Source organism: Monodon monoceros, unplaced genomic scaffold (assembly GCF_005190385.1).
Source record: "Monodon monoceros isolate NGI ecotype Baffin Bay Population unplaced genomic scaffold, NGI_Narwhal_1 Super_Scaffold_21, whole genome shotgun sequence".
Taxonomy (NCBI): domain Eukaryota; kingdom Metazoa; phylum Chordata; class Mammalia; order Artiodactyla; family Monodontidae; genus Monodon; species Monodon monoceros.
The window spans coordinates 52,396,343-52,684,700 of NW_021703778.1; the positions used below are offsets into that span (position 1 = coordinate 52,396,343).

The window sequence follows — 288,358 nt, forward strand, 5'->3', positions numbered from 1 at the left end:
GGCATGTCATAGAACTGATACAGTATTCTTCTCAATGTATTATATCATGGGACACATTATTTTGATTTATTTCATTCTTTAATTTATTTGTATTGATCACTTGATTATGGTGGTGTTTGCCAGCTATACTGTAAAGTTTCTTCTTCATAATTAGTATTTTGTGGGGAATGTAATTAAAAGCTATGTAAATATGCCATTTGTGATTAAACATTTCATTAGCTAATTGATTATTATGCATTAACTCATACTTTCCTGTTCTTTTTCTATGGGTTGTAGCTCATTATTGTCATTATTAATTTTTATGCTCAAATTTTTTTCCAAAATTGGGCAGCGCAAACACATTCAAGCTGGATTCTGTGTCTCTTTGACATGTCCCCATCATTCTTTAAACACTTCCTGTTCTCTGGCACAAGGTATTTCAATCTTACCTTGTACTTTCCTGGCCCATCTCAAGAATCAACCCTTTTCCCAAAGAGCCATGGCTCCTTTTAGTTAGAAAATCATACATAGAATTCATGATCTGGGTGCAGGGGTGCAATAGCTGATTGCTATTGGGCTGTCATTGTTCTTAGGCATTCTTGGTGGATAGAACTTGAGAATATATGTACATATGTGTATATATGTAGGTGTACAGAAAAATATACATACAGTATATGCATATATATGTGTATGTACATATTTGTACTTATCTATACATTTTGAAAATCATTAATTCACACAAATATTTTTGACCGCAATCTCACACCACAGGGATTATTTCTCTGTCTTTTAGCATTTGTAACTCCCATCTCCAAAGAGAGAAATCTGGCTTCCATTATCTTTAATATACTTACTCATTTGATAAGTGCCCCACTGTATAACCAATCTCTTCTTGCTGCCAGTACCCTCCACACCTTCTGCTCTCCCTGTTCAGGTTCTGAATCTCATTTTGGGCCATCCCAGAATGTGGATGCCATCCTTACTCTTCTTGAGTTCTGAGTTTCCATGACAGGTCACCCCAACACATAGATGCCCACATCTTCTCCCCTTGCACAGTGTTAGGATGCCTTCCTAATGCTGCTTGGGCTCCAATTCCTTATTCCAGGCTGACCCACATTAGTGGATGCCTTTCTCATCCTGCCTGGGCTTAGACCCACACTCAGGGTAGTCCCCATGTCTGGATATTCTCCTACCCTCTGAGACCCTTACTGCCACATGAGGCCTCCTGCCATTGGGACGTGGCTTCACCTTGCCTTGGCTCTGATGTCAAACACGGCTGCTTTGTCCACATCAATGCCTTCCTCATCTCCCATGCGCTCTGACACCCATACCAGGCTGTCTGTCCCCAGTGATACCCTCCTTACTTTTGCTTTGGCTGTGACATCCAAACTCACCTTTCCACCCAAAAAGATGTCTTTTTTCATCCACTTGAGCTATGAACCCTCATGCTCTCCTCACACTGCCTGGGCTCCTCATTCCATGCCAGATGCATATCTTGTACTGCCCTACCCTTAAGACTGAAATTTTCAGAGAGGTGCAAAAGGGGGCAAAGAGTAAAGGGTAGAGAGAACAGAGGAAAAATAAGAGGAAGATGTTAACATCACACTTAACGGTAAAAACAACAACAACAACAAAAATACCTGAACATTTTCCCTTAATATTGGAATAAAGGAAGGGTATCCACTCTCACCACTTCTATTCCACATTGCCCTGGAGGTCTCTGTCAGGACTGTAAGGCAAGAAAAAGAAATAAAAAGCATCCAGAAAGGAGAGGAAGAAGTAAAACTATCTATATTCAGAGATTATATGATTGACTTTTTTGATGTAATCCTAAGGAATCTACAAAAATTTTTATCAAAATAATAGTACATTGAGCAAGGTTATAGGATGCAATATGAATATATTAAAATCAATTACATTTCTATATACTACCAACAAACAATTGGACAATGAAGTATTAAAAATAGCATTAATAACAGCATAAAATATGAAATAATTAGGGATATATTTACTGAATCAAATGCAAGACTTTGCACGGAAATCTACAAAGTATTTCTGAGAAAAATTAAATATGATCTATTATAAATAAATAGATGCAGAGTTTTCACAGATTGGAGGATTCAATACTGTTAAGATACCAATTTTGGGCTTCCCTGGTGACGCAGTGGTTGAGAGTCCGCCTGCCCATGCAGGGGACGCGGGTTCGTGCCCCGGTCAGGGAGGATCCCACATGCCGCGGAGCGGCTGGGCCCGTGAGCCATGGACGCTGAGCCTGCGCATCCGGAGCCTGTGCTCCGCAACGGGAGAGGCCACAACAGTGAGAGGCCCGCGTACCGCAAAAAAACAAAACAAAACGAAAAAAAACCCCAATTTTCCCTGAATTCATCTATAGATTTTATGTAATATGAATTAAAATCCTATGAAGCTTCTTTATAGAAATTGAAAAGATCATTCTAAAATGTCTATGAAATGCCAAAAACTTCAAATAGTCAAAAACATTTTTTAAGAAGAAGATCAAAGTTGGATAATTTACTTTACAGCTACATTAATCAGAACAACATGGAATCGGTGAAAGAATACATGTGTAAGTCAATGAAACAGAGTAAATGAAATAAAGCCCCCAAAATACACCCACATATATAAGGTCTATTGATTCTCAACAAAAATGTAGAAGTAACTCAATGGAAGAAAGAATAATATTTTCAACAAATTGTGTTGAAACAAGTGGACATCCACGTGGAAGAAAAGAACCTTGACCCTTACTCATATTATCCACAAAAATTTAGCTCTAAGTATATCAAAGGTGTAAATATGAATGCTAACTTTTTAAAGAAAACCCAGAGAAACTCTTAACTTCTGATTAGGTAAAGTTTTCTTAGGTGGGATACCAAAAGTCTGACCCATAATAGATAAAGATTGATAAACTGAACTTCATCTAAATTAAATTCTTCTTTTCTTTGAAAGACACTATCAAAGAAAGCAAACAGAAAGGCCACAGAATAGCAGAAAATATTCTCATTACATATATTTTATAAAGGATTTGTATCTAAAATATATAGAGAACTCATATCTCAATAAAAAAGACTAAGAATGCAATTTAAAAATGGGAAAAATTTTATATATTCAAAAAGAAGATAAGAATGGCCAGTAGGCAAATGAAATATGTTTACATGTCATCAGGAAAGTACAAATTCAAACCTCATGAAATACCACTGCACGCCCACCAGGATTGATGGGGGGGATGTGGAAGAGCCACTTATGCATTGCTGGTGAAATGTAAATTTCTTCAATTACTTTGGAAAATATTTTAGCAGTTCCTTATAAAGCTAAACATGCACTCTACTATATGATTCAGCCATTCACGCCTATGTATTTACCTAAAAGAAATGAAACCATATGTCCACACAAAGACTTGTACATGACTTTGTATTCATAATGGCCCAAACTAGAAAGGTCCATCAACAGATGAATGGATGAACAAATTGTGCAATAAACACACAATGGAATGCTACCCAGCAGTAAAACAAACTATGGATCTGCAACAAGGACGGATGTCAGAAACATTATACTGAAAGAAAGAAGCCAGCCATAAAATAACATATACTGTGTAATGCCACTTATATGGCATGCTGGAACAGGCAAAAAAAAAAAAAAAATCTATAATGACAGAAGTTAGGTCAGTGCTTATCTGGATCCGGAATGGCATGTATGCTGAAGAGTTGAGCTGGAATTTTGGGGATGATAGAAATGTACACTGGTCTGCACATTTTTCAAAAATCATCTAATTATATATTTAACTTTTAATTTCACATGTCATACTTCAAATTGATTGAGTTATTTTAAAGAGCTTTAAAATATATTATCAGAAACTTTGATACTGTTTAAAAAGACAACTTGACTTTCTATATGTAAGGGGCAAAACACAGTTTGGTGAAGGCCTTTTGGTCAGCCCAAATGCACAAACATGGACTAGGTAAAGTGATCATGTGATGCTCTTCATCTATTTCCCCCCTTTCCTGCTTCCTACCTTAAGGACCCCGAAATGTTATTCTAGCCTGTTTAAAACCACTTTACTATGAACAAAATTGCATTCATCTCCTTTTTCTTCTGACATGAAAATTTATCCTTTGTAAGACCCCTTTTTCTCTTTCTGTAGAAAATAAAGAACTGCATCAGTTATTTCCAGCTGATTTGGCTAATATGTTATCACCATCTAGTAAAGATATGAAAATACTCTTGGTTTCAGGAATCCTGGCAAGAGAGTGGAAGGATGGGGTTACCTGGGGTTCAGGGCACATCCAATCCTCCAAGAAGGCTGTGGGAGGAGCTGAGACAGGAGGGCAACCAAGGGTTGCATGCCCAAACTTTGTTGCTCATGTAGGTGCAAGTTGGCCAGCAACTGTGATGAGCTTCATGGACCAGTGTATCTTGATTATACCAGTGTACACTTACTGCAATGTTTCTCTTAGATTTTGCCTTCGTTTTAAAAAAGACTGCATTTTAGGTGACACTTTTAGTGATTTGCCAATGGGTTTATGACTTAGCCTGTGTTCACCAGAAAACATATCCTGAGGCAAAATTGAAGTGCTATTGCTTTTCTAGGGTGTGTAATACTGATGAAAACAGGAGTGAAGGAAAAGGGGATCCAGGCATGGAAGGAGAGGGAAAAGAAAGGAGTTACTATGGCATCTCAGGACATTTCATAGGGAGAAATAGAGGGAGAATCATTTATCCCCTGGCTCCCACCTTCTGTTCATCTAAGGTCCACCCCATGGATGGCAAATGCTACAGTAATTTCAGATTGCACATTTGTGAGTACTGAGTAGGTCCTGTTGCATTTGGACCTCATTGCTAACTGAGAAGCCTGAAGGTGGGAGGTGAGAGACAAGCAATGTGGACAGGTGGTGAGGGTTGTGGATTTGTTCCCACGTGAAGCTGATCAGAGCTCTTGCAGAACTGCATGGTGAAGCAGGAACTGGAATGAAAAATAAGGCCAAGATACTCAGAGACTTGTTGAAGCCAAGATCTGAGGTGTTACATGGTTGGATGACAATAACATTTGTAATGTTGTTTTCAAGTTTTAGAACATATAAAATAGTAGAAAGGGGGATCATTCTTGCTATGTTGTTGGTTTTTCTCAAGCACCTTATTCTCACTGTTTGTTTTCTATAGCCATGATCCCCAACAGGACATTTCTCTAAAAGAGGTACATGCAAACAGGAGAAAGAGACTGAAACATGAATGTGGAGGGGAAGGTATGATAATGCAAATCTAAGTTTCCTGATAATTCCATTGCACATGAACAGGACACAGAATACAAGTAGTTGTAAATAGACTTTTCCAGAAAATAATTAGGGAGCTAAATTTATCTCTTAACCTTATCTTAATACCAACCATTCAACTTCTGTGGTTACATTTTCTGTTCCAAAAATAAAATTTTTGATTTTTAAAAAAAAGGCAATGATATTTAAAATTAATGTCAGAAACATGCCAACTTGAGAACCAGGGCCTAGATTTAGATATTTACCCATATAAAGTCTTGACAATAGAAAAGAAAACCTTAAGCTTTGTAGAAAAAGTAATTAATACAGAGAAGCAGTTACATATAATTAACCATTCATTAGGTCCTGGAATGGCCCAAGGTAGTCTATCAAGCAGAAAATGGACTTGATTTGTAAGTATTGTTGGTTGACCACAAGTAGGAATGTGCAATCATCTTCCTCAGTATTAGAAGTGTGAAGCACAGAGAACCATTCAGTAAAGAAAAATATATGACCTATGACTCTGGGTGAGCAGACATTCCTCAGGTACACAGTGATGACATACAGGGCAGGGTGGACCGTGGTGCACATCGGTCTGTTTCTTGGCCAAGGTGCAGGAGGTTCTCTTCTAAGATGAGAACCAAAGGATGGGGGCCAGTCATAGCGAAAACGAGGTTCCTTGCCTTATACTAAGAACCACGGACAGCTCCAGGCTGCACCAGAAAAGGCACATTATTTTCCCATTCCTGGGATGATAGTCCAGGGTCTCCACGTCTGATTCGGACTCCAGCTTCCCGATAATAAAGCAAACGTGCATATCCAGGCCTCTCTTTAACACTCATTATAAATGTATTTATGTAAGTAGGGAGGGCCCAGTGCTCACATGAAATGTTCAGGGGGTGAGAGTGAGAGAAATAGTTTAAAGAACCAATTTAAAAAATGGTTTTATATTGCATAAATAATCGGGCCGCCATGCAAGGGGCTGGATGACGGGTCAGGCGGGAAAGCCCGTGGGTGGGGGCAGGGGCGGGGATCCCCGCATCGCTGTTAGAATGCTCGGTGACTGTGGGGGAGAGCGGATCCCACCCAGGTTAGGTCAGAGGAGCAGCGCCATGTGCTCCGGGTTCCCGGCTCTCCTGCTGCCCATCTGGCTCTCCTGGACCCTGGGGACGCGAGGCTCAGAGCCCCGCAGGTGAGGTAGGGGCTTCCCCCGGGCCACGCGGCCTCCCTCTCTGCTCCGTAGCTCGCAGTCCCGCGGGCAGAGGCGCTCCGCTGCACTCGTGGGCTCGGCCTGAGCCGCAGCTGGGCGGGGGTCGTAGCGAAGGGGTCGGGTCGGGGAGGGGGCGGGGGGAAGCGGAGAGCGTTTCCTTCGCGGTCTCTGCCCACGTCGCAGTCGCCGATGATCCTCTCCTTCCTGGGTCTCACGGAGCCCAGAGGAGCTGGCAGCGCCAGCTCTGCCCCGCGCCGCGCAGCCGCGGCTCCGGCTTGCTGTCCCCGGCCGGGCTTCGGGTCTCGCTCCGCAGCCGCCGAGGCAGGAGGCAGCGCTCGGCCTCCGGCTCGGCCTCCGGCTCGCTCTCTCTCCTCCCCCCTCCCCTAGCTCCCGCGCCCGCTGCTCCTCCTCTCCCCGCGCCCGCTCCTCCTCCTCCTCCTCCCCTCCCCCTCCCCCTGCGCCCTCCTCCGCTCCGGGCTAGCGCGGCGGCGGCGGCAGCAGCAGGAGCAGCCCCGGCTGCGGGTCGCGACGGCGGCGGGGCGCCCCCTCCCCCGTGCCGGGGCGCGGCGGAGGGATGTGGGGCTTTGCGGGAGGAAGGCTTTTCGGCATCTTCTCGGCCCCAGTGCTGGTGGCGGTGGTGTGCTGCGCCCAGAGGTAGGGTCGCGGGTGGGTTGACGGGAAGCGGGCCGGGCGCCGGGCAGGGCGCGCGGGTGTGCGCGCTGGGCGCTGGCGGGCGAGCCGCCGCCTGACCCCGCTGTCTCTGGCCCCCGTCCCTCCCGCAGCGTGAACGATCCTGGGAACATGTCCTTTGTGAAGGAGACGGTGGACAAGCTGTTGAAAGGCTACGACATTCGCCTAAGACCCGACTTCGGGGGTAAGTAGGGTGTGCGCGGCCGCTGCGGGCAGCGCGACCCATCGCGCTGGCGGCCTGGGTGGAGGAGGGAGGCGGGGGCCGCTTCCGCCGAGCTGCGGCGAGGTGGGGAGTGGGGCACTTCGCCTGCGCCCCCTCCTCGGATAGCCCCCCATCCTCAGAGCAGCTGCAGCCGGTGCCCGAGTCAGGCTGATCACCGTGTCGTGCGCTTCCCGCAGGTCCCCCTGTCTGCGTGGGGATGAACATCGACATCGCCAGCATAGACATGGTTTCCGAAGTCAACATGGTGAGTGCCTGCCCTCCCCAGGGCTGTCCCCGAGCCCCTGCCCCGCTGTCTGGGCCCACAGGCGTCCACAGTACCGGGCCAGAGGCCTCCTCTGCCGGGCTGAGCTTCCCGGGCCCGCAGAGGGAGCGGCGCTCCCGGGCGCAGGTCTCCTGTTCTCGAGGCTCCCTCCGCCCGCCTGAGTGCGCGGGGGTAGTCGTTGGCGTCAGAGCCGCGTGGAGGGCGCACCCTTCCCGCCATAGGAAGGGGTCCTGGGCTCACCCGAGGCTGGGCTTTCACCGCCGCCCTGGTGCTGCCAGCTCCTCCCGCCGTCGGTCCCCTGGTCCTGAGGCTGCCCCAGTGCCTTCTCGCCTCCTTAGCAACAGGCGCCGGGGAGCGGGGGAGGAGAGGAGAGTTGTGGGGGTGGCTCGTATACTAGGTAAGAGCTGCTTAAGGGTTCCTTTGTTGTCTTTTGGAAAGAGGTACTGGCTGCCGGAAAGCGCGGTGGGCGGTGGGTCTGTGTGTTCCTGGCTGTCTCGGGTCAGTTTCCTTGGTGTCAGTGGCTTTTCCGAGGGCAGGCTCGTGACAGTGAAACCCGGTTCCCATCCACCAGGCTCTGTCAGAGGTGCTGACGGCCCGGGCTCTCTGAGAACTGGAGGGCCTGGGCAGCTTACGGGCTTTCTCTGCCCGGAGAGTCGAAGGCGAGGGAGCCAAGTGTCCCTTAGGGCTATGTTAACGGTGTTAACGGTGACGGGATTCAGTATTCTGACCTGTGGAAAGTGGAGGTCCGTGTCCCGAGGTGCGAAGTGGGTGTCACGGGCTTTTGCTCAGGATCCTTTAAGACAACAGGCAATAAGGAGAAAAATGACCCCTTTCATTTGTTAATTGAGCTGAAATACCAGGGGATTTGGAAACGGGTTTAAGTTTCTGTTGAGTGACACTTTAGAAATTATAAGAATGAGAATTTGGAAAAAATATATTTTTTTTGAAGAAATCGTTTGGCAACTTTTTTTTCTAAAATATAACACCGAGAATATAATGAGGCATGAGATAGACTCGATAGATTTCTCAAGTCTGGTGGACATCAGAGCCACATGGGCAAACTTGTTTTAAATGCATACTCCCAGGCTCTGAATCTGATCCAGTGGTGTGGAGTGGAATCTTGGGGTCTCTGCATTTAAAACTAGTGCTCCAGATTTTTTTTAAGCAGGTGTTTTGTGAACAATATTTTGAGAAACATTGCAATAACATAGAAATGTGGTTGTTTACAAATAAACTAAAACCATGATTTTTAAATAGAGTGTTTAACAAGATATATTTAAAAATATATCCTAGTCTGGATTTTGTAGAAAGAAATCTGACTACACGAAACTATATTTTTTATCAATTTTTCACTCTTAACCTAAAGATTTTAAAATTATAATGTGTGATTTAAAAAAAAAGTACCTTTCTTTCAATGTATATCACTAAGGACATTTATATACAAGTGTTAATAGTAAATAAATAAATAAATAAAGTGTTAATAATAAAAGCATTAGCAAGAAACAGACGTTACATACATTACACTAAAAACATCACGTATATTTTACTTTTTGTAATTTTGTAAAAATAATTCTGTCAAAATATGTTTTGTTTTATGACCTTAAGGAAACAAGTTAATATATTCAAGATTTACTCTGTAGTCTGTGATTTCCTTTATTGGCAACTGCACATTCTATAGAGAAGACAGTTTTGTACAGAAGTTAATCGAGTTATTTAGTGGATTTTTATGTCAAAAATTATATTGGATGTCAAATGATGGAGAGAATATACTGATGTGGCGCTTTAAGAACTCTGTATAATACTAAAACAACCAGGGGAATGGGGAGAATGTCTTGTTGTAGATCATTGCAAATTTTCTTTAAATTAATTTTTAAACTTAGTTATCCACTTGTTTAGACATCATGCTGATACTTAGTACCTTAAAAACTTCATAAGTAATTGCCTAATTCATGCACTATGAATTGAGGTGTCCCAATTTTCTCTGGACCCAATAATAGAAAGACAAATCGAGGATACAAGCCATTATATTGGATAATCTTTAAGCGCATATCCCAAAGCCAGTAATTATGCATAATGTAGCCATAGTATACTTGTATGCTTTTTTTTTGCATTCTCATGATGGAAATTTTTGTGGTTCTCTACACTAAGTTTATTATAAAGAAAAACTGGGGATTGATGGGATGGGAGATTGAAGGCCATTGGACAGATGTACTGACTGGCATCTGAAATATCTTCCACAAGTGGATTGGTAAAACCATTCGCTAGAAAAATCTGATTTCCCTTAACTCGTGATCAGGATCATAGCTCATGATCATAGCTATGATATTTGATTTTTTTTAATTGAAGGAACTTCAAATATAGCAATGATTAAGTATCATTTTGGAGGTAACATTTTATAGGGAAAGAACAGAGAGTATGTGAGCATAAGATTAAACCCATCACTCAATCATGTTGCTTAAAAACAATGAATTATATTTATGAGCTTCCTTAATCACCTTACTAGTTACACAAAACTAAGTGTTGTTAGCTTATGAAACTAAATAAGAAATGGTCTTGCTTTAAGGATGGTACATCTAGTAGAGGAGATATGTCAAATAGTTGTAACAAAAGTAGGTGAGTCCCATTTAGAGGAACAAAAGAAAGGGGTATGGCCTGAGAGAGAGGGAAGGAAGAAGGGAGGGAAGGAGGCAGAAAGAGGGAGGGGGAGAGAGAGATATATTGAGATTACTTCTGACATGGAAAGCCTAATGAAAGAACTTAAGAAATGATATCTAAATTGGGTGGGTGAATAGTGGGGAATAGAATTGTGACTGGCATAGATAGAGGAGGATGTTCTGGGTTAGGGAAGAAATTGGCAAAACTACTGATGGATAGATCTGCAGGATAGGAGATTGTGAAGGAGAGACTCAAAAGATGAAATTGGAAAAGTAGGACAAACCCCTGTTCACCTAGGCCCTTCTCTGCCTTGCCAAGGGTTTCAGATGTTAATTTTCAAAAATTAAGGAGCCTGTAAATGTTTTTTAAGCAGGTGATTGACATGATTTAAGATGTGGTTTAGAATGAATATTTTGGCCAAAATGTTAATTTAGATAGAGGAGTGAGAATGATGAGTTAGAAGAGCAAAGTTCACTAGAAAATTCAGGGTAAATGATCATGGAAAGTTGTTCTTTGAAATTTTCTTCTCAAAATTTCATAGATATGCTTTTGAAAACATATATTTAGTGAAATAAAGATTCATTAATATCTGAAATAAAGATATGCAAAACATGTATATCTCAAGATGGGACAGATATGTGCTTGTCAGCGAGCATGTTGGGGGTGAATATAAAGAATATTGTTACTTTTCTCTTTAAACTAATATAAAGCACAGTCTTTATCTATTGATGGTGCATATAGATAATGCCTCCAAATAATGCCTCTGACCTCAAAGAATTAAATAAATAGATCCATTATGCATATACATGTATATGTCATCATGCATTTTGGTGTTTTGTATTAACAATCTAAAAATGGATTTTAGTATTTTAATACTTAGCATTATTTTACCATAACATGTTTCACTGATAAAGGAGATAGTCTACATTTCCATTGTTCCTAATCTTCTAATTTTTCTTTTCATGTACTTTTTAAAAATTGATATAGTTAATTTACAATGTTGTGTTAGTTTCTAGTGTACAGCAAAGTGACTCAGTTATACATGTATATGTATACATGTATATACATACATACATATATATATTATTTTTCAGATTCTTTTCCATTATAGGTTATTACAAGATATTGAGTATAGTTCCCTGTGCTATACAGTAGGTCCTTGTTGTTTATCTATTTTATATATAGTAATGTGTATATGATAATCCCAAACTCCTAATTTGCCACTTCTTACTTTTTAGTTAGCTGACTTGACAGAAGGCAAACAAAAAACCATTTTCTTTTACATAACTTCCCTTGTTCTCTAGCTCTTGTTTTAAAATTTCAGACAATCTTTTAAAACTATACATGGTTAAGTAATTATTGAGATTTAGTTTACATATTACTTTCTTTTTTTAAAAGTTTATTTATTACTTATTTATTTATTTTTGGGTTTTCATTGCTGTGTGCAGGCTTTCTCTAGTTGTGGCAAGTGGGAGCTACTCTTTATTGCGGTGTGTAGGCTTCTCACTGCAGTGGCTTCTCTTGTTGCGGAGCACAGGCTCTAGGCATGAGGGCTTCAGTAGTTGTGGTGCACGGGCTCAGTAGTTGTGGCTTGTGGGCTCTAGAGCACAGGCTCAGTAGTTGTGGCGCACGGGTTGAGTTGCTCAGCGGCATGTGGGATCCTCCCGGAGGAGGCTCAAACCCGTGTCCCCTGCACTGGCAGGGGGATTAAGAGAGATTGTACTTACGGAAGAACACTGTCTACTGAAAACCTTTATATGCATGTGTTATAATTCTGGTGCTTAGCACTGGTCCAAGTGTATGTTGAATAGATAGATGGAGGGATGAATAAGTGGACAAAAATTATTGAAAATATAGGAAATATAAGGAAATACTAAAAATATAAAACAACTAGGAAATTTTAATTTAAAAATAGTACTTTTTACTGAGAGAGTGAAGCAGGTCTAGAACTCTTTAAAAAATCAATTAGTTAAAAAATAAAAACAGTATTTTAAAGTAAGTCATATGAGTTCTTTTTTAATTTGAATAATTAGAAGAAGCCACTGTTTGATTTGTTAATTCAGAAAGAAACTACACATACTTGATTTCTACTTAATTAACTATAAAGTACTAGAATATAAAGCTAGACTCAAACTCTAGTAATATAAATACTAATTTTCTATGATTTAACTTGTATTTTGTTATTATTCTGTACTTAATTCGTCTATTAAAATTAGCTCATCCTGGGACTTCCCTGGTGGTGCAGTGGTTAAGAATCCTCCTGCCAATGCAGGGTACATGGGTTTGAGCCCTTGTCCGGGAAGATCCCACATGCTGTGGAGCAACTAAGCCCATGCGCCACAACTACTGAGCCTGCACTCTAGAGCCTGCAAGCCACAACTCCTGAGCCCGTGTGCCACACTACTGAAGCCCGTGTGCCTAGAGCCCGTGGTCCGCAACAAGAGAAGTCACTGCAATGAGAAGCCCGTGCACTGCAACGAAGAGTAGCCCCATTCGCCGCAACTAGAGAAAAGCCGCAACTAGAGAAAAGCCCACGTGCAGCAACGAAGACCCAATGCAGCCAAAAAAAAAAAAAAAAAGCTCATCCCAATGAAAATGTAACTACAGGATTATTTTTTCTGATTTAATGCATATAAATCATAAATTATTGTCTCTTTTTTATTTTTAGTTGTGAGCTCCTTTTAGGTGACATATAAATGTGTCTTTAGTTATTATGAGAAGTAGATTTGTCCCTTATGCTTGTTGTATTTTCCTCTTAGAAAATCCACTTGTTTTCTAATGTCTCAGTGTAAAATAAGTATGGTACATAAGAATATGGTTTTAGCACATCTCAGCAAGCAGCTTTGGCACTGCATCACTGTAAAATGGGTGCAGTCTTACTCATGAACACAACACGTAAACATTTGCACTCATTTTGTCTTTCCCCTTTTCAGAAGAGTGGGAAAGAGGAGAGGGTTTCCTTGGATAGAGTGAGCTGGGATCACCTGGAGAATTCAGCTTTAGGCATTTTCGATCAAACTTATGTTAATCAACTCCCCTCCTCGTGCTGCAGAATCTAGGGTTGCTCTGCCCCTAGTGAATGCTGAAGGGGTACCCAGTGCCCAGTACCTGGCCAGGTCCTCAGGCAGAGGAGCTGAATCCCAGGAGTCCAGCTGTGTGCTGAAAAGAGCCTAATGGGATTGGGAGTTTCGGGTCCTGTTTCCAGGTTTATGGGGACATCTAGCCTTAGGCAAGTCATTTAACACTCAGTAATTCAGTCTCAGGCTTCCCAGATGCCCATGGCATCCCCACAAAATTGCCAAAGTAATAGCACAAAGGGCTTAGCTCTACACAGAAAATTGAGGTAAGGACATCCACAAGATCACAGCCAAACAAACACGTTAGAGAGCTGTTCTTTACTGATTTCTCTAGAGAGGCTCTGGCTGCATTCAGAGTTTGCATATGAATTGTTACTAGCATTTAAAAAAGAATATTTATTTATTTATATGGTTGCGTCGGGTCTTAGTTGCACTTTTAGTTGCAGCACATGGGACCTAGTTCCCTGACCAGGGATTGAACCTAGGCCCCCTCCTTGGGAGCACGGAGTCTTAGCCACTGGACCACCAGGGAAGTCCCTGTTACTAGCATTTTAAAGGTTGGAAATGTGCTAATGCTCTTATTACCAAGTAAGCGGGGGGATGACTCAGCAGAAAGGAAAAAGTGTTTCTCTGACCCAGTTGGGTTTGGAAAACTGCTTACATGAAAGGCACTCCATGGGAAAGGTACAATGAGCATGTTGGCATTTGGTTACAGGTTGCTGCATTTAGGAGGTAAGATTGTTTATTGAGGACATTACTTTTCCCTGGAAGTGTGTTTGTGCCTAAGTTATGATCAAACATCAATGCTGGGGCACTGATAAGAAGCATATAATGAACTTCAGAGGTGGATGAGAATAATCCTTACATAATACGTTCTTTATGAAGGGAGGTTTGTGTTTAATATTAGAAGGAATGGTATGGGGAGCAAAGAGAATGCTTCTTGTCTTTCCCCTCAGGGAAGTTGTAAAGCTTACATTGCTGCATCTCTTAAAAGATGGATCTTACACACATTTCCTTGTTGTGAGCAACCTCTTCCTACAGCCTGTGCCAGGCTGAGGGATCCTATGTTGTACTGCACATAGAAGTAAGTATTTCGTTTGAATTAATGGCGTAAATCTGCTTATTTACATATTAAAAACTTTATGTTCTTACCAGTAAAGCAGTATGAATTCAACATTTGATTTTGTACAATCTGTTATCTGTAATAGCTCTCCTTTTCTTCCATTGGTAGCAGAACCCTTCTTTCTCCTACGGGTTCTGTATCATATCCTATATACTGTCATTGTGCTTTGAAGCCTACTGTCATTGTGCTTTGAAGCCTACTTCATTTTAAATAAATGAAGCCTATTGACCATTTGGAATCTTTAAAATTTTCTTATAATACATGTTGAGGTGTAACTTAGGGAGATGACAGCTAACAACAGTTTTATGTCATTACGCAGTTGATGAAATACTTCAGGTATTTTGTCATATTTGATCATCAAACATGATCAGCTTAGTGAAGTATATCTTATAGGTAGGTGTTAATCTCATCTCCATTGTTCAGGTGAGAGAATAGCCTCAGGAATAGCACTGACTTACTACAAAGGCAAAGCTGGGACTTGGTCCTATTTCTTTGTTCTTTCTACCTCATTATGCTACAGAGCAATAAAAAAAATGCTGTTAGGCCCTCATGAGATTTTACCTTTTTCCATGACCTTCATTGCCATCTAAAGTGGATCTTCCAATTAACTTTTCCATGAACTCTTAGTCTTTCCTTGTAACACTATCAGAGTGTTAAATATGATTCTGGTGTGCTTGTTTGCTTAGAGGCTTTCTTCTGCATTTTTCTCCCCCTTAAGACTGTAAGCTCCATCAGGCAGATCTGTGTCTAAGAACAGCCCTTGCATAGTGCCTGACACATGATAGGTATCATTCTTCATTCATATATTTTCTTTCAACCAATATCTAATATACACTAGTGTCTGTATAGCATTATTAGATATTGGTTGAAAGAAAATATATGAATGAAGAATGAATGAATGAATAAATATGTAAGTGCATGAATAACTAGGCAGGTAGCTTTCCAATGAAATATTTTTATAACCCAGAATTTGGGCTAATGACCAAGAAGAACCTTTTATAGGCTAAATGTGATGTATATAGTTTTTACTTTAGGGGACTTAATTTGATCAGAATTTGTATAATTGTACACAGTATAATACTGTCAAGTGTCAAGTGCTGTCAAGTGACAGCTTGTCAAGCTGTCAAATGTTCTATAGCGGTCACCCCCTTCACCGGAGAGGTTTTACACTGATTTCAAAGCAGAAAAGAGGGAAGTATTGCAGTGGTTCTGTGATATACAGCCTGTGTAAGGGTTAGTGTGTATATTTCAAACACCAGTCACTAGTGCCTTTGTACACTCAAAGTTTTGTGTCTAATTGGAAGTATATGTGGTTCGAGCTTTTCTATATGATAGGGAAGTTTTGGTGGTTCTTATATTGGGATTCATTGGGCTCTGCATTCACTTTCTGATGGCCGCTCAGCAGTGCAGTGGAACTGCATTGGTTTTCATTCGTTTGCTAGCTTTCCAGCACAGTTTACTTCTGGGCCATTTATGCCAGCCATTAAGAAGATTCTCTAGCTGCAAAATTGGGAAGACTAGGACTAAAATAGGTTTCATCTCTTGGCATTTTGCTCAGTCCTGTCAATTCAAGACGGAGAGCTAGCCTCCGATCTCTGTGGTGGGGAATGTATTGATAGAATTCTCTTATTCCCTTGGTTACCCAGAGACTGCATTAAGAAATAGAAGCCATTTGTAAGCATTAATGCATGTATCCCTTTTTACATTTTTCCATTGAACTTAAGTATCACACAGAAGCGTTAATATAATTAACAAAAACCTTAGCATTCATGGAACTAATGTTTCAGATGAATAGGAATAAGATTAAGATATGAGAATGTCATAGTTCTTTAAAAACTCTAATTTGTGCTTGTCCATTCAATCTAAGAGAGGATATGGATTCTAATGATTACAACATCATCATATTTTACCTCAGTTCTACAATGAAAGAATTCCTTTTATGTAAAATATTTGCTAAATCCTCATGCTATGATTCATGACATGAAATACATTTGTTTTATTTTGAATTGACTTAAAAGGATAACAAAATTTACTGGTTTAAAGCTATATAACTCTGTTTGATACATATGTATAAAATGTTTGTTACTTAATTCAACATCACATCACTCTTCTTTTAAAATTTAATTTTTTGAATTAGATTTTACAGTTGATAACTTTAATGAGTAGAGGGAACAACTTTTCTGGGTCACCCATCATTACAAGTTGTTTGTGTGTGTGAATCTATGAGTCCATGCAAACCAAAAATTGTTTTAAAAAGAAACAACAATTTGAGTAATTCATTGTAATATCATTGATTTTTTTCCAATCCTGATGACTCTAAAAATCCATCTGAGAGATACATCCATATATCAGGTTGAAAGACTAAACTGGTCACCAAGCGCAGTGCCTGTCGTGTAGAATATGCTTGGTAAATACTTGTTAAATGCATTTGTGTAGCACACGACCCTTGTGGTAAAGTTGTACGTTGTGTTTGTTTTATCGGAGAGATTCCCTTATTTGTATGTTTGTCAAGCACACAAAATTAACCGTAGCTTTACACAGGAGGATTCCTGTGAACTTGTCACAGAAAAGACATCTGAATTATGGAAAACAGTGCCATTCCTATGGTCTAGACTAGTGGTTCGAAAGGTATAGACCAAGAAGCCCTCTGTGGTGTTAGATTGATTGCAGGGGTTGACACAGATAAGTGCCCTCCAAGCAAAATTTCTCATCATTGGTGTAGTCTGTGCTTTGCCTTTCCAAAGCAGTGTACATACTAGAAAGAGGCTGGGAATAACTGAGTGTATGAGGAGCAGGACTGATTGTGCTGTATTCCTTTTTATGCTGTTAAACATTCTGTGGATAATTCATTGGTGTGAGGCTATATTTGATTGTGCCATTGAATGAGTTTTCATTTCTGAATTTTTCCTTTGGCCCTGGGCACCAAAATTCCCTGTGAGAATGTGATTTCTTGTGGTATGGGCTAAAATAATGGTTGCTTAAGAGGACGCTGTTATATAGAGTGCACATGTGTGCCCCATAATCAGTGTTTCTGCTCAAATAATATTGGAAATCATGTTAGAGATGTAAAATAGGTTTCTTTACTGTAGGAACTGTCAAGCCCTTTAATATGCTAATGATTTTTGTAAATCTTCAATGAGAGGGGTGAAGAATTCAATATTTAAAATATATGTTTGGGGATTTTTTTCTTTGTGAGGGGATGGTAGACCTTATTAACACTTATTCATGAAGTCTTCTGTAGAACACAGTTTAGGAAATGTGGGTCTAACCCATTGAATTAGAGTGAGCTTTAATATGGCCAGTCCCCAGGAATGATAACTGAGGAAATTACTGCATTAACAAAGCCTCTTTTGGTGCCCATGTCCAAACAGCACAGAAGATACAATTCTGACAAAAAATGTATCATTGCATATGGGAATGGGTAATATTTTCTGGAAATGAAGATTAAGCATTTCATAATTAGACTGATAAAAAACACAAAGATTTTCTCCTTCTTTCTCTCTGTCACACTGAAGGTAGATCTGTGTTTCAAGCCTTCTTGTTTTCTTGTAAATATTACAGGAGTAAATGATTTAGAAGCAGAGAGAGTTGTGTTGAGCAAGAGAGAATGCAAAAAAGGCTCTTGGGACAACAATAGTAGGTTAATTTTGAGAACAAAATATGTCTCTTTGAGGCTGTTGGGCTTGACCAGTGCTTTCTTGGAAGGCTGGAGATTCCTTCTTGGGGCAGGAAGAACAGGCAGTGCTGTGATTCTGCATTCCACTAGGGAGGGTTGACATGTATGTTTGAATATATTACATAAATAGATATTTATTATAATCTACATATTGCATAAACAGATATTTATTATAATCTACAATACATATTATGTATAATGAAATTATATAGTATACTGTATACTATATAATTTATGTTATTCATATTTATATGTAAAATAAGATTCTCTTTAAAAATAAGATTCTCTTTGGTTGAAAGGTTCTGGTGGTAAACATTTTAACATCCCCTGGAGTAAGACATCGCTAAAATTCCCTGTATGACTAATTCTCTATAGTTCTATGAAGAGTCTATACCTGTTCATGAATAGTCAGTGACAATAGCCCAGAGGGCAGATGTATCTTCTGGACTGTTCCAGAACCACAGGAATATTATAAGAGGACAGTATTGCTCAGTCGGCACTGAGGAGACCCCACTGGAGATCTGGGCTTGACTGGTAATAATGGGTGAAGAAACCAAAGTAGATCCAGAAATGTAAAGAGATGCAAAAGTGCTAATTGATTATAAGGATAATAGGTTTTGTTTGTTTGTTTGTTTCTGGCATTTAGAAGCATAGGGAGCTGGTTTAAAAAAGGAGGGCTCTTGTTTTGGAAATATTATATATCTATAGATTTTTTTCCCCCTAAGTCGTGCTTTATTTATCATTACACTTTATTGCCCCAAAGCTTGTGTTTATGATTGAAAAGCTAGTCTCAAAGCTTGAGCAAGCTCTTTGGGATTTTAATTATCTAGGTAATTTCCTCAGTACTCCAGGCTATTTTACCTTTAGAGACCACAGGGGGTCTAACTCTCAAGATTGCCCTTGGCAGTGGAAAAGAGTTGGTTATCCGAACCCTCAGAGTCCAGAAGGGTTTGTGTTAACTTTGGCAAGTCATTCAGACTCAGTAGTCCTCTATCTGATCTTTTTTTTTTTTTTTAACAAGTATATTAAAATTGATCCTTTAACTTGCCTTCTAGCTCTGATTTCTGTGGTTTCTTAGAGCCTGTGAGCAGTTAAAAACATAAGGGACCTTCTGTTTGCATTACACAGACCGCTGCTTCTTATCATTTGATACTGTGTGTAGTTTAATTAGGTATCCTAGTGGTGGTCATCTGGCAGCTTGCAGCCTTATAGTCAAAGCATGGCCCATTTTCCCCAAGTTATCTGTGCTGTGCGCTGCAAGCCCGGGACATGTCATACATAAACAGTGGGATTTACAGTCTGTACCCATGCTCATTAATTTTTGTGTTTCAAACATGGTGATGTTTACTTTTTGGTTTGAATTCAGAGTCACTAATTTATGAGTGAAAACTAGCGGGCTGTTAAAATGCTTCTGTTTTATCCAAACCATGACCTTTCCATTATCATCGAAGAAAAATAACTCAATTTGGAAATGTCAGTTAATGCTACTGGGTACCAAATTGTCCATATTCAGATTTTTCAAAAATTCTACATGAATGTAATTCGTGCAACAGTTTTGAGTCTTCTGTGGTATTTCTGTGACATAATTTTAATATTGCTTGAGTTCGTAGTCAGTCGGAAAGGAAGAGGGTGTGGGCTGAGTCAGAGTTACCTGTGCTGCCCTCAGTCAGTTTGGGATGATTAGCTAGCATTTCGTGAAGATAACTGTAAGCTTAGACCTCAAAGGTAGTTGCATATTGTGGCCTCTCTACAAAAAATAAAGTTTTTACCATGTTCTACCTCTTTATTGATTCCTTGCCTCATTTAAAGCAAAATTATTATACATAAAATCCAAGCAAGAAAACCTGTGTGGATATAGGGATAAAGACTTGGGCTTGCCTGAACTAGAGATTGCAAAATGAGATATGTAAAATTGTTTGATTTTTTTCTCAAAGGGGAAAAATGTGGATGTGCAAATTATTATATAACTAGGAAATTACCTATTTAGAATTATATAGATCAAAATGTATAGTGTGACTCAAACTTGGATGTGACTCAAACTTGGATGTAATCAATGACCAAAAAAATGTTAATAATTTTCAAAGTGTTTACTTCATATTTATTTACTGTAGGTGAAATCCTGCTAATAATGGATTGTAGTATCTGGTTAGGAGAAATTGTAGCACAGTAAAGACAGTAAATAACTGATTTCCTAACTTAGCACTTAGAAATAATTTATCTACAGTGGTAGCTCCACGCATAGATGTTCCTCAAAGTTTTTTTTTTTCCTTTCTTTCTCTCCCAGAGCAAGAGGAGTAAGGCAGCTAGTCTGGACTAGCAAAGTTCAGACGTTAAAAGGGGAGACACTTTGTTCCAAGTGTAATTGAGATAGTGCACCTTGGGTAGCACCAACTCTGAGGACCAGTGTGGGTACAGGTCCTGGGCATCAGCTGGTTTACTGAGATTAAGGTGAAAAGGTCAAATAAGGGGGGTAGATGTCCTTCCTAGTCTCTCAGCTACCTATCTGAATGACATCTCCCCTGATGAGATAAGAAATGGGGGTCTTACCTGCCAGTTTTTCTCTCCATTTATCTTTCTGGGATTTTGAATGAAAAATTTCGGCACCCCAAGCATCAAATTGGCTCAGTAATTTCTCTCCTTTTATCATACCTTTCAGTTTCTAAAACCATTGAGGAAAAGCCTCTTTTTTTTCTCCAACATACTTCAGAAGAAAGCGGAATGAAATTTGTTAAACAAAGGCTGACAGGAAAGCAAGCATCTATTAATTGACATCCAATTTCCTGATATGCCAACCTTTGCCCAAGACTGTACTTGATTATGCAATAATGTGCAAACAGAAAATCGGAATTTACTCATGCTATAGTATTAATAGAAACTGTCAGTTACCCAGGGGAAGGACTCACACATCAGTTTCACATGTTATGGAACTATTGGGTTGGCCAAAACTTCGTTCGGGTTTTTCCGTAACATCTTACGTTGTTAGATGTTATGGAAAAACCCGAACGAACTTTTTGGCCAACCCAATATTTTCTGTCAGGTAAGTGTGAGTGTTTCTAGATCACACTTCTGTAGAGATTTTTTTGTGTGACTATCTACATTGTAATAGAAGTGGTGAGACCAATAATCATGACAAAACCCTGAAACAGAAAACATCGTAGAATTCTATCACACTGACAGTAGAGCCTGTTGCGATGGTAGAAAAGAGGAGTGTAAGGGGCTGATTTTGTGAATATTTATGGCAGAACACTACTTTCGTTGCTTCAGAGTGAAGTGCTATATCTAATTTACACTTATTCTAATAGGTTAGTCCAAAATAAGCTGTATGTATAGATTTTTAAAGTTCCAGGCTTATCAAAGCACCTTGCATTCGTAAGTCAACTCTGGAACTAGTTGCGGAGAGGCAATGCAATGAACTTTTCCTTTTTTAATTCTCAAAATAACTAATATCACTTAATAGTTCCTCTTGTGTTGTCTTTCATGGCTTTTTGGTTCACCTGCTCTGTGCTGATGAGCATATTCTTGTGCTGTCTCCTTCACTCTAAATACTTCATATTTAAGAGGTGACTTAACTAGTGTATAACTGCTCTCATATGCCAAAGAAACACTCAGCATCATAGATCCAAATGATAATAGTTTGGGCTTTTCCACGTGTCTCCAGTTTAGCACATCTTTTCACATGTTGCCTCTGGCACTTCAGACTTGAAACTCTGGCAGGCACTCAGCACCACATGAAGTTGTGCAGAAGCTCAGGAGGAGAGGGTGCTTGCCTGGAGCTCAGGAGTGAGTCACTCAATAATCATCAACCTGTGCAGACGTGGGAGGACAGCGACAGTGAAGGTGGGGATGAGGAAAGAGGAAACGCTGAGAGTGTTCTGAAAAGCAGTTTGGAGGAAAGTGAATAGGACTAGATGGCATGGAAAAGACATAAGGGAGCTATGGGTGGTATTGAAATAGCAAAACATGGTAAAAGTGTTACAAGAAACTGGATTTTTGATTCTTTTAAATACTTGAGATACTGGGACATTTGGTCATGTTTAATTAAAGAGTAGATATATGCCAGTTTGTACTGTGCAAAAGAAAAATTAAATTGTTTACTTCTGCTCTTCTTACATTTTCCTTTGAAAAATTGGAACCACTGGGGGTGTTTGAATTCCTGAATTGGAACCCATCATCCTCCTGGGGGGCAGCCGCCTAAGGTACAGAGTCACTAAGAGGGTTTACAATCTACTCAGAACCTGTGCCGAAACCCCAGGTGTTTTCAGAGCTGCAGGCCTTACCAGATACTTTGATGCATGTTCTTTTCAGGTGTGATGGGAGGAAGGCAGAAATTCTCCCTTATCCAGCTGTAAATGATCAGAACACCCATGGATTTTTATACATAACACAGGTCACTTTGTGTTTGCATTCCATGTTCTTTAACATTGGGTCAGGTGCAGGAGTGTTCTCTGACTTTATATTGTGAAAAGAAGGCCCACGTGGCTGGAGATGTCAGTATGACTGCCTGTTGAGAACTTAGGTTCTCACTGTACCTTTACTGCTTTCACAAAATAGTGTCCACTGTTTTCCAAAATTAAAAAAAAATTAGTTGCCCACTAATAAAATTTAGAACAGATAGAAAAATACATTTGGATGTATTTCTTTTGGTTTTTTTCATGCACATATGATATGTATGTACTATTTTTTTACACACTGTATGCATAAGTTATTATCATGCTTTTCCATGTAACTATGTTATAGAGACTTCCATGCTACTGAACATATTTTACTGATATTTTAAAAACTGTATGGTATTTCCTTGCATGGATGAATAATATACTTAATATTTTCCTATTGAATATTTAGGCTACTTGCTAGACTAAATAGTATTTTGATGAATATCCTTGTGCATGAATTATTATGCATATTTTCCTTGAGAAACATTTCATTAAGTAGGATTACTAAGTCAAATAGTATGAATATTTTTAAGGTGTTTGAGACACATAACTGAGTAGCTTTCAAGAAAGGATCTGCTGGTTTGGGGTCCCACTGATTTGCCTAAAAAATGTTTTATAGCTAATATTCTAGAATAAGTGTATCTTTTGGTAAATGGAAAGAGAATAATAGCTCACAAAATTGAGTTAAACCCCAAAACTATTCTTAACTTTACCATGACTCCAACACAACGTCATCTAACAAGAAAAATATACAAATAATTTGGCTTTCTATTAAAATTGACTTTATCTTAATTTTATATTTGGTATTCTGATATATATGTAAGGAACAGCACAAGTTCAGGTCACTGTTTTGAATGAAATAGAATAAATTCTAATTCCCCAAATAACTTTTACATTTGAATACTAGAATTTTCTCAGAAATCATGCCTAAGAAATTGGAAAAAAAAATTATTTTTAGGGGTTTTGAGGTCACAGTTGACCATTTTTACCTGGAAGCCCACATTATCAGATTTTACCACAACATTTAAAATTCAACATAGCCCCATAATTAATCTCAGTAACCGGGCAGAACCTTGATCCTTTGGGTGTTAGAGTATGTGGGGCCCCTGGCAAGTGTGGGGAAGTTGAGGGGCCTCGTGTGGGCAGGGCTGGCGTGGTGTGGGCGGGGCCTTGTGTGTGCAGAGTGCAGTGAGGCTGATCCGAAGGGCACAGCTGATTAATCTGAGGTTTTGTTCAATGAAGTATTAACTTTACCTACATGGGTAACATTTTTAGGGGACTATTTTTCATAGTTAATGAGGAAAAATCAGATAAAATTTAATCTGATCCAAAGTTTGCTCTACTGATGCAGAGAAAAAAATTTAAGTGATCATTAACATTTAATCGGAAGAGAATTTAAATCCAAATTATATTTGGATTTTTCCACATCGATTATGAGATGAATGCGTAACAATTTTTCCTCACTGCCCTGATTTGAATCCTGCCATCATGCCCAGAAATAGCATCTCAGTGAAAGTCATTCAGGAACAGCCCCATATTTATAAAAATTTATAAAAATTTTCACCTACCCCGAGCTCTATTTTTTTTTAATCTTCTTTTTACATGAAGGTCACACATTTGACCAAAGGAGCCATTTGCTTTTGAGAAGACTCTTTTCACTGTCCACTTGTCTTTCTTTCCCATTCTTCTGCCCTGTCAGCAATTTTAGTTTTATTCGTCCTTAAGCACTGGTTCTACCTCTCATCCTAGACACCAAAGAAATCTATTTCAAGTTTCTCTAGCCCTTTAACATGATGGTTGTGTTTAGCTCTTGCCCAGCCTTCAAGACGATGTTGGTCAAAGTGTCACAAGCCTGTCCACTAGCAGAAATGTCTTTGACCACAAGAAGTCTCCCAGTAATTTTATTATTTAATGCATTGTCCTCTCTATGCAGAGCGTTCTCTCCCCTTAAGGCCTCCATTCTCACTTCCCATCTTTCCTTGCTGTTGAACTCAAATTTTGTTTCTCTCAGAAGATTACAGTGTGGGCTTGCAGGATGCAGGGGCCCTTCCCCTGTGTCTTTCTCAGAGGAAGATGTTTCTCCTCCCATCAGAAATTATTCTTGCTCTCTGTGCTCTGTGTTTTGGCTTTTCCTGTGCCCACATTTGCTGTCTCCTTTGCAACATATCTCCCTCTTCATTAGGCTCTTTCCTGTAGTCTTCCTATGGGAAAAAGAAAGTATCTGTATATAAAAGAGACACTCCAAGCCCCTTCCTTGACTGTGCTGCCCCTAACTGTTGAATTCTCTTTTACAGACATTTTCCTCAACCATATGTTTCTGGACACTGTTTCTGGGATGAGTATCAACCTGTAGCCCTTGCCTGTGTCCTCGCTGGTGGGTGCTGGGGGCTGTGTGTGTAAATGTGGTGATCAGGGATTACTCTCCTGCATATCAAATCTTGGTCAGCTAGGCCTCGTGAATTGTGACTTTCCACCTTGTCATTAAATCCTGAAGATAATTTTCATCTTTTTTCTCTTTCTCTAGTATCTAATTATTCATCAAGTCTTGCACAGTAATTTTGATAATGTATTGAAGACTCCTTTTTTCCCATGACCTTAGTTTGGAGCCCTCAAATGCAGGGATCTCTGATCTGTCTTAAGTCTGTTATTATCCTCTGTTCTGGTTCCACTTGTGCAGTATGACTACTCGGTTCTTCCTGTCCTGTCCAGGATGGGAGCCCCTAATGGCTCCAGAGTGCCTGCTTGGTGTGGTAGAATGGGGTGACTAGAGTTAATGTCCACCGTGGCTGGGATGCCAAGATTAAGAACCAGCTCCAGGATCTGGGGGAAAGTTCCTGTGGGCTGTGTCAATGGACATCTCTCAGCCTCAAGGGAAGAGATTGGAGCTGTTTTGAGGTTCTCAGTACATATCAGAGCCTTTGCCATTTGGTTACAAGGGGCAGGATTTAGGGTTCTTCCTGAGAAAGTGTAAGAACAAAAGAAGTGATGGCCCTGGATGACTGTGTTGAGTATGGACTTGACACTGGGGCCTCACAGAGTTGAAGAGCAAAGCTCTTACCTTGATAAGCCCGATTAGCCCTATGTTTACTCAACTTCAGTTTATTCTAATCCTTAGCACAATGCTAACGTATTGGTCTCAAATTGTTTCACTTGTAGATTTCCTCCCTTTGCCATGTTATGTATCCCTTTACTTCCATATATTCCATACTGTCAGCCATAAATAGATGTTTTAAAACTGAGTTTTTTTATACTCCAATAAAGAGCTATTAAAAAAAAAAAGTGAGTATTGATAGTGATTCTACTCTGATTGTGGAGATGGCCAGAGGCAGACAAGGACCTATTCTCTCCAAGGATACCAACACCATAAAGAATGCTGTGGGGCAAACATGGAACTATTAAAAACACTCATTACAGAGAGCACACAATGAGTGGGAGGGAGTAATTGTGAAATCGTGAGTCAGCAGGACACAGTCCATGGACTCTTCTCCCCCTTAAATCATCACTTTTACCCTGGGTAACTACATGGTTAAAAAGGAGAATCTCAGAAATAAGAGATGGAAAGAAAGAGTGGGTGTTAGAAAGAGGTTCTTGGTCTGCTAGTTAAGTAACACTGTGTTGTTGAATTTAAAAAAATATTTCAAAGCATGCTGTTTTATACAGAAAACTGTATTTCTTAGGAGGAGCAGGGGTGCTATCTCGGCTAAAAGTCCACATTTAATGTGTACTCTCTCTTCTTGCCAAGTACCAATTAGAAATCAGGTTATATAGCCTATCAGTCAATTAAGGATGGAGATAAGGCTTTCTGAGTGTGGTGTAAAAACATAGTTTTTATTTCTAAAAAAGTAAAAAGCTGAAATTAGCTAGAAAAGGAACAAATTTGACAGTTTAAAATCTAGAGAAGTGGTGGTGAGATTAGTGCTCTAGCCAAATTTCATTTACTGGGATGCTGAATCAACAGCAGAACAGACCCTTAAGAAGTAAGGAGTTCGATATATCAGTGATTATTTTTTCAGGGAACTTGGATAATATTGGGATATGATGAAAATTAGGAGCCAAACATTAAATTCCAAATTAGGAGGAGGAGGTGGAGAGGTGGTTAGTTTAAGATCCTTTATCTCATGACCTTCTGTGTCTAGAGAGCTCTTTTACACTGAAGGGAATCTCATCACTGCTCTATTATTACTGTTGGGCCTTGTTCCAGGAGTTGGAAACCATAGACTTTGGAACAATGCGCCTTTCCATCTGCAATTGTTCTGGACACATTCCTGTGCATTTCTAGTTTGTATTTCTACATTGTTGCCAGTGTTGTCAGTTGATATTTAAAAGGTTATTGTGATATTTTAAATATTTGATTAACATGAATTGTAAACTATGGTTTGTTAAGGAAAGAAAGGAAGGAATCCCATGAATTCTGGATAACTTTATCATCAAACACTTTTTTTTTTGAATTTGCTAGAATGAATACAAATGCTCAGATTTTGGAGAACTCTTACAAAATGCATTGTATAACTTTCAACATTGGTAGTTCATGAATTTTCCGTAATCTAGAAAGATTTTGAACAGCTAGAGATTTCACTATTCCTAGATACTAATTACATTTTATAAAACATATTTTTTGCGGAAAAAAAGAGCAAAATGCTTCATTGTTATGAGCAGAACTTAAGAAAAAAGTTGATCTATCGTAATGAAATCTGAAAATAAAAAAGCTTTGGAAAACATTTATAATTCATAATATTTCTGAGCTTCAGTATATTCTTAGCAAAAATATAGGTTGTCACATCTCTGGCAGTTTTCTCCCATTCACGAGGTAAGCATTTCATGAAATTCTAATTCTTCAATTTAATAGAGTCATTTTACTCTAAAACAGCTCCTTATGTTAACTTTTCTCTTCATAATCAACAATAGCTTACTTAAATCTAATGTAAATTCCATATTTTAGTTAATCTTGAATTCACTTGTCTCTGTGTGTTCAGCCTGCCTCTTATTATTTAACTGGGATGCTGCAAAGATAGGTACCATGCCAGCTGGTTCCTTCACTTGGTAGAAAGCAAAGCAATTTTTAAAGGCATAGTTTATATTTTTCATAAGAAAATAAATTCACATTCCCATTTTGTCATGTAGTTTCCCAGTCTGTGTTGGCAGTACCTTATTTATTGTTCTCTGAGCAATTTCATTTAGAAAGAATTTAAAGGGCAGTATCTAGGCAGTGAATGGGGTCTAAGCCTTAGTGTTCTACCACGGCTAACTGAGGGCTTGGGTTGAATGAATAATCTACATCCATAGATTATTATTTTTTTAATCAATTTATTTATTTATTTTTGGCTGTGTTGGGTCTTCGTTGCTGTGCATGGGCTTTCTGTAGTTGTGGTGAGTGGGGGCGACTCTTCGTTGTGGTGCGTGGCCTTCTCATTGCGGTGTCTTCTCTTGTTGCAGAGCACAGGCTCTAGGTGTGCAGCCTTCAGTAGTTATGGCATGCGGGCTCAGTAGTTGTGGCACGCAGGCTCTAGCGCGCAGGCTCAGTAGTTGTGGTGCACGGGCTTAGTTGCTCTGCGGCATGTGGGATCTTCCTGGACCAGGGCTCGAACCTGTGTCCCCGACATTGGCAGGTGGATTCTTAACCACTGTGTCACCAGGGAAGCCCCATCCATAGATTATTGAAAACCTCATGTTAGTAAGGAGTTTCAAGTTCTTTCAGTGGACCTCTTCCAGAGTTGCTAATGAGTAGCAAATGGATTGATTTTGAATTCTAGCTCCTTCTATTTCCTTACCTTCTTTCTGGTAGAGGTGCTAATAAGCAAAAATGCAACTAAAAGGCGTGAAGACAGAAGGGAAGAATTAAATGAAACTGTTTTTTAAAAAACCTCTAAACAGATTTCTAATTCCAACCAAGATGGAGTAGCCTCATTCCTCCTAGTCTTCCCTCTTGCAACTGAAAAACCGGATCAGAACAGAAAGATTCTGAAGGTTGAAAGAAGAAGGATGATTGCCTGTGGACCTCAGGACATGGGCAGTGACTTGGTATTGAGTGCCCTAGGTCTTCTTTTTGCCTTTCATGGGTTCCAGAGAGTATACTGGAAAGCCTACTGCCTAGAACTGCCAACAACAGAGAAAAGAAACTCCAAAAAAGCTTCTTAGCCAAATGATCAGGAGAAGGATGGCCTAACAGAAACAGAAACTTTTTGATAATACCTATCCTATTTCAGCCAAACACCAATCAAAAAAGGACATACCTCCCTCCCCATGATTTCAGCAGGGTCAAACAGGGAGCTAATCATCTACCCGCTACCCAGTAAAACAGGATAAAGAAGAACTGAACATCACCTAGTCAATAGGATCTGATTGACATTTAAGGAACACTTCACCCAGCAGAATACACATTCAAGTGCCCACAGAGCTTTCCCCAATATAAATCATGTTCTGAGTCATAAGGCAAAGAATTCATATCATACAGTTTATGTTTTCTAACCATAATGGAATCAGACTAGAAATCAGTACAGAAAATCAACAGGAAAATCTCCAAATACTTGGAAATTAAACAGTAAACTTGTAAACAATCTGCGAGTCCAAGAGGATGTCTCAAAGGAAATAAAAAGACACATAATGCTGAATGAAAACAAAAATGCAGCATATCAAAATTTGTGGGACACAGTTAAAGCAGTGCTAAGATGGAAAGTTATAGCACTAAATGCTTACATTAAAGCAAGGAGAGATCTAAGTCCTTAAAAACAAGAAACGGCAGATCAAAATAAACCCAAACCAAGCAGATATGAGGACCTTGTAAAGATAAAAGCAGAAATAAATGAAATTGAAAACAAGAAAACAGGAGAGAAAAATTGATCAAATATAAAGTTGGATTTTCAAAAAAGTCAATTAAATTGCAAAATCTTGGACAGGAATAACAAGAAAACACAAATCACCAATGTCAGGAATGAAATGGGAATTATCATTCCATGTCCTGCACTCATTTAAAGGAAAATAACGGAATAGTATGAATGAACAGCTTTACACATATGTTCAACAACCTAGCAAAAAAAGGACCAATTTCTTAAAAATCATAAATTACTAAGACATACCCCAAATGAACGAGATCTGAATATTCCATTAGTGACTAAATAAATTGAATTTGTAAGTAGAGGTTCCCGAACAAGAAATCTCTGGGCCCAAATAATTTCACTGGAGAATTCTAGAGTACATTTAAAGAAGAATTAAATATTGGTAATACACAATCTTCTCTAGAAAACAGAAGAGGAGGGAACAGGTCCTAACTCATTTTATAAAGCCAGTATTGCCCTGATACCAACCCAGAGAAAGACAGCACACAAGGAGAAACTAAAGAACAAAATCTCTCAAGAATATTGGCACAAAAATCCTGAACAAAATATTTGCACATCAAATCCAGCAATGTATAAAAGGAATTCTACACCATGACCTGGTGTCATTTATTCTAGGTATGTAAGACTGGTTCAGTAATCACAAATCAATTAGTAACTACCTTGTCAGTTGGCTAAATAAGAAAAAAAAAATCACATGTTATATCAATAGAGACAGAAGAGGCATTTGAAAAATACAACACTCATTCATGATAAAAATTTTCGGCAAACTAAGAATAGAAAATTTCCTTAACCTGTAGAGAGAATCTACAAAAACCTACAGCTGTCATCATGCTTAATGGTGAAGGGCTGACTGCTCCCCACTTGAAATCGGGAATGAGGCAAGGATATCCACTCTCACCTTTCTTATTCTAGCTACTTCAGTAAACCATGAAAGAGAAGGAAAGGGCATACAGATTGAAAAGGAAGAAATGCAAATGTCCCTATTACTAGATGACACCATTGTCTATGTAGAAAATCCCAAGAAATCTACATAGAAAGTCCTAGAACTTATTAGTTCTAGGTCTTAGGATATGAGGTCAGCACAAAAATCAGTCACATATCTATATAGTAATGGCAAACATATGGAAACTGAGATTAAAATAAAAACTTTCAAACTCACTCCAAGAAAGTTAAATACTTAGGTATAAACTTAATAAAAGAGGCACAGAACCTGAATGCTGAAAATTATAAAATACTGATGAAAGAAATAAAAGACCTAAATAAATGGGGAAGACTACTGTTTGATAAATTAGAAGACTCACCATAGTAAGACATTGATTCAAATTGATGTATAGGTTTTATGCAATTGCTATCAAAATCCCAGAAAGACTTTTGTTGACATAGATAAATTTATTCTAAACCACATATGGAAAGGCACAGGGGCAAGGAGAGCTAAATAAAATTATCTTCAAAAAAGAAGAAAATAGTGGGAGGGAACACTCTCTACAATATTTGTGATTACTATGTAACCACAAGTCGTTGGGTTTTGGTGGAAGGATAGACATATAGATCAGTGGAATAGAATAGTGAATCTGGAAATAGACCCACACACATATGCCCAAATGATTTTTAACAAGATTCAAAAGCAATTTAGTGGAGGAAAGATGGCCTTTCCAACAATGGTGATGGAGCAGATGAACTTTGACCTAAACATCAAATATGTATAAAAATTCACACAAAATCGACTTTAGAAGAAAACACAGAATATCCTTAGGACCTAGGGTGAGGGAAAGAGTTCTTAGACATGACACCAAAGGCATGATTCATAAAAGGAAAAATTGGTAAATTGGACCTAAGCAAAATTAAAACATTTGCTCTCCAAAAGATTCTGTGAAGAAGATGGAAGGACAAGTTATGTACTCCAAGAAAATATCTGCCAACTATATTTGACGAAGGACTTGGATCTAGAGTATATAAATTAGAAATTAGAAAATGGGGAAAAGAGATGACAAGCCATAAAATAAGCACATGAAAAGATGTTCAGTGTCTAAACACCTATCAGGATGGCTATAATAAAAAAAGGTGGCAACATTCAATACTGACTAGAATGTGTGGAGAAACTGGATAACTCATACATTGCTGGTGGGACTGTAAAGTGGTAAAGCCACTCCAGAAAGTAAGTTGATAGTTTATTGTAAAATTAAATATGCAGTAACGACATAACCCAACAATTGCACTCTTCAGCATTTATATTCCAGAGGAATGAAAACCTGTCACGCAAAAACCTGTAAATGAATATTCATAGCAGCTTTATATGTAATAACCCCAAATGAGAAACACACCAAATAGACTGCAGTGGGTGAATGGTTAAACCAACTGTGCTCTATCCACACCTTGGAATACTACTCAGCAATAAAAAGGAATGAACTGTTGACGCACACAACTTGGATGGATCTCATGGAGTTATGCTTTTGAAAAGCCTAATCTCCAAAGGTTATACACTGATTCCATTTACATAACAATTTTGAAACAAATTGTAGACAAAGAGGGCAGATTAGTGGTTGCCAGTGGTTAGTGATGGAGAGGGAAGAGTGGTGGTGCGTGCAGTTACAAAGGGGGATGGGAGGGTGGTATGTAATGATGGAACACATCTGTATCTTGATTGTGGTTACACAAGTCTCCACATGTGATACAATTGCAGAGAACTATAACCGCCACACCCCAACCCCACAATACACACATACACAAATGAGTGCATGTGAGCCTGGTGAAATCTCAGTGAGGTCTGTGGATTGTACTGATATCAATTTCCTGGTTTTGCTGTTACACCACAGTTATGCCAGATGTTACTGCTGGGGGAAACTAGGTGAAGGGTACATGGAACCTCCCTGTACATTTTTTTCAATTTCCTATAAATCAATAATTATCTCAAAATAAAAATTTTAAAAATTCTGAAGACTATGTGTATATATGCACACATATAAGTATACATATGTAAATATAAATAAGTGAAATGTTTCTTTTATTTATTAAGTGAAATGTTTCTTGAGAATATAACTTGAGAATTGAAAATATGAGTTTCAAAGTCGTGAGCTTGATACTGGTTATTCAAGTTTTAATCAAAGTTTCTGTTAATGTTGAGTTATGTTGAAAATAATTTCCACTCTAGCTGATAACTGTATCTCAGTAAGGAAGCATAGTTTAAATTTTAAAAAAAGTGAAAAGAAATGGGAATAACAAAAGTCGTCATCTGTCCATACAGCTTATCTAATTTTCTAAGTGAAATATCTGAGAATTTTCTTGCTTAATCTTAGTATCAAATGTGGTTACTAAATGGTGAGGCCCTGAGCCGTAGTAAGTTGAGTGCAGAAGAGCACGCAGACTGTACTATTTTTGTATGCCTCATTCAGAAAACCTCACCTGCGTAGAAACCTTTCTCTTCAAGTTGTGCTGAGCTTTGCTGGTTTTTTAAGTGGGAGACGATCTCAGGCACACGAGAAGGGGAATTAAGTACACAGGACTTTACTTTTGGTGACTAGCACTGTTCTTTCCCCTCAACTTCCTAATTTGTAAATGTAACCTCCTTCCTACTTAGTGGGAAGAGCTGAGAAAGGACTTTCTTTCAAAGACAACTGAACTGTACTAGAGATGAGTGCTCAGCGTGTCCACATTCCTGTTGATGTGAGTGTGCTTTGTCATTCATCTCTGGTGATAATCCAGTTGCTTGTTAAGACGGTACAACATAGATGTTCATAGGGAGGAGTGAATTGGCAGAGAATTATTGTCATGCCAGAAAATGGCCATTTCCTGTTCAGGCTGTCATGTTGCATTTTGCTTAGTAATGAAACAGACAGAAAAACTAAAATGATGTTCACTTTTCCCACAATTTTGAACTTTTTTGTTCTAGCATAGAATATTCATGGAGCTAATGAAATTTTATAGGAATGCCAAATTATATACTGGCATCTTTCTGAATCAGAAAACATTTATAATAATACCAATAATCGAGCACCTGCAATTCTAATAGGTAAAAGATTGTACAGATAAACTTTAATAGCCAGCTGACATAGAAGAAAACTGAGAGTTTAATTTCTCCAACCCACATAGCTTGCATGGAGCCAAGATTCAACCCCAACCTGAAATCTTTCTACTATGGAACTGAATGCCTTTTGGGTACAGAGGCTTGGGTTAAGGATTTTGGAAGGAGTGGAGATGGGAGGAAAGAGGAAAGGATATCCATTCCATGTGTACCATCTGTTTTTGAGGAAAATAAAGTCCAATGACAATGTAATGGTGATGGAAAAGCTTAATATTTTATAGATGTTAGTTATTCTCAAATTAATATATAATTGAAATAAAATCTCAATTATGATCTGAATTTTGGGTAAGAACATGATAAATTGATAAAGTTTATGTAGCAGAATAAATGGGTGAGAATAACAATAACAGATTGGGAGAAAAAGATTAATTATGGGAACTTTCCTTCCCAGGTAGTTAAAAGGTAAATTGCAGCAAGGATGATGTAGTAAATCATGGAAGAGAAGAGAAAGTCCAGTAGGAGACACGTTCATATATGGAAAATGATGTTTCAAACCAGAGGCAAAAGGTTTGCTGTAAAAACTTTACTCGATTTTCTACCTCATGCCATTTATAAAATACCTTCCTTATAAAATCTTGCACATGTTTAAAAACTTGGGAAAAATATAAGAATATATTTGGACTGCATTTGTGAATTTAAGTTATAATCCTAGGGTAGAAAAGTTTTTTTTTTTTTTTTTTAAGCAACACATCAAGACCCCACACTATAAAGAGGAAAGAGTTGAAACTAAAAATTGGATAAAGTGTGTACAATACCCATGGCAAACAGTAAATATCCATTTTAGTAAAAGGACTCCTAGACTTAGAAGACATCAGAGAGCTGATTTTGGTAAATGACCCAACAGACAAGCTATAGAAGAAACATGGGTGTCAATAGTGTAGTGGATAGCCAGGCAACATGGGTAAAATGCTTAGGGAAACACAGGGAAGCAGGAGGGACAGATCATTATTAATCCAGCATTACTAAGGCTGTAGGGAAGAGCACTTCTGAGCACTTGTAGGAGTACATGATGGTACGTTAGATAACGGCCAGTTTGACATGAAATAGTGTATTTTAAAACTTGCATACTTTTAACTGAGAAATTGCATCATGAGAGTTTTCCTCTGGAAGCATTTGTATAATTGTTACAATGATAGTTGTACCATTCTTTACAACAGTGAGAAACTGGTAAGTAACTAAATGCCCCATTGGGGGAGGTTGTTAAATAAGGGTGGATACTTTCAGACAGTTGAATACTGTAAGACTCCTCAAAGAATGAGGTGCATAATACACATTATGTGGTCCGCAATTACTTGCAAAACAGTGTGCATAGTATGTACATAAATTTGGAAGAGATGTGTATGTGCATTGGACATGGTCAGGAAGGATATTCATCAATTATACTGTGTTTTATTTAACATTTTTGGAGAATGTCAGGGAGATGGGATAATAGGATAATTTCATTTATAATTTTTTATTTTTTTTAGTTTTATGGCTGAATGACATGTTTTCTGAGTGGAGATTAGAAGTACTGGACAGCAGACTGGTGGGTCTTATGTCTCAGTATTTGGTAACAGCACTTGTGCCCAGTGGAATGTCTGCAATATTTATTCTCCTCCTTTCTCTGATAAGAATACATGGAAATCACTGAAAGCAAGTATTCATTGTGTTACAGGGAATTCATGTCAGTTCACCCAAGGCTTATGTATTTTTCATTCTGACCCTAAGCTTGGAAATGCAAAGAATAAAAGATAAAATAGTAGCAAGAAATGAAGACCATATATGTAGTGCTTGCTATGTGCCAGGTACTCGTATAACGTACTGGAGTCCACACACTCACCCTGCCCTCAGCCCTATGAAGTAAGTACTGTTGTCATCATGCCATTTCACAGGTGAAGAAACTGAGGCATCCATGAGATTTTTATTGCTGCAGACCCATAGCCAGCTGGGATTCGACTGGGAGTCTGTACTCCTTACCTTGGTTGTTTGCTTCTCCCACTACCTCTACCCTCCAAGTACCTCCGGGAATGCACGTGTGCATGTTCAGGAACTGGGAAGATTCCTTATAGCTTATCATCCAACTGGGAGGCTTTGAAAGGGGGAGAGGGCATTGTTAGTAACCATTATGGGACAAGCAAGAGTGAGCCAAGGCTGCTCTGGGGACAGAGACAGGTGAGCCTCCTGTGCAGGTGTGGAAGCAGTTGGCAGCAGGGTCTGTATTCAGATGAACCACTGGACGACTGCTCTTGTGTACATCCCTTTCTATTTTCTGAAGATAAAGAATAGATCTTATTTTAACCTCAATTTCCCCCTTTCTATTTTATAAATTTCTATTAATCTTTTCCAAATAAATCCCCATATACTACTTTTCCCAACTTACGGTCTACACACACCAAGTATTTATTATTGAGAAGTACCTGGTCGGTGAGAAAAGGAAGCTCTGTCCATCCTGGTGCTCACACCTCCCCTACATCCTGCCTGTCTGGTTGGTATAGAAAGTGAATGAACTAATGCATTAATTTACTCAACAAATATTGATTGAACACCTGCTGACCCCATAATAGATTTCTGATTTCCCAGAAAAATGTTGGAACAACCAAATACTGTAAACAAGGAATTTCTTTCAGTAAGGATAAAGCGGGCTTCCCTGGTGGCTCAGTGGTTGAGAGTCCGCCTGCCGATGCAGGGGACATGGGTTCGTGCCCCGGTCTGGGAGGATCCCGCGTGCCGCGGAGCGGCTGGGCCCGTGAGCCATGGCTGCTGAGCCTGCGCGCCCGGAGCCTGTGCTCTGCAACGGGAGAGGCCACAACAGTGAGAGGCCCGCATACCGCAAAAAAAAAATAAGGATAAAGCTATTTTGATTTTTTAAAAAGTTAACTCTTCCTTGTGCTAACTGATCCCAATTTTAGATTATCTATCTATCATCTATCTCTCTATTCTTCAGTAAATCAAAATATTTATGTTAGCAGGTACATGAGAACTGACCAGAAGAATCTCTTCCTGTTGGCTTGCAAAATTCATCTATGCTTTCAGTTTCTATCTTGATGAAAATATTTACATTGACCTAGCCAAAGAAATAAAATTTATCTCTATTTCAAAACATTTAATGATTGATCTTGCTATACTCTTATTTTCCATATCCAGTCCTGTTTTGAGTAGTGCGTTCTTCCCCTGGGCTGTCACATCATCACTGCATTGGAGTTCCCAGCCTTTTGAAGCAGACACCAGAAACCACACAGACACGGATTATTTTTATAGTCAAACATTCCACAAGGAAGCGCCCATTGCCTCAGCTGTGTTAATGGTAATAAATGTCCAGCGTTTCTTTGCTCCTCCAGGAGTGAGCACATTGACATGACCCAGAATGTCAGAGGGCAGTGACGGCCCCTGGAGGTCTGGTGGTGACACAGGAGGCTAACTGAGGAAATCAAGAAGGTCAAACCCAGAGGGAAAAGAGGGTGCTTTGCCAGTTGTTGTCCTTCCTGAAAAATGCACTCTCTTCAGACCAAACCTGGCGAACACTGGCGACCGCGTCTGTGTGTCTGGGGGTGTCTCAGGCACCCAGCGTCTTCAGACCGATCCTCCCTCCAGATCAAGGCCTGTTGTTGTCTTGTTATCCGGTCCTTCAGTCAGTATTCACTTGCTACCTGCCAGTCCTCACAGGAACCGTGTGATGTTCAAATGGAAAAACATGCTAACTAGTTAATTACTTTGCTCTAGGTCCCAAAGCTACCCTGTGCTCCTGATCCACAGCCCTTAGCTGTTGGCCTTTCCCTGGAGGAATCGGCCTTCCTCCTGGAGGCCTGGGGCTTTCCCAAGCATAATGAAGGTGGCATGGTGTTTTCATCACACTCTCGGTGGAAGATTTCTGGTAGAAACATGTAGCTAACAATTTCAGAGGGAGTAATCCTCAAGACAGCAGTTCCCATCATGTTTTATTATTTCCTTCCTGATAAACTGTTGATAAAGGAAATTCCATTATACCTCGCTTTAAAACAAAGTATAAGAGTTGCCTTGTAATTTTATCATGTGGCTGGATAGTATATTTCTCTCCTGCTTTATACTAATGAAGAAATAATTTTCTGTAATTCCACCAAGGATACTGGCTTATGTAAGTAGCTTCTACTTAAAAAAATTTTTTTTTTAATTTATTATTTTTTTTGGCTGCATTTTGGTCTTCATTGCTGCATGGGCTTTCTCTAGTTGTGGTGAGTGGGGGCTACTCCTTTTTGTTGTGTGCGGGCTTCTCATTGTGGTGGCTTCTTTGTTGCGGAGCACAGGCTCTAGGCGTGCAGACTTCAGCAGTTGTAACACGCGGGCTCAGTAGTTGTGACTCACGGGCTCTAGAGCGCAGGCTCAGTAGTTGTGGTACATGGGGTTAGTTGCTCCTGGGCATGTGGGATCTTCCCGGACCAGGGCTTGAAACTGTGTCCCCTGCACTGGCAGGAGGATTCTTAACCACTGCACCACCAGGGAAGCCCAGTAGCTTCTGTTTTTGAAGGGCCTTCAAACATGATGGAAGTCTTTGTGTTAATGAATAATTAGATCTATTTTTCTATCTATTGATCAATCTATCAGAAGTTGATTTTTCCTTATAACCAACTAAAATTCAGTGTTGACCTCGTTCCCAACACACAAATATCATTAACTACCCATTTTAGCCACTTTTGTGCATCTCTGTAAGAACAGCCCTAAGTGGTGTGCTGGCTCTCCTTCCCCTATTCACAGCCCTCCCGCTTGTGTCTTCTGCTTATTTACTGAATTTTCACATTAACTGTTTGCAGTTAGTATTATTGTGTGTAACATTTCACGCAGAAATTGAAATACAGAGTGTCAAGATATCAATATGGGGAGAAAAAGGATATGACGTTATGAGCTATTTCACAGGCAGGTGTAGAAATAGTCCTCCTGCTGGCCTGGTCTGCATGTCTTTGAATGCAAGTGTGGGCTTGTGTCTACCCTGCTTCCCATGTGTGTCCCCAGAAAGAACTTATTTAACTGTGAAATTAAAATAAGCCCCTGTCTAAACTCCAGAGTGAAGTCTCCAGGGAGCCAGCAAAGCTCAAAGTTTTATTCAACTTGAGAATTCAACAAGGATATTATTCTGGTGAGAGTTGTGTACAGTGAAAAATCATTCTCTCACTGGTGGGAAGAAGTCTTTTGAAAACTTGAGTTGAAATGAAAGACTTGCTGTAGTAAGCGGTGCTTATTTGTATGTGTCTACTGTTTTTTTTTTATGCTATATTTTTGATTTATTATTGTTGTTTGGTGATTTCTGTTATTTTTTATTTAATAGGTCACATATTTCCTGCAAATAATTACATTTTTAAAACAAGTAGAATTGCAAAATCAGTGTCGATCACAAACATAATTTTTGGATGAAAATAGTATTATTGATTTGTTAAAAAGTTTAAAAAAGAGAGATTGCATCATTCATATTAGTGTTGTTGAGAATAAAAGAATGATGTCAATAAGGCTAAATGTTGTACCCAAATTTTATTCATGATTGCTTGACAAGAGTTATTTACCAGTTTCTTTTGTAAGTGCGGTGCATGTGTGAATTCATTTACTGCTTACAAAGGTCCTATGAGGAAAGTATATTATTATTAACCCTTAAAAATATTTTATTTTATCCAAGGATAGTTGATTTACAATGTTGTGTTAATTTCTGCTGTATAGCAAAGTGATTCAGTTATACATATATATACATTCTTTTCATATTCTTTTCCATTATGGTTTATCACAGGATACTGAATATAGTTCCCTGTGCTATACAGTAGGGCCTTGTTGTTTATCCATTCTCTATATAATAGTTTGCATCTCCTAACCCCACACTCCCAATCCTTCCCTCCCCTACCCTCCCTCCTTGGCAACCACAAGTCTGTTCTCTATGTCCGTGAGTCTGTTTTGTAGATAAGTTCATTTGTGTCATATTTTAGATTCCACATATAAGTGATATCATATGGTATTTGTCTTTTTTTGTCTGACTTCACTTAGTATGATAATCTATAGGTCAATCCATGTTGCTGCAAATGGCATTATTTCATTCTTTTTAATGGCTGAGTAGTATTCCATTATACATGTATACCACATCTTCTTTTTCTGTCCATGGACATTTAGGTTGTTTCCATGTCTTGGCTATTGTGAATAGTGCTGCTCTGAACATAGGGGTGAACATATCTTTTCGAATAGACTTTGTTTGTATATATGCCCAGGAGCGGGATTGCCGGATGACATGGTAGTTCTATTTTTAGTTTTCTGAGGAACCTCCATACTGTTTTCTGTAGTGGCTGCACCAACTTACATTCCCACCAGCTGTGTAGGAGGGTTCCCTTTTCTCCACATCCTCTCCAGCATCTGTTAATTGTAGACTTTTTAATGATGGCCATTCTGACCAGCGTGTGGTGGTACCTCACTGTAGTTTTGATTTGCATTTCTCTAATAATTAGGGATGTTGAGCATCTTTTCATGTGCCTGTTGGCCATCTGTGGTGATACCTCATTGTAGTTTTGATTTGCATTTCTCTAATAATTAGGGATGTTGAACATCTTTTCATGTGCCTGTTGGCCATCTGTCTTCTTTGGAGAAATGTCTATTTAGGTCTTCTGCCCATTTTTTCCTTCGGTTGTTTGTTTTTTTGTATTAACCCTTTTTTATTGATGAGGAGACAGAGGTGCAATTGGATTGAGTAATTTTTGCCATGTCATACAGCCAGCAAAAAGTAAATGAGGATTTGAGCTCAGAAATTCTGAGCTCTGAATTTTTCTTCTTACCTTCTGGATCATACTTCTCAGTAAGTCAGTCATTAATATGTGTGTAAAACCCAGGCAAAAATCGCAAAAAAATAAAATGGCCTTAAAATGTAAGGGAAGAGCAATGTCCATGAGTGTCCTGTTGACTGTGAGTGAGATGAAGGTGGGCTCAGCCCCACCCCTGCCATTTGCACCCCCTCCCTGCCCCCCATGGCCTCAGACCAGGCTCTCTAGCCGTTCAGCTTAGTGTCCTTCTCTGTACAGTGGGATGCTGTGTGTGTGTGTGTGTGTGTGTGTATGTGTGTGTACACTAGGAAACTGTAGCTTTCATTCTGTAAATCTTATTTTTCCACATGTTCCTCATCACCGAGTCAGTGGGTATTAGGGTTTCAGGAAATGGGACATCACCAACAGAAGAAAAATACATTTTCTCAGCTTGGACTGTCAAAGCAGATGTTTACTAGGCTTTTCAGGAATTCAGTGGATTTGAAAGCCAGGTTTTTCTAATTTCCTTTTGGGTATCTTGGTGTTCCTTCCATAATGACAGAGAAAATACTCCTTTTGCTTTACATGGCTAGGCCATTTATGTGTTCAGTTTACACATCCGTTTTATAATATTTAGCGAATGCCTTTATGCTACAGGCCTCATTCTAGGTTTACATCTAGGGTTATATCAGGGAAGAGAGTCAAGTCCCTGCTGTGCTGGAGCTGACAGCCTGTGGAGAGACAGACAGTAAGCAAGCATGTGAGTACAGCCCTGTGTGTCCTATGAGGACTCCTGCTCTGGAGCTTGGAGAAGCTGAGCAGAGCAGGAGTAAGGGCCTGGGGGCAGCAGTCAGGGAGGCCCCGCTTCGAGGCCGGAATTTGGGTGTGCACCTGGAGGACGTGAGGGAGCAGGTATGCCTGGAGGAAGGACACTTTGGGTAGAGGGGACGGAGAGTATAAAATTTTGCTTGAGGAAAGAAAGCAGAAACCATCAGATCCATTTTTGGCCCAAGGGGTTGTGGGGAGAAATGAGATGCTGAGAAAGTGGAAAGTACCCCAGTCATGCAACAGGGCACTTTGGGGCCTTGTCCCTGGAGGCTTTAGAAACCCCCAGTTACCTTGACGGTTCTTCCACTGGAGCCATGCACAAAGGCTGCAGGCCTCCGGGAACCCCGGCCATATAGCTCTGTGCTTTTGTCTAATGGGGCATTGGAAAGATGGGGCCAGGTGGCCGTCGATGGTACACTGTCCTGCTCCCTGGCCTCCCCAGGTCTGTGTATCCCAAGGAGGGGAATGCGGAAGAGGGGCCCTCTGGACTGGGGTGGTGGGCAGAACTGTGAGACTGGGGGCTCCAGGGTTGTTGCCTACACATCACTTCTGAAGGCCAGTTGTAGGGAGTTATGCTCTGCAGTCTCCAGGATGGGGAGTAGAGCAGTCTGAACACTGTGCAGCTGGGACCACTGAGAAGGCAGGGGCCCCGTGCTGTCCCATCACTGCGCCCCACCCACTGAGAAGGCAGGGGCCCTCTGCTGTCCCATCACTGCCCCCCACCCACTGAGAAGGCAGGGGCCCCGTGCTGTCCCATCACTGCCTCCCCTCTACTGCTAAGCCAACAGATGCCATCTTGGAGAGGACCTGGAAAGGCAGGTGAGAGCTAAAAGACTAGATTTTTTTAGAAAAGACTATAAGTATGTATCTTATAGGTAGATTATTGAATCAGACTTCTTTTACTCATGCATACTCAGTATTAGTGATACCTGAAGTGTGAACCTTCTTGAGGATAATCACACAGGAAGCTACATTTTCACTGCATATTTCGGTGTCATGTGAGCAAATTTACATAACCAGATGTATTTAAATTGCTTAGCACAAAACCTGGCCTGTGTAAAGAGCTAAAATAAAAGTCACCTGCTGGTGTGATATGGGCTAATATATCTAGGAAGGTCTGAGATATTCTGAAAAATGGCACACAAATGGAAACATGAGAGTTCTTTGAATTTGAAAGATTGGGAACAGTCCTAAAGTACCTGTGTGATGAGATCTGAAATAAATTAATGATGACTCTTCTAGATTACTATATCAGAGCCTTTTTGGAAATTTTTGGTAGTATGGACTAATCTCTCCCTTATGAATATCTTGCATTGCTAGTATGTGCAGTGTGGCTAAGGTGGTTACCTGCTCATAAAATCCACCGTCTCTTCTCTCCTGGACCTGCAGTAGACTACATTCCCCAGCCTCTCATGGAGTCAGATGTGACCTTGTGCTTGAGTCCCTTGGAAGTGAGCCCCTTCTAGCTGTGGCCTGTATACACCCTGTGTACATGCTGTATGGAGACAGTGCCCAGGCTAACCTTGGAAGCTGTGTGTTGAAGGTGACAGAGTCTCCTTATACTTGGGGACCCAAATGAGTGGAGGGGACCACTTGCCTAGTGCAGTCACATAGGAAGAATTAAGCTTTGATGGTGTTAGGGTTTAGGGTCTCATTAATACAGCTAACCTAACTAATTAGCCTAACCTAATATAAACAAGGTATGATAAACCATTTGACAGAGCACCCCTCAGCTTCTCCCTCATAAGAATGTCTCTCTTTTCTATTTAAGTCTTATCTTTAGGTATGTGGTTGAGCGGGGTAAGAATCAATCTGGGTAACTTTGTGTTTTGACCGTAGACTTAACGACTCTACTCGAAGATGGTATTTTCGTTAGTACAAATATTGTACTTTAGTTTCTCACACATGTATAGGTTAGAATTTCTGAGACTATGTGTATTATAATTTTGAACAAATAGGTAAATATATTGTGGGTAATGAAGGCCACATTTCTTGTTGTCAGAGAAAGGAATGACAAATGAGGATGACGAAGACTAGAATGAATCTGTGATCTGTGAGCTCTTGGGTTTTTAATATACAGACACAGAGAGAGATACAGGAATGGATGCAGATGAGCAAGATGTGGTTGTATGTACATACACTTGGATGTCCCAGTCCTGTCCACTGAGAGCCCAGGAGACAGTGACACCTCAGTAGCAATGAGCACACCCAGCTTCCAGATCTTGGTTTCTAAATATTCTCCAATAAAAACCAGTGTTCCTTGGACTGATTGCAGGGCTGGGGCAGGAAAAAACAAGATGAACCTAGAACATCTTTCTGTATCGGAGAGTAAGAAAGTGCTGAAAAGTGATGGGAACCTATTGCAAAAACATGGGAACCAAGTTGAAGTGGCCAAGTCTGGGACAATTTGAGCAAGAAAGAAGGACAGTAATGGATATAACCTAGAGAATAAAAGTAACCCACAGAATAAGGTATCCATGAGTTCACACAGGTTCAAATAAATAATTTAGTAAATAAAAATGTAAATAAGTAAGTAAATAAGCAAGAAAGGACAACCCTCCAACACTGTACGATGATGGATTTAGAGAATCACCATTTGGTAGGCATCATAGCGACAATTGGTTCAGGCAAGAGTGACCTGTGAATTTAAAATTAGTGGGTGAAATTTTGATGGTAAACAGTATTTGCATAGTTTCAAAGTGTCTCCCTACAAGATATGTATTAATTATAAAAGGAAGTAATAGTGAGTTTACAGTGTAGAAACTCTGCAGACACCAGGTTAACCAAGTGATGAAAGTTACCTTTCTAGCCTTGGTACAGATAGACTTCCTACATCTTCTGATATGATGCACTGAGAAGGGCACCATTCTGCTTCTGTGATGTTCTCGCCCCAAACACAGAGCCTGAACTGAATCACGAGGAAACTTCAGACAAACCCAAACTGCAGATAGTCTACAAGATACCTTGCTAGTACTCCTCAAAGTATCAAGATCTGAAAGGCAAAGAAAGATCAATGAAGGGTTCAAGATTCCAAGACTAAGGGGCCAAGACAACAAAATGCAACATGTGATCCTGGTTTGGATCCTGGCCTAGAAAGGGATATTAGAGGATCTGTAGATGAAACGTGAATAAGGTCTGTAAGTGAGAATACCATTGTTGACTTCATGGTTTTGATCGTTTTACTCTGGTTTTGTATGATGTTAACAGAGGAAGCTGGACAAATGTTATATGGGAAGTATTTTGTACTACTTTTGCAATTTTGAAACTATTTCAAATAAAGAATGCAAAACATAAAGAAATTAGAAATAATTCACATGTAAGCATCATTACCCGTTGCTTGCTATGAGGTAAAGGCTCTTTTTCACTTTGGACGCATGAACTTATCTGAACGTCTTGCATGGTACCTGGGAAGACAGCTGAAGTTACAGCCATTTAAACTTTCCCAGGAAAATATACGACCCATTGAAATGCTTCACAAGCCTACAAGAATCCAGACTTATTCTTGTGTGTGCTCCAGACGCCTCTTCCTAAGAACGAATTCATTCTACAGATATCTGTTGAATGTTTGTACCAGGCACAGCTCTGTAAGGGACAGGGATGAATAAGGAATGGCATCTGTCCAAGGACGTTACCTGTTCCCAGTTGCATTTGTCAGGTCACGGCCAACTTCATCGCAGTGTGTTGTGTGCTACCTGTGCTGGGAGCCCTGAAGGGAGTGGGGGGAGCCACTGATGTTACCAGATTGGTTTTGCAAGCAGAAGAGAAAGGATTGAAGAACAAGTGACATTTCAGGAAGATGGGCAGAATGTTCCCTGGGAGAAGAGTGTTCTCAGTCAACAGCTCTGCATAAAGTGGTTAAGAACCTGCCTGCCAACGCAGGGGACCCGGGTTCAATCCCTGGTTCGGGAAGATCCCACATGCCACAGAGCAACTAAGCCCATGAGCCACAACTGCTGAGCCCACGTGCCACAACTACTGAAGCCTGCGCGCCTAGAGCCGTGCTCCGCAAGAAGAGAAGCCACCACAATGAGAAGCCCGCTCACTGCAACGAAGAGTAACCCCCGCTCGCTGCAACTAGAGAAAGCCTGCGCGCAGCAGTGAAGACCAAACACAGCCAAAAAAATAAAAAATAAAAGAGCTCTGCATGAGTAAAGACAAACAAATACAAAAGCTTGGCTTATTGGAGAATAGCCAGGAGAACTGAGTGATGAACATGTGGGCGTGGCAACAGAGGACAACGTGAATAAAACAAAAACACAGAAAGGGTGTTTCCAGATTGTAAGATGTGCCGCTAAGGAATCTGCTCGTTCCTTGTGGCTAACGAGTCTGTTTCTGACATTCTTTCTTATTGAAAAGAAATGCAGGGAGGAACACTGGTACAGTGTTTGAGATCAATTTCATTTCTTTTTGCGAATAACCAGTGGAGCTTTAGGAGTTGTGGGCACTGGTTTGCCTAATGGGCAGGAAGAAAGAGAGGGAGGCAGTGATAGCCTCAGTCCCCAAAGTAATGGGGACAGGGACCATGGCTGGAGGCTAGGTGTGTGTGTCGACATCGGCCGCTTCCATGCCCTGTGTCTGCACTCACAGGCACTGTCTCCATGTGTGTAGAGATAATTACTTGCTTAAATTAAACCTGAGAAGCTCATTCTTTGCAAAATTATAGCTGATGAATGCCAAAACGTGGGATTTCTTAGTGTGAGAACAGCTACCCTAGGTGGGGATTATATTCTAAGATAGTCTATACTTATCAGGATATAGAATTATAAAAAATGTCCACAGCAAAGCAGGATACAACATTCCAAAGACTCAAATTATTTTACCATAGGAAAAGGTAAATGATGTGTATAAGCCTGTTCAAAGCACACATAGTTTTATACTGTGACCTTGTAAAGACGCTAATGATAATATTAGTGTGACAGATTTCTTCTGCAAATTGAGTAGGGTTTTCTTATGAGTTTTCTCTGATTTGTGTCACTTCAAGATCCCTTCCTCCCCTTATTAATGTGCTTATCCTGGGCAGAACTTGAAATGTTCTTGATGGAAGTACTAAGGCCCTTTTGAGTGACATTTTGGAACCTACACTGAAAGTATCAGTGTTGAGAGCTTTTATATTATTATTAAAATGAAGTCATTTCCCTGGGAGATGAATGCTAAAATCTAAAATAGTATGAAGCTGATAGGTCCCTGAGGCAAAGCAGTGGGGCAGAGAAAGGCAGTAAGATTACCTCTGAGCGGGGAGCCCCATGGGGCCAGGCCAGTTCTGACACACACAGGCAGAGTATCAAAGCCAGGCCTTTTGGATCCACGGACTGCATTTGAATGGAGGCAGAAATCCTGACTTCTGTGACTTTTTCTCTAGTTAGCTATTGAATTGGGTTGGCCCAAAAGTTCGTTTGGGTTTTTTCCGAACAAATGTTTGCGCCAACCCAGTATTTCTGAATGAATAACTCTGCCTTGGGCTTCAGTTTCCTCACCTATAAAATCAAAACGTTTGCGAAGATGATGTGTAAAGATGCTGCCAGCCTTGAAATTCTGTCAGATATCAGGGCTGAATGTTAAAGTCTAAGGAATAAATTGCCTTAGAATTTTCCTCTTCAACCCAAATCACATGTAAGAAGTGAAGGTGAGAAGCCAGTTGAAATTTTCACGGCTCATCCTGTGGTTTATTGCTACCTGAGAGCCTTTTTCACCAAGACCCTAAGTGACCCAGAAAGATAACCAACCAGAAGGCCTCAGAGTCCCTGAAATCTTTGAGTCCCTTTGAAGGGGACAGGGAACCTTTAAAAGAATGACATAGCCATTGAGGACACGACATAAACTGGTTAGAACCAACTAGGTCCAAGATGGCAGATGAGTCAACTTCCACTAGACCTTGAGCCTCATTATACGCTTATTGTAATACATCAGCTAAATGACACACCCACAGGCGCCATGACCAAAAAAAGGTCAAAAAGTGGGTAGTGGTCCAATTCCTGGAAATCCCTGCCCCTTCCCCAAAATAGTTGGAATAATCCTGTCACTCATTAGCCTATGAAGTTACCCAGCCCATAAAAACTAACCACCCCATATTTCCAGGCCTCTCACCTTCTGAGATGGCCCACACTCTGTCTGTGGACTGTGTTTCTCCCAGGGCCGCTCTCACTTTCTGAGACGGACTGAATTCTGTCTATGGAAATGTGTATCTCTCTAAATAAACCTGCTTTCACTTTATTTTGTTTAGCTCTTGAATTCCTTCCTGCACGAAGCCAAGGACCGTCATTTGATGTACTGTCCCAGGGACTCCATGAGACCTGGGACATGACCATCCTCTTGCACCCCATTTCTTTTAAAGCTTTGTATATGCACTTTATCTTTTGAACCAGAAACTATTCCATCTTTTAAAAATTAATTAATTATTTTTTGGCTGTGTCCAGTCTTTGTTGCTGCATGCGGGCTTTCTCTAGTTGCGGTGAGCAGGGGCTGTTCTTCATTGTTGTGGGCGGGCTTCTCATTGCGGTGGGTTCTCTTGTTGCAGAGCATAGGCTCTAGGCATGTGGGCTTCAGTAGTTATGGCCACAGGCTCAGTAGTTACGACTCACGGGCTCTAGAGTGCAGGCTCAGTAGTTGTGGTGCATGGGCTTTTTGCTCTGCAGCATGTGGGATCTTCCTGGACCAGGGCTCGAACCCGTGTCGCCAGCATTGGCAGGCGGATTCTTAACCACTGTTGTGCCCCATTTTTTTCAGCAACACCATGTTCTCAAATTCTGTCTCTTATAAATGAGTAATCCAAATAGTCACCCAGAGATTTCATAAAGTGGCTCTTAAGTCTCTGTTTTGTGGGCTAGTTCTGCAGCTCCCCAAACTGTCTTAGAACTAATCCCAGCAGCCCCATTTATCCCTTCTCCCAACCCAACTGAGTAAAGTCTGAGGTGGGACCTTGACCTGATTGAAAGCTGGCCTGCTACTCCTGTTGAGGACTTCTTTCCTAGATGGAGCAAATTGAGCCAAGGGAAAATGAAGTTCGATGGGGTGAGAATGGAAGTATTGCCTAGGGCCTGCATACACTTGGGGGCTCATTAAAAAATACTGCATTCTAATTTAAAGAATGCAAACTTCTTTTCCGAGTAAGATTGAGTAGCCGGAGCTTGGGGCGGAGTTGTAGTTGGAGAGATCACCTGTGGTTATGCAGGAAGCACTAATTGAACCACTGCTGTGGACACCAGTCTTCTGCAGCGTTCTGAGATATTCCTGCAAAATCCTCCAGGACATGGAGGGTGCAGCCGAAATCTGCCAGTTTGGCTCTTCCTTGGCGTCTCAGCAGACTCACCAAGGAGCCTTGAGTAATCAGACGGAGGAGCAGGGTCTCTGTGGGCATTTGGGGTGTGGGCCCTCGAGCATCTTTCAGGAGGGTTAGATTTTTCTGGCCCTACCTGCTGAATCCAGTGGCTCTCCAGGCCTCTGGTTGCTGGAAGGCCACGCGGACACGTGGCCTCGGGAAAGCTGGTGGAGACTTTCTGGTGGATGGAAGGAGGATGAAGCCCTTGCAAAATGACATGCTTGCTCCTCGCTCAACATTTCAAATGTTGGCATGTTTTTAAAATTTTTCCTGGTGGATCCAGTTTGAAGCCCACTTTTGAGTGCTTTATTTGACTCAGTGATGAAATTGAAATTCTGTGAACTCTTTATGATAAAAGAAAGCAAATAGAATCTTTGAAATATCAGCAGGGCTTGACTCACTGGATTTATAGGTTTCATGTTTCAGTCTTAGGCTTTATCTCCATTTCCCAGCTTCTATTTCAGTTTTCAATTTGAGGAATTTTTCTTCCTTTTGAAATAACTAGAAAAATTTCTGGGACTGTATAGTTAGCTTTCTGTATGTGTGTAAAATAGTTTGGAAAGAAATAATGTAAAAAATTCATGAATTGGAGAACTCTCTTAAGAAAAAATATTTGTGGTTTAAGGGAAACCTGGTACCTTTTGATGGGGGAGGGGAAAGGAGATTGAACAGTTGCTAGTTTTTATAAATATTTCTCTGTGGGTCCCTCAGCACTCTGAACTAAATGCCTGCTTGCCATCTGGGCTCTGAGTCACAGTGCCCTGTGTCTCATCACACGGTTATTTAAGACCCCAGAGTCTACCATCCATGTGAGTGAAGGTGATCTGATAGCTACGAGATCAGTAATGACTGACGGCAGCTGGTATGGGGTACAGATAACGCAGAGTCTGATGATCTGCCGGGTTTGGGGATTGCTGATTTGGGTTATGATATTAACTGTTAGGTTAGATTTTGCTTTTAACCCTTTCCCTTCTCATTCTGACCATCCTCATTTCCTGAACTAGTTTGTGAAGTTAGTAATCAGGACTCGCCTCCTGAGAATAGCTGTGTCCAGACTGATAACCTGACGTATTTAATGACAGAAACAGCTGTCATTTTGGGGTAATAAGATGCAATATAGGAATCATATGTTCACACTTTGAGGCAATTTAAAACATAGTGTTTGAAAGATAGTAAATATACGTTATCTAATGTTGTCAATCAATTCAAGGTTGGAATATTTTAAATTTAGCTTTTACTAGCAATGTTGCAAAATGGAGCATATTAAAGTATGAATAAAATTTTATATGAGCAATTTTAATAATTATCGACAATTGCTTGAATCCCCATGCCATGGATTTTCATAGAATGTTTTCATGCCTGATTAGAAGTGTAAAATTGGAAGAAAGCACATTCACTGTGTGGGGGGTGGCAACCTGAGTTCCTAGAAAGGTCCCCGTACTTGTCCGTGTGGATGTGGTTGTCCTAGAATAGTCCACACTGAGTGGGTTGTTCCTCGGCTCCCCTGTGGTCCAGCCTGCTCTGCCCCCAGCTCTGTGCTGCCTCCATGTACCCAGAGCAAAGACCATGGGCTGTTGTGCAGGCAGCAAGAATAACTACAATCCAGAGCAAAGTTTGTGCTGTCTAGAGCCAGTGTGGTACATGCAGGGAGGATGCAGAAAGGACCAAGTGCCACACCTGGGAGGTGGGTCCCCAGGAGATGGAAGGAGGGGGGGCCTGGGTGTGCGTTGGTGCAGACATTGGGTTCTAGGTGCCTCTGGCTCTATAAATAGCATCACACCGTTGCTGCCACATCATGATCATCATCCTACCTGTTTTTAATTCCTGGGGTGGTTTCCACCTCCACTCCAACATGCACTCCCTCACACCCCCGCACATTCAGGGGAAGAGGGTCAGCCTGGGGCATTCAGTTGCTGAAAGCTATTCTGCAGTTTGTATCCTCTGGGACCCTGGGAGAAAAATCTATCACAATCATATGTTTTGAAGATGAGACTTCTGTTTCCTTCTGAGAGTAAGGGTATTGAGTAGCTACTCATGTAGCATGAGTTGGGTGGACTTCCATTAGGAGGTGTGGGGAATTCCCGCAAGACTGTTTCCCATTCTATTTGAAAACCAGCCTCTGTTTTCACAGTGGTTTAGTTTGTGTTCTTACCATGGCTTGCTCCCTGGGTGTTTTGCTTTTAATGTCTGGAAGAAACAGCAACTCTGGACATTTATAAAGAGCAATCTCTGGAACGTCAAGGTCACGTTCTATAGGTTATAAGTGATTGGCAATAAAGCAAGCCTGTATGCCAGGCCATGGACCTTTTTAATAGTTCACTGTCAAAGGACCCATTGTGCACACAAGGCAGCAGATGAGATTCAGGCAATGAAGACAGTAATCTACCTGCTGTTAGTATATTTCATATTATCACAGGACCAGTGCACCAACTCATGCACTTTAACATTTTCCAGCATTTCACTATCAAGAACATATTGTGTATGCTCAAGATGGGTAAGAGAATTGAGCTTATAATAGTAACTGTTTCACCATTTGGTCAACATAACTACCGATGGTAAGTCATATCCTCCTAGTTCCTGACTTGGCTTACTTCCATCACGTGGCATCTTTGTGAGAGTCTTATTACATCGTGTGGGTTTTCTTGCCTCTGTCTTTGGGGATGTAGCACATCCCACACACGGCTGCAGGAAAATCCTCTCTGACCATCATATCTATTGCCCTGTTCTCTGCTTGGTTCTTAGAGAAGCTTCTGAGGACCTTCCACAATCAAAGTTGACTTTGCAGTGTAGGGGATGAAAAAATTTCCCTTCTTGTAAGTTCTGTGGCTGGTCTAATAATTAAATTGACATAGATAGATTAACGGGAGAAAAACAAATTTAACTTCATATGTACAGAATTCCTACAAAGAAATGAGACTCAAAAGCAGCCAGATGATTGAGGCTTATGTGCCATCTGAGCTAAGGAAAGGGATAGGGCTCTGGGGCTTCAAAGGGAAGGAGGGCCTTCATTGGGAGGTGAGAAGAACAAATGTTTGGTAAGTAGAGTTGCCCTGCCATGCAGATAGTCTCTCAGAGGAGAGTTATCTCTGACAATAGCTCTCTTCCTGGTGCAGGCCCCCTTCTGATTTCTTTTAGGTGGTTAAAGGGGAGGTAAAAAGCTTTTCCTGAGTCTTCTGGGTCTTGACTGTCTTCAGCTCAAAATAATCCACAGGCCAAAGTGGCATATTCTGGTGTTTATTTTTCTGAATCCCCTCAGCAGCTCAGAAGTGGTGGCTTCAAGAAATTGTTTTTTCTGCCCTTCCTCAGACCTTGCTGACCTCCTGTCTATTAATTGGCCCAAGTCCCCCGCATTCTATCCTGCCTGCATCCATCAGTGGCTGGTCCTGGAGAGCAGTAGCCTCTCCCCAGGCCACATGCGCCTTATCTTTCAGGTCACTCACACTTGGTCTCCTCCACCCGCTGTCTGCTCTCTTTTCTGCACACCTTTAGTTCATCTACATTTAACCAGGACTTTGTTTTTATACTTAACTGTGAGGTTTTGTACTTTTTTGCATGCTGCTTTTTTGGGATGTGTTTTATCTTCCCTTGAGGCAGGTGATGGTTCCCTTTCTCTGTTCTTGGTGTGTCCTGTAAGATCTTCCTGTTCTACATGGGTTCAGATTTGTCTTTGACAAGTGTGTGTCGAACTTCTCCTGTGAACCAGCAACAGTCTCAAGTGATTTCAAACACAGGTGTCATCATGACTAACAACAACAACAAGAATAAGAGTAGAGAGGTATTGAGGGATTATTGTGTGTCCAACACTGGACACACAATACACTGCAAACAGCAGTTTGCATGTATCGTCTCATTTAATTGTCATAATGAGACGTGTTAGGACTGTGGGCAGGACTGTTCTGAAGCCTGTTCTGCATGTGAAGGAGCTGAGGCTTGAAGGTTACATAAGCTGCTCAAGGTCATGCATCTCCCTTGACGGAGTTCTCATGTGTTGCATGGAAGGCAAGCACATGCTCCCTGGTGCAGTCGCCTTGCTGACCTGTGTCAGAGTTTCCTTCTGGGCCAGCGGGCCTGTCAACAGATGCCTCCCTCCCCCCTACACTGGCCCCACCGCAGCAAGCCAGCCTGGGAGGGGACTTCAGAACTTGTCATCAACAGACACCCATACTTTTCTGCTGTGCTTCTCTCCTTTTTTGGCCAGTTCATCTAATTTTTTTAAGGTATAGCATATCTGCAGTAAACAGGGTGAGGTGCACACATCAAGTGTGCAGCTTGACAAATGGTCACATACACAGAAGCTCCTGTCACCAGGGTTCCGTCAAAGAGGGAGTATTCTCAGCGCCACCCCCCACACTGATGGAAAGGGCAGATTGCGTGGCTTTTCCCGGAGCTTCTGCACCCCTGCCTCCAGGACTAGTTCTTTCCTGAAGTGGCCATCACGTGGATCCCTCTCTTGGAGAAACTTTTTGATTTGCCCCTCTGCTATCCACCCCCACGCACCCTACAGACCCCTGGCCAGAGCCTGCCTGTGGCCTCCTCCTTCCACACTTGGGAACCATAGCACCACATTTCAGGGCCATGGGAGATGAGGAGCTGTCCACGGTGATCCGACTGCCAGTGCCGTGGACTGGGCATTGTCTCACCTCCAATCCACAACCACCCACTCGCTTTCCCACCCTCCACCTCTGTGCTCAGAACCTCCTTCCTGGCCACGGCCTCAATAGATGGCCTCTCGTCTCACATTTGGACAAATAATAAAAAGGGTTTCAAGAGGGAATCTGCTTGGCTGTCCTCAAAGCATCATGTCCTCCACAAACATGCCTTCACCCCAGCACTGCTCCCCCTCTCACTGCTGCATCCCTCCCTCAGCTGCTCTCGGGACTGAGCACCACCGTCTTCCACCAGAGTCCTTCTGCACCTTTCCCCACTCACGCCCTCAAGGCCAGTTCATCTCTACCAGCAGAGCCCTTTCTCTATCCCTACCCCACGCCTATCCCATGTAGCTCTCCGTGGTCTCCTGCTGTGTCTGTGGCCTTGATGTGACTTCCTTTGTGTGTCCCAGCCAGCCCCTGGAGTATAGCCTGCAGGGCCTGGCTTCCTCTGAAGCCTGAACTCCACCACCCCACTGCCCACCTTCTACACCTCTGTGCATGAAAGGAGCCTCCCCCTAACCTTTCTAAAGTTGGTGCCTGCCCTCCGCTTCCCTCCCAGGCTTTCCAATGTCATAGGCACTCTGATAACACCACTAATGTATAGTGCAAGCCCACCCTTCTCCCAAGGGCCAGATCCCCATTCTCAACAACTACTGGGGGTTGAGCTTTGCAAGTATGAAATGTCTGGAGCAGAGCTCTTGAGTCATTGGCTCCTGGCTTCCACATACTCTGTTCCTTGATCAGAAGAGACTCCTCAGAGTGCTGCTGCCACATCTGTACAGATTAGGTCTTCTGCCAATCCATCCTCCCCCACAACTTCATCATCTCCATCTGGACTCGACCTCTTTGCCTCCCCTCTTGTTCCCTCTCCTCACATGGTAGCCAGAGTGACTATTGGCAATCAAGCATTATGTTCCCTACTTTAAATCCTCTGATCCTTTATGTCTTCCCGGCCCTGCTCTCTGTCCTGCTTCCTGTCCTGTCCTACTGCCCACCTCCTCCTCAGGCCCAGGACTCTGATCTTCTGGCCATTCTGATGTTCCACCCATGCATTCTGCTCTGTCTCCCTCAGGCCTTGCACTTGTCTTCTCACTCCCCGTTCCCCATCTGCACTGGGCAAGTGCCTTCTCAATACTCATTTGACACCTCAGTCTGTGGCACTGAACCCCGATTCCATCTGCAGTGGAAAAATGTGTCTTTCTCCATGTGGCTGTGTCTGAAACATCTCAAATTCACCATTCCCAATAATGAACGCATCTGTGAAATGAATGAAACCATGAGGGAAACAATACCCCTGCCATTTCCATCACCCAGGACAGGCTCAGGTTCATCCTTGACTCCAGCTCCCCTCAACCTGCACCTCTAATTAGTCATTCACTCTGATGGACTCAGTATCCTTGATACTTAAGTCTCCATACTCTTTTTCATCCTGCCACTGTTTTAATTCAACATCTTGCCATTTCTTACTTGGATCTTTGCAGTCATTTCCTAACTGGTTTCCTTGCATCTGATCTTAACATTGATCCTCTATGCTGACAATATGATATTCATTTAATATAAATCTTATAACTTCCTTACAAAATATTTGCTAGAAGTATGCCTGTCCTGCTTCTCTAATAAGAGCCTCATCCACAATATTCAGTGCAAATATTTTCTCCAAGAAGCCCCTCTGGCTTCCACAGATACTTTCTTCCGTGGTCTCATAGCATCTGCTACATTTTTGTTAAAATATTTATCATATGTGTGCACTCATGCATTTCTGTGCTCATTTCTCCTTGAAATTATGAATGCCTCTTGGATGGAAACCACATTCCCATCTTTCTAGGCACTTGTAACATGTGGCACATCACCCACGGCAGAGCCGTAGCCTAAGCACTGATTCTCAAATGTGAATTCTCTTTCCCCTCTGAACTTGCACCCCCACATCCCCTCCTCACAGACTCACTGAAGGTAAAGGAGGGTGGGTGGGAGACTAAGAATCCCTTTTAGTTTCATGTAGAGATCTGGCTTCAAGAATATTGATGAATGAATGAGTGAACCCGGCACTCTCTTCTTCCCAGAAAACCCTTGCTGATGACTCCACCTCACTCATTGCTCTTACTTTCAGGTCTCTTTGCGCTTGATATTTATGTTTCCTCTCCTCATGCCTTTGTTCTTATTTTCTACTTGTTTTAATTTGGGTTGTTTTAAAAAAAAAAAAGAACACAGGTGTCACCAGAAAGGGAGCGAACCTTTTTTCTTCCTAACTGCAGTTAGTACATTTCTTTGGGCACAGTAGATGCTAAATGAATGCTTGGTGAAGGGGTGAACATGTTAACAAATGATACTGTGTCTTAAAATAAAAAGGAACAAGAAAAAAAGCCATAAATGAATATTATCTGGCTTCTTGAAAAATAACAGCTAAGTATGAATTTCCAAGGAAAATTTTCTAGGCTTTTGTAACACTTCCCTGTGAAGAACTCTGGTGGGGAGATCTAGTGAATAAGTAGATCTGTGAGGTTTGAGTGGCTTCTTCGCATACAGTGGATGTTTCTTTAGAGGCGGTGCCTGGCTCACTTTTTGAGCTGAGACCCCATGAGGTGTGAAGGTGGTTAGAAAAGCCTGAGTGACATCTGAAACATTTTTTTGATCGAAATACACGAACATTGAGTGTAGTAGGGTATTTTTGTTTTGTTTTGGTTTGTTTTTTTTTAACATCTTTTTTGTTGTGGGGAAACCAAGTACTTTATTTTATTTTATTTTTTTTTGCGGTACGCGGGCCTCTCACTGTTGTGGCCTCTCCCGTTGCGGAGCACAGGCTCCAGACGCGCAGGCTCAGTGGCCATGGCTCACGGGCCTAGCCGCTCCACGGCATGTGGAATCTTCCCAGACCGGGGCACAAACCCCTGTCCCCTGCATCGGCAGGCGGACTCTCAACCACTGCGCCACCAGGGAAGCCCCGAAACCAAGTACTTTATCTCTCACTTTCTCTTCCTTTTTTTGGTGTGCTTGTAGAGAGTAGAATTGACCTATATAATGGCACATGTTTAAATTATACGACGTGATGAATTCTGACTTGCACATACTTGTGGAATCATCACCACAGTTAAGGAAATGAACATGTCCATCACCCCAAGTTCCTTTGGGCTCCTTGGTAATTCCCTCCTCCCACGCTTGGACCCCCATTTCCTGTCTGCACTGATGGACATTTTCTAGAATGTTATATAAATAAATCATATAATGTGTATTCTTATTTATCTGGATTTTATTACTCAGTATAGTTTTTTGAGATTTATCCATAGTAAAATGTGTATCAATAGTTTCTTCTGTTTTATTGGTGAATAGTATTGTATGGATATACCAGAGTGTTTTTATCCATTCACTTGTTGATGGCTATTTTGGTTCTTTCCGGGTTTGATTATTAATAAAAAAAGGCTGATATGAACATTCACTCACAAGTCTTTGTATGTACATAAGCTTTCACTTCTTGTGGGTAAATACCTGGGAGCGTATTGGCTGGAACTTATGGTAGGTGAACATTTAACTTCTTCTGAAATAACCAGAATATTTCCCACATTGGTAGTGCTGTTTTATATTCCCATCAGCAACGTGAGTGTTTCAGTTCCTCTTATCTCTGGCAACACTCTATATGTGTATGGGCAGTCATTTTAATGTTAGCCATTCTACTAGATGTGCAGTGCTTTTTAGTTTGCATGTTGACAAATAATGGTGAGCATGTGTTTATGTGATTATTTTCTAGATGGATATCATCTTTGGTGAAGCATCTGTTCAGATATTTTGCCTGTTATCTTATTGAGTTGTTTATTTTCTTATTGCTGAGTTTTGAGAGTTCCCTATATAATTTGGTTTTAAGTTCTTTATCAAATATATGCTTTCAAATGTTTTCTCCTGATCTGTAGCCTTTCTCCCAGTCTGTTTTTTTCATCCTCTTATCAGCGTAACAGTATCTTTCAAAATATTTTCACAAAGTTTTTCACTCCAGTCAAGTCCTATTTGTCAGTTTTTTCTTTTTTGGATTGTGCTTTTGGTGTTGAATTTAAGAAATCTTTACCTAACCTCAGGGCACAAAGTTTTCTCCTATGTTTACTTTTGGGAATTTAGAGTTTTAGGTTTACATCTAGGTCTATGATCTATTTTCACTTAATTTTTGTATATAGTACAAGATAGGGATTCAAGTTCTTTTTTTGCAAATGGATTTTTTGTCTGTGGATATCCAGTTGTTATAGCACCATTTGTTGAGAAGTTTCTTCTCTACTGAATTACCTTTGTACCTTTGTCAAAATCAGTTGTGTTTGGTTCTATTTCTGGATATTCTGTTTCACTGCTCTTTTGTATATCTTTATGACAATACCACACTATCACAATTACTGTAGTTTTATAATGTTGAAATAAGGTAGTGATAGTCCTATGACTTTGTCCTTTTTTAAAAGTTATTTTGGCTTTGCTAGGTCTTTCGTATTTCTATATGAATTTTATAATATATTTGTCAGTTTCTACAAAAATGCTGAGATTTTGACTGGAATTGCTTTGAATATGAAGATCCCATTTGGGAGAATGGATATATTAGCCATGTTAAGTTTTCCAACCCATGAATGTTGTATATCTATCCATATATTTAGGTTTTAACAAGTTTCTTTTAGCAATGTTTGGTAGTTTCCATTGTTCAGAGCTTTCACATTTTTTGTCATATTCATCTCTGTTCCTTATTTTTGGATGCTGTCATTAATGGAGGTTTTTTAACTGCAATTTCCAGTTGATTGTTGCTATTATGTAGAGATAAAACTGGTTTCTGTGTATTGATCTTGTATGCTGCAGTCTTGTTAAACTCATTTCTTAGTTCTGGTAGCTTTTTTTTTTTTTTTTTTTTTTGTGGTACACGGGCCTCTCACTGTTGTGGTGTCTCCTGTTGTGGAGCACGGGCTCCGGACGTGCAGGCTCAGCGGCCATGGCTCACGGGCCCAGCCGCTCCACGGCATGTGGGATCTTCCCAGACCGGGGCACGAACCTGTGTCCCCTGCATCGGCAGGCGGACTCTCAACCACTGCGCCACCAGGGAAGCCCCTAGTAGCTTTTTTGTAGATCCTATTGGATTTTCTACAGAGACAATCATGTTATCTGCAGATTAAAAAAATGTTACCTTATCCTTTCCAATCTGGATGCATTTTATTTCTTTTTCTTGCCTTGTTACACTGGCTAGAATCTCTTGTTCAGTGTTGGTAAGTGGTAACAATACTATCCTTATCTTGTTCCTGACTTCAGAAGGAAGGTGGTTGGTCTTTTTACAATTAATTATGATGTTTATAGTAAGCATTCATAGATGCTGTTTATTAGGTTGAAGAAGTTCTCCTCTATTCTTAGTTTGCTGAGCTTTTTCAATGAAACATGGATGTTGAAATTTGTTAAAATTTTTTCCGCTGTATCTGTTGGGATGATAATATGATTTATCTTTTGTTAATATGTTGGATTACATTGATTAATTTAAAAAGATATTAAACTTACCTTGGATTGCTGAGATAAGCTCAACTTGGTCAAGGTGTATTTCCTTTTTCATATGTAGTTGGATTTGATTTGTTAAAAATTTGGTTGAAAATGTCACATGAAGTTTCAACATGGATATTGATCTGTAGTTTTCTTTTCTTGTGATTTCTCTGTCAGATTTGGGTATCAGGATAATTCTGACCTCAGAAAATAAGCTGGGAAGCATTCCCTACTTGTCAGTTTTCTGGAAGAGTTTGCATAGTATTCATATTACGCCTTCCTTTTATGTTTGGTAGAGTTCACAATTGAAGCAACAATCTTCGTGGGACAGTTTTAACTAAAATTTAATTTACTTAATAGGTGTAGGGTTTTTCATGTTATCTATTGTTTCTTGAGTGAGCTTTGATGGTTTGTGTCTTTGAAGAATCTGACCATTTCATCTGAGTTGTAGAATGTATCAGCATGAATTTGTTCATAACATTCCCTTATTTTTTCTAAACATGTGTAGACCCTGAAATGTCACTTCTCTCATTCCTAATATTGATAATCATTGCTTTATCTGTTTGTTTGTTAGTTTTTCCTTATTAGTCTGGTAAAGACTTATTGAACTTCTTAAAGAACCAGCTTTTGGTTTCATTGATTTTTCTATTTTGTTTTTGTTTTCTATTTCACTGATTTCTAGTCTAATCTTTATTATTCTATTTCTTCTACTTACTTTGAGAGAGTAATCTCAGTTAATCTTTCTTTTTCCCAGTTTTATGGTAGAAGCAAAGCTCATTGATTTGAAAACTTATTTTCTAAAAATAGACCTTCATGTTATAATTTTTTTAAGTACTTCTTTAGTAGCACCCAAATTCTAATATGTTAAATTTTCATTCAGTTCAAAAAGCTTTATTATACTTTTTACTTTTTCTCTAACTTTTCGTTCTGTAGTTTCTATTGCTATGTCCTCAAACTCACTAATCTTTTCTCCTGCAGTGTGTAGGCTGTTGTTATTCCCATCTATATATATTTAATCCCAGATATTGTAGTTTTCATTTCAGAAAGCGCAGTACTTTTTATATCTTTCATATCTCTAACTTTTTGAGCATATACAGTAGTGTTATAATGACTTTTTTTTTTTTTTTTTTTTGTGGGACGCAGGCCTCCCACTGTCGTAGCCCCTTCCGCTGCGGAGCACAGGCTCCGGACACGCAGGCCCAGCGGCCATGGCTCACAGGCCCAGCTGCTCCGTGGCATGTGGGATCCTCCAGGACCGGAGCATGTACCTACGTCCCCTGCATTGGCAGGCGGACCCTCAACCACTGCGCCACCAGGGAAGCCCTATAATAACTTTTTAAACGTCATTTTCTGCTAATCCTAGCATTTTTGTAAGTTCTGGGTCTATCTCCTTTTGATTCATTGATACTTCCTCATTATGGGTTGTATTTTCATACTTTTTTTACATGCCCAGTAATCATTGGATTCAGAACATGATGAATTTTAACTTGCTGAGTGCTTGATATTTTTGTCTTTCTATAAATATTCTTGGGCTTTGTTCTGGGACACAGTTAAGTTCTTTGAAAACAGCTTTATCCTTCAGAGTCTTGCTTTTACTATTGATGAGGCAGGATTGGAGCACAGCTCAGTCTAAGGTTAATTATTCCCCACTACGGAAGTAAGGCCTTGTGAGTGCATCACCTCATGCCCTGTGGAATCTTGCTCTGGTGGAGTAGGCACTGTTCATTCCTAGCCCTGGAATTTAAAAAGAAACTCATTCCTAGTTTCTTTTTAAACCCTGACAAATGTTCATCTGAATATTTGTATTCCTGCTTCTCAACTGGCTTTTGAATCTGCTTTTACTTTTTTTTACTATTTTGATATATTAGTTTAATGTAAACTCAGAAACTCATCATACTGTATAAAGAATGACATTCCTTTTTCCTGTCACTTTATTAAAATTTTGTTTATTTAATCTAAATTTGGCAATTATGTTCTATTGTAGAGGTTCAATACACCTTACTCAAAGATAAATGTTATTTTTTTTGTTATGGTGGTGGTGGTTGTTCAATCAGATTTATTATATCAGCTCTCTTTTTCACAGTCCTCAAAACTAATGTTTTAACAGATGAAGTTTCTGACAGCTGAGTGTCGGGAGGATAAACATGCATCTGTTGAACACAAGTGAAGCGGGAGTTTGGGGGGAGATAGAGGGGAAAGGCAATAATGAGCTTGAAAGAGGGAGAATTAGCCCCATAAATATATTTTTTCTCTTCCCATTAGGCCCTCTCTTCACCTTTCTCTTCCCTTCGCTTTCATTCTCCTTCTATTTACCTCTTCTCTCTTGAATATGTATATTTTTCATCAGTTAAAAAAGTTTTCTGTATTCCATTTTTATCCTTTTGGACAAGACTCTCTTAAGCCTTTTTCTTATTGTGGGTTGCTTCTCACTATGCTTTTATGTTCAGAGAACAGTCCCCCATAAATGTGTTATAATTATGATTCCCTGAGTGTTGTCATATGGTGACCAATTGAATTCTAATAGATTTCACTCTGACAGTCATAGCCAGGTTGTGAGAGAAATGGAAGAGTAAGTAATAGAGAATAAATACTTCTTTTAACCAAGAAACAAGCTGAAATATTCCCAGTCCTTACCTTTGTGAAGCATATGGGTACATACTCTTGTGTTTTCTCTGTTTCTAATTCCCAGAGGCAAATAGCCTAAAGACATTAGTCATGTCAATCCATCTGTCCCCTTTTCCTATTGGAATATAATCAGTTGACATTTCTTTGGCAGTCAGAGAGGCTAACCTGGCAGCCTATTTTGCATCTGTCCTTTGTGCAGATTGCATGGAGCTGTTTCATCCCCTGCTAGGTGTGATTCATAGAGGCTTGCTTAGCTGATGAGCTGGGACTCTTGATCAGCACTAAGGTGATGAGGGAGGTGGGGTGAATGAAATGGCAGATGATATCCAAGTCTTTTCCTAGATCTGTCATTCAAACAAAAATAAAAGCATTTGATGGCTCCTACCTTGATCAAGGCCCTGAACCTGACAGGAGTAATGGTGGGTGTGGAGATAAAATGTGAGGAGAGCATTGTTACTCGGTCTTCAAGGAGCTTATATTTAGGGCCAGTTTTCTTTAGCTACTGTTTGTGTGATTTACTAGTCAGTCGCTTGAAAAGTGCTTGTCATGGAAGTGGGGTGAGATAGTTCAGTCTCTGTTTGCAATCCAAGGGAACTGACGGAACTTTCTGTATGCCCTCTCTGAAACTCTGGGTTGGGGGAGTGGAGAATCCCAGAATGAAAGTTAAAGCTGACATATTTGCTCCCAGTTTCCTGTTTTGTCTGAGTTCCTGCTTCCCTGTAGGATTTGGGAAGTGTATGGGAAAGTGTGCTAGACAGCCAGTGTATTTCCGAGTGGAAATACAGAGGGAGACAGGCCACTTTTTAGGTTCAGGCATTGAAAGCTTAGTTGGTTACTGAGCGGATCATGCTGTATAGACTTGACTTTCATTCTCAAGCAGAAGTCCAATAGTGTGATTTTTTTTAAAAAGAAGCATATGTGGGGCTTCCCTGGTGGCGCAGTGGCTGAGCGTCCGCCTGCCGATGCAGGGGACACGGGTTCGTGTCCCGGTCCGGGAAGATCCCACATGCCGCGGAGCGGCTGGGCCCGTGAGCCATGGCCGCTGAGCCTGCGCATCCAGAGCCTGTGCTCCACAACGGGAGAGGCCACAACAGTGAGAGGCCCGCGTACAGCAAAAAAAAAAAAAAAAAAAAAAAGCAGCATATGTAAGTAATGTTTATTTCCAAGCAATTCAAAGGAGAATCACATTATTTTAATAATAATAAATGCTTACACTTTTAGAATAGACCATTATTTATCCTATTTAAGTAGGATAACATAGTTCTTCAGAAGTATTTTTCCCAACATTGTGCTTACACAAGTAATTGAATTTTTATCAATAGAATTATACTTCCCATGCAGTTAGCACTCTGAAGAATCTATGGTGATCTGAAAACTGCAAGGCCATCTGCTTCCAGAAGAGCCTTGTATGTTACAAGGACTCTTAAAAATGTATGTGGGTTTGGATAGGAATGTGTTTTAAGCATGTTTTGTTGTGTCATCTCTATTCCAATCCCCCAAATTTGGTTTTATTACTTAGGTCAACATTCCCTCAAATTCATTACTCGTTGGCCAGTTTCTGGGGTGCAATATTGCATTGTCAGAGTCAGTCCAATAGAACTTCAGCAGAGATGTCCATGGTCAGATACTCCACGTGCAGGCTTTTCTTGAGAGTGTTTTGACATCTAAGGCTCCCACCGTCAGTGGTGGTCAGGAACTCTGGCGGGACCCTCTGTAAGGTTCACGCTGAGTGTGACAAATGGGCTGACTTGTCACAGAGCAGTGTGGGTCTGCAGGTTGCTGGGGAGGTAAGAGTCAGATTGTCTAGAGCCTTGCAAAGACAGGTCCCCCAGGTAGATTCAGGTAATAGCTGATCCAGGACCGAGGTGAGAGTCCATTCTGATTCAGTACATGTGGTTGCTCCATGATGAGCCCATAACAAAGTGCCAAAGAATGCACCATTTACTTTATCAGAATGTATTAGCCCGTGGAAAGGAGTTTGGGGATTGAGGGAAGGAGGGATGTCAATAACTTAGACTCCTGAAAATTTGCTGTGGGAAGAAACCTCAAATAGTATAAAATTTCCACTTCAGGGAGAAATAATATAAGCTCAAACACCATTGCATTTCATTTTTGTTTTTGTTTTGTTTTGTGGTTCCTGATGTAGAATTTACTTCTTACTTTCTTATTTAAACTACCATGAAAGCAAAGACTATCGAGAGTTTTAATAAGTACCACGAAAAGAAAAATTGCCTTTCAGTGACTGAAGATGGGTTCCTTGGATTTGCTGTCTCAGAATCAAACTCTGCTGTTTGAGTCTAGGACACAGGATGTTTTATCTATTTCCCTTATCTATACGCTGTAATCCCCAATTCTATTGCTGCTATTATTTTGAACAAAAAGTTATCTGTTAGATCAATTAAGAATAAGAAAAATAAAATATTTTATTCTCTTATTCTTTCTTCCTTTCTTTGTGTAGATCTGAGTTTCTGATCTATATCAATTTTCTTCTCTGAAGTATTAATACTTTTTGCAAATCAGGTCTATTGTCAACAAATTCCCTGCATTTACATTTGTCTGAGAATGTCTATTTCTCCTTCACTTTTGAAGGATAATTTTCACTAGATAGAGAATTCTAAGTTAGTGTTTTTTTTTCTTTCAACAATTTAAATATTTCACTGCATTCTAGTTTTGCTTTTGTGGTCTCTGAAACAAAGTCTGATGTAATTCTTATCCTTGTTCTTCTATAGGTAAGGTGTCTTTTCCTCTGGCTTCTTTCTGCATCTTCCCTTTGTCTTTGCTTTTCTGCAATTTTAATAGGGCATGCCTAAGTGTAAATATATATACATATATATATATATATTTTCCTATTTTTTCTGCTTTGCATTCTCTGAGCTTCTTATATCTGTGGTTTGGTGTCTGTTACTAACTTTGGAAAATTCTCAACCATTATTTAATATTATATTTCTTTCCCACTTCAGGTATTGTATACACTTTGTAATTATCTCACAGTCCTTGGATAGTCTGTTCTGTTTCTTTCACTCTTTTCCTCTTGGCTTTTCAGTTCAAGATGTCTCTACTGACATTTCTTTAAGCTCAGTGATTCTTTCCTCAACTCTGTTTAGTCTACGAGTGGACCCATCAAAAGCATTCTTTCTTTCTGTTGTTATGTTTTTAGTTTCTAGCATTTTTCTTTTGATTCTTACTTAGTTTCCATCTCTCTGCTTATGTTACCCATATTTTCTTGCATATTGTCCACTTTTCCTTTTAGAACCCTTAGCATATTAGTCATAGTTATTTTAAATTTCCTGTCTGATAATCCCAAAATGTCTGAGTTTGATTCTAATGCTTGCTTTATCTCTTCACACTGTGTTTTTGGCCTTTAACATGTCTTGTAATTTCTTGTTGTAAGCTAAACATGATGTGTTGGTAAAGGGAACTAAGGTAAACTGGTCTGTAGTGTGAGGTTTTATGTTTATTTGGTTAGGAGTTAAGCTGTGTTTACTCTTTGCTGTAGCTTTCTGAGGATAAAATTTCATGTAGTGTCCTTGTTTTTGTCCACTGTCTGGGTTTCCCTAGGGACTCCTTCTTAGACTGAGTCTCAGACTTTCAGTTCTTTGAGTTGTAGTCTCTCATTAATATATGAGTCCTGCTGGTGTGATGGTGAGGCATGGGGAAAAAGAAGCATTCCATAGTCCTTTGATTAACTCTCAGTCTTTTAGTGGCCTGTGCCCCTGGGCTGTGACCTTCTTAAGTGCTTCTTAGCCTTTTTCTCCACCTTAAGTAAGACAGGAAGGCTGGAGGGGCTAGAGTTGGGTATTTTACCCCTCCCTCACATTGGCTAGGCTCTGGTAAAAGAGTTTTCCTTGAGGACAGGCCTTTGTTAAGGGGAAAGGGGCACCCTGCATATTTCAAAATGGTTTCTATTCTCCTCCCCTTACTAAAAGCACAAGGGAATTTTTCTATAGTCTTCACACTGAGAGCCTGATTGGAGCTCCTGATGGTAAAAACTCACAAAAGTGTGGGAGCACTCCTAAGAGTGGGTCCCCAAGAATTTTTCATGCTCAAGGTAGTCTATGCCCAACCTCTAGCAATTAGTCCATTACCTCGTTGCTGGCTACAACAGTAGCTTCTACTCCAATGAGCTGTGATTCTGTGTTTCTAACTTTCTGTCTCTCCAGTTTTCAAGCAGTAGCTTGTCCTGTGACCTCAACTCTCAGATGGAAGAATTGTTGAATTTCAGTGTGGTCAGCTTTTTTCTCACTGTGATAACAGGAGGGACAACTTCTAAGCTCTTTAATGTTGGAGTGGAAACCAAAAGCTCCCTGTAGGTTCTAGAGTCTCCTCCCCCAGGGATGCAAAACACAGCCTTCTTTTGTAGTCATGTGATTCCAGTGGACCTCCCCTTCCCATGCCTACAAGGGCACCAGAAGAGCCTGTGTATTTAGCATGATCCAAATAGGAGAAATGAACTTCCATTTCCTTTTGTGTGTTTTCTGTTCCTATTTCAGTTTTCTTGAGAATGTTTAGAATGCCAGGTCAGCTTGGGGTTCTAGGCCTATCTCTGCCACTAACTGGTTGAGTGAATTGGGGCAACTTGGTAATCAATCTGTGCTTTTGGTTTCCTCAACTGTGGAAACAGTTAACGATACATGTGTTCTCCTGATTGTTGTGAGGATCAAAAAAGGGAAGAAAACCCAGTGTACTGATGCTTTTTAAAATGGGAAATCTTGATTACTGTAGCTTTGTAGTATAGTCTGAAGTCAGGGAGCCTGATTCCTCCAGCTCCATTTTTCGTTCTCAAGATTGCTTTCGCTATTCGGGGTCTTTTGTGTTTCCATACAAATTGTGAAATTTTTTGTTCTAGTTCTGTGAAAAATGCCAGTGGTAGTTTGATAGGGATTGCATTGAATCTGTAGATTGCTTTGGGTAGTAGAGTCATTTTCATAATGTTGATTCTTCCAATTCAAGAACATGGTATGTCTCTCCATCTATTTGTATCATCTTTAATTTCTCTCATCAGTGTCTTATAATTTTCTGCATACAGGTCTTTTGTCTCCTTAGGTAGGTTTATTCCTAGATATTTTATTCTTTTTGTTGCAATGGTAAATGGGAGTGTTTTCTTGATTTCACTTTCAGAGTTTTCATCATTAGTATATAGGAATGCCAGAGATTTCTGTGCATTAATTTTGTATCCTATTACTTTACCAAATTCATTGATTAGCTCTAGTAGTTTTCTGATAGCATCTTTAGGATTCTCTATGTAAAGTATCATGTCATCTGCAAACAGTGACAGCTTTACTTCTTCTTTTCTGATTTGGATTCCTTTTATTTCTTTTTCTTCTCGATTGCTGTGGCTAAAACTTCCAAAACTATGTTGAATAAGAGTGGTGAGAGTGGGCAACCTTGTCTTGTTCCTGATCTTAGTGGAAATGCTTTCAGTTTTTCACTATTGAGGACGATGTTGGCTGTGGGTTTGTCATATATGGCCTTTATTATGTTGAGGAAAGTTCCCTCTATGCCTACTTTCTGGAGGGTTTTTATCATAAATGGGTGTTGAATTTTGTCAAAAGCTTTCTCTGCATCTATTGAGATGATCATATGGTTTTTCTCCTTCAGTTTGTTAATATGGTGTATCACGTTGATTGATTTGCCTGTATTGAAGAATCCTTGCATTCCTGGAATAAACCCCACTTGATCATGGTGTATGATCCTTTTAATGTGCTGTTGGATTCTGTTTGCTAGTATTTTGTTGGGGATTTTTGCATTGCATCTATGTTCATCAGTGATATTGGCCTGTAGTTTTCTTTCTTTGTGACATATTTGCCTGTTTTTGGTATCAGGGTGATGGTGGCCTCGTAGAATGAGTTTGGGAGTGTTCCTCCCTCTGCTACATTTTGGAAGAGTTTGAGAAGGATAGGTGTTAGCTCTTCTCTAAATGTTTGATAGAATTCGCCTGTGAAGCCATCTGGTCAAGGCAGTATGGTACTGGCACAAAAACAGAAATATAGATCAATGGAACAGGATAGAAAGCTCAGAGATAAACCCACGCACATATGGTCACCTTATCTTTGATAAAGGAGGCAAGAATATACAGCGAAGAAAAGACAGCCTCTTCAGTAAGTGGTGCTGGGAAAACTGGACAGGTACACGTAAAGTATGAGATTAGAGCACTCCCTAACACCATACACAAAAATAAGCTCAAAATGGATTAAAGACCTAAATGTAAGGCCAGACACTATCAAACTCTTAGAGAAAAACATAGGCAGAACACTCTATGACACAAATCACAGCAAGATCCTTTTTGACCCACCTCCTAGAGAAATGGAAATAAAAACAAAAATAAACAAATGGGACCTAATGAAACTTAAAACCTTTTGCACAGCAAAGGAAACCATAAACAAGTCAAAAAGACAACGCTCAGAATGGGAGAAAATATTTGCAACTGAAACAACTGGCAAAAGATTAATCTCCAAGATTTACAAGCAGCTCATGCAGCTCAATAACAAAAAAACAAACAACCCAATCCAAAAATGGGCAGAAGACCTAAATAGACATTTCTCCACAGAAGATATACAGATTTCCAACAAACACATGAAAGAATGCTCAACATCATTAATCATTAGGGAAATGCAAATCAAAACTACAATGAGATATCATCTCACACTGGTCAGAATGGCCATAATCAAAAAATCTAGAAATAATAAATGCTGGAGAGGGTGTGGAGAAAAGGAAACCCTCTTGCACTGTTGGTGGGAATGTAAATTGATACAGCCACTATGGAGTTTCCTTTAAAAAACTAAAAACAGAACTACCATACGGCCCAGCAATCCCACTACTGGGCATATACTGTGAGAAAACCATAATTCGAAAAGAGCCATGTACCAAAATGTTCATTGCAGCTCTGTTTACAATAGCCAGGACATGGAAGCAACCTAAGTGTCCATCATCGGATGAATGGATAAAGAAGAAGTGGCACATATATACAATGGAATATTACTCAGCCATAAAAAGAAACAAAATTGAGATATTTGTAGTGAGGTGGATGGACCTAGAGTCTGTCATACAGAGTGAAGTAAGTCAGAAAGAGAAAAAAAAATACTGTATGCTAACACATATATATGGAATCTAAGAAAAAAAGAAGGTCATGAAGAACCTAGGGGTAAGACGGGAATAAAGACACAGACCTACTAGAGAATGGACTTGAGGATATGGGGAGGGGGAAGGGTAAGCTGTGACAAAGTGAGAGAGTGGCATAGACATATATACACTACCAAACGTAAAATAGATAGCTAGTGGGAAGCAGCCGCCTAGCACAGGCAGATCAGCTCGGTGGTTTGTGACCTCCTAGAGGGGTGGGATAGGGAGGGTGGGAGGGAGGGAGATGTAAGAGGGAAGAGATATGGGAACATATGTATATGTATAACTGAATCACTTTGTTATAAAGCAGAAACTAACACATCATTGTAAAGCAAATTTACTCCAATAAAGATGTTAAAATAATAAATAAAATAAAATAAAATAAAATGGGAAATCTTAGGCTGTGGAATTTTCTGTGCTGATTTATTTTGGCAGCTGGAACTATCATGGCATTAGCTCCTAAACATTTGAAATGTATGTGCATTTGGGGACAAGCAAACTTCCCTGTGCAGCCCTGGTCTTCTTAGTCTCCCTTTGTATTACATATTCTCCTATGACCTAATAGTTTTTCTTAAAGTTTTAGTCTAAATCCTTTGCTCCATAGGGAAAATTTTAACCAAAAGAAGATAAAAAGAAAAAGAAATGGGCATTACTCAAAATTGGAAACATTTGAAATGGATTAAATAACATGAGGTTTCTTACTTTGATCATGTGTAGCTGTGATTCACAAAGCACCTTAGTGTATGTACATTTATACTTTACCACTATCAAAACAGTGTAGACAATCTGGAAAAGATCTTCAAGGTTTTTTTCTATGCCTTCATTGAAAAAGCTGTTGCCATTATTACATGTAAACCTGGTGACTAAAGTAAATATGCATGTATCCTTAGCAATGGCCCTACATAACCATCCTCCTTGTACGATGCAGAACATAAGCCTTTAACTGCTTCAAGTGCAAAAGTAGGGAATTAATAATCATAAATTAATACCATCCTGCTCTGAGCTGGAGTCAGACACTCTTCTGAGTTGACTATAGTCTTGGAGGGATAGAAAACAATGTTTGGATTATAAGGATTTGTTGTTTCACCAAATACTTTTCCCTAACTATTTCAAAGAAATGTAGAAGAGAGCTTGGTGATATTTAGGCATGGGAACTATTATATCTGAAAAGATTTTTGCTTTTCTCACTATCACTTGATCCTTTGCTCCAGCGCATTGCCTTGATGTGTGGATTGCATGCAGTTGCCACTCTTTTAGATGAGGCCGTGGGCTTCTGTGGGGCACAGTGAATAGCCCAATGGTCTGGGTACCAGTGAGGGCCAGTGAGAGCCCAGTGCAGCATCCTTCCATCACACCCATGTTGAGCAAATGGCAGTGTTTTGTCGTAAATTAAAAGTGGAATTTAAAAAATGGATATAAACCAGGCAGTATATACTTAATAAGATATACTCCATTTTATGACATGTTTGTTATTTTTTCATGAAAAAAATGCTTGCTCAGATAATAATGTGCTCATTTCATTTCCTTGTGGTAAACTTGTGATAGGAACAGGGAATCCTTAGGTCTTCATGGCCTCTGAGAATAGAAATCAATGGTCACACTAGCCAATGAGAAAAGGTGTTTAATTCCCCATTATAACCTTCCTCCTGCTTTCCATCCACTTGAGCTCTTATTTCTCGTTAGTGTTAAAATGTATTCCGGTTGGATATTCTGTCACCTGCACTGTGATAAACCAGAAAGGGATTCTCTCTGAGAGAAAGGCAAGGGAGCTACTTGGGACTTCAGTCCAGTCATCTGGAGCTGCTCGGTGAGGAAGGTGTTCAAGCAGAGGTAGAATGATCTCCTGAGTTATTTCCAACTCTAATTTTTATAATTACATTTTCTTTAGCTCAATTTACTCTGGACTCATTTACAACAAACTACTGGGAAGAATCAGTAGGTTCTAATTGTAGCCATTTGGACTGACACATAACCTTGGGCAGATAAGTAACCTTATTCCTTGTAATTTCTTTCTCCTAGAGTTTCAGTCATTAAACAATCTGTGCTTAGCTTCATTCTTCATCCTCTCCCCTGAAGCACCAAGGGTCATTTACTTCTGAGGTTCTCTTCATTCTGGGAGGCTCCCGCCCTGCTGAGATAGCTGCCTATATGCAGAGTGACTCCTGATGGGGCCACAGGCGCCCTGGGCCACATTTTGGGGATTCGTCCATGTGGATTCTGCTTGTCCCTTTCGGTTTCTGTAGTTCTGGCTTCTGTCCTTTCCCCCTCTTTGCCTTTTTCATGTGCTCTTTCCTTCCCTATTAGGGACACATGTAACTAAATCACCCCTTGCCCTTTGTTGTCATAAAACTCATACGTAAGACAAAGGAGAAAAGAGGAAAAAACAAACCAGTGACAGGAACACAAAGCTTGTGTGAGAAAATAGAAAAGAAGGGCAAATCGAAAGAGTAAGGCCAGAATCCTAGGGTCTCAGTACCTGCTGAAAAGGTGCTTGTTATCTAACCAGTGCTAAAACATTTCTGGAGAAAGAAGGAAGGGAGGGAGGAGGGGTAAAGAGTGGAAGGGGGAAGTAAAGATACTCAGAGAAAAGGCAGATGGAGAGTGGAGGAGGGGGCTAGATGATGCTGGAGTTTGAGAGGGTCTTCAGAACAAACACAATTGGTCAGAACTCTGGTGTTATTTCTGATGTGATCCTGTGTGTGACAATGAGAGGTTTTGTGTGATGCCTCACACCAGAGGTCAAAATGCTCATCCCCTTTGCTCGTCTCCAGGGAAAGTTTGGTCAGCATTGTGTCCTAGGGTTTGTGCTGACACCAGCAGACCAATGCCAGGCTCAAAGGATGATTTGTAGTTGGCTCAAGTCGTAACCTTATTATTCCTCAAGAAACCATTTTTTTTCTTACTTGCGTAGAATGAAAACGATTAGCTTTTCTTCCAGTTGATTGTCCCCAGGTCTTTGTAGCTGCTTTTGTACAAGAATTTCAGTTGATGGTCTCACTTTCTACAGGAACATTGTGAGAACAAATAGGAGTTGAAATCTCTGTGAATTTTTTTAAAGAAAGAAAATTCTAGGAGTGTGATTCCTACTTTAGGATGTGATAAGAAAACGAGGCTTAGATAAACCTGAAAATAAAGAAGCAACTAAAGTTTTATTACATGCTTGTGCTTGAAAGTCTTATCAGCAGCTTAGCTAGATCCTAAGGTAATGGGACTTTGTTCATGATATCTAGACAGTTTAAATTGTCTTTGTAAACCTTTTTAGGATTCTTTGAGTATTAAAATGTTCAGCATCAGTGGCCAACCACCAGTGGTTAACTTTTACATATCATCAGAATTTTTCAGCTCCTTGAAAGGGACTGGTGTAATTCCCGACCTGTTGAACACATACAGTGAGCATGGCTCACTACAGATTTTAACTGTTATGACTAAAATCTGGACTGAAATACGCAGTAACTTGGAAGCTCAGTCACAGAAACTCCATAACTGACATCAGTGGCACACCTCTGGCACACATAGTCAGTTAATGCCATTAGAAGCATCTTCCACTTCTCTGATTGTCTCATGCCCATTCTCCAAAGAAACGTAAGATGAAAACAAACAACAACAAGAAAAACTAGCATTGGTATGGAGCCTTGGAAGCTTAATCCACAAAGGGCTATGTGAGACAGCCGCTAGTATAGCACTTCACTTCGGATAAGCATGACAACTGAGGTTTGCAGCGGGAGCTGAGGCTTGGGGGCATGGCTGCATTTCTGGCAACTTAGTGCACATGGCAGGCAGGCATTCATCATGCCCGGCTACTTGACATGTGGCTGATATTTGCCCTGTGCCCAGCACTATAGTTTGTTTGACAACAAGATTTTCAGGGGAAAATAGGTATTGGGTGCATTTATCTTTGTCTTTAAACTATGCCCTGTGTCTGTTTTAGTTTATGAGAATTAATTGCTGATTTTGAGTTTTTAACTCAAATGGAAAGTCTTGTGGTCGTTATGTAATTAGAGAAAATTTCATTACCAATTTCAGTTTCTTTTATTTTTTGTCTAAAGATGACATGTCATAAAGTCCACATGTCCTCGTCAGTAGTGGGTTGCCCATTGGACACAAAAAGAATGTTCTGTGAAGATGAAAGTGATTTTAAGATTCAACAACTTGTTCTCGACATCTGTGTCTCTATTTCTGCTTTGTAAATAAGATCATCTATACCAATTTTTTCAGATTTCACATATATGTGTTAATATACAATATTTGTTTTTCTTTTTCTGACTTACTTCACTCTATATGACAGTCTCTAGGTCCATCCATGTCTCTACAAATGACCCAATTTTGTTCCTTTTTATGGCTGAGTAATACTCCATTGTATATATGTACCACATACCAAGGGGGAAAGGGGGTGGTGCAATACACTATTGATGCTATGTATAAAGTAGATAACTAATGAGAATTTACTGTAAGCACAGGGAACTTTACTCAGTGCTCTGTGGTGACCTAAATGAGAAGGAAATCCACAAAAGAGGGGATATATGTATATGTATAGCTGATTCACTTTGCTGTACAGTGTAAACTAACACATTATTGTAAAGTAACTATACTCCAATAAAAAAAAAGATTCAGCAACTTATAACCTAATAAATACTAAAATAATATGTGTTTATTCTAGGTAATTATTTGGTTTGATGCAGGGCTCCTTTTTAAATATACATTCTCTAATGATGTGAAAAGAACATTCATCATGGAAATAGTTATTTAAATTCACAGTCAGCAGGTGCAATTAGACAGAATGAGACATCCTGCAGGGCAGTAGAGACAAATCTGTATGGAAAATGTAATACATGCCACATTTTGCTCTTGTCTGTCAGACTATCGGTTAAATGAAAAACAAAAAAATAGGATATGATGGTTGTAAATGTTTTATGTCATATAATTTTCCATCATTCTGATAAAAAAATTGGGAAGAAAGAAAAGAGGGATGGAAGGAGAGAAAATGCAAAGATTAAAGGAGAAATGATGCCATGGTGCTCCAGGTCACTCCCACATGGGACATGGTGTTTGAACTTTTTTCTTTTTCTGGCAGCACCTTTTATTTATTTTTTCCTTTTGTAAATAGGGAGTTGCTTCTGTTAGCAGTTAGCCATTTGTATGAACGAATTCATTTAACAAAGCCCTTTGAAATTTGAAAATCCTCCCTGAATTCTAAATCCCACATACACATATAAAATCTTGCTCTTTCAAAAGGTGGCATCGATACATTTCTCATTAAGTATCTTCAAAGTAAATGATGAAAGTTAAGATGAAGGGGGAAGGTGAGTGCCATGACATGGCTGGGACAGCCACATACCCAGGAGCCTTTACCTTCACGAACTCAGCCCCGCAGGGGAACTGCCCACAGGCCCAGCCACGTGGTCCTGCTGTGCCCCGTGGGGTAGAGCTGTGCGGTGCCGCAGGTGCGGGAGAGCTGCCTGGTCATCAAGTTTATGCCTCTTTTGCTGAGGTTGTCAGTTCCACCTCAGCACTTTCCCAGATGCACTACTGTGGAGAAAAGAACTTCCACTTGGTGAAGTATAACACTCTAGGCAGAGCTTTATTAAACTTCCAAAGTAGGCTTCATGCGAGTTCTGATGGACAGTAGCTCCTCGGTGGTACGCAGGCAAAGCACCCTGAGTCCAGGAGCGTAACCGTGTTAGTGCCCTAATGACACTGGAGCTTGTGCTGTTTCAGCACTTTTCCTGGGGTATTGACAAGGCACTGCTGACATTTTATCTTAACTTTATGAAAATCCTTTGATCTCTGGATATTTTCATGAGCTATTCAGCTATTTTCAAATTAAATGTTAAAGCCAAAGTGTGACCAGCCAAATGTTTTGGAGCTGTCAACATCTATTCTTGAATTCTAATCAAAGTTGTATGTTTTGTAGAGCTTTAGGTATAGTAGTAGACATCCTACTTTGTTATTTATCAACATAAACAGTCTTGCTGAGGGGACTGGAATATTCTTAACAACAGTGTGAAGGTGAGAATGGCCTGAAGACTCCAGTGGCACCCATCCTCGCTTGTTGTTGAAAATCTGCTGTTTTTACATCCTGTCCTTTTTCAAAATAGCTGATAATCTTTCTTTTTTGTGGCATTCACCCATATTTTAGGAACATGAGAACCACTATACTTACTGAGAAATGGTGGGTCCAGCCCAATATCCTAGCCAACAGCCAACATTTGTGAGTCTTTCATAGCAATGACCTTGACAAGTTAGAAGTCTGTTCCTATTATCTTGAGCTTCCTTTAATAATTTATTTTGGATAAATTATTTCAGAAACTTATTTTAACTATTCTTGAACCTAATTTCTTGTTTCCTTCTGAATTACCTCTTGAGATAACTTCACCTGCTCATTACCTAATACTGCTTATCATTTTCCCTAAATTATATCTTGTAAACTCATACTCAGGGGTAACACATAGTCAGTTATTTTTCAGAATGTAGAAAACAAACCCAAATTCATGTTTCCCTTGCAAATAGTGCTCTTATGGACCTGGATCATAACCTCCTGTCGTCCACCATTCTATTCAAAAATCATTCATGTGTCCGTTCCTTCATCACTACCATTATCCCATCAGAGGATCAGTTAACTTCTGGGTCTCAAGTTTCCATTAATATTAACTGTCTTACCTTGGCAGACCCTGAATCCAAGAGAAAGTGCTTTTATGTGGGGAGGGCCTTGAAAGTTGGCAGAGGAGTGGGGCAGTGATATAGGGTGGAGAAGGAAGCCTATAAGCTTTGTTATTAATCCACTAACTACTGAGAGTGGCTGGAGCTTAATTCCATGGTAAATGGGGGGAAAAGGCATAAAACACACACTTCAGCATTACCTCACCCAAGAGAAGTGGGAGACGCACAGTATACAGTGAGGCACTGACAGTTGTCTACAGTAAGGTTGTCGTAAGGAATAAAAGCATCATCGTGTGGGAAATACTTTGAGTCAATAGGGCCTGGCACATGGTAAAGCACTTGGTATCTGCTAGCGATTCTGATGATTTACTATGAAGTTGTATGATAGCTATTTCTAAGAGCAGTACAAGTTTACTGAATGGCAACTGTAGGCTGACACTCCATTCCATCTTAGGATAACCCCAGAGGCTAGCTCCATGGTCTCACTGAACCTACAGTATAGTAGGGAGACAGGCATGTGAAGAGAGCAGAGTGGGGAGTGCCAGGACACCAGCAGGAAGGGGACGAGCATTCTGTCTTGAGTGAGGACTGAGGGCCTCATATAGACCTGGGTTCAAGACTTCCCAGGGAAGGCAGACCACGGAGCCTGGCCAGGCTGTGGAAGGGCACACTGGGCTGAGAAGACTGCAGAACAAATGTGGAAGTGTGGGAAAAATGGCTTTTATCATTGAGCCGTGAATTTAGAAAGCTGAAGAAAAGGGCCGGCCTCAAGGGCGTGCCGCCTGTGACGTCACCCGAGCCCTGTGCTCAGAAGGGCTCCACACTTGGTTTTACTGTTCTGCTCTCACCATCCTGAAATTCTTCATACTTTTTGAACTGTATTTCAATTTTCACTAAGCCCTGTGAGTTGTGTTGCCGGTTCTGCAGAAGAGTGTTAAGTTCGGGACGGATTATTAAAGGTCTTTTATAAACCCTGCTGCGATGGTTAACTTTATGTGTCAACATAACTGGGTCACAAGGTGCCCAGATACTTGGTCAGACATTATTTTGGGTGTGTCTGTGAGGGTGTTTGTGGTTGAGATTAACATTTGAATCATATACACTAAGGTACAGGATGGGACACGCCCCAGATTTCCCTGCTAGTTAGGGGTGAAACTGGGACCCAGACCTCACAGCGCCCTGCAGCTTCGTGCTCCTGTGGGCAGTTTCTAGAACATGGAGTTTATGCTTCTTCATTTAGGTGGGAGCTGGGAGTCTCCTGTGAGGCAGTCAGCATCAGGAGGTCACATCGTAGGTCAAGTTCATCCTGCTTTTGTCCCAGTCCCTGCCCATATTTCATCTTGCACCATTATAAGACTTTATCTTTCCTGTTGTGATTCCGTCCTGCTCAACTGTTCCCTGAAACAGTAGTCTTTTCTCTTTTTTTTTGCGGTATGTGGGCCTCTCACTGCCGTGGCCTCTCCCGTCGCGGAGCACAGGCTCCGGACGCGCAGGCCCAGCAGCCATGGCTCACGGGCCCAGCTGCTCCGTGGCATGTGGGATCCTCCCGGACCGGGGCACGAACCTGCGTCCCCTGCATCGGCAGGCGGACTCTCAACCACTGTGCCACCAGGGAAGCCCGGAACAGCAGTCTTTTATCTCCGTCCACCTTCTCCCCCACCTAGGTGCGTGCCACCAACCCATGGAAGATTCGATGGACATAGACATGAGTGCCCTGAGGCCCCAGAACTATCTTTTCTGTTGTGAACTAAAGGCTGACAAATATTATCACTTTAAGGTGGGTAATGATGAAAATGAGTACCAGTTATCTTTAAGAATGGTCAGTTTAGGGGCTGGTGCAAAGGATGAATTGCACATTGTCAAAGCAGAGGCGATGAATTATGCAAGAATGAAATTATAACCTTCCCTAACACCATACACAAAAATAAACTCAAAATGGATTAAAGACCTAAATGTAAGGCCAGACACAAAAAAAACTCTTAGAGGAAAACGTAGGCAGAACACTCTATGACATAAATCATAGCAAGATCCTTTCTGACCCACCTCCTAGAGAAATGGAAATTAAAACAAAAATAAACAAATGGGACCTAATGAAACTTACAAGCTTTTGCACAGCAAAGGAAACCATAAACAAGATGAAAAGACAACCCTCAGAATGGGAGAAAATATTTGCAAATGAAGCTACTGACAAAGGATTAATCTCCAAAATATACAAGCGGCTCATGCAGCTCAATATCAAAAAAACAAACAACCCAATCCAAAAATGGGCAGAAGACCTAAATAGACATTTCTCCAAAGAAGATATACAGACTGCCAACAAACACATGAAAGAATGCTCAACATCATTAATCATTAGGGAAATGCAAATCAAAACTACAATGAGGTATCACCTCACACCGGTCAGAATGGCCATCATCAAAAAATCTAGAAATAATAAATGCTGGAGAGGGTGTGGAGAAAAGGGAACCCTCTTGCACTGTTGGTGGGAATGTAAATTGATACAGCCACTATGGAGAACAGTATGGAGGTTCCTTAAGAAACTAAAAATAGAACTACTATACGACCCAGCAATCCCACTACTGGGCATATACCCTGAGAAAGCCATAATTCAAAAAGAGTCATGTACCTCAATGTTCATTGCAGCTCTATTTACAATAGCCATAACATGGAAGCAACCTAAGTGTCCATCGACAGATGAATGGATAAAGAAGATGTGGCACATATATACAATGTAATATTACTCAGCCATAAAAAGGAACGAAATCGACTTATTTGTAGTGAGGTGGGTGGACCTAGAGTCTATCATACAGAGTGAAGTAAGTCAGAAAGAAAACCAAATACAGTATGCTAAGACATATATATATGGAATCTAAAAAAAAAAAAAAAGGCTCTGATGAACCTAGGGGCAGGATAGGAAGAAAGACATAGATGTAGAGAATGGACTTGAAGACACAGGGAGGGAGAAGGGTAAGCTGGGACGAAGTGAGAGAGTGGCACGGGCATATATACACTACCAAATGTAAAATAGATAGCTAGTATGAAGCAGCTGCATAGCACAGGGAGATCAGCTCGGTGCTTTGTGACCACCTAGAGGGGTGGGAAATGGAGGGTGGGAGGGAGATGCAAGAGGGAGGAGATATGGGGGTAGGGATATGTGTATATGTATAGCTGATTCACTTTGTTATACAGCAGAAACTAACACACCATTGTAAAGCAATTATACTCCAATAAAGATGTTAAAAAAAGACTTTATCTGCTTTCTGCCAGCAAATAATGGGGAAGCTTATGGGAACCCACCTAGGCATTTTCTCCAAAATAACGGGAAAATGGTCAGTTTTCCTGGGAGTGGGAAGTGGGAGGAGGGTATGGAAACACTCATTCCAGGATTTAATACAAACCTTCCTGAGAACATTGTCAGTATAATGGCAGTGGTGGCAGGCTTTCATATACTACAGATGAGTCACTACCACCTGAGCAATAGGAGAGGAATGTTAGGAACCAGAGATTAGACATTAACATCATACATTATACAGACAAACCTAAGGGTAAAATATTTGAGCCAGTGATTTAGTATGCCTTTCCAAGAAAAGCACAAGTACTCAGAATGTGTTCAGGAAAAACCAAAGTGAGGTAGCAAGTAATTTTGATGGTAGATATTTCTCCAGATGCTGTGATGATTTTAAAACTTTTTAGTAAAAATATGTTTCCCAATTTGCAAGGCCTGGGAGTGTCTGACAAGAATTAGAACCAACATAAACTTAATGGTTTCTGTTTTGTAATGTAGCACAGTACCTGTATCCTGACACTTGAAAACATAAACATGGATGGTAATCCGTGCTCTGGGATAGTTGAGACAAAAGGACTGTTACATGTTCTGACTTCACATATGCTCAGTGTGGACCCAAAATAAGTGGAATCACATTGCTGCTCAGATGTAACAACTTGGATCTGATAATATGCTCACATTTCCCATATAGGGAGTCAGAATATCACTTGGGATATTATTTATGTTTTTAAGAATCTGATTTTGAGGAGAAATGGGCATTTAGGAACTTATATTGATTTTCTCCGTGAAGATGAAATGGAAGGCAAAATATCCTCCTATCACCTTAATTCACTTAGGGTGCATGCATCTTAAAAGTAATTTCTGGACCAAATGATGAATGAATCAGGATGATTGGATTCAAGTAGGCTAATATTAGAAATGCTGATGGTTGGCTGTTGATTGATTTTGATTGCCTCCAAAAGATTTAAGGCAGCTTACAAAAATTTGGGTGTAAAGGAAAGCAAGGGTAGGAAGAGTGCTATGAAGCCAAGCGGGAGACTGATTGTAAACCCACATGCGTTCGTGCTGCCACAGGTACAGGAGGAAGGACAGGCATTTGGCTGTGTTCTTTTTAACAAGCAGCACAGAGAAGACAGGCCAGCTACTCCGTAAGAGTGTGGTTTCTTGGAGGCCTGAGGAAGCCCTCTGTGGGACCCCTTAAAGAGGCCAGCCTGCTGCGCCTCCACACCTCACAGCCCCAGCTTCCGAAGCAGGAAATCCTGTCCTCACGACGTTGATGGTGATGATCATAATGACGGCTTCTTGAACATTCCCCATGTCCAATTGTAGGGAAGGTTTGAGTCAGTTGCTAAAAATGGTCAGCTGCTATTACATGGTTTGTTCTCCACTCAGCCTGACCACTAAGGCCTTGCTTTTAACCACCATGCTGTAAATGAGGAAAAGAACAAATGCAGGGTGTTTCACTCTGGAAAGGAAACATCCTCTCTGCCAGCTGCAACTCCAGTCCCAAGGCCTTCTGGAGGCAGAATTCCTTTCTCTTCAGGAGACCTCTGTCTTTTGTCTTAAGGTCTTCAACTAATTTCACAAGGCCCACCCACGTTATGGGGGGTCATCTGCTTTACTCAAGGTCTACTGATTGAAATGTTAATCTCATCTGAAAAATACCTTCATTGCAACATCAAGACTGGTGTTTGACCACAAATCTGGGCAGCTTAGCCAGGTTGACACAGAATCAGTCATCACACCATGTTATCAAAGGAATGGAGGGAGGAGGCTAAGAAGGTTACCCTGTAGAATGAGATGGGCTGGCCGCTGGGGCAGGGCCTGTTTCCTCCACACGTTTGACGTGCATCTTAAGAGACGGGGAGCTCTGTTTGTGCTGTGGGGCTCTGGAGTAAAGAACCAGGCATGACGGGTGCCGACCACAAGGGCAGATGTTGGTCCGAGGTCAGAGAGGGCTCGCTGCCCTGTGCCCTGGACAGGGTGTTGTTCTCAGCTTGGGAAGCTTTCTGGAAACAGTGAGGTTAGCTTTGGGCTTTTGTGGAGGGAACTGTTTGTGGCTCTGGATGGTCCTGGATCCAGTTCTACTGTTTGAAAATATTTTGCTTGAGATTTTGTGATCATCAAAAATTCAATGGTGTCTTTCCAAAACAAACTTGAGTCAGTGTACCAAAAATGCAAAGACGATAAATAGGTCAAACCTGGATGTGAAAATGGCTAGGCAAGGTTAGTTGGGGGCAAACAGGGTGAATGTACAATAGAGGCTACGTCGTATGGCAGTATGCTTAACCAGATCAGAGTGAGATTCTGATGTGTATGTGTGAATTCTCAAGAGCCAGGGAGTGCGATTCTCACTTTCTTCTGAAAGTTCAGAGAGGTTATTTTAGAAATGTGATATCAGCCAGCACTTATCCTAATGAGGTCAGAAAATGAGATTGCAGTGGACGCTGTAGCCACAGTGATCAGTGAGTAAGGGGCTTAGAAGCAGTTACCGGAAGGCAGGGAACTTTCCCAGGTGAAAGAGTTTTTGTGTTCATTTCTGTTGTTTAGACCATGTAACGAGATCAGTAATCACACCCCGTATCCTGTGCAGTGGCGTTGGCTGCATTGCTAAGGATGCAGAGGTGCTGGCCCGGCAAGGGTGGATGCTGGCCTCCGTGTGGGTCCTCCGTGTGGGATCCTGCTGCAGCGGATAAAACAGACTCAGCGGAGCTGCCCTCCTCTGCTTCCAAGCCGACACTCGTGCCACTATTCCTGTCACACCAGCATTTCATGTTGGTTTCCACTTAGGGAAATTCTATAAACCCTGGGCTCATCCGGTTCTTGACCTTGGCCTCAGCAAGGCGCAGTTCCATTTGGGATAGAGAGCAGCACGAATGCCCAAGTGCCCTGGAACTGGCCCTTTGCTTCCAGGAACCAGGGCTCCTGAAAAGCCATTTCCCCAGAGTGCACACCCTGGCACTGCTGCAGGACCCACTGTGTGGGGGAATGTAGTTCTTCGGTGTTTCCCTCTCTCTCTCCCCTCCCCCAGCTGTCTCTGTCTGTCTCTCTTGTCCTCTCCTTCTCAAATAAAATGAGGGCCTGGAGAAGCCTGGGCAGGATGTTGCCGAGATCTCTCCACTCTGCAGTCAGTTCATTGTCAACACCCTGAGATCTTAACGCTGGATACAGTAACATTCCCTGGAGCCTGAATGGGGTACCACACTGTGAGCCAGTTAATTTAAAATAAGAAGTTGTTGGTAGATTAAGCCTAGAAGTCCACATGACCAGCTGGTTCTCTCCCTGTGATCAACGTTCCAAGAAGCTGGATCATGATGAGACCATTGCTCTGTCGGGTGAAGCAACCAAAGGAATTGAGTGGATCTCGTGAAAAAGTTTTACGAGAGTCAGAGTTTGCAGGGACTGTCCGTTCCAGGGGTGGCTTTGCCAACCCCTGCGTAACTCTGCTCTCACTTTTGTTTTGGACTATGCTTTTGCTTTGCTGGGTTCGAGACCTCTTTTGTTTTTTTCTTTAGATATGTTAATAGCACCATCTGATCAAATTGCTGGGGTGCTCAGTGAGAGCAAACCCTAGTGCTTAACTGGAAAATAAATTCTTGACCTACCCATGTACTGATGGTGGTTTAGGCTGGTAGATACTTTTCCTGACGCCCTAGTCGCCTTCCTATGTGCTGATATCTGGGTGAAAGTTGGAGGACCTTATTTCCCTGTTTCAAATGCTTCTGAGAACCTCATTATAACCCTCAAATACTAACAAAAAAATAACACAAACTATTAATTATTAAAGCAGTTTCATGAGTCAACTTCAAAGTAAATAAGCAAAGGGACAGCTCAGAAAAACATGATACTCCATATTAATGTGCCATTTCCATTTTGGTTCACTTTACTATAAATTGTCTTTTTCCTTCCTTGGAATAAAGAAAGAAAACTGTTCTACCTTTCCTTCCTTCTTCTGGATCCCAAGAGATTAGGTGGGTGTTTTAACTTACAGTTTGAGCCTTGGAATTCAGGTAAGTGTGTTAGTGGTATCTCTGAAGTTTTGGGGAGAAAGCCCCTTTCCCTGGGCTGAGGAATGGTTAGGAGGCCGGAGCATGTGGCTTCATGTTTTGGGGTATTTTCCTTTATCCCAGAAAACACACTTTTAGGAAAGGCTCTGATAAATGCACTGTCACTAACACGTCATTGAATAAGAAGAAGTAAAAAGTTATCAATTCTAAATAAATGAGCAGTGTTTGTATTATCCTTTCTATGGATACTTGCATTTAAATAGTCCATGTTTGAAATTAGCTAAAGGAATGGGACTCTAACTGGGGAACTGGAGCATCTTCCAGCTAAGTAGTGGGGATAGTGGCGATATTTGGAGGGCAGGATGGCCTTTCTATCCCTGAAATCATGGCTATTTCCTACCAAGCCCTTTGAAGGAAATGTCTTCACTTTTAGATGTTTTAGGTGAGGCTGAAGAAGAAGTAATCTAGAGGCCAAAGAGCCAACTGGGCTAAAATGAATGACTATTATTCCCTGCATTGCTGGCCCAGTTAGGGCAGAGTCCTTCCCAGAGCAGGGCTGGACCTGTAACTCCATGTGTGCTCAAGGAGGCAAGCCTAACTGTAATGAGTGTGAGCCAATTATCTAGTTAATGTTATTTAGGTACTAAAATGTATCTTTGGTATTCCCTGGTGGCTCAGTGGTTGAGAGTCCGCCTGCCGATGTAGGGGACATGGGTTCGTGCCCCGGTCCGGGAAGATCCCACATGCCGCGGAGTGGCTAGGTCCGTGAGCCATGGCCACTGAACCTGCGCGTCCGGAGCCTGTGCTCGGCAACGGGAGAGGCCCGCGTACCGCAAAAATAAATAAATAAAAAAGTAAGTAAATAAAGTGTATCTTTAACCAAAGTCACTATATAAATGTAAAAGATATTTCTGAGAGAAAAATAACCCATCTTATTAGAAGAAAAATATTTAAATATAGTGTGGTATAATGTGGAAATCTTAAACAGTTATTTCATCTTTTAATTATTATTATTTGATTAATGCAAGTTGTGCCTACATTTATTAGTAAAGCATGAACATGAAAGGTAAATGATGATATTAACAAGTTATATTTATTTTAATTTGTTAGAGGTATTCAACCATGGAGAATTTGGGAGGGTATGCCTAAGAAATTGAAACTCAATATGCCAAGATTGAATAGCTCACCAAGAATAGGTTTGCTTTATTTTTATTTTAATAGATTGAGCTTAAGACCCATTTCTGGTAATGAATTTCACACTTGTAAGGGAATGGCAGGTGTGTGTGTGTGTGTGTGTGTGTGTGCGTGCGCGTGCGCACACGCACTCAGACACAGTGCCTTGAGTCTCTCTGGTGTGTCCAGTAGTTTTGGTTCCCCCAGGTTCTGCATGGTTGCAGGGTTGCCTCTGCTAGTTCTAGGCAGGTGGCCCTGGGGGAGCCTGTCCACTCCGGTCTCATCAGATGGACAGCCAATGGCTGTGAGTCAGGCTTCCACCATCACAGGCAAGCCAGGAACAGACTCAGAAATGAGAGGAGAGCAGTGAAACCTGGGAGGATCTTTAGAAATTGGATTTCGTGTAACTTAAGTACCAGTCACAAAGAGAACTAAAGGTCTGTTGAAACAGGATGGGTGGGAGCAGGTGCTAAAGGATTCATTACTTACCAACCTGGCAGCTTTGAGAGGTGGGCTCCATGTTTGTCTCACAGTGACTCCGTAAGTGGTGCAGTTAATTGTCTTGATTTTTTTTTCTCAAAGATGCTTTCCATACTATTTCTGCTTATGCTGACCTCCCGTAAAACACACCCCACCCCACCCCCACACACACACAGAGGCACACAGGCAAGCACAGGAGGAGGTGAAGGGGTTCAGGGCTGCTTCCTGATGAACAGCATCTTCCTGGAGGCCCAGTGTGGTGGCGAAGTGAAGCGATCCGGGTGCAGCTTCTTTGGGACCAACTTTCTGCTCTTGAATAGGGCAAGGCACTGAATCAAACCAAAGCTTTGGTTTTATAAGCTGCAAAGGATCTGTAACATTTGTTGTTGTTGTTCAGAAAATTGGGAAAAAGAAATTGTGGTGCCATGAGAAATCAAGTCCTTCATCGCAACTGGACCCAGGGCTCTCCATTGTAATTTAATATTCAGTGCCTCATTAAGAGACCCAGGGACTCCTGAGATTTCTGAAACAACAAGTAATTATTTCACAAGAAGGCTTGGTAAGTTGGTTCCTGCCTATCCCAGTGAGAAGGAAGGCAGAGGTGTGGACTGCATGCAGTTAACTCTTTGAGGCAACTTGGTTCCATTTAATATGTTATACCCTTGACCTCTAGGAGAAACAGTGCATGGTCTAAAAGCCAGCCACTTCCTCTGTTGTGCAGGAGAGTAGTATTGGTCCTGTAAGCCTCACCCTTCTTGAAGCTGGTAATCTTCCAGTGAAATCCCTGCCCATAATTTTGCAGCTACACCCTGGTTCTAATTTCACTATTTTAGGTCCTCACTTGAGTACATTGTCATTTCTCTGCTTGAAGTCTTCTCCCCAGAGAGGCCTTGTCACATCACTGTCCCTTCCCAGTGCTCTGGTTTTCTTCACAACACTTACCAGTCTCCATCACTGCATTGTAGGTGTATGGATTTTTAGTTTTTCAGAATTTCAATCCCAGAAGAGCTGAAAGATATTCCTTTCTGCCATGCTCACAGGATCTAAAACAGTGTCTCAGGAGATACTGTCAAACAAAAATGCTAAACTGAATGAATGATTGAGGGAATTAATATATTAATATATCCACTCCTGAAACCTGATTTGGCTTTTGCTGCCAGGTAACATATTTTATATATTAATGGTGTTATGAATATGTGTCTTTGAGAGAGGACTTACAGAAAACTATTGTGAAGGCAAAAGATAAAGACAGAAAAATATGCTTTAATTGGAGTTTTCACTGTAATGGGTCATTAATTAACTTGTCACATTCTGTCTTCTATCCTGAGAAGTAAAGCTTTGGACAGAGTGTGTAATACTTTGGTGCATTTCTAGATTGATTCCTATGTGCTGGGTGTCAGCTAAAAACAGTGTGTGGGGCAGACTGGCCCCTCTTGCCTGGGACCCGTGGTCTTGGCGTGGTGCACAAAGCTGTCTGATTTGCTCTGAATGAGGATATTTCCTGTGACCTTCATAGTCTCTGCTTATATGCACATCCTGAGTAGGGTCTTTGCTGCCGCTTTTCCGAAGAGTCGAAGGGTAATTCTCCTCCAGTGATGTATGAGGCTGATGGTGGCCCTGGGCATCATTCAGCTCAGATCATCTTAATACTCCAAGTGCCTTAGGAGATGAAACAGCGTTTTAGGTGAACAGGTAAAGGCTGTAAGTAACTGAGATAAATGAGGTAGCTACAAGAACTCACTTCCCTAAGAGACAATGTGAAGAGTTCAGGCTTCACAATTGTAGCCTGAAATCTTCTACTCACTCTTATAATGGTTTAAAAGAACCTTGTCACCAATTTTCCTGCACCCATCCAATGAAAAAGAAAAGACACAGTTACAATTTGAACTTTTTTCTGGCAATGTTATGGATGTTGAGTTTGAGAAATTAATCTCAGGGAGAGCTGCCCCAGGAAAACACCATAGGAAGTCAATTTTCAGCTCAATTATGACATACTCGATTTTTGCTTAAAATGCAAATTCTATCATTTTGTGTATTTTTAGAGATGTAAATATGACAATCACTTATAATTTTTTTGTGTGTGAAATAGAGTTTATGACACCATGAAATCATTTCGTTGAATTCTAAGAGAACCGCCATTTTCTTTCTCCCTCTTTTTCCTTGAATGTTTTCCTTTCTTCTTTAAGCCCATTTTATCTTTCCTCCTCCAATCACATATTTTTCATCTGTCTTCATAAACATCCCTGATCATGCTGTAGGGCCAAGGATTCTTCTCACTGTGAAAACTTCACCTGTGTAAAATGGAGAGTTACGCCAAAAAAAAATTAAGTGGTATTGGACAGCCTATATATAAAGCATCCAAAGAAAAGGAGGAAGGGAAAAGAAAACTACAGAAAAGGAGAAAAAAGATTAGTAACAAGCGGGATGCAGGGTAATTATTCCAAAATTTTCTTGGTATTATCCATACTTCCCACAGTGGAAACATTGGTTGATATGTATCAAAGTGAATTAAGAAATGTGTACATGTGAAAATGAAAACTAACATTTTCCCTTAGACGAGATAAAATCAAACTGTTCTAGAAAGTCACTGTGAAAACAAACAAAGCTCCTGGCACAGGATCTTCTCAGAACGTTCCCCACCTGTCCCAGTGGCACTGGGCAGGGGGGTGCGGGGGGTGGAGAACTGAGCATCTCCTTTCAAAAACTCATTTCAGTTTTTTAATAGTAAAAAGTAAATCGAAAACATGTCAACCATAAAATTGATGAGACACAATAAAGCCATTCTGAGATTCTAGCCGTAAAACCAACCCAAATTAATCAAATAAGAAATGTATAATTCTTTTATATGACTCATCCATAAAGCAGCCCCAACATTTGTAAAGCACACATCTCTGTTACCAAAATCTGGTGATCTCTTGATGAATGTTTAAAGCACCCTAAAAACAGCAAAGAAAAGGTGCAGCCCTCATTGAGAGAGTCTTTTCAGCAGTATTGGTTCAGTCTCTGAACTTGGAGGAATGTGTCCCTGATTCAACGTTAATTCGACGCCTCTCTTGTCTCCCAGATACAACACAGAGATGACGTCTGAAGCCTCTTGATATAGCATTTTTCCTTAGATGTATTTGGAAAATGAATCTGGATTTTACTATGAATTTGTGAGATGCTTTGTGTAGCATAATGAATTCTGTTTATTTCAAACCACTTAGTGATGGAATTTTTTCTAATCTATTTTATTTTTTTATTGAAGTATAGTTGATTTACAATGTTGTGTCAATGTATGCTGCCCAGCAAAGTGACCCCGCCATCCATTCTTTTTTATATTTTTTTGCATTATACTTTATCATAGGATATAATATAGTTCGTCGTGCTATACAGTAAAACCTTGTTGTTTATCCATTCTATATGTAATAGTTTGCGTCTGCTCACCCCAAACTCCCAATCCATCCCTCCCACACTCCCCTTCCCCTTGGCAACCACAAGTCTGTTCTCTATGTCTGTGAGTCTGTTTCTGTGTTGTGTAATTTATTTTATTATGGAAAAATTTTAAGAGACATCAAGAACCTGAAAGGAAAATGATTGGTTATTTGCATCTTGTTCTGGGGACATTTTTGAAAATAAAGGCCCTTATTTTTCTTGATGAGTATGATTTGGGAAAATTTTTGTTGTCTTTTCTTTATGCATTGCTCCATTTCTTCCTTCATTATGTGGCCTTGGCCTCATCCCTCAGCAGTCATATATCTCATAGAGTAACTGCCGGAGAGGGATCTTACTAGTGAATGGTCTTCACAGGAAAAAGCAAGGCTTGAAAGTAAAAAGGGAAGGCCACATGGAGACAGGAGTCTCGGGGAATCCACACAAGTTGTTTTTTTTTTTTTTTTTTGCGGTACGCGGGCCTCTCACTGTTGTGGCCTCTCCCGTTGCAGAGCACAGGCTCCGGATGCGCAGGCTCAGTGGCCATGGCTCACGGGCTCAGCCGCTGCGCGGCATATGGGATCTTCCCAGACCAGGGTACGAACCCGTGTCCCCTGCATCAGCAGGCGGACTCTCAACCACTGCACCACCAGGGAAGCCCTCCACTCAAGTTTTAAAAGTTATGCTGTGCCTGATTATACACGTACTGATTTCATCAAATTTCTCAAAATAGTCACTCTTCATAATTTTCTCAGTATCAATATTATTATCCTTTTAAATGTCAGAATTTTACTGTTTTATGTCCATATTTATTGGAAAAGCTGGAGGTGGGGGTGTAGAAAAAGCAGCCACAGAATCAGTCCTTACTACTGCCACACAGTTTGGGACACTGGTGTAATTACTTGGGCCCCAAGGTGCCACTGCATGACAGGGCTTCACTCCAGCCCTCTGCCCTTCTCTGTTTTCTGGTGACTTCCTCCAAACCTGCTTTGCCGGAGCCTCCTGTAGGGATTGGCAAGTGCCCTAGACGGGGTCCATCCCCTTTGCCTCGCTGCTCCCTCTGCTGTGGGCTCCATCGCAGGGCTCCCTCCCTGCCCACCTCCTCTTCCCGAAGGAGATTCTCCTCCTGGGCACCTCTGCCTGTCTTCTTCCTGCTGGCCTCTCCCTACTCTGCTTTCCAGCGGTAGGAATGACTGAAGTTAGTCTTTTAGTTATTAAAATAAAAATTAGTTTGTGTTTTTTTTTTTTTTTTTTTGTGGTACGCGGGCCTCTCACTGTTGTGGCCTCTCCCGTTGCAGAGCACAGGCTCCGGACGCGCAGGCCCAGCGGCCATGGCTCATGGGCCCAGCCACTCTGCAGCATGTGGGATCTTCCCGGACCAGGGCACGAACCCGTGTTCCCTGCATCGGCAGGAAAACAAAAATTAAAGGAAAGGTGGTCATTCTTGACTGAGATATTTTCAAATATTTCTTCGTGCGAGAGTTGCCTGTATTTTCCGAACACTGGCTGTATGAGAAGCACGTGCTGCGTGGTATCTAATGAGGCTGAAGAGAGAGAAAATCGGTTCTGTCCTCAGGGTGCTTGGAATCAGCCAGACCATCCTCAGTTGGCACCAGAACGTATAGGAAAGTTTTATTTGAGGTTTTCTTGTATCTATTATCAGTAAAGACTCCAATCCACCTCTGTTCAGGGGTTCAATGTTGGCAAATGACAATTGTTGGATTATCATTTGCTTCTGTTTGTATAACAACTTACTTTGCTTTTTCTATGCTTTGTAATAAGTTTGCACAGTCAACCTAGAAATTTAGGTAGGTTATCACAAAATTGTGTGTGGAAAATCAACACAAACTTAATCTTTCTGACCCACATAAATCCTTTAAAAAAGATTAGGCATTTAAGAGTGAGGTTACATTAGGTTGGAAGTTTTAATATCGTGTTTTACGATAAGCTTGCAGAAGTCTACTTAAATTCAATCTAGATGGCATTTTGAAGTATTTCCAAATGCCCATTGCACCTAGGAACTCTCTAATGAGGGGAGAGTTGGGCTGCAGGAGAGTCTAAATGTTACCCTGCTTCCAAATGTAACATAAAACTCCAATAACACATTGATTTAATATTGAACAGAAACTTGCTTCAGTCCCTCATGTATTCTTTCTGGACCCTGGTTAGCTGTAGCTGTGTGGCCCTGGCATCTGTCCCTGCTCTGGGCCCTGGTTCCTCTTGCACAGGGTGAGGAGATGCAGCAGAGGCTGAGCAGCCCTCTAGGGAAGCACTGCATTGGGTTTGGACATTCATGCCAATGGTGCCTCATGTGGCACCAGGACACTCTGGGGAGAATGGCAGCCGACCTGAGGAGGGGAGTCACAGGAAAGGTTCTTGACCCGGGGGAGAGAGGGGGTCAGGATGAAGGACGGAGAGTCTCAGGACAAGTCAGAACTCTTACAAGGACCCAGTGATGCGTGGTTGTAGGAAAGATGGCAGATATGGTGTGAAAACAGAAAAGAAGTCTTGGGCCAAGATTTAAGAAGATAAAATGTCAAAGTGAGGGAAATTTTCATGTCTGAATAGGAATACGGAGGGAATACAAGTCTGAAATAAACAGAGAGTACTCTGCAGAAAGTCTTGGAAAGAGGCCATGACCACTGCCTTCTCCAGGGAAAGACAGGTTGTGGTTCCTCAATAATTAAGGAAGTCACGTGATAATATTCAACCTTTATTGAACACTTGCCCCATGGCAGACAGCGAGGGAGGTGCTTTGGGTGGGTTATGTAATTTAACGCTCACAGTAAATCAACGAGGAAATTTAAGTTTGGGGATGTCACCTACCTAGGGAATGTACAGCCAATGAATCCATGTTGAGAATCACTGTCTTAGACTATAGCACAAAGAATTAAAAAAAGACTGTTTAACTAAATGGTTAGTGGAGGTCACATTTTTAATACTAAAGAGAATATATTGTAGATTTAAGAATTTGAAATAAACCTGATGAAATCATACCTTTTTTAGAGGAATAATGCAGTTTAAAACAGCCAGTGCTGACGCCCTGTCATGGGGATCCACACATTCCAGCGGTGTCTGTGATGTGTGTCAGGAATTTACCATCCTGAGCAGGTCCCTCATGGGGACTCTGGGCTCCGTCTAGCCACCGCATTAGTCAGAGCAGTTATGACACAAGGAGACAAGTGAAAGGCCTGGAGTGTGACATACCCCAGAGCCTCCAAGAGATGTGAGGATCCTGCTGCAAACACCCCTGGTCTCCTAAAATCCTGGGAGCTGGTTCTGCTTAGTGGTTCACTCCTCTGGCTCTAGCATTGGAGGCTTTGGCTCAAACCCTGCCTCTGTTCTGACCTAGTGTGAAACCTGCAACTCTGACCCTCCATTTTCTTCCATTATAAAATGGAAATAGTAATACATGATGTTTTAGGAGGGTGATGTAAGGGAATGTTCATGAAACAGAACAGTGTGCCTTCAGTAAAAATTATCCCATTATTTTCACACTGAAAGCATCTAAAATCCACAAACAGTGTGCTGGGGAGGGGACAAAAGCATGCATCCTTATCCTGCTAAGGTCATTTTCAAAGGAAGTGGACTATCTTTGGCTTCCCGGGGAGAGGGCTGAGATGCGTGTTCTGAACTGGCAGTGACTGTACTGGAAATGGTGAGCCCTGGTCCTCTTGCCTGCTGCTTTCTGGGTGATGAAGTGACCAGCCCTGTGTTTCTTCTTCCTGACATGTATTTCCTTTGAGGGCAGGCTGGCGTCTAAATCTTTTCTAGGACCATGGAATGCTGTCTGCCAAAACCCTTTCTCCTTCAGGGGAGTGGGGCACCCTTGGCTTAGGGTCACGTAGGTGTCTCAACCCCATAGGTGTGCAGTCCCACAGATACTTCAAGTCTTGTGGGTGGTCCAAGGAATCCCCAAGAAGAAATTGGGTTGCTTCCCTAGTTTCTGCCTCCTGGTACCATCTTTGACATGTGTAAATAACTTTCAGGCTCTCTGAGTCTCACAGACCATTTCACATCCTTGCACATTTGCCTGTTGCTTCTGAACTGCCTCCTGTAGTTCAGCAAGTGACCCTTGACAAACCGTAAGGGTTAGTGCATCCCTCAGCCTCCCTCTCCTCTGCAAGCCTGAGTGCCTTCAGCCCTGCACACATAAGAAGCCCAGTGTGCTGCTGGCGGGTGGAGAACACATCACCTCTAACATTTTACTTTTCAAAAAGAGTCCCAATAAAAATATTCAGTTCTTGCTTCCCATCTGCCAAGTAATAGAAATAAACTACTCAGTTGGTGCCTTAAAAATGGTTTGACCATAAGTAATATGGTACTTGGGTGGAGTTGAGGAGTCATGCTTTTCTCTGAACAATTCATTTTCCCCTGAAGCCTAAAAATAGCATCACACTTGGATAGATGATTGAGGAGTTTCACAGAGGCCATTTTTCAGTACTGTGTCCTTACGTAAGCATGCTTTCTGTTAGGCAGTGGCTTCAGTCTGAAAAGCAACACTGCGTGAATGTGTGTGTGTGTGTGTGTGTGCACGTGTGGGCACGCATGCACTTGATAAAATAACAGTCTTAAGGTCAGAGAGTTTCAACTTTGAATTAACTGAAATAGGGAAAGGTTTTGTATTTGTAAACCTGCTTGTCACAGGGTTTACTGTACCTGTGATGCTATAACATTTTAACACCCACACATACCTGTTATTATTCTCATCCATTGAAAATATGTTTTATGTTTTTTAGTGTATACAACTTTGCAATTTATCCTAATGCTGTTCACATAAAGTAGCTTACCGGCACTTTCAAAAAGAAAAAACCCTTGTGCAGCAGTCAGAGAAGGTTTTGAAGATTAGGAAACTATGGCCCAGAAAGACTAAAGGACTTGTCAGAAGTCCCCAGCCCCTTCAGGTGGGTATTTGCATAAGTGTTAAGGGTCCTCTTTGATCTGACACCTTCCCCTTCCAACACCTTATTTCCTATTCTTCCTTTTGCTATGCGTGGGAAATGGAAGGTCACTTTAGGTGGAATATAGCGTAACTATCAAAATGAAAACATTCACTTTACTACTATAAGTGCTGCTACTTAAAAGATGCTTTTAGTCCTCTGATCCTAGTTCTCTAATTTTATATGTACATCCTGCCTCTGAGTAGCAGTTTGACTGACCTATACTACCTTTACAATTTTCTGTTATGTTTCTATTTTCTGTTTATAAAATTAGAGGACTTAATTCCATGATCTGTAAGATTTCTTCCCACACTGAGTGGTACACTACCCAGATTGAACAAATATATAAATGAAGAACAATTTCAGCCAAGGTGGAGCAGCCCCATTCCTCCAACTCCTGTCTCTTACAACAAAAACACCAAACATAACACAACGAAGCATGAAAAGACTTGAAAGGCAGAGAAAGAAGGCAGACGGCCTTTGACCTCAGAACTGGCTAATGACACAGTGGTGAGTTCCCTGGGTTATTCTGTCTCCTCTATGTCCCGGATACAGTGCTGGAGAAGGCTGCAACCGAGAAGTACCAACAGACAGAGAAATACAACCCAAGTCTGTTCCCCAGGCAGAGGACCAGAAAAAGGGTGGCCTAACAGAACAGAAAACTTTTTTGACAGCATTTGCCGTCATCCAGCCAAACACCAGTGGGAAAACTGCCTCTCTCACTCACGGTTACACAGGGGCTAGGGCAGCAGAAGCACAACTCCGATTCCTCCCAGATGCTGATGAGCAAGCTGGCCCACCATCCCTTGCCTATAGAGCAAACTGAGTGCTCCTTGCCAGGATGCTGTGGATGGGCTCAGCAGAGTTCAATCCCAGATTCCCCCAGTGGGGCAGTGACAGCAAACTCAAACAGGGAGCTAAACCTGCACCCTGACCCAGGAGCAACCAGGGTGAGGGGGCTGATCTGCATGCTGCTGCTTCCAGGGGAAGCTGGCATCAGTGGGACCTGAGCACGGAGTAGCGACAGGACTGAACAGGAGCTGTAAATTGGGATTGACCGGCACTCTGCTTCCCACCCCCAGACATTAGCTGGGTCTTCAACTCCACTCAGCAACAGATTGAGTGAGGCAAGACTAGTCAGCATTTCACTTGCCCCATGCCACACGGGGTTTTGAAGCAGCCTGCAGAGAGCTGAGCCTCCACCCATCCCTGCACTGGCAACGTGGAACATGGTACAACGTGGGGCTAGTCTTTTTACCCCTGACCCCCAGGGTCAGTGGGGCTTACCGGGAAATGAGTTTTCACCCCTACCTTACAGCAGTGAAGTGACTTAGCCAGCCCTCTGTTTCTCTCTCTCTCTCGAGTCAGTTTGCCCAGCAAGGAGTGGGTGCACTGCTTTTACTGGGAATATGTTGGCAGGTCTAGGAGGAAGCTGAATTTACACCTCACATCTGCAGTGAGGTGTCGTGAGTCAGATAATCAGGCTAAGTGGAAACTTTGTTGGGGTAGGGTCAGTGGGGCTCCCTGAGGAGTTGAACATTCATTCCACTTGGCATGCCACACCTAAACAGGGTGACTGCTTGCTAAAAACTAAAATAGAGTGGAGCCCAGAGTTTCACAATATAATGTCCAAAATGCACAGCATACAATTGAAAGACACCAGGAAAATCACAACTTGAATGAAAAGAGACAGTCAGTGGATGCCGATGCTAAGACAAATCAGATGTTGTGATTTTCTGACAATGATTTTAAATCATCAGTCATAAAAAAAATGCTTCGATGAGCACTTATAATCAGTCTTGAAACAAATGAAAAATAGAGAATCTCAGCAATTAAATAGAAGATACAAAAATACTCAAAGGAAAATTGTAGAACTGAAAAGTACAATAGTACAATAAGCGAAATAAAAAATATCTCACTAGATGGGAGATTGGAGATGACAGAGAGCAGAATCAATGAACTGAAAGACAAATCAATAGATATTACCCAATCTGATAATAGAGAAAAAATAGACTGAAAAAAACCCAGAACCATGTGTGGTAATCACAAAAAATCTAATATTTGCATCACCAGAGTCCCAGAAGAAATGAGAAAGAGTGTGGGGCTGTAAAATTCAAAAATATAATAGCTGGAAATTTCCCCAAATTTGGCAAAAGGCATACACTTACAGATTTGATTCAGGAAGCTTCGTGAATCATGACACGATAAACCCAAAGAAATCCATGCCAAAAAATGTCATAATCAGACTTTCAAAGGAAAAAAAGAGTCTTGAAAGCAGCCAGAGAGAAATGAAACTTTACCTACAGGAAAACAGCATTTTGACAATGACAATGAATTTCTCATTTGAAACCATGGAAGACATAAGGACATATCACAACATTTTTCAAGTGCTGAAGGAAATGTCAACTGTAAATTCTATATCCAGCAAAAATATCCTTAATGAAGAGGAAATGAAGATACTCTAAAGCAGGGCTCCCCAAATCCTGGGCCATGGACCAGTATCGGTCCATGGCCTGTTAGGAACCAGACTGCATAGCAGGAGGTGAGTGGCGGGCAAGCAAGGGAAGCTTCATCTGTATTTACAGCCGCTTCCCATCACTCTCGTTACCGCCTGAGCTCCGCCTCCTGTCAGCATTATGGTGAGTTGTATGATTATTTCATTATATATTACAATGTAATAATAATAGAAATAAAGTGCACAATAAATGTAATGCGCTTGAATCATCCTGAAACCTTCCTCCCCACCCCCGGTCTGTGGAAAAATTGTCTTCCACGAAACCAGTCCCTGGTGCCATAAAGGTTGGGGACCGCTGTTCTAAAGCAAAGAAATAAGAGAATCTGTCCTCAGAAGACCTACCCACAAAGAATACCTAAAAGAAATTCTCTAGACAATGAAGAAGTGGAAACAGAAGGAGCCTGATGCATCAGGAAGGTAGAGTAATGGATGGAGTAAATTAGTGGTAAATAGGCTGTTCTTCTCTTCATGAGGTTTTAAAACTGTGTTTGAAGATTGAAGCAAAAACTATAAGATCATCTGATGTGGTGCTCAATGAATGGAGAGAAAATTCTTGATATTTCTAAAAAAATGGTAGAAGAGTGAAAGGACACAAAAATATGTAAGATGTTTATACTTTGCTCAAAAGTGGTAAAATACTGATGCCAGTAGACTCTGATATGTTACTTACACATATGAAAAAACCCTAAAGTAAACACTAAATTACTATACTGAGAAAAATAATCAAAAGCATGATAGATAAATCAAAGTAGACTTCTAAAACATAAGACATAAGAGGGCAAGAAAAGGGAAACAGGAATAAAAAAACAGAACAAATAGAAAACAAGAAATAAATTGGCAGACTTTATCCCTAACCTATCAATATTTATCTGAAATATGAAAGGTCTAAACATACCAATCAAAAGACAAGGATTGTCAAAGTGAATGAAAAAAATAATCCAAATACGGTATATGCTTTCTACAAGAAGTTCACTTCAAACATAGCAACATAGGTAGGTTGAAAGTAAAATGACAGAAAAAAATATATCATGCTTTGTGGGGGGGATAAATTGGGAGACTGGGATTGACAAATACACATTACTATACATAAAATAGATAACAAATAAGAATGTGCCCTAATAAGAACATACTGTATAGCACAGGGAACTCTTCTCAGTACTCTGTAATGAACTATATGGGAAAAGAATCTAAAAAAGAGTATATATGTGTACGTATAACTGATACACTTTGCTGTATAGCAGAAACTAACACAATATTATAAATCAACTGTAATAAAAATTTTAAAAAATTCACAAAACTGTAAAAAATATACATATCATGCAAGCATTTTATTTATTTTTATTAAATTTTTTTAATGGTACACATTTATTTTTATAGGCTTATGTTTACCATTTACTTATTCTAAAGTCTGTTTTTCTTCCAGTTTTATTGAGATATATTTGACATATAGCACTGTATAGTTTAAGGTGTATAGCATAATCATTTGATTTACATATATCATGAAATGATTACCACAGTAAGTTTATTGAATATCCATCATCTCATATAGATACAAAAGAAAAGAAAAAGATATTATTTTCCTTCTGGTGAGAACTCTTCAGATTTACCTCTCTTAACAACTTCCATATATAACATATAGCAAAAAAATGGGACCTAATCAAACTTACAAGCTTTTGCACAGCAAAAGAAACTGAAAAGACAACCTATGGAATGGGAGAAAATATTTGCAAATGATGTGACTGACAAGGCTTAATTTCCAAAATATACAAACAGCTCATACAACTCAAGAACAAAATAACAAACAACCCAATCGAAAAATGGGCAGAAGACCTAAATAGACATTTACCCAAGGAAGAAATACAGATTGCCAGTAGGCATCTGTATGAAAAGCATGAGCATGAAAAGATGCTCAACATTGCTAATTATTAGAGAAATGCAAATCAAAACTACAATGAGGTACCACCTCACCTGTCAGAATGGCCACCATTAAAAAGTCTACAAATAAAAAATGCTGGAGAGGGTGTGGAGAAAAGGAAAACCTCCTACACTGTTGGTGGAAATGTAAGTTGGTGCAGCCACTGTGGAAAACAGTATGGAGTTTCCTCAGAAAACTAGAAATAGAATTAGCACATGGTCCATCAATCCCACTCCTGGGCATGTATCCAGATAAAACTATAATTCAGAAAGATACATGCACTCCTATTGTGAGTAGTTCATAGCAGCACTGTTCACAATAGTCAAGACATGGAAGCAACCTCAATGTCCATTGACAGTTGAATGGATAAAGAAGATGTGGTATATATATATATATACATATATATAATGGAATACTACATAGCCATAAGAAAAGAACAAAATAATGCCATTTGCAGCAACATGGATGCAACTAGAGATTATCATATTAAGTGAAATAAGTCAAAAAGAGAAAGACAAATACCAAATGATATCACTTATATGTGGAATCTAAAATATGACACAAATGAACCTATCTGTGAAACAGAAACAGAATGACAGACATAGAGATCAGACTGGTGGTTGCCAAGGGGGAGGGATGGATGGCAGGTTGGGGTTAGCAGATGTAAGCTTTTATATATAGAATGGATAAACAACAGGGTCCTACTGTATAGCACAGGGAACTATATTCAATATCCTATGATAAACCATAATGAAAAAGAATATAAAAAAAGAATGTATACATATATGTATAACTGAATCACTTTGCTATACAGCAGAAATTAACACAATGTAAATCAACTATACTTCAATTAAAAATATTGATTATAACATACAGCAGTGTTAATTATACTTATCATGTTGTACATTACATCTATAGTATTTATCTATCTTATAACTGGAAGTTTGTACCTTTTGACCACTCCCCCACTCCCCTCACCCCACCTCTGGTAACCACAAATCTGATTGCTTTTTCCATAAGTTTTATGTAGTATAACCTACAACACTATGAACTTATTGGTGCACAGCATAGCGATTCAGTATTTCTTTATATTACAAAATGATCTCCAGGAAAAGTCTAGTTACCATCTGTCACCATAAAAAATATTATATTATTGACTGTATTCCCCATTACTCATTTATTTTGGAACTGGAAGTTTGTATCTCTTACTTTCACTTGTCTGCTTCACTCACCCCCCTAGTTTGTATCTCTTACTTTTACTTGTCTGTTTCACTCATCACCCTACCCCTCTCCCTTCTGGCAACCACTTGTTTGTTCTCTGTGTCTATGGCACTGTTTCTGTTTTATTACATTTGTTCATTTGTTTTGTTTTCTAGATTCCAAATATAAGTGAAGTCATAAGACATTTGTTTTTCTCTGCCTGACTTATTTCACTTATCATAATACACTTAGGTCCATCCATGTTGTTGCAAATGGCAAGATTTCATTCTTTTTTCATGGCTAAGTATTATTACATTGTGTGTGTATACATATATATATATATATATATATATCCATTCATATATGTATGGGCACTGATGTAGGTTACTTCCATGTCTTGGATATTGTGAAATATTGTACAATGAACATAAGGGTGTATATATCTTTTGGAATTAGGTCTTTTGTTTTCTTTGGAAAAATACCCAGGAGTAGAATTGCTGGATTGTATGGTAGTTCTGTTTTTAAATTTTTGAGGAACCTCCATACTGTTTTCCATAGTGGCTGCACCAATTTATATTCTCTGCAGCAGTGTACAAGCGTTCCCCTTTCTTCCCATCCTCCCCAACAATTATTATTTGTAGTCTTTTGATAATAGCCATTCTGACATGTGTGATGTGATATCTCATTGTGGTTTTGATTTCCATTTCCCTAATGATTAGTGATGTTGAGCATCTTTTCATGTGTCTGTTGGCCATCTGTATGTCCTCTTTGAAAAAAATGTCTATTCAGGTCCTCTGTCCATTTTTTAATCGGGTTGTTTGTTTTTTTGATATTGAGTTGTATGGGTTCTTTGTGTATTTTGGATATTAACCCCTTATCAGATATATCATTTGCAAATATCTTATCCCATTCAGTAGCCTCCCTTTTTGTTTTGTTGATAGTTCCCTTTGCTGTCTGAAAACTTTTTAGTTTGTTGTAGTCCCCCCCCACTTTTTTTTGATTCTGTTTCCTTTGCCTGAGGAGATATAACCAAAAAAATATTGTTAAGACTGATGTCGAAGAGTGTACTGTCTATATTTTCTCCTAGGAGTTTTATGGTTTCAGGTGTTACATTTAGTTCTTTAATTTATTTTGAGTTGATTTTTGTATGGTGTGAGAAAATGTTCTAATTTCATTCTTTTACATGTAACTGTCCAGTTTTCCCAGCACCATTTGTTGAAGAGACTATCTTTTGCCCATTGTATATTCTTGCCTCCTTTATTGTAGATTAATTGCCCATATAAGTGTTAGTTCATTTCTGGGCTGTCTATTCTGTTCCATTGATCTATGTGTCCTTTTTATGGTAGTACCATACTGTTTTGCTGACTGTAGCTTTGTAGTCTAGTCTGAGGTCAGGGAGCATGATACCTCCAGCTTTTTTCTGCTTTCTCAATAAGAGAAAAAAGGCTATTTGGGTGTTTGTGTTTCCATACAAATTTTAGAATTTTTTGTTCTGTTTCTCTGAAAAATGTCATTTGTATTTTGGTAGGGATTGCATTGATTCTGTAAGTTGCCTTGGGGAGTATGGTCATTTTAACAATGTTAATTTTTCTAATCTGTGAACATGACATATCTTTCCATTTGCTTGTGTCCAAGAACAGGTCTTTTGCCTCCTTAGATTTATTTCTAGGTATTTTATTCTTTTTGATGCAATTGTAAATAGGATTGTTTTCTTAATTTTTTTTTCTGATAGTTCATTATTATTGTATAGAAACAAAACTGATTTCTGTATTATCAATTTTGTGTCCTACAACTTTAGTGAACTCACTTATCAGTTAAAATAGTTTTTTTGGTGGTGTTTTTAGGATTTTATAATGTAGTATCATGTCATCTGAAAACAGTGGTACTTTTACTTCTTCCTTTCCAGTTTGGATTCCTTTTACTTGTTTTTCTTGTCTGATTGATGTGGCTAGGACTTCACCAGACCTGTATGGTCTAGACATGTCCTTATGTGGGCTCTGTGGCCCCTGCTGTTGTGGTGGGCTGACTACCGTGGGAGTGCTGGTAGGCAGGGCTGGTCTCCAGGTATGTTGACTGCCAGGCCGTGCCTTGTGCAGAGACTATTGGCTGCTGTTGGGTGGTGCTGGGTCCCAGGGCTGCTTTGCTGTGGAGGCCTGGGGTAGGCTGGATCTGGTGTCAGCCCACTGGTGGGTGAAGCTGGGTTCCCATGAAACTGGCTGTTTGGCCTGGGGGATGGGGTTCCTGGGACTTGGGCCAACCATCCGGTGGGTTGGGTTGGTCCTGGTTGTAGTAGTCTAGAGGGAGGACTCCAAAATGGCAGTTGCCAGCGCCAGTGTCCTCGTGGTAGAACAAGCTCTTATTGCAGTGTCTGTGTCCCCAGGAGTAGTCCCAGCTACCTCCTGCCTCTCTGGGAGGCAAAGGTCAGCAAGTGGGTTTGACCCAGGCTCCTTTCAAATTACTCCCTCTGTGCTATGTATTGGAGTGTGTGAGATTTTGTGTGCGCCATTTTAAGAGTGGAGTCTCTATTTCCTGAAGCCGTCTGACTCTCCAGTATGCAAGCACCACTGGCCTTCAAACCAGCTGTTCTAAGGGCTTGTCTTTCTGGTGCAGGACCTCTGGGCTGGAGAGCCCAATGTGGGACTCAGACCCCTTGCTCATTGGGGAGAACCTCTGCTGTTGTGATTATCCTCCTGGTTGTGGAGGATAATCCTCTTAGGGGTGTGGATCTTGACTATACTGTGTCTCTGTCCCTCCTGCCTGTCTTGTTGTGGTTCCTTCATTATATCTTTAGTTGTGGAAAATCTTTTCTTCTAGTCTTTAGGTTATTCTCATTGGTAATTACTCTGTAAATAATTGTAATTTTGTTTTGCCCATGGGAGGAGGTGAGCTCAGGGTCTTCCTACTCCTCCATCTAGGCCACTCCCTTATGCAAGCAATAATGATAAAAAAGCAGACTTGACTATATTTAATCAGATAAAGTAGATGAAAGAACAAAGAAAATTGGAATATTACATAACAATTAAAAGTGCAGTCTACCAAGAAGATAAAGCAATCCCAAATGTGCGTGCACTAAAAACATGGAACACGTGAATCCAAACTAATAGAGCTGGAAGGAGAAATAGACAAATCTACAGTTATCATTGGGAACCTTAGCACCCCACTCTCAGCAACTTGTAGAACAACTAGGCAGAAAATCATGTAATGTTCCTAAACAAGATTACAAAATTGGAGAAAACATTAGTGGTTGCCAGGGTTATGAATGGAGTGGGGTGAGGTTGGTGTAGCTATAAAGAGTTCTTGCGGGAGTTCTGTATCTGGATTGTGATGGTTGTTACACAAATCTACATGTGTGGTAAGATTGCTCGGAACTCCACACACACAAATGCTTGCATGTAAAAGTGGTGAAATCTGATTAAACTCTGTGTATTTTACCAGGGTCAATTTCCTGCTGTCGATATTGTACTTGAATTATGCAAGATGGTATAGCATTTGGCAGAACTGGGTGTAGTGCATGTGGAAGTTCCCTACATTTTTTTCCAACTTCCTGTGACTCTATAATTATTTCAAAATAACTTTAAAAAAAATAAATGAATAAGAATGGTAACACCACTGTATGCCCGTGGGTTTGTTGGAGTTGCGTCTATACTTGCGTTCATCCTTTTGCTGTCATCAAATATATTCCTGTTTCTTGACCTGATTTGGATTGGGTTTGTAATGACTCTGCCCCTGAATTATGTTCATCTGTGTTGTGAATTGAACGTAGATGCCCTTCTTTTGTGATTGCAGAGGCAATGCTGCATGTGTGGGGAGCAGGCCATGGGGCACCTGGGACCTGAGGCCGGGGCCCTCCCAGCCCATCTGGAGAGAGATACCATGGCAACAGTGCTGCACATAGTAATTAAGCCTAATTGTTGTCAGGTTTACTCCAAGCATCAGAAGTTAAAAATAGGGCCATTTATTTCCTGATGCAGGTGTAACATCTGGGGAAATGCTCTGGCTGTGAAAGGGGAGCCAAGCCTGGTGAGGAAGACCCTCTGGTTGGACACATTTACTGATGGATGTGGCTGTGGCCAAACCTCCCCACTTGGATAAAAAATTCTTATATGTCCAACCAAACAGAAAGTTAACCATTTATATATGATTAGTTCTTTTTCAGAGCTATCTGTGAAGCTGCAGATCTTTAAAACTTATATTATTAATGCTTTTCTATGGTAATAGAAATGTGTATTTTTGTTGTGAAGTGTGGATAAAGATTAAAAGGCATAAGTAAATCACCTGGGAGATATATTTCTAATGAATACACATCCTTTTATGTACTTTACAAGTTCTAAAACCTCTGCTCATAAAAATGGGTCATGTTTTGATAAATAGTAAATATGACTTCTGATTGAAGTTAAGAAACAATGGAGATGAATGACTACATAGGTTATTGATTTAAAACATCAATGTTGTTATAAAGGAGACATGATTTGGGGGTATATATTAATCAGTTTGACTAACTTGTCTGAATTTACTTGAAAACTCAACATCTATTATATGATAAAATGTTTTTCATGTAACTTGTGGCAGTCAGTGATTACATGTTAGGTGTGACAACTATATTAAGAGCTTAGCACCAAAGTAAATAGCTAAATACTTTCCCAGCCAATACTTTGGCAGGAGAACCTGGGGGGTACATTTCAGGCTGCTCTGTGCAGGTCCAGGCTCACATCTCTGTGATCTTCTCCAGTCTGACGGATGAACAGCACCTTTTCCTTTGGTATTTGTTCTGTCTTCATAGAGTGGCCCTCTTCCATCCCCACCCTCATCTTCTCTGCATCCTGTGTGCATTTCCCTTGCCACACCTTGGGCGTGTGAACCTTTCCTCTTTATTGCCATGACTGCTGTGTGAGCACATGTGTGCTGTTTCCTTCTGCATTGCCCAAATGCCTTGCAGTGTGCCTGGCCCAGAATGAGTGCTCAATAAACAACGCTGACTGACTGTGAGTAGGATGCCCTGAGTGGATGTCTAGAGGGCTCTTGCATACAGGTGCTCAGGATGAAAAAGAAACCTTAATTTGGTTTGGATCTTAGGTATCATTTTACCCTGTGTCTTACTTAAAATGTATCAGGATGATGCAAACAGTTAAGTGTTTGCGTGTGCACATGCATGCATGTATGTGTGCGTGTACGATAGTTTTCTTCTGAGCATCTCACTGCTTGATGATTCAGCTGATAATCAGGAACCACAAGTTTCCTTAACTGTGATAATCTTAGACTACTCAGTCTACCTGTTTTTTACCTGCACTAATTGTCAGTGTGGTAATATTCCCCTAAATGCTGTTAGAGTTCTTTACCATTCACGTAGTGTGGTCGTGCCGGCATTTCATCTTGACATCATAACAGATGTGCATGGTGGGTGTCACAGGCTTTGTTTCACTTTGCAAGTTAGGAAACTGATGCTCACAAGAGTGGTGACTTTTATGGCTAGAACTAGACCTAGAACTTTTATGGCTAGAACTAGACCTAGAACTCAGGTGGTCTCAGTACTGGGTGCTTTCTTCCAAATATTCCACAGAATTTGACTGCTGCTTGGAATTTTGCCAGATGTTGAGAATAGGTCTCACTGTCAAAGCATTTTGGGCAGTTGCCAGTTGATTTCCATTCTAAATTTGGCAACTATTAACTCTGATATATTTATCCTCTTTATAGTTCAGAAGAGAGAGATGAGGAAATTGACGAGGGATTTCAGAACTCCCTCACCATCTGAGATCAGGTGGCTTTCACTACAATATAACAAAACTGTTTATTACAAATTTTCAGTTGCTATGGACATAATCACATGTCTTGTAATCAGCTAGATGTTGGGAGGGTCCTAGCTCCACTCACTTATTCACATGTACATTTTCCCTCCTGAGCATCAAGTTTCCTGTCAGTTGCTGCTCCCTGAAGTGTGCATTTTAAAGGGATTCCCTCATCTTTCCCCACAAGGCTGGCAAAAGACACTTGCTGCCCTCCCTGTCGGCCTCCTGAATGCAGGCTGATGCCCATGGCTGTGGCACTTTCCTTCAGGGGGTACCTGGGTTATATGTAGAAGCCCATGGTGCCTTCTTTGCTGATGAACCATTCTCTTGACAAAGGGGATTTATTCCTCCCTCATTTCCAGCTTCCTCTTTCCACTCTTTCTCTATTCAAACTACCAGGTGACCACGATGGAAGATGTGACACTTGAATCAGTTTTGTTAACAATTAAGTTTGAAGATGATCAGCTTTTCATTTCACCATCATCGTGATACTGAAATTGTTTTTATTTTATTTATTTATTTTTGGTTGTTAAATTTTCTTTTTCTTTAATTTTTATTTTATATTGGAGCATAGTTGATTAACAATGTTGTGTTAGTTTCAGGTGCACAGCAAAGTGATTCAGTTACCCATATACATGTATCTATTCTTTTTCAAATTCTTTTCCCATTTAGGTTATTACAGAGTATTGAGCAGAGTTCCCTGTGCTATACAGTAGGTCCTTGATGGTTATCTATTTTAAATATAGCAGTGCCTTAAACAAACTAAAGAATAGTGTATCGTTTGAAACATGTAACAGTGGACCCCTTGGATCGCTCCATCTAGCAGTGGTCCTCCCAGACTCACCTTTCCCCGAATCTCAGGCTTTTTAAAGTATGATAAATCCCACCCCCCAAGTCTTTTAAAAATTTTTTTTATTTATTTTTGGCTGCGCTGGGTCTTTGTTGTTGCTGTACGCGGGCTTTCTCTAATTGCAGCAAGTGGGAGCTATTCTTCTTTGTGGTGCGCAGACTTCTCATTGTGGTGGCTTCTCTTGTTGCGGAGCATGAGCTCTAGGTGTGTGGGCTTCAGTAGTTGTGGCACACGGGCTCAGTAGTTGTGGCACAGAGGCTTAGTTGCTCCATGGCATGTGGGATCTTCCTGGACCAGGGATTAAATCCCGTGCGTTGGCAGGCAGATTCTTAACCACTGTGCCACCAGGGAAGTCCCTACCCGCCAAGTCTTATGAGCAAAGTACAGCGGATGTTAATTTGGCTAAATGGGAAAGTAAAAATGTATTTTGGGGCAGAAATGGAATTGCTTGTAGGAACAGTTTGATCAGTTTATTTTAGTGTAGTTATTCTCACTGATGACCTGTTGTCCAAATGGGTATCCTATGACTTTCTGTGTTGTTGAATTCTAGTTTGGAGTGTTTCATTTCAGTTGGCAACATAGCACTCCTGGGGACGTTTGAGAGCAAAACAGCCAATTTCCACTCAGATGCTAATCAATACTGGGAGAGGAAGGAAGTCTTAGCATTAGTTCACAGATGTGTGCGTACCTAAAGAGGCAACATCATGAAATGTAAAGAATATGGGCTTTGGAATGAGACAGACACACAGTGGTTTGAGCATTTATTATTGCTGTATTGTAAGTAAGTTCAAAAGCTCCTTGAAACTCAAATATCTATGAACTAGAGATGATACCCTCTGTTCTTCATACGTTTGCTGTGGAAATTTAATGAGATCCCTGTATAAGTAACTAACGGTGTCTGGGACATATCTTGGTGTCATTAATATTCCCTTTTCTGGCCGATAGCTCACTGTCTTCATCTGGGATTTTACTCACAGTTGGATCTATGGGTGGCTAGCTTGTTACCTAACATCCATCCCCAGTTTTTCCCAGACAGGTCTCAATTACTAAACTAGGGCAAGTTATTAAAAGGCTACATTTCATTGTCAAAATCACTTTGGATTCCATTCCACAATTGGGATTCAAGTTGGAGAGTTACAAACCAGTGACTACCAGTTTTCTCTGAAATCGTCTGAAAAGTAGTGAGGAAAGAGAGGCCACTTACCATTGGATACTAAACTACAAAGGGGAGGAAGATATGCCTATCCACAGAGGACAGAAGGTCGACCACAAATGAAGTTCAGCTGGTCATAGGGCTGCTCTTGCCCACAGCAAACTCAGCACTTCTGGTGTGAGTTCAGATGAAGAGAGAAATAATTGCTTCCCAAAGACCACAGTGAAAAAGCTTAAGAATACACCAAAGGCTATAAGTCCCCCAAATAGTGGGTTGTATTTCCCTTCTATCTAAATACAAAAGGGAGGGTGTTGCTTCCTGCTTTGAGACCAATGCTCCTGGGTAACAGTATCATTATCAGTGTTTGTCATAGCACATCTGGTGCTGGGACCCAGATCACAAGGATCTCAAAGCCCAGATGATTCTTTCTGAAAATCCTGTGCTCTAGGCTATTCAGAGTAAAATTAACAAATGTTAACCATGCTTAAGGTACTTAAAGATAAATCTTAAGTTTGAAGCAGACATAATCATGCCTCTGAGATTTTCTGAGGGATCTGCTTTTATGAGTCATTTAATTCTTATAGACAATATTTGTTTTTTAGGAAGGATGAACTGAGTCTTGCTTCTTGTACTAAAGCCATGACACAATTTATACTTTTGGAGCTGGAAGTGATAAGAGAGGTGGACAGCTAGCTCCCTCATTTTACAGATGAGGAAGCTGCAACTCAAGTGGGTGAGTCACATAGTGATGGCACAGTAGACGCTTAGCTTGGGCTGTCCCCTATGCCATACTACCTCAACAGGCTGCTGTATTTGATGTGTGCTGAAACATGCATGTCAAAAAGATGAAAGGAAGACACCACAAATAGAAAACTGACTTGCCAGGATATGTCAGTCAGAGGTTGAATGACTGTAATAGACAAATATTGCCATGATAAGAATAACCCCAAATCTGAAAAGAAATCTTGGCAAAGGGCACATTTTGTCTACTTGCAGAAGAAGAAATACTGGTGATGCAACTTACATATAATTGATAATCCACAAATTGCAAATAAAAACAATATAGAGCTTTATTTGGGTCTGTCTAATAAGCCAACTAAAAATGCAGGTGCCTGAGTGGTGAGACCAGGCTTCACAGCAGGGGCCCAACAGGTACATAGGCACCCACGCTTGGTGGGTTTATCCACATGAGTGTAACTGGAAAACGTACATTCACCTCAGACTGTTGTGTATCTCACAAAACAGTCAATAGAGTGGAAACTTATCTCTATGTCTATGAAGGTATTCATCACCATATTATTTATAACACTTAACAAGGAGGGCAGGTTAAATAAATTATGATACTTCCATATAATAGTTTATGAATGTAATAAAGTGATCTTTAAAGAATTTTGAATGTAGAAATTTTACTGAACAAACTGAAACGTCAGAGTTTGGATCAGAGAAAGGTTTATTGCAGGGCCAAGCAAGGAGATGGGTGGCTTGTGCTCAGAGTACCCTGAACTCCCTGAAGGATTTCAGCAAAGCATTTTTAAAAGCAAAGTGAAGGAGGGCCATCCCAGGGTACATGATCAGCTCCTGCACAATTCTCTGACTGATAGATTTTGAGGTCACAGGGGTTAGCATTATGAATCCTTAGGCACCAGAAGGTCTGTGGGCTCATGATCATCAAGTAGTTAATTTCTTCCATTTGGTGGTGGTTTTAGCATCTGTAAAACAACTATGGAAGTGTACATCAGATACTATTATCTGGGTACTTCAGAGAGGAGCTACAGCAGAGGAAATGGGGGAGGTGTCTGTCCCAGAAAGGCCTCATAGAGTCCTGGTTGGTTACAGAAAGATGTTCAAAATGCAGTTTTATGTGAAATGAAACACATAACACAAAATTCAATATAAGCATGATCCCGATTATATTAAATTAATTCACATGTACACCATAGAAATATAAGACAGTTCACCCAAATGTTAACAGTGGTTATCTCAAGATAGAAGGGGTTTTGTCTTCTTTATTTTTTTCGAATGTTCTACAATTAATAGGGATTATTTTTATAACGAGAAAGAGGAATACACTTATTTAAAAGTAATTTACAAAGTTAAAATTAAACCCATTTTAAGGGTGTTTTGATTAGCCATAAATTTAAAAATGTTGGCATTTTCAAACCCCATATGTTCATGGCTCACCTTCTGCAGATCACATGAAATGGCTCTCTCATACCTCCTAATGGTATAATTACAAGGTGTTCTCTGCATCTGGGGTCTACTGTTTGAACATTCAAACAGCTTATTAGTTCTAATAAATATTATAGTCATGATCTGATTGAATACTTTCCCCAGCTTCTTCCCAAATTTTCCATATTCCTTGAAAAAAGGAACTTACCTAAATATTCAGATACCACAGTTTATTCCTTCTCAACTTCTACATATTTCTTATAAAAAAAAAGACTGATGACTAACATTCAGTGTTTACATATGTGGTTTTATTTAGTTCTCATGTGATCCTATTTTAAAGTTGAGGAAAGCAGCCACAAGAGGTTTATTCTTTGGGCTGGCTATCCCTCCCTTTCATGCTTCATGCCATTCATTTCCAAGTTTCTGTATCCTGGACCTAGAATAAATAAGTGTAAGAAAATATTTCAGTTGTCACTGTACAATGATTAGATTTGCCCTTCATTTAGGGTCCAACTCAATGGCCTAGGAAGTTGTGAAGCTGCGTGCCTTGGGTTTTCAACCCATCGATTGGAGATGATCAAGAACTTTCATCTAGGCTAATGTTCACCTTTCTGTTGACTGTTGCCAAAAAAGTCTTATGGCTTCTATCTATATTTTCATTAATATGCTTATATTTTAATATGTTTACATTAGATATAAATTTATATTTTTATGGGATTATGGGGACATCTATTTCTATGGTATCACCCAGTGAAAATTCTGGTGACTTTCTTTTCTTTTTTGAATGGGTCATTTTCTTTGTCTCTGGGAAGGTACCAGCCTTGGGAGCAGTAACACCATGTGTAAGAATTATTTTCATTTATGATTACTTGCCATTATCTCCCTCAGCAGTTATGAATGGGCTCTAATTGCCAACATTTCTTTAGTTGGAAACCACAAATAAAGGGGATTTTTAAATAAGATTTTTGCATAGTTCTGAACATATTTAAATGTTTTCACAAGTCAATACACTCTCTGATTTTTATCAACGATAGCTGAATACAGAGGGCTAATACTCATCCTGCTATTAAAGGAACTATTTTCATTTATTTCTGAAGACAGAGGAATCCTCTTACAGTTCACTTCTTCCCTTACATCATCATACAAAAGCAGTATACAGATGGTAGTAAAATTAGGTGAAGTGCAAACCACTATTTGCTGATAGGTTTTTAATTAAATGCACTGATTGTAGAAAAGTATGTTCACATTATTTCCGGAGCTGCTCAGCTCTTTGCTCAAAACCCGCCAACCCCCACCTTTAGCAAGAGTTAACATAAATCTTTAAGTTAAAGGGCCCAGAAATAAGAAAGGAGGCTACAAACTGGAAAAAAAAAAAAAAAACCAAAAAAAAACCCAGAACCAGTGGAACCACCTGGGACCAAGATGGCCACGAATCTGACCTCCAACAGACCCTGGGTCGCATTATATACTGATCTTACTCCATTAGCATATTGAATGACACACCTACTGGTGGCCAAGGCCAAGGCAATAAGGACCAAAAAAAGGATAAAAAGGGAGTGGCCCCCAATTTCCTCAAAAAAGCCCTGTCCCTTCCCTGGTAGACTAATGAATATGCTTCCGCATCATTAGCCTCACTCCTCCTGCCTTTGTCTTTATTTTTAAAATTAAACCCTGATCTGTGAACTTAGTTTCCCTTCTCCATTCTTTGGCCACTGCATAAAGCTTGTGTTGTATCCATCTCAGCTTCAGTATCGTTAATTGGCTGCTCAAACCCCAGTGGAAAAAGAATCTTCCCATGCCGAGGCCGAGAGCCTTGGCTGGGCTGGGGACCTAGCAGGGTCCATAGGACTTAATTAGGTAACAATATAACTCCCATGGGTTGGGGGAGCAGTTACCCATAGCACAGCTTCTGCTTTTCAAGTTGGAATCCATATCTTTATTTATTATTTTTTTGTGGCTGCAGCTTCCTCATCAAATGTCCTAAAAATTGACAGCGCCTCCTCATGGAACTGATTTATGTGTTGATAGAGTTGAGAGCTGTGGTGCTAAGAAAGCTACTAGATCCTTTCCTTCTGCAAATTAATTTTGTGACCTTACCCTCCTTTGAAATTCATTGTGATGATATATGCTGCAGTCATTATAAAGCAGACTATCATAGCTGGGTAATAGAAAAATGCACTTCCAAGGGTCCAGGTAGGTTTGGGAAGATTCTCCAGGGCTGGGAGTTGGGAGGGGAAAACTACTAAGGCCAAGAAAAGAGATAGTGCCTCAGGAACTGAGCCTCCTGGGGGTGGGGGAGACAGTCCACCTGTGAACTGTGTTGCATGGGGTGACTGCAGCAGGCTGGGGAAGCGGGGACAGGCCGAGGCCCTCGCCCTGCAGGTAGGCTTGCTCAAGACCAAACCCCCATTATCAGCTTTGGGGGAAGGGCACCTAGGGAGCACCTGACTGAAATAAAGCAAGGGAACAGATGCCTCTAGGATGAAATGGTGAGGCAATGAACAAGAAAATAAAAATGGCTCTAGAGAAAACCACGTATAAGGAACAGGTGACAGTTTTCACACTTGTATCTGATTTATCAGATATATATTTGGCTTGTCTCAAGCCCTCTGGCTCTCCACTGGGATTTTCAAGCTCCTTCGCGGGATATTAGATTGTAAGCAGATTTGCCAGGCTTTGCTGACAGATCCTGCATGCTCACTTTGATCACCTGAGACAGGCTTCCTCTGGAGTGCCAGCCCTCTCTGATGGCAGCATGGAAGGATCCAGGGCTAGAGGCGGAACAGGGGTCTACCCAGAAGGTGTTGCTGAGGCCTCAGTTTCCCCAGTCTGCAAAATGAGTGCACTGAGCGAGAGACTAAGACTAATTATACTTCTAATGCTATTACTGAGAAATAATTAAATCATTTCAAATATTCTGATTTTTGTTGCATGAAGAGTTGTTTGGAAAATACCAGTGTTCACTATGCAGAACAAAGGAAAATGGTTCTCCTACTCTTTTTGTTTTTTTCCTTTTAGCCCTGCAAAGTCCTTTTAGGATTTTGATGTAGTAGGAGCCGGTACTGGTGAAATATCAGTCAGCATGATTTAGAGCAATTTTGCTAAGTTATACTTGCCTGGAGGATGTTAGTTTTTACGTGGAAAGATCATTATTTGCTTTTAACCTACATGTTCTAATTGGGCATACTGAATATGGTTCCTCTTTGAGAACTCTGATTCTCGCAGGATTTTGAATGGCTCAGTAATTTTCTTTTAAAAGGATGCTGAAGCAAAGGATCTTTTTGCTCTGAAGGTCTTCATCTTTGATAAATATAAAATGCTTCACTATTAAGCAATTGTTCTGTTGAATAAAACTTTGAGATGGTGTAGTATTGCCTCCTATTTTTGAAGTTAATCAAATTATTCTTTGGGGATAATAAATAAAGGGATAAAATAATTCCTTTGTTACAAGAACACATTATAAAATATTGTTTTTATGACAACACTGCCGTATTTTCTTGGTAGGTGAATTTTCCTCAGCATGGACTTTTCCACAATATCTCAGGCTCTGGAAAGGAAAATTATATGACCAAATAATGCTTGAGTAGGAATCTTAAGTGTTTGAAAACTGGGGGTTGCTGGAGTGAGATTGCAGTACCTAATGTAAGGGAGAAAAAATTCTTTTTCATTTTTCCTCTAACCACCTTAGAGTCAGTGTCTAGGGATCTGCAAATTAGCCTGGCAAAAGACAGATTAGCAACAGAAAAACAAGCAGAGGTATATTAGTGCATGCTTCGAATCTCAGTGATGAGTAACTCAAAAAGGTGGTTGGAATTTGGGCTCATATAGCATCTTAACAAAAGAACAATAAATTTGTTGAGAATTTTTTTTTGCATTTGATTAGATTTTATTTTCAGAAAGGCAGCATTCATTCCAGTTTGTCTAACAGCTTACATAATCAAGGAGTTTTAAAAAAATTTTAATCAAGAAATTTCACTTTCATCTGCAAAAGTCAGGCTGTGCTGTTGAATATAGTCAATACTATAAGCATACACATGCCATTAGGTCTACCGGGTAAGATAAGGGAAAGGGTTTCTAGGGATGGCAAGTTGTGGGCAAATATGTGGGACTCTAATGGTAGATAAGGGCTAGCTAGGTTGTTTGTATAGACACTTTCTTGGTGCCATCTCATCTCCCACGATAAGGTTGATTCTCTTTCCGGTTCTGAACGTGGTGGGAAGTGGACACCTTCAAAAGGGGACTGTGTGTTCTGTTTCGGGTGAGTAGAGGAAGGGCAGAGAGCTCTTGCTGTGTCTGCTCTTTCTTAGTTGCGTTCAGCTCAAAATAACCCTGGTACAGAGGGGTACATTTCAGATTGGCTTGCTCTGAACCCCTTCTCTGTCTGAGCATGGGTCATTATAGGGGCAAGACTTCCCCCAGATCCAGGAAGCGCTGCGAGAGCAGGCCAGGGGACACAGGCTCAGGTGGATGTGCCCTGGGAAGAAGACTGGAGTTTTGAGCTCAGGCTTTGCCCCCCTTACTGCCTTGGTTTCCTCCAGTAAGGAGATAGCTCCTGAATACTAGGACAGCCCATGGGGGAGCCTGCCATCCCCACTTCCACAGTTGTGTTGTGGGAGAATATCCGTGGACAAAAATGTATAAGCTCCAAGATGCTGACAGCTCTTGGCAGCACTGAGGGCACAGCTTTCACTGGATTTTACGTCTCTGGGAATTCCCCTTACATCTGCTTTTTCTTCAGTTTCTTCTAATCTGCTTTCCTTCCTCGTGTAGAAATTCTACCCCTCACCCTCACCCTCACCTTCAAATCCAGATCCATGAGTCTTTCCTCTTAGTCCTCCCTGCCCTCCAGCAACCTACCAGACCTTTACTCTGTTTCTCAGGGATGGCCGTCTCAGAGTAAGCCCATGTCGGCTTCCCAAGCTCACACAATTGGCCTAACCTATTGCATCTGCCACCCTCCTGCCCTCTCTCCAGGCTCACTGACTCTTGTCTTCTTAATTGGTCTGGTGCATCTAACTCTGTGCCTACCTGGGCCCCTGACTTGTCCTCATCTCCCTGCCTGGGACATTCCCCTCTAGCACCACCTGAGAGCCCATCATCACATCACTCTGGTCTGTCCTTCACTGTCTCCTTTTCAGAGAGTTTTTCTCTCCATTCCATCAAAAATAGCATTCTTCTGCACCATTACTCTCTATTCCTTCAATCCACTTGATTTTTCTTTGAAGCACCTGGCATGTCTTGCAATTCTTCATTTGTTTCTAATTGTCTGTGTGCCCCCAACGAGGGTCTTCATTGTGCTCTGTTTGTACCGCTCTTACAGCAGTAGATGGTCAAGGGGAAGTCTCCATAAACTAGTAGCTAAATGAATTATAATGTCTTCTCTACATTATGTGTCATCAATTTTCTTTAAAAATTGCATTTGTACCTTCTTCTTAACTCATTTCTGCCTGGCTCTCCTGGATGTAAGTAACCACTTTTTGCCATTTTGTTGCCTTTTCCCTGACAGGCTCCACAGGAGGCTGACCAAGTGGCTTGCAGACATGCATGGGTTCAGGGTCCTCTATTGCTTTGTAGTTTACACTGTCCAGTTGGACCATCTTCTCATCTTTGTTTCTGCTACTGCCAAGTTCCAGGGCACCTTTTTCTGATTCCTCTACTGACGCAGGCCCAATCCCTAGTTGTCCAATTCCGTCCGTTCCTTAGGAGTTTCTCAGTGTGCCTGAAAATGCTGAGATGCACCATGATGCCTCACCAGGGGAGAGTGCTGACTTCATCTTTGGATGGAGGGATCTGAGGGTGTTTGCAGGTAGAGGGAAGAAGTCAGTAGAGGGGAGGCATGGAAGCTACCAGAGGAGGTGTCAGGAGCAGAGGGCATGGTCTTCCTGTCTCCAGGTCTTCCTTTAGTAGTGCCTGCCCCTCCCTTGTGCCCCACTTTCATGCTTGATGTGGAGGTAGACAGCTTGTGGATGACAAATAGATGTTCTCTGTTTGTTCAGTCCCCATGCTTTGCCTGGTCTTCTCCTTCAGTCCTCATCTGCTCTGTCAAAACAGTCAGCTGTCCTTCAGGCTCAGCCTACCCACTTCAGAAGGCTCCTGACGGCTCTCCCCAGATGCATGCCCTTCTCGGCCCCCATCTCCTCTATCCCAGGTCACCCTCACTCAGAGCACTTTTCCCTTCCTGGCTTGTCTTATAATTATATGTGTCCTCTGCACAAGGGCGCCTTGATGATGGAGTCACTAACTCGTTTACTTCAAAATCCAGCTTGATTTCTGCCCCCTCTCTGGAGCATTCAGAACTACCCATGCCCACTCTGTTTTTCTCTTTTGCTGACCTTTCAAAACTCATTAAAATGTTTTTTTTCATCTTTAGGACTTATTATAACTGGAAGTTTTCACCTTTTGACCCTCTTCACCTATTTCATCCCCCCACTCCCAGCCTTTGGCAATCACCAATCTGCTCTCTGTATCTATGAGCTTTTTTGTTTTGTTTTAGATTCCACGTATAAGTGAGATCATACAGTATTTGTCTTTCTGTGCCTGACTCATTTCACTTAGTATAACGCTTTCAAGATTCATCCATGTTGTCACAAATGGCAAGGTTTCATTCTTTTTATGGCTGAAAAAGATTCCATTGTGTGTGTGTGTGTGTGTGTGTGTGTGTGTGTGTGTGTGTGTACCACAACTTCTTTATATATTCATACATCAGTGGACACTTAGATTGTTTCCATGTCTTGGCTATTGTAAATAATGCTACAGTACACATGGGGGTACAGATTCTTTTCCAGTTAGTATTTTCATTTTCTTTGAATAAACACCCACAAGCTGGTTGAGCTTGATTTCTCTTCTCTGGAGCATTCTGAACTACCCATCCCCACACAGTTTTTGTCTTTTCCTGACCTTTCAAAACTCATTTAAAAAGTCATGAATTGCTCCTCCCTTCAGCACTGGTCCTAGTCTGTCTTAAATATTTCAGATATTTAAGACTGTCACCCCACGAACTTGTGAGCTCAGGATGGATGGTCAGTAAATGGCAGCCCTCAGTACATGCTTATCAAAGACTGTCTTCTGGGATTATTTTATTCATGGGTGTATGTCTAATTGTTCCAGAAAGGATAGTAAGCAGCTTCCAGAATCAGATATTTTAGTTCCTAAATATCCTTTCAAGAATCCACTATAAAGCCAGATTAGATGGTTAAAATCTAATTGACTATGGTAGAAACCTAGGAAATGTTACAGTCTGTGTCTGTGTGTATGTGTATTACTAGTGATAGTTTTGTTGAAAAAGGAAATGGTATGTAAAGTGATTTTATATGAAGTGGTTCTTTGGTACTTAAGGGATGCAGGGACACATATTTGAGGAAGTAAAGGTCTATATGGTTCTGCTCGAATAAGTAGCTGTGAGATTTTGGAAGGAAGCTAAGGAAACAGACAGAGCCATCCTCTGCAATTCACACAGGCTGAGGGATTCCGTAGAGCTCCTGAGTATCATGTGGTGGTTTGAATAGAGCAATAAGGACTCTGTTTGAGAACGTGCTTTGGAATAACCATGACTTGATGAAAGAAATATGACCCTTTTTCCTGATTCTATTTTGAAGTGTTTAGATAAGTTGTATATATGTTGTAGATGTTTGTGTTGTTCATTCAGTCCTGTGTTTTAAGTGACAGAACACTTGACTTTAAATTCATTATTTTTATACATTAGCAGACCCTTTAATCTCCTCTGAGTTCCCTCTTTGTAACATCCGAATACCTGTTTTAGACTGAAAACAATGATCTTGAGTCTTCTGAAACATTGCCTCATGGAAGATTTTTAAATATCCACAGAAGTATTTTAGTTTATAATGAATAGATGAGCAATATTATATGAAAGTCTCTTAAAATATTATGTGCATTGTGACTCAGCTGTTTTATTTTTTTGCATATAGGAGAGGAACCTATTTTTTGTATTTTAAAAAAATGAAATGATCTGCTTTCATTTGTATAGAATCAGAAAAAATGTATTTATTATTTCATTCATTCTCTTCTCCTCCCAAAACATTTCACCTCTGGGGTTTTGTGTGGCAGATAAGATATTTGGGGTCCTGATTGAGGCGATGCTATGGCTGCCTGTGTCCCAGAAAGCTTGGCATGAGGATCTGACAGCTACAAGCTCAGTGGAGTAAGGCCGAAGGTTACAGTGAAAAGACATTGCTCCAGTTACACAGATAAAGAGTTTTACACTTGGCAAAGGCCATGGAAGGGAGTCCCGTGCAAGGGTCTTTGGTGCCTTCGTGATGGAAGCAGGAAAGACACGTCAGCACAGGGAGCCCCTCACTTGGCAGGTGCCTCATGCAGATCTCGCAGGCCTGCTCACCCCCGCCCTGGTTAGCATCTGCCCAGGTTTACCATCCTTGTGAAGGAGCCTGTGTCTAACTCTTAAAATCATTTTTCATAAAAACTCCCTGCTAATTCCATCCACGACAGTTGTGTGGCGTTCCACAGTCAAAACAGGGGAAGGTGTGTGCTGTCGTGTGTGGGCCCTGGAGGGGGACTGAGTGCCCAAGGTGTGCACCTCTGGGTGGGATACCAACTGGGGGGTGCAGAGCGGGGGAAGGAGGCTCCAGGGGGCGAGGTGCCCGGGGAAGGTCTGGAGACATCTGGAAGGTGATGACCTGAACCAGGGTCATTCTGCTCCCAGGTGACGTCAGTCGCCATGCAGGACAGGGACCCAGCATCAGGAGAAGGTCAGCTCGGCAAGGAATGGCTTTCCCCCCGTGAGACTCCCAAGGGGCCCTGGGGAGCCTGAGCCACTGGGACCCAGAGGAGTGAGGCCAGGTGCCTGTATAGGTTTCAGACCCCTACTTGCCAACTCCAGATACACACGCCTACGGATTCACAAGGAAAACGATGACTTGGTACGGGTACATTTCAGGTTGAATTTCTAGCTGGGTCAGTGGAGAGGCTGAGCACAAGTCCTTCCACGACAAGCTCAAGCCTGTCTCTGGTTTACAGCATTTGATTGTGTGACACAAATTGTGTCAATTGTAGGAACGTTGATAATGAGATTCCAGAATGGATCAGATATGTGCTCTTGGTTGGAGCTCCACATAATGAGACCAGGAGGGATGTGTCTCCACTGATGTGCTCTCCTCCTTTTTTTTTGATAAAAAAAGTTTATTTTGAATATTGAATTTAAAAAAATCATACCTATGAGGTGTGTTACAGAAATTTAGATATAACACCTGATGCTCCAGGGCTCTGGATTCCGCTACCTCCCTCTCTCCAATGCAGTGAGGGGAAAAAATTGCCCAGTTGTATGCTGGCAATTCGAAAGCAGGAAAACTGGAAGCAGATGAGCTTCAACTCCTTGGGACGGGAGACCTCTAACTAAGAATTCCTTCATAAGTTGGTACAGGAAAGTTAAAGAACTAAAAAGATGTTCCTTAATTCCTGTTTGTTGAGAGTGATTGCAAATATATACAGGTTTACGGATCGTTTTTATTCACTTCTTTAGGAAGATTATGTAAGAAAGAGAACTAATTATTAATTATTTTTCACATCAGAATATGTAAAGATTCTTAATCTTTACATAATTAATAATGCAAAAATATTCACATTGCAATTCTCTTTCTTACACACTCTACCTAAAGAAGTGAATAAAAACGATCTGTAAACCTGTATATATTTGCAATCACTCTCAACAAACAGGAATTAAGGAACATCTTTTTAGTTCTTTAACTTTCCTGTACCAACTTATGAAGGAATTCTTAGTTAGAGGTCTCCCGTCCCAAGGAGTTGAAGCTCATCTGCTTCCAGTTTTCCCGCTTTTGAATACTACCCAAAGCAATCTGGAGATTCAGTGGAATCCCTATCAAACTACCACTGGCATTTTTCACAGAACTAGAACAAAAAATTTCACAATTTGTATGGAAACACAAAAGACCCTGAAGAGACAAAGCAATCTTTGGCTGAGAAAGAAAAATGGAGCTGAATGAATCAGACTCCCTGACTTCAGACTATACTACAAAGCTACAGTAATCAAGACAGTATGGTACTGGCACAAAAACAGAAACATAGATCAATGGAACAAGGTAGAAAGCCCAGAGATAAACGCATACACCTGTGGTCAACTAATCTATGAAAAAGGAGGCAAAGATATACAATGCAGAAAAGACAGTCTCTTCAATAAGTGGTGCTGGGAAAACTGGACAGCTACATTTAAAAGAATGAAATTAGAACACTAACACCATACACAAACATAAACTCAAAGTGGACTAAAGACCTAAATATAAGGCCAGATACTGTAAAACTCTTAGAGGAAAACATAGACAGAACACACTATGACATAAATCACAGCGAGATCCTTTTTGACCCACCTCCTAGAGAAATGAAAATAAAACCAAAAATAAACAAATGGGACCTAATGAAACTTACAAGCTTTTGCACAGCAAAGGAAACCATAAACAAGATGAAAAGACAGCCCTCAGGATGGGAGAAAATATTTGCAAATGAAGCTACTGACAAAGGATTAATCTCCAAAATATACAAACAGCTCATGCAGCTCAATATCAAAAAAACAAACAACCCAATCCAGAAATGGGCAGAAGACCCAAAGAGACATTTCTCCAAAGAAGGTATACAGATTGCCAACAAACAAATGAAAGAATGCTCAACATCATTAATCATTAGAGAAATGCAAATCAAAACTACAATGAGATATCACCTCACACCAGTCAGAATGGCCATCATCAAAAAATCTACAAACAATAAATGCTGGAGAGGGTGTGGAGAAAAGGGAACCCTCTTGCACTGTTGGTGGGAATGTAAATTGATACAGCCACTATGGAGAACAGTATGGAGGTTCCTTAAAAAACTAAAAATAGAACTACCATATGACCCAGCAATCCCACTACTGGGCATATACCCAGAGAAAACCATAGTTCAAAAAGAATCATGTACCTCAATGTTCGTTGCAGCTCTATTTACAATAGCCAGGACATGGAAGCAACCTAAGTGTCCACTGACAGATGAATGGATAAAGAAGATGTGGCACATGAATACAATGGAATATTACTCAGCCATAAAAAGAAATGAAATTCAGTTATTTGTAGTGAGGTGGATAGACCTAGAGTGTGTCATACAGAGTGAAGTAAGTCAGAAAGAGAAAAACAATACCGTATGCTAACACATATATATGGAATCTAAAAAAAAAAAGCAAAGGTCTTGAAGAACCTAGGGGCAGGATGGGAATAAAGACACAGACCTACTAGAAAGTGGACTTGAGGACATGGGGAGGTGAAAGGGTAAGCTGGGACAGAGTGAGAGAGTGGCATGGACATATATACCCTACCAAATGTAAAATAGATAACTAGTGGGAAGCAGCTGCATAGCAAAGGGAGATCAGCTTGGTGCTTTGTGACCACCAGAGGGGTGGGAAAAGGAGGATGGGAGGGAGGGAGACGCAAGAGGGAAGAGATATGGGAACATATGTATCTGTATAACTGATTCACTTTGTTTTACAGCAGAAACTAACACACCATTGTAAAACAATTATACTCCAATAAAGATGTTAAAAAAATACGTAAAGATTGAAAACAATTATTTCAAAAAGAAAAAGCAAGGTGAGAATGGTTGTGTTTACTCAACATCCAAATAAGTTGAGTAGTGATTTTCAAAGATAATCATATAATTCCAAATTCAAGGGATAGTGTACATATTTGGCCTAATATAAATTGGCCAGTAATAAATGACTTGAATAAATAAGCCAGGTGATTTCAGATCATTAGTACTAAACAGAATGTTAAATAGTGTGTTTGACTGAAGTAAATAGATGATTATGGAAATGTGATTATCAGCTTGTCCATTTATGTGGGGCATGTGAGGGAATGGGGTAGACCAGCCAGTCCTCTCCCAACTCTTCTCTCCTAGAGATGCTTAGTTTCCTCTAAACAGGGTAACTTCCATACCTAGAAATATAGGACTTTACTGTAGAGAGTGCCTTTTGTTGTTCGTCTATAATATACACTTGAAAGACAAAATGAGTGCAATGAGTGCTCACGTGTGCCTAGCGGGATAAATTAATGAGTAAGTCACTTGGTGAAAAACTTGGAAATACTAAGATCCAGTCAGAGGATTGAGGAAAAGTATAAAAAGTATAAAACAGTTACTTACATTTTATACATAGTGATCAAACAGTACAGAGACAGCATTGATGATGACTGTGTTCTGGGCAGGAAAGTGAAGACTGCCCCCTTAGGACTGTGAAATGTGGGGCAAGACATGGCATGGTCCATTTGTGAAACACTTGCTTAACCAGCCTCACAGGTGATAATGGGAGTCAGATCAGATGGAAAATAGAGAACTGTTTGGAGAAAATGCAGAATCTGCTAAAAATAGGAAAAACATAATTAAATTATAATGATTCTGGTTATAGACAAGATGGGGTAACAAGGATAAGATTTACCATTCCATCTTAAATAAATATTTTTGTGTCCTTCATTACCACAAAAACCAAAAAATAAAATACGTAAGACAATATTTTGAAGTCAAGACACTGGACGTCAAACAATAGAAGACTGTGATCCTGAGAGATGAGAAGCAAAGGAGGGAGCCCTGTAGTTGCCCCAGCTTGCTGTGTTGGGAGCCTGCAGGATTTGACGCAGGGATGGGAGCCCAGGTAGAGCCTGGAGGCAGAATGGGCAGGAAACCAAGGTGACTAGAGTTCGCAAGACATGGTACCAGTGAGGAGAGAGCTGCACAGAGAGAAGCCCAGAAATCTACAGATGATCCCCCTCAAACATTCAACAGAGTGTTCAGAATAGTGCATGCATGTGAGGAAACTACCTGAGGCTGGAGGAGGAATAGCCTAAAAGGAGCCTCCCAACTCACTTAGGGCTGGGAGCTGCCTGTTTGTACAGCCAGACTGGAAACCTCATGACTTAATGGGGTGTCAGGAACAGTACTATCAAGTCGATGAGGGCTTCACTTTCAACAGTGTTGACTGGGTTAGCCACAGAATGAACCCAACTCTGGTCTCATCTAGTAAATAATAAAAGCAAGATTCAGAAGCCTCAAACTTTTTCCAAATAACTAAACAGCATTCCAGAACAAAGCTCAAGAATGTTTATAGGAAAGCAAAAATGCCCAGCACCCAGCAAGCTAAAATTTGTAATGTCTGGAATCCAATCAGTTTAACAGACAAAAGCCTGATAATAAGAGCTGTAATAAGGAGAGAAACTGATCCATCAAAATTGAGACAGATGTTAGAATCAGCAAACAAGTACATTAAAACAGTTATTATAGGCCTTCTGGTTCTGACCAAGATGGAGCAGCCCCATTCCTCTCAGGTTCTCCCCATCACAACTAAAAGTCTCTGGTTGTAAGACACCTAGGAAGGCTCTGAAAGGTAGAAGGAAGAGACTGGGCTGCTAGAGACCATCAGTGAGACAGAACAAGATCATGGGAGTAAAGGCTAGTAGCCACTCTGCTGCTTGTTCTTCCCCACACTGTGCCAGTGGGGCCCCTAAGCTCTCAGCTTAGAGAGCTGAGGCTTCCACATCCACCCTATAGCAATGAAGCAGACTGAGGAGCCCTCTGCTTTCCCTCTACCTAGTGTCATTGGGTCCTAGCAGGACTCTGATTTTATACCCCAACTAAGAAGTGATGAGGTGGTGTGACTCCATTTCCCCCTTCCTCCAGGAAGGTTTTAGTGGGACCAAGGAGGGAGCTGAACATCTACCATGATCCACTCTTGATGAGGCAGTGTGACTCAGTACCTTTGTTGGGATGTTGTAGGTGGGGCCAGTGGGAACCTGAACATTCACACCCACCTGGGCTTCAAGCTATATGTGTACATGGGGACTACCTGCTAAAAAAGATTAGATGGGATCCAGAGTCTCCCAACATAATGCACTAAATATCCAGGATATAATGGAAAAATCACTCATCATCCTGAGAACCAGGACAGTCACAACTTAAGTGAGAAAAGACAATCAACAGTTGCCAATACTGAGACGGATAAAATAGTGAGATTAACCAAAAAGGATTTTAGAGCAGCTATCATAAGAGTGCTTCAGGGAGCAATGACAGACACTCTAAAACAAATGAGAAAATAGACAGGCTAACCAAAGAAACACATGATTAAAATGTAGAAATTACAGAAATGGCAAATATAATAACTGAAATGTAGAGACTTGCTAGATGGCTCAGTAGTAGTGTGGGAATGACAAAGATAGAATCAGTGAATCCAAGGATAATTCAACAGAATTTACCTAGCTTTAGCAGCAAAGAGAAACTATACTAGAAAAAAGATTGAGCAGCATCTCAGGGACCTGTGAAACAATGACAAAGGAACTGACATTCATATCATTGGAATTGCAGAAGAGGAGAGGAGAGAAAGTGAAACGTATTTGACAACATAATGGCTGTAACTTCCCAAATTTGGCAAAAGGTATAAATGTATATATTCAAGAAGCTAAGCCAACTCCAAATAGAATAATCCCAAAGAATCCATGCTAAAACACATCATAATTAAACTTCTGAAAACTAGAGATAATAAATAAATCTTGAAGCAGCTGGAGAGAAATGTCATATTACTTATAAGGGAACACCAATTTGAATGACAGTAAATTTCTTATATGAAACCCTGTAGGCCAGTAGGAAGTGGTACAACAGTTTTTAGGTACTGAAAGAAAAACTGTCAACTGTGAATTTTATACCCAGTGAAAATATCCTTTAGTAGTGAAGGAGAAATAAATGCATTCTCAGACCAAGTAAAACAAAGAGAATATGTTGCTAGCAAACCTAGCCTTTGAGAATGATTAAAGGAAATTCTTGAAATAAAAAGGAAATGATAACAGAAGTCATAGAAATTCAGAAGGAAGAGAACATAGACTATCCCATCTGTCATTACTATCTTAAATCATATTAGATAGCTGAAGCAAAAAATTATAAATCATTTGATATGATGCTCAATGTATATAGAGGAAACACTGAAGAAAATTATATTTTAAAAGTGGGAGAATAATGGCACCTAAATGAAACTGAAGTTTCTGCACTCAGCCTGAGGTGGTAAAATGTTGACACCAGTAGGCTGTGATGAGTTCCATTTACATATTAATATCTAGAACGACTACTAGCAAAATAATACAAAGTGATATTCTCAAGAATGTTATAAATAAATCAATATAGAATCCTAGAAAAATTCAAATAACTCAAAGGAGAATAAAAAAAGAGAAACAGGAAACAGAGAAAACAAATAATAAAATGGCAGACTTAAGCTCTAACATATCAATAATTACTTTAAATGTAAATTGTCTGAATAAACCAATTAAAAGACAGAAATTGACAGGATGGATTTTAAAAATATATGCTTCAATAATATGCTCTATACAGGAAACTCACAGTTTCCTATATACAGTTACATTGCTAGGTTGAAAGTAAAAGGATGGAAAAGATATATGATGCAGACATTAATAAAGAAAGAAAACAGGATTTGCTATACTAATATAATAAAAAGTATACTTTAGAGGAAAGAAACTGTTGGAAACAAAGAAGGCTATTACAAAATCAATCCTCCAGAAAGATGCAACACTCTTAAATGTGTGTGCCTCAAATATAAGAAGCAGAAAATGACAGAACAAAAAGGAGAAATAGACAAATCCACAATTATTGTTGGGGACTTCAACACCTCAGTCTCAATAGTTGGTAGAACTACTAGACAGAGAATTGGCAAGGATACAGAAAAACTGAACAACATGATCATGGTGGTTGTCATATATACAACATTCCACCCAGAAGAAGTAGAATGCTCACTCTTTTCTAGTGCCTACAGAACATTCAACAAGATAGATCATATTCTTGGTCATAAAACAAACCTCAGCAAAGTTAAAAGAATTGAAATCATACGGAGTATGTTCTCTGACCACAAACTAGAAACCAATAACAATAATGGGGAAATCTTCAAATTGTAAATTTATCAGCATACTTCTAAATAATCCATGGGTCAAAAAGGAAGTCTCAAAAGAAATATAAAGCATAGAACTGAATAAAAATGAAACAATATATTGACATATGTAGGAGGCAGCTAAAGCAGTGTTAAGGATGAAATTTATAGCACTAAATGCTTACATCACAAAAGCATGTAAGTTCCTACTTCAGGAAACTAAAAAAAAAAAAAAAAAAGAGTAAAAATAAACCCAAAACAAGCAGAAGGAAAGGAATAATAAAGGTAAGAGCAAAAACCAATGAAATAGAGAACAAGAAATAGAGAAAAATCAATGAAATAGAAAGGTATTTCTTTGAAAAAATCAATTAAATTGATAAACAAGACTGACCAACATACAAAGGAGAAGGCACACACGATCAATATCATAAATGAAAAGGAAATATCACTATAGATCCTGCTACTATTAAAAGGATGATAAAGGAATAATATAAGCAACTTTACTTTCCTTGAAAACCAGAAACTACCAAAACTCAGCTGAAGTGAAATATACAACCCAATACTCCTATAAATACTAACGAAACTTAATATGTAGTGAAGAGTACACCCCCCAATTGTCAGGTCCAGATGCTTTCGTCGGAGGAGTCTACCAAACTTTAAAGAAAATTTAACATCACTTCTATACAATCTCTTCCAGAAAATAGAAGAGGAGGGAACATATCTAATTCATTCCCAACTCATTTTATGAGAGTAGTATTGACTTGATACCCAAACCAGAAAAAGTGTGTGTGTGTGTGTGTGTGTGTGTTTGTGTGTGTGTGAGATAGAGAGAAATGGAAAATTAGACACCAGTATCTCTCATGAACTCTCATGTAAAATTCTCAAGAAAATATTAGCCAATTTAATCCAGCAATATATAAAAAAGATTAGACACCATGATGAAGTAGGGTTTATTCCTACTATGCGAGGCTGGTTTAATATTCAAAAATAAATCAATGTAATCTGCCATATCAACAGGGTATAGAAGAAAAGTCATAACATCATATAATATGATGTTAAAAAAAATCATTTGACAAAATTCTACACTCATTCATGATAAAATCTTTCAGCCAACTAGGAATCAAGGGGAAACTTCTTAATTGATAAAGAGCATCTACAAAATACCTACAGGTTACTTCATATTTAAAGGTAAAAGACTGAATGATTTCCTATTAAGATTGGGAACAAGTCAAAGATATCTAGTCCTACTACTCTTTTATAACATACTATTGAAAGTTCTAGCCACTGCAATAAAATAACAAAAGGAAAGAAAAGTCATACAGGTTGGAAAGGACAAAATAAAACTGTCCCCATTTGAAGATGACATGATTGTACATGTAGAAGATCCCAAGGAATCTATAAAAATTCTGTTACAACTAATAAGTGAGTTTGGCAAGTCACAGGATGCAACATCCAAAATCAATCTCATTTCTGTATATTGTAACTAACATATGGAAACTGAAAATAAAATCAGAATATCATTTGGATTTCATTACTCAAAAAAAAAGCAGAATATGTATAGCTTAACAAAACACATACAGGATCTGTAGCTGAAAGTTCCAAAATGCTGATGAAAGAAACCAAAGATGATCCAAATAAATGGTAAGACATACTGTCTTCATGAATTAGATAACACAGTGACTATGTAAACTCCATTCAAATTATTCTATAGGTTTAAAACAATTCCTATCAGCAAGGTATTTTGTGGACATAGATAAATTTATAATAAAATTTATATGGAAATGCACAGGCCTTTCTTTAAAAAGAAAATAATGTGGTAGCATTACTTTACCCAATATTAAGGCCTGCCACACACTACAGTAATCATGATTGTGTGGTATTGGCAGAGGAATTAACACACAGATCTTTGACAAGAGTAGAGAACCCAGAAACAGACCCACACAAATGTGCCCGACTTTCTTCACAAAGGTACAAAAACCATTCAATGGAAGATTGACAGCTTTTTTCAACAAATGGTGCTGGAGCAATTGAATATCCATAAACTTAAAAAAATCTGCTTAAATATCATGCCTTCTACAAACAGTATCTCACATTTCACATTCACAGACTTAAATGTGAAACTGTAAAACTTTAGAAAAAAAAGCAAAGGGGAAAGTCTTCAGAGACAGAGCTAGACAAAAAGTTCTTATATTTGAAACCAAAGTGCAATCCATAAAAGGAAAAAAAATGATAAATTGGACCTCATCAAAATTCAAAATTTTGCTCTGTGAAAGACTTTGTGAAGAGGATGAAATTATAAACTATAGACCAAGAGAAAAACATTGCTATTCAAATATCTAACAAAAGATGTGTGTGTGTGTGTGTGTGTGTGTGTGTGTGTAATAAAAAACCTCATTACAGAATGGGCAAAAGACATGTACAGACATTTCACTGAAGAGGATATATAGGCTGCAAGTCAGCCCATGAAAAGATGTTCAGCAATGTTAGCCATTAGGAAAAGGTAAATGAAAACCAAAATGAGATACCACTACACACCTATAAGAATGGCTAAAATGAAAAATAATGATAACTGTAAATGCTAGCAAGGATATGGAGAAACTGGATCACACATACATTGCCGGTGGGAATGTAAAATGATATAGCCACTCTGTAAAATAATTTTGAAGTTTCTTATAATAAAAACTAAACATGCACTTACCATATGACCCAGCAATTGCATTTTGGGGCATTTATTTCAGAGGAATTAAAAATTATGTTCACAAAGAAACCAGTTCATAGCAGCTTTATTCATCATAGCTTTAAAAAGTAGAAACAACCTAAATGTACTTCAGTGAGAGTATGGCTAAATAAATTCTGATGTAACCATACTTTGGAATGCTACTTAGCAATAAAAAGGAGGAAGCGACTGACATATGCATATCTTGGATGGATCTCATGGGAATCAGCCTGAGTGAAAAATGTTTATCTCAAAAGATTATATATTGCATGAATCTGTTTATATAATATTCTTTATATGACAAAATTATAGATTTGGAGAACAGATTACTGAATGACAGAGGGGTGGGGGGATTGAGGCATGGAAAGCTATCAAAGGGCTTGATGTGAGACATCCTTGTGTGATGAAAGTAAGGTAGACTGGATGTATACTGGGAGTAATATAAAGTAAAGATGCTAAATGATCTTGACTGTATAAGTGTCAATATCCAGGTTGTGAAATTATAGTTTTGCCAAATGTAACCATCATGGGAAACTGGATACAGGGTGGGAGCAGGGTTACAAAGGGGGATGAGGAAGCACTTGGAGATTTTAGATAAGGTCATTAACTTGACTGTAGTGATAATTTTATGGTCAATATATACATATATATATATATGATATATATATGCGCCAAAACTCATCAAACTGTGCATTTTTATTGTTATGTCAGTTATACCTCAATAAATCGCTTTAAAGAGTCCTAATGTCATAGACCTCATTACGTACTCCAAGTCTCAAGAAAGATTAGAAGGAGGCAAGTCATGAGGCATTTGTAGTTATTAAAGGCAGTTTGTTGACATAAAAGTTTATATTATGGCCACTACTTATTTGGACTGATTGAGGCTTTGCAGGAATTTGGCAGTGAACTTGTTGTTGCCTCTTTCTTGGTTTTGCCATGTTTCAGCATCATTCCTATATGTGCTCTTGGCCCAGTAGAGGTCAGTTTTACTTTCTGAAAGTGCTCTCTTTTCATCACAGGAATATTCATTAAACTTGAATATTTGCATTTGTTTTCCTATCCCAAAGTCTTTCTTGCCTTGTGAGTAGTGTGGGATGGCATTTGAGTTGTTTTCTGTATCTGTGTTTGTTTTTAGTTACTGTGGCCTATTGTGCTGCTTGTCTGAATATGATTAGGGTAGATTCCTAGCCACATCTTCACACTTAACTTTGAAATACACTGGGACCATGTCCCTCCTTTGCTTTGAGAAAAAATTATGGCCACAGTTCCTTCCGCTCTGCACATGGATGCTGTAGCCATTCAGACTTTGTGAATGGGGAGCATCTTGGAACAGAAAGAACAGGAGGTTTGGAGAGTGGGGTTCAATTCTGGCTCTGGTGGTGACCGACTGGGCCACCCTGAGCAAATTATGTGACCGTCATAGTTGGTTTTCTCTTCTGCAAATGAGGATAATAATAAGGCTCGCCTTGCAGAGTGTTATAAAAATTAAAGATAATATATGTAAATGGCTCATAACCAATAAATGAGATCACTATTAATACTGTGGCTACATTCTGGAAACAGTGGGAAAGGGGAGCTTTAATGAAAAAGGAATCTATACCATTTCCATTTCAGCTCTCTTCTTCAACCTGCATATACTTTCTATGACACCTATAACCACCCCCCACCCCCCATCCTTGGAGCTGCAAGCACCACCTACTCAACATTAATTCAGATTTATCAATCTCTGGGAATGCTGATTTGATTGAAGCAATCCTTTCCTAACCTTCACACCTCGGGTGTATCCCCCCACCTGACCCTTATCTGATGTGACCCCTCCTGAAGTGCCTTCATCCTGGAGAGTATGATGTGCCTGCTGCCCTGTCCTCTTTGTTGGGCAGAATGAGTTATTTTAGCAGAGGTGAAAATTGTGTGTCAGACAAATTGTGTGCCAGACACCAAGATGACATTTGTGACTTGAAGGTCTAACCTGGAGCTTTTCTGCAGGCATCTGAGAATGTGGGATTCTTCCAGGTTCATCTTGTAACCAGTGATTTGCCTGGGCCACCACCAAAATATGATATGAAACTGAGGACTGCTGCTCCCATGAGTACCATTTGAGTCCAACAAACATTTCTTGACCACTGTGCTAGGTCTAGCTTCCTAAAAGGAAGAATACACAGTTACTTCCTGGAGGAATTCACAGTTCAGGGACTCCTCAAACAGATGAGTTCAAAGGATGTGCCAAATGCAATAATCGAGATATGCATAGGATGTTTCCTAGTTTCTAGAAAAGGGAGTAAGGAAAGAGGCCCTTGAGTCCAACCTGGGATTTTGGGAAAACAGTCCTGGGGGTGAAGATGCTGGGCTGCTTCAGGACGATTGGGAGGTAACAAAGCCAAGGAACAGACTGGGTGTCCAGCAGCGTGGACAGTGGGAGCTGAGGTACCTGCATCATTCAAAGTGCCCTGTATAATCACCAGCTGGGAAAGGGGTCCAAAACTCATGGGCTGCCAGGGGTAACAACAGGGTCCTAACTGAACTGGAAATTTAGGAATGATCTTGAAGAGGTGCTGGGGCACACAGGAGATACGGGAGTTAGCTATGCAGAGTTAAGCCAGGAGCCATTCCTGCAGAAGGCAGAGTACAAGTGAAGGTTTCCGGTTGGAAAAGAAGGTGCGTTTTCAGAAACTTGCAGCAGGTACAGATGTAGAGCTTGGTCAATAAGGAACTGTGAAAGGGTTCAACTATTGTTTGAGAAAGCTCATGGTGACATGGTGTGGAGGGTGGATGTTGTTTCAGGCAGTGAATTGGAATGCTCTGGGAGTGGTCCAGGTGAAATGGCAGGGGCCTGTGCAGAGGAAGTACGGCAGGGAAGGACTTGATTGGATTAAATGAAAAGGGGAAAACTCATGGGAATTAGTTGTTTGAAATTGTGGTTGAAGCAAGTGGTATCCCACTAACGAAAATAGTTAACTAATGAAAATAGTTAACTCAGCAGGGCAAGCAGTGGCTTCATTTTTGGTGAGGTTGTGTTTTAAGTGTATCTAGCTCATCCAAATATGTATCTTCGTGTCTACTGGGGATGGGAAGCCCAGCTCTCGGAAGAGGTCAGTGTGGACTTGTTATAAGTGTCTGTTAATACGGGGTAGTGTGGGGTCCTGAACTGATGATCCAAGCACAGCATCGGGGACGCAATGTATTTGGGCAACATCCATCTTTAAGGGCACTTAGATGAGGTCTCTGAGAAGAGGCAGAGAGGCAGTGGAGAGAGGTCGCAGAGCCTGATGGAGACCTGATACTACGGAGAGTGTGGGCAGCAGTAAAATGCATCTGAGAGGACCAGTGAGGGAACAACAGAAACTCACTCTGTGGACTTGGGGCTGTGGAGTTCATGATCTCTGTGGAGGAGCACACAGGAGGCCAGACTCAAGCTGTGCAGGTGTGAGAAGTGAGTGAGGAAGGCACAGGGGCGACTTGGCTGGCACCCTAGTTTGAGAAGCACAGGCCTTTACCTCCAGCATTGAATCAGTCCTTCGCTGCCTTTCTAAGCAGAACACCAGCCAAATGGCAAGGCCACAGCGGGATACATCTCCGAGGATAAGCCTGGACATGGCCTGTTCTTGGTCACCGCTGGGGCCACTACCCCTTTGCGCCTGATTTTCATTCTCCTGTGCGGCTCTGGCTGGCCGATGCCTTGCAGCCTCAGGCACGGTTCACCTGGCTTGGTTGATTTCCACCTGGCCACACGAAGCTACTTGCTGGGACAGTGGTGCCCGTGGCGGCCTTGCCCCTGTGCCTGTTCATAGCCCAGCATTCTCCCTGATGACTTTGTGGTCAGAGTTCTCTCCACCCAGAGTGGCTCTGTTTCCTCTTGGTTTCACTCTGGGCTCCTTTCCAGCCCCAGCCCCAGTTTCCTCTGTGCATGTGGCTTGGTCCTGGCCAGACTCCTCCAAGCACCAAGCTTGCTCTGTGGGGGGCTGCGTGGGGTCTCCCCTAGGAGCTCAGAATCAGCCAGGAGATGTCCTGAACGCAAGGAGACCGGGGTTGCTTTGATTCAGGAGTTGGGCCCCTGGACATCTTGCACGTGGATTGGCTCTGTGCTCTGTAGTTTGTCCACACAGGTGCTCTGGGGGGTGATGGGATTTGTCTTCCCTGCAGACAGGCGCTGTGGTGAACTAGGAGAGTATACCTGCACAGTTGCTGAATTAATATGGCTATGAGAACAGCAGCTCAGAACAGAGTCTTTTTTACTCCCAGGGCCTTACTTCTTCACCAGTATGACAACTAAACTAGCCGCTGATGATATTAATTTCATGTATTAACTTCATGTTTGGATTTTGAGAACTATCAATAAAGAGCAGAATTAAGCATCAATTTGCATCTGTGATTACTTCCACTGTGAAATTAAGAAAACCTTCCAAAGCAATCTGTAAGTAGCTTTTAAAAAACTGATATATGCATAAATCTATATTTATATATTTACATGTATATATGTATGTATTTATATGTATAAACACATATTTATAATATATAATATACAACATTTATATATAAATGAATATGTATGTAAATACATATAAAATATTATACATATTATAAACAAAGTATTAAGTAGTATAAAATATGATAATCTATATTGTACATTAAAATTGTATATAAGCATATATACTTGTATATTATATTATTATATTATATTAATTTATATACAATTTTTATTTACATCTTTATTGGAGTATAATTGGTTTACAATGGTGTGTTAGTTTCTGCTTTATAACAAAGTGAGTCAGTTATACATATACACATGTTCCCATATCTCTTGCCTCTTGCGTCTCCCTCCCTCCCACCCTCCCTATCCCACCCCTCTAGGTGGTCACAAAGCACCGAGCTGATCTCCTATATACAATATTATATTATGTATTATTATATTATATGCTACTTTATATAAGCATATATACTTTATTATTTTACTGTATATTATAATATATATAAACTTATATACAGTATTATATTGTTATATATAATTATATATACTAATTTTTATAAGCATATATACTTGTATATTTTATTATATAATATATATTAATTTATATGTATTTATGTATACATATAATATATGCTTTGTGTACATTAAGTCACAAAAGCATGTTACAGGTTTCTTTGGAAGGTACTTAATATTTATATATAAAATATATAATATTATATATAAATATGTATTCCATATATGTGTACCTACCAGTACACACACACACACACACAGATATATGTATCAAAAGTAACATGCTGTTTGATGCATATATCCCCTGGTGTCTTGTGACTGTATATCAAATTGTACAGCACAAAATGTAGGACTGTAAGGCAGCTGGTTGTCAAGGCAGTCAGTGCAACTCAAGGATTACACAAGCTCTCTTGCCCATTATAGCTCCCTTTACTATATGTCTAGTCTTTACGTGCCCTCTCTATCTCATATTTCATTGTTAGAATTAACTAAAGGACTAAAAATGGCTTGTAGTATGTGCTTACTTTGTGCAAGCTACTTTTCTAAGCACTCAGCATGTATTATTCTCACAATATCTATGTGAAGTTGTCAATGTTGGCTCCTACCCAGCAGCATCTCCCTCCCCTTCTAATTTGTTCATAGAATCCCAGTTTTGTTCATATCATCCCCTTGGATGAAGAAACTCTGTCCTCACCTCAAGTATAAATTCTGAAGTAATGGCACCCCATTCCCCTTGCTGGTGTTTGGTTCGATGGTGACCACATAATCCAGTTTTGACCAGAGAGGTGAGCAGTCTGATGGGCGACCTGGGAAATTTGTCTGTCTTTTTAACATGAGTCGCGAAGAAGATACCATACTGTACTGGAAGCTGTTGTGTGTCATATGTGGTGTGATGTCTGGCTCTCCATGGCCATATTGCAACCAAGGGATGCTAGCCTGAGGCAACTTATGGGAAAAAATGGTCTCAGGTCTTTTCATGATATCATTGAGCCACTAAATGAAAAAATTTTGAAGCAGTCCTACTTCAAGGCTTCTTTTGGAGATGTATCAGTTAGCTTTTGCCACTATTATGCTGCATAACAATCTGCCTAAAATGCAGTAGCAGCTCTATAAAAAAGAATGAAATAATGCCATTTGCAGCAACATGGATGGACCTAGAGATTATCGCATTAAATGAACTCGCACTAAATGAACTAAGTCAGAGAAAGACAAATATCATATGGTGTCACATATGTGGAATCTAAAAAATGATACTAATGAACTTATTTACAAAACAGAAGTAGACTCACAGACATAGAAAACAAATTTATGGTTACCAAAGGAGAAAGGTGGGGGTGAAGGATAAATTAGGAATTTGGGATTAACATATACACACTACTATATATAAAATAATCAACAAGGACCTACTGTATAGCACAGGGAACTGTACTCAGTGTCTTATAATAACCTATAATGGAAAATAATCTGAAAAAGAATATATATATATATTTATAACTGAATCACTTTGCTATACAAACTAACACAACATTGTAAATTAACTATATTTCAATTTTTTTAAATGCTGAAGTGCAGTGGCTCAAAACCACAATCATTATTTCAGCTTTGCATGTCTACAGGTCCTCTGGGTATTGACTGATCTGGACTGTGCTTAGATGGGTTTGGCTTCAAGCAGCAAATTTGGTCCAGAGTTACACCATGTATCTTTCATCTTCTGGGCAAGTGTACTTGCTAGGGCACGTGAGGACAGAAGTGCCTGGGAGCAAGCCCAGCCATGCAAACACATTTCACGTCTTTGCTTATGCCAAGTCCCTAGTGTCACACTGGCCAAAACAAGCCATGGCCAAGCCCACCATCCATTGGCAGGTGAAGCCTGGTGAAAGTCTCTGCAGAGTCATATGACGAAGGATATGGATGCACTGAGGGGTGAAAAATTGGGAGCAACAGCACAGTCTACCAAAGGATGTCATTTTCCTAATTATGTAACAAGCCAGTGGAGATAGGTTTTAACGTGGCTTGCAGTTGGAGGCATCCAAATAGAGGTAGATGTTTCAAGTTTCCTGACTTATAGGTGATGAAATCATGACATGTGATCTAACCCCAGAGCCCGGGCTCTTGGAGAGTTGTTGAGTAAATACAGGATTATCATTTCTAGGACAGTGGCCAAGAGTTCTTTAGGATTGTGTATTGAGTCCATTTGCATTTGCATAGATTTTCTCCCCAAGTTGACTTCTTAAATATCACTTTGAGCAATAAGGAAAAAGGCATATTTTAAGGAAGAGAGGAAACAGAGAAGAGAAAGTAATAGTGAGGATAAAAGCAATGCACCCCCCCACATACACACACACACTGAGTAATGATGTAAGGAAATGTATGAGCCATGCTAAATTGGTGGTTCAGATATTACCAAGGGATTAAGAGGTCAGTAAAACATCCCCCTTTCCCCTCTTGAAACCAGTTGAGAAAGAGATAAAATCAACGGGGTAGAAATAAAAATATCAGATTTATTACTGGTGAGACCTGGCACTGAGAATATGTCTTTGAATTGCAGGCATGTTTCATGGTTTCCTCATGCTCCCCCCAGCCACAGCAGCACTGGGAAACTGCAGGCTTCAGAAACTGGCTTCAAAGGAGAGAGGGCAAGGAGCCATGCCCAGAGCGCCCCCGTTTATTCTGCTCTAATCAACCGATGAGTTACCCCAGTTCCCATGGTGCTTGCCTAGCGTTAGTCTCTCCCCACCATCCAGTGTGAGTCCCGAGGGAGAAAAGGCTTGTATAGAAATAAATGAAGAACTGAAGACTCAACTTAAACCTGAGTGTATCTTAAATAAATGATTTTTTTAAGCTCTATTTTTTTTATTGGAGTATAGTTGCTTTACAATATTGTGTTAGTATATACTGTACTGGTTTGGACTTGATAAACAGTAGGGGTGACTTTAGGAAGTCCTGTAATAATGATAGTATTTTAAGAAAGCTAAGCATGACTATAAGCATGAATACAACATAAATATATTAATTAGGCTTGAAATACAGATAAAGGCTTTATATACTTCATTTTGAACCATGAGAACAATCAGATACCCCAGAAACACAGGACGCTGCTCTGTAGTCTTGAATCAGGAATTCTGGCATCTCTGTGTTCTCCATTCTCTTCCACCTTTATCTCTCCCTCAATCCCGCTGTATCTTCAGGCTTGACCTCTCCCTCCTCCCAGGTTCAGTCTCTCCCTTGACCTCACTCCCTCCATCCTCTCCTTCCCTGTCTGTCTGGTAGGATTAAAGGGCATGGCGTTGGGGTTGGACCTACTTGGCTCTGCCTTTTAATTAATTAGGATTAAGCAGATTCATTAACCCAGGCCTCAGTTTTCTTTGAGAGTTGGCATGACAACAGTGTGAGCCTTGGAAAGTAACTGAAATGATGAGTGTCTCAGAAATGTGCAGTCATGGTGGAGTTATTATTCCAAGTTCATCACTGTTGGACTGCTGAGGGTAGCTGAAAAAAGCCATAGAAACCTGCTGACTGGCTCTACGACAAATGTATAGTTTTAGTCTCTGTTGGATCCTCCAAACTGCTCAGCATTTTGTTTTGGTTTTGTGCCCAGTTATCTCTAAACATAGAATTGGACTGTTTTATCTTGCTAATAAAGTAACCCCTTATAGAAAAATTAGGAATTATAAAACATTATTAGAAACCTGTGATCCCACCCCTCCAGAGATAGCTATACTCCGATATTTCTGCATTTTAGTATATTTTTAGTGTATTAGCTATCTCTATCTGTCTCTATATGTATATATGTATACATGTATGTATGTCTCTATCTCATATCTATCTATATCTATTGATTGATCTATCTCTATAGGTATGTATGTATCTATATCTGTATATCTATGTATGTATGTATCTATCTCTGTCTCTGTATGTATGTATATATATATCTATGTCTCTATGTATGTATCTAGCTGTAGTTTTCATACATACAGCCTTTTATCTTTCTTGCTTCTGTGGACTCAGCAAATTTCCCTTTCTCCTCATGACCTTTTGCTATAGTGGCCATTGGGGAACCTCACTCTTTAAGCCACCTCCTTTCATGCTTCTCATCTTATCAAAAGGCCCCTGAGAAGATACAGAGAGAGAAGTTGACAGTTCTGCCACCTCCCTGCCATCTAGACTCCTGTATCTTCTCCTGCCTCTTAGCTCTTTTGCTCTGCTCTGTTTCCATTCTTTCTTTCTCCAGGAAACAGCTCCTGTCTTTCTCTGGTACCTCCCATCAATTGCCTTCATTCTGAAGGCTCCCCGCTTCTTTCCACCCACCAGCCACTGTCCTTCCCTTCCTGCCCAGAGAGGAACCATGGTCTCGCTCCATCCTCAAACTGCCAGGGCACCTTTGGACTTCTGCCTAACGGTTCTGCAGAAGCTGTTATCATTGTGGTGGCCCATGTTCTCTGGGCTCCCCACACCCATGGCCTCTTTCCAGACCACCTTGCCTCACATTCTCTGCCGCTATATAAACTCCTGACTACCTGCAAGTTCCACCTCCTGGCTTTCCTGCTGCTTTCTTAGAGCGTCTTTTTCATACTTTCTAATTGATTGATTATCCTCTGCCCCTTTCTTAGGGATCAGAAAGCTCTCACTTCACACCCTCTCTTTAGTTATTTCATCTACTTCAAAATCTCCACCTGCTTTAATGTTTAAGCTTTAGACACTTTCTTCCATGACATATTAACTGCTTCTCACCAACTTGCCCCACTAGCACTTTCAGATTCCTATGAGCAAAACAGAATGTCCTTACAATGGAGTATTATTCTGCCTTAAAAAAGGAAGAATATTCTGACATGTGCTATAACATGGATGAGCCTGGAGGACATTATGCTGAGTGAAATAAACCAGTCACAAAAGGACACATACTGCATGCATCTACTTATAGGAGGTCCCAAGAAGTCAGATTCATAGAGACAGAAAGCAGAATGGTATTTGCCAGAGGCTGAGGGGAGGGGTGAATGAGGAGTTAGTGTTTAATGTATTTTGCAAGATGAAGAGTTCTGGAGATGGTGGGTGGTTATGGTTTCACAACAGTATGAATATACTTAATGCTACTGAACTTAAAAATGGGTCAGCTCGTAAAATTTTTTCCAACTTTATTGAGATATAATTGACACATAACATTGTGTCAGTTTAAGGTATACATCTGCAGATTTGATACATGTATATATTGTGAAATTAAGCTGGTAAATTTTATGTTACGTTTATTATACCATGATTTAGAAAAACAACCCAGAACATCTTTTCCTCCTCTTCTGTTTTTTTAGTTTTTTTCCTGTATTTGATTTCTAATCTCAAGCGTTGTGGTCAGAAAAGATGCTTGATATGATTTCAATTTTCTTAGATTTACTTGATTTGTGACCCAAATTGTGATCTATCCTGGACAATGTTCCATGTGCACTTGAGAAAAAAGTATATTCTGCTGCTTTCGGATAGAATGTCCTACAAATATCAATTAAGTCTATCTGGTCTAATGTGTCATTTAAGGTTTGTGTTTCCTTATTAATTTTCTGTTCACTGGTATAAGTGAGGTGTTAAAGTCCCCTACTGTTATTGTGTTATTGTCGATTTCCCCTTTTATGGCTGTTCGCATTTGCCTTATATATTGAGATGCACCTATGTTGGGTGCATATACATTTGCAATTGTTACATCTTCTTCTGGGATGGATCCCTTGGTCATTATGTAGTGTCCTTCTTTGTCTCTTGTAACAGTCTTTATTTTAAAGTCTATTTTGTCTGATATGAGTATTGCTACTCCAACTTTCTTTTGATTTCCATTTGCATGGAATATCTTTTTCCATTCCCTCACTTTCAGTCTGTAATGTGTCCCTAGGTCTGAAGTGGGTCTCTTGTAGACAACATATATATGCGTCTTGTTTTTGTATCCATTTAGCCAGTGTGCGTCTTTTGGTTGTAGCATTTAATCCATTCACATTTAAGGTAATTATCAATATGTATGTTCCTACTGCCATTTTCTTAATTGTTTTGGGTTTGTTTTTGTAGGTCTTTTTACTTCTCTTTTTTGTTTTCTTCACTTGTGTTTCTTGCCTAGAAAAGTTGCTTTAGCATTTGTTGTAAAGCTGGTTTAGTGGTTTTGAATTCTCTTAGCTTTTGCTTGTCTGTAAAGCTTTTGACTTCTCTGTCGAATCTGAATGAGAGTCTTGCTGGGTAGAGTATTCTTGGTTGTAGCTTTTTCCCTTTCATCACTTTAAATATATCCTGCCACTCCCTTCTGGCCTGCAGAGTTTCTGCTGAAAAATCAGCTGATAACCTTATGGGGATTCCCTTGTATGTTATTTGTTGCTTTTCCCTTATTGCTTTTAATATTTTTTCTTTGTATTTAATTTTTGTTAGTTTGATTAATATGTGTCTTGGTGTGTTCCTACTTGGGTTTATCCTGTATGGGATTGCCTGCACTTCCTGGACATGCTTGACTATTTCCTTTCCCATGTTAGGGATGTTTCCAGCTATTATCTTTTCAAATATTTTCTCAGGCCCTTTCTCTTTTTCTTCTTCTTCTGGGACCCCTATAATTTGAATGTTTGTATGTTTAATGTTGTCCCAGAAATCTCTGAGAGACTGTCCTCATTTCTTTTCATTCTTTTTTCTTTATTCTGTTCCACAGCAGAGATTTCCACCATCCTGTCTTCCAGGTCACTTATCTGTTCTCTGCCTCTGTTATTCTGCTATTGATTCCTTCCAGTGTATTTTTCATTTCAGTTATTGTCTTGTTCATTTCTGTTTGTTTGTTCTTTAGTTCTTCTGGGTCTTTGTTAAACTTTTCTTGAATCTTCTAAATCTGTGCCTTCATTCTTTCTCTGAGATCTTGGATCATCTTCACTATCATCACTCAATTCTTTTTCAGATAGATTGCTTATCTCCTCTTAATTTAGCTGTTCTAGATTTTTATCTTGCTTCTTCATCTGCAGCATATTTCTTTGTGGTCTCATTTTGTCATATTTACTGTGTTTGTGGTCTTCTTTCCGCAGGCTGTAGGATCATAGTTCCTCTTTCTTCTGGTGTCTGCCCCCTGGTGGGTGAGGTTGCTCCAGAGGCTTGTGCCATTATCCCCTTGATAGGGGGGTTGATTGGCATTGTGGTGATCAGAGCCTGCCCTGGATATTGAGCGGGGCTTCCCCTTTTTCCTGTGGTTGTCACTGCCCTGTCAGGGGTGGCATCTGCTCCCTAGTTTTTGGAGTAGAGGCCCCCAAATCTGCTTCTTAGCTGTGATTCTGATCTGTGCTGCGAGTTAGGCAGTATTGGAGCACTCCCAGTAGGAGAGAATCTACTGAGTGTTCCTGCTCTGGAATGTGAATGTGCTCAGTTGTGTCCCCTTTCACCCGCTGTGTGGGCTCACAAAGTACACTGTTGTTGACACTGCTCTCGGTCCTGCCTTAACTGTGGGTATGCCGGTGATTAGCCCTGGTGACTCTCAGGCATTGTTTTCGCCCAGCCACTGGTGGAGGTCCATTGAGGTCAGGTCACAGGACTGCACTTCTCGTGCACCTGGACTCTCTGTGGGATCTTGTTCTTCTGATTTACCCATTTCCAGAGTGGTGAAGCCTCCTTTGGTCTCCATGTTGAGTAAGCAGCTGCCCAGTCTCCCCAGCTAGCACCGTGGAGGCAGCTGAGCTCCTAGGTTCCTTCACGTGGTTCCACTGCTGGCCCAGCCAGCACAGTGTGTCCTGCCTTTCCTTACAGCCTTGTTGCTCCTGCCTGGGTCTTGGTTTCATCTCTGCCCTATACATTGCATCCCCCAAATTCAAATTATACTACTTCTGTAGAATGCCCAGGCTTTGCACCTGCACTTCTCTTTACCAGGAATGAGTGCCCTTTCTCCTTTCTTTGATAAGCAAATTTATACAAATATGATTTGCATACAAAATGGGCTCAGGTGGATTCTAGACCTAAATGTAGGAGGTAAAACTATAAAACATTTAGAGGAAAAAAAAAACCCATAAGACTATATCATCCTGATATTGGGTTCAGTAAAGATTTCTTAGATGTGACATAAAAAATCCAAGTGATAAAAGAAAACACTGATAATTTGTACTTTGTCAAAATTTAAAACTTCCACTCTTTGAAATACTACAGCAAGAACGAAAGACAATCCACAGCCAGGGAAAAAATGTTTGCAAAGCATGTAAGTGACATAGAACTTATATCTAGACTACATAAAGAATTTTTACATCCTAATGAGAAGAAGAAAAACAAATTTTAAAAAATTGGCAAAGATTCTGAACAGATCTCTCTCAAAGAAGTTAGTGAATGGCCAATAAGCCAAAGAAGAGACAGTCAGCAACATTAATCTTTAGGGGTATGCAAATTAAAATCACAGTGACATGCTGTTCTGTACCTACTAGGATGGCAATAATTTAAAAAAAGAAAATAGCAGATGTTTGCAAGGATGTGGAGAAATTGGTACCCTCCTGCATTGCTGGGGTGACTGTAAACCAATGTGGCTACTTTGGAAAAACAGTTGGGCAGTTTCCCATGTCAGTTACCATATGATGCAACAGTTCCACTGCAAGGTATATACCTAAGAGAAATGAAAATATTTGTCCACAGACGCTTGTACATGAATGTTCATAGCATCACTAGTCATAATACACCAAAAGTGGAAATAACCCAAACATTCACTGGTAAATGTATGAACAAATTGGCTTATCCATACTTATAATAAATATTTGCACTAAAAAGAAATGAAGCACTGATACATGCTACACATAGATGCTCCTCAAAAACACCATGAAGTGTGAAAGAAGCCTGGCAAAAATACTACACATTGCGTGGCTCCATTTATATGAAATGTCCAGAACAGGCACATCTATAGAGATGGTAGATTACTGCCTGCTTAGGGTAACAGACTGTGAATAGAGAGCCACTACACATGGGCACATGGTTTATTTTGGGAATGACAGACCTGTTGTAGAATTAGACTGTGGTGCACTTTGTGAATTTACTTAAAAATATTTCATTGTACCCTAAAACAAGTGCATTTTTTGGTATGTAAATTATATCTCACTTAAAGCTATTAAACTAGATCTCATTATTTGGTAGGGTAATATTGAAATGTGGAAATAAACTTTAAATAAATTCTTAATGAAAATATCAGGCGTGTAAACGTGGTTTAGTTTCTGTTAACAAGTAATTATCTTTGGGTACACACATCCTCGCGTGTGTGCGTGCACGTGCGCGCACACACACACACACACACACACACACACGCTCCAGAGCAGAAGAACGACAGAGTCTGTGCCTCAGAAAAGAAACAAGGTTGACTTTTTTCCTTGTCCTCATAAGTTTATGTTTTATTGGAGAAATGAAGTAGAAAAAGAAAATGCAATCACTTCTCATTATTCACAGTAGTTATCTTCTATAAAGTTGCCACAAACACTGAATTAGTGAATATTGAACCACTGATCCTAAAGGAAATAGAGGTTAGGTACCTGCAAACCTCTGGTCACAACACTTTGCTGTACACCTGAAATTAACACCACATTGTTAATCAACTATACCCCAATATAAAATAGAAATTAAGAGAAAATAGAAACACACATAAAGCAAAGTTATGTATTCCTTGTTTGATGAAAATGTTGTGACCAAGGGTGACATTTGATTGGAGATACCAGAGGTGTTTTAAATTTTTTCTTTTTAGCTCATTTTCTAGTTTTACTATAAATCTATAGATTAAAATTGTCTTGCAGATACTGTCACAAGCTGATTAGATAGAATTGCCTTTCATTGTTGGCCTGGCTTCTACTTAATGCTTCCTTCACCACCCCACCCCCGCCCCATACAAACCATCACGAAGATGCTGTTGTTTTATTGCCTAAATTTCTCCCAAACACATTCACTTCTTTCCTTTTTTTTTTTTTTTTTTTGCGGGGAGAGGCATTTTGTTTATTTAAAAGTGTATTTAAAATGGCCAGGGAATATTTACTTTTTCCTCCCCATATAGCATCGTGTAAGTTTAAGGTGTACGATGTGATGATTTGATACACATATATATTGGGAAATGTTTACCACAATAAGGTTAGTTAATACATCCTTCACCTCACATAGTTACCATTCTCTTGTTGTGGTGATGAGACTATTAAAACTCTACTCTCATAGCAATTTTCAAGTACACAGTACAGTGTTATTAACTATTATTCATTAAAATCACCATGCTGTACATTAGATCCCTGGAACTTATTCATCTTATAACGGGACGCTTGTACCCTTGGACCAACATCTCCCCATTTGCTCCATCCTTCAGCCCCTGGCAACCATCAGTCTGCTCTCTCTGTTTCTATGAGTTCAAAGTTTTTAGATTCCACATATAAGTGAGGCCATATAGTATTTGTCTTTCTCTGTCTTGAATTATTTCACTTAGCATAATGCTCTCAAGGTCCATGATGTTGTTGCCAATGACAGGATTTCCTCCTTCATGGCTGAATAATATTCTACCCTGTGTGTGTGTGCACACGTGTGTGTGCACCGCATTTTCTTTATCCATTCATCTTTCAATCTTAAGTTGTTTCCATATCTTGGCTGTTACAAAATAAATAATGCTTCAGTGAACATGGGCGTGCAGATACCTCTTTGAGATAGTGATTTCATCTTCTTCAGGTATATACCCAGAAGTAAGATAGCTTGATCATATGGTAGTTGTACTTTTAATTTTTTGAGGAACCTTTATACTGTTCTCAGTAGTGACTGTACCAGTTTACATTCCCACAAACAGTGCACCAGGGTTCTCTTTTCTCCACATCCTTGCTAGCATTTGTTATCTCATTTTTTTAAATAATAGGTATTCTACTGGCATTCACAATTTTCTCTTGCCATCACCACCACCCTTCATGGACTGCGGCAGTATGTTTGTCTGCTTGTAATAGCTTGGGCTGCCATTACAAAGCACCGCAGACCAGGTGGCTTAAACAACAGAAATGTATTGTCTCACAGTTCTGGAGGCTGGAAGTCCAAGATTAAGGTGTCAGCAGTATTGGTTCCTTCTGAGGGCTGTTAGGGAGAATCTGTTCCATGCCCTTCTCCTAGCTCCTCATGGTTTACTGGCAATCTTTGGTGTTCCTTGGTTTGTAGAAGAATCTGCAGTCTCTACCTTCATGGTCACAGCTGTTCCCCCTGTGTAGTGTCTGTGTCCAAGTTTCCCCTTTTATAATGGCACCAGTTATATTAGACACTGACAGTGTCTTATTATCCTTTTGAATTCCCTCTCCTGTGTATGGGCAATGTCACACAGGAATGTTTGTTGGATAAATACATGAAAAAGTAACAAAAGAGTGAGAAAGTTGTACCTTGGAGTCCAGACCGAGTTACCCACATGCTGCTCCCAGCCCATAGCCTGTTCATGTCACAGGCTGTTCATCCCTGCGGGGTGGACCTCCGCAGCACACTTGCTTGTCATCATTAGACCCAGGGGATGTGTGTTGGGTCCCATGTTGGGTCCAGCATGTCCCCATGCTCAGCAGTAGTGCAATGGCAACAGCACTGACCTTGGTGTACTGCGAGGGAGTTAGAAAACACCATGGGAAGAAAATTACTCCTGCCCACAGCTGAAGACTATACTTCGGCTGAGTCCTAAAGCTGCTGTTTTCGGAGTTTGCTCTAATGAGTGATTCTGTGCTTAAGGATTTAGGGTTGCTTGGTGGATGTGCTCACAATGGGCTGGCCATCTCTTATTAAAGGATAGAAAAGGAAAGACAGACCTTTGAAAGATTTTGATGAGAGAAAAATGGGGCTTGAACAGAGACTCTAAATAAAAATGCTACATGTCTTGTGAACTGAATCCATAACAACTATTTATTTTTATAAGCTTGGTGAGGCAAATGTAATAAATAAATGAATATAAAGTGATGAATGAATGAATACAGTGACTGAATAATTCCATGAATAAATGAATTGATTTAATAAATGCCTGTCCACTGACTAACTGATAATCTTTCTTGCAAATAACCCACAATATTTAAAAATTACATATTGGTATGGCTATCTATTACTGCTTTGGAGGACATATCCATATATATGTAAATAGATATAGAATAACAACTAGGCTATTTTTAGTGTGAGATAGTGATCCAAAGTGTCCTTTATGTTTCTCATTCCTTTTGTATGTGCGTCTTGCTGTCAACTGTCCTCTGTCAGCCAGGGAGGCTAAGTTCACCTGGCACCGGCCCTGCCATGAACTGGTAGACAAGTAGGATGAAGAAATCGCCACCCACCCTTGGGCTGTTCAGGTGTGGCTCCCAGCCTGGGCTGATGAAACTGACCAGAAGGGGAGGTGAGCTCCCTCACAGATCCAGTGGCTTTGGTCATGGGCAGTTGAGGGAGAAAAATATAATTCTGGAAACCTTAATTCCGACCACCAGTTTGTATTGCACAGGACATTCTGGCCCTCTACCCCAGTGCCCTTGTCCTTTGGCATAATCTTTGAACCTCAGCTATGCCCATTTCCTTTCCTCCTTCTTTACTCTCTTACCCTCATCTGGCCAGACCCAGAGGGAAGGAACCCCTGAAAAGTGAGGTCGCTGGATGGCTCTGTCAAGATGCTCCACAGAACCTCCTGACACCCGCTGCAGTTCTGGGAAGTCATGCTGTGCAGAGACCAAGTTCGGACATTAGTTCTCTGGCTCCTGTCCTCACTGGAAGGCACTCAGATCATCAGAGTAGTCATTGCAGCGTAGTAGTATTTGCAGCAGTATTTGCAGTAGTACATGCAGCGTAAAGGTAAATTTGATAATGGGCTGAGAAGTAAGTCTAAGGATCTTTTAGGTCACAGTACTGCTCTGGTTAACTTGGTGCAGATGGCCTCTCTGGGTTGTGGGGTTGAATTTTGAATTAGAACATAGCAGGAGAAAACCAAAAGGAGAGTAGCTTTTGTGACATCACACCCTGTACATTTTAAGTGACAACAATTTCACAGCTTTAAAGATGAATGTAAAGCAAGTGGATCACAACTGATTAAATTACCAGCTGTTAATTATATTGCCAGTTATAAATTATAAACTCGAATTCTGATTAACACAGCAACTAATTGATCGACATCTTTGGTTACATTATAACTGAATTGGGCACTCACAATTCCAAGTTCCTGGGAAGGAAAAATGTCTCTACAAGCTGTGTAACATAGTGGCTGAATCCTAGTTGTGGGATTTCTGAGAAAGCCTGCAGAGGAACGAGAAACATAAAGGACACTTAGAATTATTGTCTCGCACTAAAAATAGTCTAGCTGCTATCCAACATGAGCAAGTCACATATGGAAAACCTGTATTTTAGTATCCAACATTACTCACAAAATCAGGAAAATGTACAATTAACTTGACAGTTGATGTTCTAACCAGCACCTTGGTGAACAGAGACCTTTTGCTACTTTAAATCTCCATCTGGCTGCTACAAAAAAATTTGCTTTCAATGGCTAGAGTCAGGTTGGCTGGTACACAGCTCTGTGTCATGACTCCTTTGGACTCATTTGAATATGAATAGTGTCAGATATTATGTTTAACAAGATCACACTGCCAGTGGAGGGAGAGCACTTGCTTTCTTCAAACAATGTTCTTCCTTAGGAATACTTTAAGAGTTCTTATTTATTTATTCTTTATTTACCAACTTCCAAAGCAAAACATGGGCATTTTAACAATCAAAACCACCCTTTCACGATTCCTGTTGGCGCCATAGACACTTCACCTTCTCTTCATTAATTCTAAATCTTCCATGTGCATGCCTGGGTTGTGTGCATGAGCATTGAAAGGGAATAATTAGAAACATCTGTTTACATTTACCAGGAGCAGATATTAAAGGAATTAAAATAAGCATAGTCATCACAAAACAGCTTAAAAAACTCAATATACGAGAATGTCTGAATACCATGAGAGTGCTATATAAACTTCTATATAAATACACTATATGAATGCATCACTATGTGAATACACTATATGACATAAAAAGATCTTTCATTAAATGATATAAATAGCAAGCAAATTTAACATGTACTAAATAAGTATTCGGGAATATTCATTTCTATTATTAATTTACTGAACAGCCCGCCAGTGTGGTGTTTGAAGGTAATGGCACATGTTGGGTTGATGGCTGTAGTTATTAATGGCATCAGGGCCTGGAACAAGGCAGAACATCCATGCTCTGAGGCAGCCCTCAGACACCCACGCTGCAGCCCCGTCAGAGACCTGTGGTTCTAAGGCCCTGACCCACGTCTCCCCGTTGTCATGTCAGCTGTTGCCATGGAGTTGCTGGGTTTTGTTCAGAGCTTCTTGAAGTGGTTTGCAGTGAGACTGTCCTAGCATCCACCTGAATCTGAAAGCACATGGGAAGATTGTGTTCTTGCAGTTGGCCCAGCACAGACTCTGCTCTCCACGGCAGTGCATGGCTAGAGCTGTCCACATGCTGCCTTTCAGTACACATGTGCCTGCTTTCTAAATATAGAAGTAGAGTTTCCTGATTTTAATGAAATTAAAAGGTTCAGTATAATTTTAAGTCAAAATAATGATCAGAATATGAACATGCAAAAATAAGAATTGCATAAGGAGCTTTTTAAAATTACCAGCACTGGGTCTTACCTCCTGCAATTCTGATTCAGTGTAGCTGGGGTGGGCCCTGGAATTGGATGGGGCATAAGGAAAGAGAAAGAATAAAGATGACAAGGTACAACCAGATGGAGCAGTCTCAGGTGGCTGAGGAGAAAGTCAGTGCTCAGAGGAATACCCGGCCTGCAGGTAAAAATGAAGAGTTAAACATCTTAGGAATGAATGATCTCACCCTGGAAGAGAGGAGGAAGGGGGCAGGGCAGGGATGAGCCTAGGCAGGCGAGCCTTGAGACCTGGATGAGGGGGGCTGGACTGGAGTCCTGAGCCCACAGCCAGTGCAGTAGAAAGGGCAGGAGAGTGTTATCAGAGGCTGAGCAGTGTCCTGAGAATGGGCTTCAGCCCTGCTGCAAGCTGCTTAGATAGCGTCAGATGAGGGCAAAAGAGTGCCCTCTGGAGGTCGTTAGGCAACCTTGCTGGGCCCGGGCTGGAGATGGAAGCAAGTCCCAGGTGAATGATGAAGGGATAAATTCTAAAGAACTCTCAGTATAAAACCATTAGAAAGGGTGAACAGATCATAATAAACATCATTTAAATGTGTCACTTAATTCACAGAAAAATAAGAGAAAGCCCCAGGAGCCACAGAAAAGGACAGAGATTCAATTTGGAGAGAAAGCTGAGGATGAAAGTGTTGTAAGCTGCACTTGAAGACCTGGGGTCATTTGCCCCATGTAACCAAGTGGCTTGAGGTTAGTGGTCAGGCAGAAACAGAGAGACTAAAGAATTCCACAAAGCAGAGAGTTAAAATTGAGTCTTTATAGAGCAGCACACTCAGGGGCTACACACCCATTGGAAGGGTGGTCTAGAAAAAAATTCCCCAACCATCAAAGGGTGATAAGAAAATGTCTGTCTCACCTGGGCCTTAGGTAGCATGGAAAACATCTGCCCTGAGAATTTGTATCGTATACCTGTACTAATCTCGATTTGGGGTTTGACTTAAAACTGTGGAGAAATTTTCACTGAAAGTGATCCAACGTTATCAACCAATCTGGAACACTGGATGAAAGCACGTGCAGATCTTTTATGAAGGGACACACTGGCAACCCAGTTTACATAGAACTTCTGCTTATTATTCAGCAAATGTTTATGAAATTTCTCTTATGTGCTGGGCACTGTCCTAGCACTGCGCTGGAAATAGATCATTGAACAAAACAGACAAACATTCCTGTTCTCATGCAGCGTACATTCTAGCATGGGAGAAAGGAAGTAAGCGTAATAAATAAATATATCAAATAGAATGTAATCAGGGTTGACAGGAAGGGAGGATGCAAGGGATGAAGGTTGCCATTGTCAGAGAAGGCTCATTAAAAATGTGAATTTGAGTAAAGACTTGACTAAGGTGAGGAAGTCAGCCAGAAGGTTATCTGGGGAGACAGAGTCCCAGGCAGAAGGAACAGCTAATGAAAGGGCCTACAGTGGGATAGCGCCTGGTTGTTTGAGGAACAGCCAAGAGGGTATTGTTGCTGAGGTGAAGTTAGCAAAGGAGATGAGGTCAGAGAGGTGGTAAGTGGGCCAGAGCACAACTACTTGGGCTTTACTTCCATAAAATAAGGAGCCATTGTATGGTTTTGAACACAGGAGCAAATTATCTGACTTAAATTGTTAAAAAGTCACCTGTTGAGAATTGGAGCATTGGAGAGCACAGGTGCAGGGAACTGGTCTACAGAATTCTTAACCTCATGGTCATCTGTAGGCACTGTGCTCAAGCAAGGGAAGAGCACAGAGGCTTGAGAAATGCCACACAGCCAGAAGGTGGACAAATCACTCACATCTCCAGGTGTAATATTCTCCCAGTTTGAGTATCTTTCTAATATAAAGGTATTGAAGGCAGCTTGCACAAGCAATATGGCTGTTTCTCACAGCCAGTTCTTGGAGCACCTTTGCATAAATGACATATTTGAGTCATTGCATCCTCCTTGGAAACCTATTAATCAAAGATAGTTGCTGGAAAATAAAGCTATGTATCTGATTATGCACACACACACATGTTGCAGACTATATATATATATATATATATATATATATATATATATATAATTTCCTGAACAGTTTGGTGTCTTTAATGAATGTTATTCAGATAAATACTCATTTAAAATAAAGCAGAATATGAAATGACTCCTCCCCAGTTTATAATACATTCCAAAAGTGCATTCACACAATGTTTGTGCTGAGTTCGAACATCTGTTCCCACATGGAGTGTGAGACATTTGATCATCTTGTATATTCTTCTATTTAACCCACAATATATCTGAGGTCTGAAGTTGGACTCAGCCTACTCCAGACACCATAGGTAAGCGTTCTTCTGAGGTGCAGTTTGGGAATCCAGGAGCTCATCTCTAATCCATTGTCATGGGGACACTAGTGGAAACACAGCCCACCCTCCTACTGCTGCTGCTGACTCATGATCCAGTTCTAGATGTGGAAGGTATTTAGGAAATTGGGTCAACAGAACCCAGTGACTGAATGAATGCTGGATTTCAGATGTGAAAGAAAGAAGAGGTTGGTGTATATAGCCTGTTTTTGGTTTGGTTCAGAAGATGGGTAGATGCTAGCAGAGAATGGGGAACAGATTTGAGGTAGAAAGATAATGAGTTAATTTTAGACACATTGAACTTGGTTTACATGTGGGGCATCTGGGTGGAAAGATTCAGAAGGCGCTGGATCCATACATGGACATCTCAGAAAAGTGAAATAGGCCAGAGACACTGATGGAGGAACAAAAACCTGGAGGCTGGAGTTAAGAATAGGAGATGCTTCTTGCTCCTGGTTCCTTGATGCTCAGTTTGGGAGAATCAATTTTACAGTTAAAGGGGGCTGTGCAGGGGCACTTAGTGAAATGTTCTTTGTATACAGAGGGGTAGTGGGAGGTAAGCCCTGGGGCACCTGAAGGTCAGATTAGCCACAGCAGATCAGGCCTGGCAGGGTGACTGGTTTGGTATTTTTATTAGTGCTGTAGCTGTTATACAAATTTGTGTTTAATTTAAATTTGTAATTTCAACATATTTCACAGCAGAAAAAATGTTTTATGGAAAATCTAGTAACCTGATACATTTCAGGAAACAATCTTGCATCTTTTGCATTTGGATACTGAGTAGAAGATGGAACTTGGGATTTTAGAAGCAAAGAGTGACGCCTGCTTCAGGTGGTGCTGAGAATTCTACACCAAAGTATTAGGCTGAGTCTTTCTTTCTGGCATCTTGGGATAGTAGAGAACAGTAGGGTTTTTTAATTTTATTTTTTTAGAGTTTGGCGTGTACTTGACATGGAGCAATGGGCTGGGGGCCCACCTGATAAAGAGGATCCTTTTTCATCAGGTGCTGGGGGGCTTTTGGGAGGATGACTGGCGCTGCTCTAGGATGAGGGAAGAGAATGTATAATTTTCCAAATGCCTATTATGACTCAAGCACTGTGTTAAGCTTTGTTAGCTCAGTTAATTGTTAGAGCACTTTTGTAAAATGAGCATTTTTAGTTTCATTTTTCCACATGAGGTTGCTGAGGCTCAAAGTGATTAGGTAACTTTTCCAGGCAAGGCACAGGGCAAGAAGCTGACCTGGTGGTCTAAAGTGTCCTGCTGCACCACCTCCTGCAAACTAGCCCCTGCTGGAGATTTGTTTAGCCAAGGACATCTCTTTTAAATTTTCCTGGTTCTCATTGGTTTAGGTTGAATTCTCGATTTTTTCTGATACTACATAGTTTTTTGTCCTTTGAATGTAGGCCAGTATAATCATTTTGCATTTTAAACTTACTGGACTCCAGAGAAATAGCTATGGTATCTTTTCATACTTGAAAAGAAAGGCAACTTTTCAAAATAATTTATGTCCTATGCCAGTTTTTCAGATGGCTGTAGAGGACTGGGGAACTTGTAACTATTTTCAGCAGCCCATCCAGATTTCATACAGAGGTGACTAGTTCATCTTCTAAATATATTTAGCATTTAAGTGGATGAATAAAAATTGCAGACTATGAGCCTTTCAGCAGGTATAATAGCTATATGAAGACCAGAAAGCCTCAGCAATCTTCCTCTGCATTTGCACACCAGCTTCCTCCCCTGCCAGCTACAGACTTAGTAGGTATTCCTTAAATATACACTTCTTTTGCATTGTTGTACACTTCTTGGCTCCTCATGTGTGCCCTCTGTGATGCTAATCACTTCAGAGTGTGTGACAGGCAGACTTCCCAGATGGGTAAATGGGCTTATAGTGAAAAGGCTAACCCACCTTTGCCCAGCGAACAGGAGGTAGACTTGAGATTTGGGCATTTTTGAGTGCAAAGTGCCTTCTCTTAATCACTTTAATTTTACTTGATTTGATTTGATGAACACCCCACCAGAATGTGAGCTACTTAAAGGTACAAATGATATCCTCCTCATCTCTGGGTCCATAGCACCCAGCAAGGTTCTTGGCCTGTAGTAGATACTCAATGAAGGCTTGAGGCAGAGGGAGGGAGGAGGAAGGGTGATCAGAAGGAGGTGGTCTTGCTTTATTCTCATAGATCACCATGTTACCAAACTCAGGTCCAGATGCTCACCACTCAAAAGCCAATAATTGTGAGGCAAGTGTTGGTAGAAAGGAAAGTTGCTTTAATCAGAAAAGCCAGCAATCTGGGGAGAAGGTGGACTCATGTTCTGAGACCAACTCCAAAGATTCTGCTCAGTCATGACAATTTTTAAAGGTAAAAAGGGGAAACAATCACAGTTAATCATCTAGTTAGGAGGTCAGATTCTTCATCATTTTTCCACTGTGTGCAGAGCTGCTGACTTCTGATTTTCCTGTGGAAGCTGTCTTGCCCACATGGTCCGCCTGCAAATTTGCTAAGGGGGAAGCTGGACGTAAAGAGTCAGTCATTCTTTAACTACTTAATTCTTCATTCTTACTCCATTTAATCCAGGAAAGTAATCAACAGATTAGGCAAGGCATTGTGTACCTTCAATAGAGCAAAAGCAGGAGTTAGGTTAAATGTTACCTAGTGATCTCATTTTTATAATTAAGGCCTGAGGAAAACAGAAATGGGCAAACAGGAAAGGAGCAAAAGAGCTGCTTACACTTGTCAGACATCATTCCATTTCTATGGGATTAGGGACGAAGTTCTGTCTTCTGTAACTTCTTCATGCTGACATAGGGTGCTGTATTCTTAGAGTGGAGGATATAGAGACAAGGGTCTGTACAATCTCTTTACTGACAATTTTAGTTTCCTGCTTACATATATGGGCAGAACAAGCTATAATATTTTGATGCCCACAAAGATGTAGATTATTATGAGCAATAATGTTAATCCCATTCTCTTAAGGCCAGTTCTTGGAATTGTGCTAGCCATAGATTTAGTACTGCTCAAGATGGAGCAGCTTATGTCACGGCTACAGTCTGGTCATCACGCAGTTAGCTTGTTCCCTCTGGTGGCAGTTATAGTATCTGTACAACGACTCAGGAATGTGCATCAGAAACTGAAGGATTCTGTGACTCTATTGTCCTGATCATTAACTGCTTGAGCCTGCTCTTTTGTGACTCAGGGAGGCCTGAGAGATGTATGTTTTTCTACAAACAAAAGGCAGGGGTCGTGGAGGGGCCTTTGTTCTTGGTGTGGCAGGGGGGTGGCCTGTAGGGTTCTGCTGGGTTCCAACCACATGAATTCAACAAATGGAAGCCTAGGTACCAGCGAAGTCTGTTGTGGGAGGGGAGATGGATGCAGTGTTGGATACTCATTTTTAGGCCATTAAAAGGAATGGATTAGGATTTTCTAAATAAATCTTGTTAACAGAAGTGCCAAGATTCCCTCAGCCTAATTTTAGTTGCAGAAATGCCTGCAAAGGAAGCCTCCACCATCCAGGGCTTATATAAGCTTCTCAGAATAATTTTCTGTCCTCCCTGACCTGAGAACAACTTACCTGTGAGTTTTTGTCTCGTACACTTGCTGAACCAGAAGCAAATGCAGGTGTCCTGTGGCTTTCACAGCTGCAGTTAAATATTTAAATTTGGCTTGGAGATTGCATTTCTTTCTCAGGATTAGTAAATTTTTTCATTTCCTGTGCTGAGAAAATCTAGTCAATTACCTAACTGCAGAATAATGAGCAGTGTTTCCACTTTCCAATATGTATTCTTGTCATTTTAATGCGATAAATACCAACAAATTTCTGCAAGCAGGAAGAAACATTATTGTTTATCTCTTATTGAAATGTATTTGAGCTGCTTGAGTTATACACCTAAAGGTTTTATTTTGTTGTTATTTGTTGTTACCACTGCTGTTCAGTATATTCTCAGGAGATTTTAAAAGGACAGTCACCTATGCATAAATGCTTGGCCCCTGAATGCCTCATATTCAAGAATGCCTGTTCCCAGCCCCCTTAGACTTCCTGCCTGCCCCTCGTCTCTCCCTGCCCCAACCTCCGCTACCTCAGCCCACTGGCTCCCAACCACGGGAGACTATGGACTGGGCTGGTGTCTTACCCAGAAACTGTGGCATCTGACTTTTGCATGAAATGGAATTTTGTAATCTGGCGTAAAACCTAGCAACCCTTGTGTCATGTTTTTTCAATGAGAAAATATGACACAAATTTTAAACAAATGACTTACAAGCTTATGGAACCCCACCTACTAGTATTTGCTGTCCCTTTGTGAAGGCAGTGTAAAGCCTCCAGGGACAGGCCTAACTGGACTTCAGGGTTTCATGTTGTTTGATTTAATACACACACGTAAACAGAGAGAGAGAGTGGAGAGGGCCCTGAGTTCATTTAGTTATCAAAGAATCAAAGAGCTTTCCCATCCCTAAGAGAAGACCCAGGAATAAATGGCCCTTTAATTGAATGCTTTTGTTTTTTGTGATTCTTTTTAAGAAAGATTCTTTGTTTTGAAAACAATTCCTGAATATTTCTTCATGCTGATTCCAAGTTCATCCTAAACCTTTTATAATACAGAGAGAGAGAAAGAGAGAGAGAGAGAGAGAGAGAGAGAGAGAGGTGTTCCAGGCATTTTATCTTACCTAATGATTTTGATGAACTATCTTAGTTCAAACCAATTCTAACTGAATAACTCACGATTATGCATTATACCCCAGAAAGTCCCAGTTCTCAGTGGCCTGGAGAATTCTGGATGAAGATACACTTGCATTTTCCCTCTCACTGCCTGACCTCTCTCCAGTGAATCCCATCTCCTAGGAAATCAACACTTTTACTCAGGGCCTCCCACTTACCCGGTGCCAGCCCCATTCCATGGTTGGATCTGCACCTAAACCGGAAGCCGGGTGTTCTCAGGGTGCCCAGGGCTGTTCACACATCTGCTAACACAATGGGTGTGAGTCAGTATTCGTGCACACACAACCAGTATGTCAATTAATTAATTTATAGGAGGGTACTTTATAAATGCTTGAAGTACTACAAATCTCAACCCTCACCCAAAGCACGGTCTTCTAAAATCAAATGATATCAGATTATAACCAAAGGAGCTTTGTGAGCTAGATTCTGCAGCATGTCTGAAGAATGTGGGGGTGGTGTGCAGAGTGGAGGTTATGGGGGTCCCACCTGCAAAAGAGGAGATTCTGCTTCTCTGGGACACAGGGCCCTGTTACTGCAGCCCCACTGGCAGCTGCTGTTTCTGTAAACCCTGATCTCTGGGCCGGTACCTGCTCTTTCTTCTGCCAACATGCTCTGTCTAGATGTGCTGATATGGCTGGGTGTGCCACAGCCAAGAATCAGTGCATGGAGACCACTGTCCCTTCTTTGTGCGAATCTAAGTAAGCCCCTGGCACCAGAGAGGGACCTGCTGGTCCTCAGCACCCACTGCTCCCAATGCCCACTACCCCCTCCTGCCCGCTCCTCCCAGACTCCCACTTCCCCCATGCCTCTCCTCCATACTCCCTGCTCCTCCCCACTGTCTCTCCTGGAGCTGCAGCCTCCCTGCAAAGGGTGGAGGTGGGGAAGGAGGGGACAAGCATGAGTTCCTCTCAACCTGGTGTCCCTTTCACTGTGCCATGGACCTATAGACTGCTCCCTGTACCCAGGTGGATCACGCCACAGAGTAGAAAAGATGAAAGGGACACAGTAAGCTCAACAAAGGCCCAGGAATGGAGATGCTCGTCATTGCCATCAAACCAGTGCTGCCTGGTTCTAATCCCTATGACCCTTGGAGCCCCCGAAAGCCCTTTATTTAAGAAATGCCACTTCAGGGTCTCTGCCATGTCCCCTTTCTTCCTCTCGAGTCTCCCTCAGCTGCACCATGTTTGGGGGTGACACCCAAGGAAGACGGCAAGGAAGGCTCAAGATGGCCCTATGGGGCCACCCCCTTCTTTGCCTCCTCCTCCCCTTGTGCTATCCTGGGGCTCACTAGCACTGGGTGGTGTGGTGGCTGATTCTGTGAGCAGCACCCTGTCTGTCTCATCTTGGTGTCTAGTGCCCCAGCACGAGCTCCAGCAGCACAGGGCCTCTGCCTTGCTGTTATTTGAGAGGCTCCACCCCTCGCAGCCCTGTCTCATCTCTCTGCTGCTTTTCGTACCAGCAGATATCCATGCAGACGGCACCTGAGTCCACCTCAGTGCTAAGGTCAAAGACCAAAAGCTTACTTCCCCACCTCTACCTTATGTTCCCTGAGGAGTCCAGGATTCCTGCTTTCCACCCCTTGTCCACTGCCATCTAGATCTCTGTGGATTCCTGGAACTTTTACAATCTCAAGGTATCTTCTTTTTCTGAGGACTGACTCAAATCCAACCCTGGCAGACTCTCCAATCCATACAGATTGCATCTCTTCATGTCTGTGTTCCTTGGTCCCCACCACATCACTCCAAACCTGGAAACCAGCAATTTGTCTGGGATTCCTTGGAGGAAACAGACCTTCACAAGGCATCTGTCTACAGAGTAGCTGTGCTCAGTGTCTGCAAGGATGAGGGGCTTTGGTGGTGCCATATTTCTCATTACTCCCCTTCAAAAATATGTTACTGTATGTGGCTGCATCCTCCACTCTCAGGGGCATCTTTGCAGACCTCACCCACCAGGCTGGTTTATTTGGCTGCATAAAACCTCACCCTAGAGCTGTGAGGCTGAGACCTGCTCCCAGAGGGAGGTGGCCTCAACTTCAGACCCCACATCCCCGAGTTACTTGTGTTTAATGGGATGGGGGGTGAGAAGGCAAATTGTTTGAGCTCTCTAAATTTTTCTTTCTTCATTGATTGGGGATGGTAATGAGAACAGCAGTAATATCTGCCTTGTATTTAAATAAGATGATATAGCATGAGGCCTGGCACTTGCTGCCAGCCCACGTTAGCTGCTGCTGGTAGTGTGTGCGATGCTCCTCACTACCCCTCCCAGGAGTCAGTGCCATGGCCCCCCAGTCGCACAGTCTCCCATTAGCTGTCCCCCAACTGCACAAGAGAGCAGAGGGGGCTTGTTCTGTAGAGTCACCTTTCCTTCATCTGCCTCTTTTTTCTCTGCAGGAGAATGAAGTGGGATACTGACTAGTGTCCCACTGATTTCATGATGCCCTTGCTTTCCAAGGCATAGCCCATGCAGCAGATTTGGGTTTAAGTACTACTACTTTTTCTCCCTCTGTTACCTAAGCTCTCCCCTACCGCAGTCCACTCAAATCACTCAGCAAACCCCCAAGACCAAAACTGAGAGTTGCTGCTGATGCTGTAGAGAGCAGCAGAATCCAAAATTAGACCCTGATCCTGAGCTTGCAGACTGTGAATGACAGCTGGGTTCCCAGGGCCAACTGACACATGGCAGTGCCTCCACCCTCATGGCAGCCCATGTGAATGCCAGCTGGAAGGGAGATGGGAGAGCAGTGCTAGACTTCACAACTCAGGCGTAGGATGAGAGCTTAGAAACCAGGAGAGAAAGATGAAACTCTTCTATTTCAATAAGAATGCAATTTGGAGGGTTATATTTAAATTGAAAATCCTTTAGCTGCTCCTGCTAATTTATCTCCGTCTTGTTATGCCACCAAAACTTTGCATGTTTCAGTTAAAATGCATCAGCCTACATTAACTTAATGGTAATGCGGGGGGCATGATTGCGAACTTTACAGGCCATTTGCATCCCAAGGGTCTACATCAAGCCTACTATCTGTGACTTCCTAATCAGCACTCCTTTTCTCTGTCCTCCCACATCACCTATCAACAAGCTCTCCCACTCACTGAGGACTTTGCTCATCACCCGTCTTACCCATTGAACTCGCCATTGCAAAACTGATCTTCCTCTCCTGCAGCTTTGTGCTTAAAACATAGCCTTATTACTATTCAGGTATGGCAAGGCCAACAGGTCAGGAGACAGCTATCATTGAAAAGAGAGTTTGTCACCCACAGACCCCAAGAGAAGGGGGCATGCCATGCCATTGTGGAGGGGATGCCTGGGGAAGCACCAGGGCAGGCCACAGAGAGTGAGCCTTTATTGTAGCTTCCATGGAAAGAATGGGCATGGCCAGGCTGGGTAAGCAGGCTTAGGATTGGCTAGTTTGAATAATTAAAGTAGGCCCTGGGACCTAGTCTATCCTTAGTTGCCTGGTACCTGAACGTGGAATGAAGTACTGGCCTGGAGTGTGAGAACCTAATAAAGAAGGCAGTTCGAGGTATGAGCTCTGGGGTGGTTGGTTTGCATATGAAAAGTACAATCCAGCACTTGGCAGAGTTGTTTGATCGCTCTAGGAACTAGAGGGAGAGAAGGCAGTCCCTCCAGGGCCCAGAGATTAAAGCATGAGAAATCAGAAAATAAATGACATGTTCAATACACACGGTTTTGTCACCTGCTACTTGGAAACCTTCAGTGTTCATTGGCTTTGGAGCTGGTGTTTGAGTGTTTCCACTTTATGGTCACTGCCACAGGGTCCTGCCTTGCCCACAACTCTTTACTTTCCTCCTCTTGCACACCAAGTTCCAGCAAAACTGCACTCCTTGGGGTTTCTTGTCAATTCAGTAAAAACAACGGTCTTGGTATGACTTTTCATGCCCCTACCTCGTGTCTACCTGACCAAGGCCTATCTTCAATACCACCTGCTTTGTGAGAATCTTTAATTGGTGGTGGGGTTTTTTTGTGTGTAGGGGGTTTCACACAGTTAATACCAGGCATAGACCTCTGCCGTGTAGGTGACTAGGAAAAAATTCCCGTTTCTTCTCATCCACTGAAATGCTGCCTCTCCTTCAAGTTGTAGATAAAATGTCAATAGACTCCCCAGGCCATTTGCATATTTTGCTTCCCTCTCTTTCTGATTTTTTTATGGGCACTATAGCTTAAAACTTCTTTTGTTCGTAGTTGTTTAGTACGTATTGGTTTTGTCACTTCCTTGTCTGTGACAGCACCTGGAGAGGAGCACAAGTGTACTTTGGCATTTTGGAGGCTCCTGTGCCCCAGCACTCTTGCAATCAGTAACAGATGGGTGTTATTGGGTTAGCAAGCTCTGAGAACCGCCCTGTGAGGCAGCAAGAAGAGTCTGCCTGTCTGGGATAGATTCTTTAGCTGATTTGTCATCCCGCCTCTCACTGCCTGCAAAGCAAGGGTGTTGCAGACATGCTCTGCCGGTGCGTGAGCCTAGGCGCTCCTGCCTGTAACAACAGTGATTTCTCCTTCCCTGGTTGGAGAGTTTACCGCCTCACCTTTGGATTTTCAGCTTGTATCCTTCCACGACAGGGTTTAGGATGTCCAGTGACTATGACCAGATTTTTAGACCTGATCGTTCTAGACTTGAACAGTGATTGTCAAAAAGAATAGAAATTTAAAAATAGAATTTCCATGCTCAGCCTCTGATTTGTCTTTTTTCCCCACTTTCTTACTGCACTAACTTCTCTGCAAAACAAAAACATGGGGTCATCTGCCTATTTTGCTTCTTACTTTGTTGGCAAGCCTGTGGGGCTGCACTGCCCCTGGCTCCCTCTTCCCACATCTGGTTTTAGTCCCATTTTCTCTAGATGTCATCCTCTAGAGGTGATGACATGTCCCAGTTAGTGTAGAAATGGCTGTGTAGTGTAGAATGGCAACCTAGAAGGAAAGGAAAATGTTATGCATGAGGTGTAGAGACCCTCCCACAGGTCATGGTGTCTCCAACTGGTATTTCTATTCCAGAGGTTTTCTATTTACAGCTGTGTGGAGGGCAGAAGGAGAGGAGGAGTCTGACTGCAGAGAATTCGTAGCCAGGCCTGGCCTGTCATGGGCGGCTCAGGCCTAGGTTTGCCTGGTGAGAGGAGGAGGACCTAGGCCAGCGCACGGGTTCCCTGCCAGCACCCTGATTTTATGATGACTTTTTGGGGGGCCTTTATTTCTAGGTTATCTCTTAAATGCCAATTTGTATAGTCTGCTTCTTACCTAAATAAAACAGAGAACTTATAGACATGATGTACACCTATTAAAACTGGTATTTGTGTTTACAAGAAAGCAACCACTGCTTCCTAACTCTATCTGAAAATAACATCCATTTCTCTTGGATTCCAACCTGAATTGGGCCAGTTGTAGAGGAAACAGGCCTCTGGCTGAGCACAAACTCATTTTTTTCTTTTCTTTTTTATTCCCCAGGATTACACCTTGACCATGTATTTTCAACAATACTGGAGAGATAAAAGGCTCGCCTATTCTGGGATCCCTCTCAACCTCACGCTGGACAATCGAGTGGCTGACCAGCTCTGGGTGCCTGACACATATTTCTTAAATGACAAAAAGTCATTTGTGCATGGAGTGACAGTGAAGAACCGCATGATCCGCCTCCACCCCGACGGGACGGTGCTCTACGGGCTCAGGTCTGTCTGCCCTGTGGGCTGGGCTCGTGGTTGCATGGTGCACTGGCCTTGAGTTTTCACTGGAGGTGATTACAGTAAGTGAGGCCATGTCCTCAGATTAAGTTAAGAGACACCCATGAAACACTTGGAGCTCTGCAGAAAAAAAACCTTATAAATCTAAGATTTGGGGCATTACTGTTACTATAAATAGACATCAAACAAGTGAAAAACAAACTCCTCGGATTGAGTTGATATAATTGGGTTGCCGTATCTAAGAACACAGATTCTCTTGGGGTGGATTTCCCATATCATAGTCACAAAGGTCTGTAATTAATATCACCCTGGTACTTAAGAGGCTTTCAGTGAAGTTTCCCAAAGCCATTTGCAGAGTTGAAAAAATGTCTAATTATGCTGACATACAGTATAGTCTCCATGGAGCTTTATGAGGTGGTGCCACCAATATTTATGGGAATGAGTAAATGTGAGGCTTCCTGGTGAGAATCGTCTCTCACCAGGTCTCATAATGAAGGCACATGAATTGGGAAACCAGACTGCTGTCTGGAACCCTAAGGAGGTCCTGGGCTTCCCTGGTTACACTGGAAACCACTAGGCCTTCCCGTGATGCTCCACCACTGCTGGTGGTTAGTGATTTTGACTTTCACTGAACAGCAGCCTTAGCAATCTTTGTCTCTTGTGTTGATTTAGCACTGGTTTTTGTTTTGTTTTGTTTTAGAGTAAGTATGTCTGTGTCTTTCTTGATCTCCTGGGCTGAGAGTGCCCAGAGGCCTTCCAGGAGGGGCTCACAATCTGGAGTGGGGCACAGGTGGATATCTTGGAGAAAAGGTTTATCTCAAAATGTTGTGAATCTTTAACTGAGACTCCAACAGTTCTAAAGAGTAATCATAACAATGTAAGCTTAGATACACACCACTGTGACTTTTAGTGCTTCAGGGAGAGTAAAGGGAATTATTTAACATTGCCTTAAGTAGAAAATGTTAAGTGACTTCCTCAAAACAGCAGCATATAGAATGAGAGTTGGAATTTTAGCAAAAATCAGACTTTTTGAACTGTAAGAGAAAAAAAGTGGCACGTGTCAACTAAGCCATGGTGTTACTCCAAAAAACATCTAGATGATGTTTCCTTGGGATGTTTTCAGCATTTTGTATTTTTGCCTGGAAGTGAGAGATGTGGTTGAAAAGTTCTGGAGTTCTGAGAAGTACAAAAATCGGTTGTTCAAAAGATTATCCAGAGACCATGTGAGCATAAAATGAGGAGTCATGTCCTTCAGTTACCTACCCACCCCCAAAAAAGTGAATAGAAATGTGTGTATGTTTGTGTGTGTGCATGTGCATAGTGGGGGCGAAGCAAAAGGAAGCAAATACCAGTAAAAACTAGGCTAGGCCTTCTTGGCTTTTTAAACAAAACTTGCTATTTGGGTTCTTTCCCTTTTTATCTTTGCATTATTTATTTTCTCACCAGAGTTAAAGTATGTTAGTTTGTCTAAGACAAAGAGCTTTCATTCTGTTAGGATAGCATCTGAGTCCGCTTGGGCCACTGTAGCAAAAACCCACAGCAGACACTTATTTCTCACACTCTGGAAGCTGGGAGTCCAAGAGCAAGGTGCCGGCAGACTTACTGTCCAGGGAGGGTCTGCGCCCTCATTCATGGCAGGTACCTTCTCACTGTGTCTTCACGTGGTGGAAGCTGTGTGGTGTCTCTTTTACTAGAACACTAATTAATCCCATTCATGGGGTTCCACCCTCATGAGCTAAGCCCTCACCTCCCAATACCACCACATTTGGGTTCAAATATTCAAATATGAATTTGGGGAAGGACTTAAACATTTGGACCATAGCAGACAAAGTGATACAATATGAATGAAAGAACTGAAATAAATTTCCAAACTCCACTTGAAAGTGTTGGATTTCATACCATAAAACAGGCAAGAATAAGAGAAACCAAGAGATTAAAACTGTATCTTTATAACTTAGCTAATACTCTGACTGTAAATCTTAATATAAAAGTTAAATAAGGGGCTTCCCTGGTGGCGCAGTGGTTGAGAGTCCACCTGCCCATGCAGGGGACACAGGTTCATGTCCCGGTCCGGGAGGATCCCACATGCCGCGGAGCGGCTGGGCCCATGAGCCATGGTCCTGAGCCTGCGCATCCGGAGCCTGTGTTCCGCAATGGGAGAGGCCACAACAGTGAGAGGCCTGCGTACCGCCAAAAAAAAAAAAAAAAAAAAAGTTAAATAATAATGTAATAATAAGCTATGGGATACTTTTAATAATAAACTTTGTACAATAATCTAAAAAAAGAATCTCTCTAATGAAATTTACATTCATTATACATCTCAACCTCTAAATCAGTAAGTGAATTTCTAAATCAGTAGCTGTTTTTATCCAAATGTAGTCTCAATATACCCCTTAGATCTTTATTTAGAACCTTATTTTTTTTCTTTTTTTTTTGGCTGCATGGGGTCTTAGTTGTGGCATGCAGGATCTTGCACTGCGCACGAGCTTCTGTCTAGTTGTGGTGTGCGGGTTTTCACTCTCTAGTTGTGGCATGAGAAGAGCTCCAGGGCATGTGGGCTCTGTAGTTGTGGTGTGCAGCCTCCAGAGCGCATGGGCTCTGTAGTTTGTGGCATGCGGGTTCTCGAGTTGAGGCACTCAGGTTCAGTAGTTGTAGTATGCGAGCTTAATTGCCCCACAGTGTGTGGGATCTTAGTTCCCTGACCAGGGATCGTACCCATGTCCTCTGCATTGGAAGGCGGATTCTATACCACTGGACCACCAGGGAAGTCCCAAGAACCTCATATTTTTTAAACAATTCTTCCATCTGGACCTGGACAAGCTGTCAGAAAGGAAATCTAAATAACAGACCATATTCCACACGTGCTTATCAGCTACACTGTGCCATCTGAATTCCTTTTGAAATTGGCTATTCTAGAAATTTCTGCCTTCAGATTTAAAAAAGAAAAACACATAGCTATAGAGATTAATTTGAATTTGAAGTAATTTGAATTTTTGGACAAAAAGCACATTAGTGCTTCAAAATACTGGTAATTTTATTAAATTCATATAAATACATATTCTGTGTCATTCTGTGTGAACTGAAGTACCATTTATATATATTCCACAAGATACACACATGCACACTATATGTATTGTGTTTTTTGATAACAAAGTATGAGTGCCACTCTCCACCCTCCCCTTGGCCCCAAACCCTACCTTCCCTCTGCTCTTGTTTTACTGTTGTACTTGCTGGATCATGTTGGTGATAGGGCAAGACAAGGATGGCCAGTGTTAGTAGCCTCAGTGATACATTGTATCCTTTTGGTAAATAGGTACCAGGGCCTGGACCTGGAGGGGGTCTGGTGTAGCTGAGAGCTTGAGTGTGTTAAGCTCCCCAAGGACGTTCATGGAGCACTGGGGTCGTTGCCAGTCTCCTGCTTGTAAGGTATTGCTCATGATGGCTAAACCCAACAGAGATTACTTTCCTACTGGCTGTATCCTTAAGATGCTAGTTGACCTGGCTGTGTCCTTGGGACCTTATGATCGAATTCTTCTCACCACTGGAGACTAGGATTGGCCTTCACCCCAAGTAACCTGCAGTCATCCACACTGGTAGGTCAGTCACCATTTAGCTCTTCTGGGTTCCTTTGTCCAGGCATGTCCAGCCATCTCAGTACAGGATCAATGGTGGCTTTTCCTTTATCAAGAGTAGATGAGGATCTCTGGCTGGGGATGAGCTCTCCATGATGCAGGTTTGTACATCATCTCAGACTTATTCTGGGAAATCATTAGTCCATTACTCTGATGACTCTGCAGAAGTGGTTGATGGCTGCTCACAAAGATGCTGGAGAGGGATCATGTTCACGTAGTGATAAAAGGTAGTTTTAAATCATGAACTCTTTTTTCAATGATTCTTACAGCCCCTGAGTATGAAACTTGGGCTAACACTAGCTTGATGTTACCTGCTTGGGCTCGGCTGAATGAGACAGTGAACCAAGCTTCTTGTACAGGTCCAAGTCACTGTGTGGTGTAAGAAAATGCTCTTGATAGGGCATATATACCATCTTGAAATAAAACTTGGGCTCTTTGAAAATTTCCTTTGGGCAGCCAAATCTTTTCAGAAACTAGGGAGATCTTGGCTGCCTAAGAGGCTCACAAGTCTTGGTCCTGTTCCCATGACAGCTTTTCTGTTTCCTTTGGTGCCAGGCTGAAATTTTCTGCTGTCTGTCCCTATTCTGTCTTCCCATCTTTCTTTTTCAAGTCAGCCAATCACCTGATATCATTGAATATCTTACCTGCACCACTAAGGATACTTTGTAATGTGATCTTCAGGCCATGAATTTTGTGTCTTCAGACCTTTTTTCTGATGCTAGGAATTGGTAATGGGTTCACAAAATAGTATTTGATTTGCTCCATAAAGAACTTGGATGTCTGAGGTTGAGTCATCTTCATCAAAACAACGTGACTGAGAAGCTTACTGCAAAATTTGTTGGAAAATATCTTGTAAAATTCCCACTTGCTGTCAAAAATGGCTTGAAATTGTTAAAGTTGCCATTCCCATACTTAAGTGGTTGATGCAATATTAAAATGAACCTAGAACTTCATTCAGAAGATTCAAATTAAGTCATCTAATTGGTCTGGCTGCCATCTTTTTCCAAAACTGTATTTTTAAGTTGGTTCTGGCCAAACACCTTTTTCCCCCAGAAAAGATGTAAGCTCACAGAATTAATAAGGCCCACATGATTTGAGTGCAGGTGTGTTTAACTCCCAAACTCTTGTTTTGTCACTGCCTCCCAATTACTTTTATGTAAGTAAAAAACATATTGATAAATTGCTTTCCAAAAGGATTATGCCAGTGTTTACTCCCACAGCAATATATTACATATTAGCTTCAGGGTTGTGAAACCTGGCTTTGGGTTTCATCATTTTTTAGGCTACTGTAAATAACCTATTTACTTCATCCCTTGAGGCTGGAGAAAATCACCTGTCTCACTTTAAATTAAGGCTCACAAAATCCTCTATTCTCCCCAGTCACATTCATTCTTCCCATACTTTTAAGAGCTCTTTCACACCTTCACTTCAGGCATCTCTCTTCACTGTCATTTGATGATATTACCTTAAACTTTAATTGAAAACACAGTAACTTCTTCATTTTGCTATTTACAAAGAGACCATTCCACATACCTGCTACTCATACTTTGCCTTTTCTCTCAAAGTGGAAAGTGGGTCCCTGAGCATTTCAAGAGTCAGCTTCCCCTTGGTATCCTCTCTCTACTTGAGGATTTGGCTCCTGAAATTCTAACCCCTCTCGGTTTACCACTGTTCTCCTCTCTCACCATGCTTCTGGTATGCATACCTTCTTTCTGCTCTTCAGAAATAGTCAAGGATTTTTCTGTTTTAGAGCCTTTGCACATGCTCTTTGCTGGATGCAATACTTTGTTTCTAGATATTCATGTTTTTAGCATCACAGTGTAATTAGGTAATTGAAGACAGTTCACCTGGTCCTGCTCTGATCACCTATTCCCTTTTTATTATACCTTCTTGTTTTATTTTTGTCATAGCACTTATCCAGATCTGACATGATCTTGTCATTTTATCGCATTTCTTAATTTACTGACTCTGTTCCCATCCATGATGGTGGGGAGGCCACCATCAGAATATAAATTCTCTGAGAAAAGAACCTGTTTCTTGTTTATTATTACCTCCCCCAAGTCTAGAGTAGTGCTGGGTAGAAAACAAGGAAAAAGTATTGTATCAGGATTAAGTTTAAATTCCAATTCTTATTTCTATAGTGCTTTATTTTCTATTTAGATTCTTAATCCATCAGAATTTATCTTGGTGTACAATGTAAGGTAGCTGTCCAGTGCTTTTCTTGTCAGATGGTTAGCTGTTTATTCCAGTACATAAGTTTATTCTTCCATATGAGCTTTAGAAACATTTGTTTTATCAAATTCCTAAAAATATAATGTAAGATGTTGGTTGGAGTTTTGCTCAAAAATATGACTTAAGAGAAGAACAAATGCTATATGATATTCAGTCTTTCCTACATAACCGTGACACATCTGCATTCATGCATGCCTTCAGTCATGGCTTTTAGTAAAGTTTTGTCATTTTCTTCATAGACAACTGCTCATTTCTTGATAGGGTTATTCCTGTCTTTTATAAGTGTGGTACCATTAGGAATGGGATATTTTTACATTATCTTTCTAGCTCTCATTGATACGTGGGGAAGCTATTGATCTATTTGTTTATGGCTGTCTTTGCTTATGAATTAGTCCACTATCATATCCAGCCAGGCTATTCTCTTACTATGTCTAATAATTTAGTTAATACTCTTGAGGATTTTGGTCTTACAATTGTATTGCTTATAATGATTTTTTAATCTTCGTTTTTATTGGTTTTATTCATATTTCTTTTTCTGTTTTATTGCAACGGTTTCAACTTACAGGAAATGAAAAACAGTAGGGATAACAGTGTACAGCATCCCCTAGTTCTTCATTATAGTAAGAGTGCTTCTTGTGCCCCACCATGAAGGATGATTTGCACTCTTGGTTTAATGTAGTTCTGACTCATTCTTTTACTTCCTTTAAGTATATACATACATACATACTCTCATTTTCTGGGAACTGTGTCATGAGTTGAATAACAGATATCACCAATTTATGGACTTTATATTCAGGAAATAATTATAAATCAGATGACTGACCCTAGATGGCTTTTTTTACATATCAGAAATAGAAATAGATTTTGTTGATTCAACCTCTCTTTATACATTCGTTTTCCTTTTTTAACCTGTAACTATGATGTATTAATTTCCTACTGTAATCTATCCTTGAATTCCTGAGATAAATCCTATTTTATCATGGTGGGCAATACTCTTAAGAAATTATTGTTTGTTTTGCTCATGGTTAATTTATAATTGTTCTTTTAAAAATCTGTCGACAACCAGTTTATTGGTAATCAACATACCTTGTGATCTAGTCAGTGCAATCTTATTTGTCCCCCACTATCCCCCTAAACACTATTAAGTGAGGTATGAAATTTCTTTGCCTTGGGTAAAAATTTGGGCAGATTGCATGGTTTTCTGCCAGTGTTTTAATAGTAGTCTTTTTCCATTTTTATGTTACACAGGAATTCTCAGTTCAATGTCTAATATTAAATGCAGATACAGAATTAATATTTTCCCTTCCACAGGCCAGCCCTATTTCAGGCTGGAAGCTTATCATGGCAGAGGAAGTGTAGTTGACTTCTCAACTTCGGTGCTTCTGCTTCTCCTCTGTCCCCTCCCAATCCATCTTGATGGCCTACATATGACCTCCTCTGGTTTTGAAGGTTTATTTTAGGGGGTGGAGGGAAAATAAGTAAGAAAGGTGTTACTTGAACTGTACCATTTCCTGGTAGCTTCATGCTCTCTGGACCTCAAAGACATGCAGAATTAGCTCTTCTCAGAGCTTCCACCATCAGGCAGCTGTCTCCAGGTGGCCCCTTGACCAGCACTGGGGGTGGGAAGAGTGGGAGAGTAGGATATGTTTCTCCATGGAGTCCCTTGGAGCAATTTCCTTAGCTCTAGGACTCCGTCCTTCATGGACACATTCCATCTCTCCACCCATCCATGCAGCCCTAGTATAGAGGATCCAAGAAATCTGCAGGTCCTCCATTTTCCCATGGAGCCTGTGTGTGATCCACAGGAAATCTGCCTGCATTCCTAGTCTAACATCCAAGTCCTATTCAGTCTCCACTATGCCGCCACCTGTACACCAGGTGTGAAGCATCCACCAGTCTTCCTAGAGACCCAGCTGAAAGATGTTAATCTCCCTTAGTGATGGCTAGAAACTCTATTAAGAACTCTATCCTGAAGTTAGTTCCCTCTCTCTCATTACTCTGACTTGAATTAACGTTCACAACTTGGCTGAAGATTCCAAGAACCATGAACCAATTCAATGAAATTCACTAGTAAATTATCCAATGGTGAGGTGGTAATGTAGGGCCCTTTTACACAATTGTGGTATATATCATATAGATTCTATTAAATATATTAATAGATTATATCTATCTTTAAATCTCTTTGTGTTTTGACATAATATGAATCAAGAAGATTTCTCTTGATCTTTTTTGTGTTTTTGTATATTCTGTAATAGATTATATCATATGGTAAATATCTGTTTCTAGAATGAGTTGATATTCCTGTAAGTATTTTAAAAATTTACCTATAGACATATACAGTTGACCCTTGAACAGTGTGGGGGGTTAGGGGCACTGACCTTCCACAAGTCAAAAATCCACATATACCTTTACAGTCGTCCCTCCGTATCCTTGGTTCAGCATCTGTGAATTTAACCAACTGTGGATCGTGCAGTACTATAGTATGTATTTATTGAAAAAAATCCACATGTAAGTGGACCTGTATGTTTCAAACCCATATTGTTCAAGGGTCAACTGTACTATACATAAAATGTTTTTTATAGATGCATGGGACTTTGAATAGGCTCTTGAATGACATTTTCCACTCTGGCACACATGGCTTTAAATTTTGCTATACTTACAGGTCTCTCTAGATTTTCTTCTTATATCAATCTTGAAAATTCATGTTTTTCTTTAAAACATCCTTTTTATCTAGACATTCTAATTCATTAGCATGCATGTATGCATTGCCTTCTAGAATGCATTGTTACATTCCCTTCTTCATTTATAATTCTGTTCAGTAGCATCAAGAAATACTTATCTATTGTATATATATTTTTTAAAGAGCTAGGCTTTAATTTTATATCATAATTCTGTTCATTAATTTCTGCCTTATCTTTATAAACATCCTCCTCTTGCTTTTAAAGCTCTCTATTGGGGAGTGATGTCAGCAAAATGGCAGACTGAGAAGCTCCAAGCTCTTATTTCTCCGCAGAAACATCAAAAAACAAGCAGAAGTTGTCTGAACCACTTTGTAGGAGCTCTAGAAAATATTCCAAGGCTTATAGCAACCAACCAAATGCCAAATAAAGAAAAATCTAAATTTGAAACAGTAGGAAAATTTTGTGGCATTTTCCCCTGCCATTTCCCCACCCCCTCCCTGGTGCAGGGGCAGTTTTGATCCTGAGCAAGTGGCAGCTCAGTTACCAGTTCTCTGGCACTGGAGGAAGCAGAACAGACCTTATTTATGAAGCATTATATACATTTGTTCTAAACTGTCTGGAGAATACCTGAAGGACTGAAGCAAGATGCTCATCTCTATTTTGCATAACTCAGAAAGCAGACAGGAAAAGAGACAGGTACTACTCATAAAGACTTCAACATGTCTACAGACCCACAGATATCTAAGGCAAGAGATTCTGAGTGGAAATATACAATAGACCATCTGAGGCCCAAAGGAGAAGCTAGGATGAGACTCTTTGGAAAATTAGGTCATTCAAAAAGCAGCCATGCAGAGTCAGGATCAAAATGGCCAACGAGTAGGAAGCAGAATTCACCTCCCTCCACAGAAACATTGCAAATACATCTACAAGTGGAACGATTCACACAGAACAGCTACTGAGGGCCAACAGAAGACCTCAGACATCTAAAATGACACAAAAACCTCCATGTAACACAAAAACCTCCATGTAACTAGGTAAGACAAAAGGAAAAAGAAAAAGAAGGAATCAGAATGGGGCCTGCACCCTGGGGAGGGAGCTGTGAAGGAGGAAAGGTTGCTGCACCTTGGGAAGGCTCCTAACCAGTGGGGAAATTAGACTGGAAAGGGGGAGTTTCAGAGCCTAAGAGGGGGAGAGCAGCAACTGGTTTGTGAAAGGCAAAACAGAGAGTAAACTGCACAGAGGGTGAGCACTGCCACTCTGCACTCTCCAACCTGAGATACTCCTCTGTCAGAGGTTGGGCATTGAGTGCTGAAGCTCAGACTCCTAAGCTCAGTCCCAGAGAGAGGACCAGGGTTAGGTGCAGAAACAGCCAGAAGAGGTTGGGCCACGGCAACTGAGGGTGTACTAGGAAGAAGGCTGGGGCTGCCAGAGAGGCAAGGAACCATTGTTGGGAGGCACACAAGAAGAAGGGAAGGCCCACCATAAGAACTTCTTTCCCTATGAGCACTCCCAGGCAATAGGAAACCGCCTACAGGAGCTCCAGAGGCAGACACAAGTCGCTGCTGCCATCTTGGGCTACAGAGGTGGGCACTGGCTGACTCTTCCAGGCCTGCAGGCAGATGCCAGGCCCTGCCACTGCTGACCTGGAAGGGCACCTACAGCTCCCGACACTAGTAATTCCACCAGCGGGTCCCAGGACCCACCCCTGCTGACCGGGATGTGCACAGACAGCTTCTCCCACTAAGGAATACTGCCAGTGAGTCTCAGGACCTGCCCCTGCTGACCCGGAAGAGCGCAGACAGGTCTAGCCACTAGGAATTCTGCCAGCAAGCCCCAGGACCTGCCCACACTGTCCTGGGAGGGCATGAATAGCTTCCACAACTAGGAAATCCATCAGTGGGTGCCAGGACCTGCCCCGTTGTGCTGGGAGTGCACAGAAACCTCTCACTACTAGGAACTCTGCCAGTGGATGCAGGGACCCACCCCGCTGTCCTGTGAGGGTGCAGATAGCTCTCCCCACTAGTAAATCTGCCCAGAAGAGGGACAAAAACCACAGCTGAGCCCCAGGGGCTGTGTAATTAATGAAGAAGAGCTGAAATCTCTCCTCTCGGCTGTGAACTGTGGACGTACTCTTCCACTGACATCTTCCTAAATTCAGTGCCTGCAAAACATCCAAAGGACAACAAATGCTCTTACAGCTGAGACGGGTCCTGATTTAGCAGCTGTGGGCTCTCTGGGCATGTACACATGGCAGTTGGGCCAGAGCAGAGTCTGAGCTGCCTCCATTGTTCCCACAGAGGGTCCAGGTGCATGATTACTGCAGTCCTGGGACCTGACCTCAGTGGGCCTGTGCTGGTGGCCAGGTGAAAACAATTCCTGAGAGTCACCAGGGCCAATTGCTGGCATACCCACAGTTAAGGTGGGATCAAGAGCAGTGCCAGCAACAGTATACTTTGTGAGCCCACATAACGAGCAAAAGGGGACACAACAGAGCACATTCACAGGTGAACAGCTCCAGAGGAGGAACACACAGTAGATTCTCTCCCAGTGGGAGTGCTCCAATCCTGCCTACCTCACACTGCAGATCAGAATCAAAGCTAAGAAACAGATCTGGGGGCATCTACCCCAACAGCTAGGGAGCAGACTCTGCCCCTGAGAGGTCAGTGACAACCACAGGGAAAAGGGGGAGCCCTGCTCAATACCCAGGGCAGGCTGTGATCACAACACAAATCAAACCCTCTATCAAGGGGATAATGGCACAAGCCTGTGGACCAACCTCACCTGCCAGGGGGAAGACACCAGAAGCAAGAGGAGCTACAATCCTGCAACCTGCAGAAAAGAGACCACAACAGATTTTTAACAAAATGAGATGACAAAGAAATATTTCACAGATGAAGAAGCAAGATAAAAACCTAGAAGACCAACTAAATTAAGAGGAGATAAGAAATCTATCTGAAAAAGAATTCAGAGTAATTATAATAAAGATAATCCAAGACTCAGAAAAAGAATGGAGGCACAGATTGAGAAGATACAAGAAAAGTTTAACAAAGATCTAGAAGAATTGAAGAAGAAACAGAGATGAACAATACAATAACTGAAATGAAAAATACACTGGAAGTTATAAATAGAATAAAGGAGGCAAAAGAACAGATAAGTGACCTGGAAGACAGAATGGTGGAAATCTCTGCCATGGAACAAAATAAAGAAAAAAAGAAAAGAAAAGAAATGAGGACAGTCTCAGAGACCTCTGGGACAACCTCTGGCACAACAACATTCGAATTATAGGGGTCCCAGAAGAAGAAGAGAAACAGAAATGGTCTGAGAAAATATTTGAAGATATTATAGTTGAAAACTTCCTTAACATGGGAAAGGAAATAGTCAAGCAAGTCCAGGAAGAGCAGATAATCCCATACAGGAGAAACCCAAGGAGGAACACACCAAGACATGTGTCATGTGTCAAGCTAACAAAAATTAAATACAAAGAAAAAATATAAAAAGCAAGAAGGGAAAATCAACAAATAACATACAAGGGAATCCCCATAAGGTTATCAGCTGATTTTTCAGCAGAAACTCTGCAGACTGGGAGGGAGTGGCAGGATATATTTAAAGTGATGAAAGGGAAAAACCTATATGCTACCCAGCAAGGATCTTATTAAGATTCAATGGAGAAATCAAAAGCTTTACAGACAAGCAAAAGCTAAGAGAATTCAGCACCACCAAACCAGCTTTATGACAAATACTAAAGGAAATTCTCTAGGCAAGAAACATAAGTGAAGAGAAAAAAGAGGAAGGGAAGAAAAAAGACCTACAAAAACAAACCCAAAACAATTTAAAAAATGGCAGTAAGAACATACATATTAATAATTACCTTAGAGGGGTTGAGGAAGATGGCGGAAGAGTAAGACGCAGAGATCACCTTCCTCCCCACAGATACATCAAAAATACATCTACACGTGGAACTGCTCCTATAGAACACCCTCTGAACGCTGGCAGAAGACCTCAGACCTCCCAAAAGGCAAGAAACTCCCCACATACCTGGGTAGGGCAAAAGGAAAAACAGAGGCAAAAGAATAGGGATGGGACCTGCACCAGTGTGAGGAAGCTGTGAAGGAGGAAAGGTTTCCACAAACTAGGAAGCCCCTTCACAGGCGGAGACTGTGGGTGGTGGAGGGGGGAAGCTTCAGAGCTGCGGAGGAGAGCACAGCAACAGGGTTGTGGTGGGCAAAGCGGAGAGATTCCCACACAGAGGATCGGTGCTGACCAGCACTCACCAGCCTGAGATGCTTGTCTGCTCACCCACTGGGACAGGCGAGGGTTGGGAGCTGAGGCTCAGGCTTCGGTCGGATCGCAGGGAGAGGACTGGTGGCGAGAACACAGCCTGAAAGGGTTAGTGCACCACGGCTAGCCGGGAGGGAGTCTGGGAAAAAGTCTGGACCTGCCAAGAGGCAAGAGACTTTTTCTTCTCTCTCTGTTTGCTGGTGCGTGGGGAGAGGGGATTAAAAGCAGCACTTAGAGGGCTTCCCTGGTGGCTCAGTGGTTGCGAGTCTGCCTGCTGATGCAGGGGACACGGGTTCGTGCCCCAGTCTGGGAGGATCCCACATGCCACGGAGCGGCTGGGCCCGTGAGCCATGGCCGTTGAGCCTGCGCATCCAGAGCCTGTGCTCCGTGTTGGGAGAGGACACAGCAGTAAGAGGCCCCAGTACCACAAAAACAAAACAAACAAAAAAAAAAACAGTGCTTAAAGGAGCTCCAAAGATGGGTGCAAACCGTGGCTAACAGCGTGGACGCCAGAGACGGGCATGAGACGCTAAGGCAGCCACTGCTGCCACAAAGTAGCCTGTGTGCGAGCACAGGCCACTATACCCACCTCCCCTCCCGGGAGCCTGTGCAGCCTGCCACTGCCAGGGTCCCATGATCCAGGGACAACTTCCCCGGGAGAACGCACGGTGCGCCTCAGGCTGGTGCAATGTCACGCCAGCCTTTGCTGCCACAGGCTTGCCCTGCATCCGTACCCCCCCTTCCCCCTGGCCTTATTGAGCCAGAGCCCCCGAATCAGCGGCTCCTTTAACCCCCTCCTGCCTGAGCAAAGAACAGGTGGCCTCAGGCGACTTACATGCAGAGGCAGGGCCAAATCGAAAGCTGAACCCTGGGAGCTGTGCGAACAAAGAAGAGAAAGGGAAATTTCTCCCAGCAGCTTCAGGAGCAGCGGATTAAATCTCCACAATCAAGTTGATGTACTCTGCGTCTGTGGCATACCTGAATGACAACAAATCATCCCAAATTGAGGAGGTGGACTTTGAGAGCAAGATTTATTATTTTTTCCCCTTTTCCTCTTTTTGTGAGTATGTGTATGTATACTTCTGTGTGAGGTTTTGTCTGTATAGCTTTGCTTTCACCATTTGTCCTAGGATTCTGTCGGCCCATTTATTTTTATTTTTTAAAATTTTTTCTTAATAATTATTTTTTACTTTAATAACTTTATTTTATTTTATCTTACTTTATTGTATGTTATTTTATCCTCTTTCTTTCTTTTTTTCTTTCTTTCAACTTTTTCTCCCTTTTCTTCTGAGCCATGTGGATGAAAGGCTCTTGGTGCTCCAGCCAGGAGTCAGTGCTGTGCCTCTGGGGTGGGAGAGCCAACTTCAGGACACTGGTCCACAAGAGACCCTCCAGCTCCACATAATATCAAATGGTGAAAATCTCCCAGAGATCTCCATCTCAACACCAAGACCCAGCTTCACTCAACGACCAGCAAGCTACAGTGCTGGACCACCTATGCCAAACAACTAGCAAGACACAACCCCACCCATTAGCAGAGAGGCTGCTAAAATCATAATAAGGCCACAGACACCCCAAAACACACCACCAGACATGGACCTGCCCACCAGAAAGACAAGATCCAGCCTTATCCACCAGAACGCAGGCACTAGTCCCCTCCACCAGGAAGCCTACACAACCCATTGAACCAAATTCAGCCACTGGGACAGACACCAAAAACAAAGGGAACTGTGACCCTGCAGCCTGCAAAAAGGAGACCGCAAACACAGTAAGATAAGCAAAATGAGAAGACAGAAAAACACACAGCAGGTGAACGAGCAAGGTAAAAACCCACAAGACCTAACAAATGAAGAGAAAATAGGCAGTCTACCTGAAAAAGAATTCAGATTAATGATAATAAACTGATCCAAAATCTTGGAAATAGAATAGAGAAAATGCAAGAAACATTTAACAAGGACCTAGAAGAACTAAACATGAAACAATCAACATTGAACAACACAATAAATGAAATTAAAAATACTCTAGATGGGATCAATAGCAGAATAACTGAGGCAGAAGAACGGATAAGTGACTTAGAAGATAAAATAGTGGAAATAACTACTGCAGAGCAGAATAAAGAAAAAAGAATGAAAAGAACTGAGGACAGTCTCAGAGACTTCTGAGACAACATTAAATGCACCAACATTCGAATTATAGGCATCCCAGAAGAAGAAGAGAAAAAGAAAGGGACTGAGAAAGTATTTGAAGAGATTATAGTTGAAAAGTTCCCTAATATGGGAAAGGAAATAGTTAATCAGGAACAGGAAGCACAGAGATTCCCATACAGGATAAATCCAAGAAGAAACACGCCAAGACACATATTAATCGAACTATCAGTAACTAAATACAAAGAAAACATATTAAAAGCAGCAAGGGAAAAACAACAAATAACACACAAGGGAATCCCCATAAGGTTAACAGCTGATCTTTCATCAGAAACTCTGCAAGCCAGAAAGGAGTGGCAAGACATATTTAAAGTGATGAAGGAGAAAAACCTGCAACCAAGACTATTCTACCCAGCAAGGATCTCATTCAGATTTGATGGAGAAATTAAAATCTTTACATACAAGCAAAAGCTGAGAGAGTTCAGCACCACCAAACCAGCTTTACAACAAATGCTAAAGGAACTTCTCTAGGCAAGAAACACACAAGAAGGAAAAGACCTACAATAACAAACCCAAAACAATTAAGAAAATGGGAATAGGAACATACATATCGATAATTACCTTAAATGTAAATGGATTAAATGCTCCCACCAGAAGACAAAGTAGGGGCTTCCCTAGTAGCACAGTGGTTGACAGTCCGCCTGTCGATGCAGGGGACATGGGTTTGTGCTCCAGTCTGGGAAGATCCCACATGCTGCTGAGTGGCTGGGCCCATAAGCCATGGCCGCTAAGCCTGCATGTCTGGAGCCTGTGCTCTGCAATGGAACAGGCCACAACAGTGAGAGGCCTGCGTATTGCAGGAAAAAAAAAAAAAATACACAGACTGGCTGAATGGATACAAAAACAAGACCCATATATATGCTGTCTACAAGAGACCCACTTCAGACCTAGGGAAACATACAGATTGAAAGTAAGGGATAAGAAAAAGATATGCCATGCAAAAAGAAATCAAAAGAAAGCTGGAGTAGCAATTCTCATATCAGGCAAAATAGTCTTTAAAATAAAGACTATTACAAAAGACAAAGGAGGACACTACATAATGATCAAGGGATCGATCCAAGAAGAAGATATAACCATTGTAAATATTTATGCACCCAACATAGGAGCACCTCAATACATACGGCAAATACTAACACCCATAAAAGGGGAAATCGACAGTAACACATTCATAGTAGGGGACTTTAACACCCCACTTTCACCCATGGACAGATCATCCAAAATGAAAATAAATAAGGAAACACAAGCTTTAAAGGATACATTAAACAAGATGGACTTAATTGATATTTACAGGACATTCCATGCAAAAACAACAGAATACACATTTTTCTCAAGTGCTCGTGGAACATTCTCCAGGATAGATCATATCTTGGGTCACAAATCAAGCCTTGGTAAATTTAAGAAAATTGAAATTGTATCAAGTATCTTTTCTGACCACAACGCTATGAGACTAGATATAAATTACAGGAAACGATCTGTAAAAAATACAAACACATGGAGGCTAAACAATACACTACTTAATAACGAAGTGATCACTGAAGAAATCAAAGAGGATATCAAAAAATACCTAGAAACAAATGACAATGGAGACACGACGACCCAAAACCTATGGGATGCAGCAAAAGCAGTTCTAAGAGGGAAGTTTATAGCAATACAATCCTACCTTACGAAACAGGAAACATCTGAAATAACCTAACCTTGCACCTAAAGCAATTAGAGAAAGAAGAACAAAAAAACCCCAAAGTTAGCAGAAGGAAAGAAATCATAAAGATCAGATCAGAAATAAGTGAAAAAGAAATGAAGGAAACGATAGCAAAGATCAATAAAACTAAAAGCTGCTTCTTTGAGAAGATAAACAAAATTGATAAACCATTAGCCAGACTCATCAAGAAAAAAAGGGAGAAGACTGAAATCAATAGAATTAGAAATGAAAAAGGAGAAGTAACAACTGACACTGCAGAAATACAAAAGATCATGAGTGATTACTACAAGCAACTCTATGCCAATAAAATGGACAACCTGGAAGAAATGGACAAATTCTTAGAAATGCAAAACCTGCCAAGACTGAACCAAGAAGAAATAGAATATATGAACAGACCAATCACAAGCATTGAAATTGAAACTGTGATTTAAAATCTTCCAACAAACAAAAGCCCAGGACCAGATGTCTTCACAGGCGAATTCTATCAAACATTTAGAGAAGAGCTAACTCCTATCCTTCTAAAACTCTTCCAAAATATAGCAGAGGGAGGAACACTCCCAAACTCGTTCTACGAGGCCACCATCACCCTGATACCAAAACCAAAGATGTCACAAAGAAAGAAAACTACAGGCCAATATCACTGATGAACATAGATGCAAAAATCCTCAACAAAATAGTAGTAAACAGAATCCAACAACACATTAAAAGGATCATCCACCATGATCCAGTGGGGTTTATTCCAGGAATGCAAGGATTCTTCAATATACACAAATCAATCAACGTGATACACCATATTAACAAATTGAAGGAGAAGAACCATATGATCATCTCAATAGATGCAGAGAAAGCTTTCGACAAAATTCAGCACCCATTTATGATAAAAACCCTGCAGAAAGTAGGCATAGAGGGAAATTTTCTCAACATAATAAAGGCCATATATGACAAGCCCACAGCCAACATCATCCTCAATGGTGAAAAACTGAAAGCATTTCCACTAAGATCAGGAACAAGACAAGGTTGCCCACTCTCACCACTCTTATTCAACATAGTTTTGGAAGTTTTAGCCACCGCAATCAGAGAAGAAAAGGAAATAAAAGGAATCCAAATCAGAAAAGAAAAAGTAAAGCTGTCACTGTTCGCAGATGACATGATACTCTACAAAGAGAATCCTAAACTTGCTATCAGAAAACTACTAGCACTAATCAATGAATTTGGTAAAGTAGCAGGATACAAAATTTATGCACAGAAACCTCTGGCATTCCATACACTAATGACAAAAAATCTAAAAGTGAAATTAAGAACACACTCCCATTTACCATTGCAAGAAAAAGAAAAAAAATATCTAGGAATAAACTTACCTAAGGAGACAAAAGACCTGTATGCAGAAAATTATAAGACACTGATGAAAGATATTAAAGGTGATACAATAGATGGAGTGACATACCATGTTCGTGGATGGGAAGAATCAACATTGTGAAAATGACTCTACTACCCAAAGCAATCTCCAGATTCAATGCAATCCCTATCAAACTACCACTGGCATTTTTCACAGAACTAGAACAAACAATTTCACAATTTGTGTGGAAACACAAACGACCCCGAATAGCTAAAGCAATCTTGAGAACGAAAAATGGAGCTGAATGAATCAGACTCCCTGACTTCAGACTATACTACAAAGCTACAGTAATCAAGACAGTATGGTACTGGCACAAAAACAGAAAGATAGATCAATGGAACAGGATAGAAAGCCCAGAGATAAACCCACGCACATATGGTCACCTTATCTTTGATAAAGGAGGCAAGAATATACAGTGGAGAAAAGACAGCCTCTTCAATAAGTGCTGCTGGGAAAACTGGACAGGTACATGTAAAAGTATGAGATTAGAACACTCCCTAACAGCAGACACAAAAATAAGCTCAAAATGGATTAAAGACCTAAATATAAGGCCAGAAATGATCAAACTCTTTGAGGAAAACATAGGCAGAACACTCTATGACATAAATCACAGCAAGATCCTTTTTGACCTCCCTCCTAGAGAAATGGAAATAAAAACAAAAATAAGCAAATGGGACCTAATGAAACTTCAAAGCTTTTGCACAGCAAAGGAAACCATAAACAAGACCAAAAGACAACCCTCAGAATGGGAGATAATATTTGCAAATGAAGCAACTGAGAAAGGATGAATCTCCAAAATTTACAAGCAGCTCATGCAGCTCAGTAACAAAAAAACAAACAACCCAATCCAAAGATGGGCAGAAGACCTAAATAGACATTTCTCCAAAGAAGATATACAGACTGCCAACAAACACATGAAAGAATGCTCAACACCATTAACATTAGGAAAATGCAAATCAAAACTACAGTGAGATATCATCTCACACATGTCAGAATGGCCATCATCAAAGAATCTAAAACAATAAATGCTGGAGAGGGTGTGGAGTAAAGGGAACACTCTTGCACTTCTGGTGGGAATGTAAATTGATACAGCCACTATGGAGAACACTATGGAGGTTCCTTAAAAAACTACAAATAGAGCTACCATACGACCCAGCAATCCCACTACTGGGCATATACCCTGAGAAAACCATAATTCAAAAAGAGTCATGTGTCAAAATGTTCATTGCAGCTCTATTTATAATAGCCAGGAAATGGAAGCAATGTGAATGTCCATCATTGGATGAATGGATAAAGAAGATGTGGCACATGTATGCAATGGAATATTTCTCAGCCTTAAAAAGAAACGAAATTGAGTTATTTGTTGTGAGGTGGATGGACCTAGAGTCTGTCATACAGAGTGAAGTAAGTCAGAAAATGAAAAGCAAATACCGTATGCTAACACATATATATGGAATTTAAGAAAGAAAGAAAAAAAAATGGTCATGAAGAACCTAGGGGTAAGACGGCAATAAAGACACAGACCTACTAGATAATGGACCTGAGGATATGCAGAGGGGGAAGGTAAGCTGTGACAAAGTGAGAGAGTGGCATGGACAAATATACACTACCAAACGTAAAATAGATAGCTAGTGGGAAGCAGCCGCATAACACAGGGAGATCAGCTCGGTGCTTTGTGACCACCTAGAGGGGTGGGATAGGGAGGGTGGGAGGGAGGGAGAAGCAAGAGGGAAGAGATATGGGGACATATGTATATGTATAACTGATTCACTTTGTTTTAAAGCAGAAAGTAACACAGCATTGTAAAGCAATTATACTCCAATAAAGATGTTAAAAAAATAAATAAACAACTACCTTAAATGTAAATGGATACAATGCTTCAGCCAAAAGACGTCGACCAGCTGAATGGATACAAATACAAGACCCGTATATATGCTGTCTACAAGAGACCAATTTCAGACCTATGGCTACATACAGACTGAAACTGAGGGGATAGAGAAAGATATTCCATGCAAATGGAAATCAAAAGAAAACTGGAGTAGCAATACTCATATCAGACAAAATAGACTTTAAAATAAAGACTGTTACAAGAGACAAGGAAGGACACTACATAATGATCAATGGATCCATCCCAGAAGAATACATAACAATTGTAAATGTATGTGCACCCAACATAGGTGCACCTCAATATATAAGGCAAATGTGAACAGCCATAAAAGTGGAAATTGACAATAACACCGTAATAGTAGGGGACTTTAACACCCCACTTACACCAATGAACAGAAAATTCATAAGAAGGGGCGGTGGTTGTGTGATTAATTGGGAGTTTGGGATTGACATATATACACTAATATGTATAAAGTGGATAACCAATAAGAACGTGCTGCATAAAAAAATAAATTAAAAAAGAGAAAATTAGTAAGGAAACACAAACCTTAAATAAAACATTAAACCAGAAAGACTTAATTGCTATTTATAGGACATTCCATCTGAAAGCAGCAGAATACACTTTCAAGTGCACATGGAACATTCTCCAGGATAGATCAAATCTTAGGTCACAAATTAAGCCTCAGTAAATTTAAGAAAATTGAAATCGCATCAAGCATATTTTCAGGCCACAGCACTATTAAATTAGAAATCAAATGCAGGAAAAAAATGTAAAAAACAGAAACACATGGAGGCTAAACAATATGCTACTAAATAATCAAGAGATCACTGGAGAAATCAAAGAGGAAATTAAAAAATACCTAGAAACAAATGACAACTAAAACAAGACAACCCATAATCTATGGGATGAAGCAAAAGCAGTTCTAATAGGGAAGTTTATAGCAATATAGTCTTACCTCAAGAAACAAGAAAACTCTCAAATAAACAACCAAACCTTACACTTAAAGCAACTAAAGAAAGAAGAACAAACAAAACCCAAATTTAGTAGAAGGAAACAAATCATAAAGATCAAAGCAGAAATAAATGAAATAGAGATGAAGAAAGCAATAGCAAACATCAGTGAAACTAAAGTTGGTTCTTAGAGAAGATAAACAAAATAGATAAACTTTTAGCCAGACTCATCAAGAAAAAAGGGGAGAAGACTCAATAAAACTAGAAATGAAAAAGGAGAAGTTACAACTGACACTACAGGAACACAAAGGATCATGAGAGACTACTACAAGCAACTATATGCCAATAAAATGAAAAACCTGGAAGAAATCGACAAGTTCTTAGAAAGGTACAACCTTCAAAGACTGAACTAGGAAGAAATAGAAAATACGAACAGACCAATCACAAGTAATGCAATTGAAACTGTGATTAAAAATCTTCCAACAAGCAAAAGTCCAGGACCAGAGGGCTTCACGGGCGAATTCTATCAAACATTTAGAGAAGAGCTAACACCTATCCTTCTCAAACTCTTCCAAAAAATTGCAGAGGAAGTAAGACTCCCAAGCTCATTCTACGAGGCCACCATCATCCTGATACCAAAACCAGACAAAGATACTACAAAAAAATGAAAGTTACAGGCCAATATCACTGATGAACATAGACACAAAAATCCTCAACAGAATACTAGCAAACACATTAAAAGGATCATACACCATGATTAAGTGGGATTTATCCCAGGGATGCAAAGATTCTTCAAAATATGCAAATCAATCAATGTGATACACCATATTAACAAATTGAAGAATAAAAATCATATGATCATCTTAATAAATGCAGGAAAAGCTTTTGACAAAATTCAACACCCATTTATGATAAAAAGTCTCCAGAAAGTGGGCATAGAGGGAACCTAGCTCAACATAATAAAGGCCATATATGACAAACCCACAGCAAACATCATTCTCAATGGTGAAAAACTGAAAGCATGTCCTCTAAGACCAGGAACAAGACAAGGATGTCCACTCTCACCACTGTTACTCAACATAGGTTTGGAAGTCCAAGCCATGGCAATCAGAGAAGAAAAAGAAATAAAAGAATCCAAATTGGAAAAGGAGAAGTAAAACTGTTTGCAGACGACATGATACTCTACATAGAAAATCCTAAATATGCCACCAGAAAACGACTAGAGCTCATCAGTGAATTTGATAAAGTTTCAGGATACAAAATTAATGCACAGAAATCTCTTGCATTTCCATACATTAACAATGAAAAATCAGAAAGAGAAATCAAGGAAACAATCCCACTTGCCATTGCAACAAAAAGAATAAAATACCTAGGAATAAACCTACCTAAGGAGGCAAAAGACCTGTGTACAGGAAACTATAAGACACTGATGAAAGAAATCAAAGATGATACAAATAGATGGAGAGATATACCATGTTTGTGGATTGGAAGAATCAATATTGTGAAAATGATTATACTACCCAAAGCAATCTACAGATTCAGTACAATTCCTATCAAATTACCAATGGCATTTTCACAGAATTCTAACAAAAATTTTTACTATTTGCATGGAAACACAAAAGACCCCGAATAGCCATAGCAGTTTTGAGAAAGAAATACGGAGCTGGAGGAATCAGGCTTCCTGACTTTAGACTGTACTACAAACCTACAATCATTAAAACAGTATGGCACTGGCACAAAAACAGAAATATAAATCAATGGAACAGGATAGAAAGCCCAGAGGTAAACCCACGCACCTATGGTTACCTAGTCTATGACAAAGGAGGCAAGACTATCAAGTGGAGAAGACAGTGTCTTCAATAAGTGGTGCTGGGAAAACTGGACAGGTACAGGTAAAAGAATGAAATTAGAAAACTCCCTAACACCATACCCAAAAATAAACTCAAAATGGATTAAAGACCTAAATGTAAGGCCGGATACTATAAAACTCTTAGAGGAAAACATAGGTAGAACATTCTTTGACATAAATCGCAGTGAGATCTTTTTTGATCCATCTCCTAGAGTAATGAAAATAAAGACAAAAATAAACAAATGGGTTCTAATTAAACTTAAAAGCCTTTGCCCAGAAAAGGAAACCATAAACAGAAGAAAAAGACAACCCTCAGAATGGGAGAAAATATTTGCAAACAAAGCAAGTGACAATGGATTAATCTCCAAAATATACAGCTTATGCAGCTCAATATCCAAATAACCCAATCAATAAATAGGTGGAAGATGTAAATAGACATTTCTCCAAAGAAGACATGCAGATGACCAAGAGGCACATGAAAAGATGCTCAATATCATTAATTATTAGAGAAATGCAAATCAAAACTACAATGAGGTATCACCTCACACCAGTCAGAATGGCCATCATCAAAAAATCTACAAACAATAAATGCTGGAGAGGGTGTGGAGAAAAGGGAAACCTCCTATACTGTTGGTGGGAATGTAAATTCGTACGGCCACTGTGGAGAAAAGTATGGAGGTTCCTTAAAAAACTAAAAATTGAACTACAATATGATCCAGCAATCCCACTCCTGGGCATATACCTGGACAAAACCACAATTCAAAAAGATAAATGCACCCCAATGTTTATTGCAGCACTATTTACAATAGCCTGGACATGGAAGCAACATAAATGCCCATGGACAGACAAATGGATAAAGAAGTGGTGGTACATATATACAATGGAATATTACTCAGCCTTAAAAAAGAAAAAAACCAAAATTATGCCATTTGCAGCAACATGGATAGACCTAGAGATTGTCAAATGGAGTGAAGTAAGTCAGACACAGAAAGACAAATATCATATGATATTGCTTATATATGGAATCTAAAAAAATGCATACAAATGAACTTATTTACAAAACAGAAGTAGAGTCATATATGTAGAAAACAAACATAGTTACCAGGGGATAAGGGGTGGAGAAGGATAAATTAGGAGATTGCGATTGACGTATACACACTACTATATATAAAATAGGTAACTAATAAGAATCTGCTGTGTAACACAGGCAACTCTACTCAGTACTCTGTAATGGCCTATACTGGAAAAGAATCAAAAAAAGACCCATTCAAAGGAACAAAATAAGTTCACAGAAAGTATTTTTGAGTAAGCCCAGACATTGGACTTATTAGATGGAGACTTTAAATTGTCTATCTGTATTATGCTAAAGGAGCTAAGGGAAAACATAGACAAAGAAGTAAAGGAAATTAAGATAATGATATATGAATAAAATGAACAAAATAAAATAAAGAGATAGAAATTACAAAAGTGAACAAAAATTCTGAAAAATACAATAATTGAAGTGAAGAATTCACTAGAGGGGTTTATGAGCAGATATGAACAGGCAGAAGAAAGAGTCAGCAAATTTGAAGATAGGACAATTAAAATTATTGAGTCTGAGGGGAAAAAAAAGATTTAAGAAGAGTGTATAGAGCCTGAGGGACTTGTGAGAAACCATCAAGGGCACCAAAATATGTATTATGAGAGTCCCAAGAGATGAGAGTGAGAAAGAGGCAGAGAGATTATTTGAAGAAATATTGGCCACAGACTCCCCAAGGTTGATGAAAAACATGATCTACAAATCCAAGAAGCTCAGTGAAATCCAAGTGGGATGAAACCAGAGGCCCACACTAAGACACATAAAATCAAACTGTGAAAAGCTGCAGACACAGAGAGAATCTTAACCATCAAGAGCGAAAAAGCTTGTCCCATATAAGGGAGCCTCACAAAAGATTATCAGCCAGTTTTTCATATGAAACCTTGGAGGCCAGAAGGCAGTGGTATGATTAAATATTTAATAACTGTTGAAAGGCCAAACCTGTCAGGAGAGAATTCTGTATCTGGCAAAAGTGTCCTTCAAAAGTGAAGAGGAGATATAGAGAACAAACTAGTGGTTACCTGTGAGGAGGGGGAAGTGGGGGAGGGGCAATATAGGGTAGGGGAGTAAGAGGTACAATCTCTTAGGTATAAAATAAGGTACAAGGCTATATTGTACAACATGAGAAATATAGCCAATATTTTATAATAGCTATAAATTGAGTATAACCTTTAAAAATAGTGAATTACTATATTGTATACCTGTAACTTGTACAGCAACTATACTTCAATATAAAAAATAGGAATTCATAAATTCTCAGATAAAACCTAAGGGTGCACCTGAAACTCTCGCAACATTGTAAATCAACTATACTTCAATAAAAAAGAAAGAAAAAAAAAAAAGAAGGGCCAAGCAAGGAATTAAAAACAAACAAACACAAAAACTGAGGGACTTTATTACCACTAGACATGGCCCACAAGAAAGGCTGAAGGGAGTTTTTCAGGTTGAAATGAAAGGATGCTAGACAGTAACTTGAAGTTGTGTCAAGATATAAAGATCTCCAGTAAAGTGAATAAAACTGGTATTATTTTAATTTTTGTTTGTAACTTCTTTATTTTCTACATTATTTCAAAGACAAGTGCATAAAAATAATTATAAATATATGTTATTAGGTACATAATGTATAAAGATGCAATTTGTAATGTTAATAACATGGAAGGTGCAAAGCAAATTGAGTATATGTGGTTAAAGTAAAGCTGGTATCAATTCAAATTAGATTGTTATAAATTTAGGGTGTTATATATAATCCCCATGGCAACCATAAAGAAAATATCTATAGAATGTACACAAAGGAAATAAAAAGGGAATCAAAACAAAAAAAATCAACTAAACAGAAAAGAAAACAAAGATGGAGGAACAAAAGGCTCTAGGACATACAGAAAACAAATAGCAAAATGGCAGAAGTGAGTCTTTGCTTTTCAGTAATTAAATGTAAATGAATTAAACTCCTCATAGAAGAGCTAGAGATTGGCATAATGGATACAAATTAAAACAGGATCTATCTCTCTGCTCTCTATAAGAGACTCACTTTAGATCTAAAAATCTAAAGATCAAATAAATGTAAAGTGAGAGGGTGGAAAATGCACTCCATAAAAATAGTAATCAGAAGAAAGCTGCAGTGGCTATACTAATATGGAAGAAATATCCTTTAAGTCAAAGGCTAATAAGAGACAAAGAAGAACATCATATATTGATGAGTCAGTTCCCCAAGAAGATAAAACAGTTATAAACATATATGCACCAAACGTCAGAACTCCAAAATACATGAAGCAAACATTGCAGAATTGAAAGGAGAAATGGACAGTTCTACAATAATACCAAAACTTATGAGATGCTGGGAAACAGTGCAAGGAGGGAAATTTATATCTGTCTACACACCCGTTAAAAACAAGAATTCAACTTTACACCTTAAGGAACTGAAAAAAATAAAAGACTAAATTAAACCTAAAGCTAGCAGGAAGAATAAAATAATAAAGAGTAGAATAGAGATACACAAAATAAAGTAATAGAACTGTGTAGAAAGATCAGTGAAACCAAAATCTGGCCCATTGAAAAGATCAACTAAATAGACAAACCTTTAGTTAGATGGATGAAGAAAAAAGAGAGAAGATGCAAATACCTAAAAGCAGAAATGAAAAGGGGAACATTTCTACCAATTTTATAGAAATAAAAAACTTTATAAGAGGATACTATGAAAAATTATATGCTGGAAAAGTGGATAACCTAGATGAAATGGACAACTTCCTAGAAATTATACAACCTACCAAAACTAAATCATGACGAAGTAGAACATCTGAACAGACCTATAACTAGTGTGTTGAGTCAGTAATTAAACCTCCCAACAAATAAGCCCTGGACCAAATGGCTTCACTGGTGAATTCAACCAAACATGTAAAGAATAATTAACCCTAGTTAATGCAAACTTGAACTCTTCCACAAAAACTGAAGAAGAAAGAATTATTCCTTACACATTCTATGAGGCTGACATTACCCTGATACCAAAACCAAAGATATTACAAGAAAAGAAAACCACACACCAGTATCTCTTACAGATACTAATTTAGAAATCCTCAACAAAACACTAGGAAAATGAAATCAGCCCCATACACCATGACCAAGTGGGATTTAACCCTGGGATGCAAGGATGGTTCAATATGGGAAAAGGACATTAACAAAATGATGGGGGGGGAAACACATGATCATCTCAATTGAAGCAGAAAAAGCATTTGATAAAATTCATCATCCTTTTATTACAAAAATGTACAAAGAACTAGAAATAGAAGGAAACTTCCTCATAAGATAAAGGCTATGTATGAAAAACTCACAAAATCATATTCGTTTGTGAATATGTAAAATGGTTTCCCCTAAGATCAGTAACAAGTCAAGGATTCCTGCTTATGCCATATTTTTTCTAACTGGAAAGTAAAAAGTAAAATTGTCTGTGTGCAAATAATATGATCTTATGTAGAAAACCTAAAGATTCCATACAACCCCCCCACCCCAGAACTGTTACATCTAAAAAACATATTCAGTAAAATTGCAGATTTCAAGATCAACATGTGAAAAATCAGTTGCAGAGTATGGGGGTTGGGGAAGGATCTAGATGTCCGAGTAAGAGGATGTGGAGCTCACCTCCCGCCAGGAACACATCAAAAATACATCTATATGTGGAAAATTCTCACGCAAAACTAACTAGAGACTGGCAGAAGGACTCTTGTACGACCAAGACTAAGAAAGATACACACGTAATCAGGTAGGAAGGAAAGAAATGCAATTGGGTCAGGATCTATGCCCCTGAGAGGGGACTTAGAGGAAAAAAGACATTACATGGGCAGACACCCACCTTGGGGAGTGAGCAGCTCAAGCCACAGATTGAGTGTCCCAGTCCTGGGGCCCTATGCTGGGGAGACAAGCCCTCTTGGCTGGTTGGAGGACTGTTGGGACTAACAAGAAAGTGGTGGGAAGCCTGGATTCCACTCGTGAGGAGCTCACATGCTCCTAGTTGAGTGAACACTGTGAGGAGCTCACACGCTCCTAGTTGAGTGAACACTGGCTCCACTCTCTCCATATTGCAGCATGGCACTGGATCTGGGGCAGCCATGACCGGGAAAAGACTCAACCGTGGGATGCAGAGGTAACCCTGTCCCAGGGCAGAGCCTGGGTGGGCAGCAGCAGCCATTGTTATCACTTACTCAAGCAGAGCATCAGAAGCAGCCCAGATCTCTGATGGTGGCCCCTGTACCACAGCTCACCTCTCCATACACCTGAGAGTCCACATGGGCCTTACTAATCCTGCAGAGCTGTTCCACAAGAGGGTGGAGGCGGCAGAGGCTAGGGACAGTGATTGGCAGGGAGGGACAAAGGGGACTTGCACACAAGGCTGCATCTGAGCAGAGCACTGGCAGCATATTGAACCTCTGTCTGTGCATGGGTGCTACTTGCTTCAGCACTACTCGCCTCTGGAGAAAAGGTAAAATCACACACATAAATGAAACAGAGCTAGTTCAGGTATGACCCTTGGGGCTTCCACTCCAGTAACTTGGGATCTGAGCTGGCCCCTGATAGGGTGGTGATGACTGCTGAGCAGAGAGGGAGTTCCACCACACACCCAGTGCCAGCTCTAGTCCCTCCATCTCTGACCCCACCACCTACCTAGGTGATAGCTGCCAGCACACCCAGAGGAAAGACGTGCCTTGCACCCAGCTCAAATCCAGCTCTCCCATCAAAGGCATTGTACACAGTCTTTATAGGGATGCTTTCACATAAGAACACCTGTTTAAGACTGCAATAGGTAACTGTTTCCGCTAAATTCATATAGGCAGAGAAAGTTAAGCAAAATGAAAAGGCAGAGGAACTACTTACTCTCCATTGAAAGAGCAAGAGAAAACCACTGAAAAAATAAAAATGAAACAGAAATGAACAATTTACCATATAAAAATTTAAAGCATTGATAATAAGTTGGCTAACTAAACTAGGGAAAAGAAGAGATGAACACAGTGAAAATTAGACCCAATTAGAAATGAAGAGTTCAATAGCTGAAATAAAAAACACTAGGAGGAATGAATAGCAGACTAAGTGATACAGAAGAAGGCATAAGTGATCTGGAATATAGAATAATGGAAGTCACCCAATTGGAACAGCAAAAAGTAACACAAATTAAATATTGAAAGCATTTAAAAGATTTCTGAGGTAATATTAAGTATACCAACATTTGCATTATGGGGATCCCAGAAAGAAAAGAGATAGAGAAGGGGATTGAAAATGTATTTGAAGAAATGATGGCTAAAAATTATCAAACATGAAGAAGTAAATGGATATCCTCTGTACAGGAAGCACAGAGGGTCTCAAACTAGATGAAGCCAAACAGAGCCACACCAAGACATATCATACTTCAATTCACAAAAGTTAAAGATAGAGAACTCTAAATGCAGCAAGAGAAAAAGTCACATACAAGGGAATCCGCATCAAGCTACCAGCTGATTTCTCTGCAGAAACTTCACAGGCCAGAAGGGAGTGGCATGATATATTCATGCTGAAAGGGAAAACCTGCAACCTGGGATACTCTAGCCAGCAAGATTATCATTTAGAACAGAAGGAGAGAGAACTTCTCAGACAGACAGACAAAAACTAAAAGAGTTTATCAACACTAAACCTACACTGAAAGAAATGTGAAGGGTCTTCCCTAAGTGGAAAAGAAGTTAGAATCTATAGGAAAGGGAAAATCCCACTAAGAAAGGCAATTGTGTAGTAAGAACTGAGGATCCACCACTTACCCTAGTAAAAAGATTAAAAACTGAAAAATTGTAAAAGCAACTATAAGTGTAATAAACAGTTAAGGGATAAACATGACCATGTAAAATATGACATCAAAAACACAAAATTTCGGGGAGAGCAGTAAAGACATAAATCTTTCAGAATGGGCCTGAACTTAAATGACTACCTGTTTAAAACAAGTAGATACAGTTTTATGTCCACATCTGTGAACCCCATGGCAATCTCAAATCAAAAACCTATAGTAGATACAAAAAAAAACTAAAAAGAAAGGAACCCAAGTGTACTACTAAAAAAAAAAAAAATCATTAAACCACAATGGAAGAAACAAAAAGAAGAAATGAATAGAGAATAACTATAAAGACAACCAGAAAACAAGTAATAAAATGGCAGTAAGTACATTCCTATTAATAACTTCTTTAAATGTCAATGGACTAAATGCTCCAATCAAAAGACAGCATGGGTGATTGGATAAAAAAAAAAGTCCCTTCCATATGCTGCCTTCATGAGACTCACTTCAGAGCTAAAGGTACACACAGACTGAAAGTGAAGGGATGGAAGAAGATATTTCATTCAAATGCAAAGGGCAAGAAAGTGGGGGTGGCAATACTCATATCAGACAAGATAGACTTTAAAACAAAGTCTATAATGAAAGACAAAGATATAAATATACAATGATAATAGGATCAGGCAAGAAGAGGATGTTACAATTGTTAACATTTATGCATGCAATTCAGGAACACCTAAATATATAAAGCGAATAGTAACAGACATGAAGGGAGAAACTGACAAAATGCAATAATAGTAGGGGACTTGTACACCCCACTGATGTCAATGGACAGATCATCCAGAGAGAAAATCAGTAAGGCAACAGCAGTCTTAAATGACACAATAGACCAGTTGAACTTAATGGTACCTATAGGACATTACATCCCAAACAGCAGAATATATACTCTTTTCAAGTGCACATGGAACTTTCTCCAAGATAAGTCACATACTAGGCCTCAAAACAACTTTCAACAAATTTAAGAGGGTAGAAATTATATAAAGCATTTTTTCCAACCACAACATTATGAAACTAGAAATCAATTTTAGAAAGAAAAATGGGAAAATAACAAATGTGGAGACAAAACAACATGCTACTACAAAGCCAATGGATCAGTGAAGAAATCAAAGAGGAAGTCAGAAAATACCTCAAGACTAATGAAAATGGAAACACAACATTCCAAAATCTATGGGTGCAGCAAAAGCAGTTCTAACAGGGAAGTTTATAGCAATACAAGAAAAATTTCAAATGAACAACCTACCCTACCACCTATAGTAATTATAAAAGAAGATCAAACAAAGCTCAAAGTGAGCAGAATGAAGGAAATGATAAAGATCAGAGAGAAAATAAATAGAGATTAAAAAAAATAGAAAAGATCAATGAAACCAAGTGTTGGAAGTGAAATTGAATTGTAATTAAAAAAAAAAAAACCTTCCAGCAAACAAAAGTCCAGAACTGGACGGCTTTATAGGGGAATTCTACCAAACATATAAAGAACTAATACCTATCCTTCTCAAACTATACCAAAAGATTAAAGAGGAAAGAACATTCCCAGCTTCATTCTATGAGGTCACCATTACCCTGATACAAAAACCAGACAAAGACACTACAAAAAATAAAATTTCAGGCCCAAATCTTTGATGAATATATATGCAAAATATATGCAAAAATCCTTAACAAAATATTAGCAAACCGAAGCCAACAATATATAAAAAATCCAACAATATATCACAACAATATATATATCATACACCATGATAAAGTTGTATTTATTCCAGTGCAACAAGGATGGTTCAACATTAACAAATCAATCAATGTGATACACCACATTAATAAAGGGAAGGATAAAAATCACATGATCATCTCAGGAGACACAGAAAAGGTATTTGACAAAATGCAGCATCTGTTCATAATAAAAACTCTCATCGAAGGGGGTATGGATGGAATGTATCTCCACATGTATCAACATAAAAAATGTATCAACATAAAATATGCCATCTATGAAAACTCCACAGCTAACATCATACTGAACAGTGAAAATCTGAAAGTCTTTTCTCTAAATTCAGGAATGAGACAAGGATGCCCATTCTATTTAACATAACATTGAAAGTCCTAGCTGCAGGAATCAGACAAGACAAATAAATAAAAGGCATCCAAATTGGAAGAGAAGAAGTGAAACTGTCACTATTTGCATATGACATGATACTTTACATAGAAAACCCTAAAGTTTCCACTGAAAAAAGTATTAGAACTAATAAATGAATTCAGCAAGGTTGCTAGATAAATCTGCTGCTTTTCTATACACTATTAATAAACTATCAGAAAGAAAAAGTAAAAAAAAAAAGAAAACATACACCATGATGTATATGTAGCAAAACAGAAATAGACTCACAGATACAGAGAACAAACCACTGGTTACCAGTGGTGAGAAGGTAGGGGGGTGGAGTAGGTTAGGGGTATGGGATTAAGAGATACAGGCTACTATGTATAGATAAGCAATGAGGATATATTATATAGCACAAGGAATTATAGCCATTTTCTTGTAATAACTTTTAATGGAGTATAATCTGTAAAAATACTGAATCAATATGCTTTACTCCTGAAACTAATATAATATTATACATCAAAAATGCTTCAGTTAAAAAAATAAAATGGAAAAATATCATCCTTAGAGATATGGAGAAAAAAGTGATAATAGGCAACCTTTATTAAAAAAAAAAAATCAGGTGCATTTCTATGTACTACCAATTAACAATCCAAAAAGGAAACTAAGCAATTTCTTTCACAGTAACATCTAGAAGAATGAAATACTTAGGAAGAAATTTAATGATAGAGGCAAAAGACTTATGAACTAAAAGTATAAAAGAAAGAGTAAAACTATATGACCATGTGACTATGATTTGGCCCAAGAGCTATAAAAGGAACTTTGGCAGGGTTCTTGCCAGGATATCTCTGTAAAAGGGAGGGGGTAAGAGAGCTTTGGCTCTTCATTTTCTTCTGGCTGCTAGTGTAGAAGGTAGATATAATGGCTGGAGCTGCAGCAGCCACTTTGAATCAAGAGATGACCTTGAGGATAGAGGCCACATGCTGAAGGAATACATAAGCAAATGGAAAGACATCTTATGTTCATTGATCGGAAGAATTAATATTTTTTTAAGATGACAGTACTACCCAAAGTGATTTACAGTTGCTATGCATTCCCTTTAAAAATCGTAATCACATTTTTTTCAAATGGAAAACTCCATTCTAAAATTCATATGTAATCATACGGGACCCCAAATATTCAAAGCAATCTTGAAAAAGAAGAACAAAGTTGGAGGTTTCACGTTTCTTTATTTCAAAACTTACTATAAAGCCATGGTAATCAAAATAATGTTATATTTGCATAAGAACAGACACATAGGCCAATGGAATAAAGTAGAGAGCCTAGAAATAAACTCTTGAGTATATGATCAGATGATTTGCTTCAGGGGTGCAAGACTACTCAATGCATAAAGGAGTGTGTTTTCAATAGATAATGCTGGGAAAGCTGGGTATCCTTATGTAACAGAGTAAAGTTGGATGCCTACCTTATACCATATACAAAAATGAACTTGCAATTGATCAAAGATATAGTACATAAGAGCTAAAAGTATAAAACTCAAATGGACAACCCAAATGTCCATTAAAACATGAATGAGGTATATACATACAGTGGAATATTATTCAACCTTAAAAAAGGTTTGGAAATCTGGTACATGCTACACCATGAAAACATTATAGTAGGTGAACTAAGCCAGACACGAAAAAACAAATGTGTGATTGCACTTATATGAAATACCTAGTATCAGTAAGAATAGAAGTTGCCAGGTTACCAAGTCCTGGGGGGAGGGGAGAATGGGGAGTTATTGTTTAATGGGTATAGTGGGGTTTTTTTTAGATGATAAAAAAGTTCTGAATATGGATAGTGGTGATGGTTGTGAATGTAGTTAATACCACTGACCTGTACACTTATAAATAGTAAAAAAAGGTAAATTTCGTGTTATGCATATTTTACTTTAACTAAAAAAATTCTTTGTTTCTTATTGAATTCTATTTTGTTCACTTGGATGCTGTTTGTTTTTGCTCTGTTTAATAGAGCTCAGTTTCATACTGATTTTCTGTCCTGTACATCTTCTCTGTGTTTTCAAAGCTTTGTCTTCTTCCTCTGCCCTTAGGAAGGTTTTACAAGTTGGCCCTCTCCTTCCCACTCTGACTGTGGTCCCCAGACCAGCAGCAGCAACATCATCTGGGAAATTCAGAACTACATACCTACCCCAGATGTCCTGCTCAGAATCTGCATTTTAACAAGATCCCTCAGTGACTTGTGTCCCCTCCGAGTTTATGAAGTCATTCACATCATTAAATGGCTTTCAGCTGTGTAATTCTGCTGTCTCTGTGTTCAGTACAGATTTCAGTTCAGCACTTACGCTCCGATTCTTTGCATTCTTTTCTCAGTTTTACATCATCTGTCTATGCCTTCATCTCAGGCTTTTCTTTCCTTATGTCTTCCTATCCTTGTTTTAAAGAGAATTCATGCCTTTTGACAACCAGACCAACATCTTCCCAAGTTTTCAACTTTCATTTTGCATGCTTGCATACTTTTCATAGAACATCTCTTTGTTTTATTCATAATGTTTATCCTTAGATGAGCAGATCCATGGAGACTAAGTGATATTCTAATGAGACTTTGGACATGGCGACCTTGGCCCCCTTCTGTCTCACGCTCACATTGGAAGCCTTAGTCCCTAGGATACAAATCTGAAGATTGGGTTAATGCATTCCCTTTGTTATGCCTAATTGCCATTCTTTTACGGTAGGCCCTCCCCTCAGACTGCTGGTTAACCCACTGAGCCATGAAGTCAGATGCAACGTATGATACTTTGAATAGTCTTGAATGACACCTTCTACTCTGGCCTGCTTGTTTCCATGCCCTGTGGATATCTGCCTCCAGCTGCAGTGGCTTTTCTTTGAGGTGATAGGTTGTGTGCATTTGACTTTGTCGTCCAACCACTTTCAACTAGAGAGTGTGTCCTGTAAAGCTATGGTGGCGAGGGGGCCGGAGGGAGAAGGAGGCTGGGGGAGAGGGAAGGGGAGGGCGGGGGAAAGGAGAGGAGAGAGAGAGAGTTAGGGAGGGAGAAGAGCTGGCAGGCTGCATTAGCAGGCAGGGCCAGGTCTGTCACCCTGTCTGGCTCACGCTGTTTCTCACCCTTTCCGATGGAACTTACCGTGGTGATGAAGATGTTCTAAAATCTGTACCATCCAGTACAATAGCCACTAGCCATAGGTGACTATTGAGCACTTGGAATTTGGCTAGTGCCTTAGAGGAACTAAATTTTTAATTTTATTTAATTTTAATTAATTTAGAATTTAATTATAAATAGGCACATGTGGCTAGTGGCTACCTTTCTAGATATAAACCCCACACACACCTCCCAAGTACCATCATTAGATCCAGATGGTTGGGGAGATTCAAAATCTCAAAGTACTTTTTTGATTCTTTCAAAATATTTCCTTCCTTCCTCTTAGAGAGTTGAACCTAAGTATTTTCCTTGAGACTCCCTCAGTCATCCACCCTGACATTTCTGTTCCTGTCAGGTGCTTGAGGATCTGACACATGCTTTCTTTTGGTTTTGGTTTTTAGCATTATTGCTGGTTTTGGCCTTTGAATTGCTTTATCACCATATTGTTTGAAAATCAGGACGTGGCCCATCTCATTTGCCTAATGTGACTACTCATTTCACCATGATTTATGTTCCTACAATGCTAGTGGATTTATGCTGAAATCCAGAAGTAAATGCTCCCGTTGTAGGAAAATACTATCTGCTAAGGGCTTTGCTATCTTATGGCACCCCTGAGAAGTATCAGGTTGTGATGTCCATTTATTTATAAGATAATTTATGCTTTTCTATGTGTGTAGTTACTTGCGTTGATTGTTGTATCTGTTATCTATGCCCACAGCATTGCTGCGTAACAAACAGCTGGAAAGCCTCAATGTCAAATGATAATGAGTGCTCATTGCTTGTGAATCTGGGTGATTAATCAGCACCTCTGCAGATTCTGGCTGGTTCACCCACAGGCCCAGGGATGGGTGGTCTCTGCCCCTTATGTCCGTACTCCTCCTAGAACCAGCAGACTTATATGAGCGTGGTTTTCTCACAGCAAAGGCAGAAGTACAAGGGGACCAGAAACACAGAATGTCTCTTGGAGGCTAATCTTGGGACTGTTAGTACACACATTCTATCGGACAAAGCAAGGCACAAAGTTGGCCCATGTTCAGAAGCGGGCAGACAGCTCCTCTTTAGTGAGAAGAGCTGCAAATGACATGGCAAAGAGAGTGGATACTGGGGAAGATGAAGGAATGGGGCTGCCAACACAATCAACTTTCTACAGCAATTTTCCCAGCAACATCCTCAACGAATCTGCACAGCAGAGGCCTTTGGACATTTCTGTGCATGTATCTTCTTATATTTATTGTAAAATAAAACAAAAATTGGGGCAACTTCAATGTTCGTTTATGTCCTGTGCCCTCTCCACATTGAATAATAAGCACTTGCTTTAGAAGGATGCTCGGTCAGTCTGAATTATTTGATTAGGTCCTTAATCCTAGCATCTGAATTTCTATTCTTGGAAAAATGATAGATGCCTCCACTGCCTGGTGCACCTGGGGTGAAGCCAGGAATGGAGATGAGTAAGTTACCTGAGAGCAGTTGCAGAGGGCTAAGTGATTACCTGTAAGGCAGTACCCCAGGTGTACTGCTATTCTGGGGCCATGGGTAACAACCATTGCCCAGGGTTCTCGGACATTTGGACATCCCCAGTACAAGCCAGAAGTCACACAGGACGTGCTGCTAACTTGCTCCCGGTCCTGCTAGTTTGACAAGATTGTGATCAAAGGGCCAGAACTCTGCCTATGGCTGCATTTTGCTGCAGTCCTCACAGCCATGGAAACTAAAGCTTATGGGCATTAACATCAGCCTGCTAAGGACTCATTCTGCAGCCGAAGGATTCAGAGACCACCAGGATGTCAGCACATAGAGCGTCATCCAAGCACCTTTTTTTTTTTCGTACATAATGGAATGTTTTATTTTTTTTTATTTATTTATTTTTAACATCTTTATTGGAATATAATCATCCAAGCATATTGACCAGTGAGCCCAGGGAGGCTCTCAGAGGGTCAGTAAACATTCAAAGTCAGATCTCCTGCTGGGAGTGCTTGCAGGAGGGTGGGTATCCCTCTGGCTCTTCGATTTGGGGGATTGAAACCAAGAAGGGCCAAGCCACCTCTTTTCCTTTCCACATTTTGCTTGAGTTCCACGCTGTCTGTTAGTCCAGGACACCTGCCATGTGCATGTGGCTGCGGTTCTAGGCACTTATGACCGCAGGGGACCAAGCCCTGCTCCAGGCTCCCCAGAGGACAAGCAAGGGCCTGCAAGTCAACAAATGGAAGGACATTCCAAGGGTAGATGGTCCTAAGTATAATGACAATACTAAAATGGGTGATGAAAGGAGAGATAGCAGGGCTGAGATACCTTAGTTCTACAAGGCCTCTGAGAAAGCTAGTCAGGGACATTTTAACCTCTGTTCTCTCTGGTATTTACTATGAATCTAAAATATTCGTATAAGTGGGGAAGAGAGTGTGTGCATTGCCTTGTGATTCACTGTAAGCGTGGGTCCCAGGCTCAGCTCAGAGTCCCCCTTTCCCAGCAAGGACAGAGAGAGAGCAGTGTCGTACCTCGGCTGACAAGCAGGCGTACTACCACCACCTAGTAGCTGTGTTCCTGAGCAGCCAAAAGCGATATTTCCACCACAGCCTCTCCAGGCGGTCTGTGGAGAAATCTGTGTTTGTGGGATGACACAAAGAGTTTGCGTCTGCCCTTAGTATTCTTTTTAATTGGTGGAAATTTTAAAATGGAAGTGCTGATACCAAAGTAGATCTCATAAGCTTGATATAATTGAGACAAAATTAGAACCCTTTGACCTGCTAAAAGCTGTTCCTCCCAGGAGTAGTTTCTAGATGGTGTCCAAAGATGGCAGGTGTCTCATAATAGGATTTTAAACTTGTTGGGATGTTGCTGCCCTTATAAACTTCACATTTATTCCTCGAATTTTCATACTTTTGACTCTTAAACATATCTTTAGGGATATATCACTTATAATAGCAGGACTACCTACTAAACTCTACCCTATTCCACAATGGGCAAAATATCACTGCTGTTGCAGCAAGTGTAGCCTTAAAATATTTATTTTCTCCCCTTACGTAGTATATTTCCAATTTGTCATACATATGAGACATATACATGTATATGATCTCTGTGTGTGTGTGTATATATATATATATATATATATATATATATACACACACATGTATATAACATATTTCTCTACTGAATTCGCTCTTCTTTGAAAACGAGAATCTCATTCCCTGAGTAAGCTTTTAAAAGTTGAATATATTTTGTAGTTTAAGGCAGAAGAGGTGTCAAGGACGTAGATGAGTGAGTGCAGGATTCAGGCTGCCTGGATCTGAATGCCACATGTGCCTTCCAGTAGCATTGTAAATGTTGCCGACCTCCTTACTCTTTCTGATCCTTGGTTTGCTCATCTGCAAAATGGGAAGAATAACAATACCTCTACAATGTGGTTGTTGTGAGATTAAGTGCATGAGTGTTCAATTGCTGAGCACGGCGCTGGGCCCAAAGCCAACTCACAACCAGCCTTACATAAAGTTCAGATGTGACTGCATGCTACGACTAAAAACAATGGATCTACTGGAGAGAATTCCTCACGCAATATTTCTTATTGACTTCACCACTATTTCTTAGAAATAGTGGAATTCTCAGCTTTCAGATGGAAGTGGAGCTAGAAGTTGGTTAAAGTCTTTTCTCAGGACAAATAAAATTGATTAGAAAAAAATACAAAAGGTGTGTGTGTGAGCGCATGCGTGTTGGGGATTATGCAACTAGAGCTCGAATGTCACTGGGGCTTCCCTGCCCTTGGTCCATCTCCATTAACTAGGCTTGAGTTCTCATTCTGCAGACTATGAAATACCCTCCTATGGTTTCTACAAAGTCCCAGGGGTGCAAAATTTGGTCATTTCATTCAGAAGGTCCAGTCCCCAAACCTGTCATGAGTTTAGCCAATGTGGATGATGGCCTTGTGGCTCGGGGAGGGGTTTTGGCCTGCTGTCCCCTTCTTGATCTCTTTATTCTCCCCTTTCTTTTTTTCTTGCCTTTCTGTCCCAGTGGCAAAAAGACCTCTTTCCTTCCACTGTGTCATGAGTAGGCTCTTATGACTTACTTTCCACCATAAGAGGGTTTTCTGTGTATTTCTTCCATAGGAAGAAGAGTAGCACATAGATGTCTATACCTTATTCCTCAAGTCAATAGGAATAGGGCTCCATATGATAGCCAGTATGATACCAGAATGAGAAGACAGGACAACAGCTGTACTAAAGGTACTCACCAATTCTATTAGCTTCATGCTTCCCACTTCCAATGATTCCTATGAAACACTCTACATAATATCACAATACATGTGAGTCTCCAAACAATTTGGATGTGTGTGTGTGCACTTGTGTGCATGTATTTTAATGATGGTGATTGGGAATAAATAAGGAAAAACAAACAAAACATGGTAATCTCAGTTACTGAGTCTTCAAGTGAATAGGTACTAAAACATGTAGGAAAATTTAAAAATTTGAACATTTCCAGTAGAGATCTTTTTCTCTTATTTACAAAAATTTGTAATTTTAGCAGAACTTTCTTCTAATTTTGCCTTGTAGGCATCTTGTATGGATGTTGGGTTGACAACCTGCCATAAAACATGCCAGAATTTCAAAGTGTGAGGCTGGTTCTTCAGTTGGCTAGGAAGTCAGATGATGTAGAAAAATATACCAAAGAGCTATGTGTTGACTTCGGATAGAATGTAATCCACTCTTTGGAATGATAATTGGAAGTGTTATGACATTTGGAAAGGACACAGTTTCATCATTGGTGTGGATCTTATAGCATATGTCTGCACGGCACTTGCATGCTATTTGCAAAGAAAAAATTAGCGTTGTCCCATGATTGGCAAATTGGTTGACGTTTTCCCTCACTGTTCTTCTCAGTCATTGAAAAGTAGAACTTTCCTCAACCTGCTGCTTAACCCAATGCTAATAGAAGGACATGCTTTACTCCTATTCCTTTAGCACCGGCACTTAGGTTCAGTGAGACAAGCCCAACATAATTAGCACATGACTGGTGTCTGATGGGTGTTTTGGAGCAGAACTTGCTCATGTTGCCTGAGTGGTAGGAGGTTTGTTGTGAATGTTCACATGGAAGGCTGTCTATAGAAAGCTCAATACTGGGCTTTGAGAAGGGTGGAGTCTAGAATGTGGCTGGGATTTCAAGGTAAATCTAGGGATCTCAGGAGAAGACATTCTCACTTTTTCCTTCTTAAGATTCACCATTTAATGAGCACAGCCCGGGCCGCCATTTACACATCTTCCATATCAGCTCTGAGATGCTGCTCCCTGAGATGTGTCGTACATGTCCTGCAAGGCTGTGTGCTATGGCCCAGGCTTAGCTCTGCTGTCTCCTGAACCATCAACTCTCTGCATTGTCTTCACCTCTGTTATGCTTTCTCATGCCTGACTCTCCAGTTTGAAAATAGCATCACAAGCCTCTAATTCATGAACTTGCAAGTTTAGCTCCATTCTCATCTTTAATTCATTCTCATGGAAGAGAATCCCTTTAGCTCCATTCTGCCTTTTAACTCAGGCCACATCCTATATTCTTGTTCAACTAATGGTTGGCTGTGCTTGATTCAGGGACCCAGCCCAATCTGGTTAGCTGGGACTGTGGTGCAGAAGGGGTAGGATTTCGAGAAAGAGAATAAAACATGGTAGCCTAATCGTTGCATTTTCAACAGAGGCTTTGGGTAGGTTGGTTTCCCTAAAATGAGGCTTTCGGCAGAGTAGGAAATGAACTTGACGTTTCTCAAAGTGTTTTATCTCCATGTACAGTGGGTTTAACCATTGCACGGCAGAGGCTTAACCGTCCTTAGGCCATGATATAAATTCTTTCCATGGCTGCAGCTGACCTCAAGGGAAGCTAACCCAAGTTTTCATTCATAATCAATAACATACAAGCCAAATATTCTCTTTGAAAAGGTAGATGATCCTGTGGTGAAAAGCCCTGGAGCATTAGCCCAAGAGGCAACTATAATAAGACAGAATCAAATAGAAGCTTGGCTCACATTTCAAGAGTGCAGCCTGTGGATTGGGAGCTACTTGAACACTTCACACTGAAAGTCAACGAATTAAATTGTAATCTAATCAATGTTGTTACCATAGGTAAGTTTTCTCTGTGCTACAAAAGTTAGAGCGTCACTAGACAATGAGGCAGAATAAAAATTGAAGACAAGAGCTTCCTAAGAAGCCCCTTTCTCTTCCCTTGATTATCCAAAGTCAACAAGTTTGCATGAATAATTTTGTAATTATATATGTACTGCTTTTTTGGATAAAGCTGGCCTACAGTATAATGAAAACTTGTCCATTTAGTATATATCATGAAATATGTTTAATCAGGTGTGCTTTGGGGAAGGGGTCCTACCTGAGGGTTACTCAGTGTTTATCTAGAAGCAGTTTTTCTGCTGTATTTCTCATCCCATCTTTAATATCTGCCCTCACTCTGTGTGTTTCAGAATCACCACGACCGCAGCATGCATGATGGACCTGAGAAGATACCCTTTGGATGAGCAGAACTGCACCCTGGAGATTGAAAGCTGTGTGTATCTGTATTTCTTTTTCATCCACTTTGTGTTTTAGGCCTTTTTATCATTATTTGGCATGGCATATATAATTTTCTTGACATAGTTTTTAACTATCCTAAAGATTAGAGGTTTAATCCTCCACTCTGCAAATATCACTTTCATGACAGAGAGAGGGCAAGAGAAAGAGAGAGACAGAGACAGAGGCTCAGTATAAAAGAATCCTCCACTCTGATCTAAGAGAGTCTGTTTGCTATGCTGAAATAAAAGAAGACAGATGCTCTTCATCTCGACCCCTTCAGTGAGAAGAGAGCAGACGCCGAGAGGCGGTCCCTCTCAATGTGCTTCATCAGGCACAAGTGGCTGTACTCCTGGGACCCTCTGCAGTTGGAGTAAACCTCATTTCCCATTAGGAGCTCAGCTTTACAAGCCAACTATTTCTACATCTTGGCAATTTTCTTCAATTTGAAGAGTATTCAGATGCCTTATTGATAATTCAGTGTTGAGTGATACTTCTCTGTGAGGGACGAGAGCTGCAGCCACGTAGTCTAAGAAGAAAATGTCCTGCTCCCTGACCTGCAACCCTGGCATATCCGGTTATGGCTGCTGCTGTTGTGTCTTCCCCTGACCCACCATAGACTGGTTTATCATTAGCCTCAGTTGGATTTCGGGTTGTCGGTATTTGTATTGAATTTTGGGGGGATGGCAAATGACTTACTTTGCAGCACATTCGATGCATGTATAGTGAGAAGTGAATGCCTTGGTGAATGAACACACTGGGAAGCTGTACTGGTGGCAGGCCAGTGTTTAGACCCCTCACTGTGCCCCTCACTTTCACACGGCATCATGGCCCTGCTTTCTGAGAGCTGTGCTTTCAGAAGATGAGGGACGTGAGATCATGTGGCATGATGCATAGTATATTTAGTATGAAGGCTCAGGGGAAAGATGATGGTTTCCCAATAGTTGAAGGGCTACTTTAGGAAGTTAAGTAGATTCTGTGTGGCCAGAGGACACAACTCCAATGAGTTGATGAGAGTTTCAGCAAGGCAAATTTGGGATCTAAGTGAGGAAGCAGCTCCTATTCCAACTGTGAGCCGTAGTGAGTGGCATTGAAGAGTGTAGATTCTGTTTCCTTGATGTTTAACTAAGGTGGAGGATGGGCAGGAAGGTCCGTTGTCAAAGAGATTTCCTCAGAGTGTGTGAGGTCCCTCCCCCTCAGAGAATTCATGATTAAAGCAGTTGAACAGAAGAGGGATTCTCCCAGTTTTCTGGTGACCTGACTACACACGTGTGCAAAAGTTTTTATTAAAGTCAAGATGCAAATGTATGGAAGAGTTAGCCAATTGAAGATCTGGATGTCCCGCTGGGGGGCATGTAAGCACTGGGCACAGCATGCTGATCTGAGCCACAGCCAGAAGGCCAGAGGGGCTGGACTGGGTGGGCAAGGGAGTGGGCGTGGATGTACTTAACAACGCACACAGGGACCAGTCCTGTGGGTTCTTGGGGTCCTATTAAGGACTTTGGACTTGTTTTGCTAATTGCATTGGGAAACATTTGAGTGCTTTAAGCAGAAGAGTGACTTGGTAAGATGTGTGTTTTATTAGCGATCGCTGTGGCCGCCAGGTGAGAATGCAGTGTAAGGCAGTCGGAGGGAAGGGCAGAGACAAAAGGTGTGCCCACCGTGATCCTGGAGGCAGGACAGCAGACAGGACCAGGGAGCCAGCAGGGGCTGTGGGGGGCAGTCATCCCCACAGCTTTGGTCTATTTGTTTGTCTAACGTCAGATATTTAGTATCTGCCTCTTGTTGTGTTATATGTTCAAATCAAAAAGTCTGTTATATTCATAGGCTACTTTTCTACAGGTGTGAGTTTTAATTTTCCTTACCGCTAAAGTTGACCTAATTCTTTAGAAGACTCCTGGGTGCTACAAATAACATCAGACACTATTGTCCTATTTAGTCATTCTCGGGAAGCATTGATTAATTACCGAGCGAGCATGAGACCATGCCAAGAGTTGGCTTTGGAGCTATAATCTGGCAAATGACCACTCCTCTTTCTGCTGAGACCACTGCTCAAATCTCTAAGGGCCAAGAGGGTCCCTACAAAAGGTGTTTCTAAGGACGGCCAAGCTCATGGCCAGGAACACCTCATGACACCATCCAAAAATGCCTGACTTTATCAAACATTGATTGGTCAAATTCACCCTCAGTGTTTTAACTTTTTAATAGTTTTTGAGAGAGCTGCCTTTCTAGAATTCTTCATACTCAAGTTCTTACTTTTTCTTCCAACTATCTTATTCAGTGCTATGAATATGTTTTTAATTCATTTATGTGCAGTCGAGGCCAGCCCTACAATTAGGCTTTGCAGACAGAACTTTGGTCAGAGCACTCTGCCTCCACAGTTTCTCAGCCTGGTTCAAATCGGACAGCAGAGGTAACATGAGAATATTCGAAAGTTAGTTCTTTGATGATGCTTCTTTTCATAGACAAGCACATCAAACAAATTTACTTCAAACATGGGCAAGCTGTTACTTCCATTTATTAGTGACACTTTAGACAAAATAATGCTTCATTTCTGCCATGTCCTTGCTTCTCTCTCCTGGCAGATGGCTACACCACAGATGACATTGAATTTTACTGGCGTGGTGGTGATAAGGCTGTTACTGGAGTGGAGAGAATTGAGCTCCCACAGTTCTCCATCGTGGAGCATCGTCTGGTCTCCAGGAATGTTGTCTTTGCCACAGGTGGGTCCTGCATCCCCTCATACTCCCTGGAAAGACACTGGCTGCCTGGCCATGATGCTATCATTGTGAAATACCCTGCTGCTGATTCACAGTGCTGAGTCAACCAAAAAAGGACTGTCATCAATATTTCATCATTTTCTCTACCCTTTTCTCTGTATCTAGAGGGGATGGATAAGCTTTGATGGGTAGGAAGGAGCACCTGACCAGGAGATGCTCTCTGTACTGGTTATTGAAAAGTTAAAAGACTGAGGGTGAATTTAACCAGCCCTTGTTTGATAACATAAGCAGCTTTCATTCTGGGCAGACAAGAGGCCACTGATGGCCTTGGAGGCAGGAAGGAAGGAGAGGGAGGAAGACCTGAGGAGGCAAGTGCTGTGCTGTCAAAAGTAAGAGACCTTCTCCCCACTTCTGGGCTGGCAGTCAGCCCTGGTCCAGGAACCTGGGCACCTGCAGTTAGTGATGCCTCTTCAGACATGGTCATCTGCTCCTAATATCATCTGGGAGGCTGCCCTGGCCTGGGTTTCATTGTCAACTTTGTTTCAACTGTCCAAAGACAGAGTAGTTATCTTCTACTCTCCTGTCTGAACTTGCTGAGGTTTTATTAAGTTCCAACCATGTCTCTCACAATGGGAAGTGCTTTCTCGGTGTTCTTACTGAATGCTGTGCTGTAGCTGAGAGAATAAACAAAAGCGCTCTGTAAAGTGTAGGGTATTCTAAAGACCACAAACTCTGGGTGGAGAATTCTCAAGAAGGCAGAGCTGGGATCTCCCATCTTGGCTTTCTCCTGACAAGGTAGCTTAAACCACACCAAGTGGATGGTGGTTAGCCCTGGTCCTGTGCCAGCATTCATGAAGCCTGCGGCCTTCACTCTCTGCCTGTAGCCTCTAGCTTGAATGCCTGTGACCCATGGCCACCTTGAATCTCTTCACCTGGGCACCTTCTACTCATTCTTCAGCTTAATCGAAATGCTCTTCCTCTGTGAAGGTTTGGCCCCTGCTCTGCCCACACACTGCCTCCCCAGGTTGGCTTAGGTGACAGCTCTGCATTCCTTCAGTGCTGCACTGACCACCAGTGCCTGTGACTTCAAGGAGACCCCTCCCATAAGAGAGGCCTGTCCTGGGCACGGCTGACCCCACTCCCCGTCCCCTCCTCGTGGGATGCCTGCCATGCTGCGGACATGCAGCCAGTCCGCACTGGGCCCGTTTCTCTCCTCTCTACCTCAGCCTCAAGAACAAAGGGACGTGCAAGTAGAGACAGAAGCCTGAATGTTTAAGGTCCATCTTCATGGCGGTGCCACCTTCTCCTGTGTTGCAAGACGTCCTGCAAATGTGCTTGCAGTCCCTGTAGAGTACGCACGGAGGTGCTCACCTTGGGTGGGTGGTGAGGCCAAAAGGCACATGGGCTTATCATTAAGGAATAGTTTCCACAACCAAGAAAATTGCCCTGTGATGTGTTGCAGAAAATGATTTATTGCTTTTAAAACTGGATTTCAAACTGTTCCATGCTCCAAATGATGTGAGCAGAGGTCTGCTCAGAATGCAGGGATAGTCTTGTCTTGGTGTAGGAGTCCTGCCCATGCCTGCCTTTGTCTAGAAGATTGCAGATAGGGCTGTTAGGGCACTGCCAGGAGGCCCTTTTATTGCATTTTCATGCACCCTCCTTGAAAGCCTGATGAGGCGTCTGTGGAGGGTGTGGTGCTTCCATGGGAAACTGCAACCACATAGAATGGCCTTCCTGAATCCTCTTGCTCAAAAGCACTGGAGCCACTTTTTTCTAGGTGCAGTCTCTGTCTTTCTTTTAACTATGTGTATGGCAGAACATATCCTAAACACATCTGGAGAAGATACACAAGATCATGCCCTCAGAATGCAGTGTTGAGTCCTCTTTTCTGTGCTCACCAAGTTTCTGCATTCGCAGGGTGTCACCAGGAGCTCCGTATCAGTCAGTTATAAACCTCCCATCCTTCAAAGACCCCGTGCTTTAAAATTATTCTAATTTGCTTACTTATGTAAAAAGGTCATAAGCCACATTGTTACAAAACTATTTCAAAATTAAATATACTAATTTATTTTCCTTTACACAAGTGTTCTGAATTAATGAGGTTTCAATCAGTAAACTGGACTGAAGGATTCTGTAGCCTGAAAGAGAATTCTCAGAAAGGGGATTAGGAAAGACACAACACTCTGGAGGTTTCTGGAGATGCTCCTTCTCAGGGTCATGCAAGCGAAATTCTGTGGCTGGCCCACCTCTCCCTTGTCCTGCCTCTTTGAGGACCTTGTGAATGGCGTCTTGCTGTGGCTTCCCAAGGTGTAGAGTCCTAATCCACCTCCTGGGTAACATGAGGTTGCAGGCTGCAGGGCAGGGAATACATACAAAAGGAGTCGTGAATGGCTGGCACTCAATGGCTGGCATGAACTAGGCATGGGGCTGAACCCTGGGTCAGAGAGGGAACAGGGAGTGTCTGGTCCAGTGGGACTGCTCACAGCCTGCAAGCATTCAGCAGTGTGCCCCGGATGACATCAGGTAGCCTCTTACCTAGTGGGGTGTTTAGCGGGAATTGAGCCACAATAAGAGAGCTCGAGTTCAAGAAACAGTATGTACAAGGTTTAAAGACTCAGACCCTGGAGCCAGAACTGCCAGAGCTTAAGTCCAGACTCTGGAACCTTCTAGCAGGGTGACCCATGATGATCTCTCTGAGAAAAAGAGGACATTGATAATATCTATTTGGTAGGATTGTAGAGGATTACATGAGTTAGTATAAATAAAGAGCCTAGAATAGGGTGAGCACTGATTAGCTTTCATTAATTAAATTGCGTGGGTCCAGGCATGAGACATATTTTGAGGAGTCTGAGAATAGACACTCCAGTGGCTGCCCAGAGCTTTAAATATTAGAAAATGTATGACATTATTCTCCTGGATTATTGAGTATGATGTAACTGACTCCTAATTGCTTGTCTGAGGGTTTCTTAAGAATAGGGCTTGTTTGGGATTCATATTTGTATCCCTAATACATATCCCAGCATCTAGCCCACTCAATAGTTTGAAAACTGCATGGTTGTTGAATTACAAGAGGAAGTTTGACTGTCATTACTAAGTATGTATTCAACCCTAATCAAATGAATTGTTTCTGCAGAAGAGATACTATATAAATTAATAACATTATATGTTCAAATATTTAATGTACTAAAATATGATGTTTTAAAAAGAAAAATCCACATAAAACCTCTTTGTACCTGGGGAGGAAATTAAGTATGCCTTTGCCCAGAAGGAGGGAGCTTTGTTCCATGAGTGCATTTTAAAGAAATAACTGAGTTAGTTCACCTCAACAATAATTATTCCATTTCTGCCATGACTCAGCAAATAGGTTTTGGAAAAAATATTTCGATCCCCTTACAACTCAAAAGAAAATGAAGTAAAACTTTATTACTCACTGTTATTTCTAACAATAACAGTGGCGTGCTACATTATAATTCATAGCACCTTGTGTTCGAGATTTTTCACTAATGTCCCTGGGAGACTGGTACTTGACAAACAAATTAGCCCAAGTTAAAGTATAGGAAAACTGATGTTCAAGAATGATAATGATTTGACCAAATTTACACAGTAAAGCTAGAAAGGACAGAAATTAATCCACAAGGTTCCTGACAAATAGGAAACCCTGATATATTTTTTGACAAAGATTTTAAAAACTAATATTTTTAAGCTTTATTTAAATGATTATTTTCCATACTTTTATATATTAATGTTATAAGGGTTGTTACACAGCGTGTAGCTGTTGGGATGACAAACAATGTCTACTGTGCCTGTCCACGGCATCTGTGTCATTCCTTCCCTTACTTTCCAGTATTAATGGGCTGTACATTCTTTTTTTTTTAATTTAATTAATTAATTTATTTATTTATTTTTGGTTGCGTTGGGTCTTTGTTGCTACACGCAGGCTTTCTCTAGTTGCGGCCAGTGGGGGGCTATTTTTGTTGCAGTGCGTGGGCTTCTCATTGCAGTGGCTTCTCTTGTTGCGGAACACAGGCTCTAGGCACGCGGGCTCTAGAGCGCAGGCTCAGTAGTTGTGGTGCATGGGCTTAGTTGTGCCACGGCATGTGGGATCTTCCCGGAACAGGACTCAAACCCGTGTGCCCTGCATTGGCAGGTGGATTCTTAACCACTGTGCCACCAGGGAAGTCCCTATGGGCTGTACATTCTTGATGAGCAGTGCTTTTATGCAAGTTTCTAAAACGGATGTCGGGATTGGAGGCCTCCAAATTCTTAATCCAGAGACCTAGAATTGATTCATCCAATGTCCAGAAATCCTTCATGGCAAGAAATGTGCCTCTGCCTTCCAGTCCATCCTGCATTTTGCTGGCAAATTAGTAGCCATGCAACACTTTGCTTTTTTTATTGACGTATAGTTGATTTACTATGTTGTGTTAGTTTCTGGTGTACAGCAAAGTGATTCAGTTATATATTTATACTTTTTCATATTTTTTTCCATATGGCTCATTACAGGATATTGAATATAGTTCCCTGTGCTATACAGTAGGACTGTATGTAGTAGTGTGTATCTGTTAATCCCAGACTCCTAATTAGTCCCTCCCTTACCCCCTTTCCACTTTAGTAACCATAAGTGTGTTTTCTATGTCTGTAAGTCTATTTCTGTTTTGTAAATAAGTTCACTTGTATCATATTGTAGATACCACATGTAAGTGATATCATATGGTGTTTGCCTTTCTCTGACTTCATTTAGTATGATAATCTCTAGGTCTAGGTTGCTGAAAATGGCATTATTTCATTCTTCTTTATGGCTGAGTAATATTCCATTGTGTGTGTGTGTGTGTGTGTGTGTGTGTGTGTGTGTGTGTGTAGATATATATAGATAGATAGATATCTATAGATAGATATAGATAGATAGATAGATTACCATGTCTTCTTGATCCATTCATCTGTGGACAGATGGACATTTAGGTTGCTTCCATGTCTTGGCTATTGTAAATAGTGGTCATGCAACACTGTTTTCATGAAGCCACTTTTCAGCTCCAGAACCCGTGATGACTTGCCTTTGCCTGCAGCAGCAAGGAATCCAGTCTCCTTCACCGTGGATCCACATCTAGCTCTAACCTCTCCTCTTCAGTTTAGCTCATAAACATCCCCAACACAAAACTTTGTTTTAGTTGCTGCATTCATCTCTTCTTCTCTCCTCCACTCACTCCTGCATGCTGCCTAAAGACTTTTGCTCCTATTACAGCCCACATTTGATGTATTCTCTTCCTCTTTTTTCTATTCATATCCAGTACATTCATCAGTGGACAGTTGAAACACCAACATCTCTGATTGGCCTTCCTTGAGCATCCCTGCCAATTATCCTTTTCCTTTGAAAAGCTTCGAGTCACAGTCTGACTGTATCATTCCTCTATCAATTGTCATATGTTATTACTCTCACTCTCTTATATATCTGGCATTCATTTAAAATCTTCTGAATTAATTCATTTGTTCATAACCATATGTTCAGGATTCCCACAAAATACCAAAACCTCGATTACAGATTCTGCTTGAAAGTCAAACAGAGAAGAGAAAAAAGAAATCTTTCATTAGATCCGTGGTATATCATTGACTATTTAAATCCACTGGATTTCTTGGAAAGTCCTGAATCTATTACCAATATTCCTTCTTGATTCAGAGCTATATTTTTTAAGGAAAGAGTTTATAAAGTGAATACTCAGATCATTCTTTAGCACCTACAGTCTATAGAATTAAGCCAAACCTGAAAACACGCATGGGGAAGTCTTTCCAATAAGGAAAAGGGAGACCAGATTAAAGAGAAATAATGAAAGAAGGGAGCAGCTTGCTGTCACCTAGATGTGAGATTACCTGATGTTTCATTTCTGCTTTAACCCTAGAAATAAAGTATGTTTTTACTGCAGTTCACAGATTTCTACTTTAAAGTGTGATCTAGTTCTCTATGACTCATTAGTGGTTTATGGTTGAATTTCAGAAAATACTGAAAATGTATTTTTAAAAATAAGTGCAAGTTGAGATTAGTCTTTGAAATCTTTTGATTGAAACCTGAAAAGATATTGTCCTTCTATACAAGCTTTGGGAATTGTGTAAGAAATTTTTACTGAACTTAGCTTTTAAACCTGTTCTAGATAGGCAAGCCATAATTATTTAAATGTTGGGGTTTGAAAACGTCTTTCAAAAAAACTTAGCAAAGCAAGTATTATATCATTATTTTCTGCTTACTGAAATTAAGCCAGTGAGTGACTCAAGCAGAATCTCAATAAAGGAAATATTTTCATTCTTTTATCTAATTTCTACTTAGTTAAACATAATAAATATACATGTGTTGCTGAAGTACTTGGGATGTGCCAGAAATATCAAGTTGAATGACCTTAAAGCAAACAGATCTCAATTCATTAAGAAATATGTGAAAATTTTACGTAAATTGTCAAACAGAAGTTGGTGGACCTTCTAAAAGAATGTAATTAATTAAAGCAAGACACTCCTAGGAAGGTTTAGAATTTTTCTCATGCTTTATTTTTAATACAAAGACTTATAGATTTTTATGACTTTAAGGATAATCTTTATAACTTTTCTGTATGTGTACATACAGAAAAATATTTAAAATATAAATATAGTACTAAGTGAATTATCAGAAAATGAAAATCGTGTAAAAAAGGAAAATCAGGTCAAAAAGTAGAATGCTGTGGGCACTCCCAAGATACACACTATGACCCCTCCTAATTTCTTTACATCCCTCCTTCTCAAAGGAAACCACTATCTTGTTACAGTATAGTTAATTTTGTATTTTTGAACTTTATTGAATGGGATAGTAGAGTTTAAATTATTTTGTGACTACCTTCTTTAATTGAACATTATGTTTGTGAAATCCATCAGTATCGCTATGGTTCATTTATTTTCCTTGCTATACTACTGTGTAAATACACCACAGTTTATTTTTCCAGTCTACTGCAGGTGGAGATTTATGAGTAATGCCACTGTGAACATTCTTGTACTTGTTTTTTTGTGAATAAATGCTCACATAAATGTTGAGAATATGCTTAAAAGTGTAATTGTGAATGTTCAAGCTTAATGATTATGCCAACCTGTTTTCCAAAGTGGTTTTACTAACTTACATTCATAGCAGTAATGCCTGAGTGTTCCTTTCGCCCCACAACGACCTTGCTAATATTTCACATGGAAGTCACCTGTCGGATGTTGGGTGATGTCTTGTGGTTTTAACTTCCATTCCTCTGAGTGCTAGTGGGACTGAGCACCTTTCCCTAATGGCTCTTTGGAGATCCTCTTTTGTGAATTACCTATGCAAGTCTTTTTGTGTGAATTTCCTGTCAATAATTTATTGGAGTTATTTATAAATTCTGGATGCAAACTTATACAGGTATAATGTGTTACAATAATGTACTTTTTACATTGAGACCTACAGTCCACCTGGAATTCATTTTTTGGTGAAAGGTGTGAAAGTTTCATTATCTTCCACAGCATCATTGCACTTGCAGCAACACCTTTGTCATAAATTGTTTGTATGTGCATGGATCTGTTTTTGACTTTGTATTCTGTGCCATGGGTTTATTTATCCATCTTTGTACACTTCCCTCACTGTGTGGATTGCTGTAGCTTTTAAATAGAGCAGATCCTTCCTTCCCTTTCTTTTTATTTACTATTGATGATTATTTTTGGCCCTTTACATTTCCATAAAACTTTTATAATCAGATCATTAATTTTCATTTAAAAAATGGTTTGGCTTTTTATTGGGAATGTATTAGTTAATTTAGTGAAAAGTGACCTTGTTATAATTCTTTCAATCTGTATATATTTTATCTCTCATTTTGGTCTTCTTTAATTTGTCTCAATAACATTTAGAGTTTTCTGTGTAGAAAACTTGTACATCTTTGTTAAACTTTTCTATATGTTTGATATTTTCTGATGTTATTATAGATGGTAAAATTTTCTTAACATAATTTCTTATTTGTTGCTGGTATATAAGGACACAATGATTTTGTATTGAACAACCTTGCTAAAGTTTTATTACCTCTATTAATTTATCTGAGATGGTATTTTTACCTATTCCTGAGCACTGGAGGGGCCTTTGTACATTTGGATTCCATATTTCCTCATTCTGACTTATATATGCTATTGTCATTATGTCTTATAATTTCATATATATTTTAAACCCTGTACCATATTATTATTGTTATTAGATGCAGGAAATTTTCACTTAGATGTAATTATAAATAATCCTCTCTTCTTTGTTATTCATTCTTTCCTTTACCACCAAGTCTATCTGTGAATGTTTCCTTCTGTCTAAAGAAGAATATTTTTAAAATATTTTCTTTAGTATGAGCCTCCTGGTCAAATTTCTTCTAGGGTTTTTTTTTTTAAAAAAAAAAAAAAACAACCTGTGTATGACTTTATATCATATTTATTCTTATAGGATAAATTTGCTGGTTACAGAAAGATAGGCTGGCATTTTTTCTTTTTCCATTTGAAGATATGACTTCATTTTCCCTGGTGTCCATTGTTTCCATTGAGAAGACAGTTGTTGGTCTAATTGGTGCTACTTTCAAATTAATCTGTTTTTCCTCCCCCTCCAGATCCTTTTATAATTTTTCTCTTTGTTTTGATTTCACTGGCACTTACGATGTACCAAGATATAATTTTCTCTCTAATTATTCTTCTTGGAGTTTGTAGATCTTCTTGAATCTTTGGCTTGAGGTCTTTCAGCAGTTTTAGAGCTCTGTTAGCCACCATTGCTTTTCCTCCATTTTCTCTCTGCTTTTCTCCTTCGAGGGTTCCAATTTCAATTCTGACAATTCCAACATTGGATCTTGTTACTATATCTTCTATCTTGTCACTATATCTTCACCTTGCTTTCTGAATTTTTTATTTTCTCTTCATGCTTCACTCTGGAAATTTTCTTCTGGTTTATCTTTCAGTTCAACAGTTCTTTCTTCATCTGTGTCTAATCTGCTAGTATTGTACATGGGAAAATTATAGATGTAATTCAAAATCTATGATGATGTTTTCTTTCTTCAGAGAGAATTTATGCTTGCCTCTATCAGGCATCTAGAGGCATTAGCAATCCAGAACAAGCTTCATTTACTTTCTGGGATTTGGGTAATGCTGAGTTCAGATTCATTCCTTGTGCATGCTTGAATCCTTGTGATTTATCTTTACATCTTGGACAGAGCTCTTTGGAATCCCTATTTGATGGTGTCTATCTCCAGTTTTTGCTCCCTTTGTTCCATGAGTCTGTCAGATGTTCTACTTAGCTTCTCATCTTTCTGTTATAGAAACTATAGCTATCTGAAACGTGGAGCTCACCTCTCCCAGTTTACTTTTTCTCCCAAACCTTAGCCCAGATTCTTACTGGCTTGTTATCGCTCCAGTGCCTCTAAGGAGATGTATTTAAGTTTTGTCCATTTTTCCCAGTTGTTTCCAATAGAAGGGTTACCTATTCCACAATACTCAAACACCATAGCTTATTTTTCACTCCTCTTTATTTTTTCAGAAAAATTTACAGTTGTTTCAATATTTAATTCTTATTTAGCTTGGACTATTAATTACATGAGAGTAAAAAAGAAGAAAATTTGGGGTACATTTTTTATAATCACAGTTCAGTAAATATAAATTATTTAATTCTGTATTTTTCTGATAACATTATAGAGAGGAAACACTTATCCATAATAGTGTACTACTGAGGAAAGTGCTGTAAAGCTCAAAGTCAGGGGATCTGGGTCCTTGGTTGCAGCAATACAAAGCTGTGAAAATATGAGCAAAGCACTTCAATGGCAGATAGTAAGAGGATTAGGTTAAAAGAAATACTGTGTTAAATTTATTTCAACAAGCATATCCAGCTAACAATCAAAGAGCCCTTTAAATATCACTCTGGACACGGGATCACTTCATTGGGACTTCAGCTTTTGTACTGGTCTTGAATGTACTTCTGCTGACCCACAAACTTTGGTATATATGGTTTTTGCCAAATCTGAAATTTACTCCTAACTTTTTCATTTTCTTTGAGCCAAAAGACTGAGATTTTTGATAAATTCATGGAGAACAAGTTACTTAATATGCCTCTTTAATTATGTGATGTTTTTATTTCTCTCCTTTTTTTCCGGGGTACATTTGGACTGATACATTCTGACTTCATTTCAAAATACTTCTGCCAAGATTAGAAGAAAGAAAAAGAAAAGAATCCAAAAATAAATGATGATGATACATTTCTGTTAAGATACCTGAATTTTCTATTCTTCAAAAATCAACTTTCAAAATACTATTTTGCTTTTCAATTATGATTATGAAACAAATTACAAAATTTTTAAAAGTCTGCATGTCACACCCTTAATACATTCACTTAATTTTCTCTAGAGTCCATTCGTGAACTCTGTGCTTTAGTTTTTTCCTAAAGTAAAGCCCTGTGATCAAATTATTACTCATTGGGTCTCTAAATAGCATCTACTATTGGTCTAGAGCCAATATTATATGAAAGGTTAGAAGAAGGAATTATCATCTATATCTCATTGTCTTTTAAATTCCAGAGACAAATTCCCGTTCTTTTTTCCCCATCGACTGTTTTTAGAAGGATACTTAGAGACAAGTCACCTGTGCTTACTAGCCAAATACTACTAATCTCTCAGTGCAAAATGGCAGAACTAGAGCAAACTTACTCTCTCAGTGCCAAAGGAGAGCTTAACTATCTCATCTTATTGCTATGAAATCACTTTCCTTTAAGGGCTCCTGACCTATGAAAAATGTCTCACTACAGAAGCCAGATTTCCTCAGAAATTCATTGTCCCACACCTCCTTTGCAAAGCTAACTCTCGTCTATCTTCATCTTTTGGAATTGCTTTTAAGACTTCCACACAATTTTTAAAATATGCTCAGTGGTAAAAATGCTTAGATTACAGAATCTTGAGCACAGAAGTCACCACAGAGGAGAGAAAGGAAAGGAAGAAGGAACTTGCTTTTATTGAGTGTGTATTTGCAGCCAGATAGTATGTTTGGTACTTGATATGAATGAATTAAGCCATTTAATTTCCAGTAAAGTACACATAGTAGGTATTCTTTTTCTTATGACAGAGTTATTAAAATGTAATTTACATACCATAAAATTTAAGCATTTAAAGTATATAATTCAATTGTTTTTAGTGTATTTACAGAGTTTTGTAATCATGACCACAATCAATTTCCAAATATTTTAATCACCCCAGAAACCCTGTACTCATTAGCAGTCACTCCCCATTTCCCCCAATCTGCCAACCCTAACCCTGGGTAACCACTAATCTAATTTCTGTTTCTATGGTTTTGCCTATCCTGTACATTTCATGTGAATGTAATCATACACTATATATGGTCTTATATGTCTGGCTTCTTTCACTCAGCATGATGTTTTCAAGGTTCATCCTTGTTGTGGCATTTATCGATACTTCATTCCTTTTTATTGCTGAATAATATTCCATTGTATGACTATCATTTTTTGTTTAACCATACATAAAGTTGATGAATGTTGGGCTGTTTCCACCTTTTGATCATCAGGAATAAAGCTGCTATGAACATTCATGCACACGTTTTTCTGTGGACATAAGTTGTCATTTGCATTACATATGTACTTAGGATTGCAACTGCTGGGTCATATGATAACTATGTTTAAGCTTTTGAGGAACTGCCAAACTGTTTTTTAAAGTGGCTGTACCATTTAAGTTCTATAAGCAATCATGAGGGTTCTAATTTATCCACATCCTTACCAACATGTATTATTGTCTCTCTTTTTTATTGTAGTCATCCTAATAGTATGAAATGGCATCTCATTGTGTTTTTGACTTGCATTCCCTTAATGAGTAAGATGCTGAGCATCTTTTATGTACTTACTAGACACTGTGAATTTCTTCTTTGGAGAAATATCTATTCAAGTCCTTTGCCCATTTTTAAATTGGGCTGTTTGTATTTTTTGTAAACCTTCTTTATATATTCTAGATATAAGTTCTTCATCAGATACATGATTTGCAAATATTTTCTCCCTTTCTGTGGACTGTATTTTCATTTTCTTGATGGTTTCCTTTGCAGAATAATAGTTTATAATCAATGGAGTATGATTTATATTTTTTCTTTTTTCACGTGTGATATTCTTGCCCTAATTTTACACACAAGGAAACTAAGGGTCTGAGAGGGTAGCCAGCTTCCTAAAGGAATATCCCAAATAAACCCTGAGCCTGAAACTGGATCACTCAGATGCCCCTGCTCTTTGCTTCAGAGTCATAGGATAGAACATTCTGGCTTTACTGTGGAGGATCAGAAAGAGAATCATTGCCTGGTTGAGGCAGTCTTTGAAAAAGTTTTGTTTTTCCTCTTTCTCTCTTTCCTATTTCATATATCTCCTTTCCTTTATGGAATTTTTGAACATATATCAGTTAAGGTGACTAGCAATGCAGGTGAGAAAGTTAGGAACACCATTCTGAACTTTAGGTTGTATTATAAAGTAAAAAAGGTAGATATTAAATGAGACAGCGTCATAAAGACCCCAAGAACAGCACCAAGCTCACAAAGCTTCCTAGGCCATTGTGACAGAGCCCCCACGGTGGCCGCCTTGGAGGGGGACAGGTATATGTACATAGGCCAGCTCTGCTGCAGTTGCTAAAATATCAGCTTGTTACTTTATAGATACATTTGAGTGGCTCTGATCACTCCGCAAAGGTGACATGATACTCTGCATCCACATTTTTATGAGTTCTTCAACAATATTAATGCCTTAGAAAGTGCTATTAATTGAGGCTGGATGAGAGATCCAGAGCCTTGTTTCTGGCCTCAACTTTTAGTGCATCTGGGGAGAAAGGGTTGAGATCAGCATCTTCGATAGATAGTTTTACCAAGGAAGCCCTGAACCAGAACAATGAACTTGTATTTAGGGACTGTACCTTTGTCTTTTTACTCAGCATCTACTTGTGGACCTGATCACATCTGCATTGGCACACAGACTTTAGGGCTTCTGTGCCTTTCTGTTGTAATTTGTAAGCTTTTATTGCTCTTTTGAAGGTTATGTCTTGGTGCAGCTGACTCACTACTTCTGAACTTTAAAGCCACTTATTATGATCATTTGAGGAGTTTCTCCATAGATATAGGATACATCAGGACATCTGTTTTACCAGTGTCAGGACTTTATCTAACAGAGCTACACAAAGACTCTATGTGTTCTTGAAGATGCACACCAAATGGCAAAAGTCTTTGCCTAGAAGAATGGGTCTTGACACCTCTGAAGATTCTTGTGTTTATTAACATTCTGAGGTCTCTGTCTCATGGTATCTTGAAAGGCTTTTCTTCATTTGGCCCTGGTGGATCTTTTACCTTGGAGGCTATTCTGCTTCTCTGCCTGTAAAGACTCTTATTCAACCAGTAGTATCTCAGTTTAGATACTGTGAAACCTTTCTTAAACTTGTGCCCTAGAATATCCAGGGTAGCCCTTACCTGCGGTTTACAGAGGCCAGTTCTGTATGAGTCTCTCTGACAGATTAGGAGCTAGTTGAGAGCACAGACTATCCTCTTATTCATCTTTGTTTTTCCTCCACTAACATTGCCACCTGTGGGATTAGGAGATTGGGATTGGGGGGGCGGCACATGGTGAATGCCTAAAAATTTTGTTGATTTGAAGGTATATTTCACATTTAAGAAATAGAATGTATTTACTAAAAGAATACATAAGAAAATAGTATATTTTCTTAATTCTATGTTCTGTGTTAATGAGTACCTTGGTGAATACATAGTTTTGAAATCTGAGTAATATTCCCTTTCTCAGGGTCACTAATGACCTTCCAAGTGTTTCACTATGCAATTGTATCATTGGTCCCCATGTTGCCTGGGGCAAGTATTCTCAAAAGAGTATCAGTTGTACTTCATTGCATAAGTATCAATATTTGCCTTGTAGGGAACAGTTTCCCTAAAGAAGATGCATTTTGGAAAAAGTTAAGAAAGTTGACTCAGAAAATGGAAAGTTGGGGAATATGGTAGATTGCATTATCATTCAAAAAATATTTGTTGCACTTCCCTGGGAGAGGACTGAACTGTCCTACTCCAGGGACATAAAGATTGACAGTGAGACTTGCTCTGGACAATGAAATGTGACGGGAAGTATGTGTGGCACCTCTTCCACAGTGTCCAGCTGTCTTCCAGATAGAGGAAGCTAAGTGGCTATGGAGCACAAGAAAGAAAAAAAAATCTTTGTTGTAAAGCTACTGAGATTTGAGGGATCTTTTGCTACTACAACATGAGCCAGTCTATCCTGATGGAATCAAACAATTCCAGGTAGAGTGGATATAGTGACAAATATTTGGAGCATAGAATAGCAAATGACAAGTAAAGGCATAAGATTGCCATGAAACTGCAAACTAAGATCTGATTTTGAAGTTACTTTAGTAAAAATGTTGAAGTTGTGGGCTTCCCTGGTGGTGCAGTGGTTAAGAATCTGCCTGCCAATGCAGGGGACACGGGTTCAAGCCCTGGTCTGGGAAGATCCCACATGCCAAGGAGCATCTAAGCCCGTGCGCCACAACTACTGAGCCTGTGCTCTAGGGCCCGTGTGCCACAACTACTGAGCCCATGTGCCACAGCTACTGAAGCCCGTGTGCCTGGAGACCGTGCTTCACAACAAGAGAAGCCACCGCAATGAGAAGCCCGCACACTGCAGCAAAGAGTAGCCCCCACTCACCACAACTAGAGAAAGCCCATGCACAGCAACAAAGACCCAACGCAGCCAAAATAAATAGATAAATAAATAAAATCAATTTATTTTAAAAAATGTTGAAGTTGCTATGGGATTTCAAACTAATAGTTAATAGAGTTACTGACTGTTTTGAGTATTAAACTTGCTAAAGAGTCACATAAATAAACCAAATATGCCTGTTTTCTTTTTCTCAGTACACAGATGCATTTATTAATCGACAGAGATGGTTTAGACGTTTAGCTAGGCATGACAGTATATGAAAAATACAGTACCTCACAAACTCTGCTCTAGGGGTATGTACAGCTTACTAAGGAAGATCTTACCTTGGTAAATATTAATAATTATAACTTTAAAGACGAAAGAAAATAAGAGGGTAATTACTTACACTTGGAGGGAAGAAAAAGAAAGGATTTATGGACGATGTGGCATTTGACCAAGGCCTTGAAGTATGGTTAAAAGAAGACATTTCTTAAGGGGAGAACAGTGGGTGTCAATCAGCAGAGGCAAGAAATATGAACAATTATTTTGAGGCAATGACGATACTTCTTGGCTAGAAAATGTTATGTTTAATGCAGAGACATGGTGGAAAATAAAACTAATGTTAAATTGGGAAAACATTTTGGAGAAGCTAAAATTCCCAGATGACTATTTTAACCTTTATGTGAAGCCTTAGAAGTTGTTGAACACGGGATGACTGTGCTTGTGAAACATATGGGGCCAGGGACCCAGAGGTGTTAAAGCCCAGGCAGGGCTCTGACTTGGTTCATGGGCACATCATGTCTATGGACATGTCCATGTCCATGTCCATAGACATGGAATGTACTATAAAACAACAGAGTGTATCAAATCTATGTCAACAGAAGCTTTATTTCATAGAGGTGTTGGAAAACTTGGTTAGTTGTTTGTGGAACAAAAACCAACAACATGCATGTTCAAATTGCCAAACCTCAAAATAAGTTTGTGGTTAGCTCTCTATTGTGAACTTATCTAAACCTAAAAACAGGTTTTAAAAATCACAGGGAAAAAAATAAAATGGATAGACTCAACTACATAAAAAACTTGTTTTTATATGTCCCCCACTTTACCCTATTCAGGTTTTTAAACAAATAACTGGGAAAATGCTTGCAGAGGATACAAGCAAGTATTAGTATTAAAAGAACTTTAATGAATAGGTAAAAACAGTAAGAGGAACAAAAAATGGGAAAGATGAATGAATAGTGTAATTAGATTATAAAGTTAAAATCAGGGGAAAAACAAACATTTAGGAAGTGATCAATTAAAGAAAGTGATTGAAAGGACAAATTTTCCCAAGGAAATTAACAAAAGTTATTTTTAAGAAATATTATGGGGCTTCCCTGGTAGCACAGTGGTTGAGAGTTCGCCTGCCGATGCAGGGGACACGGGTTCATGCCCCGGCCCGGGAAGATCCCACATGCCGCGGAGCGGCTAGGCCCGTAAGCCATGGCCACTGAGCCTGCATGTACGGAGCCAGTGTTCCGCAACGGGAAAGACCACAACAGTGAGAGGCCCGCGTACCATAAAAAAAAAAAAAAGAAAAGAAAAGAAATATTATGCAGTATTGTTATGTTTACAAAATGAGATAGGCACTTCTATAAAGTACTCATAGTGGCATGTATGCTTGTGTGGTTCTTTTGCAAAGTAATTTGGGAATATGTATCAAAAGCCTTCAACCTTGGCTTAGCAATTCCTCTTTTGGCACATTCATCCTAAGGCAGTAAGTTTAAACATAATGAAAGGACTCTGCTCAAAGGTATCCCTAAGAATATTACTTACGTTTTGTAAAAATGGAAGTACCCTAAATTTATTGCAGTCAGGAAAATGTATTTATAAACTATAGAATGCATGTGTATGTATTTGATGGAAAATTAGGAGAACTTTAAAATTGTATTTATAAGTAATTTGTAATAAGGATGAAAGTGTTTATGCTATGGTGACAATACAATATATGCATTTGATCAGAGTTATATAAAAGAAACTATACACACACAGGCACATAAAAGATTGGAGGAAATTTCCAGATTGTCAGCTTTTAAATGCTGGGTCCATTAGGCGATTTCTTTTCTCCTTTATATAATTTGGCTGAAAATGTGGTTGATGCTAAAGTAAGAGCCTAGAGGTTAAAGTCTTTCATCTACTACGTAGAACAAACAGTCATACGAATGAATCAGACTGGAAAAGGTATAGAATATAGGGATAAAACCAGAAAGGGATGTGGAGTAAAGTCAGGAAAATGCATATACTTTGAGGCAGGAGGAGAACAGGAGCCTGTCAGGCTTGGAGTAGGAGGAAGACAAGAAAAGTGAGGCCTCCTGAAGCTTTGGGTGGAAGAATTTCAGGAACAGAGCACCACCCATGAGTGAAGGCAGGAGGGGAGGAGGCAAGGAAGTTGATGATTAGAGAAGGTTGACCTTCCAGCGACCTCAATTGAGTCCAGAAAATTAAGAGCTGAGAAGTTTGAAACTGATAAAGTGGGCTATTGAAATGGACAGGAGGAAATGGAAGCCACACTTGCCTTGCTCCAAGAAAAACAAAATCAAACAGAAAAGGCAAATATATAGCTATAGGTGGCATAAGCAGTGGGCTTTTTTCTCTGCACTGGCAGTGGTGGTGGGGTTCAAGGCTGTCTAAGTGGGATGTGCACATCAGGAGGTTAGCAGTGGGATTCAAATACAGGAAAGCAGACTGGGTGCTTCTCCTCAGCTCTCCTTGATGCCCTTCCTGTGGTTGGAGCAGAGCATCTCAGAGTATACTCCTGCCCTCTGTGCCTCTCCAGCTCTCGGGTGGGGGTCCCTGAGCTATCCCAGGTGTTCCAGGGTCAGTGCCTCAAACATCTGTGCACTGTTGCTCTAGATGGACTGACAGGGGATGACTGATAAAAAACCATTTTGCTCAGTAAAGCCTTGAGCCAAATCTCCCCTATCTACAATGGAGAAGAATGGGACCATTAGTTGAAAACTAAATGAGATATTTGGCACTATTCTGTGTTCTAAGCTAAAGCCTTCCCCCAAAGTTTTCTCAGGGACAGTTCTCAGCTGAGTATTTAACCTTAGAAGAGTATCCTCGTCATGACCTCATACATAGACTGAAAATCATTCCTCTCCCAAGTTCTTGATGGGTACCATTAGGCGCACGGAGGCAGATTGCATGGTTGTGGACCACCCCTCCGTTCTGGACTTTTCAAATGCATGCTGTTGACCCCTGGAAGTCAAAGCAAACTCTTTGTCTGCTGTGTCTGATCTCCAGTGTAACTCCTGTCTGTTTACCATAGGTGCCTACCCTCGGCTCTCACTGAGCTTTCGGTTGAAGAGAAACATTGGATACTTCATTCTCCAGACCTACATGCCCTCTATCCTAATTACAATTCTCTCATGGGTGTCCTTCTGGATCAATTATGATGCATCTGCGGCTAGAGTTGCCCTTGGTATGTGCTATTTTTAAATGATACCTAAAATGTAAAGTCACCATGTCATTACAATATTAAGGGAGTTCAAAGACTATAGTTCAACTACAATTTTTTGACATCATGACACCAATCTTGCCCATATAGTCACTTTTTATCTTGAAACACTAATTTCATGCATGATTCTCTTGATGTGTTAATTTAATTATAAGGCTCAAATGTGAATTTTCATGCCTATGAAAGGGAAAATATGCTTGCCGAATACTTGCATAATAAAACTATTTTTGACACTAATTTTAAGCAAGGATTAACATCTCCTGTTCAAAATTATTCTATGGCCCAGAAAGAAGACTTGATTAATTGTGTGCATTCTTTTTTAAGTCAGAAAAACAGTCAAATGTTATACCATATAATTGGAATTACACAAATTAATGAGCATTAAAATGTGACGTTAAATTCTGAGTGGTTCCCAAGAACTCTAGTGATCTCTTCTGGCCATTGGTCACTTGACAACTGGATTATTAGCTGATGTACAATATACATTATACGTTCCAGTATGATTTCTAATATTTTTTAATTATTAAGGGAAGGCTTATATTTTCAGAAAAATTATTTTCTACTGAACTAATTATTATGAAACTGCATGGACAAAATAATTATTTAAATACATTTTAGGTAAGTACTGAGCTTTTAGAGCTGAAGAGCAATTGTCCAGTTTATCCCTTCTTTGGGTAGGGTTGAATTTAATTCCTGGGAGTGAAGTCATCAATAATACCTTTCAAAATTGATGGGAAAGAATTACAACACATCTGCTGGTAGCCTGCAGAGAAGCATAAGAATTCAGGGATCTGCTTGTCCCTCTTTCTTACTTTTTCTATTTACCATCTCTTCCCAGGAATATAAGTTGCTTAGCATCATGCTTCCAGGAGAATGTGTGTACATGTGTGTAAGTGGACGTCTGGTTTAGACGCAAAGACAGGTGACTCTCACTGATTCAAGATTAGATTTCTTTTCTCATGAAATAACATTTAACAGTGACTTATTTTTTTTCTAATGAAATAACATTTAACAGTGACTTAAGAAACTTAGGTAGTTATCTCTAAAGTATTAGGTGAATGTAAAAACACTTTGAGCAGAATAAGGTATCAAAAAATCAGAAGTGCTGTTAGTCTATTTCTAATGGGCTTGGTAAAGGAAAAATCTCTCAAAAAAACCTTCAGGATTTTTTACCACCTGCAGAGGTTACCCTGTAACATCAGTCCTTTCTGTAGGTTTTGCCTTTTTTGTTATGTTACTAGATTGCCCTTTGTTAAACTATTTTCTCTTCTCACCTGGAAAATTCACAGCTAAAATGAATTTGCTAGGGCAGATCCAAATTTTGTGGAGCTGCTAGCTTATACAACTTCAGGAGCTCTCTTTAAGGGAAAGAATATTAAATACAGTATTTCCGGAACCCCTCCCGAGCCTGTAAGAGGCCTGTATTAGAGAAGATCAGAAGCTGAAGCTTCCTGAGCTTCCAGGGAATCTGCCTCAGAGAATCTGTTATTTTTGAGGTAATTAGAGAAATATGAGTACCAAAGAACCAGAATTATCTGGCATCATCAGAAGAGAGGTGTACTGAAAATGCAAATTTCTCAATTTTCTGGATGATCCAAATTCTATAGCTCCTAAATTGTAAACATCGTCTTCCACAATATTAAATAGATAATCTATCTGGAGTGGATTAGAGTCAACATAGCCTCATTACAGCGTATGAAAGTAGACTCCACTTTTTCTTGTCAACTCAGTATTGTTACTATAAACCTCAGTCATGCTTCTGGGATGTTTTCATGTTCATGAAAACATGAACATGCTTCATGTTTTGCTGGGACAGAGGAGTGGACTGTCCAGACTGGCTAAGGCGTTACCACTGGAGGTGTGCAGGTTCTGATGGATATCAGAAGTCTGGGAGGCAGAACTGAAGGCATTTGCCAGTGTTGGGGTGGACCTGAGGCCTGGAGGTCGAGAAGGCAGCTGGGATCTCCAGGCTGCAGTGTCTGGCCAGATTGATGTCCAGCAGGTCCCGCTCTCAGCGTGGGACCCCAGTCCTCTCACTCCTTGTCTCCCAGCTTCTGCATAAGACATGGTCTCTGAGCCTGGGCCTGCAGGACTTGGGAAGTGACAGCACGGCAACTCCAATTGGTTAAGGAAAAGTGTATCATCGGGTAATGAACCCTAAATAACAGCAACAACAACAACAATCATTAAGGCTGAAACTTACCAAATACTCAGGTTCTAAGTTCTGTGCAAGGTCATTGGAAAGTGGTTACCTGATCCATGGTGCAGAAGATCCATAGCATGATAGGCAGGGTTATCGTTCCCATTTTACAGAGAAGGGAATGAGGTGCAGAGAAGCTACATAACTGGTGCAAAGTCAGATAATATTAAGTGTCAGAAGAAAGATTTTAATCCAGTTTGTCTGACTTCAGGGCCCTTAACCACTACACGTGATTTCTACAGTGTCAATAGACAATACACAGAAGGGTTCTTTGGTCTATTACATTGTAAAAATGATGGATTTTTTTAAAAGCTCAGCAAGAATTATTATTAACCATTCTTATTAAGGAATCTCTCAGAACCTTTAAGATGCTAATGTGCTCAGTACCTCTTGGAGAGGATATGGCCATGGTTTGGGGGGCTTTGATTGGAGAACTCCCCCTCCCCCAGCTCACTTCATGTGTCTTGTCATGAACTACACCCTTTGAAATGTTTAGAGTGCTGTTTGCCTTCATCCTGAATGATTGCACAGTGGTGAGTTCTCCCCACTTCTAAATGAGGTCTGAGAGGTGTGGGTCTGCACAGAAGGGTGCTCAGTGAAGACCTCCTTGGCATGTCCCTCCAGCTCAGGGCACTGTTAGACCTGGAATTGTCAGGGGTTGTCTCCTCTGAGAAGGGAAACGCTGGTTCTTCACCCAGTTGTGCTGCACAGATGCTCTGTGTGCTTCAGAATCTTATGCCCAGGGTCTGACCCCCACATCCGTTGAACTGTTAGTGTTAGAAGCCGCCAGACTACAAAGTTGGGAGTTGTAATTACATGGTCATCCTCAAAAATCCTGAAGTCCACTTATCAGTGAATAATAGTATTGGTCCTTCTGAAAGTGAAAATTTACACTAAAATAATTTAAGTCACATTATTTAGGTCACAAAGAAGAAAAATTAAATATCTTTTGATTAAATGATATAAATTATATTTTTATTTCACAACCTTCTTTATAAATGCAGTTTTTCAAGCATAATATTTCCTTAATATAAATGAGAAATAATTTGAGGCTAATAGTTAGCAAGACAACAGCTTGGTAAATGTATGAAGAACACAGAAGGCACCACTCAGTCTCCCATTCTGCCTTTGGATGGGGTCCCCTTTAGAGATTAGAAGTTCAAAGAGAGCCTGCCGGATCTGGGTCTCCTGCCAAGAAACTGGAGGCTACCAGAAAATGTATTTTTCTGTGATGCTGATAATGATAACATCTGTTGTTGCGAGTGTTAACAATGCCAGTTACTGTTATCCCATCACCGTGGTGTTTAGACTTCACAACACATTTAGACAACAGTTGTGGACCTATCAAGTTCATTCAGGTCCTGCTGCTGGTACGTGGTGGAGCAGGGCTTTTGGCCTGCGCCATGTGGTTCTACTATCCAGGCCGTGAACCACCGCATCCACCACTCTCCACGGTTATCTTGATAGGAAGGAAAATGATACAAAGAATTAGAGAATGCATGGCCTTTCAAGCTAAGAGGTCATGTGATCCCAAGCTGGAAAGCCAGGGAACACTCACCACAAAACCTTACTCTTAAGGGACTCCTTGAGCTGGCACTGATGGGCCTGAAGCCAGCATCCTTGCCCATTTTCCTCGCCTTTGCCAGGCTGAGTTCTCGTTGACATGTGCTGGCCGTCCCTGTTTTGTGTTACTTTAGCCCATTTTCTGGGGACATCTACTGAGGCCTATGTTATACACATCCACTCAGAATAATCAACTGGAGAGCCAAAGCAACGACTAAAGCAGAGCACTTTCCAAAGTCCATTTGGAAAGAAAAAAATAAGTTGTGGCAACAACATTACAAAATTTTTGAATAATAGTGAGAACAGCTAATTTTGTAGCATCTGCATGGTGTTTTTGCACTTCTTTGTAAACTATAATTATCCCATTGCCATTTTCAAATCTTAAAAGTCCCCAGGTACACCTGAATTTTATGTTAAAGGCGAGTCTTAAAATATCCTGACATCTTTGACTTCCATATATTCATCGTCAGCTCTTGTTTGCAGTCAGACATGAAAATAGGTTCTCTGCTCCTCGCTTCCCTCATCTCCTGCTAACAGCTGCTCAGCATGTGTGGGATGGAAGCCTGGGCTCTCTTCCCTCTTCTCCAGGTGGTCACTAGTGAGGGGAGCCCTACACTCTGGCACTCATCCAAGGATGGGATGGGAGTCCAGAGGGCATCAGACTAAAACGCTTTACAAACCCAGCCCCTTCCCCGGAAAGTTGAGTGGGGGTCCAGTGGGGTCAGAGAAGTGGTCTGGTGGGACCATGTGTCTGGGTGGTCAGCCTCTTGGGCTTGCACTGCCTGCTGGTCTAGGGGACATCATTGGTTTTCTGGGTTACTACGGCTGAAGGACCATGGCTGAAGCTCTCACCTTGCAAGTCTCCTTGAGAGAAGTCCTCATGTGGCAATGACCCTCTCCTTTGGGTCCTGGAAGACACATGAGTAATCACATTCCATGGTACCAGTCAAATGGGTAGAAAAGAGTTGGCTCTTTGGAGCTGCCTTACTTTTTTGAGACTTCTTAATATTTCAAAAGTACTGTCTCAAAGAGAGCAAGTCAGCTGCAGTAATGCCCGTGCCACTGAGAAGTGAGTGATGCAGTTCATTCCCACACATGTAGCTTCATTCAGCTCAGCAGCTCTGGTCATGTCATGAGCCAATGGGTCCCCTGCTCTCTGTGGCTTCAAATCATCCCATATGGAATCTTTATACACCAAGAACATGCCCACTGCTATGGGAGAATTACAAAATATGGTCCTTACATGTTTTTAGAGACTAAACTGAGCTCCCTTAGAGAAAAATGGTATTATTCACCTGATACTATCTAAAGAATTCAAAATAATGACATTTAACAACAAAAAAAATACCAACAGAGATCTGGCCACTTGCCCCAGAGCATGGTAAGATCCTATACTTTGGGTAAAATCATTAGCCCTTGCCCACAGCCAACATGTGCTGCACAGCTTATTAGCCTCTTTCTTAGCTGGGGTGGGAAGTTGCTATGTGAGGTAATCTGTTCTCCGGAGCTACACTCGAACATTCCCTCTCTGAGCTAAGGACTGGTTCCCGTCCTTAGCAGCTTTAAGTCATTGCCTCATTCCCCTTGCTTTAAGGCCTTGTGGTAAGAATCATTTTCTTCACTAGTGGCCTCACATGGCCTTCCTAGATTCCCCAGATTCATTTTCTTCCCAGAAACTTCTCACCCAGACACTTAGTGTTTTATGATAAATTCCGGGTTTATTTTCATTTCTTACAGCTTTCATGCAGGGCAGCCTCTGCCTTGTCCCCAACCCCTCTCCATCCACCTCCGTCCACGGGCCAGGTGCAGTGGGAGGCGCCTCCCAGGTGGCGCGGGGAGGGAAGAGATGTTAACTCCCCAGCCTGAGATGTGACCTGCCGCGCAAACTGTGTGTTCTATATTCTGTTGTGTTTCGATCACCCAACAATATTCAACCGTGATTTTCAACTACTTCACACTGTTTGAGAAAATAAAGCAGGAAAGTGAAAAGTGAGGAACTGAGCGGTGGACCTGCAGCCTCTCACGCTCCCATTTCTTTTACAGGGATCACCACCGTGCTGACCATGACGACCATCAACACACATCTTCGGGAGACGTTGCCCAAAATCCCCTATGTCAAAGCCATTGACATGTACCTCATGGGCTGCTTTGTCTTTGTGTTTCTGGCCCTTCTGGAGTATGCCTTTGTCAACTACATTTTCTTTGGAAGAGGCCCTCAAAGGCAGAAGAAGCTTGCGGAAAAGACCGCCAAGGCAAAGAATGACCGTTCAAAGGGTGACAGCAACCGGGTAGGCCTCTCGGCCTCGGCCGCCCCCACTCTGCCTTTCCCAGACCTGCAGACGCCGCGGCATCACGGCCTTTGAGTAGGAGTGATGCAGGCTTGTTGATTGTAGCCTGAAAGGTGGCGTCTGCAAGTCACTGAGTTTTATAGAAAAGCAAAATTGGTGCAGAAACTGGAGAAGCCAAAAGCGTGCCAGTTTCCTGTGAAAAGAAAAGGAAAGATATAGGAATGAATGGATCTCTGGGGTGTGGGGCCCAATCTTGACAGTCAAAAGCATTTTCAACAATGTTGCAGTTTTCCTTCAGTGATCAAATTACAAATGTGATAGCCAGCATGCTGTTGTTCTTTGCACGGTGTGGACAGCCCCCTCTCTCATCTGCCCTGGTTCAGGGTCCCTAGTGCAGGGCAGGAGCAGTGCACTGTCCCAGGGCTCTCGTGCATCTGCCCTGGCCCAGCCCTGCTGGCTGTGTTCTGCAAAATGCCAGGCAAGCGGCCCAGGACAGCAGCGGCCAATCAGGGAGCTGCTCTAGGACCCATGGGCTCTGAACCCAGAGAGGGGGCACCAATCAGGTCCCTCTCCAGCCCCCCTCATCTCACGCTTACATCCTTCCAATTACAAAGTTTGCAGTTAGATGTCATTTCGGTTTATTTTTTTAATAAAAGGAATATGTTATTGCAATTATAAATACTATTTTAGTGAAAGCACATTGTCGTTTCCATAAAATTTTTATCTTTATCCTTTTACCTCTTGCATCCCTTCAAGTCCTCAAAAATAGACCTCCACCCGTTTACATACTGGGCTTGTTGCTATATTTCTTCACTTTTAAATTCTTCTTACTAAACATACTTATTTCTCAAGCTCGTGAAGTTTCCTTGTTCTTTCTGGTGCTCTTGGTGCATTGCCGGCCCAAGCCTCTCCCAGGGGTGCAGAAGCTCCCTGGAGGAGTGCTGTGCCTGTGGCCCACCAGTGGCCCAGAATAGGTCCCTGGATGTTCATGAATGAGTGAAGGTAAATGGCTGTAAATGGCTCCTATCCTTTCAGCAACACATAAATAGACTTGGTCAGAGAAACTAGGATCTGTGAATAAAATCAGGCTTCCACAGGCAACATGACCCTGAATTTCTTACTGGAAACTATACTTAGCACCATACTGGTGTGTTTCTAAATTAGTCCACATCCTATTATGCATACACAGTATACTTTAGTAATACTGTTTCCAAGGAAACTAGAATTCATCACATCATTATTTTTTCCATTACACAGACACGCAGACACATACAATGCTGTTTTTCCAAATTCCCTCATAATTTAAACAGATTTAAATTTTATTTCCTTTCTTCTAAATGACACTCTTTAGAAAGGTTAAATTGTTTTGCTACAGAAATATCTTTTTGAGTGTGAAGCTTAAAATTTAAAACAAAAGGAAACAAAATCCCCCAAATCTCTAAATCCACAGACGAAATTAAGCAGAATGTAGAAATAATATATTATAAATCAGATGCAGAGGAAAATTCATGAGTCCATTTTTACTGTTTGCTTTTCTGAAAATTTGTTTCTGTTTTCCCAACAGTTTTCTTAAAGCCTTTGCATGTTCATATTTTTAAAAATCTGTAATTGTAGACATCAGCTCAGACATACAAATGCATGTATGCTAGTTTTAAATGCATATTTGATGCTCTTAAAGGTACGCATTAAAAGCTGTTGCTGACTAGATGGCAAACAGGCACATGAAAAGATGCTCAACATCACTAATTATTAGAGAAACACAAATCAAAACTACGAGTTATCACCTCATACTGGTCAGAATGTCCATCGTCAAAAAATCTACAAACAACAAATGCTGGAGAGGGTGTGGAGAAAAGGGAACCCTGCTACACTGTTAGTGGGAATGTAAATTGGTACAGCCACTATGATGAACAGTATGGAGGTTCCTTAAGAAACCAAAAATAGAGTTACCATATGATTCTGCAATCCCACTCCTGGGCATATATTTGGAAAAGATGAAAACTCTAATTCGAAAAGATACATGCACCCAAGTGTTCATAGCAGCTATATTCACAATGGCCAAAACATGAAAACAACCCAAGTGCCCGTCGACAGATGAATGGATAAAGATGTGGTACATATATACAATGCAATATTACTCAGTCATAAAAAAGAATGAAATAATGCCATTTGCAGCAACATGGATGGACCCAAGAGTATCATACTAAGTGAAGTAAATCAAACAGATAAAGTCAAATATCATATCATTTATATGTGGAATCTAAAAAAAAAAGATGATAAAATGATCATATTTCCAAAATAGAAATAGACTCACAAACATAGAAAAGAAACATACGGATACCAAAGGGGAAAGTGGGGGGAGGGATAAATCGGGAATTTGGGATTAACAGATACACACTAATATATGTAAAATAGATAAACCACCAGGACCCTGTATAGCACAGGGAACTATATTCAATAGCTTGTAATAACATATAATGGAAAAGAGTGTATGTATATACATATATATGTGTATATATATATAAAACTGAATCACTTCGCTATATAACTGAAACATTGTAAATCAACTGTACTTCAATTTTAAAATATTGTTGCTGACCACACCTAAGAATTTAGTGATAATTTTAAAGTAGAAATGCACCTCCCAAAAGTTCATATCAAATGATCCGAATGAATTAAAAGAAAGTAAAGAATAAAAAATTTAATGCAAAACAGAAATGGCACTATGCACAGGCCAACAGTTTCAAGAGTTCTTTGTAATTATAATTATTCACTCATTCATTTTCAGTGATATCTCTTGGGATTGTTTATCAGTATGGCCAGCAATGGCCTCAAGGAGCCCCTCTGTCATAGTTGGGAGCCAAGAGGCTCGGGGGCTGAAGCTTTTCTTGGGCTGATGGACACTGGGTGACAGCAAGGACTTGTACTGTCATTGTCTTTGCTTGTGTCCTGTGAGAGATCTCAGGGTGGTGTCCTCAGGGGCTCTGCAGGCCACCAACGTGACCATGACGCTATTGAACCTAATGTCAGACCATGAGTAGATTTTCCTTAAATTTAGTGATTGAACTCTATTTTAACTTAGTGGCAGTGTTCACATAGTCAGTTTATCCTCAGATCAGTGGTGCAGTGAAAATCCTGACCTTAATTTATTTGTGCTTAACCTCTGTTTGTTCCTGAGTTTTTCTATACCCAAGAGTTAGTCTTTGGTTGTAATGCATGTATTATGGTTACAAGCCTTGTGATATTTTGCAAGTTGACCAAATGGTATTTGAATTTCATGAAATGGCAGAAAGTCTTGCCAAGGAATCAGAGCTGCAGGCTTGACATCATTCCTCTTACTAAAGAGCAAGATTTCATTTCTCACATGATAAATAGTTCCTTATTTTCCTGAAACTAGAGTATTTTACTCATTTTGAAGATTGAAGGTTAGTAGAGAATGAGACGTCAACAGTGTGCCAATCTGGTGACAGATTCTTGGAAAAAGTGAAAATCCCTCTAGGATACATTCCACATGAGATGTTTTTCATCTCTGAATGTTTCTGCCTGTCCAGGTTTTGAAGTGGGAAGAAAAACTACATTGAAATCAATGAATCTAATTATAGTAGATATGAGACAAACTCCTCAAAATAAGTAGTATTCATGAAATGCTTCAGAAATTACAAGTCATCACTGTCATTCTATACAGGACATTTTTACAATCCCATCTGTTTTAAGATTTAAATTCTAGATGATAGGAAAACATTAGCATCTCTTCTGGAAATATTTGTTTAAAATGTTTGGTTTCTAAGATTTAAAAGATTTTAGTAACCCTTTAATTCTTGCAGAAAAAAAATACCTTCTAGTAGTTTCAGTGTAAATTTTCTACACACTGGTTCACGTTTAAATGAAAATTATGCAAATGTAAAACTATGTCAAAAGCAGCCAAACTAATTTACTCTAAATTCTTATTAATTCCATGTATATGTTCAAGTTCCTTTTGACATGATTGTTCCATTGTAGCTGTTCACCCCACTCTGAAATGGAGCGATGCAACCGTATTGGTTCTCAAACAGCTTTGAGGCAGCCACAGGTGTCAGATAACCCTGGCACCCCAACTTTGTAAACATTGACAACATCAGGTTCGGCTTCCCTCAGGGTGGGTTTCCTTCACTGGAATCCAAGAGTGCAGACTTAGACCCACCCTCCGAAGTTCTTTTCCAAATGCACAAAACTGGCCACAAGTGATAAAGGAAGACAGGATACTGATTCGTACAGATTTGTCATTAAATCTTGAAAAATCAACTCAGCATCCAGTTGACCTTACTTCTTATGTTTTTTTCACTCTGCCTATGCGCTTCCTGAAATCACCATACACCTTATTATCTCTTTGCCTTTGATTCCCTCTTCCCAGAATCCCTCTCTTTTTTGTCCACATCTTCCCCTCCTTCAAGACCTAACCCAGATGCTCTTCTCTATGATGTTTTCCTGATTTTGTCTACCACTTGTTCCCATCCTGCCTCTGACAATCCCCACTCCAAGCAGGTGGTCTTGTCCCTGTTCTTCTAACCTCCAGGGCACATGCTCTGTGCTTCGGAGATAGATAGCAGGTCACATTTCATGTGGCCACTGTGCCTTCTGTCCTAGACAGCATCCCATTCTTTGCATCTACCAAAAGGTGCACACTGGGGCTGGATGTGGTAAGTGCTCAGGGAATGTGTGTCCATGAATGAGTAGTGTTTGTCATCTGGTTCCACTGAAGCCACGTGTTTTCTCATTCTTCTAGTGGGAAGGGGGGGGAAGGTTCATAAATGTACCTTTTGTTTTTTCTATTTAGAACTATATCTTTTTAAAAAAATTTTATTGACGTATAGTTGATTTACAATATCGTGTAAGTTTCAGGTATACTGTACAGTGATTCAGTTATACATGCAAATATGAATGTATACATACATAAGAATCTTTTCCAGATTCTTTTCCCTTATAGGTTATTACTTCACGCTACTATGTATAAAATTAAAGCCAGGTGAAATTCTGCGTCATTAGAACCATCAAAGTTCTACCTAATAAACGTATCACAGAATACTCCTTTCCTTCTTTAATAGTAGACATTCCTTTATTGGTGTTTTGTTCTACAAAGTCATTCATCACAATCCCCTAGATTTTGATAAAAGGAGATTTGCATATGGCATTTTTGATAACTAGAACAGAGATGGAATTGTTGGCATGTATTTTAAAATGTGCTTTAAGGGCAATAGGCAGTACCTTCTAAAATGCATTTGCTGATTATTTGAAGCTCTCACCTGTTCCACCCCTTGAGGGCAAGGACCTTCTCTTACTCCTCCGTGCATTTCAGTAAAGGCCAGCTAATCTGCCCATCACCCTCACCTCCTTGTTGCCTTAGGGCCAACTGCCCACAACTTCCGAAGCAGGTCCAGACCACCCCCTTCTTAGGGAAGGTGATGTCTTCTGGTGGCCCCAGCACATCCCCAGTTCCTAGGTGGTTTCTACGGAGGACATGCTACTGCCCAGTCCCTTGCTGGCCTTTCCTTTGCTGTCTCCTCCTGTTTCAGCCACACCTTCATTTACCTGTTGGGCTGCTCCTCCCACATGACTCAGCTCCAAACCACCAGATGGATGCCTCACTGATCCCCCAAACAGGAAAATAGACTTTTTTGTTGTAAGGATTTTACTGCCAATCATTCCAGGGAGAGATGATGAAAAGAACAGATACAGAACACAAGTCCTTACAAAGGTCTACTATTCCTGGTACTTTTGAGATACAAGCCCCATTAGAATTTTAACCTCCATTTTAGAATAAAAAAATAATAAAACTTTAATTTTCTTCTGGCAGTGCTCTGCTTCTTCCCCAAGAATGGGTCTCCATGAAAAGCCTTCTCCCTAATACGAATGGTATCTTGGTCTATTCGTGTCTCCCGGCACCCCCAGGTGGGCTGTCTTCCATTCTCAGGAGACCGTAGACCACAGTCCATCCCACCTTGGCCCTTCTCACTCATCATGCAGGAACACGGAGCCCAACCCAGGCTAACATGGGCCAGCTGCTGCACCCTGAGTCCACATTGCGAGTATTTCTTCAGGGAGCTCAGGAAGGGCCAGGAGGCTGGGTGGGAGTAGGGTGATGAGTAACTCTCTCTCCACTCCTTTCTCACCTTCTTAACTGCAGAGATGCAGAAATGACCAGGTGGTGGTGAAGCATCACTGAGTGTCCTGCGTGGTCTAGAGGAAATGCTGGGATGGGTTTCAGTGGCTGGCGGGGAGCAGTTACCACCTCCTGGCATTTCGCTCCCAGACTGCCCTCAAGGAACAGAGACCAGTGCAGTGCACACCAACTAGGGTCTGTCTCTTCACTTTCTACCTTCAAATCCATCTTTTATTCTTTATTCTGCCACTTAAGTTGGGTTTCAGAAATGTGTCACTATTTCACTTAGAAATCACTTTTATTTCTCATTACCTAAAGGGTAAAGGTGAAATTCCTTTAATGGCTTGACTCTCATCTGCTTGCCATTCACCACCAGGTTTTCTTTCCTGTAATGATAAGGTGATAGGTAGATGCTGACAGGGATGAGAATGACAGTCACCTCCTCTATCTCCAGCTGAGCATGGGCCAGGAGTTGAGCATGTGCATCCATTCTCTCCAGGATTTGAGTCCCACTAGTTTGTCCATCTCAAAATACTTCAGCCACTCTTCAAGGCTTTGTATGTATGTTTTTCTGGCTTTTTGCCTGAGAAATTTCTACTCATTCTTGAGGCCCAGTTCAAATTCATCACCCCTCTGAAATCTTCCCTTTTGTGTCCTATAGTAGTTTTGATTACAGCCACACAAACTTAACACTTAAAACAACACCCAAATGTTATCCCACAGTTGGGTCAGTCAGAAGTCTGGGTATAGTGGGGCCAGCTCAGTGGGTACCATGGTTCCTTGTGGTTGTAGAACTGAGGTCCCCGTTGCCTTGCTGGCTGTTGGCCAGGGCCCATCTTTTCTCCTAGAGGCTGCCCCTTTCTTCTCAGGCCTTCCCTGAAGTTCTCAATCAAGGGTGAATCCAGTCCTCACGCTTCAAATTCTCCTGGCTTTCAATTTCTGCCACATCTTTCAGACGTTCTCTTCTGCTTCGAGCTGGAGAAAGTTCTCTGCTTTTAAGGTCTCATGTGATTAGATTGGGCCCACTTGGATAATCTAGGCTACTCTCTCTATTTTAAGGTCCATGACCTTAATTATGTTTGCAAAGTCCCTTTTGCATAACATACTCAAAGGTCTAAGGAGAAAGGGGTGACATCCTGATGACCACACCTTTCCTTCCCCAAGCATAATTGAGTGGTATTCTCAAACCAAGGGGGGGCGGGGGGGGCACCTCTGAGTCTTTTTTTGTGCCTTTGTGCCAGAGCCTGAGTGGCCCAGGGATGTTGGCAGCCCTTCCTGTGTCTAGACAACCTTGGTGTCTGGGGCCATCCTACCTGCAGTCCAAGCACCACTCAGAGATCTGCACGGACCCCTACTCTTCGTGTTGGGAGTCTTCTCTCCCAACCTCACCTCCTGTACATCTACCTTAAGGCCTAGCTTCAGGCATGCTCCATGAAAGTTTAGTGGCAGACCAAAAAGTAAAATGGACCATTGGCGTCATCATGAAAGGTCTGAAGTGGTATTTAGCACAGAATAAAATGTTATTTTAAAGTTTGGCTCCAATGTAAGAAAGGACTTTAGCCTATCTTAAATATAGCTCTTAAAAAGGAGGTCTCCTGCCAGGAGTGGAATTGAGTGGGGATATTGTATTTGGGTGGGGGTCTTTATCTAATCCACCAAGGTCATTAGGTGTGTCCATTCATCACAGTACTCGCTTGTTTCTTCATGGTAATTTGGATATTTTTGTACCATCAGAAAAGGAGACAAATCAACTTCCAAAGAAGAATGGGAGAGTATAGTTTCTATCCAGTGTATAGTTGTGAAAAATGGTTATAATACCTGTTAACATCTTGAAAGACATTTGTACTTTAATCTTGTCTTCAATAAGGACTTGTACCCATAATGTGGAATTTCAGTTTGAAAAGGGCCCCCTTATTTTATCTAATTTTCTACATGAGAATTTTTAAATCAAGGAAATCAAAACTCTAACCTGCAGTTAAGCCCACAAAATGACACTTTCCACTAAACTAGAGTGCTGGCTTTGACAGATGTGCAATTTCTCATACTATATGTGACATGGCTGCATGACGTAAGTCTGTCCTGGGTTTGTATGTAGAAATTAGGTTTATTGGCATGCTATGCTAGCTGTCTAACAATGTGTGTTTTCTTCCAATTAGGTGGATGCTCATGGAAATATTCTGTTAACATCGCTAGAGGTTCACAATGAAATGAATGAGGTCACAGGTGGCATTGGTGATACCAGGAATTCAGCAATATCCTTTGACAACTCAGGAATCCAGTACAGGAAACAGAGCATGCCTCGGGAAGGGCATGGGCGACACATGGGGGACAGAAGCATCCCGCACAAGAAGACCCATCTACGGAGGAGGTCTTCACAGCTCAAAATTAAAATCCCTGATCTAACCGATGTGAATGCCATAGACAGATGGTCCCGGATCGTGTTTCCATTCACTTTTTCTCTTTTCAACTTAGTTTACTGGCTGTACTATGTTAACTGAGTGACTGTACTTGATTTTTCAAAGACTTCATTTAACACTGAGTGAAATATTACTCTGCCTGTCAAGTTTTTATACCTGTACACACACAGACACACACACACAGACACACACATATATACATACGCAATTGTATATATATGTGAACTTTCTCAGCATATATATAAAATACACGTGTATATGAGGATGTATGTATATATGTTTATACACACAGGTGTAAGTACCCATGTGTATGTCAAACAAATACACATACATATATACATTTTGCAGCTATGGACAATTTAACACAGGATGCATATTAAAGAAAGTCATAGTTTTTTCTTTTTTAATTGAAAGGGACAAGCATCGTCTAAATATTATGCCTTGAGAATGAGGGCGCGAAACACAATATCATCCCAAAATGTGTCTTTTACTATCATTAGTTAGATGTTTTAGTTTAAAAATCAGGAAGAAACTTAGTTATTCTTCGAAAACTCATACAGTGGTATTGCTAGTTTAAAACCAGTCACACTTCATACCCTCTCTTTCAGTTTATTAAGTGAAGGCTTTTTGGCTTTCTTGGCAATGGGATTTGTTTTTGTGGGGCAGACTTTTTCTGTACGGTTCCATGGGTGGGGTGAGCCTCTGGTATGCGCTCACCTGTTTCTTAAACATAGGTAGAGCCCACATTGATGTCTGCACGTCCATCTTTTGAAAGCCCATCGGGGATGGATGGCATCTCATTGTAAGTACTCTGCTGTACAGTGTATTTCTCTGCTCACTTGGAGTGGATCCAGCTTCCGCATCATGTGGGACACGGCAGCACATTTTGGCAAAGTTGAGTTGACATTTCAGTCAGTGAACACGTGCTCTACATCTCTTATGGATTTCTAGGCCTGGTATCTAACGGAAAGCTTAGACGTCTCAGGTTATTTGTTACTCTAAAGTAAAACCATCTAGGATGAATTTCCCCCTTGTCTTTAAGTTATCAATCACTCATAACATTGTATGTTAATATCAAATATATTTGCATAATATGCATATATATGTATATTTACCAAGATTTTCTTTCTTACTCTTGCTATCATGGCAGCATGCGATGTCATATTTTCTTTCTGTGATGTAACTACTTTCTGTTCTCTAGAATTAAGATCGAAACGAAAAACATTTCTGTTCAATTTCAGAAACCAAGAAACATCCTCATGCCTTTATTTCTATATCTGACATATTTCACAAGCACATCCAACTACTCCTAGTGTAACTAGGATGCTGCAGGAACACGACCAGTCCACACCATGCATCACCCAGGGACCCATGACCGTTCTCTTGAGGCAAAGGAGAGCAACATGACAACAAACACAGTCACTTTTGGTTCCTTCCGATCCACAGCCTCATCAGTATTTGGACTTTTTAAAGCTCGTAGAAACAAGACAAGGTGCACCGGTTTCATAGATGCAACCTTAACTTACTATTTAGATGAGATCTTTCTAAAGAAAAAAAAAGAGATGATATATTTTTTGTAAACAATATTTCTATCACAGGCATCCATAAACTGAAATGACTACAGTTGTGCAAACAGATGTCACAGTGAAGTTAAGCATTTGGAGAAACAAAAAAGCAAAATATTCAGGAAAGAACTGCTAAATTAATACTTTATCCCAAAATGCCACATATGCCTCACCCTCTCTGTTCTATCCAAAACCAATGACCAGAGTCTCGCCCAGTATTCTCAGAGCTGACCCCAGTTTTCCCCACTGGTAGGGGTACCACCCTCCTTGCAGGTGTATGTGCTGTGGGCTATCCCCAGGAGCTGACCACTACTTGATTTACCTTGGTGGCTGATGACAACCTTTAATTTGTAAGAGTTTGTAACAGGTCAAACCCACCATCAGGTAGTACACAGACCACAAAGTCTCATGCTAGAAGCAGTGACCAATTTTTATACCCTTTCCCCTCTTTCATTCTTATCTTTCTTCAGCATCTTCTCCCAACCACTGCTCTCTGGTTTTACTTTTATCTGGAGACTAGCCAGTGACTTCTTGTTCCTTGGCTTTTTTCTGACAATTTTTTTTCATGGGTAACAATGGGGGAATCCTAAAAGTTAAACAGATTGGGCAAAACCTTGTAAGTGGCCTTATCATTGTTAACATGTTAAAGAAAAAAAAAAAAAGGACATTGTGAAGACCTTATCCCTTTCAATACTTCAGGTATCTTCTTCTGTATCAGTGATTCAAGGAGTGAGCTCCACATGCAGAAGAGGGACCCCAAAATGCAAATGAACATGGACAAAAGTGTCAACGGTTGATTTAAATGTACAATTTATATATTCAGAACTGTGACATTAATTCTTTCTGGGAGAAAAGTGATTCAAAATGTTTTTGATGCATAGTTAAGGTACCCAACTGTCAAAAGCAGAGACCCCGTGGGGCTCAGAAGAACTGCAGTCTACGTCCCAAGATTTTCTGGATATAAATTTGCATGGTATAGTCATAATAGCTTTTGAGCTTTTTATATGCATTTGGCACCGAGACTGGGATCCACAACTTTGTAGACACTGCAATGACGTTAAACATAATAGCTATACTATAAATAGTGTTTGTAACTACACACACACGCGTGCACACACACACAATTACATATATTCTGTAAAAAAAAAAAAAACTTTTTGAGATCCTTGGGTATGTGTTTGCTTTACTCCATTTTAGAAGAAAACCACTCTTCTTCTAATAAAATTATTTTATAGCTTCTCCATTTTTAAAAGCTGTGAGAAATGTTGAGAAGCAGAACTCTGTGCTGCCAGAAGAGAGTCGAGGTTGGCTCTCTGTTCTATTACGATGCCCTTTCATTACTGCACAGCAGTTCCTGGAGCCAGTGAGTGTGGTGTATTGATGAATCTGAACGCGGACCCCTGGCATAATGTGAGGTGGTTGTTACCCTCGTCCAGACCTCTTGAGTAAGGAGAGAAAAGTTGAAATTGGAATCTAATGGTATCTCTCAACAACTGAACGTAATAAAAAGTTGATTTTCTACATAGCCCTGTCTTTCCAAAATGCTTCACAGGGGCTCAAAGCATACAGAAGAATCTTGTTATGAGTTTGTTATTACCCATATTCGAATATAAGTATATTCAAGACAATCCCAGAGCCCTACTACATAAAATCCCGACAGAGAAGGATGGATAACACAGAGTAATCTTTAAAACAAGTATTGTTCTTGTTCACCAGCCCCAGGACTGTAGGGGGTTTCACTGTCTATACCATGACCCACTTGTTTTCCTCTGATCTGAGTGACCTCAGTGTATATCATGATAATGTTCCTGTCCCATGTATATGTGTAGTACCATGTGTTTCTAGTGCCAGCACCCAGAACTTTGGACATGTTCAGTCGTTGACATCAAGACACTTCTCACTGTCCAGCTATGGGATTAATGTTTTCACCAAGGAGATCATCCTCTCAGAGGTGATGCCAAGCACGTGGGGACTGGTTTTAAGGGGACAGGCATACTGCAGCTGGAGGTGTTCATTTTCAGCATCTCATAGATAATCCCATTGGTGTTTGTCCCACAATAGTGTCTTCTAAAAAAGAGGATGTGTCCAACTTTGAATCTCGTGGCTTGAAATGATAAACCATCCCATAATTCTTAATTTAGCTCTCCATCTGAAAACCAGTTCATATTTAGGGCCATTTTAATGTAAGCAAAACTGAACAATCAGTGAAATATTTTGTTACTTGTGGAATAGAGTCCAGCTCTCACCTTACATGAGCTATTGGCCAGGGCAACATTGAATCGTGGAGCAAAGAGCTGCCCAGGTGGATTAAATTTTCCCAGGACACAACTAGTGTGCCTTGGATTGATTATTACCTCTTCTACTGCATTGAAAGGTGCCATGTTTTCCTGAAATTCCCAGCACCTGGGTAAATAGCAACCTCCCAGAGAGTGACTCATGTACCATGCCTCTCCCTAGGGCAAGCCCCAGAAACAATTTTGTCATTCTTGTCTCATATTTCTACTTCATGAGTCAGTGAGTGTGTTCAAGGTAAGTACAGGATTGTTCTAATAGGAATAGGCGATTGCTGTCATGATCAATTCCCGCATTGATTTCATTTCATTGTAAAGATCAATTAAAACCCAACTTTGCTTAAGCACATTGATGTAATTTTTTTGGTATTATTTGACATGAAAAAAACAGCAAAACTGAGTGATAGATACAATATGAAACTTGTTGATGAATGACTTCAAATTTATTAAAAAAGGACTGACTTCAATGTGAAGGGTGATTTTTTTCCCCTTGTCTATTTTCAAACTAGTGTGGTTATTTTAATTCTAGGTATTTTTAGTCATACATTCCCATTTCAATTATGCTGAAAGTAAAAAGAAATAAGCTCAAAACTGACTGTATGAGACCAATTTGAACCATGACATTTTTTTAAAATTGTGATTTATTCTGAACATCAAAGGACAACTAGACACACAGATCCACCTTGCTCCTCTCTTCAAAAAAGTGATTTCAGAGAGAATTATTTCTATATTAAAGGCCAGGAAACTAACCTACCAATAAGCTCTGGCACAGGTGGTGTTGGTCCCTACTCTTTAGCTTTTCAGGACTAAAAAGCAATTTCCCTTGTTTCCTCTCCAGTGGGAGAGTAACAAGCAATGTCTCTGAGTGAGTGAGTGAATGAACGAAGATGCTCAGACACCTCAAACCATACAGAACTTTTACTGACACACATTTCTAGGCCCCTGAAATGCTGCTGGCTCACATGTATATGCTATATATAAAAGGAAAGTGTCCCACAGCCAGCTAGGGTTTAATAGAGGCTTAGCTTCCAATGTGCCTACTCTAAACAAAATAATACAGTCTTTGGTAATTCTTTACATGCCACATTTTCTAACCTATGGACAAGTTTTTTACCTCCCTCGTCTACTTTGGGACGCTGACATGGACATATTTCACACTAATTCTCTGTCTAGGACTGGCACTTCACAGTAGGGACATTTCTCACTTCATTAGGCTACAACACTATTCATTCAGATGCCAAGTTTAAATTACCAATAACTGCAGAAAAAAGGATTTTTGAATTTTGATCAAATTTCTTAAAGTTTCTTTTAAAAGCATCTCACTTTTGGTTGAAAAAGAAAGCCTCACTGAATGCAAGGTCCACCCAGAATCCACTTACTCCTGGTCCACGTGGCTGCCATGGGCCACGTACACATTTGGCACCATTTCACAATTCTTTCTTACCTCCTCTTACCAGCTTCTAAAGGAGAGGGAATGTCAACTCTCCTTTGAATGGGAAAACTCTTCTTCAGGGAAGATTAACTCTTTGGAACCTGTGACATTTGGCCCCTTATAGGAATAAAGCAGCAATGGTTATCGATTGAGGCACTCCTGGTATTAGAGGGACTCACATTCCATGGCCCTTGCCTTTTATATAAATAGGTTCCACTTAGAATCCATAGGCAAGCAATGTAAAGGGAACCTGTAAGAAAAATGCAGTCCACAAAAATGGCTGACTTTAAAAGACGTCTGCTGCAGGTGTGGGTGTGGGTGTATGTGTGTGCATCTTGAAACCAAATAGGAAACTACTTAGTGGCCCTGGTAGCCATTGATTGCAAGAAAATATCTTGCAATGCATTTCTGATTTCCCTAGGGTCCAGCTTGACTCTCCATTCTTGAGGTAAAGGTGCTCACGCCCCATCCTTCCACGCATTTCCCTTTCCCTTTTCTCATGCCCTATCTTCTTTTTTTGTTTGTTTGGGTTTTTTGGGAATTTCTCCTTTGAAAATTAAAAAGTGATTTTGATTACCTGTTGCTTTCAGAGCAGTTGAGACCTTGATGTTAGCACTTCCAGTTCCTTTCCTGAAATAGAAGAATCAACTGTTCCTCTTGCATGTTGAAGCATTAGCTGTGCACAATCATTCACCTTGTCAAGGGGGCTTGAAATGCTGTATTATAGGCCATGTTTATCTCCCATCTTCTGTTAACTGTAACTATATTTTTACATTATCAAGGTCAAAAACATTTACATTCTGCCTACAATCATAAGATTTTACTGTTTAACATTATGTTTATAGAGTGATTCTAAACTCTATAAGTAATAAACTCTATAGGTTGAAAAGTAATGAACATCTCACATCATTGAGTAAGTACAGTTCAAGGTTTAGTATTTCAGTCGAATGTATTAAGATACATATTAGAAGAAGGAAAAAACAGAACTCCTATAGTTAAGAGTTTTTCTGCCTGGAAAGTGTGATCAGTTGAGGATGTATGAAAAGAGAGATGTCATCTCTTACTGCTTCATGGAGGTTGAGAACTTTTACATTCAGCACTGTGACTGTACTTCAGCCTTCAGTATTTTACTTATAAATTATTCTATAAGTTGAAAAATATTGAAAAACTTTGATGTTATCAAGTATATAAGTATCATTCAAAGCAGAGCTAAGCAGTCTGCTCAGACCAATTTAGAAGTCCAGTGACTTCCTAGGACTATTTGAAGGAGAATATTCCTAAGGTCCAGATTAAATGAACTACTTTTTCCTACACTACTTTAGTTGATCCAAACCTTATCACATGCATGTTTGCATTAGGACTTTCCTAGATTTATTCCCTCCCAATCACCCATAAATATCCATTCTGAGGTTTCTAATTTGCATTATTTTTTCTTAATTAAGAAAGAATGGTATGCTTTCTTGACCATGTATATAACATTATCTACCACCTTAGTCATTAAGTTTATTGTTTGTTATTGTTTTTCTTAATGATAATATTCTTCTTGGCATTGACTGACTTCCCATACAAATGAGAACTGCTTGCCTTTTGGACCTGCTGCAAAACTCATCCTATGATTTCTGGATTAGTTCCAATATTTCTAAATAGCCCATGGCTTCCTCTTTCCTGGTTTTATTCTTCTTTTTTGCCAAAGTTCATCCTCAGTTAATGTCTGAGGAGTAGGTATGAGACAGAAGGTTTCTGAGGCTTTGATTACCTGAATTCATTCCCTGGTCCTTTATATTTAATTGGTAGTTAGCTAGGTATTGACGTGGATTGAAAGTAATTTCCCCAGAACTTTGAAATCACTGTACCATTGTATTTTACATTCCAGTGATGCTTATAATGAGTTTCATACCAGCTGATTCTAATTTACTTAAATGCACTAACCCCCAACTCCTCATGCCCCTACTCAACTTGCTTTTAGGACATCTTTCTAATATTTCAGAAAGGTTTATTTAGTGTGAGTCTTTTTTGTATATTGTATTGGATCCTGGTTGAAACTCTAAATCTAAAGATCTATATCTCTGAGCTCTGGACACTTTTCTTATATTATTTTTTAGAAAATCCTCTCTGTCTTTTTTCGTATGCTCCTACTACTCAGATTTTGTACTTAATGGTTTGCTCCTCAATATATAACCTTTCTTTCCTGTTCTAGCATTTCATTTGTTAGCTATGTGTTTGGGGTGATTGACTTTTTCTTTTAACAATTCTATTTCATTTTCTAAATATATTTTTAGAAGTATAAATGACATATAAAAACTGTACATGTTGAAAATGTGTAATTTGATAAATTTTGACATATGTGAAACCATCATCACACTCAAAATATTGAACATATTCATTCCTCCCAAAGTTTACTTGAACCACTTTGTAAATCTCCACCCTACTCTAAGACACCCATTCCTATCCCCAAGCAACAACTAATGTGCTCTCAACAAATGCCACACTAAAGATTAGTTTCTTTTTCTAAAATTTTATATAAATGAAATCAGAGTACACTCTTTTTTCTCTAACTTCTTTCACTCACTATAATTATTTTGGGATTCATACATGTTGTTGTACTTTTTATTGCTGAGTAGTATTCCACTGTACAGATACCCACAGTTTGTTTATCCATTCACTTGATGACAGACATTTGGATTGTTTCCACTTTTGGAACATCCATATACAACTTTTGCATAGACATATGCTTTCATTTTTCTTGGGTAAATATCTAAGAGTGAAATAGTTGGATTTTATGATGGTGTAGGTTTAACTTTTTATAAAACTGCCTAACTGTTTTCCAAAGTGGTTTTACATTTCACCAGCTGTGTTTGAGGGTTCCAGTTTCTCCACATCTTCTCCAGCACTTAGTATGGTCAGTATTTCTAATTTTATCCATTCAATAGTTACATGGTCATATCTCCTTTTGATTTTAATTTGCATTTCCTTATTGACTAATGATGTTGAGCATCTTTCCATGTGTTTTTTGTCATCTCTTTATCTTCACTAAAAAAAGGTTTGTTTAAATCTCTGTTCATTTTTAATTGGTTTTCTTGTTGTGTTTTGAGAGTTCTTTATATATTTTAGATAAAAATCCTTTATCAAACATGTTTTCTAACTTTTTTCTCCCTGTCCATGGCTTGTCTTTTCATTCTCTTAACAGCTTTTCAGAAAGCATATGTTTTAAATTTTGATAATTTATTTTTTCTATTTTTTTCGTTTATGGGTCATATATATGGTATTTTTTCTAAAAAATCTTTGCCTAATTATAGGTCACAAAGATTTTTCCATATGTTTTCTTCTAGAAGTTTTATAGATTTAGGTATTACATTTAGACTTATAATACATTTTTTGTTTTGTTTTGTTTGTTTTTTTGCGGTACGTGGGCCTCTCACTGTTGTGGCCTCTCCCGTTGCGGAGCACAGGCTCCGGACGCACAGGCTCAGCGGCCGTGGCTCACGGGCCCAGCTGCTCTGCGGCATATGGGATCTTCCCGGACAGGGGCATGAACCCATGTCCCCTGCATTAGCAGGCAGACTCTCAACCACTGTGCCACCAGGGAAGCCCTGGCTTTGTTTTGACATTTCCATATAAATTTTAGAATCAGTTTGTTTCTCTCTCTCTCTCTATATATATATATATATGTTCATTCTCTCTATATATTCATATATATATGAATATGTAAATTCATTCTTATAATGTGATTAGGGTTACAATGAATTTATGCACCAATTTGTGGAGAACTGCCATCCTAACAGTGTGGGTTTCTTGACCTTGGCATATTGATACTTTGGACTACATACTTCTTTGTCGTGGAGAACTGTTCTGTACACTGTAGGATGTTTACCCACATCCCTGAGGCCTCTACTCACTAGATCCAGTGTCAAAATCTGCCTCCTCAGTTGTAACAACTGAACGTGTCTTCAGATATTGCCAGATGTCCCCAGGGATGGACAGTTGGCTGAGAACCACTGCTCTGGATCTTTTAAAATTTCTCTTAGCAGTAGTTTTTGGTTTTAAATGTAGAGACTTGTACATCTTTTTTTGGGTTTATCCTTATATTTAATATTTCTTGGATGATGTAGTTTTTTAAAAAACTTCAATTTCTCATTGTTGCTAGTAAGTGGATATGCAGTTGATTTTTGTATATTGATCTTTGTCTTAGTATAGGCTGCTCTAATTTTTAAATCTCACTGAGAATAGCAAAGGTTTTCTTGGATCCCCAAAGTATTAATTTTTAACACTAATTTTTCTGTTTTGTTTATTGTGGTATTTTTTATGCCAGTAGTTTTCTTTCTAAAACTGGTGGCCTTTTGTGAAATGTTTTGTGAGTTAGCTTTATCTGGTTTTCTTTGTATCATATATCTCGTGTGTTTCTCTTTTACAACCAGCTTTTTCCTGTAACTATTAAGACTAAATGAGTGGTCTGAGTATGTTTCTGGGGCTTCAGCAGGAATGTTTTATTTTAGAGTGAGCAGAGAGGTGACCTAAATGCTGGGCACCCCAGTACCAAAATAAAAAGGGCTTTTCTTTTCTGGGCTACTTATGCCCTCTCTAGGAGTCTAGCTCTTCATAGGTAATTGTTTTTAGTGTATTTATTAAAGATGTCTGTGCTTATTTGTTGTTGCTCATTTGCTTGTTTTATCCTGGTGATGATACACATTGTATGGGTTGGAGGGAAGGGGATGGAGTGGTGGTTAGTGTGGAGACCCGCTGGGACTGATTGTTCCAAATAGAGATTTCCAGTAACCCCTCAGCTTTTTGGACACCTCTTTCTCATTCCACTAACATCCTTTATAGCCACTGTATGGGCCTATAAAATCCAAACTATTTACTTTCTGGCCTTTACAGGAAAAAAAATTGCAGACCCCTGCTTTGATGCTTTAGATGAATCAGAAGCAAATGGTTTGGAAACCAGCTTTTTAGACACAATAAAATTCTAGTCTTTGGTTCCAAAAAGGCTTTTCTCCTCAAATAATTACTCTTATCTTTATTATACGGACTGAACACAATAAAATTTTCCAGTACACTGCCTTGAGTTAGCAATGGATTTCTTTTCCCATCAAACCTATATCTGGTCATAACTTTAGCCAAATACTTCATTTATGGATCCTTTGCTAATTTTCTGAATGAGGAAACTTTCCTTCAGAAGACAAGTCTAATAGTAAGACTTAGAATAAAAAATATTCATAGTTTTAAATAAACCAACTAAAAATTATTTAGCATTATTGTTTCAGAAATTAAATGATCTTACTTACCAAAATGAACATAAAAAATTGCTGGATTCACCAGAGTGATTATTCTTCACTCTCAAAAGAATAAGTCTCTTAATAGAAGGAGAAAAAAACTACTTATGTAGAATCTACTATGTTGGGTTATTTACAAGATTTATATACAGTATCTTAATAGAAAAATAGTATTATTTCTCCAATGTTAAAGAAATGTGAGCTAAAGGGAAAAAATAAATTTCAGAGCCCTGAATCTTTGATAGATGACGTCCTCTTTCCATGTCCTATCTATTTAAGACAAAAATCATTATTTGTGGAGATTTATTGCAAGGCGTAACTTTTACTCTGAGTATGTCTCTGGGGTTTACAAATAATTTAAATAAAGCTGACTGTCTCTAATAATGAGAATTGAGTTTTAATACAGAAAAATCAATGAGAACAAAAGCTTCTTCAAAAGATTAAAAAATTGAAAAAACAGACAAGTTTACCAAGAAAATAAGAGAAACTAGTTAAATTATTAGAATTAGAAATTAAATAGAAGACATTACTACCAACTTTACACAAATAAAAAAGATTATAAAGGAAAACCATGAACCACTGTACACCAAAAAATTAGATAACTTAGGTGAAATGGACAAATCCTTAGAAAGACATAAACTGCTAAAACAGACTTAAGAAGAGATAGACCTTCTAAATAGACCTGTAATAAATGAAGAAATTGAACAAGTAATTTTTTAAATTACCCACAGAGAAATTCCCAGATGCAGATGACTTCACGGTTGAGTTCTACCAAACATTTAAAGAAATAATAGCAAATCTTCACAAACTCTTCCAAAATGTAGAAGAGAACACTTTCCAAATCAGTTTATGATTTCAGTATTACCCTTATACCAAAACCAGGCAAAGGTATCACAAGGAAATAAAATTAGAGATCAATATCTCTTATGAATATGAATATAAAAATCCTAGTAGACTAAACCCAGTAATGTATTAAAAGAATTCTATACTATGACAAAATGGAACTTATCCCAGAAATCCAAGGTTGGTTTTAATAAATTAGTGCAATACATCATATGAATAGAATAAAAAATAAAAATCACACAATCATCTCAATAGATGCAGAAAAGACATTTGAAAAAATTTAAAACCCATTCATGATTTAAAAAAATATTCACCAAACTGGAAACAGAGGGTCTGCCTCAACCTGATAAAGGACATCTACCAAAACCCACAGCTAACATCATACTTAATGGTGCAAAAGCGGTATTTTTCACCCTAAAATCAGAAGCAAAGCTAGATGTCTTCTCTTGCCACTTCTATTCAACATTGTGATGGAGATTTTAGCCTGGGCAATTAAACAAGAGAAAGAAATAAAGGGCATCCAGATTGGAAAGGAAGAAGTAAAACTAACCCCATTTGTAGATGATGTGATCATATAGAGAATCCTAAGGAATTTACTAAAAACCTGTTATAACTAATAAATGAGTTGAACAAGGTTGCAGGATATAAGATCAAAACACAGAATCAGCTGCATTTCTATACATGTAATGAACAATCCAAAAATGAAATTAAGAAGACAATTCCATTCACAATAACATCAAGAAGAATAAAATATTTAAGGATGGATTTAACAAAGTGAAAAATTATACTCTGAAAACTATAAAGCATTGTGTTTTTTGTTTGTTTTTTCCTTCGAGTTTTGTTGAGAATTAATTGACATACAGCACTAAGTTTAACATGTACAGCATAATGATTTGACTTACATACATCATGAAATGATTATCACAATAAGTTTAGTGACCATCCATTATCTCATATGGATACAAAATTAAAGAAAGAGAAAAAATTTTTTCCTTGTGATGAGAACTCCCAAGATCCACTCTTTTAACAACTTTCATATATAACATACAACTGTGTTAATTATATCTATCATGTTGTACATTATGTCCCTGTTACTTATTTATCTTATAACTGCAAGCTTGTAAATTTTGACTACTTTTATCCAATTCTCCCTCCCTGTACCTTCCCCCCTGTATAAAATATTGTTGAAAGAAATTAAGGAAGTTCTAAATAAGTAGGAGAACATCCCATGTTCACAGATCAGAAGCCTTAACCTCATTAAGATGGCGAATCTCCCTAATTGATCTATAGATTCAACACAATCTTTATCAGAATCTCTGATAACCATATACATGCACAAGATGTTTCTAAAATTCATATGGGATTGCAAGGGACCCAGAATAGCTAAATAATCCTGAAAAAGAAGAGCAAAGTATGAGGATTCACACTTAATTTCAAAATTTACTACAAAACAATGACAAGACAGTATAACATTGGTACAAGAATAGATATATAGATGAATAGAATAGAACTGAGTCTAGAAATAAATCCACACATCAATAGTCAACTGATTTTGACAAGGGTTCCAAGAGCATTCAATTGGAAAAGAGCAGTCTTTTCAACAGATGGTGCTGGGACATTTGAATAGTTACATACAAAAGAATGAATTTGGACCCTTACCTCACACTATATACTGAAATTAGCTCAAAGTGGATCAAGGAGCTACATGTAAGAGCTAAAACTGTAAAACTCTTAGAATAAAACATACGGGTAAATCTTCATGACCCTGGATTTGGCGAAGGAGTCTTGGACTTGTCATCAAAGCACAAATGGAAAAAGAAAAAAATAGACAAATTGGACTTTATAAAAATTTTAAAATTTTGTGCCTCAGAGAATACCATCAAGAAAGTGAATAGACAATCCATAGAATACAAGAAAATATTTGCAAGTCATACATCTAAAAGCGTCTGTATCTAAAATATATAACAAACTCCTACATCTCAATAATAAAAAGACAAAAACTCAATTGAAAAATAGACAAAGGATCTGAAAAGAAATCGCTCCTAGGAAGAAATACAAGTGGCCAATAAACACATTAGTCATCAGGAAAATGCAAACCCAAATCACCACTTCATACCCACTGGGATGAATAGAATTTAAAAGTCAGATAACAAGTGTTGGCAAGGATGTGGAGAATTTGGAACCCTCATACACTACAGGTGAGAATGTAAAATGGTGCATTCACTTTGGAAAACAGTCTGGCAGTTCCTCAAGTGATTAAACATATAGTTACAATTTGATACAGCAATTCAACTCATAGGTATACGCTCACGAGAAATGAAAATATATGTTTACAGAAAAGCGTGTACATGATTACTTATAGTAACATTATTCTTAATAGCCAAAAGGTGGAAATAACGCAAACATCCAACAATGGATGAATGAATAAACAAAATGTAGTATATCCATACAATGGAATATTTGCCCATAAAAAGGAATGAAGTACATGTTACAACGTGGATGAACCTTGAAAACAGTATGCTAAGTCAAAGAAGCCAGTCACAAAAGAAAACATATTATATGATTCCATTCATATGAGAGTCTAGGAAAGTAGACTATTGGTTCCTCAGGACTGGTGTGGGGTGGGGTGGGTACATAGCAGAAAAATAGCTAAAGGGTACAGAATATCTTTTTGAAGTTTAACCATAGTGATGGTTGCACACTTCTGTAAATACCATTGAATTATACACTTTAAATGGGAGAATTATATGGTATATTAATTATATTTCAATAAAGCTACTAAAAATTGAGTTTGGTTGGTAGCAAAAAAAATTTTTTTAAATAACAGTGGTTTGAGTAAGATATGTTTAATTTTTATCACATTCAAAATATTTGGAAGTAGCCCAAATATCACAGTCCAAATTTTCAAGGACCCAGGGTCCTTCCAATGTCTCATGCTCATCTGGCGGCTAGATGCCAGCTCTACTATCTGAGGTTAAAAAAACAGGAAGGAGGAAAGGTGTGGGGGAAGGTCAGGCCCCTCCCCTTTTAATGACACATCTCAGAATTGTACGTACCACAATTGGCTGCGGCCTAGTTACATGGCCGTACCTCTATGAAGGTGAGGATGGGGAAGAAGAACAGTTGTAAGGGAACATTGGCAATCTCTGTCATGTTAATGAAGTAAATCTTTAACTCAGGGTGGTCACATAAAATGTAATGCTCTACTAAAATCTAAAATGACTTTGTTACTGAGTTATGAGGTGGGGAGGGTGAGAATATTTAATTAAAAATATAAAAATAACAAAGATCTATATCAGAGATTCTGAGTGACATTTAGTCAATATAATCAGTTATCAAAAATAAAGGTTTGGGCTTCCCTGGTGGCGCAGTGATTGAGAGTCCGCCTGCCGATGCAGGGGACACGGGTTCATGCCCAGCTCCAGGAAGATCCCACATGCCGCGAAGCGGCTGGGCCCATGAGCCATGGCCACTGAGCCTGCGCATCCGGAGACTGTGCTCTGCAACAGAAGAGGCCACAACAGTGAGAGGCCCGCATACGGCAAAAAAAATAAAATAAAATAAAAAAATAATAAAGGTTTTATAAGCTACAAAGAACCAAGCTTAAGATTCAAGAAAGCAGCTGATATCAGGCAGCTCTGAAGTAATAGGAAGATAGATGACGTTTGGTCTCTCCACAAAAAAGGAAGCAATATAGACTCAAAAAAATCAAGTAAAAGAAAGCTCATTCAGATCAATTAAAAGTTCAGGAAGCATATATTCCTTTTTATATCCTGTCTCTGCTATCATGAAATAGAAATGTATACTAGGAAAAGCTTTTCATAAGTGATGACATTTGGAAATAAAATTTTTTTATTTTATTACAAAATCTTGAGAACCAGAACAAAGCAATTGTTGGTGTAGTTAGGAAAGTAATTTGATTCACAATCCTTATTTTTGCCTGATTGCAAATACTGACACTATCAATGGTTTGAGGGGGAAATTTAATAGCCAGACATGTTTCCTTTACCTTGAATTCATAGTTCACATTGTGGGATTGATACTGGTATCACTTCTGTCAACTGATGTATCAGTAAATAACACACGAGGAATCATTTAATAACCAGAAGAGGTATTGGTATTTAATGTGAATCATTTTTATTTGCAAACTAAACTAAGTAAAACGGTAGATTTGTATCCTCACACTTATAAATGTAAAAATAACTATCATAATAAAAATAATCATAAACATTGTAAATGATGGCTTACAATAATAAAATTCTTGGAAATAGAAGGAACTCATTCATAGACCTTATTTGAAAGTGTCTGGGAAAAGAAGACAAATAATGCATGGATATAAAAGGAAAGAACCAAATTTCTCTAACTTTTCTCTTGCTCTAGAAAAATGTTACTAGAATTATATGTAAGAACATTTGATGAACCCAAAAAACCTGGACACAAAATACTTTCTAGCTATGTTACCTTGGAGAAATTAATTAGTCTTCCTGAGCTTTAGTTGTGTCTGGTACAGAATGATAATAATCCTCATCTCCTAATGAGAGATTACATTAAAGTACTTGCAATCTTAATAGGTACTAACTTTCCCTATTCCACTCTCCCTCTTTGCTCCTTTGTGGAAATGTGTCAAGATCACAGTAGAAAAAAGGCACAAAATCCAATCGTGTAGGCCACAGACATTTATTTTTCCCTTAATTGGTTCCCAAATTGGTATTGTTCTACAATTTGGTTGAGGACAACAGTTGATAGAAGATGCTCTGACTGAAGGGAGCTTTCATATGACATTGGTTCTGGAGTCAGCCCCACGTAACACAGGATATTTTTATCCCACAGCTTTGTGTCCCAGGCATGGGCACATCTATGCCTCCTAATTGACTCCAGGAAGCCTGGGAGCTGAGCAAATTGGCTAGAGGAGAGGAGCCAGTTCCCTTCTTCTCCTGCCCACTGGCTGGCTGAACTTCTCCAGGGCCTCACCAGCCTTTCTTTTCTCTACGTGGCACTAACGACGGCTAAGGGACTAATAAGCACATCCAGACGAATGACTAATAACTTCTCTACCATCAGCTCTCATTTATCACAACCAGATCATTTGACCTTCAAATTATCTCCAAGAAAACCTCCCTTCTGAATATTTATTGACATTTCAACAACTCTTCTTAATTAAGTACTTTATAGGAATGAACAAGATCTTTGTTTACTCTAGTCCAGCAGAAGCGTGAAGGGTCAAAACAACACCATTTCTGCTCTGTAGATGTCGAGAAGAACTTCACCAAGAAGGCTTTGTTGTGCTTCAGATGGGTTCCTCATTCACCCAGCTGGCATTGAGTGTGATCCTGGATTCTGGGCACGTGAAAAAATACATTTGCTGACCTTGAGGAGACAGACATGCAAAACGGTAATATACAAAGAAAAGTATCTCATGGAGGGCACAGTGGAGAACAGGAGACACATCTAAATCAGCCTCGTAGAATCAAAGGTGGGACAGAGGAGATGGTGCATGAGCTGGGCCTTGAGGCAAGGTTTGCATGGCTGCATAACTGGGAGAATGTCTTGTGTCATGGCACTGCAGTGTGACAGAAGAAAGATCAGTCCTTTGTTTCTAATGTAAGCTTTCTGAGTAGTGAAGTAATCCTTTTCCTACAGAGAAGCCCTCTCTCTATGGTGGTTTCACTCTTTAATGTAACACGTGAATCTTCAGAATCTTCAGAATATCAGAGGCTCCCACTTTCATACTTTGATTTTAAATAAATCAAAATATTTAATTATTTGTATATTTATTATTTCAAGCTGTTTATGACAGGTTGTCTGCATTCACTGTTGTATGTCATTGGCCTCCATTTGAAGTGTTATGCTGTGCGATTCTTATTTCACTAGTAAAGCATATACATTGCTACTTTGGTTGTCACCTGAGCAACGATAATAAAGGGCTCCATGTATTAAATTTTTACATACATTATCTCATTAAATAATATACACTAATGATGAATTTTAGTTATGGTTATTTTAAAATCTCTGTAAGCCCCTTTGTCAGCTAAAGAAAAATATTAAAAATTTAGCTACTTTTCTAGAAACAGACTCACAGACATAGAGAATATACTTGTGGTTGCCAAGGGGAAGGGGAGGTGGGGGAGGGAAGAATTGGGAGTTTGGGATTAGCAGATCCAAACTATTATATGTAGGATAGTTAAACAACAAGGTCCAACTGTATAGCACAGGGAACTATATTTAATATCCTGTGATAAACCATAATGGAAAGGAATATGAAAAGAATATATATGCATAACTGAACCAGTTTGTTATACAGCAGAAATTGACACAACATTGTAAATCAACTATACTTCAATAAAATTTTTTTTTAATTTGCTGTTTTTCTTTATGTGAACTTTAGTTTTTTGAAAAAAGATTTCCTTTGAATTGAACCAATAATTCTATTTAGGTTTTGTATGATCTATAAATATATCGTTAATAAAAAGTTTCCTTAACATTCATCATACTATGTACCTATGTGTTTCATGTTTTCAATAATTAATGAATAAAATTTTTATTTAAAAGATGTTTTTATGAAAATGATTGAAGAATCTATATATTTATAAAGAATAAACCAATTCAGATGCATAGAGACATTTTTTCGATACAGTCCTGGGAGTCAAGTGGTAATAGAATTTAAAGGTCATTTTCCCCACACCTACCCAGGGCAAGTCACCTTTTTTAAAGCTGATTTGAACAAAAGGGTAGAAGAAAAAAATCACCTCCCTGGGAGTGGAAGAGATGGCAAGGTGGATGTGCCGTATAGAGTCTGTGAATCGGCTGACACCCTCAGTGACACGTGGATGTTTTCCCTTGACTTGTTCTGTTCCCCTCCCCTATCGCTTCTCCAAGCCTGGCCATGTGAGTGGGAAGGGAACAACTGCACACACCAACATGGCCTGGATATATAAACGGCTCTGCATCCTCATGGCCTTCTGACTGATTGATGTCAGACTCTTCTCACTGCTGTTTACGACTGGAGAATATGTAAATTACTTAACATTCTTCCTCAGGATAAATATTAACATTGCATCTTCAGTGACAAAAATGAAAACTTTTAAACCAGAAAACAAAGATAAAAAGAATATTTTCGGATTTTGCTAACAATGAATAGTTTAAGGCAGAATTTTCCCCTGGATTTAAATTTTTTTAATGTTATTGTTTTGTAATTATAATGTGATAACTAAATTCTATTTTATCTTGTGCATAACAATCTAGCATGGATGCTTCTCTTAAACAGAAATTCATTTTATCAGCTCTGCTTTAACAGGAAAGTATATTAGCTTCTGTTCACCAGTGAATATTAAGGATTAGGAATACAATTTTTGAAACAATGGTGTAGCTCGGTTGAAAATCACCAACTTTATTTTCCAGTTGCCTGAATTTCAGAATTAGTTGACACGAATTGAAAGAAGGGCCACAATGTATGCTGCTGGTGGGAATGTAAATTGGTGCAGCCACTGTGGACAACAGTAAGGAGATATTTCAAAAACCTAGAAATAGAGCTACCATATGACCCAGCAATCCCACTCCTGGGTATATATCCAAGAAAAACAAAAACACTAACTCGAAAAGATACATCCACCCCAAATGTTCATAACAGCACTGTTTACAATAGCCAACATGTGGAAGCAACCTAAGTCTCTCAACAGAAGAATGGATAAAGAAGCTGTTGTATATATACACAAGCCATAAAAAGAATGAAATTTTGCCATTTGCAAGAACATGGATGGACTTGGAGGGTATCATGCTAAGTGAGATAAGTCAGAGAAAGACAAGTACTGCATGATTTCACTTATGTGTGAAATCTAAAAAATACAACAAAATAGTGAATATAACAAAAAAGAAGCAGACTCACAGATATAGAGAACAAATTAGTGGCTACCAGTGGGGAGAGGGAAGGGGGAGGGGCAATATAGGGGTAGGGGATTAAGAGGTATAAACTAGTATGTATAAAATAAGCTACAAGGATATATTGTATAACATGGGGAATGTAGCCAATATATTTTTTTTTTTTTTGCGGTATGCGGGCCTCTCACTGTTGTGTCCTCTCCCACTGTGGAGCACAGGCTCCGGATGCGCAGGCCCAGTGGCCATGGCTCACGGGCCCAGCCTCTCCACAGCATGTGGGATCTTCCTGAACCGGGGCACAAACTCGTGTCCCCTGCATCGGCAGGCGGACTCTCAACCACTGCGCCACCAGGGAAGCCCAGCCAATATTTTATAATGGAGTACAACCTTTAAAAATTGTGAATCGCTATATTGTACACCTGTAACTTACATAATATTGTACATCAACTATACTTCAATTTTTAAAAATTAATAAATAAATAAAAGAAGGACCACAAAACAAAATAGAACAAAAATCTGTTATCAGTAACAGATTGGGATTATATTCCTTTAAAGATTTTCTTGGTCTCATCTAGGGCTCATTGTCCCTCCAAGCAGAGCCAGAGACAGGCATTCAGGTTTAGCTGATTTATTGGGGATGTTCTCAGGTGAAGGGAAATCCCAGGATAGACTGGTTTCTGTCCCATCCTAGCAGTGTCTTTGTCTGCCTGTCAGTCAATGGCCCAGGTCTGGGGGGACATGCCCCCTCTTTGGAAGAGGGCGGTTCCCCAGAGACTGTGAGGGGCAGTGGGCCCAGCTGTCCAAACACACCAGCAATGGCTCAGGCAGCCACCTGGAGGGGGCAAGTGGATCCCTGTGGAGCTGTGTTAGATGCCCTCCCAGAGCTGACCTCCAGGTGGCCCTATGGCCTCTCTAAATTGCGCTATTGACATCTTGGGAAGCGGAGATCTCCCTGGTTTGGTTTTCCTGTAGAAGCTCTCCCTAAAGGGGTGCCGTTTGGCAGGTAAACCACACACAGTGCCAGAACTTTCCCACAGAGACGTCAAGCCTTCCAGATTTTGGTAACGCACAGGTGAGAATAAATTAACACTGCTGAGTAAAAGGAGAATGACCCCAAAAAGGAGAATTGTTCATCAGTAACAACAACAAGGGGACTCTGTGGGTTCCCGAGTCACAGAAAACATCCTCATTTGCTGAGAAGAGGTCTCCCACCCGCTGTGCTGTGACACCCTAAATAAAGCTGTAACCATCTGAGTGGGGAGGAAGCAGAGGCCTGCTGCCTGACAGCCCAAGGTCTGCAAGTGTGGGGGGGACAAAGGGACTTGTGTCGGTGCTAACCTGGGCAGTCTCTCTCCTTTCCCTCAGTGCGGGAAGAGCCAAAAAGCAAACGCTGTCCAATGCTGCCTCTCCAGGAGCTTTCCCGCCGCCTTCTGCCTCCCACTGCTTTACAAGCCACCAGTGATCCGGAGCAAGATTTGAGGAGCAGCTTCCTGGGGCTGCTGCTTTAGTCTCATGTTCCAATACAGCAGAGAAGCATTCTGGGCCTCCGATGCAATGCTCATTCAGTTGCATAGAGGTCCAAAAGCAATTTAAAAATCATCACTGGATATTCTTCTCTAAGCTGGATGCTGTGCCTGGTGCTTTCATAGGCATGTTTATTGTTTTCTCACATCCTTAAAAGAGTTATAGGACGCAGCATTATTAGCTCCGCTGACAAGAGAAAATCCTACAGCCGTGTCACCAAAGTAACCTAAGTTGAAGAGCTGAGAGAATGCTGGTCTAAATTGAATTAGATGGTGCTTGTGGGTTAAAGGTGATTAATTTACCAATGAACTTATTTGTTCATAGGTAGTTAGAAAGCAGAGAAGAGGGGAACCTAGGCCAGTCTAAAGGGGAAAGGGAGATGCCCTTGTTTGTAACTCTTGTAGTATCACTGACCATTAGGAAGGATTCTGTTACCTGATGTGGAATGTCTGAACGGGTACCCCTGCCTTATGGCTAAAGGAGTAAAGGAGTCTTACCTCGAGGCAGCAAGGATTTTGGGGAAAATATATGTAAGTATATATAAAGATATCTATACTCACACTAAGTCTGGAGGAGTGACTCCCACCTGCCCAGGAACTCACTGCACCTGCTGTGCATCTGTCACAGCCAAGAAACCTTGAGCTTAGGAAACCTCCCTCTTATAAGAGGCCCAAGAAAACCTACTTCATCTTATTACCACACCCAGGAGATGAACATGCCCTCTGCCTTCCAAGGCTGCCACCAGACCCGTAAAAACCCCATGGCAACTGGCCTCCACCAGGCATCATCTGGCCCTGTTAGACATGCGAACTCCAGGGCCCGCCCCTCCAGCCTCCGCATGAGACTCTCTGGGGAAGGTTTAACAGGCCAGCAGGTGATTCTTTGAGAAGTTGGACTCTACCTCAGCGCCCCCTTGTTTCTGATTAAGTTACGTGCTGCTGTGTAGGCGGCAGAGTGCTTTCAGGCCCAGGAGGTGCTTATGTACAGTGCACCCTGCACATCCACAGGCTGTTGGTCAAATTCACGGGTATGTAGGTCAGACTGTACCACGCCATTTACATAAGGAACTAGAGTACCTGTGGCCTTGGCTATCCACAGGGATGGGCGTGGAGAGGCTGTTCTGGGACCAGTCTTCCACAGATGTTGAGGGACACCTGTATCTGCTGATGGGAGGTATCCTCCAGCTGACCCACATACCCTGGATTACAAAGCGTTTTCTTAACTATGTAGTCCTCGAGATAATTTTATTACAGTGATCTCACTGATGTACAATCTCTCATTTTCTTTTAATTTCATACAATTATAACATTGAAAATGCAGATGACAGTTTGACATTCACAAAAATGTAGTTTTAATTAGCATGTTGATTGCTTGATCTAAAATGCCAGATGCCTAAATATCATGAAAGGTCACATAGAACAAATCTTCAGTTTTCATCTTTCAGTATTCTAATTTTATTGAATTAGAAGTGATTTTATTTAGTTGCTTTAGAAGGTGATTTTATTTAGCTCTCCACCCTACCTTTTAAAAATTTTATTCTTTAGAATAATTATGGAAATTCAAATCTCATAAAAGGAAGAAAAAAATAAGATTATGCAAGTCCTCCCCATATCTGCTTTCATTCCTTTTCCTTTCCTAGTATCAAACATTTATAATAAAATCTCAGTGTATAAAAAAATTGTAACATATCGATACAAGGAAGAGTTCTTCGCTTGATGCAAATTATTAAGAAGACAAGTTTAAACAGAGTTTCATTTAGAAAGTGATTTTAACAAAACTATCATTCTAAGGAGGTTAGAGCACCATGTCCAGTTAGGTGAACTTTCCACAATCTAACTTAAAATTAAAATGTCATCGACACTCCCTGTACTTCCATTCAATAAGTGTGGCAATGGAATTAAATTAAGATGGGTACTTATTCTTGGGCAAACACAGTCTGAGCTATACCCAAACTGGGTTCACTAAACATCTCCTCATTCTTGCTCTATCGTGCTAGAAAAAATAAAAGCTAATGGGGAAATTAATGTGAAAATTGAGATTCAACTTAAGTTCATATTAGAACAATTTCCAATTGTCTTCTGTAAAGTGAATCTGGTTGTATTATTAATTATGGAATGTTTCATCTCTACGAATCCCAAGGGTTTGGTCATCTTGTAACCTTTTCTTCTTCATGCCTATAGCTTGCAGTTCTTCAGTAGTAATTGATCTCACTTTCTGCTCTGGCTTGAATTAGCAAGGAAAATGTTAAGTTTCTCTGATTGGATCTTATCTCCTTAACACAATATAAGAACACCCTCAATTGAAAAGAAACTTGATTTTAATAATTTAATCAATATTATAGCCTCCTGTAATATAAATAATCACCCACATTTTTAAAGTGTAATTTTGTATGTGTTGATTAATAAGCACAGTCAGACCCATCTGTCTTAGAGTTACTACCTCACAGGTGGAGTTCTGCCAAAGCAAAGTACTTGATGTTATTTGCCCAGAATCTTGCATTGGCATAGGCAGGAACTGAGTGGCAACATTTTTCCATTTATCTTTGTTATCTGATGTGTCAGCATACAGCTGTTCATAGTACTCCCTTATAATTCTTTATATTTCTGTAAGGTCAGTAGTGATGTCTTTTGTCAACTCAAACCTACTATTGAGCCCCTCTAGCAAATTTTAAATTTCTATCATACTTTTCAATTCCAGAATTTATATTTGGTTACCTTCATAATTTCTATCTCTTTATTGGCATTCTTTATTATTCAATTATTGTTTTCATACCTTTATGTAATTCTGTAAACATAGTTTTCTTTAGTTCCATGAGCATTTTATAAGAGCTGTTTTTAAGTCTTCATCTGTTAAGCCCAACATCCTGGCCCCCTCAAAGGCAGTTTATAGGGCCTATTTTATTTCTTGTGTATAGTCCACACTTTCCTATCTCTTTGCATGTCTCATCATAATTTTTTGTTGAAAACTGGAAATTGTATATAATATATTGTAGCAACTCTGGATAATGATACATACCCTACCCTTTCTGAGGTATGTAGTTTGGGGTCATTTTGTAGTTTGTTTGGTCATTTTGTTTAATGATTTTTGGGGGACAAATTCTGTGAAGTCTCTTTTGCCCACAGTATGCAATCTCTGATGTCTTTCCTCAGGATTTCCCTCTTATTTTTATCTTTTAGCCTGGCTTTCTAGAGGTCACATCCTGAGTGTACTTTAACTACTTTTTAGTCAAAGTTGTGCTTAAGCCCTCAACCAGGTACGTTTTTACCTTTTACTATTTGAGGAACTTACTGTCTCGTGTCCTCCCCTCATCTCACATCCCTCCGGAGACTAGTAGTTCTGAGGTTATATCCCCAGTTGCTCCTGACAGGGTGCAGCCTTGGGTATATGCAGTCTTCTGATCACTAGGGATGAATGGAATTGTATTTCTAAGCCTGGCTTCCCGTGAGCTGCTCCATGTACAAGCAGCTTATTTTTACACCAGTGTTTGATCACAGGTTGTTTTAACCCCCTGGGGCCTTTAAGAGTAAAGGACTTTTACTGATGGATGTACAGGTGGCTTGAAGAATTTTTTGAAGTCTGCATCACAGTGTGCTTTGATTTTCCTGAGTTGGTACGGTCCAGGGCATGTGTACATTCTTATGGTCCCTCATGAGGGTGATCCCAGGAAGGCTTTTCTTGTCTATCTCTTTCCTTGATTCCTCTGTTAACCTCAAATTCAATGTTTTTCCAATAGGGATTTTTGGATTTCCTTAAAGTGGTCTTCTTTGCCCAGTTTTGTACTGATCAAATCCACTTCAGATTTACCAGGAGAGAAAGTAATCTAGAGAACATCTAACATAATTACCAACGTTTAGCAAGCTTTCTTTTGCTAGAGTTATTCTGGGCTACATTATATGGTCCTTAGATATTCTGAATAGAAGGATACACAATGCATTGCTTCTGGCATTCTTCTCACCTTCACTCCACTTATACCAATCATATTTGTGAAGATTAAAGGCATACCTTGGAGATATCAAGGGTTTGGTTCCACACTACCACAATAAAGTCAATATCACAATAAAGCACATCACATGAATTTTTTGGTTTCCCACTGCATATAAAAGTTATGTTTACATTATTCTATAGTCTACTAAGTGTACAATAAAATTATTTCTTAAATAACCATTTACATACCTTAATTAAAAAATACATAGTGCTAAAAAAATGCTAACCATCATCTGAGCCTCCAGAGAGTCATAATCTTTTTGCTGGTGAAGAATCTTGCCTTGATGTTGATGGCTGCTGACTGATCAGGGTGGTGGTGCTGAAGGCTGGGGTGGCTGTGGCCATTTCTTAAAATAAGACAGCACTGAAGTTTGCCACATCAATTGACTCTTCCTTTCATGAGCAATTTCTCTGTAGTGTACGATGCTGTTTGATAGCATTTTACCCACGGTACAACTTCTTTCCAAATCAGAGGTGATCCTCTACAACCCTGCCACTGCTTTATCAACTAAGTTTATGTAATATTCTAAATCCTCTGTTGTCACTTCTACAGTCTTATCAGTATCTTCACTAGGAGTAGATTCAATCTCAAGAATCAAATTTCTTTGCTCATCCATTAGAAGCAACTCCTCATCAATTAAAATTTCATCATGATATTCCAGCAATTCAGTCACATCTTCAGGCTCCGCTTCTAGTTCTCTTGCTATTTCCACATCTGCAGTGACTCCCTCCACTGAAGTCCTGAACCCCTCAAAATCATCCATGAGGTTTGGAATCAACTTATCCCAAACTCTTGTTGATGTTGTGTTAGCAGACATGAAAACAACATTCAACTCACTGTCTATCTCCACCAGAGCCCTTGGATGACAGGTACATTGTCAATGAGCAGTAATATTTTGAAAAGTATCTTTTTTCCTGAGCAGTAATTCTCAACAGAGGGTTTAAAATACTCAGTAAACCATTTTGTACACAGATGTGCTGTCATCCAGGCTTTTTATCCATTCAGAGAGCACAGGCAGAGTAGCATAATTGTTAAGGGCTCTAAGATTTTTTGAGTGGTAAATGAGCATTGATTTCAACCTAAATTCACCAGCTATATTAGTCTAACAGGAGATTCAGCCTGTCCTTTAATGCTTGGAAGCCAGGCATTGACTTCTCTTCTCTAGCTATGAAAGATGACATTGAAAATCTGTTGTTTAGGGTAGCCACCTTCATTATTTTAGCTAAATCTTCTGGATAACTTGCTGCAGCTTCTGTATCAGCACTTGCTGCTTTACCTTGTACTCTTCTGTTATGGAAACAGCTTCTTTCCTTAAATCTCATGAACTAATCTCTGCTAGCTTCAAACTATTCTTTTGCAGATTCCTCACCTCTCTCAGCCTTCATAGAATTGAAGAGAGTTAGGGCCTTGCTCTGAATTAGGCTTTGGCTGAAGGGAATGTGGCTGGTTTGATCTTCTATCTAGACCATTAAAACTTTCTCCATATCAGCAATAAACCTGCTTTTCTCTCTTATCATTTGTGTGTTCACTGGAGTAGTACTTTCAGTTTCCTTCAAGAACTTTTCCTTTGCGTTCACGACTTGGCTGTTTGGTGCAAGAGGCCTAGCTTTCAACCTATCTTGGTTTTTCACATTCTTTCCTCATTAAGTTTAATCATTCCTAGCTTTGATTTAAAGTGAGAGATATGCAACTCTTCCTTTCACTTGAGCACTTAGAGACCATTGTAGGGTTATTAATTGGCCTAATTTCAATATTGTTGTTTTTTAGGGAAAAGGAAGGTCTAAGGAGAGAGAGGGAGATGGGGAAACAGCCAGTTAGTGGAGCAGTCAGAAAATACACATTTATTAATTTCACTGTCTTATATGGGTGCAGTTACAAAACGATTACAATAGTAACATCAAAGATCACTGATCATAGATCACCATTAATATATGTAATCACAATGAAAAATTTAGAGAATTACGAAAATGTGACACAGACATGAAGTGAATAAATGCTGTTGGAAAAATGGTGCTGATAGACTTGTTTGATGCAGGGTTGCCTCAAACCTTCAATTTGTAAAAAAACTCACTATCTGTGAAGTGCAATAAAACGAGGTCTGCCAGTATATTTTCTAGGCGATAATGCACCCTCACTTCCCCCCAACTCTCTGGCTATCCCGCCAAAAGAGCTTTTATGATTAGATGGATTGCCAGATATTTTTCTTACTAACATATATTTCTTAGACATTTGAGTTGGGTTTCTGGTAGTACACCCAAGACGATATTTTCTAAACACTTGCAGTTGGGCTTGCAGACAGAATCTTAACAAAAATGGTCACTTTTACATGTTTACACTGCCCCCTTCACTATAGTTTGAGTGTAAATTTCTTGGAGATTCTGGCAGAATACTGTCAATCCTATTGTTCAATATTGTTGTAAGTTTACATATTTTTCTGGATATTCACAGGTGTGTTAGTGATAAGTTAGAAGAGGTTGTGGTTGGGAATTCTTAGCCCTGTGACATTCTATGTCGGAATCCCAGTGCATGCAATTTGGTATTAAGGATAATGTATAAGCCTGGACTGAGGGTAAATTAATTAGATCAGTGGTTTTCATAGTGAGTTCTATATCTGGCCTAAAAAGAAAAGTCACATAAATCTGTGATGCTGTGCCCCAACCATTAGAGATAAACAAAGCATATTATCATTCGTAAGACTCTGAGAAGCCCTGTAGCCAGTAGACTTCTTGAATTCCCTGTCTTTGGCACTGCACTTTGCTTGTCACCTAAGTTAGCCCAAATAAAAAGGGACTGAGAAGATGTTAAAGGCAATACCATAGGGAAACAAATTTGCCACATAAAACTACAACTGGAAAATAAAATCTGAGGCTGTTTCTGCCATCTTTGGTGGAGCTGTCTGCTCCTCCTTGTATGTCTGTTTTGTTCTCCTGTTGCTCTGTGCAGAAATACTTTTTCTGTAATTCTAATCATCCCTACTCTGCATATGATTTTGTTTGGGAAAGGGGTGACTCCATCTCAGGATATATGCCATCTTTTAGTTCTAACTTCCTTCATAGCTTAAGTAGTCCAGACTCTCACTGTCTCAATCTCAAAGTCTCCAGAGAGAGTACTGACCCAGCATGGGTCAAAGGTCCACTCCTGGCCCACCAGTTGTTGAAAGAAAGGTCAGTGACACATAGGAAGTTTACGGGTTATGTGCAGAGTCAGTTTTCAAAGGTGAAGCTTTTGAGTATGGAGGAGATAATTGGCATATCTGTCTGTTCTATTTCTCAAACCTAAGCTTATTTGACAGTTAACATTCCTTTCACATGAATGACACTTACTAACATTCATTTTAGATGGCAAACATTTGGAAACACTAGTGTAGGAAAGATGGTCACATGGAAGAATATAAATCTGTGAAGGTAAAGAAGATGAAAAAACTATTGGAAGTTCTAATGAGAGAAGGTTCTTCTGGCCTGGGTTTCCTTGTATTTGCCTTTAATTTCATTTTGAGAAAATTTAAAAATGCGTCCATTAAGCAGGATATGTCATTTGTACAATGAAAATTCTGTGGTGGGAGATGGTATAGCTTAAAAGATAGAAATTTGTTAAGGTACAATTCACCTTTCCTCCCACTGACTTCTTTGCTGAGGGAATTTATGTAAAAAGGATGAAAGACTAGATGGGAATGAGGGATTAATTTTATTAAAAACTAAGAAAAGTGCCTGGTGTTCTAATTTGAATTTCTCTGTTAAAAGCTGAATTTATGTTCATGGTGTTTTGTTTATTTGTTTGTTTATTCTGGGTTTATTTTAAACCTTATAAAGTGGGTATTATTATGGTTGAATCATCCAAGACATCTTTTTTTCACTGAAAATTGCATTGCTAAAATTAATTCATATAACTTCACTCATATAATCATAATTTATCTTTCCATTTCCTGGCTATGTTATAATTTATTTACCTATTTCTTGATCATGCACAATTTTTGCTATCAAAAAATAAAACATTTCCTTAGACATGCTTGTGCAGCTCTCCACATGCACATGTATAAAAGTTCATCTTGGATATGCTTAGAAAAAGAGTTGCTAGGTCGTAGGGAATATGATGGTCAACTTATAAGGCACTGCCAAACTCTTTTCAAAAATGGTTGTACAAATTTACTTTCCCATCAGCAATGAATAAAGAATTGCTTGCTCCCCATTTTCTCCAACATTTAGTATTGTTGTTTAGTATTGTTTAGTATTAGTTATTTTCCCAATAGAATGTCATCTCTTTGTTGTCTGTTTTGCGTTTCCATGATCACTGATGAGGTTTGAGTCTTTTATGATTTGGCACCAAACAGGTTTTCTCTTTTCTATGAAATGCCTTTTCATGTGTTTTACTCATTTTTCCTTGGAATTGTTGCTTTTACTTATTGATTTCTAAATCTCATATATAGTCTTATTAGCAACCTACCATTAGTTATATGTTGAAAACATGTTCTCACAATTTGTGGCTTTTCACTTTCTTCAAATCATCTTTTTATAAACAAAAATTCTTCATATCAAAATAGTCAAATGTGTCCATCTTATAAAGACTTTTTCTATTTGCATGTTAGGAGTTCTTCCTGATCCAAGATCAGAAAGATTTTTCCTTTGTTTTCTTTCAAAATTTCAAAGTTTTGCTTTTGATGTTCATGGTCTTTTTAGGAGGCCCTCATGTGTTCTCATGCTTTCTTCTTCTCTGACCATTTTGTGCCATACCACTAAGCATGTGTCATATAGGACCCTAACCACTGTAATTTGAGGAATGGCCTACCCAGGGTACATCCACAAGTGTAACACGTGATTGTGTGACCCACCATGACACCTGATGCATAGCCCAGTCACTGTCAGGTTCTAACAAAGCAAATTAACTCTTCCTCCCGTGTGCAATGTTCTATAAAGGGTAGAAAGAAGGGCTAGGATTGTTTCCTCCACTAATTTCCAATTAGGGGAGAAGCTTAGGTAGAAGTTGCATGTTGCTTATAAAAGAGGCAGATACATGATGACTAAGGGAACGCTGCTCCCCCTCCCTTGACATTCTACTCTTCTGGGTAGAGATGAAAGTGTCAGGCACACTTAGGATCATGGCTTCATCCAAGTTACCAGACCTCACCGAATCTCAGACTCTTCATCTATAAAATAAGCATGCTAACACTACCTCCCTTGAATAGCTCTAAATGACATAATGCATGTCTTGTGACACATGCAGTGCTTGAAGCAACAAAAGAGCTCAATACATATGTTGACAATTTACTATTACATCACGGTTTGTAAAGAATAAGTGCATCACTGTATGTCAGTGTTTATATATTCAATAGATTTTATGTCTTTGTTTCTTCTAACCATAAAATAACTTGGATAGATACATACAGAGCATTAAATTATTCAGTTGTTTCACAAGGTGTGTGGAAGCGTTTTAACATCATGTCCAGAAGGATGACTTATGTTAACCAAAGATAGAATACAAAAATTCAACAAGATTAGTAAGTTAAGGGAGCCAAAAATATTTTATCAGGTATTCAGTTTGGGGCTTGTTATGTACAGTATTGCTGTAGAATAACTATCATATCTGTTACTGACAAATATTTTTAACTTGATTAATCCTTACTGTACCAGGAAAAAGAGTCATTAGAATTTACCATCTGGGTCCAATGGAACCTTTCTACTTTTTGTTTCAATGAAGGTTTTAAGTTATTATATGAATTAGCTACACAAAGATAAAGTGATAGTAAAAAAAAACTTTGTTCAAACTTTTAATAGAATTTTATATATTGCAAAATGAAATTTTTATTTTATTTTTTCTGGTTTTGGAAATTATATATACACCAAATGTACAACTTTTTTTAATGCTACCATCTGTCATGCATAAACCTGTAAATACTGATTACAGATTTTAAATACATCTCTAATAGGTTCTAGGTTATCATTACTTCTGTTTTTCTTGTGCTTGTATCATCAAAATCAAATACTTTTGAAACTTTGATTCATAATTTAAGAAAGAATAATCACCTTCTTTACACCATGGCTACAAACATTTTCACTTTTAGATTAACAACCAACTCGGGAGACTGCGGGTGGCGGAGGGGGGAAGCTACGGAGCCGCGGAGGAGAGCGCAGCAACACGGGCGCGGAGGGCAAAGCAGAGAGATTCCCGCACAGAGGATCGGTGCCGACCAGCATTCACCAGCCCGAGAGGCTTGTCTGCTCACCCGCCGGGGCGGGCGGGGCTGGGAGTGCAGGGAGAGGACTGGCAGCGTGAACACAGCCTCAAGGGGCTGGTGCACCATGGCTAGCTGGGAGGGAGTCCGGGAAAAAGTCTGGACCTGCCGAAGAGGCAGGAGACTTTTGCTTCCCTCTTTGTTTCCTGGTGCGAAGAGAGGGGATTAAGAGCGCTGCTTAAAGGACCTCCAGAGACAGGCGCAAGCCGCGGCTATCAGCACGGACCCAGAGACGGGCATGAGATGCTAAGGTTGCTGCTGCCACCACCAAGAAGGCTGTGTGTGAGCACAGGTCACTCTCCATACCTTCCCTCCCGGGAGCCTGGGCAGCCCACCACTGCAAGGGTCCCGTGATCCAGGGACAACTTCCCCGGAAGAACGCACGGCGCACCTCAGGCTGGTGCAACGTCCCTCCAGCCTCTACTGCCACAGGCTTGCCCTGCACTCTGTGCCCCTCCCTCCCCCCAACCTGAGTCACACCCCCGAATCAGCTGCTACTTTAACCCCGTCCTGTCTGAGCGAAGAACAGACGCCCTCAGGCGACCTACACGAAGAGGCAGGGCCAAATCCAAAGCTGAACCCTGGGAGCTGTGCAAAAAAATGAAGAGAAAGGGAAATCTCTCCCAGCAGCCTCAGGAGCAGTGGATTAAATCTCCACAATCAACTTGATGTACCCTGCATCTGTGGAATACCTGAATAGACAACGAATCATCCAAAACTGAGGAGGTGGACTTCGAGAGCAAGATTTATTATTTTTTCCCCTTTTCCTCTTTTTGTGAGTGTGTATGTGTATACTTCTGTGTGAGATTTTTGTCTGTATAGCTTTGCTTTCACCATTTGGCTTGGGTTCTGTCCGTCCATATTTTTCTCTTTTTTTACTTAAAAAAATATTTTCTTTCTTCATAATTATTTTTTATTTTAATAACTTTATTTTATCTTCATTTTATCCTCTTTCTTTCTTTCTTTTTTTCTTATCTTCTTTCTCTTTCTTTCTTTCTTTCTATTTTTCTCCCTCTTATTCTGAGCCATGTGGGTGAAAGGCTCTTGGTACTGCAGCCAGGAGTCAGTGCTGTGCCTCAGAGGTGGGAGAGCCAACTTCAGGACACTGGTCCACAAGAGACCTCCCAGCTCCACGTAATATCAAATGGCAAAAATCTCCCAGAGATCTCCATCTCAACACCAACACCCAGCTTCACTCAATGACCAGCAAGCTACAGTGCTGGATACTCTAAACCAAACAACTAGCAAGACAGGAACACAACCCAACCCATTAGCAGAAAGGCTGCCTAAAATCATAAGGCCACAGACACCCCAAAACACACCACCAGACATGGACCTACCCACCAGAAAGACAAGAGCCAGCCTCATCCACCAGAACACAGGCACTAGTCCCATGCACCAGGACGCCTACACGACCCACTGAACCAACATTAGCCACTGGGGAGAGACACCATAAAAAACGGGAACTACGAACCTGCAGCCTACAAAAAGGAGACCCCCAAAACAGTAAGATAAGCAAAATGAGAAGACAGAAAAACACACAGCAGAAGAAGGAGCAAGATAAAAACCCACCAGACCTAAAAAAGGAAGAGGAAATAGGCAGTCTACCTGAAAAAGAATTCAGAATAATGATAGTAAAGATGATCCAAAATCTTAGAAATAGAATCGAGAAAATGCAAGAAACATTTAATAAGGACATAAAAGAACTAAAGAGGAAAAAACCAACGATGAACAACACAATAAATGAAATTAAAAATACTCAAGAAGGGATAAATAGCAGAATAACTGAGGCAGAAGAACGAATAATTGACCTGGAAGATAAAAGAGTGGAAATAACTACTGCAGAGCACAATAAAGAAAAAAGAATGAAAAGAGCTGAAGACAGTCTCAGAGACCTCTGGGACATTAAATGCACCAACATTCAAATTATAGGGTCCCAGAAGAAGAAGAGATAAAGAAAGAGACTGAGAAAATATTTGAAGAGATTATAGTTGAAAACTTCTGTAATATGGGAAAGGAAATAGTTAATCAAGTCCAGGAAGCACAGAGAGTCCCATATAGGATAAATCCAAGGAGAAACATGCCAAGACACATATTAATCAAACTGTCAAAAATTAAATACAAAGAAAACATATTAAAAGCAGCAAGGGAAAAACAACAAATAACATACAAGGGAATCCCCATAAAGTTAACAGCTGATCTTTCAGCAGAAACTCTGCAAGCCAGAAGGGACTGGCAGGACATATTTAAAGTGATGAAGGAGAAAAAACTACAATGAAGATTACTCTACCCAGCAAGGATCTCATCAAGATTTAATGCAGAAATTAAAACCTTTACAGAAAAGCAAAAGCTGAGAGTTCAGCACCACCAAACCAGTTTACAACAAATGCTAAAGGAACTTCTCTAGGCAAGAAACACAAGAGAAGGAAAAGACCTACAATAACAAACCCAAAACAATTAAGAAAATGGGAATAGGAACATACATATCGATAATTACCTTAAATATAAATAGATTAAATGCTCCCACCAAAAGACACAGATTGGCTGAATGGATACAAAAACAAGACCGATATATAGGCTGTCTACAAGAGACCTACTTCAGACCTAGAGACACATACAGACTGAAAGTGAGGGGATGGAAAAAGATATTCCAAGCAAATGGAAATCAGAAGAAAGCTGGATTAGCAATTCTCATATCAGACAATTAGACTTAAAAATAAAGAGCATTACAAGAGACAAAGAAGGACACTACATAATGATCAAGGGATCGATCCAAGAAGAGGATATAACAGTTGTAAATATATATGCATCCAACATAGGAGCACCTCAATACATAAGGCAAATACTAACAGCCATAAAAGGGGAAATCGACAGTAACACATTCATAGTAGGGGACTTTAACACCCCACTTTCACCAATGGACTGATCATCCTAAATGAAAATAAATAAGGAAACACAAGCTTTAAATGATACATTAAACAAGATGGACTTAATTGATATTTAAAGGACATTCCATCCAAAAACAACAGAATACACATTTTTCTCAAGTGCTCGTGGAACATTCTCCAGGATAGATCATATGTTGGGTCACAAATCAAGCCTTGGTAAATTTAAGAAAATTGAAATTGTATCAAGTATCTTTTCCGACCACAACGCTAAGAGACTAGATATCAATTACAGGAAATGATCTGTAAAAAATACAAACACATGGAGGCTAAACAATACAGTACTTAATAACGAAGTGATCACTGAAGAAATCAAAGGGACAATAAAAAAATACCTAGAAACAAATGACAATGGAGACACAACAACCTAAAACCTATGGGATGCAGCAAAAGCCGTTCTAAGAGGGAAGTTTATAGCAATACAATCCTACCTTAAGAAACAGAAACATCTCGAATAAACAACCTAACTTTGCACTTAAAGCAATTAGAGAAAGAAGGACAAAAAAAACCCAAAGTTAGCAGAAGGAAAGAAATCATCAAAATCAGGTCAGAAATAAATGAAAAATAAATGAAGGAAATGATAGCAAACATCAATAAAACTAAAGCTGGTTCTTTGAGAAGATAAAATTGATAAACCATTAGCCAGAGTCATCAAGAAAAAAGGGAGAAGACTCAAATCAATTGAATTAGAAATGAAAAAGGAGAAGTAACAACTGACACTGCAGAAATACAAAAGATCATAAGAAATTACTACAAGGAACTCTATGCCAATAAAATGGACAACCTGGAAGAAATAGACAAATTCTTAGAAATGCACAACATGCTAAGACTGAATCAGGAAGAAATAGAAAATATGAACAGACCAATCACAAGCACTGAAATTGAAACTGTGATTAAAAATCTTCCAACAAAAAGAAGCCCAGGACCAGATGGTATCACAGGCGAATTCTATCAAACATTTAGAGAAGAGCTAACACCTATCCTTCTCAAACTCTTCCAAAATATAGCAGAGGGAGGAACACTCCCAAACTCATTCTACGAGGCCACCGTCACCCTGATACCAAAACCAGACAAGGATGTCACAAAGAAAGAAAACTACAGGCCAATATCACTGATGAACATAGATGCAAAAATCCTCAACAAAATACTAGCAAACAGAATCCAACAGCACATTAAAAGGATCATATACCATGATCAAGTGGGATTTATTCCAGGAACGCAAGCATTCTTCAATATATGCAAATCAATCAACGTGATACACCATATTAAAAAATTGAAGGAGAAAAACCATATGATCATCTCAATAGATGCAGAGAAAGCTTTTAACAAAATTCAACACCCATTTATGATACAAACCCTGCAGAAAGTAGGCATAGAGGGAACTTTCCTCAACATAATAAAGGCCATATATGACAAGCTCACAGCCAACATCGTCCTCAATGGTGAAAAACTGAAAGCATTTCCATTAAGATCAGGAACAAGACAAGGTTGCCCACTCTCACCACTCTTATTCAACATAGTTTTGGAAGTTTTAGCCACAGCAATCAGAGAAGAAAAGGAAATAAAAGGAATCCAAAGAGGAAAAGAAGAAATAAAGCTGTCACTGTTTGCAGATGACATGACACTATATATAGAGAATCCTAAAGATGCTACCAGAAAACTATTAGAGCTAATCAATGAATTCAGTAAAGTAGCAGGATACAAAATTAATGCACAGAAATCTCTGGCATTCTGATACACTGATGAAAAATCTGTAAGTGAAATCAAGAAAACACTCCCATTTACAATTGCAACAAAAAGAATAAAATATCTAGGAATAAACCTACCTAAGGAGACAAAAGACCTGTATGCAGAAAATTATAAGACACTGATGAAAGACATTAAAGATGACACAAATAGATGGAGAGATATACCATGTTCTTGGATTGGAAGAATCAACATTTTGAAAATGACTCTACTACCCAAAGCAATCTACAGATTCAATTCGATCGCTATCAAACTACCACTGACATTTTCCACAGAACTAGAACAAACAATTTCACAATTTGTGTGGAAACACAAAAGACCCCGAATAGCCAAAGCAATCTTGAGGATGAAAAGCGGAGCTGGAGGAATCAGGCTCCCTGACTTCAGATTGTACTACAAAGCTACAGTAATCAAGACAGTATGGTACTGGCACAAATACAGAAAGATAGATCAATGGAACAGGATAGAAAGTCCAGAGATAAACCCATGCACATATAGTCACCTTACCTTTGATAAAGGAGGCAGGAATGCACAGTGGAGCAAGGACAGCGTCTTCAGTAAGTGGTGCTGGGAAAACTGGACAGGTACATGTAAAAATATGAGATTCGAACACTCCTTAACACCATACACAAAAATAAGCTCAAAATGGATTAAAGACCTAAATGTCAGGCCAGAAACTATCAAACTCTTAGAGGAAAACATAGGCAGAACACTCTATGACATAAATCACAGCAAGATCCTTCTTGACCCACCTCCTAGAGAAATGGAAATAAAAACAAAAATAAACAAATGGGACTTAATGAAACTTCAAAGCTTTTGCACAGCAAAGGAAACTATAAACAAGAGCAAAAGAGAACCCTCAGAATGAGAGAAAATATTTACAAATGAAGCAACTGACAAAGGATTAATCTCCAAAATTTACAAGCAGCTCATACAGCTCAATAACAAAAAAAAAACCGAATCCAAAAATGGGCAGAAGACCTAAATAGACATTTCTCCAAAGAAGATATACAGATTGCCAACAAACACATGAAGGAAGCTCAACATTATTAATCATTAGAGAAATGCAAATCAAAACTACAATGAGATATTATCTCACAGTGGTCAGAATGGCCATCATCAAAAGATCTAGAAATAATAAATGCTGGAGAGGGTGTGGAGGAAAGGGAGCACTCTTGCACTGCTGGTGGGAATGTGAATTGGTACTGCCACTGTGGAGAGCAGTATGGAGGTTCCTTAAAAACTAAAAATAGAACTACCATATGACCCAGCAATCCCACTACTGGGCATATTCCCTGAGAAAAACATAATTCAAAAAGAGTCATGTACCAAAATGTCCATTGCAGCTCTATTTACAATAGCCAGGAGATGGAAGCAACCTAAGTGTCCATCATCAGATGAATGGATAAAGAAGATGTGGCACATATATACAATGGAATATTAGTCAGCCATAAAAAGAAACAAAAAAGAGTTATTTTTAGTGAGGTGGATGGACCTAGAGTCTGTCATACAGAGTGAAGTAAGTCAGTAAGAGAAAGACAAATACCGTATACTAACACATATATATGGAATCTAAGAAAAAAAATGTCATGAAGAACATAAGGGTAAGACGGGAATAAAGACACAGACCTACTAGAGAATGGACTTGAGGATATGGGGAGGGGGAAGGGTAAGCTGTGACAAAATGAGAGAGTGGCATGGACATATATATACACTACCAAACGTAAAATAGGTAGCTAGTGGGAAGTAGCTGCATAGCACAGGGAGATCAGCTAGGTGCTTTGTGACTACCTAGAGGCGTGGGTATGGAGGGTGGGGGGGAGGGGGACGCAAGAGTGAAGAGGTATGGGAACATATGTATAAGTGATTCACTTTGTTATAAAACAGAAACTAACATACCATTGTAAAGCAATTATACTCCAATAAAGATGCACAAAAAAATTAAAAAAAAGAAAATGTGTGGAAGTGTGTCTCAAATGGCCATTTTTCTTTGATTTGTAAGTTATTAAAGAGACCTTAAAAAATTCAGTATTTGCCACTCTAAGACTGATTTGAAAAGAATTGGTTTTACTCAAAGTAATATATTTGTGTATACGTTTTTGAAATCAGGTAATGAATTCTGAAATTGATTTTAAAGAGTCCAGTCAAATACTCATATTTCCATTTTTCCTTAATTCTATGAAAAATGGATCGATATTTGGAGATATGATATCCTAACCAAGGCATCTATTAAAACTGAGTTTTCGAAAAGCTAGCACCTTTTATTTTTTTTCTTTTTCTTTTTAAACCACAATTAAGTGGAATTTTATGTTTTTCCTAGGGAGTGTGTAATTTTTTTCTGCCCCTCTGTGCCTACCATGAGCGCCACTCATAACACATGATGCGAACGTCTTGGCGGGGCAGAATGTGAGGACACTGGCAGGATGAATTCGTAATGAGTGGGACTTGAGTTCAAGGGATGGGTGATGAGGACTTGAAGATCTCTTTCACATCCATCACTGTAGTTACTTCATTACAGCCACTCCTCTGCACAGCTTTTATTTTGGCATGAATGACTGCAATTGAAAAATCGATATGTGTTATTGAAGCTTTGGAGAAAAATATGGATGGTTTATTCCTGCCAACTCCTGAGTCTCTCTTAAAGAATCACTCCTGTAATTATGGTCATGTCCAAGCTGCCCGAATGCAGGCAAAAATGCCCCTAAAACAAAAAAAACAAAACAATACCAACTCAACAATCAGTACAAAAACTCTTCATTTCGACATTATTTACTTCATTCCAGTCACATTTGCATATATACCTGCCTTCAGAATTTTTGCACTTAAGAATTGTTTCAAGTAAATAAGAGTGCATAAACATCATAAAAGATGAAAGAATACTGTGATACATTCTTTGGCAAAATAGGATGGTACATATTTTTGTCAAAAAATACTGTGAAATTCTTACAGTTAAAAGACTAGCTGGATGAAAATGCTGTATTTTCTTTTTGTCCTTATAAATGTATTGTTAATCTATCTGAGAAAATTCATCTAGGATACTGTCATCTAAAGACATATGGTTTAAGATTTTGTTAATATGATCAATTTCATCATTATTAGAACAATCTAGAGTGTTGCTATATGTATCTTTGAATTCATCTAGTAATCCATCCAATAAATGTGAAATGTTTTCCCCAACTAATTTCAATAAAGATCTTTCTAAAAAGTGATTACAATGATAAAGTTTCCAGACTTGTTTTATACTTTCTTTAAAAATGATGTGACGTTTGGGGAAACATAATAAGAAAATTAAAAGATGGTGTAATAGATAATCTCCCTATTGCATCATTCTTGTAGGCAATGCCATTGCTATTAGTTTTCTATAGATTTAGCATTTTAAAGAAATACTCAAGGGAGATTGGATCAAGATGGCGGAGGAGTAGGACGTGGAGCTCACCTTCTCCTTACAGATATGTCAAAAATACATCTACAGAGGCAGAGTCAAGATGGCGGCATGGGAGGATGCAGAGCTCCTGTTTCTCCACAACTAGGGCATCTGCCAGATTCTGATGGGAGACCTTGATGCCCAAGGAGATAGGAGGAACCCCCGAGTGACTGCGTAGGATATGGGGGGATTGGGGGGGAAGGAGAAGTGGAGGCCAGACACTCTGAAGGGTGACTGGGAGAGGGAAGGGGTTCCCATGCCTGAAGGGACCCTCAGAGGCTTGGAGGGTCAGGTGAGGTGTAATGGGTGTTTTCCCTGCCCATTCGGGCCCTGGAAAGCCTGCTGGGGTCCTGGACCAGGTCCTATGCCTTCCGGGGGTTCCTCCAGCTCCATTGGGCCTGGGTGTGGGGGAGAAGAAAAGGAGAGGAGGATGGGGTAAGGGCTCTTCAGGATTGGAGGATCACTGGAGGCGCGGAGGGCATTTCCCCCATCCACTCAGCCCTGGAAGCCTGTTGGGCTTCCAGGTCTGGCCCCCTTCTTTCTGGGGGCCCTTCTGGCTGCATGGGTCCTAGGGGCATATGAGGGAGGGAGGGGGGAAGAAGAGAGGCCAACAGGAAAGGACCCTGTAGTACCAGAATATCGGGAGGAATGCACTTAGCATTTCCCCCACCAACTCGGGCCCAGGGAGCCTGCTGGGGTCCCGGACCTGGTCCTCTTCCCTCCAAGGCCAGAGGCACTCCTGGGCTGCTCCTGCCACATTGACCCTAAGCCCCATCTCCCACCCCCCAGGGCCTTTTCTGGACCTGTGGGTCATAAGCATAGGCCCCGCCCACCATCTAAATCCCACCCCTATGTAAGTCCTGCCCCACAACAGCCAAGGCTTTTTCTGCCTTTTTTTTCTCCTCTTTTTTGCTTCTGTGGTTCTGTTTTACCTTCGTTTTTGTTTCATCTACATTTTTATTTTTTCTAACGTATCTGTTAGTTTTCTAATCTTATTTTCTTTTTTACTCTTTGTTATTGTTCTGCTCCTTTTTTTCTTTTGCCAATCCATGCAGCTTGTGGGATCTTGGTTCACAAGCTGAGTGTTGGGCCTGAGTTCCTGTGGTGGGAGCTCCAAGTTTGAACCACTGGACTAACAGAGAACCTCAGAACTTAGGGAATATTCATCAGAGTGAGCTCTCCCAGACATCCTCATCTTGGCACCAAGACCCAGTTCTACACACCAGCCTACAAACTCCAGTGCTAGAGGCCTCAGGCCAAACAACAAGTAAGACAGGAAAACAATCCCACCCATCCAAAAAAAAAATGAGATGACAAAAAAATATGTCACAGATGAAGGAGCAAGGTAAAAACTTACGAGACCAAATAAATTAAGAGGAAATAGGCAACCTACCTAAAAAAGAATTCAGAGTAAAGATAGTAAAGATGATCCAGAATCTCAGAAACAGAATAAAGGCACAGACTGAGAAATCACAAGAAGTGTTTAACAAAGATCTAGAAGAACTAAAGAACAAACAAACAGAGTTGAACAACACACAATAACTGAAATGAAAAATACACTACAAAGAATCAAAAACAGAATAACTGAGGAAGAAGAATGAATAAGTGAGCTGAAAGACAGAATGGTGGAAACAACTGCTGAGGAGCAAAATAAAGAATAAAAGAATGAAAAGAATTGAAGACAATCTCAGAAACTTCTGGGACAACACTAAATGCATGAACATTCTAATTATAGGGGTCCCAGTAGACGAAGAGAAAAAGAAAGGGTCTGAGAAAATATTTGAAGAGATTATAGTTTAAAACTTCCCTAACATGTGAAAGAAAATAGTCACCCAAGTCCAGGAAGCACAGAGAGTCCCATACAGGATAAACCCTAGGAGAAACACAACAAAATACATATTAATCAACCTTACAATAATTAAATTAAAAGAAAAAATATGAAAAGCAGCAAGGGAAAAGCAAAAAATAACATACAAAGGAATCCTGATAAGGTTATAAGCTGATTTTTCAGCAGAAACTCTGCAGGCCAGAAGGGAGTGGCAGGATATACTTAAAGTGATGAAAGAGAAAAATGTACAACCAAAATTATGCAGCGAGGACCTCACTGAGATTCGACAGAGAAATCAAAAGCTTGACAGACACACAAAAGCTAAGAGAATTCAGAACCACCAAACCAGCTTTATGACAAATGCTAAAGGAGCTTCTCTAGGCGGGAAACACAAGAGGAGAAAAAGACTCACAAAAACAAACCCAAAACAATTAAGAAAATGGTAATAGGAACATATATATCAATAATAACCTTGAATATAAATGGATTAAATGCTCCAACCAAAAGACACAAACTGGCTGAATGGATGCAAACACAATATATACGCTGTCAACAAGAGACCCACTTCAGACCTAGGGATACATACAGACTGAAAGTGAGGGGAAAAGGATATTCCATGCAAATGGAAATCAAAAGAAAGCTGGAGTAGCAATACTTGTATCAGATAAAATACACTTTGAAATAAAGACTCTTACAAGAGATAAGGAAAGACACTACATAAAGATCAAGGGATCAAGCCAAGAAGAAGATATAACAATTGTAAATATTTATGCACCCAAAATAAGAGCACCTCAATACATAAGGCAAATGCTAACAATCATAAAAGGGGAAATCAACAGTAACACAATAATAGTAGGGATTTTAACACCTCACTTACACCAATGGACAGATCATCCAAGCAGAAAATTAATAAGGAAACACAAGCTTTAAAAGACACAATAGACCAGATAGATTAAGTTGATATTTATAGGACATTCTGCCTGACAGTTGCAGAACACACTTTCTTATCAAGTGCTTATGGAATATTCTCCAGGATAGATCACATCTTGGGTCAAAAATCAAGCCTCAGAAAATTTAAGAAAATTGAAATCGTATCAAGCATCTTTTCTGACACAACACTCTGAGATTAGAAATCAATTCGAGGGGAAAAAAAACCTGTAAAAAACACAAATACATGGAGGCTAAACAGTGCATGACTAAATAATCAAGAGATCACTGAAGAAATCAAAGAAGAAATTAAGAAATACATAGAGACAAATGACAATGAAAACACGATGACCCAAAATCTATGGGGCTCAGCAAAAGCAGTTCGAAGAGGGAAGTTTATAGCAATTAAATCTCACATCAAGAAACAAGAAAAATCTCAAATAATAATCTAACCTTGCACCTCAAGCAACTAGAGAAAGAAGAAAAAAGAAAATCCAAAGTCAGTAGAAGGAAAGAAATCATTAAGAACAGAGCAGAAATAAATGAAATAGAAAGGAAGAAAACAATAGCAAAGATCAATAAAACTAAAAGTTGGTTCTTTGTAAAGATAAACAAAATCGATAAACCTTTAGCCAGACTCATCAAGAAAAAAAGAAAAAAGATGCAAATCAATAAATTTAGAAATGAAAAAGGAGAAATGACAACTGACACTGCAGAAATACAAAGGATTATAAGAGACTACTACAAATTACTATATGCCAATAAAATGGACAACCACGAAGAAATGGAAAATTCTTAGAAAGGTAAAATTTTCCAAGACTGAACCAGGAAGAATTAGAAAATATAAACAGACCTATCACAAGTAATGGAATTGAAAGTGTAATTAAAAATCTTCCAACAAACAAAAGTCCAGGACCAGATGGCTTCACAGGCAAATTCTCTCAAACATTTAGAGAAGAGCTAACACCTATCCTTCTCAAACTCTTCCAAAAAATTGCAGAAGGAGGAACACTCCCAAACTTGTTCTACAAGGCCACCATCACCCTGATACCAAAACCAGACAAAGATATCCACAAATAAAGGGAATTACAGATCAATATCACTGAGGAACATAGATGCAAAAAATCCTCAACAAAATAGTAGCAAACAGAATCCAACAACACATTGATCATGCACAATGACCAAGTGGGATTTATCCCAGGAATGCAAGGATTCTTCAATATATGTAAATCAATCAATGTGATACCATATTAACAAATTTAACAATAAAACCATATGATCATCTCAATAGGTGCAGAAAAAGCTTTTGACAAAATTCACCACCCACTTAGGGTAAAAAGTCTCCAGAAAGTGGGCATAAAGGGAACCTACCTCAACATAATAAAAGCCATATATGACAAACCCACAGCCAACATCATTCTCAATGGTGAAAAACTGAAAATATTTCCACAAAGTTCAGGAACAAGACAAGGTTGCCCACTCTCACCACTCTTATTCAACATAGTTTTGGAAGTCCTAGCCATGGCAATCAGAGAAGAAAAGGAAATAAAAGAAATCCAAGTTGTAAAAGAAGAAGTAAAGTTGTCACTCTTTGCAGATGACATGATACTATACATAGAAAATCCTATAGATGCCACTAGAAACCTACTAGAACAAATGAATGCATTTGTTAAGGCTGATGGATGAAAAATTAATGCATAGAAATCTCTTGCATTCCTATACACTAATGATGAAAAGTCAGAAAGAGAAATTAAGGAAACACTCCCATTTACCATTGCAACCAAAAGAATAAAATACTTAGGAATAAACCTACCTAAGGAGGCAGGAGACCTGTATGCAGAAAACTATAAAACACTGATGAAAGAAATCAAAGATCACACAAACAGATGGAGAGATATATCATATTCTTGAATTGGAAGAATCAATATTGTGAAAATGACTATACTACCCAAAGCAATCTACAGATTCAGTGCAATCTCTATCAAACTACCAATGGCATTCTTCACAAAATTAGAACAAAAAGTTTTACAATTAGTATGGAAACACAAAAGATCCTGCATAGCCAAAGCAATTTTGAGAAAGAAAAACACAGCTGGAGGGATCAGGCTCCCTGACTTCATACTATACTACAAAGCTACAGTAATCAAGACAGTATGGTAATGGCACAAAAACAGAAATATAGATCAATGGTACAGGATAGAAAGCCCAGAAATAAAACCACACACATATGGTCATCTAATTTATGACAAAGGCAAGAACATATAGTGGAGAACAGACAGCCTCTTCAATAAGTGGTGCTGGGAAAACTGGACAGCTATATATAAAAGAATGAAATTAGAATGCTTCCTAACACCATACACACAAATAAACTCAAAATGGATTAAAGACCTAACACTATAAAACTCTTAAAGGAAAACAGGAAAAACAGTCTTTGACATAAACCACAGCAAGATCTTTTTTGACACACCTCCTGGAGTAATGAAAATTAAAACAAAAATAAACAAATGGGACCTAATTAAACTTAAATTCTTTTGTACAGCAAATAAAACTATAAACAAAATGAAAAGACAACTCTCAGAATAGGAAAAAATATTTGCAAATGAAGCAATGAACAAAGGATTAATCTCCAAAATATAAAAACAGCTCATACAACTCAATAACAAAAAACCAAACAACCCAATCAAAAGCTGGACAGAAGGCCTTAATAGACATTTCTCCAAAGAAGACATATGGATGGTCAGTAGGCACATAAAAAGCTGCTCAACATCACTAATTATTAGAGAAATGCAAATCAAAACTACAATGAGGTAACACCTCACACCAGTCAGAATGGCCATCATTAAAAGGTCTACAAATAACAAATTCTGGAGAGGCTGTGGAGAACAGGGAACACTTCTACATTGTTGGTGGTAATGTAAGTTCGTACAGCCACTATGGAAAACAGTATGGAGTTTCCTCAGAAAACTAAAAATCAAGTTGCCATATGATCCAGCAATCTCAATCCTGGGAATATACCCAGACAAAGCTATAATTCAAAAAGGTACATGCACACCTATATTCATAGCAGCACTGTTCACAGTAGCCAAAACATGGAAATAACCTAAATGTCCATCAACAGATGAATAGATAAAAAAGATGTGGTAATATATATAATGGAATACTACTCAGCCATAAAAAAGAACATAATAATGCCATTTGCAGCAACATGGATGAAACTAGAGGTTATCATACTAAGTGAAGTAAGTCAGAAAGAGAAAGACAAATACCATATGATATCATTTATATGTGGAATCTAAAATATGGCACAAATGTACCTATCTACAAAAGAGAAACAGACTCATAAACATACAGAGCAGACTTGTGGTTGCCAAGGGGGAGGGGGGAGGGAGAGGGATGGACTGGAATTTTGGGGTTGGTAGATGCAAACTATCACAATCAGAATGGATAAAAAACAAGGTCCTAATGTATAGCACAGGGAACCATATTCAATATCCTGTGATAAACCATAATGGAAAAGAATATAATAAAGAGTTTATATATGTGTATAACTGAGTCACTTTGCTGTATAGCAGAGATAGGCACAACATTGTAACTCAACTATACTTCAATAAAAAAAAAAGAAATAAGAATGTTGAAAAATAAAGAAATAACTCATTTACTACCTCACAATTCTGTAGGTCAGGAGTCTAGGTACAGTGGGTCTCATCTCGGGTCCTCTGTCTAGGGTCTCATGAGACTGAAATCAAGGTTTTGGCAGTACTGCGTCCCTTTCTGGAGGCTTCCAAGCTTATTCAAGTTCTTGGCCCACTTTAATTCCTTGTGGTTGTAGGATTGAGGTTGCTGTTTCCTTGCGGGCTGTCGGCCAAGGGCTGGTCTTGTGCCTAGAGGCTGCTGAATCCCTTCTCAGCTTTCTATGTGGCTCCCTCCAGCAATGTTGAGTTGAATCTCTCTCACACTTCAAATCTTCCAGCTTTTCCATCACCATATCTCTCTGACTCTAGCCAAAGAAAGTGCTCTGCTTTTCAGGGATCATGTGATTATACAGACCCACTTAGATAATCCAGGATTATCTCCATATCTTAAGGTTACTGGCCACTTTTGTCACATAATGTAACACATTCACAAGATCCAGCGTTTAGGGTGTGGATAGCTTGGGGGACCCATTCTGCCTGACACACTGTCTTTCTTCTACTTTCTTAATATCCTATAATTTTTTAAGCGTATATGGATGTAATTAATGGTCAAGGATGAAACAATTACTAGGGTACTTAAAATATAAATGTTTTAATATACAGGAAAAATTAAATCACTAAGATCCTATACTGTATCTTAGATATATTAAAGGATCCAATGGGCCCATATGTTAATTATAAAATAAAATACTGTTCTGTGCCAGTCTTAGCCTTTCAATAGCCAACATTGTGGCTGGAGGGGCCCTTGTGTTTCTTATTATGATTGCAAGATACCCTCAGCAATAACCATCAGGAGACTTTGAAAAAGTAACAAGTTCTATTACTCAGCTGAATGGAGAGTACAAAGCATGTCTGGGGCCACACAGTGAGATCATGGGCTCCAGGGTGGGAGTCTAGGGCTTCTCGGGCTCACTTTTTATTGGTGAGTTTAAAACCTAAGAGCTGGACGAAAACGAACCGAAAACAACAACACGTGGTCAAACAGTCAGTTACTGAATCAACTGAAGATCTCTGAACAAAGGAGCTTCAAGGGGACGGCCTGGCTCTTTATCCAGTCCTGTGGCTGGCAGTGTGTTTATTTGAGACAACTTCTTTGAGGTGGAGGCCTCAGCAATCAAAGTCTAAGTCAGGCACTTGCATATGGAAAGAAACAAACAAAAAACAACAACAACAAAAAATCAACTGTCAGGCTTACACTACAAATACAGTTTATTTTATTAAAAATTAGTAAAACTGCTTTTTTTTTGGATGGCTCCTAAGAAAGGATGAAAGTGTTGTAAAATGTAAATCCTTATAGATAATTTGAACTGCTTAAAAAGAAACTCAAAAATTAAAAGTAGGTCAAATGGAACTTAATCGTTTTCCAAAGGTTAAAATCTAAACTGTTGTTCAATGTGGACATCTGTGTAGATGGATAGAACAAAAAGAAAATTCTTAGATTTAACAGTTTGGGTTTAGGTCCATTATAATAAATTTCACTGAAACTTGTTAAGTACTGAAAGAGACTACCAAGTGAGATAATAGGTTTTCTTTTGCTTCGATATCTTTAAGAATACAACTGAAAAGTGGAAAACCAATGTTATAATCTATTAAGAGTCTTTCTAATCCTCTCACTTTGGAATTTCTTTTTATGTCTTTTTAATGCCCCTTAGGAGTCTCCTCGCCCTGCCACCACACATATACACTTTGATTTGTTTGCTTTTTCATTGTGATTGGGTCATGAATGTTGTCAGTGAGGCTGCCTGGAATTATGAAAAGTACCCATAAAATTAAAAAATTAGCTCCTAGTAAATTTCACTGCTTAATAGCTATATAGTCTTATTAATCACTAAAGCCATGCATATTTCAGAAAGTTGTTATACGTACTAATAAAATGATGGGGCTACACATGCTTTGTAATGTGGAATACAGTTATTAAATAGTAAGAAGTCACAGAGATGTGATGTCCCCGCTCTTTCTTCTCATTCTTAGATGTATGGGTTCTTCCTTTTTTTTTCTTCATGGGATTTCCAAGGTTCCTGCCCACTGCAACAATGTGTATATGAACTCACTTCACTTTCTCACTTTCTCTACTTGTCAGATATCTTGGCACATAAAATCAGTCAAATGCAAGTGCTCTACATGCAGAATCCCCAGGACTGCTCTACATTACCTTGATAGGACAGAATTATGTCACCAAGTCAGAATTTCTGATATAAATATATAGGTTGGTATTATTTTTCTAGTTAACAATTTGAGCTCATAATTCCTGATCTCCTGTCAATAGGTAAAAATAAATAAGAAAAACATCCAAAGTATATTTTGATGGTTTATTTTATGTGTCAACTTGACTGGATCATGGGTGACCAGATATTTTCCTAATCATTATTTCTGGGTGTGCCTGCTGGGTGTTTCCTGATGAGGAATCTCTGGATGAGATGAGCATTTGCATCAGTGGACTTGGTAAAGCAGATGCTCTCCACCACATAGGTGGGCATTATCTAATCCACTGAGGGCCTGAAGAGAACAACAGGTAGAAGAAGGAAGAATTTGCTCTTTTTCCTGCCTCACTGTTGAGCTGGGACAGCTCACCTCACCTTCTGCCTTTAGCCAGACTTACACCATCAGCTCCCTGTGTTCTTAGACCTTCTGACTCAGACTGAACTGTGCCACTGGCTCCCCTGGTCCCCAGCTTGCAGATGGTAGATTGCATGAGCCATTTCCTCATAATCTCCCTTTGTCTCTCTCTCTTTATACATATATGTATATATATGTATACACATACACACACATATATGTATATATATATATTTGTATGTATTTTTAAAGGAAATACATATATTATCACATTGTGGTTTTTCTTATGTTTTTAACCTATATTTGTATGATATTTGTGGCAATAATGTTAAATAATTTATCACCCTGGCCTTAGAATTTGTTTACCTCAGCTTGAATAGAGTTTGCCACATAGGAGCTGTGCCTCCTTGGGTGGGAAACTAAACCTTCTAACTTCAGTTTCTTTATCTGAACAATACTGTGAAGATTAAAAAGAATGATGCATGTAGAAGACTTAGCTTCATTTGCAGAGTTAATTAATTAATTAATCTATCTCAGAATTATTAATATTGTGTGGACATGTGAGTTAATAGTGAAACCCCAAAGTCAGTGAGTATTTGTACAGTTTTTTTTAAATGGGCTATATTTAGTTTTATACTGTGAAATATTGTGCTGTATTTGTCAAGATTACCTGTTTCAACATTGTATGGCATGAGAGGTAAATTTTCAAAATAATTATTCCTCTTTACTAACTTTAATAACTTGAATGAGGAAGGTCATCTTAAATTAAACGATGTGGGTAGAGAATAGTGAAGAATTTGAGGATTCAGATGTGCAGTGTGCAGCTGTTGAGGACTTTTCCTGAGGTGTCTTCAAGTTGTCACTCGGCTTCTCATAAAAGATTTCCCCATAGGTTACATAATTGTCTCCTGAGTTATAAATTCTAACAAGTGTAAAGTGTTGTACAAATAGCAAGTCTTACTTATGATGATGAGTGTGCTAGAGTTTTGTGGAAATTCAAATTATCGATCATTCTGAGAAGTAGTCAAATTGAAATGGAAATTTCAAATATTTTAATATTTTAATGTTAAAAGGGAAACATTTTTGACTTAACGAGATGTTGAACACCACACCAGAAAAGAAGGGAAGATTTAACAGACGTGTTGCTGGCCATCTGGTGTATTCAAAACACTTGAAATTTGTCAGAACCAAATGAACGTGGATCATGCCTTCTTCCTAGGCTGGCTATGCTCTGTGTGTAAAACATAGAAGGAACTGGCTCCTCATTTCACATCATGACTCAAGTCAAAGCATTGTCACTTATAGAAGAGGAATATAACCGTTCTCTACTCTTTCTAATCATCTCTGGGCCAACTTTGAGCTTCACAAAGTGGAAACTGTGGTTTTTGTAGGATGCTTTGTTAAGCAATTAAATATTTCCAGAGCCATAAAAATATACAAAGTTTCTAGCTCAATATGATAATATTAATTTCAGAAGGTCCTTATATTCATCTTAGCCAAGGATTTATCTAGTTAATCCTTTGGTTAGCTGCTGATTTATTCCATTTATTCATCCATTTGGTACCAAAGTTTCTGTTCTTCTCAGTCTAATCAATCAGAAATGTTGTCTACTACATAAAATTATTTTGATAATCTGTCAGTTACTGACTCTATTTTAGACTGACAGTGCTAACAGATTTGCCCCAGGTTAGTTCTCCTAATTGTTTTGATAAAATAGTATATCATAATTTTTCCACATTTTAATGGATTTATTAAAGTTTGACAGAGATCTGAAAATCAATAAAAAGTCTTAATTTTATAGATAAGAAAACTCATTCATTTAACAAATACTTACTATGCATCTATTTTTAAAACTTGTTATTTTGAAATAATTTTGGACTTACAGAAAATTGCAAAGATAGTACTGTGAGTTCCTGTATGCCCTTCACAGAGTTTCCTTAAATGTTATCTTCTATGAGCATGATAAATTTATCAAAAGTAAGATAGTATATCACAAATTTATGAAACTCATACTTTATTCACTTATTACCAGTTTTTGCACTGTCCTTTTACTGTTCCAGGGTCCAATCCAGGGCCTCACATCCAACCTGGAATTTAGTTGTCATGTCTCATTAGAGTCTTCCTTGGTCTGGGACAGTTCCTCACTCTTTCCTTGTCTCTCATGACCTCAGCAGTTTTAAAGAGTAGCAGTCACAATTTGGGTTTACCTGATGTTTTCTCATGGTTTGATTGAGGTTACCCTTTTTGTTCAGTGCATCATATCAGGTGATACACAATGTCTTATTACATCTTGATCACTTGGTTATGATGGTGTCTTCTGGGTTTCTTCACTATAAAGTTATGAATTTTCCCTTTGGAATTAATAAATATCCTGAGAGAGATACTTTGTGATTATGCAAATAGCTAGTTTCTCCTTTTCTCACTGACTTCAGCATCTATTAGTGGATCTTGCCTACAGTGATTTTACTTTGGTGTTTGCTTCATGGTAATTTTATATTTCTCTCAATCCTTTTACTTTCATTAATTGAAAATTTTCTGTAATGAATCTCTTTATTTAATAAATTATATATATATATATCAGTATTAACACAAGCATATTTATGTTATCTTATGACTTACTATTACTATTCAGTTTCTTAATCAAATTGTTTCAGTTTTGGCTACTGGGCGTTCCTTCAAGTTGGCTCTTATCTCCTTTCAACATGCTACCATTACTTTTTTTTTTTGTGTGTGTGTGTGTGTGTGTGTGTGTGGCACGCGGGTCTCTCACTGTTGTGACCTCTCCCGCTCTGGAGCACAGACTCCGGACGCGGAGGCTCAGCGGCCATCGCTCACGGACCCAGCCACTCCGCAGCATGTGGGATCTTCCCAGACCGGGGCACGAACCCATGTCCCCTGCATCGGCAGGCGGACTCTCAACAACTGCGCCACCAGGGAAGCCCCACCATTACTTCTTAAGCTCTTCCTTACTTTCTGACACCAAAAGGTCTTCCAGGTTCATCTTGTATTTTTGCTGTCCCAGCCCTGGAATCAATCACTTCTCTAAGGAATTCTGGTTCCTTCTACTAGAAAACAGTATTAGAAACCAAGATATAGGTGCTAGAATTATCACCCATGAAGTGCTAGAAACTTGATGAATTATAGTGAACAAACAGATCAAAACTCCTGCTCATATGGAGCTTGCTTCTAGTGTGGAGTGTAAAGGGTCATCTTCTGAAAAAATGTGCTAAATGCTAAGGGTAAAACTCAGCAGGAAGAAAGGAAACAAATATGCTGGAGACAGAGGGGATGTTGATGGAGATCAGAATGCAACATTAAAAAGAGAGATTAGATTGTGCCTTATTGAAAAGGTGACATTTGAGCAAAGACTTGAGGAGGTAAGGAAGTTATCTTGGTCAGCTTGGGCTGCTATAACAAAATATCATAGACTGGATGGATTAAAAAACAGACACTTATTGTTGACAATTCTGGAGGCTGGGAAGTCCAAGATCACAGTGCAGGCAGATTCAGTTCTTGGTGAGGGCCCTCTTTCTGGTTTGCAGACAGCCACTGTCTCATTGTTTGCTCACACAGCCTTTCCTCAATGCATACAATTGGAGGGAGATCACTGTCTTCTTAAAAGGCCACTGATACCATCCTGAAGGCCCCACCCTCATGACCTATCTAAAACTAATTACATCCCAGAGCCCACACCTCCAAATACTATCACATTAGGAGTTAGGGCTTCAATAAATGAATTTTGGGAGGGCACAAATATTCAGTCCATAACATAAATTGACTGCCAAATATCTGGGAAAATTGCATTCAAGGAAGAGAAAGTCAGTGGAAAGCGATTAAGCATGAGAAGCACTCTGTGGTCTAAGAACGCCAGGAAGGCCAATGTGACTGGAGGGAAAAGATCAGAAGAAGAGGCCCAACAGGTAAAATAAAGGATCAGGTAGAGACAAATGACCTGGAGCCCTTGAGGTCACTGTAACCCTGGAAATTTTGAGCATAGGAGTGATCAGATTGAGAATGATCAGTGAAGTGGTGAGGGTGAGGGTAGGTTGACCAGGGGATTGCAGGAACCCAGGTGAAAGATGAGGGCAGCTCAGGTCAAGGTGGTGGCAAAGGAGGTTATCAGAAATAGCTGGATATTTTACATATTTTGATGTAGAGTCAACAGAGTTTCCTGTTGCGTTAGATGTGAGATGTATGAAAAAGAGAGTTGAGATTTTTGTTTCAGCAGCTAGGAAGATGGACTTCTCATCAACTGAAATGAGGAAGACTTTATGGAGAGCAGTTTTGGGTGAAGGATCAGAGCCTCCATTTTCTTACTTCTTAAAAGTATCCCTCTCACAATGTTGTTTTCGTGATCAAAAGATAAAATGTTGCCAAGGTGCAGAGCATGGAGTCTGGCATATAGTGAGAGCTAAATAGATGTTAGAATTGTTTTCCTATTCATTGGTGATATGTTCATCATCATTGGTGACATCAATGT

At 39.9% G+C, this 288,358-nt stretch overlaps 1 protein-coding gene across 3 annotated transcripts; it reads left to right on the forward strand.

Annotated features, from left to right (window-relative positions):
* The first annotated feature begins 6,299 nt into the window (after positions 1–6,299).
* On the forward strand, positions 6,300–240,068 carry GABRB3 (gamma-aminobutyric acid type A receptor beta3 subunit). Of its 3 annotated transcripts, XM_029238264.1 has the most exons (10): positions 7,061–7,104; positions 7,233–7,324; positions 7,540–7,607; positions 158,500–158,720; positions 200,138–200,220; positions 202,808–202,945; positions 220,957–221,109; positions 226,952–227,182; positions 229,827–229,846; positions 235,489–235,830. In XM_029238264.1, the coding sequence occupies exons 2-10, from the start codon at positions 7,252–7,254 to the stop codon at positions 235,828–235,830; spliced, it is 1,329 nt and encodes a 442-aa protein (XP_029094097.1). In that variant the 5' UTR covers positions 7,061–7,104; positions 7,233–7,251. The 3 variants fall into 3 exon arrangements, with proteins under 3 accessions (XP_029094096.1, XP_029094094.1, XP_029094097.1); XM_029238263.1 differs by lacking the exons at positions 7,061–7,104; positions 229,827–229,846 and adding an exon at positions 6,300–6,432 and having other exon boundaries at positions 226,952–227,196; positions 235,489–240,068; XM_029238261.1 differs by lacking the exon at positions 229,827–229,846 and having other exon boundaries at positions 6,939–7,104; positions 226,952–227,196; positions 235,489–237,298.
* The last annotated feature ends 48,290 nt before the right edge of the window (positions 240,069–288,358 follow it).

Bases quoted from the DNA above. Each gene is read 5' to 3' on its own strand.
- GABRB3 (XM_029238263.1), top strand. From the start codon at position 6,353: ATGTGCTCCGGGTTCCCGGCTCTCCTGCTGCCCATCTGGCTCTCCTGG. The intron at 158,721-200,137 runs GTCTGTCTGCCC...TGTGTGTTTCAG, and splicing joins ACGGTGCTCTACGGGCTCAG to AATCACCACGACCGCAGCAT. The intron at 200,221-202,807 runs GTGTGTATCTGT...CTCTCCTGGCAG, and splicing joins CACCCTGGAGATTGAAAGCT to ATGGCTACACCACAGATGAC.